Source organism: Oncorhynchus gorbuscha, linkage group LG05 (genome assembly GCF_021184085.1).
Source record: "Oncorhynchus gorbuscha isolate QuinsamMale2020 ecotype Even-year linkage group LG05, OgorEven_v1.0, whole genome shotgun sequence".
In the NCBI taxonomy this organism is placed as follows: Eukaryota; Metazoa; Chordata; class Actinopteri; order Salmoniformes; family Salmonidae; genus Oncorhynchus; species Oncorhynchus gorbuscha.
In genome coordinates this window covers 74,739,006-74,969,725 of record NC_060177.1, presented here as the reverse complement: position 1 = coordinate 74,969,725, position 230,720 = coordinate 74,739,006, and the positions used below count along the sequence as shown (strand labels likewise).

General features: G+C 43.1%; 7 protein-coding genes and 1 non-coding gene across 15 annotated transcripts; 7 read left to right on the top strand and 1 right to left on the bottom strand.

Moving 5' to 3' along the window:
* The first annotated feature begins 98,418 nt into the window (after nucleotides 1-98,418).
* On the top strand, nucleotides 98,419-124,226 carry LOC124034930 (condensin complex subunit 2-like). The gene is given in 19 exon segments (XM_046348323.1): nucleotides 98,419-98,555; nucleotides 99,665-99,884; nucleotides 99,992-100,082; nucleotides 101,537-101,629; nucleotides 101,925-102,042; nucleotides 102,209-102,351; nucleotides 105,655-105,844; nucleotides 108,281-108,363; nucleotides 108,608-108,807; nucleotides 111,977-112,113; nucleotides 112,254-112,360; nucleotides 118,808-118,927; nucleotides 119,641-119,719; nucleotides 119,722-119,744; nucleotides 119,929-120,072; nucleotides 120,297-120,407; nucleotides 122,710-122,786; nucleotides 123,062-123,137; nucleotides 123,678-124,226. Coding segments are annotated over 18 exon segments (2,067 nt in total). The 5' UTR covers nucleotides 98,419-98,555; nucleotides 99,665-99,669; the 3' UTR covers nucleotides 123,738-124,226.
* Nucleotides 124,227-125,138: 912 nt separating this feature from the next.
* Nucleotides 125,139-129,792, top strand: LOC124036496 (vesicle-associated membrane protein 8-like). 2 transcript variants are annotated; one of them, XM_046351157.1, is made up of 3 exons: nucleotides 125,139-125,389; nucleotides 128,160-128,315; nucleotides 128,687-129,792. In XM_046351157.1, the coding sequence occupies exons 1-3, from the start codon at nucleotides 125,360-125,362 to the stop codon at nucleotides 128,873-128,875; spliced, it is 375 nt and encodes a 124-aa protein (XP_046207113.1). In that variant the 5' UTR covers nucleotides 125,139-125,359; the 3' UTR covers nucleotides 128,876-129,792. The 2 variants fall into 2 exon arrangements, with proteins under 2 accessions (XP_046207113.1, XP_046207114.1); XM_046351158.1 differs by having other exon boundaries at nucleotides 125,383-125,584.
* A 5,556-nt stretch (nucleotides 129,793-135,348) lies between these two features.
* vamp5 (vesicle-associated membrane protein 5) lies at nucleotides 135,349-141,595 on the top strand. The gene is made up of 3 exons (XM_046351159.1): nucleotides 135,349-135,641; nucleotides 137,601-137,744; nucleotides 140,372-141,595. The coding sequence occupies exons 1-3, from the start codon at nucleotides 135,639-135,641 to the stop codon at nucleotides 140,561-140,563; spliced, it is 339 nt and encodes a 112-aa protein (XP_046207115.1). The 5' UTR covers nucleotides 135,349-135,638; the 3' UTR covers nucleotides 140,564-141,595.
* A 1,372-nt stretch (nucleotides 141,596-142,967) lies between these two features.
* rnf181 (ring finger protein 181) lies at nucleotides 142,968-147,681 on the top strand. Of its 3 annotated transcripts, none has more exons than XM_046351154.1 (6): nucleotides 142,968-143,109; nucleotides 143,434-143,534; nucleotides 144,071-144,204; nucleotides 144,431-144,546; nucleotides 146,873-146,947; nucleotides 147,183-147,681. In XM_046351154.1, exons 2-6 carry the CDS (start codon nucleotides 143,449-143,451, stop codon nucleotides 147,240-147,242), a joined length of 471 nt encoding a protein of 156 aa, XP_046207110.1. In that variant the 5' UTR covers nucleotides 142,968-143,109; nucleotides 143,434-143,448; the 3' UTR covers nucleotides 147,243-147,681. The 3 variants fall into 3 exon arrangements, with proteins under 3 accessions (XP_046207110.1, XP_046207111.1, XP_046207109.1); XM_046351155.1 differs by having other exon boundaries at nucleotides 143,009-143,114; XM_046351153.1 differs by having other exon boundaries at nucleotides 143,036-143,534.
* Nucleotides 147,682-158,233: 10,552 nt separating this feature from the next.
* Nucleotides 158,234-185,575, bottom strand: LOC124036493 (transmembrane protein 150A-like). Of its 4 annotated transcripts, XM_046351152.1 has the most exons (9): nucleotides 185,276-185,575; nucleotides 183,974-184,107; nucleotides 183,449-183,707; nucleotides 183,153-183,200; nucleotides 182,902-182,988; nucleotides 173,083-173,150; nucleotides 164,484-164,611; nucleotides 160,736-160,913; nucleotides 158,234-159,544 (listed from the first exon to the last, which is right to left on the bottom strand). In XM_046351152.1, the coding sequence occupies exons 3-9, from the start codon at nucleotides 183,511-183,513 to the stop codon at nucleotides 159,246-159,248; spliced, it is 873 nt and encodes a 290-aa protein (XP_046207108.1). In that variant the 5' UTR covers nucleotides 183,514-183,707; nucleotides 183,974-184,107; nucleotides 185,276-185,575; the 3' UTR covers nucleotides 158,234-159,245. The 4 variants fall into 4 exon arrangements, with proteins under 4 accessions (XP_046207108.1, XP_046207105.1, XP_046207106.1 ...); XM_046351149.1 differs by lacking the exon at nucleotides 183,974-184,107; XM_046351150.1 differs by lacking the exon at nucleotides 183,974-184,107 and having other exon boundaries at nucleotides 183,449-183,703.
* Nucleotides 185,576-191,039: 5,464 nt separating this feature from the next.
* On the top strand, nucleotides 191,040-203,636 carry LOC124036491 (prominin-2-like). 2 transcript variants are annotated; one of them, XM_046351146.1, is made up of 24 exons: nucleotides 191,040-191,163; nucleotides 191,499-191,752; nucleotides 192,081-192,127; nucleotides 192,576-192,787; nucleotides 192,918-193,038; nucleotides 193,185-193,248; nucleotides 193,323-193,412; nucleotides 195,329-195,513; nucleotides 195,741-195,809; nucleotides 195,939-196,002; nucleotides 197,817-197,967; nucleotides 198,917-199,075; nucleotides 199,376-199,499; nucleotides 199,660-199,817; nucleotides 199,998-200,082; nucleotides 200,278-200,424; nucleotides 200,662-200,733; nucleotides 200,823-200,912; nucleotides 201,102-201,155; nucleotides 201,288-201,368; nucleotides 201,630-201,698; nucleotides 202,350-202,439; nucleotides 202,622-202,728; nucleotides 203,125-203,636. In XM_046351146.1, exons 2-24 carry the CDS (start codon nucleotides 191,524-191,526, stop codon nucleotides 203,273-203,275), a joined length of 2,619 nt encoding a protein of 872 aa, XP_046207102.1. In that variant the 5' UTR covers nucleotides 191,040-191,163; nucleotides 191,499-191,523; the 3' UTR covers nucleotides 203,276-203,636. The 2 variants fall into 2 exon arrangements, with proteins under 2 accessions (XP_046207102.1, XP_046207103.1); XM_046351147.1 differs by lacking the exon at nucleotides 199,376-199,499 and adding an exon at nucleotides 199,272-199,323.
* Nucleotides 203,637-203,686: 50 nt separating this feature from the next.
* Nucleotides 203,687-203,757, top strand: trnag-ccc. The gene has a single exon. It is a non-coding gene; the product is annotated as a tRNA-Gly (tRNA).
* A 1,102-nt stretch (nucleotides 203,758-204,859) lies between these two features.
* On the top strand, nucleotides 204,860-214,583 carry LOC124036492 (nucleolysin TIA-1-like). Its single transcript, XM_046351148.1, is given in 13 exon segments — nucleotides 204,860-204,996; nucleotides 205,101-205,156; nucleotides 206,074-206,120; nucleotides 206,123-206,169; nucleotides 206,574-206,672; nucleotides 207,858-207,912; nucleotides 209,794-209,881; nucleotides 210,027-210,102; nucleotides 210,237-210,345; nucleotides 210,571-210,666; nucleotides 210,757-210,841; nucleotides 210,960-211,101; nucleotides 211,226-214,583. Coding segments are annotated over 12 exon segments (1,041 nt in total). The 5' UTR covers nucleotides 204,860-204,996; nucleotides 205,101-205,118; the 3' UTR covers nucleotides 211,385-214,583.
* Nucleotides 214,584-230,720: the final 16,137 nt, after the last annotated feature.

Below are 230,720 nucleotides of genomic sequence, written 5' to 3'. Positions count from 1 at the left end.
TCCCTTTATAGTACGCTACTTTTGACCAGAGTCCTATGGACCCTGTTCAAAAGTAGTATACTAAATAGGGAATAGGGTGTCATTTGGCATGCAACCTCTGTGTGAGACTGAGTCCAGCAGCAAGGAGCTATTTTAGCTGTGTATAATGCTTATTGATGTGTCACAGCAGTTCCTGTCTACCCTGCCATGAAACACCACAATGACACATTGTATGATGTTCAGCACACACATCCCCACACAATCACACATTATCAAATAGACACACTGACACCCACAGTTGTTCTCACATTAGACAGAGGCACACTCGCCCTCCAACACACACATGCATGCACATGCACACCCCCACACACACTTTGACCAGAGTAAAATGAGCACTGTAGTCATCTCAGATCTCCGGCAGGTTTGATGTGGAGTTTCAAACTGTTCACACTAGGTCAACATGATCTAGAGGACAGAGAGGACAGGAGGGGTAACAGAGTGTCAACATGATCTAGAGGGCAGAGAGGACAGGAGGGGTAACAGAGGGTCAACATGATCTAGAGGACAGAGAGGACAGGAGGGGTAACAGAGGGTCAACATGATCTAGAGGGCAGAGGGGACAGGAGGGGTAACAGAGGGTCAACATGATCTAGAGGGCAGAGGGGACAGGAGGGGTAACAGAGGGTCAACATGATCTAGAGGGCAGAGGGGACAGGAGGGGTAACAGAGGGTCAACATGATCTAGAGGGCAGAGGGGACAGGAGGGGTAACAGAGGGTCAACATGATCTAGAGGGCAGAGGGGACAGGAGGGGTAACAGAGGGTCAACATGATCTAGAGGGCAGAGGGGACAGGAGGGGTAACAGAGGGTCAACATGATCTAGAGGGCAGAGGGGACAGGAGGGGTAACAGAGGGTCAACATGATCTAGAGGGCAGAGGGGACAGGAGGGGTAACAGAGGGTCAACATGATCTAGAGGGCAGAGGGGACAGGAGGGGTAACAGAGGGTCAACATGATCTAGAGGGCAGAGGGGACAGGAGGGGTAACAGGGGCAAGTAACACCTGTTACTTCATATCTCTGGGCCTTGTAAGAGTGAGTTTATTGGTAGTGTGGAATATACACTGAACAAAAATATAAACACATTATGTAAAGTGTAGGTCCCATGTTTCATAGCTGAAATAAAATATCCCAGAAATATTCCATACTCACAAAAAGCTTATTTCTCTCAAACTTTGTGCACAAATGCATTGACATCCCTGTTCGTGAGCATTTCTCCTGTGCCAAGGTAATCCATCCACCTGACAGGTGTGACATATCAAGAAGCTGATTAAACAGCATGATCACTATACAGGTGCTCCTTGTGCTGGGGACAATAAAAGACCACTCTAAAATGTGCAGTTTTGTCACACAACACAATGCCACAGATGTCTCAAGTTTTGAGGGAGCATGCAATTGACATGCTGACTGCAGGAATGTCCACCAGAGAATTGAATGTTCATTTCTCTACCATAAGCTGCCTCCAACATTGTTTTAGAGAATTTGCCATTACATCCAACTGGACTCACAACAGCAGACCACGTGTATAGCTTTGTGTAGGTGAGCGGTTTGCTGATGTCAACGTTGTGAACAGAGTGCCCCATGGTGGCGGTGGGGTTATGGTGTGGGCAGACATAAGCTACGGACAACAAGCACAATTGCATTTTATCGATGGCAATTTGAATGCACAGAAATACTGTGACGACATGCTGAGGCCCATTGTGGGGCTCATTTGTTTTTAAGGTACTGTATCTGTGGCCAACAGATGCATATCTGTATTTCCAGTCATGTGAAATCCATAGATTAGGGCCTAATGGTTTTATTTCAATTGACTGATTTTCTCATATATGAATTGTAACTCAGTAAAATCTTACTAATTGTTGTATGTTGCGTTAATATTTGTATTCACTATACAATCTACAATATAATCTACTATATCTAATATATCTACCGGAGACAGTAACTGAGGAGTGTGTCATGTTTGTCATTTATTATCATGTCTTGTCCCTGTGCTCCCCATGCTATTCGTTTCCCTCTGCTGGTCTTATTTGGTTCTTTCCCTCCTTCTATCCCTCTCTCTCCCCCTCCCTCTCTCACTCTCTCGCTCTCTCTTCTCTCTATCGTTCCGTTCCTGCTCCCAGCTGTTCCTATTCCCCTAATCATCATTTAGTCTTCCCACACCTGTTCCCGATCCTTTCCCCTGATTAGAGTCCCTATTTATTCCTTTGTGATCCGTTCCTGTCCCGTCGGTTCCTTGTATTGTATTCACCATGCTGTGATTGCGTTTCGCCCTGTCCTGTCGTGTTTTTTGCTGTGATTGTGTATCGCCCTGTCCTGTCGTGTTTTTTGCCTTCATCAGATGCTGCGTGTGAGCAGGTGTCTCTGTCGACTACGGCCTGCGCCTACCCGAAGCGACCTGCAGTCTGTGGCCGCTTCTCCAGTTATTTCCCCTCTACAAGTCTAGAGGATTTCTGTTATTCCCTGTTTGGACTTAAATAAACTCTGTTTCTGTTAAGTCGCTTTTGGGTCCTCTTTCACCTGCATGACAGAAGGAACCGACCAAGGAATGGACCCAGCGACTACAGACGCTCGTTACACTGCCGTCAGGATCAAGGAGCCATGCTCGGCAGACACGAGCAGGAATTGTCTGCTGCTCGCCATGCCGTGGAGAACCTGGCCGCTCAGGTTTCCGACCTCTCTGGACAGTTCCAGAGTCTACGTCTCGTGCCACCTGTTACTTCCTGGCCTGCCGAGCCTCCAGAACCTAGGGTTAATAACCCACCTTGCTACTCCGGGCAGCCCACTGAGTGTCGCTCCTTTCTCACGCAGTGTGAGATTGTGTTCTCTCTCAACCCAACACATACTCTAGAGAGAGAGCTCGGGTTGCTTACGTCATTTCACTCCTTACTGGCCGGGCTCGAGAATGGGGCACAGCTATCTGGGAGGCAAGGGCTGATTGCTCTAACAAATTCCAGAACTTTAAAGAGGAGATGATTCGGGTTTTTGACCGTTCAGTTTTTGGTAGGGAGGCTTCTAGGGCCCTGGCTTCCTTATGCCAAGGTGAACGGTCCATAACGGATTATTCTATTGAGTTTCGCACTCTTGCTGCCTCTAGTGAGTGGAACGAGCCGGCGCTGCTCGCTCGTTTTCTGGAGGGACTCCACGCAGTGGTTAAGGATGAGATTCTCTCCCGGGAGGTTCCATCAGATGTGGATTCTTTGATTGCTCTCGCCATCCGCATAGAACGACGGGTAGATCTTCGTCACCGGGCTCGTGGAAGAGAGCTCGCATCAACGGTGTTTCCCTGCTCCGCATCGCAACCATCTCCCTCCTCTGGCTTTGAGACTGAGCCCATGCAGCTGGGAGGGATTCGCATCTCGAATAAGGAGAGGGAATGGAGGATCACCAACCGCCTGTGCCTCTATTGCGGAGTTGCTGGACATTTTGTTAATTCATGTCCAGTAAGAGGCCAGAGCCCATCAGTAAGCGGAGGGCTACTGGTGAGCGCTACTACTCAGGTCCCTTCATCTAGATCTTGTACTACTATGTCGGTCCATCTACGCTGGACCGGTTCGGGTGCTACATGCAGTGCTTTGATTGACTCTGGGGCTGAGGGTTGTTTCATGGACGAAGCATGGGCTCGGAAACATAACATTCCTTTCAGACCGTTAGACAGGCCTACGCCCATGTTTGCCTTAGATGGTAGTCATCTTCCCAGTATCAAATTTGAGACACTACCTTTAACTCTCACAGTATCTGGTAACCACAGTGAGACTATTTCTTTTTTGATTTTCCGTTCACCGTTTACACCTGTTGTTTTGGGTCATCCCTGGCTTGTATGTCATAATCCTTCTATTAATTGGTCTAGTAATTCTATCCTATCCTGGAACGTTTCTTGTCATGTGAAGTGTTTAATGTCTGCCATCCCTCCCGTTTCTTCTGTCCCTACTTCTCAGGAGGAACCTGGCGATTTGACAGGAGTGCCGGAGGAATATCATGATCTGCGCACGGTCTTCAGTCGGTCCCGAGCCAACTCCCTTCCTCCTCACCGGTCGTATGATTGTAGTATTGATCTCCTTCCGGGGACCACTCCTCCTCGAGGTAGACTATACTCTCTGTCGGCTCCCGAACGTAAGGCTCTCGAGGATTATTTGTCTGTGTCTCTTGACGCCGGTACCATAGTGCCTTCTTCTTCTCCGGCCGGGGCGGGGTTCTTTTTGTTAAAAAGAAGGACGGTACTCTGCGCCCCTGCGTGGATCATCGAGGGCTGAATGACATAACGGTTAAGAATCGTTATCCGCTTCCCCTTATGTCATCAGCCTTCGAGATTCTGCAGGGAGCCAGGTGCTTTACTAAGTTGGACCTTCGTAACGCTTACCATCTCGTGCGCATCAGAGAGGGGGGACGAGTGGAAAACGGCGTTTAACACTCCGTTAGGGCATTTTGAGTACCGGGTTCTGCCGTTCGGTCTCGCCAATGCGCCAGCTGTTTTTCAGGCATTAGTTAATGATGTTCTGAGAGACATGCTGAACATTTTTGTTTTTGTCTATCTTGAATATCCTGATTTTTCTCCGTCACTCGAGATTCATGTTCAGCACGTTCACGTGTTCTACAGCGCCTTTTAGAGAATTGTCTCTACGTAAAGGCTGAGAAGTGCTCTTTTCATGTCTCCTCCGTTACTTTTCTCGGTTCCGTTATTTCCGCTGAAGGCATTCAGATGGATTCCGCTAAGGTCCAAGCTGTCAGTGATTGGCCCGTTCCAAGGTCACGTGTCGAGTTGCAGCGCTTTTTGGCTGAGGTTTCGCTAATTTCTATCGGCGTTTCATTCGTAATTTCGGTCAAGTTGCTGCCCCTCTCACAGCTCTTACTTCTGTCAAGACGTGTTTTAAGTGGTCCGGTTCCGCCCAGGGAGCTTTTGATCTTCTAAAAGAACGTTTTACGTCCGCTCCTATCCTCGTTACTCCTGACGTCACTAGACAATTCATTGTCGAGGTTGGCCTTCAGAGGTAGGCGTGGGAGCCATCCTATCCCAGCGCTTCCAGTCTGACGATAAGGTTCATCCTTGCGCTTATTTTTCTCATCGCCTGTCGCCATCTGAGCGCAACTATGATGTGGGTAACCGTGAACTGCTCGCCATCCGCTTAGCCCTAGGCGAATGGCGACAGTGGTTGGAGGGGGCGACGACCGTTCCTTTGTCGTTTGGACAGACCATAAGAACCTTGAGTACATCCGTTCTGCCAAACGACTTAATGCCCGTCAAGCTCGTTGGGCGTTGTTTTTCGCTCGTTTCGAGTTTGTGATTTCTTACCGTCCGGGTAGCAAGAACACCAAGCCTGATGCCTTATCCCGTCTGTTTAGTTCTTCTGTGGCTTCTACTGATCCCGAGGGGATTCTTCCTTATGGGCGTGTTGTCGGGTTAACAGTCTGGGGAATTGAAAGACAGGTTAAGCAAGCACTCACGCACACTGCGTCGCCGCGCGCTTGTCCTAGTAACCTCCTTTTCGTTCCTGTTTCCACTCGTCTGGCTGTTCTTCAGTGGGCTCACTCTGCCAAGTTAGCTGGTCATCCCGGTGTTCGAGGCACTCTTGCGTCTATTCGCCAGCGCTTTTGGTGGCCGACTCAGGAGCGTGACACGCGCCGTTTCGTGGCTGCTTGTTCGGACTGCGCGCAGACTAAGTCGGGTAACTCTCCTCCTGCCGGTCGTCTCAGACCGCTCCCCATTCCTTCTCGACCATGGTCTCACATTGCCTTAGACTTCATTACCGGTCTGCCTTTGTCTGCGGGGAAGACTGTGATTCTGACGGTTGTCGATAGGTTCTCTAAGGCGGCACATTTCATTCCCCTCGCTAAACTTCCTTCCGCTAAGGAGACGGCACAAATCATTATTGAGAATGTATTCAGAATTCATGGCCTCCCGTTAGACGCCGTTTCAGACAGAGGCCCGCAATTCACGTCACAGTTTTGGAGGGAGTTCTGTCGTTTGATTGGTGCGTCCGTCAGTCTCTCTTCCGGGTTTCATCCCCAGTCTAACGGTCAAGCAGAGAGGGCCAATCAGACGATTGGTCGCATACTACGCAGCCTTTCTTTCAGAAACCCTGCGTCTTGGGCAGAACAGCTCCCCTGGGCAGAATACGCTCACAATTCGCTTCCTTCGTCTGCTACCGGGTTATCTCCGTTTCAGAGTAGTCTGGGTTACCAGCCTCCTCTGTTCTCATCCCAGCTTGCCGAGTCCAGCGTTCCCTCCGCTCAGCGTTTGTCCAACGTTGTGAGCGCACCTGGAGGAGGGTGAGGTCTGCACTTTGCCGTTACAGGGCACAGACGGTGAGAGCCGCCAATAAACGCAGGATTAAGAGTCCAAGGTATTGTTGCGGCCAGAGAGTGTGGCTTTCCACTCGCAACCTTCCTCTTACTCTGGGCCTTGTAAGAGTGAGTTTATTGGTAGTGTGGAATATACACTGACAGCTTCTCGTAAGTTGACTCCGCGGTTCATTGGTCCGTTCCGTGTCTCCCAGGTCGTCAATCCTGTCGCTGTGCGATTTCTTCAAACATCTTCGTCGCGTCCATCCTGTCTTCCATGTCTCCTGTGTTAAGCCCTTTCTTCGCACCCCCGTTCGTCTTCCCTCCCCCTCCCGTCCTTGTCGAGAGCGCACCTATTTACAAGGTACATAAGATCATGGACATGCGTTCTCGGGGACGGGGTCACCAATACCTAGTGGATTGGGAGGGTTACGGTCCTGAGGAGAGGAGTTGGGTTCCGTCTCGGGACGTGCTGGACCGTTCACTCATCGATGATTTCCTCCGTTGCCGCCAGGATTCCTCCTCGAGTGCGCCAGGAGGCGCTCGGTGAGTGGGGGGTACTGTCATGTTTGTCATTTATTATCATGTCTTGTCCCTGTGCTCCCCATGCTATTCGTTTCCCTCTGCTGGTCTTATTTGGTTCTTTCCCTCCTTCTATCCCTCTCTCTCCCCCTCCCTCTCTCACTCTCTCGCTCTCTCTTCTCTCTATCGTTCCGTTCCTGCTCCCAGCTGTTCCTATTCCCCTAATCATCATTTAGTCTTCCCACACCTGTTCCCGATCCTTTCCCCTGATTAGAGTCCCTATTTATTCCTTTGTGATCCGTTCCTGTCCCGTCGGTTCCTTGTATTGTATTCACCATGCTGTGATTGCGTTTCGCCCTGTCCTGTCGTGTTTTTGCTGTGATTGTGTATCGCCCTGTCCTGTCGTGTTTTTTTGCCTTCATCAGATGCTGCGTGTGAGCAGGTGTCTCTGTCGACTACGGCCTGCGCCTACCCAGTAACCTGCAGTCTGTGGCCGCTTCTCCAGTTATTTCCCCTCTACAAGTCTAGAGGATTTCTGTTATTCCCTGTTTGGACTTAAATAAACTCTGTTTCTGTTAAGTCGCTTTTAGGTCCTCTTTCACCTGCATGACAGAGTGACAGTGCAGAAAGAATAGTTATCTAATTATAATGGGATAAGTAGATATTCTACGCACCCAATGATTTACATTTTAATGGGATGATTCGTGTGTGTGTGTGTGTGTGTGTGCGTGTGTGTGTGTGAGTTTGTGCGTGTGTGTGTGTGTGCGTGTGCGTGCTGACAGTTACATGTCTCAGTGGGCCCAGTAATCTGTAAAACAGAGGCCAGGATACACTAGACATTCCCTTACTCCTGTAGACAGCAACTAAATGAAACACGCCTTGCAACTGATTCATTTACCATGGGGAGCCAGGCAGGCTGTGATTCTCTGCAAACAAGCTCTGCCAGGCACAGACACTAGTCTAGCTAAAAAGGCATTGCTCTCTTACAGTTAGTCAGACAACATACGGACTGAATACTAAAACCAAAAATAGACCAAACACTCAGTTTCAAAATGCTGCAGAATGTTTTTCCATTTCAGATGGCAGGTTCAAAATCAAATCAAATCAGCATTGCTTGCTGTTTGGGGTTTTAGGCTCTGTTTCTGTACAGCACTTTGAGGTATCAGCTGATGTACGAAGGGCTATAGAAATACATTTGATTTGATTCAAGTGGGGATTTTGTCAAAGACAGGCAACTGAATGCGTAATCAACCGCATTCAAAACCCATCTGTTAATTGACAATGTTCCAGGTTGGATGGTAGGTTGTTTAAGAAAGCAGTGTTGGTTTTGATCACTGTAGTGATGGAGACAATAAGTTTGCCTTGTTCCTGTGAGAGCTGGCGCCAGGCTGACTACTCAACTGGGTGAATGTCCTCATCAGTGCCATCACTCCTCAATCACACTAATTACCCACAAGAAAAGAGAGAGACGGAACAGAGAGAGAGACCGAACAACTGCACACACACATAAAGAGAAGCACACAGGCAAAGACACAGGGTAAAAAGAGAAGATATCTCTTTTGTCGTAAGAGTCATTCTAAAATGGTGTGTCTGTTGCAGAGGTAGTGTTTGTATTAATTAAAATGTGATGCCCAGTTAGGTTTTTAAAAAAAAGATGGTTGTAAGTGTGTGCATGTGTGTGTGATGTGTTTGTCACTTACCTGTATGTAAGAGTCTACCATCTACATGATGGACCCTGGCTGCTGCAGCGCACCATGAGATGTGCTTATCTCTGCTACAGTGACCTGAGTGGTTACTGCTTTGATGGTCCCAGCTGTACTGCTAGACAGCAGCTCACACACAGCTTATAGTATACCACAGTTACAGTTGCATTCCAAATGGAACCCTATTCCCCATATGGAATAGGTAGACATGGGACGCACACACAGTGCTCTCTGATACACTGCTGAATGAGCAGTTCATATCTTGTGTGGACCTCTTTGTACATAGTACAGTTATGTTTGGGATGTTCTTTATGTACAGTATAACATTGTTGTTTATTTGAAATGTAATTGTCAATCATACCAGTTCACTTCCTACTGTAATGTTACAAACATTTGGTTGTTTTCTACTATACATGGCTTGGCTTGTGAGGTCTGTGTTGATCTCTGTTGTACATTTAGTTTTGAATGTAACTGTCAAGCTAGACATCCCATGAAAGCGGTTGACAATATTCAACTATTACAGCTGCTGTGATGGGGTTTACAAGCTGTCGGAGGGAGAAATGGCACGATGCAACTTTGATATCTCTATTGCATTAATCTAGCAAATGGATTTCTCTTGTCAGGCGGTTGACTTCTCTGAGACACTGTTGAACATTTCTGATACGTTGTCTGACAACCACACTGACTGAACTATTAGCCCAGTAGGAAGCATCCATGGAGGGAGATCTCTGTTACAACACAACATGTATCACAGGCCAGTGCCACATTACAGCCTCTAGCGGAGTCTCCTCCTCTGGCTACTATCAGCAACTATATCCCAAATATCGAGAACCCTCTTGCAGTACATTTTTTAGTGGCTGGAGGAGGATTCTAAATGTTGCACTGTATTAAAGTATGACTTTGATATTTCATGCTTTCATGTGTGTTATTACGTGTTATTATGTGTTATTATGTGTTATTATGTGTTATTATGTGTTATTATGTGTTATTATGTGTTATTATGTGTTATTATGTGTTATTTCAGACATGTGTTTCATGTGTATATCTTACTCATGTTGGGAGTTATTATGTCAGCATTGTGAACTGTACTTATTACAGTATTATCAATACATTTTGTTTTAGCAGGATTCATTAGTAAAACAATCGAAGGTATTTAGAAAGTCAGTAGTATTTTACACTCAACCACTATCTCTGATCTACATTCAGATGTTTATTGGAGTTTGTTTGCCTTTTAAAGTGTAACTATATTGTTTATTGTTTTTTGTTTTCAAGGTACAGCTCAATATTGTGTTAATGTTATAAATAAATGTTACCTTTTATTGTAGCTACCATTTTAGTTCACCATCAGTTTGGCAGGAATAGTGTACCCTGTAGTATTTATTATGGCTTCACACAAATAGTCTAACAATGTTTCCGTTTAGATAAAGTTTAAACATCAATTCATAACGAATAAATCGAAAGCAAACCTGCAGACCTTAGGAGAGAAACAGCGCCTTTAGCTAAATAATGTTGGGGAATCACTAAAACATCACAGGAAAGTTAGCTCTGTGAGCAGCACAGTCTGGTCTCTACCTCATTGCAATTCCTGACCTTCAGTGGAGCCCTCACCAGACAGAGGAGAGGAGAGAAGAGGGAGAGGAAAGGGAGCAGTGAACGAAGCGCCTCGTGTCAGATGAAGCATATTTGTGTTTGGACTGGACCTTTGTTGTCTGTCTGTAAAAGGAGAGTAGAGGACAGTCTGTGCGTATTAAACTCCAGTCTATCTGCATGGGACTGGCCAGAGTCTGGCTGTCCACATCTCTGTAGAAAAGGAGTGAATCATAGGCCATGTACTTTATCTGTAAGTAAGGGTAGGTTCCAAATGGCACCTTAGTCCCTTCATAGTGCACTACTTTTGACGAGAGCCTAATGTGCCCTGGTCAAAAGTAGGGCACTATAAAGGGAATAGGGTGCAAATCACAGACAGGGGCTTGGCTGTCCGGAAGCAGTTTGTCCTAGAATCATCTGACCATAACAAAGGTTTCCATCCTATTTCAAGGAAAATATAAGAATAAACCTGTAAGAGCAGTCCTGCATGGTTGTAGAGCGACCAAGCCGCAGCCCAAAACTTCAATTGCCTTGGTGACGAATGCATTAGGAGACAGAAGTGAAGTTGACAGATATGAGCAGAATAGGCAATGAGATACAAAATGATATTGACAGCATGGAGAGATTGAAAGAGAAGAGGGTGACAGAGAGACTGACAGAGGGGAGGAGACGGTGAGGGAGTATAGAGGAGTCCATGCTGAGATTGATTATCACGTTGGGCCCCAACACGGTGGCTCCCGACGGATCTGCAGCTCATGTAAATAAATCCAGATTTTCTTCATTCACTCATCTCACTTCTTCTCAGAAGCATATCACCTCACTCAAAGAGAGAGGCGGGATGGAGGGGGGGGGGTCTGATAGAGAGAGATAGCCAATAGACAACTTGAGTGCACTAGCTAGATTCTTCAACGATCACCCCTAGAGAAGGAGTGGGTGTGTGTCTTTAGCGGCCTGAGCAGCCGTGGAGTGATTAGTGTCGGTGTGAGTGGCAGGTGGTAGGAGAGCAGTAAGGGGATTGTGAGAAGCTGCTCTCCACTGAAACTTTGTTTCACTCCACTACATGACTGTTACTTGCCAAAAGATACCAATACTACTGTTCCGCTTGTTTACACTGAGTTGCACAGAGGTCGGAACCAATCATGGTTACATTAACACACCGTGGAGCCGGCATGAGATATGGTTCGGAAAACGTACCTCAATGCAGGGAGGGATATAGCACTGTACTCCAAATTTGACCTTTATCCACACTGCTCCATTGAGAAGATTGAAATACTGCTTGTTTTCCTGGAAAATGGCCCTTTCGGCCTCATGCTAGCTAGCAGTAGCCACAGGAGCCATTATGGAATGGCACATCGCGTTGAACAACAAAAGAGTTGGCTGACACTGCCATTCCAAAATTGCTGCGGTGGCTACTGCTAGCTAGCATGAGGAAGTAAAGGGCATTTTTCTGGGAAAATGTTCAGTATTTCAATCGTCTCGATGTATCAGTGTGTACAAAGGTAACATTTTGAGTTCAGTAGCATATCTATCCCATCCCTGCATTGAGGTACATATTCCAACCCATATCTCGTGCTGGCTCCACAGTAATGTAACCATGATTGCGTTCTGACCCCAGCACAGTTCAGTGTAAACAAAACTGTCACCATCTGCTTGCCTGCTCGGCTTCTCGTGCTGCTTTCCCTTATCAAGCACATCAACTCCCATTATCATACATTATTGTGCGATCACACAAGTGTAAGTGGACCTCTTATGTTCTTACCAGTGTCCGCCCTTCTTTCCTCTCTCTTGTCTTGATGTGCATAAGATGGGACTTGATCCGAGGGTCAAGGGTTAGATGGTATTTCTCTCTTCAGATGTTCTGCTTTGATTGTCATAAGGGTTTCCCCTGTTGTGGTTCACTCAAGCGATGTACATACTGTACATTTACATTCAACAACCACCAATAAAGGCTCCTTTTGTTGGGACAAACTGTGTCTGTCGTTCGACTATTGACCTTATCTTATTCAGGATTTATTCATATGATTTATATGTTGTTTTTTCATCAATAGTTCGACTTCCTTTCTCACTATTACTGAAATGAACTGTCTGCTTCTGCTCAGGTAAAAAATATCTAACAACATGCCAGAAAGTAGCACATCTGCATGTGATGGTGGTTTTACAAACCTAACCGTCTCTACACTTCACCCTTCCTCAGTGGGAAGGGAAGGGGAAGTCACACTGTGCAGATGTCTAAGAAGGTCCATCTGTCTTAAGGGCAGGCATAGGGAACCTATACACCTATATACTATATACTATAGACACTAGATTTCCCTCTCTCACACAAACGCCAAGAGACAGATGAAGAAAACGCTTGCTCTCAAATACACATGGTACCAACAACAACAAAAAGCAGATACATGGATGTAGGCTGCTCTATGGCTGTTTACACCTGCTGCCCAATGTATTTCTATTTATTTTATACAATAAAGTGCATTCGGAAAGTATTCAGACCCCTTGACGTTTCCACGTTTTGTTACGTTACAGCCTTATTCTAAAATGGATTAAAATAAAAATGTTTCTTCATAAATCTACACACAATAACCCATAATGACAAAGAGAAAACAGGTTTTTAGATTTTTTTTGCAACTGTAAAAAAAACCAAAAACAGAAATACCTTATTTACATATGAGACTGAAATTTGAGCTCAGGGGTACCCTGTATCCATTGATCATCCTTGAGATGTTTCTACAACTTGATTGGAGTTCACCTGTGGTAAATTGAATTGATTGTGCATTATTTGGAAAGGCACACACCTGTCTATATAAGGTCCCAAAGTTGACAGTGCATGTCAGAGCAAAAACCAAGCCATGAAGTCGAAGGAATTGTCCGTAGAGCTCCGAGACCGGATTGTGTCGACTCACAAATCTAGGGAAGGGTCCCCTAAAAATTATGCAGCATTGAAGGTCCCCAAGAACAGTGGCCTCCATCATTCTTAAATGGAAGAAATTTCGCACCACCAAGACTCTTCCTAGAGCTGGCCGCCCAGCCAAACTGAGCAATCGGGAGTGAAGGGCCTTGGTCAGGGAGCAATCAGGGGCGAAGGGCCTTGGTCAGGGAGGTGACCAAGAACCCGATGGTTACTCTGACAGAGCTTCAGAGTTCCTCTGTGGAGATGGAGAACCTTCCATAAGGACAACCATCTCTGCAGCACTCCACCAATCAGGCCTTTATGGTAGAGTGGCCAGAGGGAAGCCACTCCTCAGTAAAAGGCACATGACAGCCCTCTTGGAGTTTGCCAAAAGACACCTAAAGGATGCAGACTATGAGAAACAAGATTCTCCGGTCTGATGAAACCAAGATTGAACTCTTTGGTCTGAATGCCAAGTGTCACATCTGGTGGAAACCTGGCACCATCTCTATGGTGAAGTATGGTGGTGGCAGCATCATGCTCTGGGGATGTTTTTCAGCGGCAGGGACTGGGAGACAAGTCAGGGTTGAAGGAAAGATGAAAAGAGCAAAGCACAGAGAGATCCTTGATGAACACCTGCTCCTGAGCGCACAGGACCTCAGACATGGGGGAAGGTTCACCTTCCAACAGGACAACGACCCTAAGCACACAGCCACGACAATGCAAGCATGGATTTGGGACAAGTCTTTGAATGTCCTTGAGTTGCCCAGCCAGAGCACAGACTTGAACTCAGTGAACATCTCTGGAGAGACTTAGTTGTGCAGCGCCGCTCCCCATGCAACCTTACAGAGCATGAGGATCTGCAGAGAAGGGGAGAAACTCCACAAATACAGGTGTGCCAAGCTTGTAGCATCATACCCAAGAAGACCCAAGGCTGTAATCGCTGCCAAAGGTGAAAGGTGGTTCAACAAAGTACTGACTAAAGGGTCTGAATACTTATCTAAATGTGATATTTAAGTTGTTTTTCTTATACATTTGCAAAAATCTAATAACCTGTTTTTACTTTGTCATTATGTGGTATTGTGTGTAGATTGATGAAGAGGGAAAAAAACATTTAATCAATTTTAGAATAAGGCTGTAATGTAACAAATGTGGAAAAGGTCAAGGGGTCGGAATACTTTCTGAATGCACTGTAACTGAGAAAAATACCAGAATTGGGCTGCCTGTGCAAATGCAGCCTACATGTTTTAAAATGTTATTGTTAACTATAGTCCATAAAATAAGGCTGGATGCAAGGTACAGGTACGGTAACTGCCAAAATAAAGGAAACACTAACATAAAGTGTCATAATAGGGCGTTGGGCCAGAACTGCAAGAACAGCTTTAATGCACCTTGGCATAGATTCTACATGTGCCTGGAACTCTATTGGAGGGGTGTGTCGCCATTATTCTGTGAGAAAATGCTGTCATAGGTGCCGGTCCAGAATATCCCATAAGTATTCCATTGGGATGAGATCTGATGTCTGAGAACCAGACACACACACACACACACACACACACACACACACACACACACACACACACACACACACACACACACACACACACACACACACACACACACACACACACACACACACACACACACACACACACACACACACACTTTAAACTCCCTCCTTTGAGACCCCCTCTTTCAAAGTCACTGAGATCTCTTCTTCTAGCCATGGTAGATGAATAATGCGTAACTTGGCGTTTTAATTCATGATCCTAAGTATTATGCAATGTTTATTGCTTAATTAACTCATGAACCACATCTGTGTGGAAGCACCTGCTTTCAATATATTTTGTTTCCCTCATTTACTGAAGTGTTTCCTTTATTTTGCTGGTTACCTGCAGCTCCCACAGTGGATCTAGTTCAAGTAATTGGTAGCCTAATTGCCAACACATATTTCACATTCAACCTGGATTTCTACTGTCACTCATGTGGATTTAAGTAACAGTGGCAAGAAAAAGTACGTGAACCCTTTGGAAATACCTGGATTTCTGCATAAACTGGTCAGAAAATTTGATCTGATCTTCATCTTTTTATTTATTTTACCGTTATTTTACCTGGTAAATTGAATGAGAATAAATTCTCATTTACAGCAACGACCTTGGGAATAGTCACAGGGGAGAGGAGAAAAATTACTAGGTCACAACAATAGACAAACACAGTCTACTTAACCTAATAACATACAATTATACATTTTCATGTCTTTATTAAACACACCGTGTAAACATTCACAGTGCAGGTTGGAAAAAGTATGTTTACCCATGGATTTAATAACTGGTTAACCCTCTTTTGGCATCAATAACCTCAACCAAACGTTTTCTGTAGTTCAGACCTGCACAACATTCAGGAGGAATTTTGGACCATTAATCTTTAAAAAACTGTTTCAGTTCAGCAATTTTCTTAGGATGTTTGGTGTGAACTGCTCTCTTGAGGTCATGCCACAGTATCTCAATTGGGTTGAGGTCAGGACTATGACTTGGCCACTCCAGAAGGCGTATTTGTCACGACTCCTATCGAAGGTGGCTCCACTTCCTGTTCGGGCGGCGCTTGGCGGTCGGCGGTCGTCGTCACCAGTCTACTGTGCGCTCGGTATTGGCATGTACGTTTTTCTCTGTGCCGGAATAAACCTTCTGCCTCCTGCGCCTGACTCCACACACACTACGCCTAGTGCGTCACAGAAGCCCACACGAAAGAATGGAGTCAGCAGGAGCAGCGGCCACCCCCCTTCCATCAATGGAGGAGCGCGTCCTCCACCATACCACCATCCTCCATCGGAATGGGTCGACGATGGACCAGATGATGGAGAAAATGGACCGATGGGAGAGGAGTAGTCTCCCCACCTCACCTCCAGTCAACCCACTCCTCCGGCGGCGTCCGGCTCCAGCGCACTTCGTCTTGCACCCCCGAGGGAGTACGATTGCCTTGACAGGAAGCCAGTGTAGGGAGGCTAGCACTGGAGTAATATGATCAAATTGTTTAGGTTCTAGTCAGGATTCTAGCAGCCGTATTTAGCACTAACTGAAGTTTATTTAGTGCTTTATCCAGGTAGCCGGAAAGTAGAGCATTGCAGTAGTCTAACCTAGAAGTGACAAAAGCATGGATTAATTTTTCTGCATCATTTTTGGACAGAAAGTTTCTGATTTTTGCAATGTTACATAGATGGAAATAAGCTGGACTTGAAATGGTTGGGGGAACCGGGAGTTTTTAGCTGTGGTAAAGGCCCTGAAGGTGTTGAGACACTAGCTTGAGGGGGCTAAGCACCCTTTCCTCATCTGGACTGACCACCATAATCTGGACTATATCCGGGCAGCGAGGAGACTGTATTCGCGTCAGGCAAGGTGGGCCATGTTTTCAACAGATTTAGGTTTATGATCTCGTTTAGACCAGGTTCCCTGAACACGAAGGCCGACGCGCTGTCCCGTCTCTATGACACGGAGGATCGGCCCATCGATTCTACTACCATCCTTCCAGCTTCTAGGCTGGTTGCACCGGTGGTATGGGAGGTGGACGCGGACATTGAGTAGGTGTTACGGTTGGAACCTGCGCCTCCACAATGTCCTACGGGTCGTAAGTATGTGCCGCTTGGTGTTCGTGATCAATTGATTCAATGGGCTCACACGCTACCCTCTTCGGGTCATCCTGGTGTGGCGAGGACAGTGCGGGGTCTCAGGGGGAAGTACTGGCGGCCCACCTTAGTTAGAGACGTGAGGTTCTATGTCTATGTTCGGTGTGCGCTCAGAGTAAGGCTCCTAGGCACCTGCCTAGAGGGAAGTTACAGCCCCTCCCCGCTCCTCAACGGCCGTGGTCTCAGTTGTCAGTGGACTTCCTTACCGATCTTCCCCGTCTCAGGGGAACACCACGGTCCTGGTTGTTGTGGATCGGTTTTCTAAGTCCTGCCATCTCCTCCAGTTGCCCAGTCTCCCTACGGCCCTACAGACCGTGGAGGCCCTATTTACCCATGTCTTCCGGCACTACAGGGTGCCGGAGGACATCGTCTCTGATTGGGATCCCCAGTTCACCTACCGAGTGTGGAGGGCGTTTATGGAGCGTCTGGGGGTCTCGGTCAGCTTGACCTCTGGTTATCACCCCGAGAGTAATGAGCAGGTGGAGAGAGTGAACCAGGAGGTGGGTAGGTTTCTGCTGTCGTGTTGCCAGGACTGGCCAGGACAATGGGCGAGGTACGTCCCATGGGCGGAGTTGGCCCAGAACTCACTCCGCCACTCCTCCACGAACATGTCACCATTTCAATGTGTGTTAGGTTACCAGCCGGTCCTGGCACCGTGGCATCAGAGTCAGACCGAGGCTCCTGCCGTGGAGGAGTGGGTGCAGCGTTCTAAAGAGACCTGGAGGGCCGTCCAGGAATCCCTCAAACAAGCCGGTGGACGGCAGAAAAGGAGCGCTGACCGCCACCGCAGTGAGGCCCCTGTGTTTGCACCGGGGGATAGGGTCTGGCTCTCGACCCGAAACCTGCCCCTCCACTTACCCTGCCGGAAGCTGGAGCTGCAGTGTGAGGGAACCTTCAAAGTCCTGAGGAGGATAAACAGGGTATGTTATAGATTACAAATCCTTTCCTATTATCGTATTAACCCCTCGTTTCATGTGTCTCTGCAAGAAGGTGAGGTGCCGGAGGTCCCTCCGCCCCCTCTGGACATTGAGGGGTCCCCGGTGTACACAGTACATGCTGCTCTAGATGCCGGGTGAGGGGCCTGCAGTACCTCGTGGACTGGGAGGGGTATGGTCTGGAGGAAAGGTGCTGGGTACCGGTGGGGGACATCTTGGATCCGTCACTGTTGAGGGAATTTCATCTCCTCCATCCGGATCGCCCTGCGCCTCGCCCTCTGGGTCGCCCTGGAGGGCAGTGTCGGCGCGCTGCGGGAGCCGCGCGTCAAGCGGGGGGTACTGTCACGACTCCTACCGAAGGTGGCTCCTCTTCCTGTTCAGGCGGCGCTCCGCGGTCGTCGTCACCGGTCTACTAGATGCCACCGATCTCTTTTCCCTTTTCTGTTGGTTTTGTCTTATTGGTTACCCCTGTTTCTTGTTTAGGTTTTTAGTTGGGCTATTTAAGCCGGTAAGGCCCGCCTGCTCTTTATGCGGGCTTATTTTCCTCTCTGTTTATTGTGTGGTAGTGTGTTACATTGTGTTTTTTCCTCCGGACTAGTTGGGTCCTGGGTTTGGACCAATCGTTTATGTGCGCCCGGTATTGGCGTGTACGATTTTCTCTGTGCCGGAATAAAAGCATTATTCCATACCTTCTGCCTCCTGCGCCTGACTCCGCACCCACTACGCCTTGTGCGTCACAGTATTTTCTTCTGTTGAAGCCATTCTGTTGTTGATTTACTTCTGTGTTTAGTGTCGTTATCCTGCTGCATCACCCAACTTCTGTTGAGCTTCAATTGGCCTAACATTCTACTTCAAAATGTCTTGATAAACTTGGGAATTAATTTGTCAACGGATGATAGCTGTAAGGCATCTGTGTGTAGCTGGTGTAGAGGAGTCAGGCGAGGACAGCAGAGATGAGTAAGAAAAGTAATTTTACTCAAATAATCAAAATACATGAAGTAGATACTAAGCCCACACAAAGGACCGAAATATATCAAACAATTACTCACAAACAAACATGTGGTAACAGAGGGTTAAATAATGGACAAGTATTTGGGGGATTGAAACCAGGTGTGTAAGACAAAGACAAAACAAATGGAAAGTGATCTGTCCACAGAAGCGCTGTGGAGCATCCAGGTTCACTTTTGCAAACCTCAGATGTGCAGCAATGGATTTGTTTGGACAGCAGTTGCTTCTTCCGTGGTGTCCTCCCATGAACACCATTCTTAGTGTTTTACATATCGTAGACTTGTCAACCATGGATCATTGTTATTCTAACTTACGCAACGCATATAAGGCCCTCCCTGCCCTCCTTTTGGAAAAGCTGACCACGACTCCATTTTGTTGCTTCCAGCCTACAGACAGAGACTAAAACAAGAAGCTCCTGCACTCAGGTCTGTTCAACGCTGGTCCGACCAATCTGAATCCACGCTTCAAGACTGCTTCGATCACGTGGATTGGGATATGTTCCGCATTGCGTCCAACAACAACATTGACGAATACGCCGATTCGGTGAGCGAGTTCATTAGAAAGTGCATTGACGATGTTATACCCACAGCAACGATTAAAACATTCCCAAACCAGAAACCGTGGATTGATGGCAGCATTCCCGCGAAACTGAAAGCGCGAACCACTGCTTTTAACCAGGGTAAGGTGACCGGAAACATGACCGAATACAAACAGTGTAGCTATTCCCTCCGCAAGGCAATCAAACAAACTAAGCGTCAGTATAGAGAAAAGTAGAGTCACAATTTAACGGCTCAGACACAAGAGGTATGTGGCAGGGTCTACAGTCAATCACGGATAACAAAAAGAAAACCAGCCCCGTCGCTGACCAGGATCATGCTCTCAGACTGACTAAATATTTTTTTGCCCGCTTTGAGGACAATGCAGTGCCACTGACATGGCCCGCTACCAAAACCTGCGGACTCTCCTTCACTGCAGCCGACGTGCTGGCTGGTGTGTTTACGGACATTTTCAATCAATCCTTATCCCAGTCTGCTGTTCCCACATGCTTCAAGAGGGCCACTATTGTTCCTGTTCCCAAGAAAACTAAGGTAACTGAGCTAAACGACTACCGCCCCGTAGCACTCACTTCTGTCATCATGAAGTGCTTTGAGAGACCATATCACCTCCACCCTACCTGACACCCTAGACCCACTCCAATTTGCTTACCGCCCCAATAGGTCCACAGACGACGCAATCGCAACCACACTGCACACTGCCCTATCCCATCTGGGCAAGAGGAATGAATGCTGTGAGAATGCTGTTCATCGACTACAGCTCAGCATTTAACACCATAGTACCCTCCAACCTCGTCATCAAGCTCGGGACACTGGGTCTCGACCCCGCCCTGTGAAACTGGGTACTGGTCTTCCTGACGGGCCGCCCCCAGGTGGTGAGGGTAGGTAACAACATCTCCACCCCGCTGATCCTCAGCACTGGGGCCCCACAAGGGTGCGTTCTGAGCCCTCTCCTGTACTCCCTGTTCACCCATGACTGCGTGGCCATGCACGCCTCCAACTCAATCAAAACGTTTGCGGACAACACTACAGTGGTAGGCTTGATTGCCAACAATCAAGGTGAGGGCCCTCGGTGTGTGGTGTCAGGAAAATAACCTCACACTCTACGTCAACAAAACAAAGGAGAAGATTGTGGTAGTAGTTGTGGAATTGTTAGGTTAGATTACTCGTTGGTTATTACTGCATTGTTGGAACTAGAAGCACAAGCATTTTGCTACACTCGCATTAACATCTGCTAACCATGTGTACGTGACAAGTAAAATTTGATTTGATTTGATTTAGAGATGTTAGCATGTTCTAGAGACTTCTGTAAGTCTTTAGCTGACACTATAGGATTCTTCGTAACCTCATTGAGCATTCTGCGCTGTGCTCTTTCAGTCATCGTTGCAGGATGGCCACTCCTAGGGAGAGTTGCAACAGTGCTGAACTTTCTCCATTTGTAGACAATTTGTCTTACCTTGGACTGATGAACATCAAGGCTTTTAGAGATACATTTGTAACCATTTCCAGCTTTATACAAGTCAACAATTCTTAATCTTAGGTCTTTTGAGATCTCTTTTCTTCAAGGCATGGTTCACATAAGGCAATGCTTCTTGTGAATAGCAAACTAATGTTTTGCAAAGGTGTTTTATAGGGCAAGGCAGCTCTAACCAACATCTCCAATCTCGTCTCATTGATTGGGTTAGCTGACTCCTGACTCCAATTAGCCTTTGGAGACGTCATTAGCCTAGGGGTTTACATACTTTTCCCAACATACACTGTGAATGTTTATTATGTATTCAATATAGACAATACTATAATGTGTGTGTTATTAGTTTAAGCACACTATGTTTGTCTATTGTTGTGACTTAGATGAAGATCAGATCAAATTTTATGACCAATTATTGCAGAAATCCAGGTAATTACAAAGGGTTCACATACTTTTTCTTGCCAATGTATATTGCTGCTGTCTGGCTCAGCTATTGTTGCCACTTGTTTAATTCACATCAGGTCCCCCTGAATGGCTAAAGGACTGGCACACTAACATTCACTACCCTGCTAGATTCTTTGCACATACAATTACATAGAGGTGTTAGGTCAAAGAAAGTATTCACACTACTCGACTTTTTCGACATTTTGTTGTGTTGCAGCCTGAATTTAAAATGTATTACATTGAGATTTTGTATCACTGGCCTTCACATAACACGCCGTAACATCAAATTGGAATGATGGTTTTAGACATTTTTAGAAAAACTGAAATATTCAACCCTTTTGATATGGCCTAAATAAGTTCAGGAGTAAAAATGTCCTTATCAAGTCACATAATAAGTTGCATGGACTCCCTCTGTGTGCAATAACAGTGTTTAACATGATTTTTGAAATGACTACCTCATCTCTGTACCCCACACATACAGTTATCTGTAAGATTCCTCAGTCGAGCAGAGCATTTTAAACACATTCAACCACAAAGACCTGGGAGATTTTCCAATGACTTGCAAAGAAGGTCGTTAGGTATATAGAAAAAAATATATAACAGACATTGAATATCCCTTTGAGCAAGGAGAAGTTATTAGTTACACTTTGGATGGTGTATCAATACACCCAGTCACTACAAAGATACAGGCGTCCTTTCTAACTCAGTTGTCAGAAACGGCTCAAGGATTTCACCATGAAGCCAATGGTGACTTTAAAACAGAGTTTAATGACTGTGATTGGACAAAACTGAGGATGGACCAACAACTTTGGTTACTCGACAATACTAATCTATGTGACAGAGTGAACAGAAGGAAGCCTGTACAGAATAAAAGTATTTTAAAACATGCATCCTGTTTGCAATAAGGCACTAAAGTAAAACTGCCAACAATGTGGCAAAGAAATTAACTTCATGTCCTAAATGCAAAGTGTTATGTTTGGGGCAAATCCAACGCAACACATCACTGAGTATCACTCTTCATATTTTCAAGCATGGTGGTGGTTGCATCATGTTTTTCTAGGATAAAATTCAACGGAATAAATCTAAGCACAAGCAAAATCCTAGAAGAAAACCTGGTTCAGTCTGCTATCCAACACTGGGACGCAGATTCACCTTTCAGCAGGACAATAACCTAAACCACAAGGCCAAATATAATATGTACTGGAGTTGCTTAACAAGATGGCCTAGTTACAGTTTTCATTGAAATCGGCTTAAAAATCTATGGCAAGAATTGAAAATGGCTATCTAGCAATGATCAACAACCAACTTGACAGAGCTTGAATAATACTTGAATATGTTTTTTAAAGAATAGCGTGGTAATATTGTCCAGGTGTGCAAATCCCAGAAAGTGTCACAGTTGTAATCTCTGCCAAAGTTGATTCTAGCATGTATTGATCCAGTTGTGTGAATACTTGTGTAAATTGGATATTTCTGGATTTTATTTTCAATAAATGTGCTAAGATTTCTAAAAAATGTTGTTTTCACTTTGTCATTATGTTTTCATTTTGTCATTATGGTGTATTGTGTGTAGATGGGTGAGATTCTTCTTCTTTTATATTCAGACTGTAACAGAACAAAATGTGAATACTTTCTGAAGGCACTGTACTAGACAGAAGACCATTAGCTACTGACTGCAGTGCAAAGAGAAAGAGGATTGCTGAGTTTTCATCAACAGAAGTCAATTGGGAGGAAGTAACCTACTGAGTGACACTGGTACAGAGAGAGACTGACTGTTTTAGATTTACCTGATTAAATAATAACAAAATCTATGCGTTCTTCTCTGGCCATAGAAAACAAACTCAAATTGCCTCTTGTAGACAGAGGGCGTAGAATAATTGTCACGCCCTGACCACAGTAAGCTGTTTATTCTCTATGTTGGTTGGGATGTGATAGTGAATAGGGTGGGTCATCTAGGTTTTTTGTATGTCTATGTTGGTCTGATATGGTTCCCAATAAGAGACAGCTGTTTATCGGTGTCTCTGATTGGGTATCATATTTAGGTAGCCATTTCCTCATTTGTGTCTGTGGGATCTTGTCTACATTGAGTTGCCTGAGTGCGCACCAGTAGTGGCACGGGTCATTTATACGTTATTGTTTTGGCGAGTTTCAGTTTATAAAAAATATGTGATACTCTATGCACGCTGAGCCTTGGTTTACTCATTGCGACGGACGTAACAATAATATTGTCCCCTCCTCTCTCTGGTGCTTCTGTCTCTGTCCCTTCAATCATTCTTTCCTTCACTCCCCTCCCTCTCTCCTTCCTTTGCTCTCTCTACCTTCTCCATGACCTATTCTTCTTTGAATGTATTGTTTTTCTCTCAGAGGGTTTCCGTCTATGGATATTGTCGAATTGAATTAGTTAGGTAACATTGATAAATAAGATGTTTTATTTACATACTGCTTATGTGAGATATTTGTCATTATGATGTCTTCTTTTGGATAATACTGTTGGCAGTTTGCAGTTATCCCTTCTCCAGGGCTTAGTCACTAGGGGCCCAGAGAGGGGAGAGGTCAGCTTGTCTTCATATGTCAATGTATCTGTTAAACCATGTGATGCTATGAAGAATATCAGGAGGGGAGGAGGACAGCTTGTCTTCATATGTCAATGTATCTGTTAAACCATGTGATGCTATGAAGAATATCAGGAGGGGAGGAGGACAGCTTGTCTTCATATGTCAATGTATCTGTTAAACCATGTGATGCTATGAAGAATATCAGGAGGGGAGGAGGACAGCTTGTCTTCATATGTCAATGTATCTGTTAAACCATGTGATGCTATGAAGAATATCAGGAGGGGAGGAGGACAGAATAGAGACATGTCTTCTTATGGGAATGTGTCTGTAACTATTGTATGTCCCCTCTGAGGTTGCCCTTATCTTGATTTAGTATATGACCTAAGAGGCTCACTGTCTCCATGAGCTTGTCCAGGAGGGGTTGTATTTGAGATGGAAGTATCTAGAATTGACGATTGATATATGCCATTGGATGAGGTAATGGTTTGGTACTATGGTGTACCAAGAATGCGATAAGAACTTCAGTTTTAGGAGAGCAAACTGAACGATAATTTATAGCTAATGCTATCTAGCTATGGGATACTCCTCTTTCAAGTAAAGTCTTCCTTTGTAATGTTCCTAAGATCTGTGTTTCGTCATGTGAGTTGATGGGTGTGTCTTGGCTATAAATGATACTAAGAATTGTTTTGTAAGCACTCTCAGAGAATTCATTTATAGACACTGAATTGATCTGAGTCACAGGGCTATGGTGAAGCTCATATAATTAAAGATGGACTTTATAATATAACTCTGACTTGTGTGTGGTTTGCTCTCTCAATGTTTAGTAATACTGGAAATTACCATGACAATGTTGTGTTATCTTATCTGACTACTCCATATTCAGATTCCAAAAGAGATTGAGACTGACTTTTTGAAGCAGAATACTGTTATTCTAAGGTCACGAGGCCCAGAGTGATTGTCAGGGAAATAAGAGTTTTATTGTGGTCCTGGATTGTGATGTCTTCTCTCCGACTTCTCTGTCACCAAAGGGATGCAGTTTGAAATACAATGTTTTCCTTTGAAATACAAGCTGATCCATAATGCTGTTGTCTATGCAACCCAATAAACCTCAAACATTGTACAAGTATGGGAAGAATTACTTCTAAAGGCATATGGCATATTCAAAAATGATTTCCTCATGCACTGTTAGGTGGTGTTTTTAAGAACAAATTCTTCTTCACAATGACAACCTGTCAAACACATCAATAATCAGCACATCAAACAATTACACTACACATCTGTATACACATTAATAAACAATTACACTACACATCTGTATACACATTAATTACACTACATGAAAAAAAAACACGAAAAAAACAAAACACAATCATATGAAACAAACATATTCTTCAGTTAAAAGGCCCTCTAACATCTGCCTGAATTGCACTAGAGCCACCAAATCCACAAACTTTAAAGACTTTTGGAAATCATTCCACATGAGATGTGCAACAACAACAAAAAGCAGCAGAATTACCGAGCTCAGAGAGTGAAGGGATCTCCAGGGGTTAGACATCCCGGAGTCTGGTAACTTATGTCTGAAGGTTAACAGTAAGGTATGGCAGGAGTTAATGCAAGAGGGCTTTATAGACACAAGCAGTGCAATGCATCGATCTATGAGACTTCAAGGAGGCGCCAGCCTACTTTCTGACATGCAGTGATGTTTCATGTTTTTAATGTCACATGCACAAGTACAGTGAAATGCCTTTCTTGCAAACTCAAAACCCTACAAAATAATAATCAATAGCAATAATGTGTACTGAACCTATTGCCTTAGCTATATACAGTGTATACAAACCCAGAGCCAAATGAAATTCATTTGGATGATTGCCTTTGCTTTCATGAGTGCTTCCTGTCAGTGTTTTTATTTACTGGTTTAATAAAACATATATTTCACACAGTTATAACACAGAAGTTTGAAGTGAATAATTCCCTGACAAGCCAACATGAAGGAATGGACTTAAGCTTATAGAGCCATTTTTTGTTTACAAGCAAACATCACTTTGAGTGATGCATGTGCAGGCTCGGGACAAAAAGCCCTATAGCACATAGCTATGCACTGATGTCAGGACCTTTACAAACCTAGCAGTGAGTAAGTAGTGACCAATACTGATGGCTATAGCTATGCTCAATAAGTGATATTTAAAGCCTGATAAATATACTATCTAACCTTGCATCGCTAACTTGCTAGGTAATCAATCTTCCGAAGACAGCTGTGATGTTGTAGACAATAACCATCTGATTGTGTTTGCTAACTTGCAAAGTGGATCTGGAGGGAAATGGGCACTCATGTCTCAAGCACACTTCCAAACTTGTTTCACTGACTGGATTAGGCCACATTGTCCCTTCTCTCATCCTTTCAGAGCATAACGACCTGTACACGGACGAAAAACAGACCTGCAGGACACAGGGAAACACTGGCCATTTAAATGCAGAACTCCGCCCCAGTAACAGGTAAAACCTGGAAATAATTATAATTAAGTCAGGCATGTCACATAAACAAACCGGTTTCTGATTCAGAACTGCGTGTGCAACTTCATGAAGCGGCCAGGAAATGGGTCAATATTTTTGTAAAATTCATGTTGATGAGAAAAGAGAATGTTAACATATTTTTTTCCTTTAAATATATTCCCAAATCATTTTAATTAGGCATTCATTATTTTGGTAAGTGGCATCAAATATTCGTAAAAATAGTCTCGAATAGCATCTGGCAGCCATGATTGACATATTGTCATAAAAACTGGAAAACTGAAGAACATATAATTAATTGAGGTGTTGGACACAACGTAATCCCCCATGTTTTCTTCAGTGGGCAGACTGAAGAAAAACATCAGCAACAATGACAAGGGCTGTCACTATTCATTCAACAGATGGCTACGACTACAGTACCACGTCCATCACAAAATAAACAACCAAGATAAATGGAACCAATTTGTAAGGAGATTTTTGTATTTCCATCTTGTATTTGATTAAGGGACAGTGCCGGTTGGTAGGTTGGTCCGCATTTAGAGTAGCATATAGCATCCTCTCATTATATTCTTATGGGAAGGAAACCATCCTTGTGGCTGTTACCACATGTGAGCTCATTACCATGGACAGACAGGGGTTCTCATTCAGTTTCATGTATTGTGAAAAGGCAGTAGCCAAGGAAAGGGCAAAACGTTGCTCTGTTGCCAGCCGGTATTTAGAAAGCCACACAGTAGGGTCAGTCTCTACGGGAGCTCCCTTCTTGTGACATTCAATTGAACTATGGAGAGGGTGAGAGAGGGCAAGCGAGAGAGAGGGAGTCCATTTCTTTGGCAATGCAAACACAGTTTATTACGTACACCACCCCTTTTATGAAAATAGATTGTTCCTACAGACACTGAGTGACGTGGCTTGTTATATAAAGCAGGCAGACAGGCATCAAGGCATTCAGTTACTGCTTGATTGAACTTTAGAATGAGCTGGATCCAGTATCTCAAAAACGTCTGCCCTCCTGGGCTTTTCACGCACAACAATGTCAAGGGTTTACCGAGAATGTTGAGACAAACAAAAAATATCCACTCAGCAGCAGTCCTGTGGGCGAAATGAGAGCGGTCAAAGGAGAATGGCAAGAATTGTGAAAGCTAACAGGCGGGCCACAAATAGACAAATAATGGCGCACAACAATGTATATATTCTGCCAATTCTGTTGAAAAAACGTTTCTTAAACTGAAGCAAACGGAAAACAACGGAGCGAAACATCTGAATTTGTCCGATAGAAACTCTTGTTTGCAACCGTTGGACTAATGATTACACCCTAGATTAGCTAGATGCAGGCAAGTGTGCAAGGCAGAATTTAACGTGTCAATGTCTGTCACCTTGATTACCCAAATTTCTCTCGACATGTGCGCCTATTTCATAAACTTTCATTTGTAGGCTAGGTTGGAGCAACCTCATGATGGGTATAGGACAAATTTGAGTATCATGTATAAGCGTAAACCTTTCGATGTTAAATTGAGCTGGGTGAATTGAATATGAATGACAGTCATCCAATGTGTTGTAGTAGAAATAAGGCCATGCACATAAAAAGAATGTGGTCGCTCGTCTCATATGGATAAATAAATGGTTCAATTCTGGGCTGGTGAGACAGACAGTAAGTCAAAGCAACTACAGAGATAATAAGCATGCCATGGACAGGCCAAGATAGTGTCTCTCTCTGCATGGAAAGTGTTACAACATACAATTCCATGGCAAATAGGAATGCAGATAGATAATAGTAATAACAATTAACAGGACAATACAGTAAGAAATTAATGAGGACAATAATTAAATAGTGAGAAAGACACAGGTAGCAATGTTATTGCTCTGGTTGGTCGTTCCAGTGGCTGTCCCTACATATGTGTCAGGAAGCTACATATTTTGCAGCTAAAGGAGCTGATCGTGGACTAAAGGAAAAGGAGGGCCGAACCCCCCCCCCCCATTCACATCGACGGGGCTGTAGTGGAGCGGGTCGAGAGTTTCAAGTTCCTTGGTGTCCACATCAACAACAAACTATCATGGTCCAAACACACCAAGAAATTTGTGAAGAGGGCACAACAGCACGTTTCCCTCCTCAGGAGACTGAAAAGGTTTGGCATGGGTCCCCAGATCTTCAAAAAGTTCTACAGCTGTGCCATAGGAGCCGACGATACGAGGGAACACGGTTGGCAAGGAAGCCCGAAAAGAGAGACCGGGCAGGCACCGTGTTATGCTATGGAGTGCACGGTGTTTCCAGTGCGGGTGCATAGCCCGGTGCGGTTCTACCAGCCCTTCGTATTGGCCGGGCTAGAGTGGGCATCGAGCCAGGTAAGGTTGGGCAGGCTCTGTGCTCAAGAGCTCCAGTGCGCCTGCACGGTCTGGTCTATCCAGAGCCAACTCTCCTTGTTTATCGTGAGGAGCCAGGGAGGAGACCAGAACCAGAGCCGGTGTTAGAGGTAAGCGAAGCAGAGACTGTGAAGGAGTTAATGGGGAAAGTGGAGGAGAGAGTAATGAGGGAGTTGCTAGTATGGTGCTGTAGGTACGATATTCGTCCGACGGAGCATGTCGGGGATTTAATGGCACCTGGGTCAGCGCTCCATACTCGTCCTGAGGTGCGTGTTAGTCGGCTGGTGAAAAATGTGCCAGCCTCACGCACCAGGCCTCCTGTGTACCTACCTAGCCTTGCACGTCCTGTGCCAGTCCTGCTCTCAGGCTCTCCAGTACACCTTCCGGTCCAGTCCATCCTGTGCCACCTTCACACACCAGTCCTCCGGTAGCAGCTCCCCGCAACAGGCTTCCTGTGCATGTCCTCGATCCTGTAGCACCAGTTCCAGCACCACGCACCAGGCCATCAGTGCGCCTCGCCTGTTCAGCACAGCCAGAGCCTTCCTTCCCTCCTGCGCTACCGGAGTCTTCTGTCTGTTCAGCTCTATCAGAGCCTTCCTTCCCTCCTGCGCTGTCGGAGTCTCCCACCTGTTCAGCGCTATCAGAGCCTTCCTCCTCTACAGCGCTGCTGGAGTCTCCTGTCTGTTCAGCGCTATCAGAGCCTTTCTCCTCTCCTGCGCTGTCGGAGTCTCCCGCCTGTTCAGCGCTATCAGAGCCTTCCTCCTCTACAGCGCTGCAGGAGCCTCCTACCTGTTCGGAGCAGCCTGAGCTGTCAGTCTGCATGAAGCAGCCAGAGCTGTCAGTCTGCATGAAGCAGCCAGAGCTGTCAGTCTGCATGAAGCAGCCAGAGCTGTCAGTCTGCAAAGAGCTGCCAGTCTGCAAGGAGCTGTCAGTCTGCAAGGAGCTGCCAGTCTGCAGGGTGCTGTCAGCCTGCATGGAGCAGTCAGAGCTGTCAGTATTGGGCTGCCCCTCAGTTCCGGGCTGCCCCTCAGTCCCGAGCTGCCCCTCAGTCCCGAGCTGCCCCTCAGTCCCGAGCTGCCCCTCAGTCCCGAGCTTCCCCTCAGTCCCGAGCTTCCCCTCAGTCCCGAGCTTCCCCTCAGTCACGAGCTGCCTCAGTCCCGAGCTGCCCCTCAGTCCCGAGCTGCCCCTCAGTTCAGTGGGGTTCTAGGTGAGGACTATTAGGCCATGGTCGGCGGCGAGGTGGATTATCCCAGGACGCGAAGGGGAGGAACTATGACATTCATGGAGTGGGGTCCACGTCCCGAGCCGGTACCGCCACCATGGATAAATGCCCACCCGGACCCTCCCTATGGTTTTGAGGTGCATCCTGGAGTCCGCATCTTAGGGGAGGGGGTTCTGTCACGCCTTGGTCTTAGTATTTTGTGTTTTCTTTAATTATTTGTTCAGGCCAGGGTGTGACATGGGGTTATTGTATTTCACTGGATGTTGTCAAATCGATCCCGCTAACAGGATTGGCGCAGGAATGAATCACTAACAGGTTAAATAAAGGTGAAAAAAATCACAGTAGACTACATACCAGACATTTTGGGGACATAAAGAAGGACATTATCAAACAAAAGGACCATTGGTGATGTCTCTGGGACATTTTGGAGTGCCAACAGAAGACCTTCAAAGGTAAGGCATTAATTATATCGCTATTTCTGACTTTTGTGGCGCACCTGCCTGGTTGAAATATGATTTTCATGTCTCTGTCCTCAGATAATCGCATGGTTTGCTTTCGCCGTAAAGCCTTTTTGGAATCTGACACAGCGGCTGGATTAACAAGAAGTTAAGCTTTATTTTGATGTATAACGCATATATTTTCAAGAATGTAAAATATTTGAATATGGTATTTTTGAATTTTGCGCTCTGCAATTTCATCGGATGTTGGCCAGGTGGGACGTTATCGTAAGAATAAGAAGTTTTAAACATTTGGTGTGGATGATGTTCAGGTTAGATATTTCTTTAAATTATTCCACTGAACTGTACCATTTGATTGTCATTCCTTTATTGAAAATTGTACCTTGTTCACACCACAGGGCCTACCAAAGCAAGGTTTCTCAAACAACTGTGGGGTGTTTGTTTTGATGGTATGATGCTGGCTATTCAGTATAATATATTAGTCCTATTTTCTGTTGTTATAACATATACATTAGGTTTTCATCCAGAATGGTCCTGTATTTGGCTCCATCCATCTTCCCATCAATTTTAACCATCTTCCCTGTCCCTGCTGAAGAAAAGCAGGCCCAAACCATGATGCTGCCACTACCATGTTTGACAGTGGGGATGGTGTGTTCAGGGTGATGAGCTGTGTTGCTTTTAAGTCAAACATAACGTTTTGCATTGTTGCCAAAAAGTTCAATTTTGGTTTCATCTGACCAGAGCACCTTCTTCCACATGTTTGGTGTGTCTCCCAGGTGGCTTGTGGCAAACTTTAAACAACACTTTTTATGGATATCTTTAAGAAATGGCTTTCTTCTTGCCACTCTTCCATAAAGGCCAGATTTGTGCAATATACGACTGATTGCAGTCCTATGGACAGAGTCTCCCACCTCAGCTGTAGATCTCTGCAGTTCATCCAGTGTGATCATGGGCCTCTTGGCTGCATCTCTGATCAGTCTTCTCCTTGTATGAGCTGAAAGTTTAGAGCGACGGCCAGGTCTTGGTAGATTTGCAGTGGTCTGATACTCCTTCCATTTCAATATTATCGCTTGCACAGTGCTCCTTGGGATGTTTAAAGCTTGGGAAATATTTTTGTATCCAAATCCGGCTTTAAACTTCTTCACAACAGTATCTCGGACCTGCCTGGTGTGTTCCTTGTTCTTCATGATGCTCTCTGCGCTTTTAACGGACCTCTGAGACTATCACAGTGCAGGTGCATTTATACGGAGACTTGATTACACACAGGTGGATTGTATTTATCATCATTAGTCATTTAGGTCAACATTGGATCATTCAGAGATCCTCACTGAACTTCTGGAGAGAGTTTGCTGCACTGAAAGTAAAGGGGCTGAATAATTTTGCACGCCCAATTTTTCAGTTTTTGATTTGTTACAAAAGTTTGAAATATCCAATAAATGTCGTTCCAATTCATGATTGTGTCCCACTTGTTGTTGATTCTTCACAAAAAAATACAGTTTTATATCTTTATGTTTGAAGCCTGAAATGTGGCAAAAGGTCGCAAAGTTCAAGGGGGCCGAATACTTTCGCAAGGCACTGTACACCTACTTCAAAACCTAGCAAACTAATACAACATTGCTATAGCCCACACAATATCACAGATTATTTATTTTTACTGAAACATCTGGACTGTTTCTGGAATATCATCATGTTTGTCTTTTTTAGATTGACAGTCAGTGCCCAGGTCTGACAGAACTGATGCAGATTATCTAATTGTTGCTGTAGCCTCTGTTTTGTGGAGGACAGCAGTACCGGATCGTCTGCATACAGGAGGCATTTTATTTCTGTGTGATTAACAGTGAGACGGGGGCTGTTGATTGCACAAGTGCTATGTCCAATTCATTTAAATAGATATTAAATAGATTTCAGTTCAAGTTATTCCCCTGTTTTACTCCACTCCATTGGGAAAATAAATCTGTATCTTTATCTCATTTTGACTTGACATTGATTTTGTTGAGAAAAAACTCGTCCCAATGATCAGGCAGAGTTAATTTTCCAGTTTATAAGAGTTTTTTCAGGCAATTTCAAGGAAGTTCCCTCTAGTAATAAAGTCAGAGAGTAACTTGATTATTTACAAGTCACACCGTCTTTATATACTTAATCTACACAAAGAGCTGTTTACCCCTCCTAGAGGGAGTTAAGCTTACAAAAGAGATAAGGGATAATTGGCTCCACTCCCTTAGAAGAATAGTATAAACAAGAACAGGTTCTAACCAGTTCTCACAGCCTATGTGTGTAAGAAAGAAGTGTGATAAGATCTTTAGAGCCTAAACAGACAAAATGAGAATTGAGCCTGGCTTGGTGTTTACTGCCCTAAATATATGGAGCCAGTAATAAATCACTCCTATGTGCGGTATGTAAAGGACAGCTGGACAGCTGTGGAAAATGACCAGTTGAATAGTATTATTCTCAAGCATTTTCAAAGCATTAGAGAATAACAAAATAATGTTGCTTAAATCGTTTGATGGCATATGTTTGTCCACCCACACCACTTTCAATTCATTTCAGTAAAAGGCCTTCATGCCAAATTTAATTTTAAAAAAAATTGGGACATCTACAAAGCAGGATAATTGTTTTTGTTTGTTTGTTTTTAAAAATGTTTATTTACATGTTTATCAGTTGGATATAAATATGGTCAGATGTTCGATAATGTGGTAGGAGTCCAATTGGACTTTTTTTTATTCAGAACATTGTGTTCACTGACAAAGTGCAGTAATCTGCTGTTCATGATGGCGTAGAATATTTTCCTGGTGTATAGACACAAATTATGGATGCTCTCTGATCATTTTCTCTTCTCCCCATGATGTTTTTTTAGTATTGCGGGAAATACACTTTAAAATGTAGCATTTTCTCTACACCACCAAGAGGGGGGGCAATAAAATGTTTTGCAAAAAATCATCAAAAAATAAAAAATCTTGCTTAGGGCTCCCAAAAAGCCATGGCTACTGGCATAATGCATTTATGAGTTAAAGTCCAGATAACAGATAATGGAACCTGTCTGATATTTATGTCATTGGTGCTGTATATTAACTAATATACATGGGTTCTAACTTGAATAATTATTTGTTAGTTTACAATTGTACAATTTAGGCTCCCCACATATAAAACCACAAAGACTGCCGGAAAGCCCAAAAGCAAGATCGTAATTTCTATGACTCATATGGTGGAGGAACATATTGTCTGTAGCCTAATATACTGTATGTACATATTAAGATTGTGGCTTTTTAATTTATTTTTAAATTTCACCTTTTATTTAACCAGGTAGGCTAGTTGAGAACAAGTTCTCATTTACAACTGCGACCTGGCCAAGATAAAGCGAGGCAATTCGACATGAACAACAACACAGAGTTACACATGGAATAAACAAAACATACAGTCAATAATACAGTAGAACAAAAGAAAACAAAAAGTGAGTGCAAATGAGGTAAGTTAAGGAAATAAATAGGCCATGGTGGCGAAGTAATTACAATATAGCAATTAAACACTGGAATGGTAGATCGGCAGAAGATGAATGTGCAGGTAGAGATACTGGGGTTCAAAAGAGCTAAATAAATAAATAAATACCAGTATGGGGATGAGGTAGGTAGATAGATGGGCTGTTTACAGATGGGCTATGTACAGGTGCAGTGATCTGTGAGCTGCTCTGACAGCTGGTTTTTGCAGTTCGTTCCAGTCATGGGCAGCAGAGAACTGGAAGGAAAGATGACCAAAGGAGGAATTGGCTTTGGAGGTGACCAGTGAGATATACCCGCTGGAGCACGTACTACAAGTGGGTGCTGCTATGGTGACCAGTGAGCTGAGATAAGGCAGGGCTTTACCTAGCAGAGACTTGTAGATAACCTGTAGCCAGTGGGTTTGGCGACGAGTATGAAGCGAGGGCCAACCAACGACAGCGTACAGGTCGCAATGGTGGGTAGTGTATGGGGCTTTGGTGACAAAACGGATGGCACTGTGATAGACTACATACAGTTTGTTGAGTAGAGTGTTGGAGGCTATTTTGAAAATGACATCACCGAAGTCGAGGATCGGTAGGATGGTCAGTTTTACGAGGGTTTGTTAGGCGGCATGAGTGAATGATTCTTTGTTGCGATATAGGAAGCCGATTCTAGATTTAATTTTGGATTGGAGATGCTTAATGTGAGTCTGGAAGGAGAGTTTACAGTCTAACTAGACACCAAGGTATTTGTAGTTGTCCATGTATTCTAAGTCAGAGCCGTCCAGAGTAGTGATGCTGCACGGGCGAGCAGGTGCGGGCAGTGATCGATTGAATAGCATGCATTTAGTTTTACTTGAGTTTAAGAGCAGTTGGGAGGCCACGGAAGGAGAGTTGTATGGCATTGTAGCTCGTCTGGAGGTTAGTTAACACAGTGTCCAAGGAAGGGCCAGAAGTATACAGAATGGTGTCGTCTGCGTAGAGGTGGATCAGAGAATCACCAGCAGCAAGAGCAACATCATTGATGTATACAGAAAAGAGAGTCGGCCCGAGAATTGAACCCTGTGGCACACCCATAGAGACTGTCAGAGGTTCGGACAACAGGCCCTCCGATTTGACATACTGAACTCTATCAGAGAAGTAGTTGGTAAACCAGGCGAGGCAATCATTTGAGAAACCAAGGCTGTCGAGTCTGCCAATAAGAATGTTGTGATTGACAGAGTCGAAAGCCTTGGCCAGGTCGATGAATACGGCTGCACAGTAATGTCTCTTATCGATGGCGGTTATGATGTTGTTTAGAACCTTGAGCGTAGCTGAGGTGCACCCATGACCAGCTCGGAAACCCGATTGCATAGCTGAGAAGGTATGGTAGGATTCGAAATGGTCAGTAATCTGTTTGTTAACTTGGCTTTTGAAGACCTTAGAAAGACAGGGTAGGATAGATATAGGTCTCTGGCTGTTTGGGTCTAGAGTGTCACCCCCTTTGAAGAAGGGGATGACCGCGGCAGCTTTCCAATCTTTGGGAATCTCAGACGATACGAAAGAGAGGTTGAACAGGCTAGTAATAGGGGTTGCAACAATTTCGGCAGATCATTTTAGAAAGAGAGGGTCCAGATTGTCTAGCCCGGCTGATTTGTAGGGGTCCAGGTTTTGCAGCTCTTTCAGAACATCTGCTATCTGGATTTGGGTGAAGGAGAAGCTGGGGAGGCTCGGGCAAGTAGCTGCGGGAGAGGCGGAGCTGTTGGCCAGGGTTGGGGTAGCCAGGTGGAAAGCATGGCCAGCCGCAGGGAAATGCTTATTGAAATGTTCAATTATCATGGATTTATCAGTGGTGACCGTGTTACCTAGTCTCAGTGCAGTGGGAAACTGGGAGGAGGTGCTCTTGTTCTCCATGGACTTTACAGTGTCCCAAAACCTTTTGGCGTTAGAGCTACCGGATGCAAATTTCTGTTTGAAGAAGCTAGCCTTTGCTTTCCTGACTGACTGCGTGTATTGGTCCCTGACTTCCCTGAACAGTTGCATATTGCAGGGACTATTCGATGCTATTGCAGTCCGCCACAGGATGTTTTTGTGCTGGTCAATGGCAGTCAGTTCTGGAGTGAACCAAGCTCTACATCTGTTCTTAGTTCTACCTTTTTTTAAAGGGGCATGCTTATTTAAGATGGTGGGGAAATTACTTTTAAAGAACGACCAGGCATCCTCGACTGACAGGATGAGGTCAATATCCTTCCAGAATACCCAGGCCAGGTCGATTAGAAAGGCCTGCTCACAATACCCAGATAATGTTACATGGCGACAGGTGTGGAATCAATTTTGGGGTTGGAAGAATCTATGCGAAATGCCAGGAGAATGGATTCTAAAAGGTAATAAGTTAGAATTGGCACGGCCAAACACTCCTTGCATTACATTTTATTTTGTCTTATTCTGAAATATATTTATAGAATTGACAAAAGGGAGACGGGGTCATGAGATATTAGAGTGAAGTTAATATTGTGAGTAATTGTTAGTAGAGTTTTGAGAAAGCTATTCGGTCAAGCGAAAGCATTGGGGTTATCATTCGGACTCTCCATGAAGGGCACGGTAGTACAGTGTATTTTATAATGTAGCATAGTGAATACTAATGAAATGTACACTTTCACTTACAGGAGAGGATAGGGTGTCCTTATCTCTCTCTTTGAAGTGTTTCCCATAACCCATTGGTTATGAATATTTTATAGTGGTGTTAATACCATGTTTGATTTATTGTGTAGATATTGTGTAGATAATTTTTAATTAGGTTGTAAACTGTGTACGCAGAAGGATGGAAATGTTTGAATGTTTTTTAAATGGTTTCTGAAGTTGTTATTTATTTAACCTTTATTTAACTAGGCAAGTCAGCTAAGAACAAATTCTTATTAACAATGACTGCCTACACTGAAATACAGGGAAAGAAAATAATGAATGGTGTTGAATGACCTTTGACCTGACATTCTGGTGAGACCTGATCAACCTCACTAGACATGATAAAGACACTGAGTGAGATTTAGGTACAACATTAAGAAGTGCATTGATGTTCTTGGTTATTATTGTTATTGTTTTTGTATCAACACAAATCTCACCAGATTGGGTCTGCTGTATGGTCAGGGTTAACTCTCTGAACTCCCTGACCCTATAACTCTGCAGCGAGGTCGCCAGTATGATGAGGGAGTATAAGCCAATTTGGAAATGGTTTCAACAGTTTGTTGGTATGCTCTTCAACATTTGTGTTAGGAATTTTGTAAGAAGAACATTGGGAAGGTAATAAGTTGTCATACGGTAAATAGTTGTTTAGATTGTCTGAATCAGAAATGCCTTAAACTATTGTTTTGGTCTGTCCTCTCTCGAAGTTATGGCGATAGTGACTACCGATGGTATCTATACGCATGGAAGGAATAATATGACGAGTGTGAGCTTCACCCCCCTAACTGGCTGAAGGAATGGCTAAAATTGGTTTCAATACGGCCCTGTCCTGCACCACCTCTACTGAGACCTGAGTCCAAGCCAGCAACCTGTGAACGAGTGGCAAGAGTGTGGCATGAGTCCTGAGACCATGCATGTGAAGTGAGCACGTAGAGAGATCACGTCCAAACTTCTCTTATGCTGCTGGTGCACTGGTGGGAAAATGGACCAGACGGAATGGACTGTACAGAATGGTGGTGGCTGCTCAGGTGAGAGATTCGGGTGCTTGGGAAAATCAGATTATTCCCCAGATATTGTTAAGGGCCATCAACTGTGACAGCCATGAGTTATGTTGGGAAGATGAACTGTAATGCTATCTGAAGCAGAAAATGAAGATACGCACTTCACCTTAGTGACTGTTCCCTCTGCTCTATACAATACATATCTGTTTATTTTATGTGATGATAAAAGGCTCATACAATACAAATATTTTTTCAATGTTTTCTTTCACAGTGATAGCGACTCCGACTGGGAGCCCCCGGTGCCAAGCTGCCCGCTCTACCTCTGCCCCCTCTACTCCTGCCTCCAGTGGTGTTCATATGCCACAGTTCATTACTGCAGGCATGACTGTGCCTCAGGGCCAAAAGGGCACAGCATGGAGGCGTCGTTGTGTTCTGTGTCGCATGAACTGCACCACTTGTTCAGTTTACTTTACATCAGAAAGAGACTGCTATGGGACAAGGCAGAGGCAGAAAAATATTGTGTAGAGGACTTCCAAATGGTGGTACTGGTTTTTTTAAATATTCATTTTCTAATATTAAAAAAAAAATGTGTGTGTGTGTGTTAGAATTGCTTTATGATATGTTGTATATTGTTATTTGCATTGTTGTATATAGTTATAGGTCATTTCACCAATTTGGCCACTTTGGTACATTTTGGAAACTTGTGTGGGACACCTGGGGGACTTCATGCTAAATGTCATGAAGCTCACCCATTCCTGAAGTTATCAATCTGAAACTTTACACACCTACAGTTGCCCTCTTGTGTTATCCATCAAAATTATCTTCAGCATCCTATCTGACTGTGTGGCTATTCTAGTACATGTGAAAGATGATGCTACAACAATAATAAACAGAAAACGTATGCTCTTTTTTTCTCTTTTCTTCCACCAGATCTACTGTGTTATATTCTCCTACATTCAATTAACATTTCCACAAACTTCAGAATGTTTACATTCAAATGATACCAAGAATATGCATATCCTTGCCTCTGAGGCTGAACTACAGGCAGTTAGATTAGGGTATGTCTTCCTTATCTCCACATTGTCTCCCTTTTGTTACAGGCTTTGAGCCGGTTCGTGACAAACATGACACTCGCGACAGTGTAAGACAGGGATAAACGGGCCGTAATGAGAAAAGGTAATACTGGTAAATGAGTAGTATATATTGTCTATATATTTTCCCTGTCTGTAAATGTACATACTGTGTGCTAAGTGTCTGCTAAGTTGAGGGTCTCGAATTAGGGTGATAGACTCAACGTGAAGCACTAAGGACTGTCATTCTAAATTTGGGTTTGATAAGTTATCAAGTGTTTTAATTATGATTTGAAAAGGAGAGAAAGAGAGAGAGAGCGCTGTCCCTAAACTGTGAGGAGAACACAAATGAAGCTGAGGGTGCACTGCTCGAATTTATTGAGTCTTGGGAGGGTTTCCTTCCAGAAAACCTTATCTTTTAGTGTCCTCCGAGAGGGAGGTTATAAGAGAACCCACTAGACTGTAGCTTGGGCTAATCTTGAGGGGGACATTGATAGTAGGGGTTGTTGTTTTACCATGTCATCGGATGATACAGTACAATTCATTATGTACAAGGCTCATAGTCTGTGTCTTGCTTTGACACCAGAGGATGAATATGAAGGAGACTGGCATGGAGACAAGCATTCCATTGGCATTAAACCGATGGACGGCTCTTGCCCAACCTCATTTTCAAGGGTGGTGTGAAATTATTAAACATGTATTTTCCTGTTCAAGTCAATATTTTCTAGGTGTTGTGGAACATGTGAGGGATCCTTGATCCAGAGGAGGGATTGTTGGAAATTGACTAATTGACTAGAGCATGTTTTAGTATGTTTACAATGATATAGGTGGACTAGCAGTAGTGATTAACGTGTTATGGGTTAGATGGAATGATGCATGTACAAATGTATTTGTGGCCAGAGGCGAAGTACATACAGGGCATGTGTTTGAGACAGAATGTTGTCATAAGGGTGTTAATTGCAGAGTCTGGCAGGACCGACATAAGTGTATTCTGTAGAGTCCCAAAAAGGCATTAACGTTACAGGGATTTGGGAAAGCAGAATGTGACTGGAGAGGAGATCTGTGGAATTAGTACAGAATTACTATTCAAATGGGAGGGACTGTTGGGTTGTCATTTGAAATACGTTCTACACCAGAAGTTGATGGTTATGTTGGAGGAATGTGTATGGTGAGGTCAATTAAGGGTGGATATGAACCATTGACTTGGAGAATTACTAAGTAAGGGATGGTTGCAGAATCAAATGGCTGCGGTCACTGATAAAGGTGGATAGCTGTGGATTAGTGAGGAATGTGGGCCGAGGTCAGGTCATGAGCAACCAGAAGAGAGAGAAAAGCTCTAGACCACCTTTACTCCACACACAAAACTCTCTCTCGCCTTCCATTTGGCAAATCTGACCATAATTCTATCCTCCTGATTCCTGCTTACAAGCTAAAACTAAAGCAGGAAGTACCAGTGACTCGCTCAATACAGAGGTGGTCAAATGAAGCAGATGCTATGCTAGAGGACTGTTTTCAAACGGTCCCTGACCTAGTCTGTAACACCTACATGTTTCAAGCCACCATAGTCCCTGTGCTCAAGAACACCAAGATAACCTGCCTTAATGACTACCGACTCGTAGCACTCACATATGTAGCCATGAAATGTTTTGAAAGGCTGGTCATGGCTCACATTAACACCATCATCCCAGAAACCCTAGACCCACTCCAATTTGCATATCAAATCAAAATAAAATAACATTTATTTATATAGCCCTTCGTACATCAGCTGATATCTCAAAGTGCTGTACAGAAACCCAGCCTAAAACCCCAAACAGCAAGAAATGCAGATGTAGAAGCACGGTGGCTAGGAAAAACTCCCTTGTCACGTTCGTTGTATGAATACATCTTCTTTAATAAGACGAAGAACACTTAAACAAACTATACAAAATAACAAACCGACCGTGACACTATACTATAAATGGGCATACACAGGCAACTAGACATAGACAATAACCCACAAAATACCCAATGAAGATGGCTGCCTAAATATGGTTCCCAATCAGAGACAACGATAAACACCTGCCTCTAATTGAGAACCAATCTAGGCAACCATAGACACCTAGATGATAAACAACCCCAAAAACCTACAAAAACCCTAGACAGTTCAAAAACACATACATCACCCATGTCACAACCTGACCAAACCAAAACAAGAAAGAAAACAAAGAATACTCAGGTTAGGGTGTGACATCCCTTGAAAGGCCAAAACCTAAGAAGAAACTTAGAGAGGAACCAGGCTATGTGGGGTGGCCAGTCCTCTTCTGGCTGTGCCAGGTGGAGATTATAACAGAACATGGCCAAGATGTTCAAATGTTCATAAATGACCAGCATGGTCAAATAATAATAATCACAGGCAGAAGAGTTGAAACTGGAGTAGCAGCACGGCCAGGTGGACTGGGGACAGCAAGGAGTCATCATGCCAGGTAGTCCTGAGGCATGGTCCTTGGGCTCAGGTCCTCCAAGAGAGAGAAAGAAAGAGAGAAAGAGAGAATTAGAGAGAGCATACTTAAATTCACACAGGACACCAGATAGGACAGGAGAAGTACTCCAGATATAACAAACTGACCCTAGCCCCCCGACACATAAAATACTGCAGCATAAATACTGGAGGCTGAGACAGGAGGGGTCAGGAGACACTGTGGCCCCATCCAATGATACCCCTGGACAGGGCCAAACAGGAAGGATATAACCCCACGCACTTTGCCCAAGCACAGCCCCACACCACTAGAGGGATATCTTCAACAACCAACATACCATCCTGAGACAAGGCTGAGTATAGCCCACAAAGATCTCCTCCACAGCACAACCCAAGGGGGGGCCGCCAACCCAGACAGGAAGATCACATCAGTGACTCAACCCACTCAAGTGACGCACCCTCCTAGGGACGGCATGAAAGAGCACCAGTAAGCCAGTGACTCAGCCCCTATAATAGGGTTAGAGGCAGAGAATCCCAGTGGAAAGAGGGGAACCGGCCAGGCAGAGACAGCAAGGGCGGATCGTTGCTCCAGAGCCTTTCCGTTCACCTTCACACTCCTGGGCCAGACTACACTCAATCATATGACCCACTGAAGAGATGAGTCTTCAGTAAAGACTTAAAGGTTGAGACCGAGTTTGCGTCTCTCACATGGGTAGGCAGACCATTCAATACAAATGGAGCTCTATAGGAGAAATCCCTGCCTCCAGCTGTTTGCTTAGAAATTCTAGGGACAATTAGGAGGCCTGCGTCTTGTGACCATAGCGTACGTGTAGGTATGTACGGCAGGACCAAATCAGAGAGATAGGTAGGACTAAGCCCATGTAATGCTTTGTAGTTTAGCAGTAAAACCTTGAAATTAGCCCTTGCCTTGACAGGAAGCCAGTGTAGGGAGGCTAGCACTGGAGTAATATGATCAAATGTTTTGGTTCTAGTCAGGATTCTAGCATCCGTATTTAGCACTAACTGAATGTATTTAGTGCTTCATCCGGGTAGCGGAAGGTAGAGCATTGCAGTAGTCTAACCTAGAAGTAACAAAAGCATGGATTAATTTTTCTGCATCATTTTTGGACAGAAAGTTTCTGATTTTTGCAATGTTACGTAGATGGAAAAAAGCTGTCCTTGAAACAGTCTTGATATGTTCGTCAAAAGAGAGATCAGGGTCCAGAGTAACGCCGAGGTCCTTCACAGTTTTATTTGAGACGACTGTACAACCATTAAGAATAATTGTCAGATTCAACAGAAGATTTCTTTGTTTATTGGGACCTAGAACAAGCATCTCTGTTTTGTCTGAGTTTTAAAGTAGAAAGTTTGCATCCACTTCCTTATGTGTGAAACACAGGCTTCTAGCGAGGGCAATTTTAGGGCTTCACCATGTTTCATTGAAATATACGGCTGTGTGTCATCCGCATAGCAGTGAAAGTTAACATTATGTTTTCGAATGACATCCCCAAGAGGTAAAATATATAGTGAAAACAATAGTGGTCCTAAAATGGAATCTTGAGGAACACCGAAATTTACAGTTGATTTGTCAGAGGACAAACCATTCACAGAGACAAACAGATATCTTTCCGACAGATAAGATATAAACCAGGCCAGAACTTGTCCGTGTAGACCAATTTGGGTTTCCAATCTCTCCAAAAGAATATGGTGATCGATGGTATCAAAAGCAGCTCTAAGGTCTAGGAGCACAAGGACAGATGCAGAGCCTCCGTCTGATGCCATTAAAAGGTAATTTACCACCTACAGTCTCAGTGCTATGATGGGGTCTAAAACCAGATTGAAGCATAGCGTATACATTGATTGGCTTCAGGAAGGCAGTGAGTTGCTGCACAACAGCCTTTTCTAAAAAATTTGAGAGGAATGGAAGATTTGATATAGGCCGATAATTTTTTATATTTTCTGGGTCATGGTTTGGCTTTTTCATGAGAGGCTTTATTACTGCCACTTTTACTGAGTTTGGTACACATCCGGTGGATAGAGAGACGTTTATTATGTTCAACATAGGAGGGCCAAGCACAGGAAGCAGCTCTTTCAGTAGTTTAGTTGGAATAGGGTCCAGTATGCACCTTGAAGGTTTAGAAGCCATGATTATTTTCATTACTGTGTCAAGAGATATAGTACTAAAACACTTGAGTGTCTCTCTTGATCCTAGGTCCTGGCAGAGTTGTGCAGACTCAGGACAACTGAGCTTTGAAGGAATACGCAGATTTAAAGAGGATTCTGTAATTTGCTTTCTAACAATCATGATCTTTTCCTCAAAGAAGTTCATGAATGTATTACTGCTGAAGTGAAAGCCATCCTCTCTTGGGGAATGCTGCTTTTTAGTTAGCTTTGCAACAGTATCAAAAAGGAATTTCGGATTGTTCTTATTTTCCTCAATTAAGTTGGAAAAATAGGATGATCGAGCAGCAGTAAGGGTTATTCGATATCGCCTCAACAGACCCACAGATTACATTTTATTGCACTCCACACTGCCCTTTCCCACCTGGACAAAAGGACCTCCTATGTGAGAATGCTGTTCATTGACTACAGCTCAGCGTTCAACACCATAGTGACCTCAAAGCTCATCACTAAGCTAAGGACCCTGGGACTAAACACCTCCCTTGCAACTGGATCCTGGACTTTCTGACGGGCTTCCCCCAGGTGGCAAGAACATATCTGCCACGCTGATCCTAAAACACGGGTGCCCCTCAGGGGTGCATGCTTAGTCCCGTCATGTACTCCCTGTTCACCCATGACTGCGTGGCCAAGCACAACTCCAACACCATCATTACATTTGCAGATGACACAATGGTGGTAGGCCTGATCACCATAGCCTGTGCCCAGGAACACGAAGGTAACCTGCCTAAATGACTACTGACATAACACTCACATCTGTAGCCATGAAGTGCTTTGAAAGGCTGGTCATGGCTCACATTCACACCATCATCAGAAACCCTAGACTCACTCCAATTTGCATAATGCCCCAACAGATAAGCCTGATCAACGACAAAGATGAGACAGCCTATAGGGAGGAGGATCAGAGACCTGGCTGTGTGATGCAAGGACATCAATACAAAGGAGATGATCGTGGACTACAAGAAAAGAAGGGCCGAGCGCGCCCCCATTCTCATCGATGGGGCTTGGCATAGTTTGACAGCAGCACGATCGAGATCATCCTGACTGGTTGCATCATTGCCTGGTATGGCAACTGCTTGGCCTCCGATCGCAAGGCGCTAAGAGGGTAGTGTGTATGGCTCAGTATATCACTGGGGCCAAGCTTCCTGCCATCACAATTCAAATTATACCAGCATGTTATCTGAATTTACATTGAGAAGCTAATGCTTCAGACTAGTTTTTTAAGACTTGGATGTCTCTCTGTCGGAGTGTGTCTGAACTTTGTAATCCTTTGTCAAGTGAAGTTCTTTCCCTTAGACTAAACAAACACAATCAACATTTCACAGTATGCGCCATCAGACAATGTTCTCTTCCATTCAGACAGAGGTGACCAGCATTTCATATAAGCCATTCAAATAAATGGCATCAAAGTTATGAAACAAACAAGCATACATACCCTGGTGAGAGGATAATTAAACGAGCACAGCGATTTCACATGCTGAGTCCACATTCTCTTTAGATCTTGCCTATTATACAAAGTCAAAAAGTTGTGATTAAGTTACTGGAATCTAATATGCAAAGCCAGAGTTTTGCCAGAACTGTCATGTTTTGTCTTATATTGTCTTGTCATTATGCTTTCCCTTCTGTTCGTTTCCCCCTGCTGGTCTTATTAGGTTCGTTCCCTTTTTCTAACCCTCTCTCTCCCCCTCCCTCTCTCTCCTCTCTCTATCGTTCCGTTCCTGCTCCCAGCTGTTCCTCATTCTCCTAACTCACTCATTTAGTCTTTTCACACCTGTCCCCTATTTTGTCCTCTGATTACAGTCCCTATTTCTCCCCTTGTTTTCCGCTTCTGTCCTTGTCGGATCCTTATATGATGTTCGCTGTGCTGTGTCATTGTCTCGCCCTGTCGTGTCTTGTCTCCTTCAGATGCTGCGTGTGAGCAGGTGTCTAAGTCTGCTACGGTCGGTGCCTTCCCGAGGCAACCTGCAGTCAATGGTCGAGTCTCCAGTCTGTCCTCGTCACTACGAGTGGATTTAAGTTTTTTCATGTTTTGTTTTCTTCTTTGATTGTCCAGGAGTATTGCTTTAGCCTTTTACTGGAATAAAGACTCTGTTTTCGCCAAGTCGCTTTTGGGTCCTCATTCACCTGCATAACAAGAACAAGTTTATGTCATTAAAACTGTCTAGCGTATCCCAGGTCATATATACCAGAGACAGATCAACATCCACACACAGACAGAAGTTGCGTCCCAAATTGCTCCCTATTCCATTTATAGTGCACTACTTTTAACCAATGCACTATACAGTGAATAGGGTGCCATTTGGAACAAAACCTAATTTATATCAGTATCCATACAGAGACAGAGATCAGTATCCATACAACAGCGTCTCATCAATCATCAGTGATCAGTATCAATAATTAGAATCTATACACCAGACTCTCCCCTACTTCCTAAATAGGAATCATTGTAGCTAATTATCCTCATCCACATCTATCACTGTCTGCAAATAGCTTTTCCAACCATGGACTAGTTTTCTTTATTCAGTCCCTCCAGGATTCCGAGATTCTGCAATTGCATAATTCAATGCAAAATCAACCAAACAGCGCATATTATGTGAGAACTCACAATTTTGACCAAGCACCGCACTTTTAGCTCATAAAAGGGTCCAATCAAATAGCGGGTTTGTAATTTTGACCAATTACTGCATTGTTACCATGGAAAACGGCCCAATCCAACCACATATCAAAAGCGTTTTTTTCAACGGGTCTGTCACCGTATTCACGTGCAAAGATGACAGGTGATTGTTGATGGTTTTACAGACAGTACAATGAGGGATACATACGAGGTGAGGATTTACTCCAGTGTACAGCTGTGTCACGTCTGGGTCCGCCGCTAGATATAGATCCAATGGCCGCGACACGTTCTCTTTCATTTTCTCAGCGGATGTCCGTATGGTTTGAGGGACAAACTTTCTGAAGTTCGCTTGGTAAGTCACTGGTAATTATACTCACTGGCTGTTTGAAGCCTGGAGCAGCTGCCCACATGGGCCAGCCCCTCTTGAGCACAGTTGATCTGTATCTTCTGCCCGTGGTTTGTCGTGCTTGTGTTTTCTTAATGTTACACTACGACTCTGTGTACATACATTTTTTCTTGGCTCTTGCTGCCACAAACTGTAATTTACCTTATACAACTTGCCGACTGGATTGTTCTATGTATGTGTTGTGAATTGCTTTAACATGCTGCACCCCGCACTTGTTCTTTCCCCTGCAGAGTGTGAATATCGCAGAAAACAATGTTGAGACATTAACTTTGGGGTTCCTTAATGGGCGTTACTCCATATGGTGCTGTATTTACTGCTTGGGTCTTCCCCTGTGTTTGCAGAAGTACTGGGTAACTTATCCCTTACCGGGTTCCTATTCCTCCAAGGGGGGTCACAACATAAGCTCTTCCATGGCGTCGGACCCCTTCTCCGTGGCCTTGTTGCCTTGGTTGAGCTTATGGCTTCCCTTTGTGACAGGTATGATGGTGTCAACCGTCACTGCCATAGAGACGTGCCTGGGAGACCCAGGTGTTCGGGGTGCCAGAGTGGCTGATCCCCTGAAAAAACCTAGGGCTGGAGAGCTCCTCACTCCTGGACAAGGGTCCATCCGCAGGATCGAGACATCCAAATGACTTGTTAGGTTCTACTCCACTTATTTTGTGGTTCTTAAAAGAGACAATGGATTTCGACCAATTCTGGACCTCCACAACCTCAATGGGTACTTGAAGGTACTGAGGTTCCACATGCTGTGCCCAGCTTCATGTTGCAGGCCGTGTCCAGGGACCAGTGGTTTGTGACGCTGGAGCTGAGGGATGCATACTTCCATGTTTCTGTTCACCCAGCTCATTGCCACTACCTCCGATTCACTTTCGAAGGGACGGTTTACGAATTCATGGTTCCTCCCTTTGGCCTCTTTGGCACCCCTCACTTTCACAAAGTGCATGGATGCTTTCCTGGCACCTCTCACGTTCCGAGGATTGTTGTTCCTCAATTACCTGGATGATTGGCTGATTTGCGCCCCGACCTGGACGCAGGTCCTGTCAGACAGAGACATGCTCCTGACCCACATCGGCAGGCTGGGCATTACAGTAAACGACAAGAAGAGTCATCTGACACCCACCCAGAAGGTGGCCTTCATTGGCATGAAAATGGACTGAGTCCTCATGAGAGCACGCCTGCCCACCAGAAGGGTTCAGGCAATCCATCTTGCCTCGACACTTTCGGCAGGGGAGGGTGTTATCCGCCCTGACCTGCCAATGCCTGTTGGGCTTGCTGACGGTGGCCTCATTGCTGATTCCCTGGGCGTGCTCCATCTCCGGGCTCTTCAGCGGTGGATCACCTCCCACCTGCTGCACCCGAAGCGCCACCGTCACCGCCAGCTGCGGGTGACCGCACAGGGCCTCAGGGCATTGTTGAGGTGGCGCTGTCACTCCTTTCTCTCAGGTAGTGTGGAGATGCTTAGGATGTGCCGGGTCAGCATGACACCTCCCAAATCGGATGGGAGGTGACCAAGGGCAGGTCGGCCAGTGGCTGTTGGTTACCCACATTGGAGCAGCAGGCACCTCAATATACTAGAGCTCTGAGCTGTACTGCTGGCCCTGTGGTCTTTCCTTCCACATCTGAAAGGATGACATGTCCTGGTGAGAACGGACAAAACCACAGTGGTGGCCTACATCAACCACCTCCTCAATCTTATAGAACGGGAGCTCCTTCTCTGGGCTCGGGGCTGTCTAGCGTCTCTATGCGCAGCGCATGTACCTGACATCCTGAGTGTGGCAGTGGATATGCTCTTGAGGAAGGATATGCCACCTTGGGACTGAAGCCTACATCCTCTGGTGGTGTAGCACCTGTGGGACAAGTTTGGGAGGGCGCAGGTGGACCTGTTTGTCTCCCTGGACAATGCACAGTGCCCTCTGTGGTACTCCATGTTGGAGTCACCAGGAACCTCTGGGCTTGGATGCTCTGGCTCACAATTGGTCAGGGCTGGAGCTTTACGCATTTTCCCCCCTTTTCCCCTGATCCAGACTGTGCTGGACAGGATCAGGCTGGCAGAGCATTGTCTGCTTCTGGTAGCCCCATACTGGCCCAGACTACCCTGGTTCAGCCTTCTTCTGCCCCTGTTGTCTGGGCAACTTCCCCTGAGACAGGACTTGCTTTCACAGGCCGGGAGAACTCTGTGGCATCCGAGGCTGCACCACCTTAGTCTGTGGGCTTGGCCACTGAACAGCACCAACAATGATCCATGTTAGGACTACAGGAGGGTGTAATGAACATCATGCAGAGCGCAAGGGTGCCGGCTACAACCGCAGCATAACAGTTGCGCTGGTGGTTGATCTTGGCAGCCTCTACAGTGAGCAGGTATTTGGCCGCTATATCTGCCTGCCATGCGGTGTGGATCGACAGGCCAGTGGAGCGCCATCCCTTGGTCTCCAGGTTTATGAAGGGGGTTCGTCGCCTGCGTCCAGCTCCGCCCCAACCTTTCATTCCTCTCGAAGGTTCTGTCAAACAGGCATGTGAACATCCCTTTTATCCTGTCTGCCTACGACCCCCGGGCAGTGGTGGGGGAGTCTGGGCCTCGCTCTGACATGCTGTGCCCTGTGAGGGCACTGGGTGTCTATGTGGAGCAGACACGGTCAGTGAGAACAACAGATCAGCTCTTTGTCTGCTATGGTGAGAGAGTCCTGGGGGCTGGGTTATCAAAGCAGAGGCTCTTTTACTGGATCGTGGACATGATTACGACAGTATACCGCCTGGCTGGCATGCCAGTGCTGGGATCTGTGGTGGCACATTCAACACGAGGTGTGGCTGCGTCTCTGGCTCTACTGAGAGGAGTGCCCCTCGCTGAGATCTGTGCTGCGGCCAGCTGGGCTTCCTCTTGCACCTTTGCTAGGTACTATCGGGTAAATGTGACACCTCCCTCTGAGGTTGGTTCAGTGGTCCTAGGCATCGCCTCCCCATTCGGGGACTGTGACGGGACCCCCTTCCACATTGACTGCCCCTGCGCCTCGGTCCCTCGCTGGGACTTCGTCGGGGGCTGGCTAGTTCCTTCTAGCACTGACTAATCTGGTACGTGTATACCAATATATTGGAGTGATCCAATATAGTGAAACATAACGAAGGTTACATATGTAACCAAGGTTATGTGAGCTATATGGATCACTCCAATCCTCTACGGTGCTAGAGGTGCCTCAAAAATGATCTAGAGAATGTGTCACAGCCAAGGGGTCTGTATATACGGGTGGACCCCAACCGTGACACAGGTGTACACAGCAGTAAATCTGTAAATCCTCACCTTGGATGTATCCCTCCGCCGCGGAGTGATAACAATATATTGGAGTGATCCATATAGCTCACATAACCATGGTTACATACGTAACCTTCTAAATCAATCTAATTTGCCAACATAAATAACAGCTAACGAGCATGCAAAACAATTTCCAAATGTTTTTGAAAACTAGAGAAAGTCAACAATCACTTGTCAGAACAGTTCCAACAGCAGCGGCAGACCAGCATGACTGAAGTGGTAGCAGGAAGACTGTGGCAAGAGCTGAAAGAATCAAGGTGACTGGCATGTTACTCAAACTTTTACTCCGCTAACCTTGGCTTTAGTAGGGTGCTCGGGACTCTACTCTCCCCAGTCTGTCTATGGAGAGCACTACTCAAAGCGCTGAATACATTTTGTCAGCTTTGCCGTTTTAAATTCTCTGTCAAACTTAATACGGATCACGAAAGCACAATCTTTCTGGATTTCTAAAACATGGAATAGTACATATCAACCACGTTTTTTGTTCTTTATCTACCTTACGACCCTTTCAGAAATATCAATCCTCAAAAGCGATTTTGAGCGATTGATCAGCTTTCAATATATTTGGGGTTTTTTTGAGAGAAAGAGAGAGAATGAGCAGGAATGGGAGGTGCATCTTGTGTTGATAGCAATCCCCAAGCCTGATGGAGAGGAGAGGTGTGTGTGAGTGAATGTGTGAGTGGATTATGACAGAGCTGTTTGTTCAGGAAAATAAACTAAATTGAGCCCTTTAGATGCTTCTAATTGTTTTTGTATTATGTATTCTGCTTAAAATCGTTCTAAAACTGAGCACATTACTTTTTATTGCTTTATATGAAATTAACGTGAAAAAAAAACATTGCAGAATTTCAGAAAAGCTGCCTCAAAATCTAGAATTTTTGACTGCAGAAATCACACAAAAACATCACGAAATCCTGGAGGGACTGTCACGACTTCCGCCGAAGCTAGTCCCTCTCCTTGTTCGGGCGGCGTTCGGCAGTCGACGTCACCAGCCTTCTAGCCATTGCATATCCACTTTTCATTTTCCATTTCATTTGTCTTTGTCTTACACACCTGGTTTCAATTCCCCAATTACTTGCTCATTATTTAACCCTCTGTTCCCCCATGTCTGTTTGTGAGTAATTGTTTGTATGTAATAGGGTCCGTTTTGTGGGCTTGCTTTATTGTATTGTATTGTATTTGTCTATTTTGAGTATATTACGTTTATTTACTCATATCTGCTGTCTTGCAACTGACTCCTCTACACAAGCTACACACAGACCACATTACAGAATTACTCAACCAGAATGGAGTCGGCAGGAGCAGATGCCCTCCCTGTGGCGATAGAGGAGCGCGTCCAGCAGCACGCGACCATATTGCAACGTCTGGGCACCGCCATGGATTGCGTGCTGCAGACAATGGATCGTTGGGAGAGAGGAGGAGGTCGTCCAGCGCCTCCACCAGCTCCACTACAGCAGGCCCCACTGTGCACCCCTCCTTCACCCGGTCCCAGCGGGATTCGGCTCGCGCTCCAGAGGGAGTATGATGGGACGGCTGCCGGAACCGGGTTCCTACTCCAGCTTGAGCTCTACCTGGTGACCGTTCACCCGGCTCCTCCAGGACGTGAGAGCGTGTCCGCCCTCGTCTCATGCCTCTCAGGCAAAGCCTGGAGTTGGACCATTACGCAGAGTGAACGTCTGGTGAACGTCTGTTCCACCTGAGGCAGGGGACGAGGAGCGTGCAGGATTTTGATTTGAACTTCCGGACCCTGGCTGCCAGTGCGGGTTGGAACGACAGGGCCCTGATCGATCACGAGGACGTCCGTCGGGAGTTGGCCTGCCGAAACACCACCCTCACGTTGGACCAGCTGGTGGACCTGTCCATCCGGCTGGACAACCTGCTGGCTACCCACGGACGTACGGATCGGGGCCTGTAATTCCATCCCCCAGCACCTCCGCTCCAACTCCCATTGAGCTGGGAGGTGTTGCACTTAGGGCGAACCGGAGGGGGGGCCATTCCCTGCACCATCTGTGACCGCAGAGGGCACACTGCTGGTCGGTGCTGGGGGGGTTCCTCAGGGAGTCGAGGCAGCAGGCAGGGCACTATCATGTCATCCCGGGTGAGTCGGCACCAGGCTCACCCAGAGCCCGCTGTTGCTCACATGTATGTGTTTCCTGAGTTGTCCCCGCATTCCCAGCATAAGGCGCTCGTAGATTCAGGCGCAGCTGGGAAATTTACTGACCGTTCATTTGCCCATAGTTTAGGGATTCCCCTTCTTCCTGTGGATATGCCCTTCCCTGTGCACACCCTAGATAGTCGACCATTAGGGTCAGGGCTGATTAGGGAGGCCACCGCTCCACTAAGCATGGTTACGCAGGAGGGTCACAAGGAGAGAATCAGTCTCTTCCTTATTGATTCTCCTGCATTTCCCATGGTGCTGGGCCTACTCTGGTTGGCCTGTCATGGCCCCACTATTTCGTGGCAACAGAGGGCTCTAAAGGGGTGGTCACGAGAGTGCTCAGGGAGGTGTGTAAGGGTTGCCATTGGTGCAACTACGGTGGAAAATCCAGACCAAGTCTCCACCGTGCGCATCCCCTCAGAATATTCCGATTTGGCTCTGAAGGCGACTCAATTACCACCCCATCGACGGGGGGATTGTGCGATAAATCTCCTGGTAGACGCAGCACTTCCCAGGAGTCACGTGTATCCTCTGTCACAGGAGGAGACGGCAGCTATGGAAACATATGTCTCCGAATCCCTGGGGTAGGGATACATTCGGCCCTCCACTTCACCTGACTCCTCAAGTTTATTTTTTGTGTAGAAGAAGGATGGAGGTCTGCGCCCGTGTATTGCCTATCAGGGTATCATCCGGACCCACTCCCCCCCAGTGTCCAGCCTGTACGTTCCGTCTGCTGTCCACGACCATTTGATCTATTGGGCCCACACGTCACCCTCCTCTGGTCATCCTGGCAATGGTCGGACTGTGCGTTGCCTTAGTGGGAAGTACTGGTGGTCCACCTTGGCCAAGGACGTGAGGGTTTATGCTTCCTCCTGCTCGGTGTGCACCCAGTGCAAGGTACCCAGGCACCTGCCCAGAGGGAAGTTACAACCCCTACCCGTTCCACAACGGCCGTGGTCGCACCTGTTGGTGGACTTCCTGACGGATCTGCCTTCCTCACAGGGCAACACCACGATCCTGGTCATTGTGGATCGGTTTTCTAAGTCCTGCTGTCTCCTCCCTTTGCCCGGTCTCCCTACGGTCCTACAGACTGCGGAGGCCCTGTTCACTCACATCTTCTGGCACTACGGTGTTCCTGAGGACTTAGTCTCTGATCGGGGTCCCCAGTTCATGTCCAGGGTCTGGAGAGCATTCATGGAACGTCTGGGGGTCTCGGTCAGCCTCACCTCAGATTTTCACCCCGAGAGTAACGGGCAGGTGGAGAGAGTAAACCAGGATGTGGGTAGTTTTCTGCGGTCATATTACCAGGACCGGCTGGGGGAGTGGACGGCGTTCATGCCCTGGGCAGAGATTGTCCAAAACTCTCTCCGCCACTCCTCCACTAACCTCTCTCCCTTCCAGTGAGTACTGGGGTATCAGCCGGTTCTGGCACCTTGTCATCAGAGCCAAATCGAAGCTCCTGCGGTGGACTAATGGTTTAAGTGCTCGGAGGAGACCTGGGACGCCACCCATGTGCACCTGCAACGGGCCGTGAGGCGGCAGAAGGCGAGCGCCGACCGCTACCGCAGTTAGGCCCCGGTGTTCGCACTGACCCGAAACCTGCTACACACAGACCACATAACAGGGACTGCTTATTATATGCATTACAGTCATTATGTTAAAATGGATACTTCATGATTTTGTCAATGAAGCCCTTTATCTACTTCCCCAGAGTCAAATTAACTTGTAGAAACCATCTGTATGTCTCTGCCTGCAGTTTGAAGAAAATTGCTAACTAGCATTAGCACTATTGCTAAATAGTGTTAGCGCAATGACTGGAAGTCTATAGTATTTAGGCTAACAGTTGCCATAGACTTCCAGTCATTACACTTACTCTAAATTAGCATTGGCCCCGCGAAACCACCTCCAATTTCCTTCGTACTAAATGTCGACGATAACATCGCCAAAATCCCAAAGTAACCCTATAAAGTAATTTTCCCAGTAACCACTTGCACTTGTCTCCAGATAAATGACCTCAGCGACCGAGCTAGCTAGCTACTAGATGACTTGGCCCATGCTATAGAGCAGAGCAGCCAGCATCAGCAAAGCTGTTCCCACCCTGCTTTGCGCTCCCTCCAAAGAAAGACATATGAATCAGAATCATAAAGCATGCATCCCAAATGGCACCCTATTCCTTTTACAGTGCCATATAGGCCTTAGGCAAAAGTAGTGTGCTAAATTGGAATTAAGGTGACATTTGGGATGCATCCATTATGTCACAAAAGCATGGTGGGCTACTATCTGTCTGCATGTCTGAGTGAGCAACCTGGGATGAAAATGACAGAGCCTGGTGTTTGCTATGCTGAGTGTCCACGGCTGCTGCTGTAGCTGCAGGCCCTATCCAATAAGTTTCTCTGCCCTGCACGGCACGGGCACAAAATTGTCAGGGCAGCACTAAGCCAACATCATGTTTTTTGTGTGTTTTCTCCCGGTGCTGACTCATCAAAATCTAATGGATAATGACATACAGATGTAGGATCTTAATTTGATTCCCTGCACAGCATAAAATGCACATTTGTAGTGTATTCAAGACTTTAAAAGGCATCTAAAGTTTGTCATTTCCACTTAAAATGCCAGACTTCATTTTAATCCACACAATAATTCACATTTCCTGTTGCTGCAGGAATATCTTCCTGCTATGAGAAAAATTACAAATTTAGATCATACATCTGTAGGATATAAATTAAATGGCTAAGAAAAAGCTGCAAAGCCCTCAAACTGCCATCCCCACATCCCCATTGCCAACTCACTGGAGGTCAAACTACACTGTGTAAACGCACACACACGCTCACACAAGGTTGTATAAACAGAGGAACTGTAAGTCTGTGTGCAAAGTAATTTCCTATCAACATCTCTACACGACGAACTATGGGTTCTGACAACCAGGTAAATAGACAAACGCATGCCATGCCCCATGAAGTGAATCATAGGATATAACTACACTGAACAAAAATTTCATGAGCTGAAATAAAAGATCCCAGAAATGTTCCATACATACAAAAACCTAATTTCTCTCAAATGTTGTGTACAAATGTGTTTACATCACCGTTAGTAATCATTTATTCTTTGCCAAGATAATCCACCCACCTGACAGGTGTGGCATATCAAGAAGCTGATAAAACAGCATGATCATTAGACAAGTGCACCTTGTGCTGGAGACAATAAAAGACCACTCTAAAATGTGCAGTTTTGTCACACAACACAATGCCACAGATGTGTAAAGTTTTGAGGGAGCGTGCAATTGCCATGCTGACTGCAGGAATGTCCACCAGAGCTGTTGCCAGATAATTTCATGTTCATGTCTCTACCATAATCCGCCTCAACATTGTTTTAGAGAATTTGATAGTACGTCCTACCGGCCTCACAACCGCAGACCACGTGTAACCACACCAGGCCAGGACCTCCACATCCGTCATCTTCACCTGCGGGAAGTCTGAGACCAGCCACCATGACAGCTGATAAAACTGTGGGTTTGCACAACTGGTAGGATTTCTGCACAAACTGTCAGAAACCATCTCAGGGAAGCTCATCTGAGTGCTCATCATCCTCACCAGGGTCTTGACCAATGTTTCCTCTAAGCTGTGCGCGCCCGTGCAGTAGCCTGAGACTGCCGAGCAGCTCCCAGGGACAGCCATGCAGAAATATCAGCCCACAGAGAGAAGCACAAGATTGAACTTCACTCAACATTCTAGAGCAGGTCACCAACCACTGCTTAACCACTGCTCGCATCTTCAAGGCAATCCTAGTTGATCGCCAAACATTTCTGGAAAAAAACTCAACGATAAAGACTTTTTTTTTGCGGAAGGTGCACCCGACCCTGCGTGCCCGGTAGGCGAACTGCTGCAATATTTAACCATTTCATGTGTCTGAAGGTACAAACTCAAATCGAATGCACTATAGGCCTACCACTGGCCAATCAAATGGCTCAGATGACCCTGTCTGCAGTAACGAAGCAGGCATAAAAATAAGCTACAGCAAAGTTGATACTGTGAGATTTCAAAATGTTTAAAACCATGACTAGAGAGAAACTGTCAACGAATACAGCAAAAATATGCTGTTTTTATTAATCAGTTCACGTTTAAGTTGTTACTCAGAACTGTCAACACTTTGTATTCAACACTAGTTCTTCCTTTTCCCACACAGCGCTACAACAAGCACTGCAGCAGTAATGAATGAGTAGGAAAGTGTATCTATAGGCTTGCATTGTTGTTATTATTAGCGACTTCTGTCTTTTTTAATTTCGAGGAATATTCCACTTTCTCTGTTCACAGGAGTAACAACATGAATTTGTGCATGAGGCAGAAATAATGCGACTCGAGTTTCGCCATCAGCTGGAAGAGGGTGCCCCTTTTTGGTCAGTGTCAGTGGCGTAAAGGGAGAGAGCAGGGATGTTGAGAGGAGGACACTCAGTCTGCTGCTCTCTCCCTCTGCTGAGACTGACCAGCAGATGCAGGCACCATCAAATCAAATGAAAGTTTATTTGTCACGTTCGCCGAATACAATGGGTGTAGACCTTACAGTGAAATGCTTACTTACAGGCTCTAATCAACAGTATTAGGTGAACAATTGGTAAGTAAAGAAATAAAACAATAGTAAAAAGACAGGCTATATACAGTAACGAGGCTATAAAAAGTAGCGAGGCTACCTGCAGACACCGGTTAGTCAGGCTGATTGAGGTCATATGTACATGTAGATATGTACATGTAGATAAAGTGGCTATGCGTATATGATGAACAGAGAGTAGCAGTAGTGTAAAAAAGGGGTTGGCGGGGGGTGGGTGGCGGGACACAATGCAGATAGTCAGGTTAGCCAATGTGCGGGAGCACTAGTTGGTCGCCCAAATGAGGTAGTATGTACATGAATGTATAGTTAAAGTGACTATGCATATATGATAAACAGAGAGTAGCAGCAGTGTAAAAAGAGGGGTTGGGAGGAGGCACACAATGCATATAGTCCGGGTAGCCGTTTGATTACCTGTTCAGGAATCTTATGACTTGGGCGTAAAAACTGTTAAGGAGACTTTTTGTTCGAGACTTGGCACGCCGGTACCGCTTGCCATGCGGTAGTAGAGAGAACAGTCTATGACTGGGGTGGCTGGGGTCTTTGACATTTTTTTAGGGCCTTCCTCATGTCATCAGCCCAGTGAAATAAAAAGCAAATTATTGAAATGTAAGCTCATTCAGGTGTGCTTCACAAGTAATACAACAATGGATCTATTACCTGTGTGATCATATAGCTTAGCTCAAATGTTGAAATATAATTTTTTAAATGGGCCGAACAACAATGCATTGGCAGGGTAATTCAAGCAAAGCCAATATGCGGTGATAATTTATTGGGCCTATAGCTTACTGCAAATAGTCCATTATATGGATCTGTGCCATTTACTTTGAACTGGACTGTGTTTACAGCATGTGCAGTCATGAGGAGATGCGCTTGTTTTGAGATCAAAGCGAGAGCTGCATGTAGCCACGTGTGCACATTTTGTTCATATATTTGGTAGTTAGAGAGTTATTAGCCCAGTTATAGATAATTTTTAGTCAGCAATTGTCATGTTCTGACCTTTATTTCCTTTGTTTTGTCATTATTTAGTATGGTCAGGGCGTGAGTTGGGTGGGCAGTCTATGTTTATTTTTCTATGTTTTGGGGTATTTCTATGTTTCGGCCTAGTATGGTTCTCAATCAGAGGCAGGTGTCATTAGTTGTCTCTGATTGAGAATCATACTTAGGTAGCCTGGGTTTCACTGTGTGTTTGTGGGGGATCTGTTCCTGTCTCTGTGTTTGCACCAGATAGGACTGTTTAGGTTTTCGCACATTTATTGTTTTGCTAGTTATTTCATGTCTAGTTCCTTGATTAAAGAACATGAATAACCACCACGCTGCATTTTGGTCCACTTCTCCTTCACCACAGGAAAACCCTTACAGCAATAGGGGAGTGATTTCTTCCTACGAGAGCACAAAACGTGTACATTTCTAAACCTCTTTAAAAAGCGAGTTAGGTAAAAACTTTTTTTATCTTAAAGGGGCAGTGTTGTATTTTGAGGCAGCCTTGAATAAGCTAAGTAGCCAATAGGCAGAAGGTAGAATAATCTGTCTGATTCTCTGTAATAATGGAATAATAATGCATTTTATTTTTAAAGTGATTTTTCCAACAAACAACACAACAGCATTTTCAGTCACCTCCTTGTCTGAAGGACGGGTGGATAAACAGGACGGATGGATAAACAGGACGGGTGGATAAACAGGACGGGTGGATAAACAGGACGGGTGGATAAACAGGTTAATGTCAAGCTGTGTATAAAAAAGAAATAATTCAACGAGATGTAGATTTACATTGACCACCACACATTGGCTGCTGCTGTAGGCTGAATGATAGAACAGTTAGTTCCATGTTAAAATGTTATGGGATGCTTTTTCTCCATTGTTTTTTTTATGGTAGGGCACTTTGGTAGACCTACATTATGATCAAATAGCAACAGTAGCCTACATGGCAACAGTTAAAACTGTAACTTAAAGCGGGTACAGCCTCAGTGTTCATAGTAAAGGCAAGCTGGAAGTTGCACAGAATTTTGCGCCCAGCAGACCTGAAATTTGCTCAGTGCTGAAAGAAATTAGAGGGAACATTGGTCTTGACCTGACTGCATGCTCTGAATCGACGTGTACGACACACCGTGTTTCGGTTCCAGCCTATATCCAGTAACATCGCACAGTCATTGAAGAAGACTGGGACAACATTCCACAGGCCACAATCAACAGCCTGATCAACTCTATATGAAATAGATGTGTCACGCGACATGGGGCAAATGGTGGTCACACCAGATACTGACTGGTTTTCTGATCCACGCCCCTACCTCTTTTTTAAGGTATCTGTGACCAACAGATGTATATCTGTATTCCAGTCATTGACTGTGATGTGGTTTTCTCACCTTTATTTAACACCTAGCAATCTTAAAGATGAATGCATTAACTCTAAGTCGCTCTGGTTAAGAGCATCTGATAAATTACTAAAATGTTAAATGTAAATATACAGATCTCACACTCCTGTAATGATGAAATATTCAAATTTTTTACTAAATATTGATGTCACAAATGTATAAATGTACAGTTCTTACCTAAAGAAAATCACATTTGACTGTGTAAAACTAGCAGTCCTACTTATTACTCAGGGTGAGGTGGATATATAGCGTTTTGCAACAAAACATGATTATTTGTCCCTCTGAGATTAATTGGTAGATTTCAAAGAAATACATGCCTGTCATTGAACAACACAAAGTCATGAGTAGGTGGAGAAAAAACACTCCAATCTCTTTCATAAGTTCTTCAAACAATAAAAGCTATTTTACACAAATTTCTGAAAATGGATATACTGTATAGCGTTTTGGAATGAAACTCTTAATTTGCTGTCGTGTCTAGCAGTAAGCAGGCATTATCCCAGTTAGAGGCCTGTGTTTATTGCATTAAGCAGGGCTCTGGTCTGTGGTCCTGTCTGACATTGACCCCCTGACTGGCTACATCCCAAATGGCACCCTATTCCCTATATAATGCCCTACCTAGTGTACAAATGTTGACCAGAATCCATGGGCTCTGGTAAAAAGTAGTGCACTATATAGGGAATAGGATGGCATTTGGGACGCCGCCTGTATGTCATGGCAGCCCCAGTCATTATCCATCACTGACCTCAGATTAATTATCCCCGGCTCTGTGAATCTCTGAATAATGAGAGGCTCAACAGACTCACATGGAGAGCGGGGCGGGTCAGGTAACCAGGCAGAGGAAGGCATCAACATCAGTCACATAGCCAATTACACTCTGACAGAGGGGTTGGGTTGGATCAACAGGATTGCATCCTTCAGGGGTTGAGCATATTTGTATTGTGGATGCATCCAAACATAGGCTATGGATTTGTGCATGAGTTAGTATGACTGTTGCTGGCATGTTTGAGCACAAGGAGGAAGAAAGAGACAGATAATGTTTGCATGCAGAATAATGTGTGTGTGTGTGTGTGTGTGTGTGTGTGTGTGTGTGTGTGTGTGTGTGTGTGTGTGTGTGTGTGTGTGTGTGTGTGTGTGTGTGTGTGTGTGTGTGTGTGTGTGTGTGTGTGTGTGTGTGTGTGTGTGTGTGTGTGTGTGTGTGTGTGTGTGTGTGTGTGTGTGTGTGTGTGTGTGTGTGTGTGTGTGTGTGTGCGTGCGAGTCAGAGAGAGGAAGAGAGAGAGCTAGAAAGAAAGAGATGGGAAGAGAGAGGTGTGGGAGGAAAGAGAGAGAGCGCAGCTGTCAGGGAGCAGCAGGTCTCTCAGTTCATAGCAGGATGAAAATATCACACTAACCCTCCCTCCAACCTGTACTGTATCTGCCTGTGCCATGCATTCACTCACTCACCACCTCACAACACTACTGCAGTCTGGCAGCACATAGGCTCATTTACACAAGGATACAGCCTATCATCACTCACTGGTTACATTTCTAATGGCATCCTACTCCCTATATACAGTAGTGCACTACACAGGGAATAGGATGCCTGCTGGTCCCTCATTATTCCTATACTCAGAGTGTACTGCTCTCAGACTGACAGGTGGCAAATGGTTATTTTGCCTGCTCAGTGGTCTATGCAGCAGGTGTGAACTGGTTGAGCAGTACAGTGGGTGTGCTGTGCTGACGGCTTGGGACACAGCATTCTCATTCTAACTTCCAAATGGCAAACACACACACACATCATGAAGTCTTGTTCAATTTAGATTGGATAGAGAGATTGGGTGGGAAAGAAAAGTTGCTAATCAGAGCCAAGAGAGTCAGTCATTTGTATTGTGTGTGTGTGTGTGTGTGTGTGTGTGTGTGTGTGTGTGTGTGTGTGTGTGTGTGTGTGTGTGTGTGTGTGTGTGTGTGTGTGTGTGTGTGTGTGTGTGTGTGTGTGTGTGTGTGTGTGTGTGTGTGTGTGTGTGTGTGTGTGTGTGTGTGTGTGTGTGTGTGTGTGTGTGTGTGTGTGTGTGTGTGTGTGTGTGTGTGTAGAGAGGCTGGGTGAGAAATAAATAAATAATGTGTGTGTTTAATACAGAGTGAGAAAAAAATGAGAGAGAAGAGGGGATTAAGTCAAAGTAACTTGGAGTGGTGAATGACAGTGAGACTTGTCTGTGTTGTGTGTGTATCCAAGTTTGGGGATGCTGTTGGAGGGTGCTTGAAATGAAAACGGAGATGCATATGGGATCATTCCCAGCTGTACAATAGGGGGTGGACACATGCTTAAGGGTTCTGTGACTGAGCAATGGACTAAGATGAGGTTGTTTCGTGACACGGCAGGCATTATCTGAAAACACCCTCTGAGAGAAGACGGATGTGCTTTGCTTTGGGAAGACGGGCTATCCTCTTATTATGAGCTGGGTCAGCCAAGGTGCTGTAGCAGATGACTAATCTTGTTATGGACTGGTTGTCTGGGCAGCAGAGATGTGCTGGTGGAAGATGACTGGGTGGGAGAGCAAATTAAAGAGGGGGAGAGAGAGAGCGATGTCTTGATTAAATGTTAAACATATAAAGCAAATAGAGTTTCATTTCCCCAAATTTGAAATCATCATTGAAGGTTTCCAAGACCTCTCGACTGAGAATAGGTTACCCATCCTGCTGGGCGACTACACTACATTGTTGCCTGCCATGATATTATTTTACATTTACATATTTTAGTCAATTATCCAGAGCAACTTACAGGAGCAATTAGGGTCAAGTGCCTTGCTCAAGGGCACAGCAACAGAGGCGTCAGCTCAGAGATTCAAACCAGCAGCCTTCCAGTTACTGGCCCAATGCTCTGACCACTAGGCTGCCTGCCACCCTGAGTGACAGTTTCTGACAGACCAAACAACCTGCATGTCTTTGTATTTATTTATTTACTTACTGATTTCCATGTCTAACCCCATCATCCCCCCAACCTTCATTAATGTTGTTACTGATTGCCCTGTTTGTGATATTGTGATATTATATTGTTCAGGTATCATTCCATTTGCAAAGTACAATGTACATTGTTTTGTCATGTCAATAAAGCAATTCAAATGAAATATAGAGAGATAGAAAAAAGAGAAAGAGAGGCTGAGAGGTTGAGAGGCTGACCCTCACGCCTTCAACTGGATTATCCCATTTTCTGTGTAATACACTCTTTCGGTGAACATCCCAAATGGCGCACTATTCCCTATATAGGGCATTACTTTTGACCAAGGCTCTGACTTCACCACTGCCATTTGGGACACACACCTGGCCACCCCTCAACTCAGAGATGATATCAGGCTTAACACGCACTTCAGGCTGAACTAGGGAAAACAAGGAATCCAGGGGTACTGGATTCAATGCTCCCAAGTGGGTTCCCGAGTGGCGCAGTTGTCTAAGATGCTGCATCTCAATGTAAGAGGTGTCACTGCAGTACCTGGTTCATCAAGCTGTGATTTGGAATGGCATAGGGTGGTGGACAATTGGCCCAGTGTCAGCTGGGGTAGGCTGTCATTGTAAACAATAATTTGTTCTTAACTGACTTACCTAGTTAAATAAATGTGAAAAATTCAGTAGACTACTACAGTGACTATGTGTGGTTGTCATTTCATGACAGCATTTGAGTGCCAGTATGTGAATTTGTTTGCTCTAGTCATTGGGAACCAAGCCAATTTCTGAATAGAGATCACCAGTTTGCCTTTGCAGAGTGTCTCCAGCTTAGAAGAACCATGTCAATATTGTTCTTTATCACAGCAGCAAACAGGATAACAATTGACATCAACGAATAATCTAAACCCAGGGGCAAAATGTGTCAAAAAATGGAATCAAATTGTATTTGCCACATGCGTCGAATACAACCTGACAGTGAAATGCTTTACTTACAACCTGACAGTGAAATTATTTACTTACAACCTGACAGTGAAATGCTTTACTTACAACCTGACAGTGAAATGCTTTACTTACAACCTGACAGTGAAATGCTTTACTTACAACCTGACAGTGAAATGCTTTACTTACAACCTGACAGTGAAATGCTTTACTTACAACCTGACAGTGAAATGCTTTACTTACAACCTGACAGTGAAATGCTTTACTTACAACCTGACAGTGAAATGCTTTACTTACAACCTGACAGTGAAATCTTACAACCTGACAGTGAAATGCTTTACTTACAACCTGACAGTGAAATGCTTTACTTACAACCTGACAGTGAAATGCTTTACTTACAACCTGACAGTGAAATGCTTTACTTACAACCTGACAGTGAAATGCTTTACTTACAACCTGACAGTGAAATGCTGTGAAATGCTTTACTTACAACCTGACAGTGAAATGCTTTACTTACTGACAGTGAAATGCTTTACTTACAACCTGACAGTGAAATGCTTTACTTACAACCTGACAGTGAAATGCTTTACTTACAACCTGACAGTGAAATGCTTTACTTACAACCTGACAGTGAAATGCTTTACTTACAACCTGACAGTGAAATGCTTTACTTACAACCTGACAGTGAAATGCTTTACAAACCTGACAGTGAAATGCTTTACTTACAACCTGACAGTGAAATGCTTTACTTACAACCTGACAGTGAAATGCTTTACTTACAACCTGACAGTGAAATGCTTTACTTACAACCTGACAGTGAAATGCTTTACTTACAACCTGACAGTGAAATGCTTTACAAACCTGACAGTGAAATGCTTTACTTACAACCTGACAGTGAAATGCTCTACTTACAACCTGACAGTGAAATGCTTACTTACAACCTGACAGTGAAATGCTTTACTTACAACCTGACAGTGAAATGCTTTACTTACAACCTGACAGTGAAATACTTTACTTACAACCTGACAGTGAAATGCTTTACTTACAACCTGACAGTGAAATGCAACCTGACAGTGAAATGCTTTACTTACAACCTGACAGTGAAATGACAGTGAAATGCTTTAAAACCTGACAGTGAAATGCTTTACTTACAACCTGACAGTGAAATGCTTTACTTACAACCTGACAGTGAAATGCTTTACTTACAACCTGACAGTGAAATGCTTTACAACAGTGAAATGCTTTACTTACAACCTGACTGACAGTGAAATGCTTTACTTACAACCTGACAGTGAAATGCTACTTACAAACCTGACAGTGAAATGCTTTACTTACAACCTGACAGTGAAATGCTTTACTTACAACCTGACAGTGAAATGCTTTACTTACAACCTGAAATGTGAAAAATGCTTTACTTACAACCTGACAGTGAAATGCTTTACTTACAACCTGACAGTGAAATGCTTTACTTACAACCTGACAGTGAAATGCTTTAAAACCTGCAGTTTACTTACAACCTGACAGTGAAATGCTTACTTACAACCTGACAGTGAAATGCAACAACCTGACAGTGAAATGCTTTACTTACAACCTGACAGTGAAATGCTTTACTTACAACCTGACAGTGAAATGCTTTACTTACAACCTGACAGTGAAATGCTTTACTTACAACCTGACAGTGAAATGCTTTACTTACAACCTGACAGTGAAATGCTTACAACCTACAGTTACTTTACTTACAACCTGACAGTGAAATGCTTTACTTACAACCTGACAGTGAAATGCTTTACTTACAACCTGACAGTGAAATGCTTTACTTACAACCTGACAGTGAAATGCTTTAAAATGCTTTACTTACAACCTGACAGTGAAATGCTTTACTTACAACCTGACAGTGAAATGCTTTACTTACAACCTGACAGTGAAATGCTTTACTTACAACCTGACAGTGAAATGCTTTACTTACAACCTGACAGTGAAATGCTTTACTTACAACCTGACAGTGAAATGCTTTACTTACAACCTGACAGTGAAATGCTTTACTTACAACCTGACAGTGAAATGCTTTACTTACAACCTGACAGTGAAATGCTTTACTTACAACCTGACAGTGAAATGCTTTACTTACAACCTGACAGTGAAATGCTTTACTTACAACCTGACAGTGAAATGCTTTACTTACAACCTGACAGTGAAATGCTTTACTTACAACCTGACAGTACAACCTGACAGTGAAATGCTTTACTTACAACCTGACAGTGAAATGCTCTACTTACAACCTGACAGTGAAATGCTTTACTTACAACCTGACAGTGAAATGCTTTACTTACCACCTGACAGTGAAATGCTTTACTTACAACCTGATAGTGAAATGCTTTACTTACAAGCCCTTAATAACCAACAATGCAGGTTTCAGAAATATTTGTGTTAAGTAAAAATAACAAATAATTAAAGAGCAGCAGTAAAATAACAAGCGAGGCCATATACAGGGTGTACCGGCACAGAGTCAATGTGTGGGGGCACCAGTTAGTCAAGATAATTGAGGTAATATGTACATTTAGGTAGCGTTAAAGTGACTATGCATAGATAATAACAGAGAGTAGCAGCAGTGTAAGAGGGCTCTGGGTAGCCATTTGATTAGCTGTTCAGGAGTCTTATGGCTTGGGGGCAGAAGAAGCATTTTGGACCTATACTTGGCGCTCCGGTACAGCTTGCCGTGTGGTAGCAGAGAGAACAGTCTATGACTAGGGTGGCTGGAATTTTTAGGACCTTCCTCTGACACCGCCTGGTATGGAGGTCCTGGATGTCAGGAAGCTTGGCCCCAGTGATGTACTGGGCCATACACACTACCCTCTGCAGTGATGCAACCATGCTCTCGATGATGCAGCTGTAGAACTTTTTGAGGATCTGAGGACCCATGCCAAATCTTTTCCGTCTCCTGAGGGGGAATAGGCTTTGTCATGCCCTCTTCACGACTGTCTTGGTGTGTTTGGCCCATGATAGTTTGTTGGTGATGTGGACACTAAGGAACTTGAAGCTCCTCTTCTTCTTCCCTTATGACAGAGCGAGCTTTCTTCTGTGTGATTAAGTTGACAGCTCCTAAGGACCTCAAATATGAGTGTATAGCAGGGTTAGGTGTCTTTGTCCTGCCATTCCCAGTCTGACAGAGCAGCTTTCACAAATTAAATGTAGGGCCGCTGACAGCCAAAGGAAATAAATGCCTCAGCCGAGACAAACCAGCCACAGAGCCAGAGGCGCAGGCCGGGGAATAAAAGAGAGGATGATGGGTGATTGAGCGATTGCATTCTCAAGCAGCCGGCTCAAATGTCGAGAGGATGGGCAGCAATATTCTCACATTAATAAGCAGACCGCATTAGGAATCTAAGACCTGATAAATAGGTAGCGAGAGAGAGAGAGAGAGAGAGAGAGAGAGAGAGAGAGAGAGAGAGAGAGAGAGAGAGAGAGAGAGAGAGAGAGAGCAAGAGAGAGAGAGAGGTAGGTGAGAGAGAGGAAAGAAGGTGAGAGAGAGATCTGGCTTTGACTCGGCAACAGAATATGTCAACAAGTTAGTTCTGAATTGCTTTAATACAGCAATGCATTCTGACACCATGAATTTAAATAGATTTCACCTCATTCATATAGTTGGTAGAAATGACAAGGGATTAAATATAAACCTCCGCCAGCTGAAGGAGAAGAAGTTCCGGTATAATAAGGGTATGTTGCTTACATCATCTAGGTAGTTAGCTTCTTTGCAAAAAACTAGCATAGCACGTTGGCACATTGTAAATATCTGACTGCTACTAGGATAGTATCCTATACATGACACAAGACTTTAATGCATAAACAAGCCAACAAATATTAGTTAAATAAAATATGGAACAGTAAATGAAAATGTTTGAGAGAGAGAGAGAGAGAGAGAGAGAGAGAGAGAGAGAGAGAGAGAGAGAGAGAGAGAGAGGGTGGGGGCGAGAGAGAGAAAGGAGAGAGGTAGATGTATTCAGCCATAAAGAGGGGGCAGTGGTGTTATTATGAGCAGATCAAATAAAGAGCGATAGGCCAAGCACCTGTATAAGCCTCCACTCTCTATAACCACATCTCTCATCACTCATACAAGCCCCCACTCTCTATAACCACATCTCTCATCACTCATACAAGCCTCCACTCTCTATAACCACATCTCTCATCACTCGTACAAGCCTCCACTCTCTATAACCACAGCTCTCATCACTCGTACAAGCCTCCACTCTCTATAACCACATCTCTCATCACTCATACAAGCCTCCACTCTCTATAACCACATCTCTCATCACTCATACAAGACTCCACTCTCTATAACCACATCTCTCATCACTCATACAAGCCCCCACTCTCTATAACCACATCTCTCATCACTCATACAAGCCCCCACTCTCTATAACCACATCTCTCATCACTCATACAAGCCCCCACTCTCTATAACCACATCTCTCATCACTCGTACAAGCCTCCACTCTCTATAACCACATCTCTCATCACTCGTACAAGCCTCCACTCTCTATAACCACATCTCTCATCACTTGTACAAGCCCCCACTCTCTATAACCACATCTCTCATCACTCGTACAAGCCTCCACTCTCTATAACCACATCTTTCATCACTCGTACAAGCCCCCACTCTTTATAATCACATCTCTCATGACTCCTGTTCTCTGGAGTTCATTGCCCTCCACTAAGTAGCTAAGAGTAGCCTCTCATGCAGCTTTGATGCAGGACGTCTATGTTCCTTTACTTGTTTTCTACATGTGCTCCCTCCACGCCAAGGTTCAAGAATTGCATACAAAAATCTAATCGATTGGTCAGTGCAGCAGCAGGGAGAGTTTGACGGGTGCGTGCATGACTGTTTTCTACCTAACATCTGCTCTCCCACTCGCCTCGCTCACATCCTAGAGGACTCCTCTGGTCTGACTCTGAGTGTGATTGAGGTGAGAAGCCTGGTTGAACACCCATGTAATCAAAGAGCATTGGAAAAGCTCCCCACCAGGCACCACTGGAAAGCAAACCACACTAGCGGGTATGGGATATGTCCCAAATAGCACCCTACTGCCTATCTAGTCCACTACATAGGGAATAGGGTGCCATTTGGGAAACAAAGGTGGAGACGGAGACATAGTGTGTGTGAGGAGAAAGCAGAGATTAATGTTTCAAAGAGCACAGAGCAGCAGCTGTCCTCCGACCAACTCCAGAGTCTTCATTATTATTAACAGAGAGAGGATGATTGACACAAATTACACCCTGCTTGCTAGCAAAGAAAATGAGAGATGCATAAAACATTTTCTCCACCAACAGGGCCGGCTCCAGTTATAACCCCCCGCCACTAGTGGGCCCCCCAAGTTTTTTAGGAACTCAGTCGGGTCTCGACTTACAGAATAGTAGAATACACAAGGTGTAAGTTCGAAATTTAGTTGTGCATCAGCAGTTTTTCTCTTGTTTTGTCAGTCACTGATAATCACTCAAATAGCAATGTAGGCTAACAATTTTTTGATTGGCAAGTTAGTCTAGAAAGTTATGTAAACTTGTAGTAATCATAGCCAAATATCAACTGGGCACGCAAGGCATGTGCCCAGGGGCCCTGACCTCCAGGGGGCCTCAATTGATTTTGTTTGTCACTCTCACTCAGAAATCATTACTGTTTTTCTCAGTCGCTTTGGTGCATTTCTTAGATCAAAAGTGCAATTCTTGATACTGCTTGTACAAATTCCAAATCATCTAGTTACTTGTGCACATCATTAAAGCAATTTCTTATTCCTTTGAACAAATTGCAATTGATAATGTACAAGTGTCTGCTTTTTTCCACATTATCAATTGCTCATGTCATGTTGATCAAAATATAGTAGATGGTTCTCTGTTGAATAGTCTTACCCCTCAAAACATCTAGGCATTAGTTCCTTGCATAAGCCATTACTTTCATGTTTTGTCATATATTGTCTTGTCCTTGTGCTTTCCCTTCTGTTCGTTTCCCCCTGCTGGTCTTATTAGGTTCGTTCCCTCTTTCTATCCCTCTCTCTCCCCCTCCCTCTCTCTCTTCTCTCTATCGTTCCGTTCCTGCTCCCAGCTGTTCCTCATTCTCCTAACTCACTCATTTACTCTTTTCACACCTGTCCCCTATTTTGCCCTCTGATTAGAGCCCCTATTTCTCCCCTTGTTTTCCGCTTCTGTCCTTGTCGGATCCTTGTATGATGTTCGCTGTTCTGTGTCCTGGTCTCGCCCTGTCGTGTTTTGTCTTCTTCAGATGCTGCGTGTGAGCAGGTGTCTTAGTCTGCTACGGTCGGTGCCTTCCCTAAGCAACCTGCAGTCTATGGTCGAGTCTCCAGTCAGTCCTCGCTACTACGAGTGGATTTAAGTTTTTCCTGTTTTGTTTTCTCCTTGTTATATCCAGGATTATTACTTTTGTCTTATACTGGAATAAAGACTCTGTTTTCGTTAAGTCGCTTTTGGGTCCTCATTCACCAGCATAACAATTACATGCAAAATTGTTGAACTATTTGTCATAAACTGTCAAGCATAGTTTTATACATTTCTATTAGACCTTTTGTACAAAAACGTGAATTGATGAATCGTGCAGGTGAAATTGACCCTCACTCATAAAGGAATGTAAAAGTGTTAGTTCAACCAACAATCAACCAGTTGTCTAAATTGCTCAATGGTGCATCTCATGAAGAATCAATTGGCAAGCATATATAGAAAGACCACAACACAGAGTTTCAATTTTCCAATAATGGATGGACCAGGAAACGAACAGAGTCAACAGCCAAGAGGAGGAAGAAGAGGAGCAAGGATGTGTGGTGGAAGGCAAAACAGAGGAAGAGGCAGAAGAAGACATAGGCGCATATCTGATGACATAAGGGCCACTATTGTAGACCATGTTGTCAATCATGGCCTTACAATGGCTGAGGCGGGTCGAAGGGTGCAGCCGAATATTGGGAGATCAACCGTGTCCTCAATAGTTCAAACGTTTCGAAGAGAGAACAGGTATGTCCACCAATGTACAATGCACTGTTACTGTATATAAGCAGTATACTGTATACTTCCTACAATGCTTCATATTACAGTAGTCCACTTGTATTTCACAGAATACAGAAATATACTCTGTAAAGATACATACTGCACCTTACATGCACCAACCTGTATGTTTTACAGTAAAATGTGTGTTCGCATAGTTTTTGTCTATGTGAAAGTGTGCGATGCATCACTGCATTTTTCCCCACATAGGCCTGCAAGATTACCTCAAACCGGTGGCAAAGGACGGCTTTTCACACCTCAACAGGAGGAGGCTATTTGCACCATGGTCCTAGCAAACAATGCCATGAGACTCAGGGAAATACAAAGGACCATTATAGAAGACAACGATGTCTTTGAAAACATCCATACGGTTAGTATCGCAACCATCGACAGGGTGCTGCATAGAAACCAGATGAGTATGAAACAGCTGTACCGTGTACCATTCCAAAGGAATGAGGACAGAGTTAAGGAGCTACGCTACCAGTATGTACAGGTAAAACATATATCTATATAACTACTTTACAGTAACATTTTATAGTGATACATAGTACAGTAAGCATAAACTGCACACATTTACATTGCTGTGGAAGGAACGTGCAATATATGTACATTTTATGTCACTCTTCCTAACCAAAACAAATTCAACTGTGTGTTCTGGGATATAGCGTATAATGGAGTTGGAATCAAGTGAACTCTCTCACAACTTTGTATACGTGGATGAGGCTGGCTTCAACCTGACCAAATGCAGAAGGCAGGGTCGGAATATCATCGGTCACAGAGCTACTGTGGATTTGCCAGGCCAACGGGGAGGAAATATCACCATGTGTGCTGCTATTTCGGAGCATGGTGTCCTAACTCATATCCCCCTTATAGGGCGATACAACACCCAGCATCTACTCAACTTTTTAGAGACTCTCTACAGGGCTCTCATCCCTGATGATGAGAGGGGTCTGTTTAGAGAGGATTTGCCAAAGTATGTGGTCATTTGTGATAATGTGAGTTTCCATCGATCAAACATCATAAGGCAATGGTTTGTGAGCCACCCGAGGATGCTCATAGATTTCCTCCCACCTTATTCACCATTCCTTAACCCAATTGAGGAGTTCTTTTCAGCATGGAGGTGGAAGGTGTACGATCGTCAGCCACACACACAGATGACCCTGCTGGCTGCAATGGATGCAGCATGTGAGGACATCACAGTAGACGCCTGCAGAGGATGGATAAGGCATTCCAAAAGATTCTTTCCACCTTGCATTGGAAGGAAAAATATCCGGTGTGATGTGGATGAGAATATGTGGGCCGACAGACAGGAACGTCTGGATGTGTAGAGACAGCACACAGAGCTGCGGGCAAAGTTGTGCCTTCGGGGTGGTTTCCTGTGTTTCTTTCTAATTTTTTTTTTTTTCTTGGTGCCCCTTGGGTTGTCCAGTCTCTTTCAATCAATAACACACATGCAGTAATATGTAAACAGTACTGTTGAAATTGATATATGCCATAGAAGTGCAGCCATGTGCATTTTCAATACAGTAACTGTCATCCAAACTGTAGCCTAAGTTTACATGAGGTAATACTGTCAAAGTACACAGTTACATTGACAACATGCCTAAACATTTTGACGACCTTGTTCGTGAACAATGACTCAATGACTTATCATTCTGATGACACTGACATGATCATTGGCATGAATATTTACTTTTGAGAGATGTACTAAGGATTTTTAGTGACTGACTAGCTTTAGAAACATATCTATTGTAAATTGCAGTTTGTACAAATTGTTCTGAGAAATTCACTTATTATATTGCACATGTTAGGGATGATGTGAAAAATGCACCAAAGTGACTGAGAAAAACTGTAAACATCATAAGGCAATGGTTTGTGACCCACCCGAGGATGCTCATAGAATTCCTCCCACATTATTCACCATTCCTTAACCCAATTGAGGAGTTATTTTCAGTATGGAGGTGGAAGGTCAGCCACACACACAGATGACCCTGCTGGCTGCAATGGATGCAGCATGTGAGGACATCACAGTAGACGCCTGCAGAGGATGGATAAGGCACTCAAAAAGATTCTTTCCACGTTGCATTGGAAGGGAAAATATCCGGTGTGATGTGAATGAGAATATTTGGGCCGACAGACAGGAACGTCTGGATGTGTAGAGACAGCACAACAATGCTGTGGGCAAAGTTGTGCCTTAGGGGTGGTTTCCTGTGTTTCTTTCTAATTTAGTTTTTTTTCCCTTGTGCCCCTTGAGTTGTCCAGTCTCTTTCAATCAATAACCCACATATAGTAATATGTAAATAGTACTGTTGAAATTGATATATGCCATAGAAGTGCAGCCTTGTGCATTTTCAATACAGTAACTGTCATCCAAACTGTAGCCTAAGTTTACATCAGGTAATACTGTCAAAGTACACAGTTACATTGACAACATGCCTAAACATTTTGACGACCTTGTTCGTGAACAATGACTCAATGACTTATCATTCTGATGACACTGACATGATCATTGGCATGAATATTTACTTTTGAGAGATGTACTAAGGATTTTTAGTGACTGACTAGCTTTAGAAACATATCTATTGTAAATTGCAGTTTGTACAAATTGTTCTGAGAAATGCACTTATTATATTGCACATGTTAGGGATGATGTGAAAAATGCACCAAAGCGACTGAGAAAAATTGTAATATGGCATAGCAAAGTCTAGAATTGCTAGACTTTAAAACTGCAAAAGTCTCTCTACCCAATGGCAAAATGGGTAGAATTGAAGGATATTAACATTTTTCTCTCCGCCTTCAAGAGGGGGGCTGCAAAACAAATATGCCCACTTGATGGGGGGGCCCTCCAACCAAATATCGCTTATGTTAAAACAACTCATCAGCAAATGATGAGAAACATGTTGCAAGTATCAATATGACACCCTTTTTAACAGAAAAGGAAATTCAAAAGCTACATGACAGAGAAAAAGGGGTGAATTTTATTTGAATAAAGTAAGAAGGCTGGACAAACAGGCAGATCATTCAAGATTGGCTTTGAATTTGGGCGTCTGTCCATGTCCTAAAAATGTTGGGAACTACCTTCAAAATCGCCCACTAGGGGCAACAGTGAGCGCTGTTAACATCAAGTAGGCTTGGGTTTTGCTAGGACGTTGTGGACGGGGATAGTGGATGGGTGTAATCCCATGATTCCATAATCTCATGACTCCAGATCAGAAATTCACATGTTCAATCCCAGTTGTTCACACTCACTTAAAAATTTTTTTTATCTATACCAAACCTTATACCTTAACTTAACCATTCCGAATGAATTCTTAACCTTAATGTTTTAATCCTATCTAAAACCTTAACCCTTAACTTCTAAATTTGACGTTTGGAGAAATTGAAAGATGCTGAGCAGGAGGATTCATCCCAGGGTGTCAAAAACACTTCAAAATTTGACATTTGGAGCAACTTTGAAATTTGACGTTTTGAGAAATGTGCACAAACTTGTTGGACTGAAACTGAGCTATTCAATTTTCATTAAAATATTGTGGCTGATATAAAGTTGTGTATTTGCACATTGAAAGCACAATATCTTGTCCATTCAAACTCCAAATACACTGCTCAAAAAAATAAAGGGAACACCTAAACAACTCATTGTAACTCCAAGTCCATCACACTTAAGGGAAATCAAACTGTCCACTTAGGAAGCAACACTGATTGACAATAAATGTCACATGCTGTTGTGCAAATGGAATAGACAACAGGTGTAAATTATAGGCAATTAACAAGATACCCCCAATAAAGGAGTGGTTCTGCAGGTGGACCACAGACCACTTCTCAGTTCCTATGCTTCCTGACTGATGTTTTGGTCACTTTTTAATGCTGGCAGTGCTTTCACTCTAGTGGTAGCATGAGACGGAGTCTACAACCCACACAAGTGGCTCAGGTAGTGCAGCTCATCCAGGATGGCACATCAATGCGAGCTGTGGCAAGAAGGTTTGCTGTGTCTGTCAGCGTAGTGTCCAGAGAATGGAGGCGCTACCAGGAGACATGGAGACGTGGAGGAGGCCGTAGGAGGGCAACAACCCAGCAGCAGGACCGCTACCTCCGCCTTTGTGCAAGGAAGAGCACTGCCAGAGCCCTGCAAAATGACCTCCAGCAGGCCACAAATGTGCATGTGTCTGCTCAAACGGTCAGAAACAGACTCCATGAGGGTGGTATGAGGGCCCGATGTCCACAGGTGGGGGTTGTGCTTACAGCCCAACACCGTGCAGGACGTTTGGTATTTGCCAGAGAACACCAAGATTGGCAAATTCGTCACTGGCGCCCTGTGGTCTTCACAGATGAAAGCAGGTTCACACTGAGCACGTGACAGACTTGACAGAGTCTGGAGACGCCGTGGAGAACGTCTGCTGCCTGCAACATCCTCCAGCATGACCGGTTTGACGGTGGGTCAGTCATGGTGTGGGGTGCCATTTCTTTGGGGGGTCGCACAGCCCTCCATGTGCTCGCCAGAGGTAGCCTGACTGCCATTAGGTACCGAGATGAGATCCTCAGACCCCTTGGGAGGCCATATGCTGGTGCGGTTGGCCCTGGGTTCCGCCTAATGCAAGACAATGCTAGACCTCATGTGGCTGGAGTGTGTCAGCAGTTCCTGCAAGAGGAAGGCATTGATGCTATGTACTGGCCCACCCGTTCCCCAGACCTGAATCCAATTGAGCACATCTGGGACATCATGTCTCGCTCCTTCCACCAACGCCACGTTGCACCACAGACTGTCCAGGAGTTGGCGGATGCTTTAGTCCAGGTCTGGGAGGAGATCCCTCAGGAGACCATCCGCCACCTCATCAGGAGCATGCCCAGGCGTTGTAGGGAGGTCATACAGGCACGTGGAGGCCACACACACTACTGAGCCTCATTTTGACTTGTTTTAAGGACATTACATCAAAGTTGGATCAGCCTGTAGTGTGGTTTTCTACTTTAATTGTGAGTGTGACTCCAAATCCAGACCTCCATGGGTAGATACATTTGATTTCCATTGAGAATTTTTGTGTGATTTTGTTGTCAGCACATTCAACTATGTAAAGAAAAAAGTATTTAATAAGAATATTTCTTTCATTCAGATCTAGGATGTGTTATTTTAGTGTTCCCTTTATTTTTTTGAGTAGTGTATATAGCAACAACCATTGTTGGGGCAGCAGGTAGCCTACTATTTAAAGCTTTGGACTAGTAACCAAAAGGTTGCAAGATCAAATCCCAGAGCTGACCAGGTAAAAATGTGCTATTCTGGATGCCATTTTGGTCACAACAGATCTCTCTGAGAGGTAAAGGAGCTGAGACAATAAAGGTTTTAAAACTATGACATTTACTGTAATTTCTGAGTAGTGTCTAGACTGACAGCTCTTCATTCATTGAGATTATCAACTCTTATAGAGGTAAAGAAGCTCGAACTGTCACGCCTGCTCCCGCTCTTCCCCCCTAGCGCTTGAGGACACCAGGCTCTCCAGCATTACGCACTCCTGCCACCATCACTACGCACACCTGCCTTCCCCGTCACGCGCATCAGTGATTATTGGACTCACCTGGACTCAATCATCTCTGTCATTACCTACTTCAGCATTGATTGTCATATGTCCTTGTATACCCGTGTGCTGACACTGTTCCTGTCTTGTTCCATCTCTGTTCCAATTAAATGTTTGACTCCTCGTACCTGCTCCTATACTCCAGCGTCGGTCCTTACAAGAACATCACATCCTTATTCTCTCTCAGACTTTAAGCAACAGACCTCTCTGTATGAAGGATTTCTTCTGATTTCCTCTGGAGGTGGGAGAAGGGACTTCAAAGAGCCTATATTAATACTAGGCTTCAAATACTTCCTCCTTCTAACTGAATGACAGAAAAGCGGACAAAGCACATAGGCTACACAGGATGGATGGCAGACAAAACATCAAACCGTCGGTTGGATGGCACATTCAGAAGCTGATGATTAGATTGCCAGGATGGGTAACATACTTTGTAGGAACACTATAATTAAAAGTACTTCTCAAGATACAGTTTATTTTAACTAGCTAAATACTGTGTGCATTGTACTTATGCAAATATTACATGCACTCTGTGGTGCATTAGTGTGTTTATTTTTCACGTGGATGGCGCTTTCAGAAGCTGACGATTAGATTGTCAGGATGGGTAACGTACTTTACAGGTAGGTACTCTATAATTACAAGTCAGTACCCTTCAAGCTATACTTCATTTTAACTAGATAAATCCTGTGTAACACCTAGTAATTACTTATGCAGATATTATATGTACTCTGTGGTGCATTCGTGTGTTTATTTTTCACTTGGATGGTGCTTTCAGAAGCTAACGGTTAGATTGTCAGGGTGTGTAACGTACTTTGTAAGTACACTATAATAACAAGTGAGTCCCCCTCAAGATACACTTCATTTTACCTAGCTAAATACTCTGTGACAACTAGTAATTACATTAAATTTATGCAAATATTACATGCAGCATACCACCCTGCATGCCACTGCTGGCTTGCTTCTGAAGCTAAGCAGGGTTGGTCCTGGTCAGTTCCTGGATGGGAGACCAGATGCTGCTGGAAGTGATGTTGGAGGGCCAGTAGGAGGAACTCTTTCCTCTGGTCTAAAAAAATATCCCAATGCCCCAGGGCAGTGATTGGGGACACTGCCCTGTGTAGGGTGCCGTCTTTCAGATGGGACGTTAAACCGGTGTCCTGACTCTCTGAGGTCATTAAAGATCCCATGGCACATATCTTAAGAGTAGGGGTGTTAACCCCGGTGTCTTGACTAAATTCCCAATCTGGCCCTCAAACCATCACGGTCACCTAATAATCCCCAGTTTACAATTGGCTCATTCATTCCCCTCCTCTCCCCTGTAACTATTCCCCAGGTCGTTGCTGCAAATGAGAATGTGTTCTCAGTCAACTTACCTGGTAAAATAACGGATAAATAAATCAATAAAAACATGTACTCTGAGGTGTACTAATGTGTTTATTCTCCCACTTGGATGGCACTTCCAGAAATGTAAAAAATGAGGGCCAGGTTGTCAGGGTGGGTAATGTACTGAATAAGTACACATTAGTTACATGTAAGTACCCTGCAAGATACACTTTAATTAGCTGAACCTGTGTTAAAACTAGTAATTACATTGTACTTGTCATGCCTTGGTCTTAGTATTTTGTGTTTTCTTTAATTATTTGTTCAGGCCAGGGTGTGACATGGGTTTATTGTATTGTCGTATTGGGGTTTGTAGTATTTGGGATTGCGGCTGAGTAGAGGTGTTGTATAGGCTTGGCTGCCTGAGGCGGTTCTCAATCAGAGTCAGGTGATTCTCGTTGTCTCTGATTGGGAACCGTATTTAGGTAGCCTGGGTTTCACTGTGTATTTCGTGAGTGATTGTTCCTGTCTCTATGTATTTTCACCAGATAGGCTGTAATTAGGTTTCACGTTCCGTTTGTTGTTTTGTAGTTCTATAGTTATTTCATGTGTCGCTTTTTTCATTAAAGTCATGAGTAACCACCACGCTGCATTTCGGTCCGACTCTCTTTCTACAAACGAAGAACGACGTTACAGTACTTAGGCAAACATTACATGTACTATGCTTAGAAATAGAGTTGTTAAAGTTATTTATAATACTTGTTACAGTGTAATTAAAATGTAATAAGGATCCCTTGAAAGGAAGTGTTACAGTCACTTTATCTTTATCTGCATACACAGGGCCTGGTACATGTTGAACATGAAAAGTTATTAATAAACAAATTAGGCACATTTGGGCAGTCTTGATACAAAATTTTGAACAGAAATGCAATGGTTTGTTTGATTAGTCTAAACCTTTGCACATACATTGCTGCCATCTAGTAGCCAAAATCTAAATTGCAGCTGGGCTGGAATAATACATTATGGCCTTTCTCTTGCATTTCAAAGACGATGGTACAAAAAAATACAAAAGAATGGTTGTTTTTTTCTTTGTATTATCTTTTACCAGATCTATTGTGTTATATTTTCCAACATTCCTTTCACATTTCCACAAACTATGCTAAATATGCATATCCTTGCTTCGGGGCCTGAGCTACAGGCAGTTAGATTTGGGTACGTCATTTTTGTCGAAAAATGAAGTAAAATCTTGCATAATTTGGTCAGCTGCGTGATTAACTTCTGGGTCTGTACATGTTAGAAATTGGGAGTTTACACGATCCACCCTCACAAAATTAAACTCTCAGCCAAAGCATTTATTTATTGGTCAAACATACCTTATTTAAAATATCCCCCCGTTTGCACCATTACCACACCAATTGGTGCCTTTAAAATGACAGATAACATGCCATGTATTTTACAACAAATTAGTTTGCAGCTCAGTCATGCTGACTGACGTGTTCTTGTGTGTTTTCATGTTGGTTTAAACTGCCTCTACCATTCAGGAAGCCATGATTGAGTAACCACACACACACTTAACCACACACACGCTTAAACTACCACTGTCAATCTCTGGGTGTAAATCACAACTGCATGGCCACAAACTCCCTTTGGAGCCTTTGGGTATATCTTCCCGGGTAACTGGACACATAAATGTGTACCATCAACACCATAACAACGATAATGACACGACACCCACCAACAACATCCTTTTTAACATCAGCCATTTATTTATTCCCCCTTAAGTTTCAAGTTTTAATGTCACATGCACAAGTCCAGTGAAATGCCTTTCTTGCAAACTCAAAATCCAACAATACAATGATGAATAGAAATGTAATACTAGAAAAAAACACACAAGAAATAAGAAGAAACATGAAGAACACAATAAGTAGGCCTAGGTGGGTAAGCATACTATATACAGGGTCAGTTCCAATAACATATTGTAATGTTCAGGGATACTGGAGTGATGGAGGTAAAGTGCATTCGGAAAGTATTCACACCCCTTGACATTTTCCACATTTTGCTACATTACAGCCTTCTTCTCAAATTTATCAAATTGTTGTTTTTCTTCAACAATCTACACACAATACCATAATGATAAAGCGAAAAACAGGTTTTTAGAAATGTTTTCAAATATGTGTGTTGAGTCAGTAATGTATGTGCATATTATGTGTGAAGGAGCCAATGGATGCTCCTCAGATGAGGAAGGGGAGGATCATCCTCCTCAGTGGATTTCATAAAAACAAAAATTGTAAAACATCAAAAAAGTTATCCTTTTTAGATAAAACTATTAATAAGTTCTATTAGCTATGCTGACTATGACATTACTTTAGCTAATATGGTAACCACGATGTAGGCTGTGTGTAGCGGTTTGGCTTGGAAAGGTTTTATTGACTTGTCACATACAGCTGTTTTGTTATGCATTGAAGTCCACAAGCGGAGGGAAGACGTGAGAGGAGAGTGCATGGATGCAAGGAATACAACGTGGCTGTGTGTTTACACGTTGTCATGGGTGTATTCAATTCACCGATTCTGTTGAAAAACGTTTCATAAACGGAAGCAAATGGAACAAAACGGGGATAAACATACTTTAATTTGTCCAATAGAAACTCTTGTTTGCAACTGTTGGACTAATGATTACATCCTATATCAGCTAGATGCAAGGCGGTATTGAACATCACTGTCTGTCACCTCAAATTTGTCTCTCAACCTGTGTGCACATACGTTGTATACTAAGATTCAATAGGCTACTAGGTTGTAGCAACCTTATGGGTATAGGGAATATTGTAGTATCATGTAGCAGCCTAAACCTGTCGCTGTTACATTGAACTGGGTGAATGGAATATGAATGACAGTCATCCAATATGTTGTAATAGAAATAAAGCCATGCTCATTAAGAAAAATTGTCCTCCCTCACTGGAGTGAGCAGATGGAGTGAGTATGTGTGTGAGTGTGCAGGGTCAAGTGGATGTGCATAGAGACAAAACTACAAATCTGATCAATAAAGATACAAGGTTAATGTCATTACTGCTATCTCACTCTGTCCTTTTCACTGTTTCCCCTCTTCTGTCCTTTCTCTCTCCCTAAGAGACCTCTTATTTGCTGCCTCCTACCATCTGATCTCCCCTAAAATTCCATGTCACAGCTAGGGCTGTAGCAGCAATGACATTTTGGCAGCCGGCCTCACGGTAATTGACGGTTAATTAACATAAACATGTTTAGCATCTCCAGGCATCCACGCATACAAGCCAGTGATGCATGCCTTTGGGACACCTACGTTTAAAAAAAGTCTATTAAATCAATTTAATATACACCATCACAATAAATCCATCATTTATTTTAGTCAGGTCTAACGAAACGATATTAAAAAAATGTATTTCAGGAGATCAGAATATGAGTTGGCCTACTGTATGTTAGTTATCTGGCTAAGCTCCATGCCATAGTGTCACGTTCGTCATAACGAGAAGACCAAGGAGCAGCGTGATAAGAATACATACTTCTTTTAATGAAGAATAAACACTGAACAAACTGTACAAAACAACAAAACGACCGTGAAGCTATGCGACAAGAGTAGTGACAGGCAACTACACATAGACAATAACCCACAAAACCAAAATGGAAAAATGGCAATCTAAATAGGATCCCCAATCAGAGACAACGATAAACAGCTGTCTCTGATTGGGAACCAATTCAGGCCACCATAGACCTACATATACCTAGACATACCAAAACCCCATAGAATTACAAAAAACCCGAGACAAGACAAAAATACACATATCACCCTCATCACACCCTGACCTAACCAAAATAATAAAGAAAACAAAGATAACTAAGGTCAGGGTGTGACAGTCCCTCCAGTCCAGAGCGTCTGGCGACAGTACCCAGTCCAGAGCGTCCGGCGACGGTACCCAGTCCGGGGTCTCCAGCGACGATTCCCAGTCCAGAACATCCGGCGATGATCCACACAGCGAGGGTCCCCAGCCAGGGGCCTACGGCGAATATCCGCAGTCCAGAGCCTTCAACAATGATCCAGGGGTCAGTGCTACAAGAGCGGACTCAGGGTAAAGAAGGGGGCGGCGTCCAGAACCAGAGCCGCCACCGAGGTTAGATGCCCTCCCAGACCCTCCCATATAGGTTTGCGGCCCGGAGTCCGCACCTTTGGGGGTACCGTCGCCGGACGCTCTGGACTGCCGAGGCACACTGTAGGCCTGGTGCGTGGTGCCGGCACTGGTGGTACCGGGCTGGGGACACGCACCTCAGGGCGAGTGCGAGGAGCAGGAACAGGGCGTACTGGACTGCCAAGGCCCACTATAGGCCTGGTGCGTGGTGCCAGAACTGGTGGTACCGGGCTGGGGACATGCACCTCAGGGCGAGTGCGAGGAGCAGGGCGTACTGGCCCTGGAGGTGCACTGGAGGCCTGGTGTGTGGTGCCGGAACTGGTGGTACCGGGCTGAGGACATGCACCTCAGGGTGAGTGCGGGGAGGAGGAACAGGGCGTACTGGACCCTAGAGGCGCACTGGAGGCCTGGGGCGTGGTGCCAGCACTGGTGGTACCAGGCTGGGGACACGCACCTCAGGGCGAGTGCGGGGAGGATAAACAGGACGTACTGGACTGTGGAGGCGTACTGGAGGTCTGGAGTGTAGACTGACACAACCCGTCCTGGCTGGATGTTTATTTTCGCCCTACAAATGCAGGGCGGTGGCACCGAACGTACTGGGCTGTTTAGACACATCGGAGACACAGTACGCAATGCCGGCGCAGGATATCCTGGTCCAAGGAGGTACACTGGAGACCAGGAGCGCTGAGCCGGCACCCTCCTTCCTGGCTGGATGCCCATTCTAGCCCGGCCAATGCGAGGAGCTGGAATAGAGCTCACCGGGCTAGAATAGCACTAGAGACACCGCACAACACGGTGCTTGACCAGTAACACGCTCCCCACAATAAGCACAAGGAGTTGGCTCAGGTCTCCTACCAGACTCAGCCAATCTCCTCGTGTGCCCCCCTCCAAAAAAATCTTGGGGCTGCCTCTCGGGCTTCCGTGCTAGCCGTGTACCTTCATATTGTCAGGGTTCCTCTATTCTCCGGTATTTTTCCTCGTAGTGGACACAGCCGGGGGCGTATCGCCTGGTAGCCATCCTAAGGAGGAGTTAGAGGCAGCGAAAGAGGAACGGTGATATTCCCCCGGCTGTGTCCAGGGTCCTGCTCCATCTAATATCTCCTCCCAGGTCCATTTCCCCATTAAGCGCTGTTCCTCCTTTTCACGCTGCTTGGTCCTGGTTTGGTGGGTTATTCTGTCACGTTCGTCATAACGAGGAGACCAAGGCGCAGCGTGATAAGAATACATACTTATTTTAATGAAGAATAAACACTGAACAAACTATACAAAACGACTCTGACGCTATGCGACATGAGTACTGACAGACAACTACACATAGACAATAACCCACAAAACCAAAATGGAAAATGGCAACCTAAATAGGATCCCCATTCAGAGACAACGATAAACAGCTCTCTCTGATTGGGAACCAATTCAGGCCACCATAGACCTACATATACAGTGCCATGCGAAAGTATTCGGCCCCCTTGAACTTTGCGACCTTTTGCCACATTTCAGGCTTCAAACATAAAGATATAAAACTGTATTTTTTTGTGAAGAATCAACAACAAGTGGGACACAAATCATGAAGTGGAACAACATTTATTGGATATTTCAAACTTTTGTAACAAATCAAAAACTGAACAATTGGGCGTGCAAAATTATTCAGCCCCTTTACTTTCAGTGCAGCAAACTCTCTCCAGACGTTCAGTGAGGATCTCTGAATGATCCAATGTTGACCTACATGACTAATGATGATAAATACAATCCACCTGTGTGTAATCAAGTCTCCGTATAAATGCACCTGCACTGTGATAGTCTCAGAGGTCCGTTAAAAGCGCAGAGAGCATCATGAAGAACAAGGAACACACCATGCAGGTCCGAGATACTGTTGTGAAGAAGTTTAAAGCTGGATTTGGATACAAAAAGATTTCCCAAGCTTTAAACATCCCAAGGAGCACTGTGCAAGCGTTAATATTGAAATGGAAGGTGTATCAGACCACTGACAATCTACCAAGACCTGGCCGTCCCTCTAAACTTTCAGCTCATACAAGGAGAAGACTGATCAGAGATGCAGCCAAGAGGCCCATGATCACTCTGGATGAACTGCAGAGATCTACAGCTGAGGTGGGACACTATGTCCATAGGACAACAATCAGTCGTATATTGCACAAATGTGGCCTTTATGGAAGAGTGGCAAGAAGAAAGCCATTTCTTAAAGATATCCATAAAAAGTGTAGTTTAAAGTTTGCCACCTGGGAGACATGCCAAACATGTGGAAAAAGGTGCTCTGGTCAGATGAAACCAAAATTGAACTTTTTGGCAACAATGCAAAACGTTATGTTTGGCGTAAAAGCAACACAGCTCATCACCCTGAACACACCATCCCCACCGTCAAACATGGTGGTGGCAGCATCATGGTTTGGGCCTGCTTTTCTTCAGCAGGGACAGGGAAGATGGTTAAAATAGATGGGAAGATGGATGGAGCCAAATACAAGACCATTCTGGAAGAAAACCTGATGGAGTCTGCAAAAGACCTGAGACTGGGACGGAGATTTGTCTTCCAACAAGACAATGATCCAAAACATAAAGCAAAATCTACAATGGAATAGTTCAAAAATAAACATATCCAGGTGTTAGAATGGCCAAGTCAAAGTCCAGACCTGAATCCAATCGAGAATCTGTGGAAAGAACTGAAAACTGCTGTTCACAAATGCTCTCCATCCAACCTCACTGAGATCTAGCTGTTTTGCAAGGAGGAATGGGAAATAATTTCAGTCTCTCGATGTGCAAAACTGATAGAGACATACCCCAAGCGACTTACAGCTGTAATCGCAGCAAAAGGTGGCGCTACAAAGTATTAACTTAAGGGGGCTGAATAATTTTGCACGCCCAATTTTTCAGTTTTTGATTTGTTAAAAAAGTTTGAAATATCCAATAAATGTCGTTCCACTTCATGATTGTGTCTCACTTGTTGTTGATTCTTCACAAAAAAATACAGTTTTATATCTTTATGTTTGAAGCCTGAAATGTGGCAAATGGTCGCAAAGTTCAAGGGGGCCGAATACTTTTGCAAGGCACTGTACCTCGACATACCAAAACCCCATAGAATTACAAAAAAACCTAGACAGGCAAAAACACACATACCACCCTCGTCACACCCTGACCATAGCCAAAATATTAAAGAAAACAAAGATAACTAAGGTCAGGGCGTGACACATAGGCTGTTGGCTTGTTCATTTAGCTGACAAGATATGCTTATAAGTCCGCAACATCATTTTATATAATACTGAACAAAAATACAAAAGCAACATGCAACAATTTCAGTTACAGTTCATATGAGGAAATCATTCAATTTACATAAATTAATTAGGCCCTAATCTATGGATATCACATGACTTAATTTTGTGGTTTTCCCCACAAAATTAGACAGAAATAATTCTCAACACTTCCTTACATTTACATTTACATTTAAGTCATTTAGCAGACGCTCTTATCCAGAGCGACTTACAAATTGGTGCATTCACCTTATGACATCCAGTGGGACAGTCACTTAACAATAGTGCATCTAAAACTTAGGGGGGTGAGAGGGATTACTTATCCTATCCTAGGTATTCCTTAAAGAGGTGGGGTTTCAGGTGTCTCCGGAAGGTGGTGATTGACTCCGCTGTCCTGGCGTCGTGAGGGAGTTTGTTCCACCATTGGGGGGCCAGGGCAGCGAACAGTTTTGACTGGGCTGAGCGGGAGCTGTACTTCCTCAGTGGTAGGGAGGCGAGCAGGCCAGAGGTGGATGAACGCAGTGCCCTTGTTTGGGTGTAGGGCCTGATCAGAGCCTGGAGGTACTGAGGTGCCGTTCCCCTCACAGCTCCGTAGGCAAGCACCATGGTCTTGTAGCGGATGCGAGCTTCAACTGGAAGCCAGTGGAGAGAACGGAGGAGCGGGGTGACGTGAGAGAACTTGGGAAGGTTGAACACCAGACGGGCTGCGGCGTTCTGGATGAGTTGAAGGGGTTTAATGGCACAGGCAGGGAGCCCAGCCATCAGCGAGTTGCAGTAATCCAGACGGGAGATGACAAGTGCCTGGATTAGGACCTGCGCCGCTTCCTGTGTGAGGCAGGGTCGTACTCTGCGGATGTTGTAGAGCATGAACCTACAGGAACGGGCCACCGCCTTGATGTTGGTTGAGAACGACAGGGTGTTGTCCAGGATCACGCCAAGGTTCTTGGCGCTCTGGGAGGAGGACACAATGGAGTTGTCAACCGTGATGGCGAGATCATGGAACGGGCAGTCCTTCCCCGGGAGGAAGAGCAGCTCCGTCTTGCCGAGGTTCAGCTTGAGGTGGTGATCCGTCATCCACACTGATATGTCTGCCAGACATGCAGAGATGCGATTCGCCACCTGGTCATCAGAAGGGGGAAAGGAGAAGATTAATTGTGTGTCGTCTGCATAGCAATGATAAGAGAGACCATGTGAGGTTATGACAGAGCCAAGTGACTTGGTGTATAGCGAGAATAGGAGAGGGCCAAGAACAGAGCCCTGGGGGACACCAGTGGTGAGAGCGCGTGGTGAGGAGACAGATTCTCGCCACGCCACCTGGTAGGAGCGACCTGTCAGGTAGGACGCAATCCAAGCGTGGGCCGCGCCGGAGATGCCCAACTTCCCGCAGGTGAAGAAGCCTGATGTGGAGGTCCTGGGCTGGCGTGGTTACACATGGTCTGCGGTTATGAGGCCGGTAGGACGTACTGACGTACTGACAAATTCTCTAAAACGATTAAATTATCTGGCAACAGCTCTGGTGAACATTCCTGCAGTCAGCATGCCATTTGCACACTCCCTCAAAACTTAAGACATCTGTGGTATTGTGATGTGTGACAAAACTGCACATTTTAGAGTGGCCTTTTTTCCCAAGCACAAGGTGCACCTGTGTAATGATCATGCTGTTTAATTGCATGCTGTTTAATTGTGTATTGCCGCTTTCCATGTTGTCTGTTGTCTGTAGCTTGTGAGGTGTGGAAATACTTTGTTGCTTTTATGGATTTTGTCTTGTTGCGATATGTTGCTCTGTCTGTATGCTATGTCTTGCCTGTCCTATGTTGCTCTGCGTGTGCTCACTGCTCATTGATTGTCTGTATTGTACTTGTTTTTAATAACCTGCCCAGGAACTGCTGTTGAAAATTAGCCAGGTGGCTAAAACTATCACTTTTACTGAAATGTTGATTAATGAGCACTGTCCCTGTCAAAATAAAATAAACTCAAACAGCTTCTTGATATGTCACACCTGTCAGGTGGATGGATTATATAGGCAAAGAACAAATGCTCACTAACAGGGATGTAAACAAATCTGTGCACAACATTTGAAAGAAATAAGCTTTTTGTGCATATAGAACATTTCTGGAATCTTTTATTTCAGGTCATGAAACATGGGGAAAACACTTTACATGTGGCATTTATATTTTTGTTCAGTATAATTGAATATAGCTAAATAAAATAGAAAGGATATTTTTCTCATTATGGAGAGAGTGAGAATTTGAAGTGGCTATGTTGAGCGTAAAAGTTTGAAACAGGCCTATGCTAGATTGAGATATTTGGCAGCTTTAGTTGTGATGGGCCATTCTCCTTTTTTTGCATATTAGTAAAGACAAGATTAAATTGAGGACAGTCTGAAAATATGATCACTTGATGAGAACAGCTGTGCAGCCTGAGGCAAGGAACAGAGCGCAAACCATCAATAGCCTATAGTCATTTGGGAAACCAAGTGAAATCTATTTAGGAAAATCGCAACAAAACATATTTCACTAAACTGTTCACATCCCGTTAATTAACACGCTCGAGAAAGGAATAATGGAGACCGAGAAGGAGATGGAAACTCGTGGTGGTGAGATATTCTTTATCGCTAAAGGTAATGTGTCACCCATTTCATGATGAAAATATTAACAATTCCCTATTATTAGGCTACAACAGCATCGCCTAAGGCTATACGTTCTCTCCCAGATTTATAAGCATAAGGTAACCAGTCCATCCAGTATGCATAATAATACAGTCCACACTCAAAAACTATTACTCAAATTAGTTTAATTTTGGAGTATAGGCTAGACCAATTATGTATGGATATGCATAAGCTCTAATATGCATATGGTGTTTTGAATTCATCCTCACCTTAGAAAACACTGTCCATTTCATTGTGTTAAGCTTTGAAACAACACCACAACAATCAGGTTTCAAACGGCTGTTGAACTTGTTTCTTTAAATTGATCATCACAGTGAGGTGAGTTTTAAAATTATGATAAAATGATGAAATTATGATTTTACTGCGGTCATGACTGGTGTGGTGGTAAGGTCACTGCAACAGCCCCAGTCGCAGCCAGAATGTTGTCTTCCTCCAGAAACACCAGCTCTAACAGATTAACACTGGGAATCCATGGGGAAATGGGAGGGCAGTGGCGACCAGTCTTTCAGGGCAGGTAGGGTAGAGTCTACATCACTGCAAAATGTACGGGTAGAGCCTGAAAATTCAAGCCCTTTGGGTGCTGCCATAGAACATACTTTTGAAATCTTAGCTAGCAAGCTAGCAATCATCATCATGAATCAAGTCGACAATCTACTGGCAAATCCTTTTCAATCCTTGTCATATAAAGAGAAATTATAGATAAAGTGTATCGGTGCTCATCGGCCATTGGACATAAACATTACACAAGTTGGAAATCGCAAATTCAACAATCAGTGGTTTGAAAGGACTCAGTGGCTAACTGCAAGCAATCACTATCCTGCTATTCAGTGGAGTGTGTGTGGGGTTCAAGTCTGGGTTTAAGGGTCTCTTTTTCAAGCTTAAAAGGATGAACATTCAACACCATGGGCTATAAAAGATTGAATACATTGGACATGCTGCCAATCCAGCATGACTTTTTCCACGTTCAAAACAACTGGAAACTCAGAACGGCAAAATCTCAGACTTCAGTGAGTTAAAGACAATGAATTTAAAAAAGAGCTCCAACTATGAAAATAAGTTTTGAATGGTCATCCAACTCGGTATTCCATGTCGGGAACTTAGGGTCTCTTTCTAGAGCTCTGACCTGAAGATCACTGCCATCATAATTCAACCTTGTTTTTTCTGAGTTCCCAGTTGTCTTGAAAGCACCATAAATCCAAAGAATGCCAGACTGATGACGTTTAATGACAAAATTTGCCCACGAAGGACCGCCGCGCCACCTTCCTGTTCAAGTGAGCACAGCACAAGGTGATTCCAAAAATGTATTGTATGCTGCTGCATAAACGATGTAATATGCCTGCGAGATATGTATACTGTTGCTAAGAAATTCATACTAACTATGTTGTGTTGTAAGCTGTTAGTAGCCGATGTGCCTCACCCTAATAATTTGGTCCCTTTCCCCCTCATGACTTAGCCTACTATTCTGACTTGGTGTTGCCCATGCAGCCTATAGCCTGTTTTAGATAAATGTAATCATAGAATATTGCAAGAGCTTTCATTGTCTGCTTATTTATCCTATGGTTTATTTATCCTATGGTTCTGACTTGGTGTACAGAGACAACACTAAGAATGGCCCATGTTCTGAATTCTGTAGCTGTACATTTCCAAAGTGCTGAACAAATAGTTATATTGACTATGTCCGTCCTAGCTCGCTCACTAATGTCTTAATCGATTACGGATTGCCTCGTATCTGCTCATCATCCTATTAAATGCCTAGTTAAAAAGGTTACATTTTAAAATTAAATATACCATAGATTGTACATCTCAATTGTCAGGAGAAACCACATTTGTTGAAGCAATATCGGCTATGCTTTTTTTGAAAGGCAGTAAATGAGGCTGAATGAACTGTTTCACTGCCAGACAGAGCTCCGCTGATAGCCAAGTGTAGCATTGCTGAAAAGAAAGCTTCTTCAATGATTTTTAACTGCGGTTGGCATCCAATAAATGTTGCATTACCGCCACATACTAGACTGCAGTATAACTCTTTACACTTTGCTTAAAAATAAACAAATACCCTAAAATCTAACACTACACTCACACCATCAAATCAAAGTTTATTTGTCACGTGCGCCGAATACAACAGGTGTAGACCTTACAGTGAAATGCTTACTTACAGGCTCTAGCCAATGGTGCGGGGAAAAAGGTGTGTGTGTGTAGAGGGAACGAAACACCCTGCTACAGCTCAACTCTCTGTGAAGCAAAAGAGATCGGTGCGAGTAAGGATGACAAAAGGCAGAGAATTTACCGTTTACTAGGAACTTATTCCGTCACACGGTAATATGGGGAAAAGGGGCTGGACGGAACCAAAGCAAAGAAAGTAAATATCAATGCCCCCTCTCCTATCTTACCTGCCTAACCACTACTTACCTAATTTAGTACCACCTGTTGCCCTAACCAAAATACAGGGGGTGGTCCCCGCGGGCCTCTTGCCTAAGCACCCCCTAGGTGCCTTCCCCTTACCCCCTGGGAACAAATGAAACAGAATAGTATTAACAATGCACAAACACACTGAGAAACACAGGACATGAAATAGGCTCTGACTACGCAACAAACACACACGGAACATACAAAAGCTGCTCCCATCTATAACTAACATAGTACATACCAACTGCCTGTGAAACAACCAACATATGCTATAACCATCAGCCTCGTCTCTCAGCACTCATCTCTCAGCACTCATCTCTCAGCACTCATCTCTCAGCACTCATCTCTCAGCACTCATCTCTCAGCACTCATCTCTCAGCAATCATCTCTCAGCAATCATCTCTCAGCAATCATCTCTCAGCACTCATCTCTCAGCAATCATCTCTCAGCAATCATCTCTCAGCAATCATCTCTCAGCAATCATCTCTCAGCAATCATCTCTCAGCAATCATCTCTCAGCACTCATCTCTCAGCACTCATCTCTCAGCACTCATCTCTCAGCACTCATCTCTCAGCACTCATCTCTCAGCACTCATCTCTCAGCAATCATCTCTCAGCAATCATCTCTCAGCAATCATCTCTCAGCAATCATCTCTCAGCAATCATCTCTCAGCAATCATCTCTCAGCAATCATCTCTCAGCAATCATCTCTCAGCAATCATCTCTCAGCAATCATCTCTCAGCAATCATCTCTCAGCAATCATCTCTCAGCAATCATCTCTCAGCAATCATCTCTCAGCAATCATCTCTCAGCAATCATCTCTCAGCAATCATCTCTCTCCTGAACAACAGAACTCTGGCTTTTATAACTGGAGAAGGAGTCTAAAGGGATACAGCTGTAACTTGACGAGGGGGCGGGGTCAGCTCCAATTAGCTGTGGAGTCGACCAATCAGCTGCTTGGGGGATTTCAGGAAGCCATCTCCTGAAACACACACTCAAATACACAAACTACAACACAGAAACTGGGGAACATAACACACCCACCACAAAAATTGCAAACATACAGTTTGTAATAACAAAAACCAACACATCCCCAGTTAGTAAACCCGTGATAGAGCGTCGGCAACCACATTCGCCGAGCCCTTCACATAAGCGATCTGTACATTATATCCTTGGACAATCAGAGCCCACCGCATAAGGTGGCGGTTCTGATTGTACATTTGCTTCAAGAACACCAATGGATTATGGTCCGTGAAGACCATTACAGGCAAGGCACTGGAGCCCACATATACCTCTAATATGGTATATGTGGCTCCAGGCCTATCATAATTTTAAAACTCACCTCACTGTGATGATCAATTTAAAGAAACAAGTTCAACAGCCGTTTGAAACAGTGTAAAACCTGATTGTTGTGGTGTTGTTTCAAAGCTTAGCACAATGAAATGGACAGTGTTTTCTAAGGTGAGGATTAATTCAAAACACCATATGCATATTAGAGGTATATGTAGGCCGTGAAGACCATTACAGGCAAGGCACTGGAGCCCACATATACCGTTCCAAGACGTGCGACTTGGAACGTCCTGAAACACATTGAGAAAACTGTTTATCAATAGGATAAGATCCTTAGTTTGATCATTATCCAAATGTTACGTTTGAGAGGGTAACTTTTTCAGCATCTCCAAATAAAATAAGCATTCACACTGCTATAACGTATGGCGTAACTCCAAACTGTCTTCCTTATCCTCCTCTAGTTCCCAGCCAGGCTTCAGCACCACTGCAGGCACACTGGAGACGGCGGGCTGGACTGGCTTACCTGAGGAACTGTTTGGAGAATCACGCACATAATATGCTTTCAGCATGTTAACATGACACACACAGGAAGAACGCCTTCGATCTGGGGTCTTTATCACATAATTGGTGTCACTGAGTTTCCTTTCCACAAGATATGGTCCATAAAAACGTTCTGACAGAGACGAGCCAGGGTTTGACAACAAAACTAAAACTTGATCCCCTGGTGCAAAAGAACGGCCAACAGCCTTTTTGTCATAATGCAACTTCATGCGTTTTTGAGACTACGAGAGACTTTTGGGCTAACGCACAGGCGGCGTGCAGTCTCTCCCGCATCTTACTGACATAATCCAAAACATTTTTCGGGTCTCTACTGGGTGTAGGAGATAGGATAAGCTCCTTCAAAACATTCAGCGGACCCGGTGTCAGCGGACACAAGGTCAGCAAGGCTGAACCCTAAGGACTCGTGTATCGTTTCCCTTATAGCAAATAGGACAAAGGGCACCCCCTCATCCCAATCGGTACTGGTATCCATGCAATACTTGCGTAGCATTGCCTTCAGTGTCTGATGCCAGCGTTCGAGAGCCCCTTGACTCTGGATGATACGAACTGGAGACCTGATGGGAATTACACAGCGTCTTTGACACATTTGAAAACAGTTTGGACATAAGGTTGGATCCCTGATCAGTTTGGATTACTTTAGGGATTACTTTAGGGAGTCCAAACGTAGAGAAGAAGTGCCTTCACCACAGTCTTAGCCGTTATAGTAGGGAATATGAATAGCCTCTGGGTATCGAGTAGCACTGCACATTATTGTTAGTAAGAACTGGTTACCTGACCTGGTTTTTGGCAATGGACCTACACAATCAATTATCACTCTTTCAAACGGTTCCCCCACCACAGGAATCGGGCAGAGCGGCGCTCGAGGAACTGTTTGATTCGCTTTCCCAGTGAGTTGACATGTTTTACAAATTTGGATAACGTCAGACTTCAAACCCGTCCAGAAAAAATGACGAAGGACCCGGTTATAAGTCTTGGTGATCCCCAAATGTCCGGACCACGCCTGGTCATGGGCAAGTGACAGCACCTGCTGTCGGAACGGTGTAGGAACAACCACTTGACACACTTCCCTCCAGTCACTAAGTGTCATGAGCTGCCCATTTCCGCATCAAAACTCCTGCTTCCATAAAGTAGGCAGTCTCCTTAGTTTTAGCTTCCTCAATGGAAATTACTGAAGCAAAACACTTCAAAGACTGGTGTCTCCCTTTTGACATTCAATCACCTTCTCGGAGGTGACAGACAAAAGAATGTCATGTGATTGGGGGGCGATTTCGCTTTCCCCTGCCTTAGTTTTTACGGGGCTAAAAACTGTCGGTCTTGCAGGAGGAATACTCTGTGCATTGTCTTCTATCTCAACATTCTCAAAAATGGAACTAGCCAAATCCACCACATCTCTTAGCTTGCGAGATTGTGCCCTCGTTAACACACAAGCAGGAAAAACATGTGGAAATGCTTGAATCAATTTCTCATCTGCAATTATGATTTCTGGGTTGTCTACTACCTCTAACACAGGAGTGACGTTACCACCAGCAATATCATTCCCTAGTAGCAATGTGACTACTTTTACTGTCAGCATAGACACTACACCAACACGGAAACGTCCTGATACCAAGTCTGACACTAAGTGGACCCATTGTAATGGTACAGGTACGGTTTTTCTCTCTATCCCCTGTAATATGACATGTGAGCCACAATAGGTTTCAGGAGACCAGGGTAAAGCATCAGTAATGATTACTGACTGCGCCGCCCCCGGTGTCTCGTAGGATTTGGATAGGCTTTTGATCAGCTTGTTCTCCTGTTAAGGAAACACAACCGGCAGAGATAAACGGAGCATAGACAGGATCCGGTTTCTCAAATGCTGAATCAATAACAAGATCCAATGGATGAGCCAAAGACTTGACTAAACTCAAACTTTTCATTTTTGGTGACGGTGACTGGGACTGTTTTGGTTTATTTTTCAAAACTGGGCAGTCCGCAATCACGTGACCCTTTTGGTGACAGTAAAAACATTCACGGATTTCATGGAAAGGCTTAGGGTTGTCAGAGGTAAAGTGACCTGAATGAGGAACTGATGACGTAATGGTCTGTCCTTCAAAACGAGGCACACCAAAGACAGTCTCGTGTGTCAAAGCGTACTCATCTGCCAACACTGCTGACTGGGCCAATGTCGCCACTTTCTGTTCATTTAAATGAACTACAATTATACCTGGGAGGTTGCTTTTGAAGTCCTCCAACAGCATCAACTCCCGAATATCAGCAAAGGTGTTAGCTTTGCTGGCTGAACAGCGATTAAACAGAGACTCTTTGTCCCTTGCAAACTCAACAAAAGTACGGTGAGATGTTTTCTTGTGGTTCCTGAAGCTCTGCCTATAAGCTTCAGGCACAAACTCATAACCCGCAACACGGTAGTTTTAACTGTATCGTAGTGTAAACTGTCTTCCAGGGAGAGAGCAGCTACTACTTCCTGGGCTTTCCCAGACAGTTTACATTGCAACAGGGGCGGCCAAACCTCGAGTGACCAATGCAGTGCAGCGGCCACGCGCTCAAACGCAGAGAAATAGGCATCAACTTCCGACTCTCGGAATGGAGGGACTAAAGCTATATTTCTACTTACATCAAAGTGGACGGGATGAGTGGACGTGATGATAAGCAGCTTGTGAAGTCGCACTGGAGCCAGCGTCTAGCTCCAGTTGTCGGATCCTCACCTCCCTGTCGGCTTCTATTTTCCTAATTTCATGTTCAAAATTCATAGATCTCTTTATCTTTTTGCTCCATTTCTAAACGGGCCAGCCTCACCTTCAGCCTAGCGGTCCCGTCTGAACGACCTGAAGCAGAAGATAAAGGATTGAATCGGAGCAACCCCTTCCTCCGCCCTGTCCTCCGATTTGCTATCGGTAGGTCTACCCGTCTCCTCTCCTTGCAATGAGAGAATTCGTTCTCTCACTAAACCCTCCCTGACTAGCACCAAAAGCTCAGCCTTTAGGGCTTTCTCAAGGAAAACAAATCCATAATGGTCATATGTATATACTGTATTCTATACTATTCTAAATAAATAAAACAACAGTAAAAAGACATTTGAAAAAAGAGTAGCAAGTTATATACAGACACCTGTTAGTCAGGCTTATTGAGGTAGTATGTACATGTAGGTATCATTAAAGTGACTGCATATATGATGAACAGAGAGTAGCAGAAGTGTAAAAAGAGGGGTTGGCGGGTGGTGGGACACAATGCAGATAGCCTGGTTAGCCAATGTGCGGGAGCACTTGTTGGTTGGGCCAAATGAAGTAGTATGTACATGAATGTATAGTTAAAGTGACTATGCATATAAGATAAACAGAGAGTAGCAGCAGCATAAAAGAGGGGTTGGGGGGGGCACACAATGCAAATAGTCCGGGTAACCATTTGGTTACCTGTTCAGGAGTCTTATGGCTTGGGGGTAAAAACTGTTGAGAAGCCTTTTTGTCCTAGACTTGGCACCCCGGTACCGCTTGCCATACTCCACTACTTAAATATATTTAGTCCTATTTCAGACCAACAACCGGAAAGGATGGGACACCACCACTTAAAACACCCTGTAACTCTTCAAATCAAATCAAATTGTATTGGTCACATACTCGTGATTAGCAGATGTTATTGTGGGTGTAGCAAAATGCTTGTGCTTCTAGCTCCGACAGTGCGGTAGTATCTAACAACTAATATCTAACAAATTACACAACATATACACACAAATCTAAGTCGGAATGAATTAAGACTATATACATATGGACGATCGATGTCAGAGCGGAACGGACTAAGATACAGTAGAATAGTATAGAATACAGTATATACATATGAGAGGAGTAATGCAAGCTATGTAAACATCATGAAGTTAATTAGATACCGTAGAAGAGTATAGAAAACATTATATACATATGAGATGAGTAAGGCCAGATATGTAAACACTAAGTGACTAAGATACCGTAGAATAGTATAGAACACTGTATGGAATTACTCAAGTAGTATTTTTCTGGGTAACTTTCACTTTTACTTGAGTAATTTTCTATTAAGGTATCTTTACTTTTACTCAAGTATGACAATTGTGTACTTTTTCCATCACTACATGCATCTAAAAAAAAATAACGTTGCACCACCAATATTTACATACTAAAATCGCCACGGAGGGAGGCACACACACGAAGGAGGCAGGCATAATACCATACCAATCAACACACAGACCACCAGTGCAGCAGCAGTCTAATGAATACTTCTCTTAATCAACAGTCTTCTTTCTTTTGGCCATTAAATGATCAGCATCCCAAATTGCACCCTATTTCCTATATAGTGTACTACTACTATCCTATGGGTCCTGTAGGGAATACGGTGCCATTTGGGACAAACATTTAGTCAAATCTTTTAATTTAGAGAGAATACTGCACCGCAGGTGGATCACCCCACTCTGGGCATATAAATCACCAGAGAAAATATGTAATGGTAGCAACACAACAATGCATGCAAGCCCTGTGGTGAATTAAAACTTCTCTCTGCTGAACGAGACAAAGGCATTGTTTATGTCTGTGGTTGTGGCTCCACACAAGCCACCTGTTCCATTCCGTTCCTCTCTTTCCCTTTTTCTCTCGCTCTCTGTGTCTCTCTCAACCTTATCTCTCTCTCTCTCTCTCTCTCTCTCTCTCTCTCTCTCTCTCTCTCTCTCTTCTCTCACTCCCACCTTTAGTTTTTGACAAACCCTTTACATAGTCCCGGGGGTCATCCATCTCTTCGTTCGCCTCTTCAGGTGTGAAATATATTCAGTCACTGTTAAATTCCAAAACCAACTGGCAGGGGAGTCAGATTCCAAGTGTGCAATTTTGGTCTTAGCAAAGCTACATACAGTGGACGGATAGCAAGGCTATACTCGTATTAAGTAGACCAGCAGTTTATCTTTGATACTACGTGACTGTTCACATGACAACATCAAATGAGAACCTAAACACGTCAGTGTGAATGGAGCAGTCTACTGAATGAAAGCAATCAACGTTGGTAACATTTTGTCTACAAGAGTATTTACCCTTACACAGACAGGCTTAATATCCAATATAGAGTATTGATTTCTATCATACATCTGTCAAAAAATCAACAAGTCTCACACCCTGAAGGCCAAGCCCATATCTTCTGGCCTGTAGCTAGTCCATTAAGAAGATCCTATGGGCTCTCCTGGGCTCCCATAGTAAATCAGTCTTGCTAATCACACATTTTTTTACTGAATTTGTCCAAGAAAAAGTCAATGAAACAAATATTTAAAGTCCCACCTTCTCAGTAATTGCTATCAGTATTCATATATTTGCCACAAGGAAATTCAAAATGTTGGTGTGGCAACACTGCTGGGCCATTTAGCAGTGACTACCTGATTTAACTTTCCCTTTGGTAAATAACACTATAACAGTATAAAGGATTTTATGCATTAAATGTAAGCTATTTACATTTCCATGGATGCAAGCTCCTGCCAAGTAAAGGCTGCCCTGTGGGTACAGAGCTCCTTACTACAATGATATAGCTTCTCATATTTTTTAAGATGTCTCTCTTTACTCTTGCTGTATGTGTAATGAATAGTATCCCTCCTAAAATATGGAAGAACATATCTTAAGATAGTCTGCTGTATATACAGTATGTTTGAAAAAAATGTTTTCATAGGCTATAAGATTTTATATAACCCACACTCACCAACATTGTCCTTTTCCAAAGGCCTTTCTCTGATGGCCAATGGAACAGCAGGATGGGCTTACCAAAAATACCCAATAATATCTGTGTGTCGACCTTTTATAAGGTCAACAAAGTGCCCAAGCAGGTGATTGGAGTGTCCCACAGGTAGTTTGTTACAGATTAAATGATGGCAGGAGAATGAGAGAAATTGATATAGGGATGCAAGCCCTTGCTCGTAGGACCAGCCTCACTACACCTCCCAGACCTTCAATTTACAATACATACATAGACAATAGAAAAGTCCTTACCAATACATCGTACCAGCCAGTTTTGCAATTTTATTGGGAGTAAAGTGCCAGTATCCCCATTGCTTCTGGTTGCCCTGTTTGGGAGATAGTCAGCCAATGACTGCTGATATAGTGAACTAATGACAGCGGTGTACACAGACGAGGATGGTAGACTTAACTATCAGTACATGTAATCACTATATGAACTCTCAAAGAACATCAACACTCAATAATAAGAATAGGGGTGGATGCAAATATCCGTTGGAAAGATAAATGGCCTCTTTTTCTCCCCCTCATCCCATCCTCCCAGGCACTCTATCCGCTTTCTACTCATGGTGTGTGTGTGTTTATTTTCCAGTTTCCTCTATAGACCATAACCATATATCATTGGGGCACTTCTCTGCAGATGCATTAGCCAGATTATACATCACATCTCTCCAGGAGGAGGGAGGGAAGGGAGTAGTGCAAGCCAGGGCATTTAGACTGACTGTGGGAGTAAACAATGAAGGTGTGAATGCTTCCTCAATGCAGGTATTCCAGGAATAGGTAGGCTTTGGCTGAGAAAAACAACATAGAGAGATGATATGCTGATGGAGAGATAATTGGCACTAGAGTAGCATAGATAAAATGGAATAGACAAATAGACTACACATGGTGAGACCCATTGATAGGAAATAGGGTTTGTTGAAAGAGTACACATGTGCAATGACTGTGTTTATTCATAAGGGGTGAAATGTTAAAACCAAATATCTGTGCACACAATTTCACTAACTATTACTACATCATAATACATAGTCCTGATCACCGTTTGATACAGAACTATAAAATACTTGTATTGGAAAGGGCACAAACCTACCCAATGCAATGATTCTGTTCTCTTCTAGACCTATTTACCGCCATCTAGTGTCATTTATGGATAAATCATCAGTACTGTATTTGAAAATGTTTGAATACGTCTAGCAATTCTTTCATAGGTTACCAATGTTTTTTATGACGGAAATAGGGTAATATTTCAATATGCAAACCTAAATTCAATTACAATGATGAGATTCTGGCCTAAACCAGGGACCTTTATCTTTTCTAAATCAATCTTTTCTGAATCGATATTTTCTAAATGATTTAAAAATAAGTAATACATTTCTTTAAATATAGCACTTTCTTTACAAGTAGAATCTCAAAGTCGCTTCAAAAATAAAATAAACAAAAAAACAATTTAACAAATGTAGGAATATGGCAGTTCTTGGGCGATGGTCTTGCACAGCTTTGGATGATAAGCAGTTGAGAAAGGTACTATATTGAGAGGAGAGAGAAAGCGGTAGTACACATCAGCAGCGGTCCAGAAGAGCGGAAGCAAGCCTCTGCATCTCCTCAACGCAGTCCACTTCCCTCGAGAAACTGGGGAAGGGGGCCAAAAAGCAGATGCTCTTTATCTGGTGTTGCTGCATCATTCAAATCACAATTAGCAAGATAGCTAGCTAGCCAAGCCAAATATAAACAGACTTGTCACAATCACATAAGCATTTCGCTACACCGCAATAACATCTGCTAATCACGTGTATGTGACCAATACAATTTTATTTTGAAAGACCTTATCTCTTCTGTTTAAAGGATGAATATGCTCTGGAATTTGGTGCCATTTGGGACACAACTTGGTCAAATGTTTTAATTAGAGAGAGGACTCTGCACCGCAGGTGGGTCACCCACTCTGGAGATAAAACACCAGAGAAAATGTTTCCACCTTTTAATGGGGTGATTGGTGGCTAATCGGGTGTCTCAACACAAAATGTGGTATGGGCGGAGCTACCTCAATGGGGCGGAGTCGAGTGTCGATTCAACATGTTAACGCCCACTGTCATTACGTAAACCCTTCAGCGCACAATTTCAAATCTGATCAGGAACAAAAGTGCATTCATACAAAGCAAAATACGCTTTGTTTTCATTTGAATGTAGCTATATATAAAGAAACAGTTCACTGTTCCAAAAGCTTTGGAAATAATCGAGGTAATGTACGAATTCAATCTATTTACAGCTTTTGTTTTCATACTCGTTAGCTAGCATAAACAAAATCTGGGGATGACAAATTAGCACATTTTAGTTAACCTTTAATTCAAATCAAATTAATTGATATAGCCCTTCATACATCAGCTGATATCTCAAAGTGCTGTACAGAAACCCAGCCTAAAACCCCAAATAGCAAGCAATGCAGGTGTAGAAGCACGGTGGCTAGGAAAAACTCCCTAGAAAGGCCAAAACCTAGGAAGAAACCTAGAGAGGAACCAGGCTATGAGAGGTGGCCAGTCCTCTTCTGGGTTTGCCGGGTGGAGATTATAACAGAACATGACCAAGATGTTCACATGTTCATAAATGACCAGCATGGTCAAATAATAATAATCACAGGCAGAACAGTTGAAACTGGAGCAGCAGCACGGCCAGGTGGACTGGGGACAGCAAGAAGTCATCATGCCAGGTAGTCCCGAGGCATGGTCCTAGGGCTCAGGTCCGCCGAGAGAGAGAAAGAAAGATATTGATATCAATAAACTAGTTAAGTTAGATAAAGTTAGTGAAGGTTGGGTGGGCGTTTGTTGTTGGCATCCTTGTTATTTACGAAGTTTTTGGAACGGATTCCTGTTGGAACGTTACACAAATCATACCCACCCAACCTTCACCAACTTTAGCTAACTTAACTAGTTTATTGATATCAGATATAGTTAACTAGAGTAGCAAGTTATCTAATCCAGTTGTGTTTTTAGCTAGCTAAAAAGTTGGCTAACTAGGTAACGTTAACATCACAGCTACCAACAATCAAATGATACCTTCCTGTATTTAGGCTAGCTAGGTTTAGCTTTGCCAGCCCAAGTGCCAACTAAAATGACTTTGTTTACAGGTGGCCAATAACAAAAACGTTGTGTTAATTTAGGATTGCTTTGAAAAAATCAAGCCGCCTTTGCTTTGGTAACGTTAGATAGCTATGCTCCTATGATCAAATATCCAACAGCTAACGTTACTGTTAGCTACCGACAGTATAACTCATTTTAATAAATTTAATTTAAGGAAGCAGAGAGGAATAAAGAACTTAATGTGCATCTGTGTCCCCCTCTCCCCACTGGCAGTCACGATGAGCTCATCGTCCTCACCCCTTTCCCGAGTGCGTCAGTGGGCCTCACCGTCCCTGAAGCACAGGGGCGCCTCTCCTGTCGCGAGCAGCACCCCGCTCTTCGCATCTTTCGAGGGAAACGATGATGAGCTAGAGCGGTGTCAGAGGCGCAGATCCCGGGTCATTGGCCTGCAAGCTGCCGCTGACTCCTCATTTAATGAATCTACCTCTCATAGGTAGGACAAGCCCTCTCTCTGCCAGTAATCTCCTTTAGTACTACATCTTGACAGGTATTCTGTTGATTTAGACCTTTGTAAGAGACAATCCTTGTGTTTGTGTTCAGCACCAAGGGGACCCCTGCTGCTGTGCCCAAACTGTCAAATGCACAGATCTCAGAGCATTACTCCACCTGCATCAAGCTCTCCACTGAAAATGTAAGCAGCATGTGCATTGCATGCATATACTGCCATTAAAAGGTACTCTTCTAAGAGGGGCAGAATATGTTCTCGCTCCGAGTCATCGCTTATGGCGTCATGCGTTTCCTTCAGATTCAGAAGGTATTAATACCCCTTGACTTATTCCACATTTTGTTACAGCCTGAATTCAAAATAAATAACATACATTTTTTTCTCACCCATTTACACACTCTCATAATGACAAAGTGGAAACATGTTTTTTTTTTTTTATGACACCCCTGTGTCAGTACATGTTACAATCACATTTGGAAGCAATTTTAGCTGTGTCTTTTTCTGGAAGAATCTCTAAGAATTTAGCAAACCTGGATTGTACAACATTTGCACATTATTATTTTTCAGCTCTGTTCCTTTATGATTTTGCCTGTGCTTAGTTCTTCTGTTTCTTTTTATCCTAAAAAGCTCCATAGTCCTTGCCAATGACAAGCATACCCATAACATGATACAGCCTTGAAAAAAAAGAGTGCTACTCAGTGATATGTTGAGTTCAATGTGTCCCAAACAAAACACTTTATATTCAGGACATAAAGTTAATTTCTTTGCCAAATATTTTGCAGTTGTACCTTGTTGCAAACAGGATGCATGTTTAGGAATATTATTCTGTGCAGGCATCCTTCTATTCACTTTGTCAATTAGGTTAGTGTTTGCGGAGTAACTACAATGTTGTTGATCTATCCTCAGTTTTGTCCTATCACAGCCATTTAACTCTAACTGTTTTAATGTCACTTTTGGCCTCATGTTGAAATCCCTGAGTGGTTTCCTTGCTCTTCGGGAACTGAGTTAGGAAGGACTTATGTATCTTTGTAGTGATTGGGTGTATTGATACACCATCCAAAGTGTAATTAATAACTTCACCATGCTCAAAGGGATAATCAATGTCTGCTTTTTATTTAATTTTTTACCCATCTACCAATAAATGCCCTTCTTTGCAAGGCATTGGAAAAACTCCCTGGTCTTTGTGGTTGAAATCCACTGCTTGGTTGAAGGACCTTACAGTTATCTGTATGTGTGGGGTACAGAGATTGAGGTAGTCGTTCAAAAATCATGTTAAACACTATTGCACACAGTCCATGCAACTTATTATGTGACTGGTTAAGCAAATTCTTACTCCTGAACATCATTGGGCTTGCCATAACAAAGGGGTTGAATACTTATTGACTCAAGACATTTCAGCTGTAATTTTTGTTATTCATTTGCAAAAATAAAAACACTTTGACATTGTGTGGTATTGTCTGTAGGCATGCCAGTGACACACAATCTCAATTTTAATCCATTTTATATTCAGGCTATAACAGAATGAAATGTGGGGAAAAGTCAAGGGGTGTGAATAATTTCTGAAGGCACTGTATCTCCAGCCATGCAGGTTATTGGAAACTGGCGTCTCAGATTCAAAAAGCCTTGTCCTATTTTTGTAGAAAATTACCACCAAAAATGCCTTTGGTCTCCACCTGATTGACTACATGGCTGACATCCTCAAACAGAAGGATTCTGAGCTCACAAATTTCAAGGTATGGTTTGAAACAATAATTATTCCTTTTATTGTAGTTTCTGTTTCTTATATCTCTTTAAATTTACTCATCACAAAACTGTCTTCAGATTTCCACTACTATTGAGGAGATTAAAGTGTAATCTACTAATGAAGAAATAAGCTTGTAGTGCAACCACTTAAGATATACGTTGTTTGTTTTAATAGGCTTATTCCAAACTAATGGAGTATATTGATGACAGACTGGTCATTTCACTTCATGGGCCTAGCGTCTGTTGGCTGTATGAGATTATGTGTTTTTCTCTCTCATTGCCAAGGTGGCAGCGGGTACCTTGGACGCCAGCACCAAGATTTACGCAGTCCGAGTGGATGCTGTCCATGCTGATGCCTACAGAGTACTGGGAGGACTGGGTGCTGAGACCAAGCCTGGGGAAGGTGAGAGCCTCTTAACTATAACATCCATACACTGTCTGTGTGTCCCAAATGGCAAACTATTCTATGGTGCCATACTGTGACTTGCTCTGTTGTAAAAAATAATAATAATACTTGTTGTCAATAAAAGATAATCAGGCTCTGACCTTTTCCTATGCGCATGGAGCAGGAGATGGGGGAGAGATGGCGGAGGGTGCTGCAGGAGAGCTGGCTGCCAAGCAGGTGGTGAAGAAGAAGAAGAGGCCTCCCAAAAAGACTGTGGAGCAGAACCTGAGCAACATCGACAGCTCTGAGTCGGAGAGGAAGTGTGATGTAAGTGTGGGTTTTCCTGCTCCAGGAATAGCCTGAGGTAAAGGACTAGGCTATGCCTGTGAGGTTTGATGTGGAGTCACCTGGACATTTTTGAGACACATAGCCAAACTTTGAATATAAATGGAATTGGTGCAGAAAGCCTTTTGAATTTTGTAAAGTGAGTGTGGAACAGGTGAAATAATTGTTGTTATTGTATTACTAGAAAGTGTATGCCCTCAGGCCTGGAGGGAAGCAAAAGTAATTCCGCCACCTAAGAATAGAGGAATGACTGGCTCAAATAGCCACCCAATCAGCCTCTTTACCAACCCTTAATAAAGTTTTGGAAAAAAATTGTGTTTGACCAGATACAATGCTATTTTACAGTAAACAAATTGACAACAGACTTTCGGCACGCTTATAGGAAAGGACATTCAACAAGCACACCACTTACACAAATGATTGGCTGAGAGAAATTAATGATCAATATTGTGGGGGCTGCTTTGTTAGACTTCAGTGGGCTTTTGACATTATTGATCATAGTCTGCTACTGGAAAAACATATGTGTTATGGCTTTGCACCCAATGAAATATTGTGGATAAACAGTTACCTGGCTAACAGAACATGGAGAGTGTTCTTCAACAGGAGCCTCACCAACATAATCCAGGTAGAATCAGGAATTCCACAGGCAGCTGTCTAGGCCCCTTACTTTTTTGAATCTTTACTAACGACATGCCACTGGAAAATGAGCACGTTGAGGTGACTAAACTGCTTGGAGTAACCCTGGATTGTAAAACTGTCACATATTGATACAACAGTAGCTAAGATGGGGAGAAGTCTGTCCATAATAAAGAGCTGCTCTACCTTAACAGCGCTATCAACAAGGCAGGTCCTACAGGCCATAGTTTTGTCGCACTGTTCAGTCGTGTGGTCAGGAGCCACGGAGAGGGAGTTAAAAAAAAAATTGCAATTGGCTCAGAACAGGGCAGCATGGTTGGCCCTTGGATGTAAACAGAGAGCAAACATGAATCTCTCTTGGCTCAAAGTGGAGGAGAGATTGACTTGATCACGAATTGTATTTATGGGAGGTATTGACATGTTGAAAGCACCGAGCTGTTTGTTTAAATGACTAGCACACAGCTCAGACTCCCATGCATACCCAACAAGACATGGCACCAGAGGTCTCTTCACTGTCCAAGTCCTGAACCGACTATGGCTACATGGAACTCTATTCCACATCAGGTAACTGATGCAAGCAGTAGAATCAGATTTTAAAAAAGAGATAAAAATACACCTTATGGAACAGCAGGGACTGTGAAGCAGCACAAACATAGGCACAGACACATGCATACACACACAATAACATACGCACTATACACACACATACACATGGATTTAGTGTTTTAGATATGTGGTAGTGGAGTGGGGGCCTGAGGGCACAGACTAGGTGTGTTGTGAGCTGCTGTCTGAAAGATGACTGGGAATATGGCTGAATATAAACCGTGTATTTATTCCCTCCAAGGCAATCAAACAACCGACATGTTGTTATAGGGAAAAAGTGGAGTCGCAATTCAACAGCTCAGACACGAGACGTATGTGGCAGGGTCTACAGGCAGTTACGGACTACAAAAAGAAAACCAGCTACGTCACAGACACCGTCTTGCTTCCAGACAAACAAAACACCTTCTTTGCCCGCTTTGAGGATAATACAGTACCACCGACGCGGCCCGCTACCAAGGGCCTCTCTTTCTCCGTGGCTGACGTAAGACATTTTAACGTGTAAACCCTCGCAGGGCTGCTGGCCCAGACAGCATCCCTAGCCGCATACGCAGACCAGCTGGCTAGTGTTCTCACGGACATATTCAATCGCTCCCTATCCCAGTCTGCTGTCCCCACATGCTTCAAGATGTCCACCATTATTCCTGTACCCAGGAAGGCAAAGGTAATTGAACTAAATGACTATCGTAGCACTCACTTCTGTCATCATGAAGTGCTTTGAGAGACTAGTCAAGGATCACCTCCACCTTACCTGCGTGGCCATGCATGCCTCCAACTCAATCATCAAGTTTGCAGACGACACAACAGTAGTGGGCTTGATTACCAACAACGACGAGACAGCCTACAGGGAGGAGTTAAGGGCACTCTGAGTGTGGTGTCAGGAAAACAACCTCATTCAATGTCAACAAAGCAAAGGAGATGATCGTGGACTTCAGGAAACGGCAGAGGTAGCACCTCTCTATCCACATCGACGGGACAGCAGTGGAGAAGGTGGAAAGTTTTTAATTTCCTTAGTGTAGACATCACAGACTAACTGAAATGGTCCACCCACACACACTGTGTGGTGAAGAAGGCGCAACAGTGCATCTTCAACCTCAGAAGAAATTTGGCTTGTCACATAAAACACTGGCAAACTTTTAATGATGGGCAATTGAGAGCATCCTTTCGGGCTGTATCCCCGCCTGGTACGGCAACTGCACCGCCCTTAACTGCAAGGCTCTCTAGAGGGTGGTGCGGTCTGCACAACGCATCACCGGGGGCAAACTACATATCCTTCAGGGAACCTAAAACACCCGATGTCACAGGAAGGCCTAAAAGATCATCAAGGACAACAACAACCCGAGCCACTGCCTGTTCACCCCGCTACCATCCAGAAGGTGATGTCAGTACAGGTGCATCAAAGCTGGGACTGAGAGACTGAAAAACAGCTTCTATCTCAAGGCCATCAGACTGCTAAACAGCCATCAGTAACACAGTGACTGCTGCCTACAGACTCAAATCATTGGCCACTTTAACAAATGGATCACTAGTCACTTTAAATAATGCCACTTGAATGTTTACATTATCTTACATAAGTCAACGCATGTGTATATACTGTATCTTATACAATCTATTGCTTCTTGCCTATGCTGCTCGGTCATCGCTCATCCATATATTTATATGTACATATTCTTATTCCATCCCTTTAGATTTGTGTGTTAGGTAGTTGTTGTTTAATTGTTAGTGCACGAATATCTAACAAGTAGTCTGTCGGAACTAGAAGCACAAGCATTTCGCTACACTCGCATCTGCTAACCATGTGTATGTGACCAATGAAATTTGATTTGTGTAATCTGTTATGAATGTAATGTTGTTAAAATTGTATAACTGCCTTTTGCCAGACCCCAGGAAGAGTAGCTGCTGCATTGGTAGCAGCTTATGGGGATCCATAATAAATATAAAGCCAGAGGACTTATTATGATATTTACTGAGAGTATAGATCCTACAAAGCTCACACATGGTAAACTCACCAATATTCTCCTCGTTATCATCCCACCCCTCCAACTCCAGGTCGACCCCATGTTCCAGCGCATGGCGTCGTCCTTCGATGAGAGCAGCACAGCAGGCATATTCCTGTCGGTGCTGTTCAGTGAAGACAGTAGCTGTGAGCTGCTCTTCCCCTCCCACATGACCTTGCTGCACTCCACTCACTCCTGCTCACAGTCTCCTCTGCAGCACGTCCCTTCGCTGCCCTTCACAGGTAACACTGACAGGTCACGTCAGCATCACACTTTTTGACCCGGGACATATGTAGCAAGTACCCCAGAGTAGAAGTTCTGATTTAGGATCAGCTTTGCCATTTAGATCACAATGTATATGATTCTGATCCTAGAACAGCACTCCTACTCGGTGCTTAATTTGTCAATTGGGAGGTGCCTGAGAGAGGGGTGACCTGGGGGGCTCTGAGGTACCAGAGCGTATAAAAAATGCTTTCACCTTCATAATAAAGCATCTGATGCATTATCGCTTTTGCGTACTGGCATAGCGCAGTAGAGGCGATTTGTAGAAGTTGCACTCATGGGGGACCGTTTTGTAGCCTGGGATCCGAGGAAAATTTGGTCTTGCATAAACTAATTTCATGCAATTCTATATCATTTTAGATGACTCGAGACTTTAGCAGAATCTTTTTTAATACCCCACAAGTTATCGGAATTTCTGGATACTTTGACACTGACAAACTAAGAATCAATCAAAACGCCCTGTCTTGAATCCATCATGAACTTTGGCCTAGGTGTGTGGAGACAAACGTATTGTACAATATGAATATGACAATATGAAAAGGAAATGAGTCTTCAAAAAGCTTTCCAGTTTCACTGACTCACCCAATGATGTGCAGCTCACTCACCAGTGATGGTTGATGTGCTCGTGCCAAAAGCTTATCTCTCTCGTTTTACTTTGTAAAACAATGAAGTTCACTCAACAGGTCCATTTGGAAGTTGATAACTTGGTAGACATATTAGTCTTTTCAACAGGATCCATTTGCTTTACAACCTGTGTTTTCCCGAGATTGTATTTGAAATGATTGCTAAAGGCCTGTTTTTGGCTGCATGCTGTTCACCTACAGATTTACTGCTGGTTCCCGACTGTAGGCATCAAATCACATTTTATTGGTCACATGCGCCGAATACAACAGGTGTAGACTTTACAGTGAAATGCTTACTTAAAAGCCCATTCCCAACAAATCAAAACTGAAAAAGACAAATATATGTTCTAAATAAAAAGAAAATGGTAAGAACAAAAGGGCTATGTACAAGGAGTACCGGTACCGTGCCAATGTGCAGGGGTACGAGGTAGTTGATGTAATACAGTATGTACATGTGGGTAGAGGTAAAAGTGACTAGGCAATCAGGATATATAATAAACAGAGTAGCAGCAGCGTATGTGAAAGTGAGTGTGTGTGTGTGTGGCATCAATATGCATGTGAACGTGTGGGTAGAGTCTAGAGAGTGTGCATAGAGCCGGTGCAAAACAATTAAGATTAATAAATCATGTAAATTGTCCGGATAGCCATTAGATGAACTGTTCCACAGTCTTTTGGCTTGAGTTGTGATTGGGCTACACACAATCCACAGCAAGGCTATTAAACAAACAAAAAAAGTTATTGATCCTCTGTGGCTAAATTATAGGCCTACTCCTTATTTCTGAACGGACGGCAATGATTCCATAACTTTGGTAAATATATGGACATTTATCAGGGGTGCTGCGGCACCTCCAGCACAATTCTTGTGGCTATGGTTCTATAAGAAAATAAATAATGTAGTGCAAGATACAGGCGTGTTTCTTTCTCTCACCACAGCAATGGCCACGTGCGTTGGTCTATATAGGCTACAATGGGGCGGCAGCGTAGCCTAGTGGTTAGAGCGTTGGACTAGTAACCGGAAGGTACAAATCTGTCATTCTGCCCCTGAACAGGCAGTTAACGCACTGTTCCCAGGCCGTCATTGAAAATAAGAATATGTTCTTAACTGACTTGCCTGGTTAAATAAAGGTAAAATTTAAAAAAAAAATTTTAAATAATGTTGTGCAAAAACCCAGGCTGGCCCACACAAATCAATTCTTAGCATATCAGGCATGTTTTCACATCACATATGTTAGGGGGCAGAATAAATCTGGTGGAGTCAACTTTCATTTTTACATCAAAACAGTGAAAATAATTTTTCATGCCACGACAGTTACTGAATCCCGGCAAATAGGTTCTGAAACGAAACGGTGAAGTGCCAGATCCTGTTGCAGCAGAATCCAGATTAAAAAGCACTGCTCCTACTCTGAGACACATGAATACATATGACCCCTGGGCTGTTTTTGCTGTAGTCTGGCATAGAATCTCTAGATTTTCTCAAAGCCTGGTTGTGTTGATTGTTGAGTGATGCTGTAAGGCAGTGTTTCTCAATCCTGGTCCTGGGGACCCAAAACGGTTCACATTTTTGTTTTGCCCTAGCACTACACTCCTGATTTTACTAATCTAAGGTGTGATGATGAGTCTGTTAGTGGAATCGGGTATGTAGTGCGAGGACAAAACTAAAATGTGCACCCACCCAGAACCAGGATTAAGAAACAATGCTGTAAATTATTGGCACTTGGCCTACATATTCCGATTTAATGGTATCATTCATGAAATGATTGTGTGATTGGACAGGTGGTCTCCAGCAGACCCAGGAGAAGAGCTCCATCTGCCCCTCCCTGGCAGACTTCTCTTTCACCAGCTGGAACCCTGACCAGGTGAGCGCAACATACACTTGCAATATACACAGCTTCCATTCCAAATGGCACCCTATTTCCTATATAGTGCACTACTTTTGACCAGGACTCTATGGGCCCTGGTCAAATATAGTGCACGGTATAAGGAATAGGGTGTCATTTGGGAAGCACACATCTTTATTTTAGTTTGGAAATTATACAGATTGGAGGTATTGTTTTGATACAGTAGTCATATAGCCCTATATAAATCGTTCTTCTATTACAGACCATGACCCAGATGCTGGAGAAGATGAAGCAGGGGGATCACGTGTTTGACCGGAACGCTGAGGCGGAGCCGGATGAGGAGGAGTGTCAGGATTTTGGGGATAGTTTTGATGGAGACGAGGAGGGTCAGGGGGATTATGGTGGAGAGGGCTTCAAGGAACACAAGGATGGCTGTAAGGCTGGAGGGCTGGGGAGAGGAAGGTGAGTGTACTGAGGGTGTTTGTTACAGGGTGGTAACAACCTGGGGGTGTTTGTTGGTACTCTGCTTGTTTATACCTGTAGAGCAGTGGTACCCAAACTCTTTATAGTCCCGTACCCCTTCAAACATTCAACCTCCAGTAGCATCAGGGTCAGCACATTCTCAAATGTTGTTTTTTGGCATCATTGTAAGCCTACCACACACACACTATACGATACATTTATTAAACATAAGAATGAGTGTGAGTTTTGGTCACAACCCGGCTCGTGGGAAGTGACAAAGAGCTCTTATAGGACCAGGGCACAAATAATTGTGTAATAATAATCAATAATTTTGCTCTTTATTTAGCCATCTTGCATATAAAAACATATTTGTTCATCGAAAATGGTGAATAACTCACCACGGGTTAATGAAGGTTGTGCTTGAAAGGAAGCACATAACTCTGCAATGTTGAATTGGAGAGAGTCTCACTCTTAAATAACTTTCCACACACAGTCTGTGCCTGTATTTACTTTTCATGCTAGTGAGGGCCGAGCATCCACTCTGTGAGTGGTTGCAAAAGGCATCGGTGTCTTAACCGCACGATTTGCCAAGACAGGATACTCTCAGGATACTCTCCCAATCCAGAAATATCCAGTGGCTTATAATTGATTAAATTCAATTTTCAGCTTGCTGCAATTTCGATGAGGCTCTTGTTCAGATATCTGTAAGTGGACTGGAGACAGGGCATGAAAGGGATAACAAATTCAGTTGTTTGTGTCGTCCATTTCGGGAAAGTACCTGCGTAATTGCGCACCCAGCTCACTCAGGTGCTTCGCTATTTGACATTGTCCATAAGCTTGAGTTCATTTGCACACAAAAAAATCATACAATGATGGAAATACCTGTGTGTTGTCCTTGTTAATGCAGACAGAGAAGAGCTCCATCTTCTTAATCATAGCCTCAATTTTGTCCCGTACATTGAATATAGTTGCAGAGAGTCCCTGTAATCCTAGATTCAGATCATTCAGATGAGAAAAAACATCACCCAGATAGGCCAGTTGTGTGAGAAACTGGTCATCATGCAAGCGGTCAGACAAGTGAAAATTATGGTCAGTAAAGAGAACTTTAAGCTCGTCTCTCAATTATTATTTTTTTAACGTGTCAATACTTTGCCCCTTGATAACCAGCGCACTTCTGTATGTTGTAAAAGCGTTACATGGTCGCTACCCATATCATTGCATAATGCAGAAAATACACAAGAGTTCAGGGGCCTTGCTTTAACAAAGTTAGTCATTTTCACTGTTGTGTCCAAAAGTTCTTTCAAGCTGTCAGGCATTCCCTTGGCAGCAAGAGCCTCTCGGTGGATGCTGCAGTGTACCCAAGTGACATCGGGAGCAACTGCTTGCACGCGTGTTACCACTCCACTATGTCTCCCTGTCATGGCTTTTGCACCATCAGTACAGATGCCAACACATCTTGATCACAAGTCCATTTGATGTCACAAAGCTGTCCAGTACTTTAAAAATATTCTCTCCTGTTGTCCTGGTTTGCAGAAGAGGATGTCTTCCTTAATTGACCCCCCCCCCCCCTTCAACGTAACAGATATATGCCAGAAGCTGTGCCAGGCCATGTCTGTTGACTCATCTAGATGTAACGCTTAGAATTCACTGGCTTGTATGCTGAAGCAGTAATTGTTTCAAAACATCTCCATCCATGTTACTAATTTGTCATGAAACAGTGTTGTTGGATGAAGGCATTGTCTGTATAGTTTTATTTGCCTTTTCCCCAATATTGCCCCAGCCATAGCCACTGCAGCAGGAAGAATGTAGTCCTCCACAATAGTATGAGGCTTGCCCGTCCTAGCCACTCGGTAGCTCACCTTATAAGACTCTTCTAACCCCTTCTTCTTAATGGTATCTGTTGCTTTTATACACATCTTACTACTCGAAAGTCATGTTAATTTTCGCTCAAACTTCTGTGGTGTATTTTTCAAATTGGCATGTTTTGTTTCTAAATATCTGCACAAGAGTGACGGTTTCACCCATGGGAGAGCAACGGTTAATGTGATTGTATGTACATTTTCTGACTAGGCTACCTGTATTTGACATTGTTATTTCGCTGAACCCTAGATGGTTTCATTTGATTTTTTTTGGCTGTGAAATGAGGCTACTTAAACGAGGGGGGAAAAACCTCACCGAAATGTATAGCCCCTTTCGAAAATATAAATTGGCTGTTTGAAAATGTGAAGATTTTTATGTGCGTGTGTATGAATGTGTACACCTTCACATTTTCAAACAGCCAATTTATATTTTGTATACACACACACACACACACCCGACAGCATTATGGATACCCCAGTTTGGGAATACTTGCCATAGAGGATCCCATAGATGTTTCATGAGGAATGGTATCCCACAAGGAAACCTGTCCGCTAGTTTTAATTGACCTTGTTCTGTCTCTAGTTTTGTTGTGTGTACCATGATGTCGTGAGTGTTTCAAAACTGTTATGACGGTAACACACCCAAACCCTTTAAATATCCAGTTTAGATGTCTGGATGAATGAAGGGAAACACTTTGACTCAACAGAAAAAGCTCTACTAATGACCTCCTTATCTTAGGTCCAGGCAGGCTTTAGAATGAGTTACTTATCCTAGCAAAAGTAATTGGATTAACTGAAGATGTATTTATTAAATCCATATTTTTCCCAGTCTAGGTTTAAAAATGAAACTGATGTTTTTTTTCCATCTTGGGCAATAGTTACAGGGGAGATGGATGAGCCAATTAGACAATTAGGTGGCCATGATCGTATGCGGGCCAGATTGGGAATTTAGCAAGGACACCGGGGTTAATACTCCTACTCGTACAATAAATGCCATGGGATCTTTAGTGACCACAGTCAGGACACTCTTTTAATGTCCCATCTGAAACATGGTACCATACACAGGGTAATTTCCCCAATCACTGCACAGGGGCATTGGCTTTTATGTATTTTCATCAGAGGAAAGAGGGCCTCCTACTGGCCCTCCAACACCACTTCCACAGCAGCATCTGGTCTCACATCTATGGACCGACCAGAACCAACCCTTCGCTTCAGAGGCAAGCCAGCAGTGGGATGCAGGGTGGTATGCTGCTGGCCATGTATTTTAATGTCATTCTGTGGTGTGGTTGACTGTCCACAGGGATGTGATTCCCATTGGAGGGGGGGGACATAGCCACCATGTGTCTGCAGCTGTCCAACCAGCCCAGAGAGTACTCCTACTTCAGCCCTAGGACCATGGCTACCTGGGCAGGTTCTGGCTACTGGCGCTTCAAACCTCTGCACAAGAGTGAGTGGTGGTTGTACGGACAAAGTAATGTTGTATATGTAGTTTATCTGCGTTTGGGAGAATTCCTTAACAGCATTGGCCACTAAATATCACCTGTTCATTCCTCTGTCTCGCTCGTGTGTGTGTGTGTGTGTGTGTAGAGGACAACATGCCTGAGAAGGAGGGTCGCAAGAGGAAGTCTAAGAATGCCTTTGAAATTGACTTTAACGACCATGTCAACATTGAAACCTACTTCTGCACCACTAGAGTAAGCCCTTGGTAACCCCCCCCAGTTCTCTGATTATTGTTTGAGCTGCACCCAAGAGCATTAACTGGAAATAAGATGACGCCGGAGAACAAGGATGACGTTTTACGTATTCCAAACCAATTGTGTTTTTTGTTTGTTTCTTTGCTTTGTTTGTAACTCTATTTTGTACATAATGTTGCTGTTACCGTCTCTTATGAACGAAAATAACTTCTGGGCATCAGAACTGCGATTACTCAACACTGACTGGCAGAATCCTTTTTTTTCTTTTAACTAGTCCCGACAAGCCTAAATTGAATGATATATACAGTTTCCCCGGAAACAGGCCCAGATCCCTGTCATTTGCGTGAAGAGAAGGCAAAGAAGGGGCTTGAGAGCGGGCTGCCTTCTGAGAATTTGTAGGTGATCGACTAAACCCCAACTTCCTTCCATTCTGCTAGCAAACGTGCAATCTTTGGAAAATAAAATCGATGAACTATGAGGAAGATTAAACTCCCAACAGGTCATTCAAAACTGAACGATGACATCAACATACAGCTGGCTGGTTATACACTGTATCGGCAGGACAGAACATGGGTGTCTGGTAAGACAAGGGGCGGCTGAGTATTTTTGTAAATAATATCTAAGGAATTCTCAAGGTTTTGCTCACCTGAGGTAGTGTGGTCTACAGCTTATCATGAGATACTCTATTTACCTAGAGACTTTTCAGCTGTATTTTTCGTAGCTGTCTACATCCCACCGCAGACTGATGCTGGCACTAAGACATCACTGAATGTGCTGTATTCCGCCATAAGCAAACAGGAAAACACTCACCCAGAGGCGGTGCACTTAGTAGCCGGGGACTTTAATGCAGGGAAACTTAAATCAGTTTTACCAAATTTCTATCAGCATGTTAAATGTGCAACCAGAGGGAAAAAAACTCTGGACCACCTTTTACTCCACATACAAAGCGTGTCCTCCATTTTGCAAATCTGACCATAATTCTATCCTCCTGATTCCTGCTTACAAGGAAAAATAAAGCAGGAAGCACCTGTGACAAGATCAATAAAAAAGTGGTCAGATGAAACAAATGATAAGCTACAGGATTGTTTTACTAGCACAGACTGGAATATGTTCCGGGATTTCTCCGATGGCATTGGGGAGTACACAACATCAGTCATTGGCTTCATCAATAAGTGCATCGACGACGTCGTCCCCACAGTGACCATACGTACATACCCCAACCAGAAGCCATGGATTACAGGCAACATCCGCACTGAGCTAAAGGCCAGAGCTGCCACTTTCAAGGAGCATGACTCTGACCCGGAAGCTTATAAGAAATCGCGCTATGCCCGCCGACGGACCATCAAAGCATCAATGGAGGACTAAAATCAAATTGTACTACATAGGCTCTGATGTTTGTCGGATGTGACAGGACTTGCAAACCATTACAGACTACAAAGAAACACAGCCGAGATCTGCCCAGTGACACGAGCCTACCAGATGAGCTAAAGTACTTCTATGCTCGCTTTGAGGCAAATAACACTGAAACATGCATGAGAGCACCAGCTGTTCCGGAAGACTGTGATCATGCTCTCCGCAGCCGATGTGAGTAAGACCTTTTAAAACTTATTTAGGATCAGTGTCCCTTCCACGGGATGGTTGAGCTGACACAGGCTAATTCGATTAGCATGAGGTTCTAAGTACAATAACACTTCCCAGAACATAATTTAGATATCTGATAGTCAGGAAGATTAACAAGAATTTAAGATAACTGCACTGTCCAATTTACAGTAGCTATTACAGTGAAAGAGTGAGGAGAGGTGCACAATTTTGAACATGAAAAATTATTAATAAACAAATTAGGCACATTTGAGCTGTCTTGATACAACATTTTGAACATAAATGCAATGGTTCATTGGATCCGTCTAAAATGTTGCACCTACATTGCTACCATCTAGTGGCCAATATCTAAATTGCACCTAGGCTGGAATAATACATTATGGATTTCAAAGATGATGGTACAAAAGAACACTTGTTTTTTTCTTTGTATTATCTTTTACCAAATCTAGTGTGTTATTCTCCTACATTCCTTTCACATTTCCACAAACTTCAAAGTGTTTCCTTTCAAATGGTACCAAGAATATGTATATCCTTGCTTCAGGGCCTGAGCTACAGGCAGTTATGTCTTTTTAGGTGAAAATTGAAAAAACGGGGTGGATCCTTAAGATCAACATTCACAGACTGATTACCAGGACATGCACTGCGAGCATACGCTGACCAACTGGCAAGTGTCTTAACTGACATTTTCAACCTCCTCCTGTCCGAGTCTGTAATACCAACATGTTTTAAGCAGACCACCATAGTCCCTGTGCTCAAGAACCATAAGGTAACCTGCCTAAATGACTACCGACCCGTAGCGCTTTTTATTTTATTTATTTTACCTTTATTTTACTAGGCAAGTCAGTTAAGAACAAATTCTTATTTTCAATGACGGCTGATAGAGGAATTCTTAATCCCTTTATGTTTTATTGCCAAAATCAATTCAATTCGCACTCATTTCTAATTCATGATAAGTTGTAAGTTTATCATTTGCATGAATTAGCAAGAGACCAGTCTTAAAAACAAGTTCAGCATTTATTCTTGATGAGTACTGACCCAAAATACAAAGAACATTACATTTTAAATCTAAAGAAGAAATAAAATGACGTCATCAGTTACACCCCCTCTCCCAGCCTTACAATGGCGTAGTATTCGGTCCTGGAGATAGTTTCACTCCCCTCATAAACTATAAACTACATAAAGGATATACTTCTCTCTTCTAATGGAATCCAACCAAAACATTCTTATCTGTTTGAAAAACCATCTTATCCCTCCTTAAAACTTTCCCAGGAGACACAGACACAATTCATTTCTGCTTACATTTTCAGTAACAGTACAATTAAGAACCCATACTTTTCAAATCATAACATAATAGTATTAGCATGAATGGTTCTAATCATTAATGTATACATAATTGATCATCTAAACTATATTTTCCTCTATCACGGCCTAGTGGGTTAACTGCCTGTTCAGTGGCAGAACGACAGATTTTGTACCTTGTCAGCTCGGGGATTTGAACTTGCAACCTTTCGGTTACTAGTCCAATGCTCTAACCACTAGGCTACCCTGCCGCCACTCAGGTCTGTAGCCATGAAGTGCTTTGAAAGGCTGGTCATGGCTCACATCAACACCATTATCCCAGAAACCCTAGGCCCACTCCAATTTGCATACCACCCTAACAGATCCACAGATGATGCAATCTCTATTGCACTCCACACTGCCCTTTCCCACCTGGACAAAAGGAACACCTATGTGAGAATGCTATTCATTGACTACAGCTCAGCGTTCAACACCATAGTGCCCTCAAAGCTCATCAATAAGCTAACGACCCTGGGACAAAACACCTCCCTCTGCAACTGGATCCTGGACTTCCTGACGGGCAGAGACCTGGCCGGGTGGTGCCAGGACAAAAACCTCTCCCTCAACGTGATCAAGACAAAGGAGATGATTGTGGACTATAGGAAGAAGAGGACCGAGCACACCCCCATTCTCATCAACGAGACTGTAGCTTCAAGTTCCTTGCTGTCCACATCACCAGCAAACTTACATGGTCCAAGTTAGGGATGGGCGATATGGCCAAAATCTCATATCGATACATATCACGATAGACATTCTGTAAATTCAATGAATAAATAGTTTATATAAAGTGACCACATGTAAAGGCCTATTTCTTATTACATTTTGAATTATACTCAACAAATAAAAGGTATTTGGTATCTTGAGTCGAGTGTTGGCACCAACTCACCAAACCCCTGTTTCTCGACAGTGTAAATTAGGGCCATGTCTTTGCAAATGTAAGTTATTACGGCAGCTGTTACCTCCTTCCATCAAATTGTACTACATAGAGGTTAGTGGTGTTTGAGCCTGTTGTTGGGACCGGACTGTGGCATATTTGGCAGAGGGTGTTTTTCTGGTGTGTGTCAGACTTTACATACCCAAACCACGCCCTTGCGACTGAAGTAGCCTCTCTTTTAGGTACGGTCTCCGTGCTCTGTATCACGTTCACTCTCCTCCATGTTTTGCTTGTGTTGCAAATGTCCAAATATAAAGAGTGTGATTTGTGACACAACGAAATAAACGAGAGCATAATATGAAACGATAGACAATTTTCTATCGTCACACGATATTTATCATCATCTCGCCTAGCCCTGGTCCAAGTACACCAAAACAGTCGTGAAGAGGGCACGACAAAACCTGTTCCCCCTCAGGAGACTGAAAAGATTTGGCATGGGTCCTCAGATCCTCAAAAGGTTCTACAGCTGCACCATCGAGAGCATCCTGACTGGTTGCATCACTACCTGGTATGGCAACTGCTCGGCCTCCGACCGTAAGGCACTACAGAATTTAGTGTGTACGGCCCAGTACATCACTGGTGCCAAGCTTCCTGCCATCCAGGACCTCTACACCAGGCAGTGTCAAAGGAAGGCCCTAAAAATTGTCAGACTCCAGCCACCCTAGTTAGACTGTTCTCTCTACTATCACACAGGAGCGCCAAGTCTAGTTCCAAGAGGCTTCTAAACAGCTTCTACCCGGGCCGACTCTTTTCTCTGTATACATCAATGATGTCGCTCTTGCTGCTGGGGATTCTCTGATCCATCTCTACGCAGACGACAGCATTCTATATACTTCTGCCCCCTCTTTTGGACACTGTTAACTAACCTACAGACGAGCTTCAATGCCATACATCTCTCCTTCTGTGGCCTACAACTGCTCTTAAATGCAAGTAAAACTAAATGCATGCTCTTCAACCGATCGCCGCCCGCACCTGCCCGCCCGTCCAGCATCACTACTCTGGATGGTTCTGACTATGTGGACAACTACAAATACCTAGGTGTCTGGTTAGATGATAAACTCTCCTTCCAGACTCACATTAACCATCTCCAATCCAAAATTAAATTTAGAATCTGTTTATTTCGCAAAAAAACATCCTTCACTCATGTTGCCAAACATACCCTCGTAAAACTGACCATCCTTCTGATCCTCGACTTCGGCGATGTCATTTACAAAATAGCCTCCAATACCCTACTCAATAAATTTGATGCAGTCGATCACAGTGCCATCCGTTTTGTCACCAAAGCCCCATATACTACCCACCACTGCGACCTGTATGTTCTCGTTGGCTGGCCCTCGTTTCACATTTGTTGCCAAACCCACTGGCTCCAGGTCATCTATAGGTCATTGCTAGGTAAAGCCCTGCCTTATCTCAGCTCACTGGTCACCATTGCAGCACCCACCCATAGCACTCGCTTCAGCAGGTATATCTCACTGGTCACCCCCAAAGCCAATTCCGCCTTTGGCCACCTTTCCTTCCAGTTCTCTGCTGCAAATGACTGGAAGGATTTGAAAAATCACTGAAGCCGGAGACTTATTTCTCCCTCACTAACTTTATGCACCAGCTGTCAGAGCAGCTTACAGATCACTGCACCTGTACATAGCCAATCTGTAGATAGCCCATCCAACTACCTTATCCCCATACTGTTATTTATTTTTTACTCCTTTGCACCCCAGTATCTCTACTTGCACATTCATCTTTTGCACATCTATCACTTCAGTGTTTAATTGTGAAATTGTAATGATTTTGCCATTATGGCCTATTTATTGCCAACCTCCCTTATCTTACCTCATTTGCACACAATGTATGTAGACTTGTTCTCTATTGTGTTATTGATTGTATATTTGTTTATTCCACATGTAACTCTGTCACACTGCTTTGCTTTATCTTGGCCAGGTCGCAGTTGTAAATGAGAACTTGTTCTCAACTAGCCTGGTTAAATAAAGGTGAAATAAAAAACCCAAGCCATAAGACTCATGAACATCTAATCATATGGCTTCCCAGACTATTTGCATTGCCCCCCCCCCCTCCTTTAAACCGCATGTATAGTCACTTTAATAACTCCTACATGTACATATTACTTCAACTAACCGGTGCACATTGACTGTACCGGTACCCCCATGTATAGTCTCGCAATTGTTAATTTACTGCTGCTCTTTAATTACTTGTTACTTTTATTTCTTATTCTTACTCAATTATTTGTTTTCCTGCATTGTTGGTTAGGGGCTCTTAAGCATTTCACTGTAAGGTTGTATTCGGTGCATGTGACTAAATTTGATTTTATAATCACTAGTAGGCAGTCACATTCTAAAGTTAAAGTGCCTGTTTTCTGAGCCGTTGTCAATTACTGTATTAGTCACTTCTGTAAATCACTTTTGATCCCTAATACAGGTGTCAAGTGTCTTGACAATCCCTGCCTATGTATAAGACAGTTTCTGCACCTGAGGAAATGTGGTTTTAGTGGCTATAGGAGTTTCCTCACCACTCATACATTGATTCAAACCTTTCTCTCACCTCTGCTTAATGTGTTCTCCCAGGCTGCTACCACTATCATCAAGTCCGCCCTCAGTACCAGCAACAAGAAAACCACTCTAGCTGCAGACTTCCAGTTCCCCCTTAAGACCCTGTCCCAACTCAGCCTCAAACCTGCCAGCACAGTAAGACCTTCTGTACACAACAACCAGCATGGAATAAACACATTTTGGGTGACATGAATGTAACACACACTAGTTGACCCTGTCCTGCGTCTCCATGGTGATACCAGGGGACAGTGGTGTGCTAAAACAATGTGCAGCCGCCACCAGATACAGTCAGGCTTCATAACCGTAGCTGAATGGAACTGATATGCTGGTGCAACTGATAAAGTGAAGATTGTGATGCCACTGACGTGTGTGTGCGCCGTGTCAGTTATCGTGTGTGTGTGCGCCATGTCAGTTATCGTGTGTGTGCTCCATGTCAGTAAACGTGTGTGTGTGTGTGTGTGTGTGTGTGTGTGTGTGTGTGTGTGTGTGTGTGTGTGTGTGTGTGTGTGTGTGTGTGTGTGTGTGTGTGTGTGTGTGTGTGTGTGTGTGTGTGTGTGTGTGTGTGTGCTCCATGACAGTTATCGTGTGTGTGTGTGCTCCATGACAGTTATCGTGTGTGTGTGCTCCATGACAGTTATCGTGTGTGTGTGTGCTCCATGACAGTTATCGTGTGTGTGTGCTCCATGACAGTTATCGTGTGTGTGTGCTCCATGACAGTTATCGTGTGTGTGTGCTCCATGACAGTTAACGTGTGTGTGCTCCATGACAGTTATCTTGTGTGTGTGCTCCATGTCAGTAAACGTGTGTGTGTGCTCCATGTCAGTAAACGTGTGTGTGCTCCATGTCAGTTGTGTAAAGAGGGCCAGAAGAGGTTGTCTGGAGAGCTGGAAGGCATCGGAGACTACGACTACAACAACGCCAATGACACAGCAACTTCTGCCCTGGCCTGCAGGTCTGTATTGTAACTCCTGTGTCAGTCTTATACAGTTTCCATTATGTGTCAATAAGGCCACTACAGAGATATCGAACTTGCCAGTGTATCATTACCCCCACTAATTCTATAGCTTCAGCCCTATTTTGTTAGAAGCTGGTTTTGTCATTATTTGGCTAATCTCTTTCTCTTCCTCTCTCTATAGGGTGGGGACAGTGATGATGGTGATGGTTTCAGTAGAGGTGCAGATGACACCCAGCCTTCCGCAGACAGTAACCTCGCCTCCTCACAAGACCATGACGACGTGTCCACCTATGGGGAGGACAACCTGGTGCCAGAACCACACCGGGTGGGAAGGGGAATGGTTATGGGGAGCCAGTGTTCAGCAAGTGTCATGCTCTAAAATTTGTGTCGAAAGGATTAAAGACTGCAACAACGCCAACGACACAGCCAACTTCTGCCCTGGCCTGCACCGACACTGGGACCCAGTGCCGCCTTCAGGGTATAAATGCTCTGAAATGGCAGCATCATGTTTGAAATGTTGTTAAAGCCCAGCTTTGCCTTTCATTTCAGGTGAACAAGATTGAGCTAAACTATGCCAAAACAGCCAAGAAGATGGACATGAAGAGGCTCAAGAACATCATGTGGAATCTTCTGACTGACAGTCTGGAAAAATCAGCCACGGTCAATTTTAAAGTGTTTTCATGCCTCTCTTTCCCCTCCGAGGTCTCATTGACTGACTTCTATGGTTGGCTAATATGTTTTTTTTTTCTCCGTGCCTCTTCCTTGCAGACCTGGGTAGAATATCAATAGGTTTTGCTCGACTCCTATCACTTCTGTCCTCTCCTCACCTGCTCTTGAAAAAGGTCAAAGGTAGTCAAGGAGAAGAAACAAATGTTCTAGTATGAAGTGAGACTGCTCCAATCACTTTTCATCGGACAAATTGCGTATACAGGGGTGGAATGCCAAAATAAATGTGTTGATAAAATCAAATGTGGCTAGATGTGAAAGACATTTTATAGATAAAAGGATGAGTAGCATATAGTTTTTAAATGTGTGCATGCTTTTCTCATATGAGAAAACAGCTGATTCAATGGGGGTGTGGCAGATTTTAAAACACTTCCGTGATAGAAGCTGAAAGGATACTCTTGTGCATCCTCTGCTGAAGTAGTTAATCAAGGAGGTAAGCACTCCTCTGTTCGCCTACTAACAATTTGACACACTCCTTGACCATGGAGTTTCCAGGTCATGGAGGAGTGGACAGACTTGCCCAATAGCTGACATGCATAAAGATGGCGACCCCCATGTACAGTGGGGCAAAAAAGTATTTAGTCAGCCACCAATTGTGCAAGTTCTCCCACTTCAAAAGATGAGAGGCCTGTAATTTTCATCATAGGTACACTTCAACTATGATAGACAAAATGAGGGAAAAAATCCAGAAAATCACATTGTAGGATTTTTAATGAATTTATTTGCAAATTATGATGGAAAATAAGTATTTGGTCACCTACAAACAAGCAAGATTTCTGGCACTCAGACCTGTAACTTCTTCTTTAAGAGGCTCCTCTGTCCTCCACTCGTTGCCTCTACCATCAGTAACTCACTACGCCGCAGGGACTCAAATCCTGCAGTGCCAGACGTGTCCCCCTGCTTAAGCCAGTACATGTCCAGGCCTGTCTGAAGTTTGCTAGAGAGCATTTGGATGATCCAGAAGAAGATTGGGAGAATGTCATATGGTCAGATGAAACCAAAATATAACTTTTTGGTAAAAACTCAACTCGTTGTGTTTGGAGGACAAAGAATGCTGAGTTGCATCCAAAGAACACCATACCTACTGTGAAGCATGGGGGTGGAAACATCATGCTTTGGGGCTGTTTTTCTGCAAAGGGACCAGGACGACTGATCCGTGTAAAGGAAAGAATGAATGGGGCCATGTATCGTCAGATTTTGAGTGAAAATCTCCTTCCATCAGCAAGGGCATTGAAGAAGAAACGTGGCTGCGTCTTTCAGCATGACAATGATCCCAAACACACCGCCCAGGCAATGAAGGAGTGGCTTCATAAGAAGCATTTCAAGGTCCTGGAGTGGCGGAGCCAGTCTCCAGATCTCAACCCCATAGGAAATCTTTGGAGGGAGTTGAAAGTCCGTGTTGCTCAGCAACAGCCCCAAAACATCACTGCTCTAGAGGAGATCTGCATGGAGGAATGGGCCAAAATACCAGCAACAGTGTGTGAAAACCTTGTGAAGACTTACAGAAAACGTTTGACCTCTGTCATTGCCAAAAAAGGGTATATAACAAAGTATTGACATAAACTTTTGTTATTGACCAAATACTTATTTTCCACCATAATTTGCAAATAAATTCATAAAAAATCCTACAATGTGATTTGCTGGATTTTTTTTCTAATTTTGTCTGTCCTAGTTGAAGTGTACCTATGATGAAAATGTACAGGCCTCTTCTTTTTAAGTGGGAAAACTTGCACAATTGGTGGCTGACTAAATACTTTTGTGCCCCACTGTACTTACTACAAATGCCTAATTTCACTGTGTTATACAGTGCTCCCCATTTACTCTTGTGTTGTATCTGCATTAGCACAGTAAACTTGATCCCGATTCTTGATCCAAGACCAAAAAGCGAAAAAGTAGATTGTGCAGATTTATTGGCACATTGAACCATGTCGTGTGCCGTAGTTTTTAAAAACTGTGGGTATTGCTAAAACAATAACTTAATCTGAATTCCTCCATCTTTATGCACCTTTCGCCATTGAGAATCTTCCCTGGGTTCAAATAGTATCTTTCAAATACTTTGAGTGTTTGCTTAGGTCTGCCAGGAGTCCCAGGTCTGCAAGGTTTGCACTTTTCGATTGGTTCCATTCCAACAGCCAAGCTTAATTTACCACAAATTCAATTTTAAATTATTTCAAATAGTATTTGAACCCAGGACTGCATCCTTGTGGTTGACAGTGTTGTGTTTTGTTCTCAGCAGGAGGTGGAGAATGCTGAGACTTCAGAGGTGTCTGGGGAGAAAGTCTTCAGTCAGACCACAAAGACCCTGCTTCAAAGGTACCAAGCCTTAGTATCGCCACTGGGCCCATTCTTAAATGGCTATAGTGTTTTCTCAGCTGCCATTGAAGAGAATTCTAGTTGTTTTGCTTGTTCTTCTTTTCATTAAACTAGTAGCGAGATAGACATGCATCATTTATTTAGACATTACTGCCAACTGAGGGACTTTGGATGGTGATGGTCCGAACATTCATTTGCTATAAGGGATGTGGATGGGACATACGTGCTGATAAATAATGTAATAAAAGCCATGTCTTGTTCTCCTGTCACTTCAGCCTGCCCCCCAACATGGCTCAGAACCTGTCTGTGCCCCTGGTGTTCGTCGCCCTGCTGCACTTGGCCAATGAGAAGGTGAGTAGTAGCTTCTTCTCTGACCTATTGCACCATGTCATTACTAAAATAAGTTAGTTCTTGACATGGCTATTATGTTGGCATGTAGTGGTAGTACATATGGGGTGGCAGGGTAGCCTAGTGGTTAGAGCGTTGGACTAGTAACCGGAAGGTTACAAGTTCAAACCCCCCGAGCTGACAAGGTACAAATCTGTCGTTCTGCCCCGGAACAGGCAGTTAACCCACTATTCCTAGGCCGTCATTGAAAATAAGAATTTGTTCTGAACTGATCTTGCCTAGTTAAATAAAGGTCAAATAAAATAAATATCTACATTATTAACTCAATACATTTAGAGCTTTTATTAATTGTATTAATTGAGTGGGTTCACAAACCCTTTTAATCTGCACAATTTATTTTGTCTGTGTTAAATATAAACTCTATGAATCTTTCAGATAGTCGTCAGTATCAAGACTGTTTCCACTTGGTAGTTGAGTGTGAATGAAGAGTTAACCACGCCACTCAAGTTTTCTTGTCATTCATTGTCTGTTTTCTTTCAAAAGAATTTGGAGCTCGTGAAGGTGGACGACATGTCAGATATCCTCATCAAGCAAGGTCAATGAAAAGGGCTAAACAATGGGATTTAAACAGAGACTTGTTTCCTTTTCTCCTCAAACTGCTTATTCTCACTTTTTCTATGTATATGATGAATTCCCGGCCATTTGTGTCAAAGGCGCCATCACATTTAGGTGAAATATGTTATTTCTAGGAAATGTATAGTAAGTGTCCCTTTGTAAAAATGACTCATCTGTTTATTAGCTGAAGTGTTTTTAACATATTTACCTGTACATTCAGTAGAACCTGTCCTTTTTTTGTTCTACATCTATTGTGTGTAAATAACTGTGGAGGCTGCTGAGGGGAGAGCAGCTCATAATGTCTGGAATGGTATCAAACACATGAAAACCATGTGCTTGACACCATTCCATTCCAGCCATTTATTATGAGTCGTCCTCCCCTCAGGAGGCTCCACTGGTAAATAATATAAATGCCTCCTTCAAGACTGTGTAATGTGTACATACCAAATATAAATAAAAGTTTGTTTTTCTACATTACACAGGAATCCGGTACAAGGTAGCTATTTTTAGGTAATGGCTATTTATGCTCTACCTTCTTATACATTCAACTGGCGTCATTGGCGTCATTGGATTGTAGTGCTCTCATTTTTACCAGAGCTCTAAGGGAATGGGTCCCATTTGGGATACAGACGCAGGCCAAACCAGTTGGTCAAGGTTAACTGTGTGCGGGCTGGTTGATACCGCGTCAGCATGAGTGGTAGAACAAGGAGCTGCTGGGATGGGTGGAGTCACTCACTTATTTATCTGGTGGCTGTAGAGGGAGGTTTGCATCTTAATACAGCCTGACTTGTCTGAGAATGTATTGTATGTTGTTACACTGCCTCACTCTCACCCCTCCCTATCTTGAATGACACACTACATTTGGAATGTAAAGCAGATAATTTTTTTCCATAGGTCCACTCCCAGCATTAACACTGTATTACATATAATATAGGCCGACTGTATTTTGGCATCGAAAGCTTACAGCAAACTACCTACAAGCAACCACACAATACCGTCGACCTAAAGGCATGTCTGAGACTGAACTGCATCAGATATGTAGTATCTGTCAGCATGTGAGATCAGTCCTTTTAGACAAGATCCATCCTTATCACTGGGACATTATTCTGTGTTCAAAACTACTAGGAAATCCCTGACTCGGGGCATTCAAGACAACAGTTAACTCTGTTCCGACTGGAAAAAGTAGTTTAATGGTCATCTAACTCTGAATTCCAAGTCGGAAAATGTAGGACAGCATTTCAGAGCTCAGACCTGAAGATCGCTGACGTCGTGATTTTACCTTTTTTTTTTTTTTCTGAGTTCCCAGTTTTGAACGTACTGAAGTCGGAGATGTCCGAGTTCCCAGTTTTGAACGCGGCATCGGTCCAGACTGCAGATAGAGGTGCTGACGTCAATCGACCTGCTGTGTTTTATACAGTTCTTGCACACAGAAGTTACAGATAAAAAGGAAACCGTTCCTTACTGTAGCACCCAGCACATACCAACGATGATCAAGAATCCTGATGTGAAAGTTTGTGGACTAACCAGCACAACGACATTCTGATTTGGGTCCATTATCTAACCTGCTGCAGGTGCACCAGAGAACGGCGTGCTCCAACGCCCTCGTGAGGATGCAAAGTGGAAGCAGAAGACTCGAAGAGGTGGGTCAAGGCGAAGGACTTTAAGGAAGAAAAAAAAGTTAATGAGCAGCAGGAGTCAACGTAGGCTGTTCAGCAAGAACATCAAACTCGCATTATCCATAAAGAACAGTTATACTAATTGGATGCATTGAGATTTTAAATAATAAACTCTCCGGTTACGATAAACCAAGATCGAAGACAATGGATAATGATTTGGTAGGTGCCGATCATGGAACGGTCTGTTCTTTTCTGATGTGTTGTTGACCCAGTCTCAAAAGAATCTACACATTAATAGCCTAGCTTTCTCACTTGAGAATACATGTAACAGGTCAACAGTCGCCTGTTTTGCTTTCTTAGTTTGTGAAATTGTGAAAATATTCTGTTTTACATTCATTCATTGCGCACAGTGTATCTGACCAAGAGGTCGCTGGCAGTATCGCTTTTGCGGAAGATTGCGTTTGAATTATTTAAATTCAACGTTTGTGTATTTGACATGGCGCCTGTGCACCAATTGTTACTTTGGGTGTTTGTTTGGATAATCACCACTAATTGTAGCCTATCTATTCCATAACGACAACAATTGGTGAAAGTATACCCCTGTCAGAGCATATAAAGAGTCATTATGTATCACTCCAACGATTTTCGCTTGAGTCGTCAGCTGGAAAATATAGGAGGATAGTCAAATATACCAAACTCAAATACTACACCTTACTTTTTATGGGCTCTATGGGGGAATACTTGGAGAAACCCGTAATGAATTTAGTGTGGATTACTGTACTGTACTTTCCCATCAGGAGAGGATGTCAAGTTTTGAATTGCCACTACAAGGGGAACTTCAGCTAAACTAACACAAACATACATTTGGCCTTTCTTGCCTGTACCTGGAATGTTCGTTCCCTTCATCTCTGTTAACATGAAACAGTTATTACAGTAAATGGTTTATTTGTTTGGTAATTCGTCAGCCTGTTGACTCATCATACTCTCCAAATGAAGAAACTTATATGCACAGGATGGAACCTAGGCGATTTTCTACTTCTGAGCTAGAGCTGAGTTTAGACCTTTCACAAGGAAGTGGGCAGGTTGGTATGCCTAATATTGCTTGCCTGGTGTCAGTTGCCTGGGTTGTATGGTCTTGGAGGGTAGATTGTAGACAGACCACTTGATAGGCTCTTCGGCATTAGTTTATCCAAAATCCATTAGCTAGACACAGGCCAGCGTGTACCCAAGAGTTTGGTTCTGGGTTGAGGTTCAGAGATGACTTAAACATAAATGTCTGATTCATGAGTCCGTCCACAATATCCATGAGATGCACTTTAGAACAAAAATTAAAACCTGATACATTTTCATTTGCATATTGTAACTGACCAAAAATGTGAGGGAAATGACTTGGTATTTACAAGTACATTTTAGAGCAAAGTGGAACACAAATCAAGTGCTTAACCCCTGTTCAACATGTTTGGCATGCCAAGGAGTTGTCATATCACAAACAGACTGGCACTTATTTACTGACCAAAGATCCATAATTCATCTACATGATTTCCTCATTTATGTCAGCGAACATCTGTTTGATGTGTCTCTGTCAAGGACAGCCATCATGCCGAGGTAGTGTTGTGAGTTTGGATCTCTAACCAGTTGAAGGACGTTCAATGCTTCAAAAGGCCTGTTTCTCAAGTATTTGAATAAGATACTATGTGTAGTCTGCTAAACTCTCTAACGCCAGTGAACTTCCTTTGTCAGTATGTAATGTTTCTCTCTTGGTGGGACTTGTCATTTGATAGCAGTCGACCATTTAGTGGGCCTCATACAGGCAAAGCCCTGTGTCAGGGGAAAGCAGGTTGTGAAGGAACGAGGGAGGAGACTGAGGACGGAGGGGGAGGGAAGGAGCCAGGTTGTGACGCAGCAAAGCTTACCGTTTCCTGGAGACGCCTGTGTTTTTTAGGCCGGTGAGCCTGCTCATGGGGTTTGGAGAAAGAAAAAAATAATTGCAACATGCACACTCACTCCTTTCTCTTTGTCTCGCATACAAAGCCTAACACGTCAGCAACGTCTAATCGATTATTTTGCACTTTTGAGTGTAGTGACGTTCCTCAGAAAACTAACTGACTCTTGATGTCAAAAATAGCATTTCCTGGCTTACAGGGACCTTCAGACATGTACTGTCAATTTAAATGTGCCTATTTAAAAGATATATTCCTGACATAGATTTTCATTGGATCTTGTGTGCATCTGTTATTTTTGTGCAGGTCTTACATGATCATTCAAAGGCAGCTATGACATAAAGATATGGGGCGGCAGCGTAGCCTAGTGGTTAGAGCGTTGGACTAGTAACCGGAAGGTTGTGAGTTCAAACCCCCGAGCTGACAAGGTACAAATCTGTCGTTCTGCCCCTGAACAGGCAGTTAACCCACTGTTCCCAGGCCGTCATTGAAAATAAGAATATGTTCTTAACTGACTTGCCTGGTTAAATAAAGGTAAAATTAAATAAAAAAAATATGGACATTATTCTGACTAGACCGTAAAAGGTTATTTGAGAAGTGATACAGGTGTAAAACTTCCCCACAGGGTTCTCTTACTACTGTTAATGGATTGTTGATAAAGCTTTGTAGGAATAATCTACACCATAACCCCAGTCAGCCCACTAGCAGCATTTGAGTCCTTTACTATTGTCTTGGTGGTCTATATTTCACACAGATATCCTCAGTTTATGAAAACACGTGCTGGATGACTGCTGAAGTGTATTTTTGTCATTGACCTCTCTCGCCTCTGTCTGTCTCTGTCTGTCGATCTCCAGGAGCAGGGAGAGGTGGTGGAGCAGGACAAGGTGAGGACCCTGCAGTCTCAGGTGGAGGGAGTGAAGGACATCATGACCCAGAACGTGGACCGGATCCTGGCCCGGGGAGAGAGGCTGGACGACTTGATGGGCAAGTCCGAGGACCTGCAGGCTGGGGTCAGTCAGTCCTGCAACACTGCTCCACATCTCTATACATCTCTGTTCTACATTGTCTCTCTCCTCATCATGTGCTCCTCACTGCATTCATTTGTCCTCACTTAACATCTACTATAACGTCATAGTACATCCAATTATTGATACCTAAAGTATTTAATGGACCTAAAGAGTGAACCATGATGTTGGTTTGTTCAAGATGTACATTTAAAAAAATATATATATTTATTTTTTAAATCAAATTGCAGGCCACAAACTCTCTGAAATGTGTAGACTACATATCTGCAGTTTACAAAGCATCGATTACTGCAAAACGTTGCAAATGGTAGAACCTCTGTGAGCGTGTTCCTAGTAGCGTCCCATCTCTCCCTCAGGCTGAGGACTTCAAGCACACGTCCCAGAAGGTGGCTCGCTCCTACTGGTGGAAGAACATGAAGCTGTGGGTGGTGATCGTGGTCATTGTCCTCGTCATAATCCTCATCATCATACTGCTCAGCACTGGCGTCATCCCAACCAGCTCCCCTGTTCCACCACTTCCCAAACCTACTAAAAGACCAAACTAGTCATGTTTTTCCCCACTGTGTTTCAATGTGTTTTAGCTGAGCTGGTTGCTAGAGAGGATGTCAGTGGGTTTTTTTTGTTTTGAAAGATGGGGAAAACTTAGCTGCAATGGTATAGTGAAAGAAAGGGGGAATTGAGAGAGGGAATGGAGAGTCTGAAGACGCATGAGAGCCTTTTGACCTCTATCCATGACCTGATACTCCATCATACACAAACTGCGGGAACTCATGTCATGACTTAATGTGGGTTCTCATGGTCCATGTACTCAGGCCTTGGAAACTCTGGCTAACTCCAGACAACCTGTTGTGAGAGAGGTGGAATTGAACAGCTAACAACTCCCCTTGCTGATCCAAATGAGTGTCTCAAGCTCCTAGGACTACTGTCAGCCATCTCATAGCTTTGCATAGTAGCTTTTGGTAGGCCCACCTGTATTCTTTAACTACTTGTGGGTTTTAACTCATCTCACTGTCCACTCCAATGTTACAATACCAGCCATGCTTTAGGGAGGTCAAGGAGTTAACTCCCATGCTTGTATATAGTTATCATACCTGTATATACATTTGTAAAGCACCCACATGGGGCCCTAAACCATTCCAGTAGTGTAACAATGAGGTTAATTTGAGGCTATTGTTATATTTTTCTCATCCCTACTGAACATCTTTTTTGTTTTTCATATGACTGTATTAATGTTTTTAATGAACAAAACCAATTAAAGAAAATTATATGGACCCCCCCCCACCACCCAGAGTCCTATCAGTAGATCTGTGGTTTAGAGCTATAATTGTATTTTAGACAAGTAGGATGTATTGGGAATTTGGGCCAGTTTCAATTGCTATAGAATTATATTATTTTGTTTTTCATTCATTGGAGTTCAATCATGTTATCTGATTAATTATAGAATAAATAGCATTTACTTCCACTGTGATTTTGTTAATTATTCTGTTATCTCAAATGGTTTCTGCCTGATCATAGGGTCACAAGAGGAAGACACAGTAAAACTAACACAGAGGTTGGTACAGTTGTTGAATGCACCATGGGAAATTCCTTAATTGTTTTTACTGTGTTCTTACTACTAGGATCACTTAATAAGCTAAGCGGAAACTAGGAAGTCTTGAAGAAGAGCTTTCTTTGAGTTGACAGAACAGAATAGTTGAGCCATTACCACAACAGTCAGTGTTACAAGAGTTTTTAAACTAATATTTAATATCTTTGGTGGAATCCTTAACAGTATTTTCTTGGACTATATACACTGCTCAAAAAAATTAAAGGGAACACTAAAATAACACATCCTACATCTGAATTAATGAAATGTTCTTATTAAACACTTTTTTCTTTACATAGTTTAATGTGCTGACAACAAAATCACACAAAAATGATCAATGGAAATCAAATTTATCAACCCATGGAGGTCTGGATTTGGAGTCACACTCAAAATTAAAGTGGAAAACCACACTACAGGCTGATCCAACTTTGGTGTAATGTCCTTAAAACAAGTCAAAATTAGGCTCAGTAGTGTGTGTGGCCTCCACGTGCCTGTATGACCTCCCTACAACGCCTGGGCATGCTCCTGATGAGGTGGCGGATGGTCTCCTGAGGGATCTCCTCCCAGACCTGGACTAAAGCATCCGCCAACTCCTGGACAGTCTGTGGTGAAACGTGGCGTTGGTGGATGGAGCGAGACATGATGTCCCAGATGTGCTCAATTGGATTCAGGTCTGGGGAATGGGCGGGCCAGTCCATAGCATCAATACCTTCCTCTTGCAGGAACTGCTGACACACTCCAGCCACATGAGGTCTAGCATTGTCTTTCATTAGGAGGAACCCAGGGTCAACCGTACCAGCATATGGTCTCACAAGGGGTCTGGGGATCTCATCTCGGTACCTAATGGCCAATTGTGTGGGTTGTAGACTCTGTCTCATGCTACCACTAGAGTGAAAGCACCGCCAGCATTCAAAAGTGACCAAAACATCAGCCAGGAAGCATAGGAACTGAGAAGTGGTCTGTGGTCACCACCTGCAGAACCACTCCTTTATTGGGGGTGTCTTCTGTAGCTCAGTTGGTAGAGCATGGTGCTTGTAACGCCAGGGTAGTGGGTTCGATCCCCGGGACCACCCATACTTAGAATGTATGCACACATGACTGTAAGTCGCTTTGGATAAAAGCGTCTGCTAAATGGCATATATTATTATTATTATTATTATATCTTGCTAATTACCTATAATTTCCACCTGTTGTCTACTCCATTTGCACAACAGCATGTGAAATTTATTGTCAATCAGTGTTGCTTCCTAAGTGGACAGTTTGATTTCACAGAAGTGTGATTGACTTGGAAATACATTGTGTTGTTTAAGTGTTCCCTTTATTTTTTGAGCCGTGTATTGGATTTTCCAGTGGGTGCTTACTTTTAGGATTTTTACTCACCATGCATAGACCTCTCCAAATCTCCATCAATGTGTGATATCTCACAGCACAGATCTCAGACGCGAAGAGGGATGAGGTTGCTTGGATGTGATCTACAATGTCATCTTTAATCACAATGTCTCAAGTGTTGTACTGTATGATGGATCACAGCAGTTGGAAATCTGATGACACATTATCTTTCACAATAGCACTGATTCAACTTTGACATCCTCTCTACTCTTGTTTATCTCCAACAATGAATGTGAGGGTTTTTAACAAAGCACAGATATGTTCCGGGTAGCCTCTAAGAATAACATAGACGGATAAGGTGAGGTTTTCAGGAAGTGTATAGGATATGTTGTACCCACTGTGACCATTAAAACCTACCTTAACCAGAAACCATGGATAGATGGCAGCATTTGCGCAAAACTGAAAGCATTTGCTCTCTCCCATCTGCACAAGAGGAATACTTACAGGTATGTAAGAATTCTGTTCATTGATTATAGCTCCACATTCAATATCATAAACGTCCTCTCGCTGTCAACTGAGTTTATTTTCAGAAAACATACAAACATGTAAATATTTGTATTAACATAAGACCCAACAACTGAGACATAAACTGAGCAAGTTCCACAGATATGTGACTAACAGAAATGGAATAACGTGTCCCTGAACAAAGTAACAGTCAAACGTAACAGTCAGTATCTGGTGTGGCCACCAGCTGCATTAAGTACTGCAGTGCATCTCCTCCTCATGGACTGAACCAGATTGGTCAGTTCTTGCTGTGAGATGTTACCCCACTCTTCCACCAAGGCACCTGCAAGTTACCAGTTCTGGGGGGAATGGCCCTAGCCCTCACCCTCCGATCCAACAGGTCCCAGACGTGCTCAATGGGATTGAGAGACGGGCTCTTCGCTGGCCATAGCCGAACACTGACATTCCTATCTTGCAGGAAATCACGCACAGAACGAGCGGTATGGCTGGTGGCATTCTCATGCTGGAGGGTCATGTCAGGATGAGCCTGCAGGAAAGGTACCACATGAGGGAGGAGGATGTCTTTCCTGTAACGCAAAGCGTTGAGATTGCCTGCAATGACAACAAGCTCAGTCCGATGATGCTGTGACACACCGCCCCAGACCATGACAGACCCTCCACCTCCAATCGATCCCATTCCAGAGTACAGGCTTCGGTGTAACGCTCATTCCTTCGACGATAAATGTGAATCCGACCATCACCCCTGTTGAAACAAAAACGTGACTCGTCAGTGAAGAGCACTTCTTGCCAGTCCTGTCTGTTCCAGCGACGGTGGGTTTGTGCCCATAAGCGATATTGTTGATGTCTGGTGAGGACCTGCCTTACAACAAGCCTACAAGCTCTCAGTCCAGCCTCTCTCAGCCTATTGCAGACAGTCTGAGCACTGATGGAGGGATTGTGCGTTCCTGGTGTAACTCGGGCAGTTGTTGCCATCCTGTACCTGTCCTGCAGGTGTGATGCACCGATCCTGTGCAAGTGTTGTTACACGTGGTCTGCCACTGCGAGGATGATCAGCTGTCTGTCCCGTCTCCCTGTAGCGCTGTCTTAGACATCTCACAGTATGGACATTGCAATTCATTGCCCTGGCCACATCTGCAGCCCTCATGCCTCCTTGCAGCATGCCTAAGGCATGTTCACGCAGATGAATAGGGACACTGGACATATTTATTTTGGTGTTTTTCAGAGTCAGTAGAAAGGCCTCTTTAGTGTCCTAAGTTTTCATAACTGTGACCGTAATTGCCTACCGTCTGTAAGCTGTTAGTGTCTTAATGACAGTTCCATAGGTGCATGTTTTTTAATTGTTAATGGTTCATTGAACAAGCATGAGAAACAGTGTTTAAACCCTTTACAGTGAAGTTAATTGGATTTTTACGAATTATCTTTGAAAGACAGGGTCTTAAACAAGGGACGTTTCTTTTTTTGCTGAGTTTAGTACCCTCCAAGCTCATTATTAAGCTCGGGGCCCTGGGTCTGAACCCCGCCCTGTGCAGCTGGGTCCTGGATTTCCTGACGGGCCACCCCCAGGTGATGAAGGTCAGAAACAACACCTCCACTTAGCTGATCCTCAACACGGGGGCCCCACAAGGGTGCATGCTCAGCCCCCTCCTGTACTCCCAGTTTACCCATGACTGCATGGCCACGCACTCCTCTGCTCTGATAAAGCCAAGGTAGGCAGCCAGGGTTATAGCTCTTATTCATGTTTACCATTAAGTCAATGTTGACAGATGGCGGCGATCCAGAGAAAATCCTGCCTCCTTAGGTAACCTATTTATTTTTTCTTTAGTGTAATTTCAATTAAAGGACAGTTAATGAACATATATGAAAACCTAATGTTAGTGTTGCTTTAATTAATGTCATATTGGAGGACCACAGACGTCTTGCATGACCTTGATTACAAACATACCAAGCATATACATGTATAGTGCAATCTGACAAAAAGCGTGGTTTCCGTTCACATTCGTGTTCCTGTTTTGGTTTTATGTCTCACAATCCTGACAGGGGAATAGTTGTTATGTTGATGTCATGAAATAATATGCATTCAACTCAGTGATCAAATTACTCTGACTGCAAGTCCCTACTGCAATGTTGGGCAGTCGCTAGCAAATGGAATATACATTTTTTGTTGTTTGTTTAACTGTGAGAAAAGCTCTACTTCCTCTTACTGTTATTTCTTCACTTTCAATTTCATGTTTATTTTTTCAAGTGTGGTTTGTGATCTCTAACTCCACTCCTCGCTTCCTCTCTTATATGTCCTGTTTGAAAGTGTAATATTATGACTCTGTTACTGTATGTCAGTTGTCATAAGTGGAATGTAGGTTTTCATCAACTATAACTATTATGGCTAGCACTATTTGTTGTATTATAACTGAAGTATAACAGAGTAAGGAAACCACACATTGACCTTTTTGGGTTCAGCTAGAATGATAAAATAGTATTAACAGAACAGGGTGGACACAAGAAGAACAAGGAATTTTGGATGGAAGTTGGTTGCCTATAACACCATGTTTTCAGAGCCACCAGTGGTGTAAAGTACTTAAGTAGTACTTTTAAGTATTTTTACTTAAGTAGTTTTTTGGCTATCTGTACTTTACTATTTATATTTTTTTTACCAACTTTTACTTTTACTTCACTACATTCCTAAAGAAAAATAATGTAATTTTTCCTTCTTAAATTTTTCCTGACACCTAAAAGTACTTGTTATATTTTGACAGTAAAATGGTCGAATTCACACACTTATCAAGAGAACATACATGGTCATCCCTACTGCCTCTAATCTGGTGCTCACTAAACACAAATGCTTTGTTTCTAAATTATGTCTGAGTGTTGGAGTGTGCCCCTGGATATCCATCAATAAAAATATAAGAAAATTGTGCAATCTGTTTTGCTTAATATAATGAATTTTGAAATGGTCTATACTTTTACTTTTGATACTTAAGTACATTTGAACAATTCCGTTTACTTTTAATACTTAGGTATATTTAAAACCAAATACTTTTAGACTTTTACTCAAGTAGTATTTTACTGGGTCACTTTCACTTTTACTTTCGTCATTTTCTATTAAGGTGTCTTTACTTTTACTCAAGTATGACAATTGAGCACTTTTTCCACCACTGAGAGCCACCATATACTGATCATTGGTAACAGTGAACACAGACTGGGACCCCATTGTTTGAGTTTTGGAGCCTGTTGAATGGCTACCAAATTGTCCTAAAATGTTTAATTTCATTACATTGTGTGTTTTTTTTTGTTTTCAATCCCTTCTATGCGTTTGATGCTTCATCAAAAGGCTGACTATGGTCATATACTCATTAGACTAGCTACTGTCATAGTAGGCTGTGGTGAAAGAAAAGTCAAAGTAAATGGCTGAATATGAATATATCATTTACAAGACTCTACAATAGAGTAGTAGAAGTTTAAATGGTATAGGCGAGGTGTACGTTTTTCCCTTTCACCTAGGAAGTCTGATCCATGATCAAATACCCATCATTCAAATACAGTGACGTAAGGCCCCGACGTCAAAGGGTCTGTTCTGTTGACTTCCAGATAGGGGTAGTGTGGGAAAGTGTCACCCGACCCGACCAGTAGACTGCAGTGAAAGCGTGAGAGACCAGACCAGGAAAAAGAAAGAATATCGACTAAAAGAAAGATAGAAACGAACTATAATCAACTACAAATGAGAGAGGGTGAAAATAAACTTTGCGATATCTGAAAGCCACCTTGGTTAAACGCAACGTTTGTTCTGACACAAAGGTTTATGCCAAGACGCTCCTCTCAATGCATTGGTTTCGGTGACAGTTTTGGACAGGAATAGAGATAGTGACGGGAGAACAATGGTAAGTTTATATATATTTTTATTTTCAGCAAATTAAAGAATAAAAAATAGTATATTAATATGTTTATGTTTTCATAATTGAGTTTCTGCACCTATTGCACACACGGTACCCGTAGGCTCAGAAGCGTTTGTTGTTGTTGTGACTGTCACTACATTAAGCTACAGCCTTGCGTTGAATTACAGTAGACCGTTTTCCCACTTTGAACTTGACTGATTTTATGTAAAATACACCTTATTTAAAGGCCGTGTGCTACAGTCATAATATTGCCTTTTTTATTTTAGTTTTGGTTTTAATTTATGAGAGATCATACACAATTCAAACAAATTCATGCAAATAGATTATTTTATACAGACCCATGTGAGTTTTTATGAAAATGGTTTGTAAGTGTCATTAGAGGGTCGGGTTAATAAGTTAGAGTAGCACTCAATCAACCAAACTTAAATGGTTAGATATGTTCTATTATGCTAGTTGATGAAATTACAATGTGTATTCTGTGGATAACAGTTATAGACCCAGGTCTGTTAGTCTATCCTATACATATCTGTAAAGTCCATGAGCAGACTATCCCTGTCCGCTTGATTGAACGAGACATGTAAAAATACATATTGTCGATTTGTGAGAGGGGGTTTCCTAGCTAAATGCTAGGTACTCTGTTGAGGCTGGAGTGAGTGAGTGAGGAAGGGAGTGAAGGGAGGAAGGAAGCAAGGAGGAGAACTGGAAAAGGCAGCAGTTCCTGTGTTAAGATTTTGTCGCCGGTTGATTTTTAAACACAGACTATTCCTCAGCTATGAAAACTTAATTGGTGGGGGCCGAACTAAAACAGTGAAACGCATTTCCTCAAAATGTATGTTTCAATCCAATTTAACCAAAGCAATCCAGTAGCCTATTCACCATATGACAGCTGTAATAGTAAATACAAATGGGAAAGAAATGCACCTTTCATTAAAGCTTGTATAACTCATGATGTATTGACCGGTAATGTATAACAGCTTGTCCTAACTTGTCTCTACGAGGGCACTGAACTAGTGCTCTAACCTGGCCATATCTCATTCCGGTTCTGTGAGTCTGAAAGGGTGTTATTGACAGTGAGATATGGAGTCACTGAGATTGTACTTGTTTTGTTTGTTCTCTTGGTTTCCTGTAAGTGTCAGCGCAGTCAGCATCCTTGACTGCTGAAACACTCACTTCCCTGTCCGGCACAGAGGGAAAAAAGGCAGGGATAGTCCCGTCAGGATATAAATTATGTTATGTTCAGTCTATTATTATACTGCCTAAATATCCTGTTTTAAGTAGGCCTTCTTATTCACCTACAGTACATGTAGGCCTGAATCCTATCTTGAGATTTGTGAGTCTTCGTTCAAGCCTTCCGTTGATATCAATCAATGTATTTCCCTGAAAGTTAAGTGAAGCGTGCACATCTCACGGTTAAGATGTGGCCGCTATAGTAGATTTTGGTGGCACGCAAGAGTGTCATTGTCACAGTGGGTTGCCCAACCTTTGTTCCCCCAGGCTAAAGTAGTTATTTGTTTGTAAAGCTGTAGCGTGCCACCATGTTCCTTCAGAAAGTCAGAGCTTACAGTAAACAGAAGTCATCCAGATGTCCAGGCTCACCTGCCCCAGTTGTTGGCCGTCATCTTCCTGTTCTGTCCTGTTTTCCCCCTATGGAAGCTTAATCTCTCAGCCATTATGACTAATAATTCATGTTAATGTGAACAATGCGCTGTTGTTAATTATATAAAATATCACCTTTAACATGGTAACATAAAGACGGGGACAGATGTTGAAAAAATGTATGTGAGCTATTCATTGTGTCAATCAATGTGTACGTACCTATCCCTATTCAAATACTTATAAATAATACATCAAATATGCACAAAATCAGAAGTGGTTCCAACTAAGTCATGTGGCCTTACCAGGATGTATCTTCCATTAACCTCAACTTGTTTGTTGTGTGTTCAGGAGAATGGGAAGAACCGCCTGCAGCAGGCCCAGGATGAGGTGGAGGAGGTGAAGGTGATCATGCTAGATAACCTCAACAAGGCTGCCGAGAGGTCAGGCAAGCTGGGAGATCTTGATAACAGGGCAGACGAACTTCTGGAGAAGGTGATTGTTGTAGTTTATGGGTACTCCCCAAATGGCACTGTATTCCTCGATAGTCTACTACCTTTGAACAGGGCCTATAGGGCTCTGGTCAAAAGAAGTGCACTATATCGGGAATAAGGTGCCATTTGGGACGTACCCTAAAAGGTGTAATAAGAGACGTCTTAATGGAACCAAATCATGATTTAATATAAAACACAAACATAATTTTTAAGATACTGACTTTGAAGGCCGTACTTTGATGATTGCAATGCTATAATACCGGTAAAACCTTAGGTGGGTTTCAGAGAGACACAATAGCACAAAAGGTTTCTCCTTTGGAATTCTTCTTTGGTGTGTCTCATGGTAGTTTTCCAATGTTCCATACGAGTCCAGGGAATAGCCAGGAAATGTCATATTGCTGTCTATAAATACACGTTAGGTGGAGTTGGTGGCAAAAAATAATGGACAATTTACATCCTGATTGTGGTTTGCAGTGATATTTTTAGAAAGGTATTTCCTATTGTTGTAAGATTAATGAAACCCACTGGTCTCCCTCTGTATTATGAGAGGGGTGTCCAGGACGTGCCACAGGGCACATGTCCGTCCTGGTCAACCCTGGGGTCAACCAACCAGGTCGCAGCGTTCCCACATCACTCCCCAGCCAGGCCGGCTGGGGAGTTATGTGTTATGTTATGTTACAGCTTTATTCTAAAATATAATTATTTTTTTAATCTCATCAATCTACGCACAATACCTCATAATGACAAAGCAAAAACAGATTTTTAGAAATACCTTATTTAAGTATTCAGACCCTTTGCTATGAGATTTGAAATTGAGCTCAGGTGCATCATGTTTCCATTGATCATCTTTGAGATATTTCTACAACTTGATTGGAGTCCACCTGTAAATTAAATTAATTGGACATGATTTGGAAAGGCACACATGTCTATATTATGTCCCACAGTTGACAGTGCATCTCAGAGCAAAAACCAAGCCATGACGTTGAAGCAATTGTCCGTAGAGCTCCGAGACAGGATTGTGTCGATGCACAGATCTGGGGAAGGGTACCAAAAAATGTCTTCAACATTGAAGGTCCCCAAGAACACAGTGGCCTCCATTTTTCAATGGAATAAGTTTGGAACCATCAAGACTCTCTCTAGAGCTGACTGCCCCGCCAAACTGAGCAATTGGGAAAGAAGGGCCTTGTTCAGGGAGATGACCAAGAACCCGATGGTCACTCTGACAGAGCTCCAGAGTTCCTCTGTGGTGATGGGAGAACCTTCCAGAAGGAAAACCATCTCTGCAGCACTTTACCAGTCAGGACTTTATGGTAGAGTGGCCAGACAGAAGCCACTCCTCAGTAAAATACACATGACAGCCCGTTTGGATTTTGCAAAAAGGAATATAAAGGACTCTCAGACCATGAAAAACAAGATTCTCTGGTCTGACGAACAAAGTTTGAACTCTTTGGCCTGAATGCCAAGCATCACGTCTGGAGGAAACCTGGCACGATCCCTACAGTGAAGCATGGTGGTGGCAGCATCATGCTGTGGGGATGTTTTTCAGCAGCAGGGACTGAGAGACTAGTCAGGATCAAGGGAATGATGAACGGAGCAATGTACAGAGAGATCTTTGATGAAAGTCTGGTCCAGACCACTCAAGACCTCAGACTAGGGCGAAGGTTCAAATTCCATTAGGACAATAACCCTAAGCACACAGCCAAGATAACGCAGGAGTGGCTTCGGGACAAGTCTCTGAATGTTCTTGAGTGGCCCAGACAGAGCCAGACCTTGAACACGATCAAACATCTCTGGAGAGACCTGTGGATAGCTATGCAGCGACACTCCCCATTCAACCTGACAGAGCTTGAGAGAATCTGCAGGTGTGCACAGCTTGTAGTGTAATACCCAAGAAGACTCAAAGCTTTAATCATTGCCAAAGGTGCTTCAACACAGTACTGAGTAAAGGGTCTGAATACTTATGTAAATGTCTATTTCCGTTTTTTTTTTAATTTCATACATTTGTAAAAAATAAAAAAATAAAAAATAATAATAATAGTTTTTGCTTTGTCATTATGGGGTGTTGTGTGTATAATACATTTTACAATAAGGCCGTAACGTAACAAAATGTGGAAAAGTAAAGGGGTCTGAATAGTTCCCGAATGCGCTGTTGTTCTCTGAGAACGCACTGAGCGGCTGACTGTGGCTGTGCCCCAAATCACACCATATTCCCTATATAGTGTACTACTTTTGACGAGGCTCTGGTCAAAAATAGTGCACTATGAAGGGAATAGGGTGCCATGTGGGACACAGTCATAGTTCTTTGAGGACTTGCTGGCTGGCTGACTGGGTAACTGGGATAAACAAAACAGCAGTGCCAAGAAAAAAAAACACCAGTCTAGATTCTTTGGAAAAAACATTGAGAAAGTAGTGTGTACTGTAACTAAAGACTCCTGTCTACCGAATTGTCAGAAAATGGTGGGTTTCATGACACAATAGTTTCTTTCTGGAGTTTAAAATATATACAATGCAGCGCAGCCTCAATTGCAGATATATAGAATACACTCCATATTCAGGAGGGGGGGGGGCATAGGGTCTTGGCATGAACATCGGACTAACTTTTAACATCTTATGATGATCTTATTTCAGAGTAAAGCTTTCTCAAAGTCTGCTCGGAAAGTGAAACAGCAGAAGTGGTGGGAACACATGAAGATGAAAGTGTTGCTGACTGGCGTAGGGGTCGTCATGGCAGCCATCATCATTGGGATTATTGTATGGTCAGCATCTGGACCTGACAACGGAGAGCAACCTGCTGCAGGCCAACCCACCTCAGGGCCTTAGGATCCAAGACTGTCTGTCAGAGCAAAAGACGTGGAAGAAATGAAGATGGAGGATGGAGATAGACACAGGGGCAGGCGAGACCTCAGAGGAAATAAGGAGTCAGTCAAGACAGAAATAGTGGTGGAAGATAAAGAGTGAGGTTTTCTAGCCTGGTCCCAGATCTGTTTGTGCTTTTGTCAAATACATTGCTGTCATTGTCAAGCCAAACATTTGGCATGATAATGAGTGACAAGGAGTTGGCATGATGATGGCACAAACAGACTGGCACTCAGGCTGTAGGTTTTCCATCTAAGCTCAAACTAGGTTTTGTGGGTTGACTTTTCTGAACTATGCAATCTGTGATATTGTTTGTTTTTAGAGGCATTTCAGGCTCTGTGATCTGTGTGTAGGTCGTTGAATGAAATGGTACCATCACCAGCTCAGCTGCTTCCCTATTCGGCATCATCTTCAACTGGCCCTAGGTGGTCAGGCTCACTGGTTTCACATTCATACTCAGAAATACTTCAGCCTCACCATAAGATTTGGTATAGGTGAATGTTTTGTCAATTCAAATTAAACATATTGTGCCTTTGGCATGTAAAAAATCCCCATTGGATGAATTGTGTGACCGTTTCAAAGTATTCAATTTAAGCTGTAAGGGGACATCACATAATTATATTTCTCATTAAATGTTTTGAGTAATTTCTTCTCATAATTTCATTCTTTGTTTTTACAGTCCAAAGAAATATATGAAAATGCACATAATTTTGATATGTACATAAAACGCGGTTATGTTTGAGGCCAATTAAGGCAATGCAGTGTGAATATTTATATTTAATTTTTCATTCATTGTCTTACAGGTAATCAATGTGTACAGTATCAAAAAAACAGTGCTGAGAAATCACATATCTTCAGTTGTCCAATATCTGTTTTTTGTATTTTATATTTGTTACAGACTTCCCTTGCCCTTTTGTTGTTTACTCTTGACATACTAGTATTTGAAATATATATGTAAAACTGTAGTGCATTGTAAAATAAAAGGAATTGACCAGATATATCTGCAGAGAATCTTTATTTTGAACTGTGTGTATGTAACAGTATAGACTTTACGTCCGTCCCCTCGCCCCGACCTGGGCGCGAACCAGGGACGCTCTGCACACGTCAACAGTCACCCTCGAAGCATTGTTACCCATCGCTCCACAAAAGCCGCGGCCCTTGCAGAGCAAGGGGAACCACTACTTCAAGGTCTCAAAGCGAGTGACGTCACCGATTGAAATGCTATTAGCGCGCACCACCGCTAACTAGCTAGCCATTTCACATCTGTTACATGTACAACTGACAGTTGTACACCATAAAGTTACTTTTTATTTGAGAGAGAGAGATTCCGATAAAGGTCCAGTTAGCAGGACTACAAATTCCTAAAATCAGCCTAAAAATCAGCACCACAGGTAACGTCCACAAAGCTGTGAACGATATGAGACAAGGCAAGAAGGGACTCTGCATGCAGAATTCTGCAAAAACATCCTCCATAAAGAACGTAAAACACCAAATAATGCATGCAGAATTAGGCCGATACCCGCTAATTATCAAAGCCATCGCCAAATGAGAGATGAACCTAGAGAATAGTCCCCTATGCAATCTGGTTCTAGGGCTCTGTTCACAAACACAAACAGCCCCCACATAATCCCAGGACAGCAACACAACTAGACCCAACAAAATCACGAGAAAACATAAAGATAATTACTTGAAACAATTAACAAAAGAAAAGATCAAACTAGAATGCTATTTGGCCCTAAACAGAAAGTACACAGTGGCAGAATACCTGACCCAAAATTAAGAAAAGCTTTGACTATGTACAGATTCAGTGAGCATGGCCTTGCTACTGAGGGAGGCCGCCGTAGGAAGACCTGGCTCTCAGGAGAAGACAAGCTATGTGCAACAAAATTAGGTGGAAACTGAGCGGCACTTCCTAACCTTGTGCCAAATATATTACCATTTTAAAAACACATATTTCCCTCAGATTACACAGACTCACAAAGAATTAGAAAACAATCCAATTTTGATAAACTCCCATATCTATTGTGTTAAATACCACAGTGTGACATCACAGCAACACGGTTTGTGACTTGTTGCCACAAGAAAAGGGAAGAGGGTGAAGCACAAACACCATTGTAAATACAACCCATATTAATGTTTATGTATTTTCACTTTTTTACTGTAACTATTTGCACGTCGTTACAATGTACATAGCCATAATATGCCATTTGATATGTCTCTATTCCTTTGGAACTTTTGTGTGTGTAATGTTTACTGTTCATTTTGTATTGTTTTATTTCACTTTTATTTATTATATATTTGACTTGCTTTGACGATGTAAACATGTCTCCCATGCCAATAAAGCCCTTTGAATTGAATCGAGAGAAAGAGATCCTGAACCCCACCCACCCACACATAATGTGTGATAGGACGGATAAAAGTCACGTGATGGGGCATTGTCATACCCGGTAGACAGTGTGGTGTAGCTAGCTGGCTAGTTGCTGCACATTTCAGGTTATGACAAAACACAGGTAATGTAAGTCAACTTTTGTGTGACTTTAATTTGATGTCGCAGTATAGCACCGTGTATTCACGGACATTTCTGTGTATTCGACAAGTTGGCTAAAACAGCTCAATGAGAGAGTGGTTGAGCAGTATAGGCGTTAGCTAAATGAATTAGCTAACTGTGTAGCTCGCTTGCTAACGTTATCGAATCAACTCGAGGTCGGAAGGTAGCTTGGGCTTTGAGTGTCATTTTGCTCAATCTCTTTTTAGTAAATTCAAATAGAGTCATTAAATGAGCTTCATGGTTAGCTAATGTGGCTAAGGAAAATAGTTTGATTGACGCTCCACAGATTGGTATTCTGAAGATGGCTTCTTATTTTGATGAGCATGATTGTGAACCAACGAATCCCGAAGAACAGTACCGTCAGAATGCACTACTAGAACTGGCCAGGTAAGATCTAACTAACTAGCTAACAACCCAAGTGATGCAACACAATCCATTCTGTATTTTATAATATCCTACATTAACTGTCTGCCACTGAGAGACTTACATTGAAGATAGACCACAGCCTGCCGTTTCCAATGGGAACAAATTAGTCATAGTGTACAGAACAAGCAATAGAGGCAGAGCCAATCACGAACTTTTGCAAAGGGTAAAGTCTACAAAACTTAATCCACTCTGTTCATAACAGATTTTAGTTTAGGGAACAGAACTTTGAGAGATTTTTTTCATTGAGAAAAATTTGCAGAATGTCGGCTAAAATCTATCTTGTTCCATCTTCTGCCGGGCATTGGGCTTCTTCTCAATACAATATTTGGTAATGAGGGGAAATGCCAAGCGGATGCTTCACATTTATACATCCAGTGAAATATCTGTGCTGATATTGCCTGTTCTTTTTCTTCGGTGGGTTTTATCGGTGTTTGGCATCCAACGTTATTGTGCATTACCACCACCTACTGTTACATTGCCTGTTGACCTCTGTGTAGGTCTTTGATGCAGGGCCTCGACATTGACTCGGGAGTGTTTGACCTGTCGGACTGGGACCAGCGTCTTCCTCCCCCAGCTGCTAAAACAGCTGTCCAAACCTTACCTGTGGTTGTCATATCCCCAGAGCAAGCAGGTGAGTCCTGCTGCACGAATAAGCTACCCTCTAGCTAATTACCTGTGAAAAACATTTGGGAATTATATGCTACTATCAAAATGCTATGCTGTCTCACGTGGTACCAAATTTCATTTTAAATCATTATAATTGCAAGCACGACTTCCTCTGTAGTCTGCAAGTGTAGTCAATTGTCTGGATGTTTCAGACTGTGGGATTGAACTCGCTCTCTCCCCCCCTCATCTAGACAAAGGGCTGAAGTGTCCTGTGTGTCTGCTGGAGTTTGAGGAGCAGGAGACAGTGAGGGAGATGCCCTGCAAACACCTCTTTCACTCTGGTTGTATCCTGCCCTGGTTAGGGAAGGTGAGGGCTTGTCCACTGACTAGTCACACACACACACACGGATACATTTTCACATATAGGTCTGATGGTATGTACAAATTAATGTACTAATTACCTGAACACAGTGCACTAAACATAAAGAATAGCCCATACAAATGCATTTAATAACAGATTCACTACATGGAACAGTCACCCCCCCCAAAAAAACATATCTAATGGAAGTTTGTTCTGAAGTGTCTGTCCTATATCTGAAAGATCAGGAAACATGATTATTTCTATGTATTTAACCCCTTATTTATGTCACTAAACAGTCTACATATATAACGTGCATTCGGAAAGTATTCAGACCCCTTGATTTTTTTCCCACATTTTGTTACGTTACAGCCTTAATCTAAAATGTATGAAATTGTTTTTTCCCTTCAATCTACACACAATACCCCATAATGACAAAGCAAAACGTTTTTTTGTTTTTTTTAAACATCTATTTATATATCACATTTACATAAGTATTCAGACCCTTTAATCAGTACTTAGTTGAGCACCTTTGGCAGTGACTACAGCCTTACAGGTTGTGTTTTTGGGGAGTTTCTTCCATTCATCTCTGCAGATCCTCTCATGCTCTGTCAGGTTGGATGGGGAGCGTTGCTGCACAGCTATTTTCAGGTCTCTCTAGGGATGTTTGAACGGGTTCAAGTCCGGGCTCTCGCTGGGCCACTCAAGTACTTTGAGACTTGTCTCAAAGCCACTCCTGTGTTGTCTTTGCTGTGTGCTTAGGGTCATTGTCCTAGAGATGGTATCCTTTTGGAAGGTGAACCTTTGCCCCAGTCTGAGGTCCTGAGCTCTCTGGAGCAGGTTTTAATCAAGAATCTCTCTGTACTTTGCTCCGTTCATCTTTCCCTCGCTCCATTTGAGTCCCGGTCCCTGCCGCTGAAAAACATCTCCACAGCATGATGCTGCCACCACTGGAGCTCTGTTAGTGACCATCAGGTTCTTGGTCACCTCACTGACCAAGACCCTTCTCCCCCGATTGCTCAGTTTGGCTGGGCGAACAGCTTTAGGAAGTCTTGGTGATTCCAAACTTCTTCCATTTAAGAATGATGGAAGCCACTGTGTTTTTGGACCTTCAATTCTGCAGAAATGTTTTGGTACCCTTCCCCAGATCTGTGCCGTGCCACAATCCTTTCTTGGAGCTCTACGGACAATTTCATCGACCTCATGGCTTGGTTTTTGCTCTGACATGCACTGTCTACTGTGGGACCTTTATATAGACAGGTGTGCCTTTCCAAATCATGTCCAATCAATTGAATTTATCACAGTTGTGCATCCTGTTTCCATTGATTCCTATAATTGGATTGGAGTACCTGAGCTCAATTTTGAGTCTCGTAGCAAAGGCTCTGAATACTTATGTATGTCATATTTCAGTGTTATTTTTTTAATTAATTTGCAACATTTTTGTTTTAGCTTAAGGCTGTAACGTAACAAAATGTGGAAAAGGGGAAGGGGTCTGAATACATTCCGATTGCATCGTATAGTGTACTTCCATTAAAAAAAATAAACTGGTACCGGGGGACCGTCAGACAAGTCTTGTGAGGGTGTCCTAGCGCAAAACAACAGACATGTTCATGCGAGTCTCACCTTTCCACAGAGGGGTCATATTAGTGTTAGGAGGCTACAGGCAGATCGGCTGTACCAATTTAAGACTAGTCTCAAGACTCTTGTGGGGATTATAGATCAAAACGGAGAAAACCCTGTCTTCGTGAGTCTCTTTCCATAGATGGGTCATAATACTTTGCCTAACCGTTCTGACGCTACAGATGATTTTGTGAGAAGACCTATTTTAGGGAAATCTCATGGTCTGACAAACACCGCTCTATATCTTGTCAACTTTCACTGCAGATGCGGAAGTGCGACTCTGGCGGATGTGGTGAGGTGGACTGTGATGCATCCAATGCAAAAAAATCATCTCTTGCTTAAACTGGCAGATTTGTATGGGGATTGTTTCATTATGTTTATTTAGATCTCAGCAGGGCGTGGATCTTATGGGGTTAACAAGTGACATCAATAAGGGATCATAGCTTTCACCTGGATAATCTGTCATGGAAAGAGTTCATGTTTTCTACACTGTATAACATTTACATTTTTATCTTTTTAGCAGACTCTCTTATCCAGAGCAATTTACAGGAGCAATTGGGGTTAAGTGCCTTGCTCAAGGGCACTTCAACAGATTTTTCACCTAGTCAGCTTGGGGATTCGAACCAGTTACCTTTCGATTACTGGCCCAAAGCTTATAGCCACTAGGCTATAACCTTTGCAGATTCCCTCTAACTCTTGCTGTCTATCATCACAGACAAATTCTTGCCCGCTATGCCGTCTCGAGCTACCAACCGACAATCCAGAGTATGAAGAGTTCAAGAAGGACAAGGTGGGTGTGAAACTAGGGCATCAGTCATTATCCTGGGAAATCGAATTCAAAGTGCTTTTCCCTTTTAGAGTTGAAACTTGGTATGTGTCCCAAATGGCACCCTATTAACTGTGCAGTGGTCTATGGGCCATGGTCAAAATAAATAGTGAACTGGATAGGGAATAGGGTGCCATTTGGGACACAGGAATGGTCAGCGTCAACCCGTTACTAAATGGAGCATTTCTGTCTGTTACAGGACAGGAGAAAACAGAGGGAAAACAGACTGGAAGATCTGCATGGAGCCATGTACACATAACGGCTCAGAGCACACTGCTTATTTCTGATTTCCCCTTTCTAGCGTTGGGTCGCAATAGAATTAAGAATTGACCAAAGCTGCAAATAATATTATGTAGCTATTATGTTTTATCGTATGTACTGTAAATATGTCAGTTTTAAATACAGTCAATTGTACAAAGACACATTTTGTGATTCAAATTATGGATGATCATTCTACAATGAAAGGAATACTGAGACAGTTGAGTCTGTTTGAACTCTCTACATTCACTGCCTTAACACATCATAGCATTTCTTCCTTTTCCCCAAGATGCAATACATTGACCAAAACAGATGATTAAATGGCTTTTCACGGCATATGTTTTGTTGGCCTCACAATATTTATCAGACTTTAAATTCAATCTGTTTATAGTGATGCTTGCTTTGGCATCATCATTAAAGGCCCAGTGCAGTCAATTCTGTTTTCCTGTGTTTTGTATCATTTTGTACAACAGCTGATGAAACACACTAAAAAGGTGTTTTTATTTTATTTTTATCAGTGTTACTGGTTAAAAATACATTCTACACAGGACTTTCTAATCAGCAGGTTTGTATGGGCAGGAGTTTGTTTTCCATGGTGACATCACCATGCGGTAAATTGGATAATAGACCAATAACTAAGAGTTCCAAACCTCAATTTAAATAACTGCTATTTTTCAGTTTTCCCCTCCCCACTTAGACCACTTCCAGACAGTCCAAGCAAATTTCTTGTTTGCTTAAACTATTTTGGTTGATTTTTAATGTGACCTCTATAACAGTAAGGTACTTAATTGATATAAAAATGGCTGCATTGGGCCTTTAACACCCTACCCTGGTATAGGGTATTGAAGAAAGCTTAATGAACACCACTCAGTACACACTACCTGTGAAAATACACTGAACAAAAATATAAACACAGCATGCAACGATTTTACTGAGTAACAGTTTATATAAGGAAATCAGTCAATTGAAATAAATATATTAGGCCCTAATCTATGGATTTCACATGATTTGAAAAACCGACAGGCATCTTTTGGTAAGATACCGTAAAGAGAAATAGTGGGGTGGATCAGAAAACTAGTCAGTTTCTGGTGTAACCACTATTTGCCTCATGTAGCACGACACGTCTCCTTCACATATAGTTGATTAGGCTGTTGATTGTGGCCTGTGGAATGTTGTCCCACTCTTCAATGGCTGTGCGAAGTTGTTTGATATTAGCGGGAACTGGAACATGCTGCGTACACGTCGATCCAGTTCATCCCAAACATGCTCAATGGGTGACATGTCTGGTGAGTATGCAGACCATGGAAGAACTAGGACATTTTCAGTTTACAGGAACTGTGTAGAGATCGTTGAGACTTAGGGCCGTGCATTATCCAGCTGAAATGAGGTAATAGCGGCGAATGAATGGCATGACAATGGGCCTCAGGATTTCATCGCGGTATCTCTGCATTCAAATTGCCATCAACAAAATGCAATTGTGTTCATTGTCCGTAGCTTATGCCTGTCCATACCATAACCCCACCACCACGGGGCTCTGTTCACAAAGTTGACATCAGCAAGCCGCTCGCTCAAATACATGCTGTCCGCCATCTGCCCGGTACAGTTGAAACTGGGATTCATTCGTTAAAACACACATCTCCAGCGTGCCAGTGGCCATCAAAGGTGAGCATTTGCCCACTGAAGTCGGTTATATTGACGAACTGCAGTCAGGTCAGGACGATGAGCACACAGATGAGCTTCCCTGAGACGGGTTCTGACTGCAGAAATTCTTCTGTTGGCTGGTCTCAGGCAATCCCGCATGTGAAGAAGCCAGATGTGGAGGTCCTGGGTTGGCATGGTTACATGTGGTCTGCGGTTGTGAGGCCGGTTGGACGTACTGCTAAATCCTCTAAAACAGTGTTGGAGGAGGTTTACGGTAAATAAATTAACATTACATTATCTGGCAACAAGCTCTGGTGGACATTCCTGCAGTCAGCATGTCAATTGCACGCTCCCCCAGAACTTGAGACATCTGTGACACTATATTATGTGACAAAACTGCACATTTTAGAGTGGCATTAAGGTGCACCTGTGTAATTATCATGCTGTTTAATCAGCTTCTTGATTATGCCACACCTGTCAGGTGGATGGATTATCTTGGTAAAGGAGAAACTCACTAATAGGGATGTACAGTGCATTCGGGAAGTATCCAGAACCCTCAACATTTTCCACATTTTGATTAATCCAATTTAGAATAAGGCTGTAATTGTTTTCTTCCACTCATCAATATAAACACAATACTCCATAATGACAAAGCAAAAACAGGTTTTTAGAAATGTTTGCAAATTAATAAAAAATACAAAAGGTGAAATATCACATTTGCACAACTATTCAGACCCTTTGTTGAAGCACCTTTGTCAGCGATTACAGCCTCAAGTTTTCTTGGGTATGACGCTACAAGCTTGGAAAACCTGTATTTGGGGAGTTTCTCCCATTTCTTCTCTGCAGATCCTCTCAAGCTCTGTCAGGATGGATGGGGAGCGTCGCTGCAAATCTATTTCCAGGTCTCCAGTGATGTTCGATCAGGTTCAAGTCTGGCTGGCCACTCAGAGATTTGTCCCAAAGCCACTCCTGCATTGTCCTGTTGGAAGGTGAACCTTCACACCAGTCTGAGGTCCTGAGCACTCTGGAGCAGGTTTTCATCAAGAATCTCTCTGTACTTTGCTCTGTTCATCTTTCCCTCGATCCTGACAAGTCTCCCAGTCTCTGCCGCTGAAAAACATCCCCACAGCATGATGCTGCCACCACCATGCTTCACCGTAGGGAGGGTGCCAGGTTTCCGCCAGATGTGATGCTTGGCATTCAGGCCAAAGAGTTCAATCTTGGTTTAATCTGACCAGATAATCTTGTTTCTCATGGTCTGACAGGCCTTTAGGTTCCTTTCGGCAAACTCCAAGCGGGATGTCATGTGCATTTTACTGAGGAGTGGCTTCAGTCTGGCCACTCTACCATAAAAGGCCTGATTGGTAGAGTGCTGCAGAGATGGGAGAAACTTCCAGAAGCACAACCATCTCCACAGAGGAACTCTGGAGCTCTGTCAGAGTGACCATCGGGTTCTTTGTCACCTCACTGACCAAGGCCTTTCTCCCCCGATTGCTCAGTTCGACGAGGCGCCCATGTACATTTTCTTTATCCCTTTACACTTGTGTGTATAAGGTAGTAGTTTTGGAATTGTTAGGTTAGATTACTCGTTGGTTATTACTGCATTGTCGGAACTAGAAGCACAAGCATTTCGCTACACTTGCATTAACATCTGCTAACCATGTGTATGTGACAAATACATTTGATTTGATTTTCTAGGAAGAGTCTTGATGGTTCCAAACTTCTTCCATTTAAGAATGATGGAGGCCACTGTGTTCTTGGGGACCTTCAATGCTGCAGAAATGTTTTGGTACACTTCCCCAGATCTGTGCATCGACACAAGCCTGTCTCAGAGCTCTACAGACAATTTCTTCGACCTCATGGCTTGGTTTTTGCTCTGACATGCACTGTCAACTGTGGGACCTTACATAGACAGGTGTAGCATGGGTCCTCAGATCCTCAAAAGGTTCTACAGCTGCACCAGAGAGCATTGTGACTGGTTGAACCACTACCTGGTATGGCAACTGCTCAGCATCTGACCGCAAGGCATTACAGAGGGTAGTGCGTACGGCCCAGTACATCACTGGTGCCAAGCTTCCTGCCATCCAGGACCTCTACACCAGGCAGTGGCAGAGGAAGGCCCTAAAAATTGTCAAAGACTCCAGCCAGCCTAGTCGTAGACTGTTCTCTCTGCTAACGCACGGCAAGCGGTACCGGAGCGCCAAGTCTTGGTCCAAGAGGCTTTGAAACAGCTTCTACCCACAAGCCATAAGACTCCTGAACATCTAATTAAATGTCCACCCAGACTATTTGCATTGCCCCCCCCCCCCTCCCCCTTCTTTACACCTACTCTCAGTTGTTGTCATCTATGCATAGTCACTTTAATAACTCTACCTACATGTACATATTACCTCAACTAACCGGCGCCCCCACACATTGACTCTGTACCGGTACCCCCCCTGTATGTAGTCTCGCTATTGTTATTTTACTGCTGCTCTTTAATTACTGGTTGCTTTTATTTCTTATTCATTTATTTATTTTAAACTGCATTGTTGGTGAAGGGCTCGTAATTAAGCGTTTCACTGTAAGGTCTACACCTATTGTATTCAGCGCATGTGACATAACATTTGATTTGATTTTGTGTGCCTTTCCAAATCATGTCCAATCATTTTAATTTACTACAGGTGGACTCCAATCAAGTTGTAGAAACAGGATGCACCTGATCTCAATTTGAAGTCTCATAGCAAAGGGTCTGAATGCTTACGTAAATAAGGTATAAGTTATGTCACAAGTTTGCAAAAACGTCTCAACCTGTTTTTGCTTTGTTATTATAGGGTACTGTGTGCAGATTGATTAAATAAAAAATGTAATCAATTTTAGAATAAGGCTGTAACGTAACAAGTGGAAAAAGTCAAGGGGTCTGAATACTTTCCGAATGCACTGTAAATACATTTGTGCAAACTTTGACGGAAATAAGCGAACATTTTGTATCATCACATGGGACCAACACTTTACATGTTGCATTTATATTTGTATTCAGTATAGATTAAGGACCAATCTCACAGCTGTGGTTTTTCTCAGGTCCTCTTGAGCCAAACTGTAAACCACTCAATCTCATTTCCTCAAATATTAAAACGTTTGATATTGTCATGTTATATTAACCCCAAAGAAGTTAATGATCCAGCTTTTTTTGCACACAAAGTCCAGTGGGTGGTTATAAAGCATGTTGGTCTGGTTGGCCAAACTGGTTTATGCTTCATGTCCATTCGTAAGCATATGACAAAATAACCTCTAACTGTTTACTCCTGTGATTGAGTCCTGAAAAAAGACAGTTGCTCTGAAATGCTAACGGTACTCAACTATTTCAAGGCAGGGTTAATTGTTCTGTCATATTTCGAAGGGATGTCTTGTAGAGAACATAAGTCAAATTATTTATGAAAGGTAGCCTCAAAACCTGAGTGATCTTGCAATATCACACATTGCAGTTAGTCTGGTTTCACAAGGCTAGAGGAGAGGAGCAGTAATTTTCGAGGAGTTGATGTTCTGGGCTCAAGGGAAGACCTAACGTTGATTTGCCTGTAGTTGTCAGACCCAACCTCTTCAACCGTGCCAAGTGGTCTGACGTACAAGGGTGACTCTTGGTAGCTACAATGCAATAAAGAGTTGAGTGAACTTATGCAATATTGATTAAATAGACATTTTCAGTGGGTAGTCTGCCAAGCGATCCAACTGATTTTTCTGAGAAGATGCAGCTGATACTCATCCCAGATCAGTCATGTCGAAACAAACCATTTACTAATCTTGTGCCCAAGAATAAACCATACAAGAGCAGATCATTTGCTTATAATTACATTTTATTTCATATTTGAATATAAATCTGACAAAATAAAATTGGCAAATGATAGATAAGCATACACCTTTAGAAACAATTTATAAAAGAAAATGCTTTGTTTGCTTTTTTTGGGAGGGGGGGGTAATCATTCCTCCCATTATAGAGAATAATTTAGTAAAATACATGTTTTACATAGTCATTTTCTAATCTTTGAAAACTATTATATCTTTCAAGACATTTGATCTGCATTGCTGTTAGTCTTTTGCAACTGGAATTGGTATTCTCTCACACAAAATGCACAACTAAAAAAGTTACAGTAAGTGCAGGAATTGGAACAAAAAAGTACTTAAAATACCATTTCATCATGTTTTGGCCTTGTCTACAATAAAGAGAAATGTTTACACATAATAGTTCCAATCCCGTGAAGGTACATTTTTGTCAAAGCTGCCGGTTGAAGTCTAACCTTGATACTAGTTACAGTAAGGTGAAATACATCACAAAATAAGGTTATTTGAAGTGAAATATTTGAAAAAAACTTTTTGGCTGGTAGAGAATGAGGGGGGAAAAAGCCAACAGAATCAAACCGAGAACTTACACTGGAGCAGTAGAATTTTACATCAGAAACTACCAGTATGCATTCATTTTGTATTTTCTGTGTGGCCTGGCTGTTTTATAACATAGCCAACCCACCAAATTCCAGTGTAGATTCCTATCTTTTTTGGAAAGAAGGATAGGAAATACCAGCTACGCATCTGCTCAGCATCTGCCTTGGAACAACAAGTCCACTCACAATCACAGAAAATAAAACATTTAAAATAGTTTTGTTGGCTGAAACACCATTCAGTGATTGTATTGTACAGTTGAAAATATACCAGACACACAATGGCCCAACAGAAAATACTGGGTTAGTGATAATGTTATAGAGGCCTACCCCCTAAAAAAGTACTTTTATACATTTGCGTAAAGAAATCTGCCAGTGAAGCCCCTGGGCAGTTAGGACCCATTTCAATTGAAACCCCTTAAAAACATAGGCCCCAGGGACTTTGTTATTAATGACTTGCATTTGATTTCTCTCTATGGAGACAATCATTGGCCTCAAGGTGGCACTGGTTAATTACAGAAATAAGTTCTCTCCTGGGGCATATTTGTTTGTTAGTCAGTCAAAGTTGAGTTTTATTCTGAACCATTTCAACTCATTACACTTAGATGTGTGGCAATGAGAAATACATAAGGTTATATTGAAAGGGGAACCTGATCCTAGATCAGCACTCCTACTCAGACTAGAGGTCGACTGATTAATTAGGGCCAATTTCAAGTTTTCATAACAATTGGTAATCGGCATTTTTGGACGGCGATTACATTGCATTCCACGAGGAAACTGCGTAAGTTAAGTTCCTAGCTAGCATCAAACTTATCTTATAAAAAAACAGCCAATCTTCACATTATCACTAGTTAACTACACATGGTTGATGATATTACTAGGTGAACTAGCTTGTCCTGCGTTGCATATAATCAATGCGGTGCCTGTTAATTTATCATCAAATCGCAGCCTACTAACCCAAACGGGATGATTTAACAAAAGCACATTCGTGAAAAAAGCACAATCGTTGCACGAAATGTACCTAACCATAAACATCAATGCCTTTCTTAAAATCAATACACACAAGTATATATTTTTTAAACCTGCATATTTAGTTAAGAAATTCATGTTAGCATTAACTAGGGACATTGTGTCACTTCTCGTTCATTGCAGAGGGTCAGGGTATATGCAACAGTTTGGGCCGCCTGGCTCGTTGCTAACTAATTTGGCAGAATTTAACATAATTATGACATAACATTGAAGGTTGTGCAATGGAACAGCAATATTTAGACTTAGGGTTGCCGCCTGTTCGTTAAAATAAGGAACGGTTCTGTATTTCGCTGAAAGAATAAGCGTTTTGTTTTCGAAATGATAGTTTCTGGATTTGACCATATTAAATGACCAACGGCTTGTATTTCTGTGTTTATTACATTATAATTAAGTATATGAATTGATATAGCAGTCTGACTGAGCGGTGGTAGGTTGCAGCAGGCTCGTAAGCATTCATTCAAACTTGCCAGCAGCTCTTAGCAATGCTTGCTTCACAGCGCCGTTTATGACTTCAAGCCTATCAACTCCTGAGATTAGGCTGGCAATACTAGTGTCTATTAGAACACCCAATAGTCAAAGGTATATGAAATACAAATGGTATAGAGAGAAATAGTCGACGCATCTTAATTCCTATAATAACCACAACCTAAAACTTAACTGGAAATATTGAACCACCAGCTTTCTCATGTTCTGAGCAAGGAACTTTAGCATTTTTTATTTTTACATGGCACATATTGCACTTTTACTTTCTTCTCAAACACGGTTTTTGCATTATTTAAACCAAATTGAGCATGTTTCATTATTTATTTGAGACTAAATAGATTTTATGTATTATATGAAGTTAAAATAGAAGTGTTCATTGTTCATTCAGTATTGTTGTAAAGTATTTAGTCAGCCACCAATTGTGCAAGTTCTCCCACTTAAAAAGATGAGGCCTGTAATTTATATCATAGGTACACTTCAACTATGACAGACAAAATAAGAAAAAAAATCCAGAAAATCACATTGTAGGATTTTTAATGAATTTATTTGCAAATTATGGTGGAAAAATAAGTATTTGGTCACCTACAAACAAGCAAGATTTCTGGCTCTCACAGACCTGTAAACTTCTTTAAGAGGCTCCTCTGTCCTCCACTCGTTACCTGTATTAATGGCACCCGTTTGTACTTGTTATCAGTATAAAAGACACCTGTCCACAACCTCAAACAGTCACACTCCAAACTACACTATGGCCAAGACCAAAGAACTGTCAAAGGACACCAGAAACAAAATTGTAGACCTGCACCAGGCTGGCAAGACTGAATCTGCAATATGTAAGCAGCTTGGTTTGAAGAAATCAACTGTGGGAGCAATTATTAGGAAATGGAAGACATACAAGACAACTGATAATCTCCCTCGATCTGCGGCTCCACGCAAGATCTCACCCCGTGGGGTCAAAATGATCACAAGAACGGTGAGCAAAAATCCCAGAACCACACGGGGGGACCTAGTGAATGACCTGCAGAGAGCTGGGACCAAAGTAACAAAGCCTACCATCAGTAACACACTATGCCGCCAGGGACTCAAATCCTGCAGTGCCAGACGTGTCCCCCTGCTTAAGCCAGTACATGTCCAGGCCCATCTGAAGTTTGCTAGAGAGCATTTGGATGATCCAGAAGAAGATTGGGAGAATGTCATATGGTCAGATGAAACCAAAATATAACTTTTTGGTAAAAACTCAACTCGTTGTGTTTGGAGGACAAAGAATGCTGAGTTGGATCCAAAGAACACCATACCTACTGTGAAGCATGGGGGTAGAAACATCATGCTTTGGGGCCGTTTTTCTGCAAAGGGACCAGGACGACTGATCTGTGTAAAGGAAAGAATGAATAGGGCCATGTATTGTGAGATTGAGTGAAAACCTCCTTACATCAGCAAGGGCTTTGAAGATGAAACGTGGCTGGGTCTTTCAGCATGACAAAGATCCCAAACACACTGCCCGGGCAACGAAGGAGTGGCTTCACAAGAAGCATTTCAAGGTCCTGGAGTGGCCTAGCCAGTCTCCAGATCTCAACCCCATAGAAAATCTTTGGAGGGAGTTGAAAGTCAGTGTTGCCCAGCAACAGCCCCAAAACATCATTGCTCTAGAGGAGATCTGCATGGAGGAATGGGCCAAAATACCAGCAACAGTGTGTGAAAACCTTGTGAAGACTTACAGAAAACATTTGACCTCTGTCATTGCCAACAAAGGGTATATAACAAAGTATTGACAAACTTTTGTTATTGACCAAATACTTATTTTCCACCATAATTTGCAAATAAATTCATTAAAAATCCTACAATGTGATTTTCTGGATTTTTTTATCTCATTTTGTCTGTCATAGTTGAAGTGTACCTATGATGAACATTACAGGCCTCTCATCTGAAGTGGGAGAACTTGCACAATTGGTGGCTGACTAAATACTTTTCCCCCCCAGTGTGTGTGTGTGTGTGTATATAATACATTTAAAAATGTTAAATAAATAAACCTTGGTACTGACTGACACCCCCCCCAAAAAAAAACAAATCGGTATCGACGTTTAAAAATTATAAAATCGGTCGACCTCTGAGACGCTCTATAAATACATGCCCTGATCTCAACATGTACAGTATCTCACTCAGCACATTAATAACAGGCTTTGAGAAGTCTCTTACAGAGATTGTATTTCTCACAGTATGCAAATAAGACCTCCAAGGAACCAGCCTAGAATCCATCCATTTTCTTTCTCTCTGCATTGTTGGGAAGGGCCTGTAGGTAAGCATTTCACTGTTAGTCTACACCGGTTGTTCACAACGCATGTGACATAACATTTGGCATGAAATAGTAGATATTTTTTACATTTTATTTATTAGGGATATATATATATATTTTTTTTTCCTTCTTCCAAATAAGACAGTTAAATTAGTCAAATTTGCACCTTTCAAAATGGATTGTAGCCAGTGGAGCCTGGCTCATAATGGCTGGAACAGAAGTCATGGAATGGCAAACTCCTGGAAACAATGTTTGATACCATTCCACTCAAGCCATTACCACGAGCCCGTCCGCGCCAATTAAGGTCCCACCAACCTGTGATTATAGCCGACCAGTTGACTTATAAATTGTGTACATTACATGTTGTACTATAGCTAAAACTTCAGATCAGAAATGAAGAGCAATGTGTGAGACCTTTCTATGAATAGTTAAACACCTGGCAAAATGCAGAACTCCACTACTCTGGGATACACTTTGGCGGATGAAAGGGCCATTACCATACCAAACAAAGATTGAAAACAGTAAGGTGACCTAAAAAAAAAAAACACAAGCAATGTAACCAGTAGGTAACAAGTGAGAGAAATTCAGAGGCAACATGAATAGGCAATATAAAACAAATCAAACAAGAGTGATTGAGACGCAGAGGTTGACCCAGTAAAAGAGGGGCAGAAAAGACCAGCAAGTTTGTGTGAGCATTCTGTCAGCTAGATAGCATTTTATAGATGTATGAAATGCTATGTACATCTATCTAGGGAATAACTAATATAATCACTAAACAGAGATATAATTTTAAACAATAAGAAATCAAGTCATATCACTTGCCCTTTTGAGGCCGCTATTAGAGGTCTTGGGCAGGTATTGGCACAAAATGTGTAAATGTTTTTGTTAAATGACATTCTGCAGTTCATTTATACTTGATTGATCAATAAAACGTGTGCGTACAACCTGTTCAACTTGGTCTCAGGGCTAATCGTATTATTCTGTATGTAAATCTGAGACGTAAATTATGTTAAGTTACATTATGAATGGAATAGCAGTCGTACAGTATGATACAAATTAGAGGACCTATAGTATCATACGTGTTACCCGGTCGTACAATAACATACGAATTGGAAGACATAACTTATCTTGGAGGACGTATAGTATTGCACATCTTTATTTGAGACCAGGTTGCTTGTTGCACCAAAAAAGGAGAATTAACATTGGCAGTTAGGGGAACGAATGACAAAGGTTAGGTGGATTTGGTTACGTTTACAATCAGGGTTAGCTAAAATGCTATAGTTGTCCCTTACGTTTCTAAAACATGCAACCTTTAGCTTGCTAGTGTGTCACGGGTTACACCCACCCATCCTCTTTGACCAACCTCTACTTTAGTTTGTGTCAAGTAACTAAACCATTAGTAGGTATCATACGTCTTGGAGGTGCTCAGAAATACATTTAGTACATTTCGTATTGCTCTGAGGCCAGGCTGAACTGTCATGTACATAAACAGTATACAATCTATAGTTCCACTTCTCAAACATTCAATATTTTCTATTACGATGCATTAACATTGGCAGAGTACAGACAAAATTTTAAAAACTCAGTCTGGTCAATCCAACGACACACTCTACTCTCTCATTCAAATTGTAGCGTGCAGAGTTGAATGGCATGAGACCGGGCCCCACCACAAGCCAAGGCCAGGTAGAGGAAGTCTGTCAAATGTGGCAGAAAACAAAAGTTGGCATATAAAATAAACCTTATTTTGTGTCTGTCATCACAACATGACAAGGATGAACACTGGCAAAAGCCTCAGTGACTGTTCAAACACTGATCTTTAAGAAGGTATCATGTCAGAGTGCAGAGAGGCCAGTAGCCATCTTGGAAACAGTCACAGCATCATCGCCCCTCATCATCCCAGATATGTATTCTTTGTGTAAGTGTTCCTTTCTGCTGATGAAGCGACAGAAATTCGACCGTAGTGGAGAAGCGGATGGCTTATTAAAACACAAAAACCCAATACAGCAATACCGACCCGGTGCATCAATCATATCTTGTGATTTTCAATGTCTTGTCTCCTCCCTCTGGCTGGCCAGTGCCATCATCGACTCCTGCTGCCTGTGTGGTGGTTCCCCTCTGCAGCAGTGTGGTGATCTCCTTGGCCCCTGCAGAGCTACAACATGGCTATGCTCTCTGGGGTGCAGTTGAGATGGGTGGATGTGCTGCTTCCTCCAGGGGACTTTAGGCCCTTGGCTCCCATGCCCAGCGACATGGCCCCGGCCGTTCCGCCCATCATGACCCCCGAGTGGTGGTGGGTCTGCTGCAGGCCGACCATCATGGTGTCGTTGGTGACCGTGCCAAACTCGTAGGTGAAGGTGCCGTAGAAGACAAGTATGTCCACGGTGAAGACCCACTCGCAGATGGCTGCTGCGTGCTGGAGAACAAAGCTCTCGTGGATGAAGAAGATACCACCTGGGGAAAGAGTTAAGGAGACGCAACAGCCCCATCGATGGAGGAAGGCCACATCAATAAATCTATGGGACACATCACCCGCAGAGGGGAGGGGACACCTCACACCAAATCGTAAATTGTATGCAGCAGACGACTCTTTTTGGTCTCTAGTATGGGGGATTGGAATGTCTCTGTTACAGGGACATTTTGCCACCCAAAAACTCTTAACGTCCAAAAGTGAACACTGGGACAATACATTTCAACATCTGAATGTGGGGAATGATGAGATGGAATATGGGAAATTAATGTCTATCATTAAAAGGTACAAAAGTGATAACAAAAATTGTGTCTTCTCCTTAGTTTGTAAGTGTAAGGCTCTAACTGCCACCCTAACTGCCACCCGTTTTGGGTAAGAAGTAATGCATGTATTTACGTGTTGAAGGTCTTCCTTCGTTTTGTCTCTGTTGGACCCAGGGTAAGGTATTAGGATTACTGTGAGCGTAGTTCCCAAATAAATCCAAGTGTTGTCACTCCTTGACTCTCCATCTTTTTTAACAAGTGTCATATTGTGTTAGTCTGCTAGGTATCCATTTTCATCGTATTCAGTTTCTAATCAATAACCTATACCGTGTGTGTATATCCTGTGTTATCATTTAGTTAGTAAGTAATCAAATCAATGCGTGTGGTACGGAATTTTCACCAAGACTCGGGTTTGTACAGTTTCAAGTCTGCGACGTTCAGAATATGACTAATATGAAGTAATGATTAATAACTGTTATCGAAAAACAGAAATTGAGTTTGTCGGGAGATGATAACGCTATAAACAACTTCCTCCGTGGTGCTCCAAATTCCTAACGAGTTAATAGTTACATGATCAATTTAATATTGGGTAACAATTAAAACATTGTTATTTGTCGAATCAACGGTCATCCCATTAATTAAAGTCACGACACTATGCAGTGCACTACTTTTGTCCAGAGCCCCATTCATCACAGACCGGAACTAGACGACCGCTTACGCGGTTTCACAGACTAGCCATTGCAAGGTTTCAATAGAGAAGAGGAATTACACATTAACTGTGCTTGATTTAAATTACATGACCCTATGGAGACATGATCAGTCACCTTTTATTAAATGGTGTAATCCATCATGACCAATATCTAATAACCTAACCCCACCTCTCCACCAATCCCAGCGAGTCAGGAAGGATATTAAGGACAAGTGAGACCAGGGCTCCTGCGGCCAGCGCTACGCGGACATGTGCCATCCAGTAGTCAAGGGCGGTGATGGCCATCCGGTAGGTGAGAACGCACTGCAAGCACACGAAGAGCAGACCCGCAGGGAATGCCACGCCTGCGCCTACGTAGTGCAGAGACTTGGCATGGTCAACCTGCTCAGGGAGGGGGTAAACAGGTTAATCGATTTTTTAAATTGAGATTGAAAACATACAAGTGAAGCTGCTCCGAATACCCAAATTCCATGGACTGTCCCCCTGAACCCGCCCACAAGACAAACTCAAAAACGTCACTCACAACAAAAGGGAGCTAACAAAGAAAATCCCTTTAACAACCAAAACAGAAAGGGATTCAAAAGGGGTTCTGAAGTGCACCCATGTGGGTGCACATTGAAAGTTGGCAAAGCCACTAGTAAGGTGTTATAAAAAAAGCGGCCCGCTAATCATTAGCCGTCTTATCGGCTGCTATCTGAATAGGTCTATCGGACTATTTTTCTTGGATCACTATAACTATATCACCAACTGCATTGATCCCATCTTCCACACGGAACCCCACTAATCTACCGACGGAAACGCACGAGGTAAAAAAAGACCTCCATCCTATGCTAGCTTGCTAAAGTTGGCCCGGCTAGCTGTCTGAAACGCCGTGAACCCAATCAACCTCACTACTCACTGGACCCTTTTGATCACTCGACTAAGCATGCCTCTCCTTAATGTCAATATGCCTTGTCCATTGCTGTTCTGGTTCGTGTTTATTGGCTTATTTCACTGTAGAGCCACTAGCGCTGCTCATTACACCTTATCCAACCTTTCAGTTCCACCACCCACACATGCGATTACATCACCTGGTTTCAATGATGTTTCTAGAGACAATATATCTCAATACCTAGGTTTACCTCCACTGTATTCACATCCTCCCATACCTTTGTCTGTACATTATACCTTAAACTATTTTATTGCCCCCAGAAACCTTCTTTTACTCTGTTCCGGATGTTCTAGACGACCAATTCTCATAGCTTTTAGCCGTACCCTTATCCTACTCTGTTCCTCTGGTGATGTAGAGGTGAATCCAAGCCCTGCAGTGCCTAGCTCCACTCCTATTCCCCAGGCGCCCTCTTTTGATGTTAACATTAGGGATGAGGCTTCTAAGTTTTTTTTATTCACTGCTTTAGCACACTCTGCCAACCCAGAAGCCAAGGTGGTTTTTCTCAAGCAGAAATTTGCTTCCTGCAACACAAACTCAAAAAAGTTCTGGGACACTAAAGTCCATGGAGAATAAGAACACCTCCTCCCAGCTGCCCACTGCACTGAGGATAGGAAACACTGTCACCACCGATTAAATCCACTATAATTGAGAATTTCAATAAGCATTTTTCTACAGCTGGCCATGCTTTCCACCTGGCTACCCCTACCCCGGTCAACAGCACTGCACCCCCCACAGCAACTCGCCCAAGCCTTCCCCATTTCTCCCAAATCCAATCAGCTGATGTTCTGAAAGAGCTGCAAAATCTGGACCCCTACAAATCAGCTGGGCTAGACAATCTGGACCTTCTCTTTCTAAAATATTATCTGCAGAAATTGTTGCAACCCCTATTACTTGCCAGTTCAACCTCGTGTCATCTGAGATTCCCAAAGATTGAAAAGCAGCTGCAGTCCTCCCCCTCTTCAAAGGGGGGGGGACACTCTTGACCCAAACTGCTACAGACCTATCTATCCTACCCTGCCTTTCCAAGGTCTTCGAAAGCCAAGTCAACAGATTACCAACCATTTCGAATCCAACCATACCTTCTCCGCTATGCAATCTGGTTTCAGAGCTGGTCATGGATGCACCTCAGCCACGCTCAAGGTCTTGAACGATATCTTAACCGCCATCGATAAGTAACAATAATGTGCAGCCGTATTCATTGACCTGGCCAAGGCCTTCGACTGTCAATCACCACATCCTCATCGGCAGACTCGATAGCCTTGGTTTCTCAAATGATTGCCTCGCCTGGTTCACCAACTACTTCTCTGATGGAGTTCAGTGTGTCAAATCGGAGGGCCTGTTGTCCGGGCCTCTGGCAGTCTCTATGAGGGTGCCACAGGGCTCAATTCTTGGACCGACTCTCCTCTGTAAACATCAATGATGTCGCTCTTGCTGCTGGTGAGTCTCGGATCCACCTCTACGCAGACGACACCATTCTGTATACTTCTGGCCCTTCTTTGGACACTTAACAACCCTTGAGATGAGCTTCAATGCCATACATCTCTCCTTCTAATGGCCTCCAATTGCTCTTAAATACAAGTAAAATTAAATGCATGCTCTTCAACCGATCGCTGCCTGCACCTGCACGCCCATCCAACATCACTACTCTGGACGGTTCTGACTTAGGTATTTGTAGTTGTTCACATATTCTAGGTGCCTGGTTAGCCTGTAAACTCTCCTTCCAGACTCACATCAAACATCTCCAGTCCAAAGTTAAATCTACAATTGGGTTCCTATTTCACAACAAAGCATCATTCACTCATGCTGCCAAACATACCCGTGTAAAGCTGACTATCCTACCGATCCTCGGCGATGTCATTTACAAAATAGCCTCCAATACCCTACTCAATAAATTTGATGCAGTCTACCACAGTGCAATCCGTTTTGTCACCAAAGCCCCATGTACTACCCACCACTGCGACCTGTACTCTCTCGTTTGCTGGCCCTCGCTTCATACTCGTCGCCAAACCCACTGGCTCCAGGTCATCTACAAGACCCTGCAAGGTAAAGAGACCCCTTATCTCAGCTCGCTGGTCACCATAGCAGCACCCACTTGTAGCACGCGCTCCAGCAGGTAAATCTCTCTGGTCACACCCAAAACCAATTCTTTCTTTGGCCGCCTCTCCTTCCAGTTCTCTGCTGCCAATGACTGGAACTAACTACAAAAAATCTTAAACTGGAAACACTTCTCCCTCACTAGCTTTAAGCACCAGCTGTCAGAGCAGCTCACAGATTACTGCACCTGTACATAGCCCATCTATAATTTAGCCCAAACTACCTCTCCCCCTACTGTATTTATTTAGCTCCTTTGCATCTCTACCTTGCACATTCTTCTACTGCAAATCTACCATTCCAGTGTTTTACTGGCTATATTGTATTTACTTCGCCACCATGGCCTTTTTTTTCTTTGCCTTTACCTCCCTTATCTCACCTCATTTGCTCACATCGTATACAGACTTACTTTTCTACTGTATGTTTGTTTTACGTGTAACTCTGTTGTTGTATGTGTCGAACTGCTTTGCATTATCTTGGCCAGGTCGCAATTGTAAATGAGAAGGTGAAATAAAACAAACTCCTAAATAGCACCTGGGCCAACACAGGTGAAACACCTTCCCACTAATGGGATAGCAACCAGCACAGGTGTAACATACTGACTGATGAGGTGACACCATGTGCTAACCAGCTATACGTGCTAAAGTCCAATCTTAAAACATAAAAAACAAAGCCTGTAACACCCACTTCTACCTACCCACACCGCTTGTTTTTAACCAATAGACAAAACAGAGAATCAGAAGGAGAATATAGCCACCACTTGATAATTGACAAAACTTTAAGTTGCTCTGGAGTGTCTGCTGAAAAATGGTGGGGTTTAATTGACATCAAGTCATTGGGATAATATAGTCACAACTGGAGAGGGCCTGGTAGCAGAGTTATGGAATCAAGATGTACTGTATGTCTAGAGAAGAATTGACGTGAATCACCTGGAAGTTTCCCACCATGACCAGTCCTACAGCATTGGTGCAGCCAGACAACAGGGCATTGGTGTTAATCCAGCAACCGTGGCTGTGCTCAATCACCTGGGCATAGCGCAGAAGGCACACCATCACCACTGGGGGGAGAGCAAGAGAGATGGGATGAAGAGGAGCACAGACAAAGGCAGCAGAGTAAGTGGTGATAAATAAGACAGAACAGGAAGTAATGGAGAAGGGTCATGGATGATTAAAGGGGGGGCAATAATGGAGGAAAGGCCACATGCATTATTGATTAAAGACCAGAGCCCATTTCAAGCCCTTCTGCACATACTGCTGACTAGTGGCATACACCGACTGCTGACTAGTGGCATACACCGATTTGCTATGTAAATTCATCTAGACAGGCAGACTAGATCAGTTAGGCCTATATAGGAAATTCTTTTAAATATTTGGTTTTGATAAAAAGTTCACATTATACCTGTGGATTCAGCACCAGTTTCCTGTGTCATGGTGATAATGACTACAGTACTAAAAATGAGATTATGTGAGGTGATATAATCTCCTTTGGGGGAAAAAAATAAAATAAATGATAGCAAGTATAGGTATTTAATCACCACCTTCAGATCATTATCACCATGACACAGCAAAAGTATTATCTGTACCACCACTGTGGTACGGAATCGCTGTTACTTTTAATTTTTATTTTATTTTTATGACACACTCAAGAACGTCCAGACGCTAACCAGCTAACTAGCTACAAGCTATTTAGTCATTGTTAGTTAAAAAAAAAAAAAGAAAAAAGGATAACACTCGCCAGCCCAGCCCCCCTGCCCCATCCACCGCTGCCCCCTGGACACTGATCTCTTGGCTACATAGCTGACGCACACTGGACTGCCCATTAATCACGGTACTCCACTCTGCTTGTTTGTTTTATCTGTCGGCCCAGTTGCCTAGTCAACGCCATTTTACCTGCTGTTTGTTGTGCTAGCTGATTAGCCTCGCCCACTGTTTTTAGCTAGCTTTCTCAATTCAACACCTGTGACTACTGTATGCCTCGCTGTATGTCTCTCCCAAATGTCAATATGCCTTGTATACTGTTGTTCAGGTTAGTTATCATTGTTTTAGTTCACAATGGAGCCCCTAGATCCACTCTGCATACCCCTGTTACCTCCCTTGTCCCACCCCCCACACATGCGGTGACCTCACCCATTACAACCAGCATTTCCAGAGATACAACCTCTCTCATCATCACCCAGTGCCTGGGCTTACCTCCGCTGTACCCACACCCCACCATACCCCTGTCTGCGCATTATGCCCTGAATATATTCTACCATGCCCAGAAACCTGCTCCTCTTATCCTCTGCCCCCAACGCTCTAGGCGACCAGTTTTGATAGCCTTTAGCCGTACCCTCATACTACTCCTTCTCTGTTCCGCGGGTGATGTAGAGGTAAACCCAGGCCCCGCATGTCCCCAGGTACCCTCATTTGTTGACTTCTGTGATCGAAAAAGTCTTGGTTTTATGCATGTCAACATCAGAAGCCTCCTCCCTAAGTTTGTTTTACTCACTGCTTTAGCACACTCTGCTAACCCTGATGTCCTTGCCGTGTCTGAATCCTGGCTCAGGAAGGCCACCAAAAATTCAGAGATTTCCATACCCAACTATAACATCTTCCGTCAAGATAGAACTGCTAAAGGGGGAGGAGTTGCAGTCAACTGCAGAGATAGCCTGCAAAGTAATGTCATACTTTCCAGGTCCATACCCAAACAGTTTGAACTACTAATTTTGAAAATTACTCTCTCCAGAAACAAGTCTCTCACTGTTGCCGCCTGCTACCGACCCCCCTCAGCTCCCAGCTGTGCCCTGGACACCATTTGTGAATTGATCGCCCCCCATCTAGCTTCAGAGTTCGTTCTGTTAGGTGACCTAAACTGGGATATGCTTAACACCCCGGCAGTCCTACAATCTAAGCTAGATGCCCTCAATCTCACTCAAATCATCAAGGAACCCACCAGGTACAACCCTAACTCTGTAAACAAAGGCACCCTCATAGACGTCATCCTGACCAACTGGCCCTCCAAATATACCTCTGCTGTCTTCAACCAGGATCTCAGCGATCACTGCCTCATCGCCTGTATCCGCCACGGAGCCGCAGTCAAACGACCACCCCTCATCACTGTCAAACGCTCCCTAAAACACTTCTGTGAGCAGGCCTTTCTAATCGACATGGCCTGGGTATCCTGGAAGGACATTGACCTCATCCCGTCAGTTGAGGATGCATGGTCATTCTTTAAAAGTAACTTCCTCACCATTTTAGATAAGCATGCTCCGTTCAAAAAAATGCAGAACCAAGAACAGATACAGCCCTTGGTTCACTCCAGACCTGACTGCCCTCGACCAGCACAAAAACATCCTGTGGCGGACTGCAATAGCATCGAATAGCCCCCGTGATATGCAACTGTTCAGGGAATTCAGGAACCAATACACGCAGTCAGTCAGGAAAGCTAAGGCCAGCTTCTTCAGGCAGAAGTTTGCATCCTGTAGCTCCAACTCCAAAAAGTTCTGGGACACTGAAGTCCATGGAGAACAAGAGCACCTCCTCCCAGCTGCCCACTGCTCTGAGGCTAGGAAACACGGTCTCCACCGATAAATCCATGATTATCGAAAACTTCAATAAGCACTTCTCAACGGCTGGCCATGCCTTCCGCCTGGCTACTCCAACCTCGGCCAACAGCTCTGCCCCCCCCGTAGCTCCTCACCCAAGCCTCTCCAGGTTCTCCTTTACCCAAATCCAGATAGCAGATGTTCTGAAAGAGCTGCAAAACCTGGACCCGTACAAATCAGCTGGGCTTGACAATCTGGACCCGCTATTTCTGAAACTATCTGCCGCCATTGTCGCAACCCCTATTACCAGCCTGTTCAACCTCTCTTTCATATCGTCTGAGATCCCCAAGGATTGGAAAGCTGCCGCAGTCATCCCCCTCTTCAAAGGGGGAGACACCCTGGACCCAAACTGTTACAGACCTATATCCATCCTGCCCTGCCTATCTAAGGTCTTCGAAAGCCAAGTCGACAAACAGGTCACTGACCATCTCGAATCCCACCGTACCTTCGCTGTGCAATCTGGTTTCCGAGCCGGTCACGGGTGCACCTCAGCCACACTCAAGGTACTAAACGATATCATAACCGCCATCGATAAAAGACAGTACTGTGCAGCCGTCTTCATCGACCTTGCCAAGGCTTTCGACTCTGTCAATCACCATATTCTTATCGGCAGACTCTACAGCCTCGGTTTTTCGGATGACTGCCTTGCCTGGTTCACCAATTACTTTGCAGACAGAGTTCAGTGTGTCAAATCGGAGGGCATGCTGTCCGGTCCTCTGGCAGTCTCTATGGGGGTGCCACAGGGTTCAATTCTCGGGCCGACTCTTTTCTCTGTGTATATCAATGATGTTGCTCTTGCTGCGGGCGATTCCCTGATCCACCTCTACGCAGACGACACCATTCTATATACTTTCGGCCCGTCATTGGACACTGTGCTATCTAACCTCCAAACGAGCTTCAATGCCATACAGCACTCCTTCCGTGGCCTCCAACTGCTCTTAAATGCGAGTAAAACCAAATGCATGCTTTTCAACCGATCGCTGCCTGCACCCGCATGCCCGACTAGCATCACCACCCTGGATGGTTCCGACCTTGAATATGTGGACATCTATAAGTACCTAGGTGTCTGGCTAGACTGCAAACTCTCCTTCCAGACCCACATCAAACATCTCCAATCGAAAATCAAATCAAGAGTCGGCTTTCTATTCCGCAACAAAGCCTCCTTCACTCACGCTGCCAAGCTTACCCTAGTTAAACTGACTATCCTACCGATCCTCGACTTCGGCGATGTCATCTACAAAATGGCTTCCAACACTCTACTCAGCAAACTGGATGCAGTCTATCACAGTGCCATCCGTTTTGTCACTAAAGCACCTTATACCACCCACCACTGCGACTTGTATGCTCTAGTCGGCTGGCCCTCACTACATATTCGTCGCCAGACCCACTGGCTCCAGGTCATCTACAAGTCCATGCTAGGTAAAGCTCCGCCTTATCTCAGTTCACTGGTCACGATGGCAACACCCATCCGTAGCACGCGCTCCAGCAGGTGTATCTCACTGATCATCCCTAAAGCCAACACATCATTTGGCCGCCTTTCGTTCCAGTACTCTGCTGCCTGTGACTGGAACGAATTGCAAAAATCGCTGAAGTTGGAGACTTTTATCTCCCTCACCAACTTCAAACATCAGCTATCCGAGCAGCTAACCGATCGCTGCAGCTGTACATAGTCTATAGGAAAATAGCCCACCCATTTTCACCTACCTCATTCCCATACTGTTTTTTATACTGTTTTTATTTATTTTTCTGCTCTTTTGCACACCAATATCTCTACCTGTACATGACCTGATCATTTATCACTCGTGTTAATCTGCAAAACTGTATTATTCGCCTACCTCCTCATGCCTTTTGCACACATTGTATATAGACTGCCCATTTTTTTTCTACTGTGTTATTGACTTGTTAATTGTTTATTCCATGTGTAACTCTGTGTTGTCTGTTCACACTGCTATGCTTTTATCTTGGCCAGGTCGCAGTTGCAAATGAGAACTTGTTCTCAACTAGCCTACCTGGTTAAATAAAGGTGAAATAAAAATTAAAAAAATAAAAATAAAAAACTGTTGCACAAACAACCAACCTCTCGAATGAGCCAATGATCATATTTGGCCGATATTTCTACTGAGATAATGTTTTTATCATGCCCACCCAGCAGACTGTCAACCAATCGCGTTTATGGTTGTCATGCTGCGGCACGCGGTTGCTAAGCTAATCATCATGCAATCCCTTCTCAAAGTCAGTGTTCATGTCAAAAACATGCCTATTTTCCTTGAAAGTACATAATGTCACGATTCTAAAGCTATATGATACTACAGATGGCAAGTCATTTTTTCTAGATCAGCTTTAGTATTCCCTTCTTTGGACACTGTGTTAACAACCCTCCAGGCAAGCTTCAATGCCATACAACTCTCCTTCCGTGGCCTCCAATTGCTCTTAAATACAAGTAAAACTAAATCCATGCTCTTCAACCGATCGCTACCTGCACCTACCCGCCTGTCCAACATCACTACTCTGGACGGCTCTGACTTAGAATACGTGGACAACTACAAATACTTAGGTGTCTGGTTGGACTGTAAACTCTACTTCCAGACTCACATCAAACATCTCCAATCCAAAGTTAAATCTAGAATTGGCTTCCTATTTCGCAACAAAGCATCCTTCACTCATGCTGCCAAACATACCCTTGTAAAACTGACCATCCTACCAATCCTCGACTTTGGCGATGTCATTTACAAAATAGCCTCCAATACCCTACTCAACAAATTGGATGCAGTCTATCACAGTGCAATCCGTTTGGTCACCAAAGCCCCATATACTACCCACCATTGCGATCTGTACGCTCTCGTTGGCTGGCCCTCGCTTCATACTCGTCGCCAAACCCACTGGCTCCATGTCATCTACAAGACCCTGCTAGGTAAAGTCCCCCCTTATCTCAGCTCGCTGGTCACCATAGCATCTCCCACCTGTAGCACACGCTCCAGCAGGTATATCTCTCTGGTCACCCCCAAAACCAATTCTTTCTTTGGCCGCCTCTCCTTCCAGTTCTCTGCTGCCAGTGACTGGAACGAACTGCAAAAATCTCTGAAACTGGAAACACTTATCTCCCTCACTAGCTTTAAGCACCAACTGTCAGAGCATCTTACAGATTACTGCACCTGTACATAGCCCACCTATAATTTAGCCCAAACAACTACCTCTTTCCCAACTGTATTTAATTTATTTATTTATTTATTTTGCTCCTTTGCACCCCATTATTTTTATGTCTACTTTGCACATTCTTCCATTGGAAAACTACCATTCCAGTGTTTTACTTGCTATATTGTATTTACTTTGCCACCATGGCCTTTTTTGCCTTTACCTCCCTTCTCACCTCATTTGCTCACATTGTATATAGACTTGTTTATACTGTATTATTGACTGCATGTTTGTTTTACTCCATGTGTAACTCTGTGTCGTTGTATCTGTCGAACTGCTTTGCTTTATCTTGGCCAGGTCGCAATTGTAAATGAGAACTTGTTCTCAACTTGCCTACCTGGTTAAATAAAGGTGAAATAAATAAATAAAATAAAAATAAAAAATTGATGTAAACTATAAATATATCTGCAATGTAATTGTCTGCATAATTTAAAATCCCCCATACACAGTACCAGTTTGGACACACTCATTCAATAGTTTATCTTTATTTTTTACATTATAGAATAGTGAAGATGCCAAAGATATGACACACATATTGAAAGTGTTATACAAATCTAAATATTTTATATTTGAGATTCTTTAAAGTAGTCCCCCCTATGCCCCTAGCTTTGCACACTCTTAGCATTCTCTCAACCAGCTTCATGAGGTAGTCACCTGGAATGCATTTGAATTAACAGGTGTGCCTTGTAAAGGTTAATTTGTGGAATTGCTTTCCTTCTTAATGCATTTGAGCCAATCAGTTGTGCTGTGACATGGTAGGGGTGGTATACAGAAGATTTACCAAATGGGGCTAAGACCAAGTTTATATTAATGGCAAGAACAGCTCAAATAAGCAAAGAGAAGAAACGACAGTCCATCATTACTTCAAGACATGAAGGTCAGTCAATTCGAAAATTAAGAACTTTGATAGTTTCTTCAAGTGCAGTAGCAAAAACCCTCAAGCGCTATGATGAAACTGGTTCTCATGAAGAACATTACAGGAGAGGAAGACCCAGAGTTACCTCTGCTGCAGAGGATAAGTTCATTAGAGTTACCAGCCTCAGAAATTGCAGCCCAAATAAATGCTTCAGAGGTCAACAGACACATCAACATCAACTGTTCAGAGGAGACTGCGTGAATCAAGCCGCCATGGTCAAATTGCTGCAAAGAAACCACTACTAAAGGACACCAATAAGAAGAGACTACTTGGGCCAAGAAATATGAGCAATGGACATTAATCTGTCCTTTGGTTTGATGAGTCCAAATTTGAGATTTTTGGTTCCAACAGCCGTGTCTTTGAAACGCAGAGTAGGTGAATGGATGATCTCCCCATGTGTGGTTCCCACCGTGAAGCATGGAGGTTTGATGGCGTGGGGATGCTTTGCTAGTGACACTATCAGTGATTTATTTAGATTTCAAGGCACACTTAACCAGCATGGCTACCACAGCATTCTGCAGTGATACGCCATCCCTTCTGGTTTGCGCTTAGTGGGACTCCGTTTTTCAACAGGACAATGACACAACACACCTCCAGGTTGTGTAAAGGCTATTTGACCAAGAAGGAGAGTGATGGCGTGCTGCATCAGAACCTAGCCTCGACAAAAATCACCCAACCGAAATGAGATGTTTTGCGATGAGTTGGACCACAGAGTGAAGGAAAAGCAGCCAGCATTTGTAGGAACCCTTCAAGACAGTTGGAAAAGCAGTCCAGGTGAAGCTGGTTGAGAGAAGGCCAAGTGCAAAGATGTCATCAAGGCGAAGGGTGGCTATTTTGAAGAATATATTTATTTGTTTAACACTTTTTTGGTTATTACCTGATTTCATAGATCATAGGTCTTCCCTATTATTTTACAATGCAGAAAATAGTCAATCGAGAAAAACCCTTGAATGAGTAGGTGTCCCAAATTTTGACTGGTACTGTATATACACTTTTTTTTGTATAATTTTCTCCTAACCCTACCATCCCTCCCCTAATTGGAGTAAACTAATGGACAACAACACTTTCTACAAGTCATGTTTTGTTTTTAATCCCATCCTTCAGCTACCCTCAAATCTAATCTCTGAAGACCATCCAGATGGCAAGTTAATTATCTCACATCTGAGAAAAGATTTGTAATGTTGCACTTCTTGTTGCCGAAATTCTTGCTAATGTTGGGGTTTTGAGCTAGCGCACATTGACATAGCATGGGCAAAGTTTCCCCCATCATCAAAAGTATATCTGCCGTTCTGAATGTTAGACTCCACTCTGAGGCACATCAAGCTGCAGGTTGAACATGGTGAGATTGTAGACGCCTAAATTGATAGCGGTAAAGTCAAACTGCACCAACTAGCTACGTTACAGGCTGATAAGGTCTTTGGTTTTATTGCGTGAAGCTACGTTAGTTAGCTAGCTAGCCAGCCCATAGAGCAACCATTGCATTGTGGATTTTGTAGTAGACTTGAGCTGTTACAGATTATCACAACGATTTTACTACCAACCTTATTATAACGGCAAAATGAAACATTTGTTTGCCCCCGCCCAAAAAAGTGTTATTTAAAACTAAATTAAAGGAATGAGTGGCTTTGACCTCCAATACATCACTGATGAGTGATACAAAGGGCACAGCTTATTGTCAGTGTGAGTGATGACAGAAGAGGGCTGCATCCCAAATGACACCCTATTAATCCCTACATAGGTCTCTGTTCAAAAGCAGTGCACTATGGGCCCAGGTGAAAAATAGTACTCTAAATCGTGAATAGTTTGCCATTTGGGATGGAGAAGAGGCTCTTCTTACCCATGAAGCCTCCGACGTTCCCGATCAGACTGAACAGACAGCTCTCAGGAGGGAAGGAGCCACATTTACTGTACGAGACACAAGAGGGAGGAAACATGTCACTCAAAACTCATAAGGAATCCACTCACAAGTTGACTAGGCCTATATTATGACCATGATTCAAATGTTAGGAAAAGGCATGCATGACAAGGTTGTTACTATTTCACCATTTCTCTTCTGGTACGATTACAAGACTGTATTATTAGAGAGCGAGAGAGAAAGAGCGAGACCCTAATTGACAAACAAAAGCAGTCTTCTCATGCTTGGTTGATTTTAAAAAAAGCTTTGGACTCAATTTGGCATGAGTGTCTGCTATACAAATTGATGGAAAGCAGTGTTGGGTGGAAAATATGGCATTATAACATCCATGTACACAAACAAGTGTGCAGTTAAAATTGGCAATAAACACATCTTTCTTCAGGGCCAGGGGGTGAGACAGGGATGTAGCTTGAGCCCCACCCTCTAACACTGAGTGTACAAAACATTAGGAACACCTACCTAACATTGAGTTGCACCCCCTTTTGCCCTCAGAACAGGCTCAATTCATCGCAGCATGGAATACAAGGTGTCGAAAGTGTTCCATAGGGATGTTGACTCTAGAGGTCGACCGATTAATCGTAATGGCCGAAGAATTAGGGCCGATTTCAAGTTCATAACAATCGGAAATCTGTATTTTTGGACACCGATTTTGCCAATTTTTTTCAGCTCTTCCATTGTACTTCAAGCATTGCCCTGTTTATGACTTCAAGCCTATCAACTCCCGAGATTAGGCTGTTGTGAAATGTGAAATGGCTAGCTAGTTAGTGGGGTGTGCGCTAATAGCGTTTCAAAAGTCACTCGCTCCGAGATTTGGAGTGGTTGTTCCCCTTGCTCTGCATGTGTAACGCTGCTTTGAGGGTGGCTGTTGTCAATGTGTTCCTGGTTCGAGCCCAGGTAGGAGCGAGGAGAGGGACGGAAGCTATACTGTTACACTGGCAATACCAAAGTGCTTATAAGAACATCCAATAGTCAAAAGGTATATGAAATACAAATCGTATAGAGAGAAATTGTCCAATAACAACTACAACATAAAACGTCTTACCTGGGATTATTGAAGACTCATGTGGCACATATTACACTTTTACTTTTCTCCAACACTTTGTTTTTGCATTATTTAAACCAAATTGAACATGTTTCATTATTTATTTGAGGCCAAATGTATTTTATTGATGTATTAAGTTAAAATAGGTGTTCATTCAGTATTGTCATGAAATTGTCAAAATCATAAATCGGTCGACTTCTAGTTGACTCCATTGCTTCCTACAGTTTTGTCAAGTTGCCTGTGTGTCCTTTGGGTGGTGGTACATTCTTGATACACATGGGAAACTATTGAGCGTGAAAAAAACAGCAGCGTTGCAGTTCTTGACACAAACCGGTGCACTTGGCACCTACTACTATACCTCATTCAAAAAGGAACTTAAATCTTTTGTCTTGCCCATGCACCATCTAAATGGCTCACATACACAACCCATGTCTCAATACTTTAAAATCTTTATTTAACCCATCTCCTCCCATTCATCTACACCAGAGGCTCCTCACAGAAGAAAGGGGAGGACCATCCTCCTCAGTGAATTTCAGAAACATTTTAGTGATTTATTTTTAACTAAATATATAGTCGTCACCAAATAATTCATTTAAAAAAACACCTTAGCCAAATACATTTAAACTTTCACAATTCCTGACATTTAATCCTAGTCAAAATTCCCTGTCTTAGGTCAGTTAGGGTCACCACTATTTTAAGAATGTGAATTGTCTGTATAATAGTAGAGAGAGATTTATTTCAGCTTGTACTTCTTTCATCACATTCCCAGTGGGTCAGAAATTTACATACACAATTAGTATTTGGTAGCATTACCTTTAAAATTGTTGAACTTGGGTCAAACGTGTCAAGAAGCCTTCCACAAGCTTCCCACAATAAGTTGGGTGAATTTTGGCCCATTCCTCCTGACAGAGCTGGTGTAACAGTCAGGTTTGTAGGCCTCCTTGCTCCCACATGCTTTTTCAGTTCTGCCCACAAATTTTCAATAGGATTGAAGTCAGGGCTTTGTGATGGCCACTCCAATACCTTGACATAGTTGTCCTTAAGCCATTTTGCCACAACTTTGGAAGTATGCTTGGGGTCATTGTCCATTTGGAAGACCCATTTGCGACCAAGTTTTAACATGATGTCTTAAGATGTTGCTTCAATATATCCACATAATTTATTCTTCGTGATGCCATCTATTTTGTGAAGTGCACCAGTCCCTCCTGCAGCAAAGCTCACCCACAACATGATGCTGCCACTTCCATGCTTCATGGTTGGGATGGTGTTCTTCAGCTTGCAAGCCTCCCCCTTTTTCCTCCAAACATAACAATGGTCATTATGGCCAAACAGTTCTATTTTTGTTTCATCAGACCAAAGGACATTTCTCCAAAAAGTACAATCTTTGTCCCCATGTAGAGCTGCAAACCGTAGTCTGGCTTTTTTTAATGGCAGTTTTGGAGCAGTGGCTTCTTCCTTGCTGAGATGCCTTTCAGGTTATGTCAATATAGGACTCGTTTTACTGTGGATATAGATACTTTTGTACCTGTTTCCTTCAGCATCTTCACAAGGTTCTTTGCTGTTCTGGGATTGATTTGCACTTTTCACACCAAATACGTTCATCACTAGGAGACAGAACAAGTCTCCTTCCTGAGCGGTATGACGGCTGCGTGGTCTCATGGTGTTTATACTTGCATACTATTGTTTGTACAGATGAATGTGGTACCTTCAGGCATTTGGAAACTGCTCCCAAGGAAGAACCAGACTTTGAGGTCTACAAATTTTTTCTTAGGTCTTGCCTGATTTCATTTTCCCATGATGTCAAGCAAAGAGGCAATGAGTTTGAAGGTAGACCTTGAAATACATCCACAGGTACACATTCAGTTGACTCAAATGATGTCAATTAGGCTATCAGGATCTTCTAAAGCCATGACATCATTTTCTGGAATTTTACAAGCTGTTTATAGACAGTCAATGTAAGTGCATGTACAATTCTGACCCACTGGAATTGTGATAGATTATTTCACTTCGAATTCACTGTGTCTGTAAACAATTGTTGGGAAAAAAAAATGACTTGTGTCATGCAAAGTAGACATCCTAACTGACTTGCAAAAACTATAGTTTGTTAACAATAAATTTGTGGAGTGGTTGAAAAACAAGTTTTAATAACCCCAACCTAAGTGTATGTAAACTTCCGACTTCAATTGTAAATACAAAACCTAGGAGGCTCATGGTTCACTCCCTTCCACACTCCCTCAGAGCAAGTGACGTCACCGATTGAAACACTATTTAGCGCGCCCCACCGCTGACTAGCTAGCAGTTTCACATCCGTTACACTAGCCTAAACCTATCAATGTCATATTGAGCTCGGTGAATGGAATATGAATGAGTCATCCAATATGCTGTAATATAAATTAAGCATTGATACATTTTAGAAAATGTAATTAAAATAAAACAGTAATACCTTATTTACATAAGTACTCAGACCCTTTGCTAGGAGACTTGAAATTGTGCTCTGGTGCATCCTGTTCACATTGATCATCCTTGAGATGTTTTGAGAACTTGCGGTAATAGAGTCCACCTGTGGTAAATTCAATTGATTGGACATGATTTGGATAGGCACACACCTGTCTATATAAAAAGGTCCCACAATTGACAATGCATGTCAGAACAAAAACCAAGCCATGAGGTCAAAGGAATTGTCCATAGCGCTAAGAGACAGGATTGTTGAGGCACAGAGCTTTTTTTGAAGAATTGAAGGTCCCCAAGAATACATCATTAAATGGATAAGTTTGAAACCAGCAAGACTCTCCCTAGAGCTGGCCACTCAGCCAAACTGAGCAATCAGGGGAGAAAGGCCTTGGGGAGGTGACCAAGAACCCGATGGTCACTGACAGAGCTCCAGAGTTCCTCTATATAGAGGGGAGAACCTTCCAGAAGTACAACCATCTCTGTAGCACTCCACCATTTTATGGTAGAGCAGCCAGACTGAAGCCACTCCTCAGTAAAAGGCACATGACAGCCCCCTTTGGAGTTTGCCAAAAGGAACCTAAAGACTCTCAGACCATGAGAACCTAGATTCACTGGTCTGATGAAACCAAGATTGAACTCTTTGGCCTGAATGCCAAACGTCACATCTGGAGGAAACCTGACACCATCCCTACAGTGAAGCATGATGATGGCAGCATCATGCCGTGGGGATGTTTTTCAGCGGCAGGGACTGGGAGATTAGTCAGGATCGAGGGAAAGTACAGAGATCCTTGATGAAAACCTGCTCCAAAGTGCTCAGGACCTCAGACTGGGTCAAAGGTTCACCTTTCAACAGGACAACGACCCAAAGCACACAGCCAAGACAATGCAGGAGTGGCTTCAGGACAAATCTCTGAATGTCCTTGAGTGGCCCAGACAGAACATCTCTGAAGAGACCTGAAAACAGTTGTGCAGTGACACTCCCAGGTTGAGCAGACCTGCAGAGAAGAATGGGAGAAACTCCAAATACAAGTGTGCCAAGCTTGTAGTGTCATACCCAAGAAAACTCGAGGCTGTAATCGCTGCCAAAGGTGCTTCAACAAAATACTGAGTAAAGAGTCTGAATACTTATATATTAAATAAAAAATATCACATATCTTAGAAGCAGTTTTTGCTTCTTCATTATGGGGTAGTGTGTAGATTGAGAGGGGAAACGATTTAATCAATTTTAGAATAAGACTAACCTAACAAAATGGGTCTAAATACTTTCCGAATGCACTGTATATCAATGAATTGTCAAAAACACTAGAACAGCCTTACCCTACTGCAGCCTTACCCTATTGGACCTGGAAATCAAATGGCTGTCTGCAGAATATCTGGTGTGTCGGTCCCTAACCAAGAAGGGCCTACAGCAGCACCTAAGCTTCTGCACAGATTCTGGCCCCGACAGTAAATCTCAGGAAGACAAAAATAATGGTGTACCAAAAAAGGTCCAGTAGCCAGGACAACAATTTTCAGTGGTATTGTTAACAAGCACACCCACATAAAGAAAATGAAAAACCGGTTCAGCCTCTGGTTTGACCGTGATCTTGCAGAGGTACTCCACCTCAAGAATTGCACGTAGCAAAAGGCTTGGCATACGCATACCCAGGCTGACTGGCTATCATTCAGGGAAATGAGTAATAAATGCACTCAGGCTATACAGAAGGCCAAAGTTGGTGACTTAAAGGAGAAGTTCTCTCTCTGTGGGTCTAACCCCAATAAGTTCTGGTAAACGGTTAAAAACCAAAAACCAGGAGAATAAGCCATGCTCCTCACAGCTGCCCATGTCCCTTAACGTAGATGTGGTTGTTACTAACAAGAAGCACATGGCTGAGCTCTTTAAGAATCACCACGTCATTAAGTCAGGATTCCTATTTGACTCAGCCATGCCTCCTTGCCCGTCCAACATTTCCTCATCGCCCACCCATTCTAATTCGACTAGACCCGATGCTTCCTTTTTTTTTTCCCTTCCCCGCTACAAAGTTTCTCCCTGCAGACGGTCACTGAGTCCGAAGTGCTAAAGGAGCTCTAACTTGACCCCCCCAAAAAAACATCTGGGTCAGATGGTTTAGACCCTTCTTTAAGGTTGCTGCCCCTATCATTGCTAAGACTGCCTCTCCTTTCTGGGGAGGTTCCCATTGATTGGAAGGCAGCCATGGTTCATCCTATATTTAAAAAAGGGAGGGATCAAGCTGATACTAACTGTTATAGGCTTATTTCTATATTGCCCTGTTTATCTGACTGGCTTTCTTGATGTCTATAGTTCTCTGGTATGCAATCTAGTTTTTGCTCAGGTTATGGATGTGTCACTGCAACCTTAAAGGTCCTCAATTATGTCACCATTGCCCTTGATTCTAAGCAATGTTATGCTGCTATTTTTATTGACTTGGCCAAAGCTTTTGATGTCTCTGAGGAGTCTTTGGCCTGGTTTGCTAACTACTGCTCTCAAAGAGTGCAGTGCATAAAGTCAGAACATCTGCTGTCTCAACCACTGCCTGTCACCAAGGGTGTACCCCAAGGCTCAATCCTAGGCCCCACGCTCTTCTCAATTTACAACAACAACATAGCTCAGGCAGTAGGAAGTTCTCTCATCCATTTATATGCAGATGATAGTCATACTCAGCTGGCCCCTCCCCGGATTTTGTGTTAAACGCTCTACGACAAAGCTTTTAGCGTCCAACAAACTTTCTCTGCCCTTTACCTATATTTTGGATGTGTTATGTGGTTTGGTAAGAACAATGTCCCTCTTCCCACAGGTGTTATTACTACCTCTAAGGGTTTAGAGCTTGAGATCGTCAACTCATACAAGTACTTGGGAGGATGGCGAGATGGTACACTGTTCTTCTCGCAGCACATATGAAAGCTGCAGGCTAAAGTTAAATCTAGACTTGGTTTCCTCTATCATAACTGCTTCTCTTTCACCCCAGCTGTTAAACTAACCCTGATAAAGATGACCATCCTACCCATACTAGAATACAGAGACGTAATGTATAGATCGGCAAGTAAGGGTGCTCTCGAGCGGCTAGATGTTCTTTACCTTTAGGCCATCTGATTTGCCTCAAATGCTCCTTATAGGACACATCACTGCACTCTCTATATGCCCTCTATGGTTGTGAGGTTGTGGTCCACTCTCCAACCAATAATTCAGAAAATGGCACCAACATCCAATTGAGACTACAAAAATATAATTTGTGTCCAACGCAAACAATGTATACAGAGCATAATTAGGACTTCACCCACTAGTTAACAAAATACAGAAAATATATCTTAAATTCTACAACCATCTAAAAGGAAGCGATGCTCACACATCCTATGACAAAGCCATCACCTACAGAGAGATGAACCTAGAGAAGAGTCCCCTCAGCCAACTGGTTCTGGGGCTCTGTTTAAAAACACAGACAGACCCCACAAAGCTCCAGGACAACAACACAATTAGACCCAACCGAATTATAAGAATGCAAAAAGAAAACTATGACCAACTGGAACTATGACCAACTGGAAATAACCAAAGAAACAGAGCTAACTAATGCTATTTGGCACTAAACAGAATACACAGTACCTGACAACTGACTGACAAAATAGAAATATTGACTATGTACAGACTCAAGTGAGCATAGCCTTGCTATTGAGAGAAGCCACCATTGCCCGTCTTCTCTACAGAGCCAGTTCTGCCTCTGTGCCCACAAAATGAGGTGGACACTGAGCTGCACTTCCTAACCTCCTACCAAATGCATAACCACATTAGAGATACATACAGTGGGGCAAAAAAGTATTTAGTCAGCCACCAATTGTGCAAGTTCTCCCACTTAAAAAGATGAGGCCTGTAATTTATCATTGGTACACATCAATGACAGACAAAATTAGAAGAAAAAAATCCAGAAAAATCACATTGTAGGATTTTATATTTATTTATTTGCACATTATGGTGGAAAATAAGTATTTGGTCACCTACAAACAAGCAAGATTTCTGGCTCTCAAAGACCTGTAATTTCTTTAAGAGGCTCCTCTGTCCTCCACTCGTTACCTGTATTAATGGCACCTGTTTGAACTTGTTATCAGTATAAAAGACACCTGTCCACAACCTCAAACAGTCACACTCCAAACTCCACTATGGCCAAGACCAAAGAGCTGTCAAAGGACACCAGAAACAAAATTGTAGACCTGCACCAGGCTGGCAAGACTGAATCTGCAATAGGTAAGCAGCTTGGTTTGAAGAAATCAACTGTGGGAGCAATTATTAGGAAATGGAAGACATACAAGACCACTGATAATCTCCCTCGATCTGGGGCTCCACGCAAGATCTCACCCCGTGGGGTCAAAATTATCACAAGAACGGTGAGCAAAAATCCCAGAACCACACGGGGGACCTAGTGAATGACCTGCAGAGAGCTGGGACCAAAGTACATTTACATTTAAGTCATTTAGCAGACGCTCTTATCCAGAGCGACTTACAAATTGGTGCATTCACCTTATGACATCCAGTGGAACAGTCACTTTACAATAGTGCATCTAAATCTTAAGGGGGGGGGGGGGGGTGAGAGGGATTACTTATCCTAAAGTAACAAAGCCTACCATCAGTAACACACTACGCCGCCAGGCACTAAAATCCTGCAGTGCCAGAAGTGTCCCCATGCTTAAGCCAGTACATGTCCAGACAGACCCGTCTGAAGTTTGCTAGAGAGCATTTGGATGATCCAGAAGAAGATTGGGAGAATGTCATATGGTCAGATGAAACCAAAATATAACTTTTTGGTAAAAACTCAACTCGTTGTGTTTGGAGGACAAAGAATGCTGAGTTGCATCCAAAGAACACCATACCTACTGTGAAGCATGGGGGTGGAAACATCATGCTTTGGGGCTGTTTTTCTGCAAACGGACCAGGACTACTGATCCGTGTAAATGAAAGACTGATCTGTGTAAAGGAAAGAATGAATGGGGCCATGTATCGTGAGATTTTGAGTGAAAACCTCCATCAGCAAGGGCATTGAAGAAGAAACGTGGCTGCGTCTTTCAGCATGACAAGGATCCCAAACACACCGCCCAGGCAACGAAGGAGTGGCTTCGTAAGAAGGACTTCAAGGTCCTGGAGTGGCTTAGCCAGTCTCCAGATCTCAACCCCATAGAAAATCTTCGGAGGGAGTTGAAAGTCTGTGTTGCCCAGCAACAGCCTCAAAACATCACTGCTCTAGAAGAGATATGCATGGAGGAATGGTCCAAAATACCAGCAAAAGTGTGTGAAAACCTTGAAGACTTACAGAAAAGGTTTGACCGCTGTCATTGCCAACAAAGGGTATATAACAAAGTATTGAGATAAACTTTTGTTATTGACCAAATACTTATTTCCCACCATAATTTGTAAATAAATTCATTAAAAATCCTACAATGTGATTTCCTGTATTTTTTTCCTCTCATTGTCTGTCATAGTTGGAAGTGTACCGATGATGAAAATTACAGGCCTCTCATCTTTTGAAGTGGGAGAACTTGCACAATTGGTGGCTGACTAAATACTTTTTTGCCCCACTGTATTTCCCACAGACTCAAAGAAATTGAAAACATTGATCAACTCCCTTACCGGTTAGATGATGAACAAACCAGCTCCGTGCGTGTGCAGGTTGAGTTTGTCTATCCCCACCAGGTGCAATCAGGACACGCAGGTTGAAATGTCAAAATTAACTCTGAACCAACTATATTAATTTGGGGTTGAAAAACACATTAAACATTCATGGACATTTAGCTAGCTAGCTAATTTGTCCTGGGATAAAAATATTGGCTAGTTATTTTACCTGAAATGTACAGTCTTTTCTGGATCGTTGTAGAATATCGGCCTATTTTGAGTCACAACATCGTGTGTTTATACTCTGACAATGAATCCACAGATTAAAAGGGGAAACCTAGTTAGTTTAGGTTGGCAACCAACTTTAAGATGTACTACTGCAACCAACCGGACTGGTGTGGACCTTGTTCATCTTTCAATCACCCACATGTATATGCTCCTAAAAACCAATGAGAAGATGGGAGATGCAGGACTTGCAGTGCATCAAGTGTCTATTTTAACGCCTAGCCACGCTAACACTCATTGATGCGCACATGCAGTTTTGATGAAATGATTGAACACGTGTACATTATTTTGCAATGCTCACACACAAAACACAGCAGGTGTGGTCAGCATGAAAGGTGAGAGAGAGCAAGCGAACAAAGAAATGTGAGACCTGATGAGGGGGATGTCCTGTATGGTGCAGCACGTCTTAGGGAAGCCTGGCCTGGCCATCTCCTCTGTACATGTCACATTGTAGGACCTGCACACAAGACACACCATTTTGGGATGGAATTAGCCCTTTGTTCAGTCAAGCAGATGATATACTGTAGTATCAAGTCAATGTAGGCTATAAATCCAAAGACAAAAGGGGGTCTTCTTTACTCCCATAAATGTTTATATGAAACTCACTGAAGGGTCACTCACCAGTTCTCCACAGGACAAACGTGATGATTCATCACAGCCATGGCGTAGCTGTGGGGGAAAACAAACACATCAATGACTTAAAATCACAACATTATGGACTGGATTACTGGATATATATTAAGCCTAGTCCTGGACTAAAAATTTAGATTCTCCATTAAGCATGCTTTTTAAAATCCAGAACTGGGCTTAATCAGTGTCCAAGAAACTAGATATCAATGTTTCTCTGTCAATCACTTTGTAGTACACCCTTAGTAAGGAAAACAAATGTAACTGGAGCCTAGTATTTGAGAACTCACACTATCCATATTCCTGTGATGGAGAAGGCAGAGAGGCTGACAGGCAAGACGATCCAGGCAGTCATTGGACTGGCAGTGTGCTGTCTTTGTTCAAAGCATGAGGGAGAGGAGGACTTCAGGTTGGACAAGGCAGAAAATGAGGGGACAAGGTGGGGACACTAACAGGCAGGGAGGACAGACATGGGTGGGGGGGGGGCATGAAAGGAAGACAGGGGGATGGCACACTGCTTGTGTTATGACACTCGATGCCTGCAGCTGTCTTTACCATAGAGCAGGGAGTGAGAGAGTTGAACAAAAGGCCAAATGTGAGCAGAGAAGAAAAGAGGGGCAGGGGAGAAAGAACAATTAGGCATAGTATTTGTAGTTTATTTTTCAGTAGGGTGACTTCACTTTCTTTAGTTGCCTGCAAAAAATGTCAGACATCAGGAAGTCTAAAATCAGGTATCCTAGGTCTAGGAAAATCACACCACAATAACATTTAAAAGTGTATTAATTTAGCAGACACTCTTATTCAGAGCAACTTACAGGAGTATTTAAGGTTAAGTGCCTTGCTCAAGAACACATCAACAGATTTTTCACCTAGTCAGCTCAGGGATTCGAACCAGCGACCTTTCAATTACTGGCCCAACACTGTCAAAATCACCCTTTGTCAGTATAACCTACAGACGAAAACAAAATCTGATTGTCATTGCTATACTAAAATTAGTGTGTTGACTGACATTATAAGAAGTGTCATTTTGCAGTTTAGGCCTGTACAGTTTCAACCTTCTCTCAGACTCACAGGGATTAGAATGAACTAAGAATGATCACACCGTAACTAAAAACAAGCTCTTGGTTTTCCACGATCACATTAGAAAACAGACTAAGACTTAGGTTAAAGGGGTAGTTTAGTTCTCAAGTAGTACTGAAATACAGTATATTTTATACAATGTGGGGGGGCAGTAGAGATACTGAGAGCTCATCTCAGTGACAAATGAGAGGCCATTGTTTCCTGATACATTTACACAGGGAAGAGATAATGGAGAGGTTCATGACAGAATATTTCCTGTCTAGGATTGATCAATTTTCCCATTTAGCTGGATATCTCTTCTCAAGTCTCACGGTTATAAACCCCCACTGTTACTGAAGCATCGGACTTGGGCAGGGGTCCCTCTCTATCGTGCTAGGCTAATTCATTTGAGGTCCAACTGCAGCAACCAAAAATTATTGGGTTTTCTAGCTGACTGATGTTGAAATTGAGTAGCTATGATACATTGTTGCACTGTGGCTGGCATGGATGATCAGATAATCATTGTCAGAACACCGGCTGTTAGCCAGCTATCAAGCCAACCTTAGCTAACCGCTAGCTAGCTAGCTAATTAAAGCTAGTCTCAAATGATTGGCAGTACACCCTGCAAGTGTGACAGGTAAACTAGCCACCGACAGTAGGATCAAATGCATTACCTAGCTACCAACAGTAGTTAATGCATTTGATCCTATTAACGTTAAATCGTTACTCCTAGTTAGCTAACGATATAGCATCTTGTTTCGCTAACCAACGTCAGTCCATACGCAAACGAACGTAAGCTAACTAGTCAACACTGCTACTAGCTAACAAGTTAAAACGGGGGTTGTGTACCGGTAACGCTGGGTAAAGTGTGTTCACTGACAAGACAGCTGGTTCATGCTGGCTAAATACATATTATCCCCATTCTCCAAAGCAAGTAGCTAGCTGGCGGACTGGACAATTGAACAAAATAGAGGGGTTAGTTTTGGCTAGTTTTGACTCCGCATACAAGTTAAACGTCCACAACAGTAGCACATATAATGAAACCACTATGTACATACCCCAGATCCCGCTATTCCCTCCACGAACCTCAACATTGGTTTCCCTTTAAAACGGGCCCCTCCACTCAATCGTGCGTGCCACTCTTCTGCCTCTTCTTCTTCTGTGGGTTTTATGGCAGACTACTACCTAAAAAGTTTTATTGCCGCCACCAACTGGACGGGTTGAAATCAAAACAAGGTAAAAAAAGAAGATCCATATGTGATTGTGAAACTAACTTAATTCACCAAAATAAAAAATAGTACATTGACAATACAAAACTCCCACTTCTTCCTTCTTTCAATTCTCCATATCTACCTTCTCAGGCTTGAGGACCTGAGGGTGGTACAGTTTGTGACAATATTCCATGTAAAAGAGAAATCTTTCAGCCCCAGTAACCACTCCGCCACTTCCACAATGATTTCTATCTTCCTGGTTCTTCTCTCCACCTTGGCAGAGCCATTTATCACTCTAGCTATAAAGGTCAAAAATCCACCTTCCTAACCATTAAAATGTCAGGATCCTGCAGCCTGCAGTGAAGGCCTATCAAATCAAATCAAACCCATTTTTATTGTTCACATACACATGGTTAGCAGATGTTATTGCGAGTGTAGCGAAATGCTTATGCTTCTAGATCCGACAGTGTAGCAGTATCTAACAGGTCAAATCTAACAATTCCACAACAAACCTAATATCTAACAAGTTCCTCAACAAAACCTAATACACACAATCTAGTAAAGGAATGGGATAAGAATATATAAGTATAAAATATATGGATGAGCAGTGACAGAGTGGCTAAGATGCAATAGATAGTAAATAATAGATAGTGAAGGATGCGGTATACATTAAATACATATGAGATGAGTAATGCAAGATATGTAAACATTCTTAAAGTGGCATTATTAAAGTGACTAGTGTACCATTTATGGCTGTTTAACAGTCTGATGACCTTGAGATAGAAGCTGTTTTTCAATCTCTCGGTCCCTGCTTTGATGCACCTGTACTGACCTCGCCTTCTGGATGGAAGCGGGGTGAACAGGCAGTGGCTCGGGTGGTTATTGTCCTTGATGATCTTTTTGGCCTTCCTATGACATTGGGTGTTGTAGGTGTCCTGGAGGGCAGGTAGTTTGCCCCCGGCGATGCGTTGTGCAGATTGCACCATCCTCTAGAGAGCCTTGTGGTTGTGGGTGGTGCAATTTCTGTACCAGGCGGTGATACAGCCCAACAGGATGTGCTCAATTGTGAACCTGTAAAAGTTAGTGAAGGTTTTCGGTGACAAGCCACATTTTTTCCGCCTCCTGAAGTTGAAAAGGCGCTGTTGCACCTTCTTCACCACACTGTCTGTGTGCGTGGACCATTTCAGTTTGTCTGTGATATAAACACAGACAAACTTAAAATCCAACACCATGGACTTTTCAAGTGCACCATTCAAACCCTCAACCCGTTTAACAGCTGCTCTGGATAGCCCTGACTTTGGCCACCTCATTCTCTTTCACCCTTGTGGGCACCCTTGTGGGACATTCGAAAGAATGATCTTTTCCACAACTTGGACATCTCGGCTTCTCCCTTCTGAAAACACTTGAAACATTTATCTTGGGATAGTTGCTCTTACTCTGTAGTTAATATAACCAAACTGCGCTTGAGTAGGGAGAGACTTCATGTCAAAAAACAAAAGAACAGGTAGACTCTTCACTTTGTCTTCATTCACCACACGATTCATCCGACGTGCATCAATCACTTCAGGAAGTAAGCCAGTGTGTCTATGTATTATTGTATTATGTATTATTCACTAAACCCTAATCCTCAACTAAATCTTGTACTAAATAATGTGGAATTTGAACAAGTTGAGGTGACTAAACTGCTTGGAGTAACCCCGGATTCCCCCGGATTCACCCCGGATTGTAAACTGTCATGGTGAAAACATATTGATACAATAGTAGCTAAGATGGGAAGAATTGTCAAAGACCCCAGCCAACCCAGTCATAGAATGTTATCTCTACTACCGCATGGCAAGCGGTACCGGAGTGCCAAGTCTAGGACAAAAAGGCTTCTCAACAGTTTTTACCCCCAAGCCATAAGACTCCTGAACAGGTAATCAAATGGCTACCCGGACTATTTGCATTGTGTGCTCCCCCCAACCCCTCTTTTATGCTGCTGATACTCTCTGTTTATCATATATGCATAGTCACTTTAACTATACATTCATGTACATACTACCTCAATTTACCCAACCAACCAGTGCCCACGGACAATCAGTCCGACTAACTGGTGCCTGTATGTGGCCTCGCTACTTTTATAGCCTCGCTACTGTATATAACCACGCTACTGTTATTTTTCACTGTCTTTTTACTGTAGTTTTTATTTCTTTACTTACCTATTGTTCACCTAATACCTTTATTGCACTGTTGGTTAGAGCCTATAAGTAAGCATTTCACTGTAAGATCTACAGTCGTGGCCAAAAGTTTTGAGAATGACACAAATATTAATTTTCACAATCTGCTGCCTCAGTTTGTATGATGGCAATTTGCTCCAGAATGTTATGAAGAGAGATCAGATGAATTGCAATTAATTGCAAATTCCCTCTTTGCCATGCAAATGACCTGAACATTTCTATTGCATTTCAGCCCTGCCAGAAAAGGATCAGCTGGATCAAAAAAGGATCAGCTGACATCATGTCAGTGATTCTCTCGTTAACACAGGTGTGAGTGTTGACGAGAACAAGGCTGGAGATCACTCTGTCATGCTGATTAAGTTTGAATAACAGACTGGAAGCTTCAAAAGGAGGGGGGTGCTTGGAATCATTGTTCTTCCTCTGTCAGTCATGGTTATCTGCATGGAAACATGTGCCGTCATCATTGCTTTGCACAAAAAGGGCTTCACAGGCAAGGATATTGCTGCCAGTAAGATTGCACCTAAATCAACCATTTATCAGATCATCAAGAACTTTAAGGAGAGCGGTTCAATTGTTCTGAAGAAGGCTTCAGGGCACCCAAGAAAGTCCAGCAAGCGCCAGGACCGTCTCCCAAAGTTGATTCAGCTCCGGGATCGGGGCACCACCAGTACAGAGCTTGCTCAGGAATGGCAGCAGGCAGGTGTGAGTGCATCTGCATGTACAGTGAGGCAAAAACTTTTGGAGGATGGCCTGGTGTCAAGAAGGGCAGCAAAGAAGCCACTTCTCTCCAGGAAAAATATCAGGGACAGACTGATATTCTGCAAAAGGTACAGGGATTGGACTGCTGAGGACTGGGGTAAAGTAATTTTCTCTGATGAATCCCCTTTCCGATTGTTTGGGGCATCCAGAAAAAGCTTGTCTGGAGAAGACAAGGTGAGCACTACCATCAGTCCTGTGTCATGCCAACAGTAAAGCATCCTGAGACCATTCATGTGTGGGGTTGCTTCTTAGCCAAGGGAGTGGGCTCACTCACAATTTTGCCTAAGAACACAGCCATGAATAAATAATGGTACCAGCACATCCTCCAAGAGCAACTTCTCCCAACCATCCAGGAACAGTTTGGTGACAAACAATGCCTTTTCCAGCATGATGGAGCGCCTTGTCATAAAGCAAAAGTGATAACTAAGTGGCTCGGGGAACAAAGCATCAATATTTTGGGTCCACGGCCAGGAAACTCCCCAGACCTTAATCCCATTGAGAACTTGTTGTACATCCTCAAGAGGCGGGTGGACAAACAAAAGCCCACAAATTCTGACAAACTCCAAACATTGATTATGCAAGAATGGGCTGCCATCAGTCAGGATGTGGCCCAGAAGTTAATTGACAGCATGCCAGGGCGGATTACAGAGGTCTTGAAAAAGAAGGGTCAACACTTCAAATATTGACTCTTTGCATCAACTTCATGTAATTGTCTATAATAGCCTTTGACACTTAGGAAATGTTTGTAATTATACTTCAGTATTGCATAGTAACATCTGCCAAAAATATCTAAATACACTGAAGCAGAAAACTTTGTGAAAATGAATATTCGTGTCATTCTCAAAACTTTTGGCCACGACTGTACACCTGTTGTATTCGATTGCTGTACCTAAGAAAGCACTGCTTTGCCTTCTTGACAGCACTATCAACAAGGAAGGCCCTACAGGCCCTTGTTTTGTCGCATCTAGGCTACTGTTCAATCATGTGGTCAGATGCCACAAAAGGGCACTTGGAAAATTGCAATTGGCTCAGAACAGGGCAACATGGCTGGCCCTTGGATGGACACAGAGAGCTAATATTAATAATATGCATGTCAATCTCTCCTGACTCAAAGTGGAGGAGAGATTGACTTCATCACTACTTGTATTTATGAGAAGTATTGACATGTTGAGTGTGCTGAGCTGTCTGTTTGAACTACTGGCGCTCAGCTTGGACACCCATGCATACCCCACAAAATCAAATCAAATGTATTTATATAGCCCTTCTTACATCATCTGATATATCAAAGTGCTGTACAGAAACCCAGCCTAAAACCACAAACAGCAAGCAATGCAGGTGTAGAAGCACTGTGGCTAGGGAAAACTCCCTAGAAAGGCCAAAACCTAGGAAGAAACCTTGAGAGGAACCAGGCTATGAGGGGTGGCCAGTCCTCTTCTGGCTGTGCCGGGTGGAGATTATAACAGAACATGGCCAAGATGTTCAAATGTTCATACATTACCAGCATGGTCAAATAATAATAACCACAGTAGTTGTCGAGGGTGCAACAAGTCAGCACCTCAGGAGTAAATGTCAGTTGGCTTTTCATAGTAGATCATTGAGAGTATCTCTACCGCCCCTGCTGTCTCTAGAGAGTTGAAAACAGCAGGTCTGAGACAGGTAGCACGTCCGGTGAACAGGTCAGGGTTCCATAGCTGCAGGCAGAACAGTTGAAAATGGAGCAGTTGGACTGGGGGCAGCAAGGAGTCATCATGCCAGGTAGTCCTGAGGCATGGTCCTAGGGCTCAGGTCCTCTGAGAGAGAGAGAAAGAAAGAATTAGAGAGAGCATACTTAAGTTCACACAGGACACCGGATAAGACAGGAGAAATACTCCAGATACTGTATAACAGACTGATCCTAGCCCCCCAACACATAAACTACTGCAGCATAACTACTGGAGGCTGAGACAGGAGGGGTCAGGAGACACTGCCACAAGAGGTCTCTTCACAGTACCCAAGTCCAGAACAGACTATGTGAGCCACACAGTACTACATAAAGCCATGACTACATGGAACTCTATTCCACATCAAGTAACTGATGCAAGCAGTCAAATTAGATTTTTTTAAAACGGATAAAAATACACCTCATGGAACAGCGGGGACTGTGAAGCAACACAAACATAGGCACAGACACATGCATACACACACAATAACATACGCACTATACACACACATACACATGGATTTAGTGTTTTAGATATGTGGTAGTGGTGGAGTAGGGGCCTGAGGGCACACAGTGTGATGTGAAATCTGTGAATGTATTGTAATGTTTGTAAAACTGTATAAACTGCCTTAATTTTGCTGGACCCCAGGAAGAGTAAGCTTTCAATCGTGTTATCCTTGATGATTCTCTTAAATTGTATGTGGAGTGCCCCTTATGTACATGTATGTATTTAATAAAGAAAAGTATAATCAATTCAATCAATCAAATAGGGCTCCCCACCTCCGAATCCACGTAGTATTCCATGCTATGGGTGTACTGTATATACTGCATTATAATGTCTATGGATTTATTGGCCCAATGAATGAACTCAGATATGGCCTGGTCATGTAATAAACAAAGAACACCCTGTATAACTGGTTCTCAAACCCTTCCTACTGAAGGTATGCTGTTTTAATGTCAAGCTCATCGAACACAATTACAACCACAACACAATCAGAGAAACTTAGAGGACGCACTGTTTCCATGTTTATGGAAGAACCTCGCTCTTCATTCAATTGAAGGTAATACTAGATTTCGGTTATGCCAATTGACTGATAATAAGGGACTTTTCGTTAGGTAATTCTATTAGGCTAAATTAAGATTGCATTTTTTTGGTCTTGGTATATCATCAGATTTGTGAACTGCTGCACCACTATACAAACACTAAAGCTTAGAATAATTACATTAACTGATTAAAAACATAATCCTGATTTAAACAAAAACTACTTCTACTACTACTACTACTACTACTTCTACTACTACTGCTGCTAATATTATCATCATAATCATTTAACACATTGTCACTGTCATCATCATTATTATGATCATCATATGTTTGTGAATCTGTGACTCTCAGCAGGACATCAAGTGCCTGATGAACCATGGGGCCGAGGCTCTCTCATGGCAGTTGGCTGTGGGTGTTCATGTCCCTACTGGGTGCTGCAGACTGCACTTACCACTGCCTCAACAGCAGCAGTGACACACAACCTTTCCTCTCCTTGACCCAAACTCAGACTTGGCGGGTGGAAAGCGATGGTGGTTGCCTGAAGCCCTTGTATAACTTTGCCAAGCTTTTCCTTGACTCAGTACAGCCAAATCCTTTCCCAGAAGGTAAGCAAGGAACATTGATGAGGCTTAACCTTACACTGTCTGTTGCACAGGGAATTGGAGCAACATTTTGAAAGCCCACATTCTTAGAACACACTGTGAGTTCGTTGCACTGTGAGTGACTTATTGCAAGATTTCTAATAGCTGTCCTACATACTGAAGAGCCATATGATGTTAACATCTGCTACTTCCCTTTATTGACCCTGAAATGATACTACTTAGAAGACGTGTTGTGACACAGAATCAATATAACAATGGTTAGATGTCTTAAAAACTACCAGTTTCCCTTGGCTTAGTGCAAAAACAAAACCTGTATGATTTCTATTTTCAGATATCATCTCTACAGCTTTAAAGACTGAACAACTAGATATTCCACAGGTATGTGCTTCCTATGGTCTGTCTCTATGGTGTTCCCTGGCCTTATGTCTTTCTGTTTCAGACATATTCCTGATTTATATGTTGCATATTATACATTCATGGACAAGATGTTCTGCTATGTCCTCCTACAGTGGGGGTAACATTATGTTATACATGTTTTTTTTTTTATCTTATCCAGAGAGACTTACAGTTAGGTGCCTTGTTCAAGGGCACATCGACAGATGTTTCAGCTACAGAGCTCAGGGATTTGAACCAGGAACCTTTTGGTTGCTGGCCCAACTGCTTAACCGCTAGGCTACCTACTGCCTCTTACTCCGAGGGATTATTATCTCAATCAGATTTTCGTCAATGGATAACACCATTCTGAACTTTATGAAGTATTTGCTATTTGAAAGGGTTGTTGCTTATGATGTAATCTTGGCGGTTTTGTTTCCGCAACTCTCAACAGCTGGTTCGGTATGAGGCTGGATACATAGTGTGTTTGCTCTTGGCTGTACTTTACCTGCTTGTGATGCCAGTTGCCGGTGGAGTCCTTGCTTGGAGGTCTTTCCATAGCAGGAAGGTAGAGGTGAACAACACTCAGTCATCATCATTAGCATCCCTCTACCATCAGGACATCGGTGTGGCAGCTTGTTTAGTTCTTGTCACCATTTTACTCCTGTAAGAAAGTATACACACGCACGTATGCACACACACATGCACACGTATGAAGTTGTATAATTACTGTGTATGACAGTGTATAGGTGGATATTGTGTGACGTGTTATTTCTTCCTTGGTATGTGTGTTTAGGACAGGGGTGATCTTGGCTTTCACCGTGAACAGTCGAGTCAGTGAGAACATGCACCCAGGCCTGTATCATGTAGAGACCAGCGCCAGGATCATTGAAGACTCTCTAACTTCAATTACACAGGTCTGGCCGGCCACCATAACACATCATAACACTCTGTCTTCCTGGAATTCGTTTTTGATAGTTGGTTTGTTCTGGGAATTAGCATTTTGGGAAATATACAGTTGTAGCCCTAATGCACTCTCTTTGCTTACTTTTTTTCTGTACAGAAAATTAAGGTCATTATGGAACAGTACTCCATTCCCAAAGCAGAAATCTCAAAGGAAATGAATGGTAAATAAAATTGGTAATAAAATGTTGCCTATTTAAAAAAAAATGTAAGTATGTTTACAATCTGTACTTTACAGATGCTGACGACATCATTGGTGCAACAATCATCTCCTCTTTCAACACTGATGTCGACGAATATCTCATAGACTTATCTGTCTCCATCGAAGGTGTGTTTCGCTACAATATTTTAAAATATATATTATTTCACCTTTATTTATGTCATGCAGGTGAAAGAGGACCCAAAAGCGACTTGGCGAAAACAGAGTCTTTAATCCAGTAAAGTAAATACAAACAAAAAACACAACTTTCACTCGAAATGACGAGGACAAACTGGAGACTCGATCTTGAACAGCAGGTGAACAGCAGGTTGCCTCGGGAAGGCACTTGAACCAGACAGACTCAGACACCTGCTCACCACGCAGCATCTGAGGAAAACACGACACGACAGGGCGATACACAAACACAGCACGGTGAATTCTAGACAAGGAACCGACAGGACAGGAACGGAACACAAAGGAAGAAATAGGGACTCTAATCAGGGGAAAGGATCGGGAACAGGTGTGGGAAGACTAAATGATTGATTAGGGGAATAGGAACAGCTGGGAGCAGGAACGGAACGATAGAGAGAAGAGAGAGCGAGAGAGTGAGAGAGGGAGGGGGAGAGAGAGGGATAGAAAGAGGGAAAGAACCTAATAAGACCAGCAGAGGGAAACGAATAGAATGGGAAGCACAGGGACAAGACAAGATAATAAATGACAAAACATGACAATTTAACCCGGTAGGCTAGTTGAGAACAAGTTCTCATTTACCACTGCGACCTGGCCAAGATAAAGCAAAGCAGTGAGACACAAACAACACAGAGTTACACATGGAATAAACAAACATACTGTACAGTCAATAATACAATATAAAAAGTCTATATATAGTGTGTGCATGAGGTAGGATAAGGGAGGTTAGGCAATAAATAGGCCATGGCGAAATAATTACAATATAGCAATTAAACACTAGAGTGATAGATGTGCAGAAGATGAGTGTGCAAGTAGAGATACTGGGGTGCAAAGGAGCAAAATAAATCAAATAAATAACAGTATGGGGATGACGTAGTTGGATGGGCCTAGAGCGTGACAATATACCTAGTGTGACAAAAGTCTGCCTCGGGAGCAGGTAAACTGTCCTTTTCCTGCTCCTGATGGTAGTTGCTGGAGGAGTTCTTGCTTGGAGGTCTTTCCATAGCAGGAAGGTAGAGGTGAACAACACTCAGTCATCATTATCATCATAACTCTACCATCAGGACATCAGTGTGGCAGCTTGTCTTGTTCTTGTCACCATTTATTCCTGTAAGAATGTATACACACATGCCCATGGACACACACACACACACACACACACACACACACACACACACACACACACACACACACACACACACACACACACACACACACACACACACACACACACACACACACACACACACACACACACACACACACACACACACACACACACACACACCCATTTATATCCTATTCAAATGCTAAATATTTTGCTGAAATGCATTGTCTTACGCCTGACTTTTGACAAGGCCATACACCTTGTCAACTATTGTGACAGATATGATTGGTAAATTCAGTTCATATGTAAACCTGTTAGATGTTTTGTAGTGATGAGTTAGTACAATCCAGGGAGTGCCATTGGCTTGCACTCTGGCATACTTTAGCTACCATGATCACAGTTAGACAAAGGTATTCATTGTCTCTCATCCAGAGAAGATATGCGATTACATACACAAAACAAAGTCCTGAGTCATGTCTTCTCAACAGACACAAAAACCAGGGTCTGTATTCATAAAGCACCTTAGAGTAGGAGTGCTGATCTAAGATCATGTTGTTGTTTTTTTAGATCATAATGAATAAGAGGGGGAACCTGATCCTAGATCTGCTCTGAGACACTACGAAAAACAGGCCATGGCCACCAATCAGACATTGTTTCTAATGTTTTATTCAAGTACAGGATCTCACTGAGTCTCAGTGACTTTCATTTCCTTCCCAATGGGCCTGTGTGTGTGTCTGTATGGACACAGATGCTAATGGAACCTTTGAGAACCTGCAGCTGTATCAGACGACCAGGACAGACCTGCAGGCCAATCACACAACCCTGCAGAACGGCATCCAGGGACTACAGAGCCGAGTGGAGAGTCTGGGGAAATGCCCCACCTGTGACGTCCCCAACCTTAGCAACCTGACTACTGTTGCTAACTACTACCTGGTATGAAAAATGGTACCCTTTTTGATATTTAGTGTAGTAGTTTTTCAACAGGGCTCATTTGAACAGGGCATCCAATGTGTCTTTCTCCAATGTTGTTTTCTTGTCTGTCAAAACCAAGGATATGATGGCGATCGATTTTTTTGAGATAACATTTTCCCAGTGTATGTTGTATAATATGTCTGGTGCTGAATAATGTTGCAGTGTCTCTTCTGTGTTTGTCATTGTAGATCCCCAGTGTGGATGACAAGTTGAGTGATATGCCTCCTGCATCCAGCCTCGCAGGCCTCGTTGAACAGGTGGGCATACAAACAGGATGAATTTAATCGCATCAGAATGGAAATGTTTGCAAAACTATTCTTGATATGTTGTTGCATTGAACTGGAGAAAATCAAACTGAAATAATGTTTTTATCGGCTGTCTTCTAGGGGAACCTAACCTTCCATGCCATTCCACAAAAGTGCTCAGAGCAAGTGGCTCCCACAATAGCAGGTGAATTTGAAGACGGCCTTCTTGATCTTCATCATTATTTGTGATACTTAATTATGTCTAATGACCAAGTAAATGGCTGCAAGGCATAAATGTGCAATTGATCAAAACCTCTCTCTCTCTCTCTCTCAAATCAAAGTGTATTGGTTGCGTACACAGTCTAGTAGATGTTATAGCAGGTGCAGCGAAATGCAGGTGCTTACTAACTCCTGACAGTGCAGCAAAAATGTTGAAAAATACACAAATAATAATGAAAACTAGAAACAAGAAATCACGAATGTCAGTACGAATCCATGTAACAACCCAAATAACACTGTATCAGTAATCTAATACAATCTATGCGTATATATACCACAAATATATACTAAGAATGATATGCACGTCATTAGATATATTACAGTGAACTATGTTGAGAATCCGGTGTATAAATAAACAGTGTAACAAAATGTACAGCAGTAGATATACTATATATACACAAGTATGTGGACATCCCTTCAAATTAGTGGATTCGGCTATTTCAGCCACACTCATGGCTGACAGGTGTGGCTGTCAGCACACAGCCATGCAATCTCCATAGACAAACATTGGCAGTAGAATTGCCTTACTAAAGAGCTCAGTGACTTTCAACGTGTCACTGTCATAGGATGCCACCTTTCCAAGAAGTCTGTTTGTAAAATGTCTGCCCTGCTAGAGCTGCCCCAGAATGTGAAGTGAAAACGTCTAGGAGCAACAACGGCTCAGCCGCGAAGTAGTAAGCCACACAAGCTCACAGAACGGGATCGCCGAGTGCTGAAGCGCGTAGTGCATAAAAATTGTCTGTCGTCGGTTGCAACACTCACTACCGAGTTCCAAACTGCCTCTGGAAGCAACGTCAGCACAAGAACTGTTTATCAGGAGCTTCATGAAATGAGTTTCCATGGCCGAGCAGCCGCGCACAAGCCTAAGATCACCATGCGCAATGCCAAGTGTCGGCTAGAGTGGTGTAAAACTGGACTCTGGAGCATTGGACTCTGGAGCAGTGGAAACGCGTTTTCTGGAGTGATGAATGATGCTTCACCATCTAATGGACGAATCGGGGTTTGGCGGATGCCAGCAGAACGCTACCTGCCTGAATGCATAGTACCGACAGTAAAGTTTGGTGGAGGAGGAATAATGGTCTGTTTTTTTTTCATGGTTCGGCCCTTAGTTCCAGTGAAGGGAAATCTGAACGTTACAACATACAATGACATTCTAGATGATTCTGTGCTTCCAACTTGGCAACAGTTTGGGGGAAGACCCTTTCCTGTTTCAGCATGTCCCCGTGCACAAAGCAAGGTCCATAAAGAAATGGTTTGTCGAGATCGGTGTGAAAGAACTGGACTGGCCTGCACAGAGCCCTGACCTCCTTTGGGGTGAATTGGAACACTGACTGCGAGCCGGGCCTAATCGCCCAACATCAGTGCCCAACCTCACGAATGCTCTTTTCGCTGAATGGAAGCAAGTCCCTGCATCAATGTTCCAACATCTCATGGAAAGCCTTCCCAGAAGAGTGGAGGCTGTTATAGCAGCAAAGGGGGGGACCAACTCCATATTAATGCCAATGATATTGGAATGAGATGTTCACGAGGAGATGTCCACATACCTTTGGTCATGTATTGCATATTAGAATGGGCTATGTGAAGAATCTCTCTCTCTCTCTCTCTGTGTCTCTCTCTGTCTCACTCTCTCTGTCTCTCTTTCTTTCTCTCTATCTCTCTCTGTCTCTCTCTCGCTTTCCTTCTCTCCTTGTCATTACTCTTTTTATGAAACCTTCTGCCCTCTGTGTCTGGTTAACGTAGCTCTCATGTCAGTGCTGAATGAATCCCAAGAAGAGTTGCTGAACACCAGCCATAGGTTCCCCTCGCTGGAGTCTCTCATTGAGGCTGTGTCTGACTGTAAAACCACTGTGAGACGCTTTGCAAACCCAGTAGATTACTACGACTTTGTCAGGTAACATTTTGCTGAGTTCCAAATTGTACCCTATTGTCTATATAGTAAACTACTTTTGACCAGGGCCCACAAGTTCTGCACTATGTAGGGGATAAGGTGCCATTTGTGATACAGCCTATGACTATCATGGAACATTTATCACCAGAGTCATAAAATCATATCAATGCTGTCAGTTGTTAATCTCTTGTGGACAGACTACGTAAACATAAATTGTGCCATAGATTTGTGCTGTTACAACGGGATGCATGAGATCAGCAGCATTAGTTCCAGTGCTTGGGTTTTTCATCACTGGTTATTCAGACAAATCACAATGTGATGTTAGCATCTTGCGAATATCTGAAAGTTAAGGGTAATTTGGCCCATAGACTTGCCTGTAACGTTCAGAGAGAAAGGGTGGAGCTCTTTGTTCCGGTTCCTAACCTCATACTATCGCTCCGAATAGGCCCACAATTTAATTGAGCATCTGACCAATTACGTAAGATTTTTGTTCTGGATTCATCAAGATTAGTCACTTGTTAAAGTACTTAAGTACTTAATTGTTATCCAGAAAGTATTTGATATTGAGAACAAAAAACAGCTGCATTGGACCTTTAATACTAAGGTGTCATACCATACACATACAGAAGCATAATGAACCTGTCTACCACATTACAGGCATGGTTCCCTTAGCAGTCAGTAGCTTAGGCACATATCAGTGTATTGTAAACTATTTTCCATCTGACTGATACAGTATTTTGATTATCTCTGTCACGTACAGTATCTCAAGACATACAAAAACAAATTTGATAGCGTTTACCCACAGACTTCTGCATGCATCTGTCCCCCTTGTCTTCCCCTATAGGGTCACATATTTTTCCATAATTTATAAGATAACGACATGTTGACATACTTTTTGCGGAAAGACATTGAGGTGGATTGACGCCAGTATGTTCTCTGGTGCCCTCTCCAGGTGGGCAGTGTCATTGACACTCTGCATTGTGATGCTGGTCATAGTGGTTCTGATGGTGGTTGCTCTCTCTCTGGGACTGCCTGTGTTCTTCTACCCTACGATTTACTCCACATACCAAGATGCTCGACTGGAACACACAGCAATTGGCCTGTATAGAGCGTAAGTGAAGTATACCCGATTTAGCATATCATGGCCAGTATTCATAAAACGCCAAAGAGCAGGAGTGCTGATCTAGGATCAAATGAAGCCCACCCTGTCCATGTAATCATGTTCATTGTGGTGTTAAAGCAAGAACTGATCCTAAATAAAATGTCCTAATCTGAGATGCTTTAAGAATACCTGTATCTTCTCACAGGTTACAGATCCAGTCCTGTCCTCTTCTGACATGGACCTGTTTTCTCCTGACGGTATTGACTGTGTTTTTCTTTAATTATATTGTTTTCTGTCATCATTCCACAGAGCTGTAGTAGCGAGCTTCGTGTTTTCCTGGCTTTTCATCCTCTTGGTCTTTATTGTGTTGTTTTTCGGGGGGAATGCCCACACCCTAGGCTGCCGGAGCTGGACCCATGGACAGCTCTTTGGGGTCAGTGAGGGCCCCTATGGAGCAAATGGGAAATATATGTGCATAGGGAATAATCTGTGTGTAAAAAGCTATTTTAAAAACCTTATACTTATTTAACTTAAATGAATACATACACAACTCATTCAAATGATTCTCTCCCCCGTTGTCATTTCTATCACAGTTCTTAGACCAGCAGAATAATCTTTTCAGCAGCCTAAACAACATCAGTCAAAGCTTCAACACCAGTCAAAGCCCCAACACCAGTCAAAGCCCCAATATCAGTCAAGAGACCAACTCTGAGACCCAACAGATTCAGCCCAGCACCTCAGCAATATACCAGTGAGCTCTCAATTGCTGCTCAATGAGCATCTGTCCATTCATGTGCTACTGCCCCTCGCATTCCACGATGATGCTCAGTCACTATCACATTGTCTCAGACCGTTAAACTGGATAACAGCTTTTGTACCCTCTGTTTCTGGGTTTGGTCATACTTTTCTCCGTCTGTGCTCTTTGTTTCAGTGGCTGTAAGAGTGGACAGTCATTGTTCCACAGCATGCACATGGAGCAGCACTTTGATCTGGAGGACTTCCTCAATGCCAGCAAGGTGTTGCTCAATTTGTCATCTTCATATTTCATTTGTTTTCTGTTCTTTCAAATATCCCCCTGTGTGACTAAGGTACTGTTACTACTGAACCTTTGATTACAGTATATTTACATTTTCAAATGGCATATAATAATGATACTGTCTGTGCCAGGTATTGAATATGTGCCCGGATGTTTCTCCTCTCATTTGTTGTAGTACTTGGATGGATTCAATGAGACTGCTCAGAATATGTCAGTCAACCTGGATGGCTTGAAACTGCTACCTGACAATGGCAGACAGGGCCTACTGAGCTTTAAACAGTGTGGGATAGACAGCATCAACTACCATGAGCAATTACTACTGGTATTACACAGGAGCAGCAAATTGTGTGTGTGTGTGTGTGTGTGTGTGTGTGTGTGTGTGTGTGTGTGTGTGTGTGTGTGTGTGTGTGTGTGTGTGTGTGTGTGTGTGTGTGTGTGTGTGTGTGTGTGTGCGTGTGTGTGTGTGTGTGTGCGGTGTGCGTGCGTGCGTGCGCGTGCATGTGTGTGTCAGAAAGCTCCATATTTATGTTGTCCATTTATCAATTTATTGTCTCTGTAGCTAAGCACACCAGTTGTGAAGACAGACCTTGGAGTATTTGCCAATGAACTGGATAAGAAGGCAGAAGTTCCTGTAAGTCTGTCTTGGTTTAGGTAACAAATAAACCTCAGAACACAATGGACCATGTAAATTGCAATGCATGATTATTTTCTTCACATCAGGAAAATGGTGAAATTAAGGAAGAATTGAAAAAAGAGGCAGAAACAACCAGATATCTGAACACCATCGTTAAGCTACAGCAGACAAATGCAGTGAGTTTTATTTGGACATTTATTGTCATCCCAACCACAAGCATTTATAAGTGATAATGTTCCACCCCAAAATAAGCACATAGAAATTGTAGCTCTAAGTAGATTTTTTCCCAGAACTATTTAGACTCGCTCAGTCCTAACATTGCAAAGTATTTTATTGCCTCAAATTTGAATGTTTTCACTACTCAGGCAAAGATGAGACAAATTGTGAGTGCCTTGAAGACTATCAGCACAGTCTACAAGGTAGAGTACTGTCACTATCTGATGATGATCCCTTTGAGATAAAATAACCACTGAGTTGTGTCTGTGTGTGTTTTAATGTGATTATTTGAGTGTGGTGATCAATTCCTTAAAAACGAATGAATCTCACTCTAGGCTAATGTAGACAAAGCTCTGGAAAGTTTGACCCAGACAGAAGTGGCACTCCACAACCAGCTTCCTTACATTGTGGGAAATGTAAGACCAAAATGAAATTGTTTTCCATTATTCTCTATGCACTTGGTCAAGGACTACATTACAATTCATTGTATACAGGAAAGTTGAACATAGAATAGCTCTGGTCCAGAACGTTTTGTGTGGCACGTTACCACATGTAACGCCCTGGACCAGAGCTAAATGTAGAGCTGCTGTTAGAAGTTATGATGAATGACACTGCCAAAACTTTTCAGGGGTCATAGTTATAATGGTTCTAGACTGAGGTGAGGTTTTTCTCTGCAGGTGTCTCAGTGTATCATGGAGAAAGGAGAACAATCCCTGCTTCGGTACCTAGATTGGGTCCGTCATGCGGCAAGTACTGTACTAGTATGCCATAGAATTACACAGAGATAATAATAGCACTTAGCAACAATGTGTAAATCAGAATGGCTACTTTGGGTAGGTCATTTCTCATGTCACTGTTTTATTATGGCCATGTTTTCAAAATGTACATCATTGTTATGGTGTTGATGTACAGGACTGTGCAATTATTACTAGCACAACAAATGTCATACAGAAATCATTTCACTGGCAGGCACCATGTTGCTGCCTCTGAGCATTACATTTGGATACCACTACAGAATAATCTTGCCCCAAAGTGTTTGCAATAGTAAGGTCAAAAGGACAATTGTTTCTATACCATGATTCTTGAAACAGTGGAATATTGTTTCATAATGTCATGCTGGTAGGGTGTCAATAGACGTGAGGACATCCCATGTGTTTGGTTTTAAAGATGGTACATTGAGTAAGTGACATGACAAGAAACATATTGCTTTGATGGATTGGTTATCATAGCTCCTTTCATAACCATACAATAACTGTCAATGTACATATGTACAGTAGCCTGCATACAGGACACAAAACATCAGCATATATTACATCCTTTTTCTATGCACATTAGTCTCCATGGAGAACATAGACTAGACCTACTCGATAATTGATACTGTATTTTCCCATGTACAGATCTTATATAATGTCCTGGATTGCCATTGGCTTGCTGTGTCACTGGACAATGTGTATACAGCAGTCTGTCTCAATGTGGTTGATCCATTGGTGAGCGTTTTCTCTATTACTATATCCCAAACATACCATGCCATCTGATCTCACTCTCTCTCTCCTGCTGCCTCTCTTCCTTTCTTTTTCTGTCTTTCTCTTTCAATCAATCTGAGCATGTTACTCATCTCTGTCTGTCTGTCTCTCTTCATCTCTATGTTTTTGTTTCTCTCTGCATGAAGAATGCATTCTGGCTGTGTCTGGGATGGTGTTGTGCATTCCTGGTCCCTGGAGTGATCTTCAGCATCTATACAGCCAGGCGATTGAAGCCAGAGCCCACCTTCATTAGGTGAGAGAACCTTGTTCAGAACACTGATACAACGTTCTCCTCATATAACTAGAATGAATAGAACTAGAATAGAACTTATTCTAGTTTTGTGGTACTCCTTTCAGCTCAATGTATGAGTAGTGTCCATGTTAACCTGACTGCATGGCATGTGCGCCTAGCAATTATCTACTGTCTTTATTGGCTCCCACTGAATTGCGTCATGAGACAAATCTCTAACCATGTTTGCTCATACGTTGTGCTATAATACTAGTATGGTTGACGCCAGCTTTACGGCGCGGTGTAGTCACGTGGGTCACTCGTCAGCCCTGCTACTAAAATATAATACGCCCTTGCTCTATAAATGTAGTTCAACATAGCACTGTCGTTTTAATCATATATTGCTGTTTATATCTGCAGTAAGGATACATTCATCTTGCCTGAGAAGAAGACGGAGAATATGAACTGCCATACAGAGAAAGCTGCATCCAACAACTACATGAGCTTAGAAGAAGTCCATGAGCTGAGCATGGTTTCTGAATACATCAAAAGCAAAAAATGTGAAGACTAAGACACTTGAATTTAAATGCAAAAAAAGATGATACTATGTTGAAAGCATAATGGTGGGGTTACCCCAAATGGTATCTAATCTTGTCGATTATAGAAATAATTTGTGTAACAACTCCTGACATCCTGACAACGTTAGTTGTGGTATCTATCGCTATGTGGTCTCGGGTATCTATTCTTATTTCAACTGGGCAAACCAGTCTCTATAATTCATCTGAAGCACATGCCTATTTAATCAAAAGCGAAGGCCTATGTAAATCTGATAAATTGGTTTATTCGTTCCTATTAGTTTTTTTCTACTAAGTTGTTACAATGTATAAAAAATGAATACATGTATAATACAAATAATAAAATTACGTAAAGCATTGCCTGTCTCTTATTAGTATTATCACTGTATTTATCTCTTATGTCATCAGCGCCGCTGGTGTAATGGTATCATGGAAGATTCCCATTCTTTCGACCCGGGTTCGATTCCCGGGCGGCGCACATATTTTATTTATTTGTTCTCGCCAAATTCCAAATCAAAAAGGTGGTGAAGAAACCAAATGATATATTCAGTAACACATCCACCGTCACCTATGTATTTGGATGCTTTCATCTCACTTGAAAGCGAACCAAAGATTTCCAAAGGTCCAACTACTAAACCCACCCTGGCCCCACTCAAGGGAAGTTTGGATTTGCAAAAAAACACATTCCCAATGCACACTTGTATATTTGTGTGTAATAAGACAAATATAAGCACCGACGAAATTATTATTGTAGAATTATTGCATTGTCAACCCCTATCTCTGACTCTAACGTTAGCTACAATGTCACGTGAGTTTCCAAGACGTGTGTTATTTTTTGTTCATCACCATTTTTTAAATATTTTTTATATTTACAATACAAAATAAACAATTTACATCGCTACATCAAACATGTCTAACAAAACACAACACATGTATAAACAAGAAAATATTAAATAAAATAATAATAATATATAAATAAATAAAATAAAAAATTATAGTGCAATTGTATTCACTCGGGAAAAAAATGCATTATAATGATTCAGGAAGATTATATTATATTTGTTATTCACTAGGGATAATGTCTCAATTCAATTCAATGTTGGTATAGAATTCTGGAATTTTTGTTTGTGTATAAAGTATTTGGCAACAAGAATAAAAAAAATCACAATCATTTCAATGGTCTTGTTATTATTGCAATAGTAACATATTATATCCTTCATGTCAAAAACATGGGTGGTGTTCAAAATGGTAAATAACTATTCTGCAATGCTTTCCCAAAAATCTATCACAGATTTACTTTCATAGAACAAGTGTGTCAGATTTTCACATTTTTCACAGAAAACGCAGATATCATCAATGGCCACATATAATTACATGGATATATCGTATATCTTATGTAGAATTTTAAAGTGCACAATATTTGTAAGGCATCAACCAAGTTTTGTCCCAGACAATGTCGGGATTTGTTCATCGCCAGTGTCTTGGTAATGTCACTTAAAAGGTCGTCATTATAAAACGCAAGATTACAAGCAGATATGGTTTCGAAATAGTGGTTTTACTGACGCCTGCAGCTGAAGTGTGTTACACATTATTTGGTCCATTCATTGCGCATGCGACCGTGGACATCCGCTCTTATTTTCCGCCATCTTCCAATTCGGCTGTGCACCCATTGTTCATACAAGCTGATCACGGCTGGTTTCCACAGTCAGCGACTGAGGTGATTTGTGCCCCTTTTTATAAATACTCCTGTAAGTCTGCATGAACTGTATCAGAAAGTGCGTGTGTATCCCTCAAAATACCATACACTGATTACTCTCGCAGGGCGCGACATACGAAAACATGATGATGATGATGGACGACGAACAGCCCAAAACCCTGTAAGTAACTAACATTAACGCGGGCTGGCTAGCAGTAGCTAGCTACTTTTACATGTGTCTATAATAAAGTGTGTTCCAGCATTTAAAAACGTCCATGTACTAATGTCTTGTTATCTGTCAATGTGTGACCATTATTGATGTAGATGGTGTAACTCAATCGGGCCAGTCTATGGCTCGAGATTAGTCAGAACACAGTTGGCTAGCTAGCTGCTCGTTCGCTTTCGCCGAAACGAAAACGAGTTATAGTTAGCTAACCAGCTAACGTTAGCTACCTACGTCTCAATAGACTAGCTATATATATATATATATCGTTCTAACCAGCTAACTACTAGCTAGTTACTTGATATTGTTTTTATTCATATGTCCATAACAGAAATGCGCTACTACGGTTACTTTTAACGTTACCGTCTTGTCAAAGCAGCAATCATTGGCTAAATTTCAGCTAACAACCATACTTTCGTGACAAATATGCAGACAGGCGTGTCATCCACTAATTTGTGCTCTGGCGTTAGCCAATTTGCCCAGTATTACATTTAATCGGTAACCAAAATTATGTTCTGGATTTGAGTTTAATATGATAGATAGCTGGCTAACTCGCTTACTTCCATACATTCCAACAAGCAAGGGACTCCGCGAGGCCCAACTCCAAGAGTCATGCAATGCATGCCTTTCTACCGGCTGCTGGGGATGATAGCCACGTAAACGAGAGTCAGATTTTTGGGGGGACGGCCAGAAGTTGCTTTAAACGAAATATGCGTCAAACGCAAGGGTTAGATAAGGTTAGTTGTCTCACTGAAGTAACTCTACTGTTCTGGCTAATTGTAAGTGCAGCAGTGTACCCTACATTTTGCTTCCCTGGAAGAAGTAGCTAAACTTGCTTAGAACTTCCTAGTCACGTGCTTGTTTTTTCCCTCCAGGTATGTAGGGAATCTGTCTAGGGATGTCACTGAGCCCCTCATCCTACAGGTTTCACACAGATCGGCCCCTGCAAGAGCTGTAAAATGATTTTTGATGTGAGTATTCCTGGACCCAAGAGAATTACATAGTTGGATTAATATGTTAGTTGCTTGATTATGTTCATGTTCTTTTTGGGAAGCATATTTGCATGTGAACTTGTATTCAATTGTGCTGAACACACTCGCTCTAAAGAGGGAGGCTTGCTCGGCTGGTGCAAGCACATACGCAGATCAAACACAGCAGCAATCCTGAATTTAAGGTGTTTACATGTCCTAATGATTTGAAAGATTGCCCCCAAAAAATACTGGTTTGCTTACTTGGTTTTGACCTTATGCTGATTTAAGATAAGCAGAGTAATGTGTTTATGACTTGCATAATCTGCCTACTGCCATGATCAGTTTAATATGGCGTTATTAGTGTGCATGTAAACATACTCATTGTAACTCTTGTTATCTTACAGACTGCAGGCAATGATCCATACTGCTTTGTGGAGTTCTATGAACACAGGCATGCTGCTGCTTCGCTGTCTGCCATGAATGGACGTAAAATTATGGGTAAGGTAAGCTATCGTATCTACAAGTTGAGTTGGGATGGGTGAGTTATGGTTTTGAGCAACCAGTAGGCAAAAACTATTAGGATTAGCTGTGTCAGGCAGTGAGTTTCTCAACAATGTTGAAATGGCAAAGTCATGTATTGATTTGCTTTGTGAGAATGGCTTATTCCGACTTCCCGTCCACAGGTAAGTACTTTGATTCCCCAGATTAAATGAGACTGAAAGATGTGATCTGATTCCAAATATAGGCTTAACCACCACAGTTGGTTCCAATGCTGACTACCAGGCATGTTCGTGTGTAATATATATAATCCTATTGCTCCAAATATGGACTAGGTTAGTTCTGTTGTATGGACATCAAGTGCATTTCTGTCTTAGTGGTTGATTGACTATATATTAGAGATTAAAATGTTCTTGACCCATCGCTGGTTTTGTAAAATAAAACAATCGGTATGCTTTTTTCTTCTTCGTATATATTTATAAACTAGGGAAGCCAGTTATGAACAAATTCTTATTTACAATAACAGCCTACCTCAGCCAAATCCTCCCTAACCCGGATGACGCTGGGGCAATTGTGCGCCGCCCTATGGGACTCCCGATCACTGCCGTGTTGTGATAAATCTAAAACAATTTCAGTACCTTTTCCAGACTCACAGCTTCACAATACATATAGGGTCTAACCTCAGGAGAAATATATATTCAGTGCCAATTATTTTATCCTCAGCAGGTAATGAAGGACCATTTGAGGAGTAATACAAGTTGATAATGTCACTGGTTTGTAAGTCCTTTGTTACTTGGACCTTTTACTCAGTAGTTTATAGTCCACTTGTTTATGGAGTGCACAGTTCTTCCATGTTCTGTTCTCTGCTTGTAAAGGCATTGAGATTCACTCTGCGTTTGGTCAGGTGGCTCATTTGTTTCTCAGACTGCACCACAGAAACTGAGGTAGTAATATAGCCCACTGTATCAAAATTATATAAACATCTAGCCTGCTCACTATCGCACTCTCAATTTAAGGGGTTTTATTGGCATGGGAAACATGTTTACATTGCCAAAGCAAGTGAAATAGATCATGAAGAAAAGTGAAATTAAATTAAAATGTGGGTGTTTATCAAAATTGGATTTGTTTTCAAATTCTTTGGTCTGTAATCTGAGGGAAATGTCTCTAATATGGTAATTCTCTCTCTCTAGGAGGTTAAAGTCAACTGGGCCACAACACCAAGCAGTCAGAAGAAAGACACAAGCAGTAAGTGCCCAGCTCCCTTATCAGTTAGTTCCATAGGAAAATAGTGAGGTTCTCTCTGTAAATGTGGTCTTTCACACCATAGATATACAAATACATCTCTATATGGACAACTCCACTGTAACAGAATGATGCAGAGACTCAGAATTTTCACTTTAAAATATTTATAACTAAAGACAATTATTGCAAAGGTAAACAAACCATACAATTCTATGCACAAGGACTACTTCGAACAATTTCTGCTGAAGATTTTACTAAACGCATTTACTTGAACAGTGCAGTTGCAACATTTGGTAAGAGAATTACAATTTGTGTGGTTTGTTCTGTCATTCTGTTACTTACTTTCTGCACTGTTCAAGTAAAAGTGTTTTAGAAAAATGTTCAGTGATCATTGTTAAATGTAGTCATTGTGCATAGAGTTGTATGGTTTTAACTTTGCAGTCAACTCATCAAAAAAAGAAACGTCCTCTCACTGTCAATTGCATTTAGTTTCAGAGAACTTAACATGTAAATATTTGTATGAACATAAGATTCAACAACTGACAAACTGAACAAGTTCCACAGATATGTGACTAACAGAAATGGATTAATGTGACCCTGAACAAAGGGGGATCAGAAGTAACAGTAAGTATCTGGTGAGGCCACCAGCTGCATTAAGTACTGCAGTGCATCTCCTCCTTGTGGACTGCACCAGATCTGCCAGTTCTTGCTGTGAGCTGTTACCCCACTCTCCACCAAGGCACCTGCAAGTTCCCAGACACTTCTGGGGGCGAATGGCCATAGCCCTCACCCTCCGATCCAACAGGTCCCAGAAGTGCTCAATGGAATTGAGATCCGGGCAGAATACTGACATTCCTGTCTTGCAGAATATCACGCACAGAACAAGCAGTATGGCTGGTGGCATTATCATGCTGGAGGGTCATGTCAGGATTGGTACCACATGAGGGAGGAGGATGTCTTCCCTGTAATGTACATCGGAGATTGCCTGCAATGACAACAAGCTCAGTCCGATGATGCTGTGTCACACCGCCCCAGACTATGACGGACCCTCCAACTCCAAACCGCTCCAGAGTACAGGCCTCGGTGTAACGCTCGTTCCTTCAAAGATAAATGCGAATCTGACCATCACCCCCGGTGAGACAACTGCAACTCGTCAGTGAAGAGCACTTTTTGCCAGTCCTGTCTGGTCCAGCGACGGTGGGTTTGTGCCCAGAGGCAATGTTGTTGCCTGTGATGTCTGGTGATGACAGGCCTTACAACGGGCTTAAAAGCCCTCAGTCCAGCCTCTCTCAGCCTATTTCGCACAGTCTGAGCACTGATGGAGGGATTGTGCCTTCCTGGAGTAACTTGGGCAGTTGTTGTTGCCATCTTGTACCTGTCCCGCAGGTGTGATGTTCGGATATACCGATCCTGTGCAGGTGTTACACGTGGTCTGCTGTCCGTCCCGTCTCCCTGTAGCACTGTCTTAGGCGTCTCACAGTACGGACATTGCAATTTATTGCCCTGGCCACATCTGCAGTTCTCATGTATCCTTGTAGGGTGCCTAAGGCACGTCCTTGCAGATGAGCAGGGACCCTGAGTCCCCCCCCACCCTCCCCACAGGTGGAGTTCATTAATTGTTTATGGTTCATTGAATAAGCATGGGAAACAGTGTTTAAACCCTCTACAATGAAGATCTGTGAATTTATTTGGATTTTTACAAATTGTCTTTGAAAGACAGGGTCCTGAAAAAAGGACATTTTTCTTTTTTGCTGAGTTTACATTTTAAAGGGAAAAATCAGTCTGCATCATTCTGTTAATATGGAATTGCTAATCTCTCAATTTCTTCACAATGTGCTGCATCCAGCAAGGAGTCACAATTGTTGTCTCATGTCCTCCCAACAGATCATTTCCATGTCTTTGTTGGAGATCTCAGCCCCGAAATCACAACAGATGATGTCAAAGCTGCCTTCGGCCCATTTGGGAGGATATCGTATGTACCTTACAAACACTAATGTCTATCACAGGGTTACATTGGATAGCTTAAGTCCTGAAGAGTAATTGGTGTGATATCAGTCAGTAATTTGTTTACATGGTCACATTACTCCTTATTGAGTGAATGGTGTGTTTCTCCTCAGGGATGCTCGTGTGGTCAAAGATATTGCCACAGGGAAATCTAAAGGCTATGGTTTTGTCTCTTTCTTCAACAAGTGGGTAAGTGTTACAGATGGACGTAATCACTTATGGGGGGGTCATAATAACTCATAATGCAAGAGTTTCCTGTAAATGTAGTCAACATTATCATTTGGTAGATGGGTCATATGATGAATCTCTTTTACTACCCACAGGATGCAGAGAATGCCATTCAGCAGATGGGTGGCCAATGGCTAGGTGGCAGACAGATCAGGACCAACTGGGCCACTAGAAAACCCCCAGCCCCTAAAACCACCTATGAAAGTGAGTCCAGGCAAGATAGTCATTGGTTTCCAGCGCATTTGTCATTGTGAAGAAATGTTAGGTTTTTATCTTACAACTATATTCTCTATTTTATCCTCTAACACTGGTTGAGTTCAGAGAACAATGTCATACATTTTACTCCATTGTGTGATCAATGGAGCCCCTAAGATCTTCTTATTTTGTTGAATGGTAATGTATTAACTTTCATTCTCCTGTTCCCAATAGCCAACACCAAGCACCTGGCCTTTGATGAGGTAGTGAACCAGTCAAGCCCCAGTAACTGCACTGTGTACTGTGGGGGAGTCAGCACCGGTCTAACAGGTTGGTAGTCTGTCATTCAACTGTTTACTTTCTGTTGTGTGTGTGTGTGAGAGAGAGGGTTCTTTGACATGCCTCCCTCCTGTTTTCTAGAACAATTGATGAGACAGACCTTCACCCCCTTTGGACAAATCATGGAAATCCGTGTGTTCCCAGACAAAGGATATTCCTTTGTGAGGTATGCCATGAGATGAAAAATTGCTAAACCTCTGACAAAGACTTAGTATCATTGAAATACAATTTTCTGCCAATGTTCCTCAGTACCTAGCACCATATTTTGACTCCTCTCTGTTCAGGTTTAACTCTCACGAGGGAGCAGCCCATGCAATTGTGTCTGTGAATGGTACTTCGATAGAGGGACATATGGTGAAGTGTTACTGGGGTAAAGAGACCCCGGACATGATTAGCTCTATGCAGCAGGTTCAGCAAGTTCCCCAGGTATGAAGCAAGAGCCCAGAGGCTTCCACTCATCGGCATAGCTTATGCACAGCTTATGCACAGCTTACGCACACATGCATACACAGGCACACACTCTTACACTGTTGTCCTCTCTCCCCTGCAGCAGAACAAAGTGGGCTTTGCAGCCCAGCCCTATGGCCAGTATGCCCAGTGGTACGGCAATGCCCAGCAGATTGGCCAGTATGTCCCCAATGGGTGGCAGGTACCCACCTATGGCGTTTACGGCCAGGCCCAGGCCTGGAACCAGCAGGGTTTTCAGTAAGTGCACAAGGACATCTGCAGGGCTCCCCTCCCCTCCAGCAACAAGGCTGCAGCTGAATGTCTGAGTGTCTTTGGCTGGGCTTCCCAAGGGCAGCTAGGCTCCAGCCCAGTCGCCTGCAGCTCTGGCCAGGGGAAGGAAGGAGCCAAAGATGTCCTCCAACCTTCACTCTCTCCACCATATCCAGCTTATGAGGACAAAGACAGAAAAAACGCATTTAAAAAAAGATATAATCAAAGATTTAATTTGTGATTTATTGGTCAACATAACAGCAATTTCATCCTTTTTTCCCCATCTGAGTTTGATCCTTTTTCTTTTTTTATATATATAAAAAGAGCATTAATTAATGTCCTTTTTGGCCTTTCAAAATGGCCACTATTCTGGGTCTAATTGGACTTGTCGCCAGATGCGAGTGTCCGCTCAATGAACTACATCGTCCTAGACAGTGAGGAAACTGGGATTGTTGAATACACAGAAAGGGACCTGCTGCCCTGCCCTCTGAAGCTCTTCCCAGTGCAGAGGGATACATCTTAGTGTGCACGTGTCGCATCCACGTTATTATTTTAAGTGCCATGTCATCTTTTGTTACTTCATGCACACTTGTTTTTACTCAGAACTTTAATTTGCCCTTAATTTGTTGAATAAGATTTTTTTTGTCTCCTGAGTTAAGACATTGCTACTTGAAATGGGATGTTGTATGAATTTGAGTTGGTAGATTATAGCTACATATGACTGGTCATTTGCTTGTCTCAAATTGGTAGAATTGGGTTTGACAAATCCTGTTAACTGCTCTTACAACAGGAGAAACTTTGATAATGAGTTTACCACAGTTTTTTTTTAGTTCTTGTTTTTCTCTAATCTAGAGAACCAAAATATGGAGTAACTTGGAATAATTTTCTGAAATCCTAAATCTTACTGTTTTGGAAATAGAAATTGCAGAGTTACTTAACTAGATTGTATGTAAACATCCCACCAAAATTGTGAGTCCATGCAAATATTCTTATGAGGAAATATTAGGCTACAAAGAAATAGTTAAGCAATAATGCCTGGTAATTATAGTTGACAACTCCTGACAAGGGCTGTTCTGAAACTGTTTTAAATCCTAAAATCAATCTGTCTGAGCTACAGGCTCCCCAACTCTTACTACGTTGAACTCATCAGTCAATGTTGCCAATACCAGATGTACTGACCGTTCAAATGGTAACTTTTCCCTTCAGGTATTTGTTTCATACTGGATGTTGCTAAAGATTTGATCAGGAAAAACAAGTCATGAATGGGGTTTTGGCATGAAACAGTCACATTTTTGTTATTCATTTGCAGTGTTACAGGATTCAGGGAAGATGTTTAAAATTCAACTTTAAAGCCAAATTTAAACGCAGCTAGTCCCACTTCAGCCGTTCATTGACCCATTTCAGCAACTTCGGGTTGGATACAAGGACTCAAGATGCATGCAAACATATTTTATGTAAAGCTAAACCAGTTGATCATGACTAATCTAATACACTGAGCCTGTGCTCTGTCTGCATACCCACACTCACAAATACCATCCTTCGCTCTGTTTCCCTTTTTAATATCAAATCCCTTTCTCTCTCCCTACCATATTCTCTGCTGTCTTAGTTTTGTGCTGATCCCCTGACATACCCTGACCCTCGTGGGCTCGCATGTTCTGTCCTCAGCTGACGCTTGCTCAGTTTTTGTTGTGTGTGCAGTCTGCTTGAGTCCAAAATGGCTCCCCTATGTAGTGCACTACTTTTTCAGGGCCCTGGACAAAAGTAGTACACTATAAAGGGAATAGGGTGCCGTTTGGTATTAAGCCTGTCTTGCTTTCGCCTCTTTAACCTGCTGGTGTTTTTTTTTTTTTCTCCCCCCCCTGTTTGCAGTCACTTACTGGCCAGTGCTGGGTGGACAGGTGTGAGTGCCCACAGTAATGGTGGGGTTATGGAAGTTACACAGGGATTGAATGGGAGTATGCTAGCAAACCAGGCCGGTCTGGGATCCACAGGATACCCCACACACTGATGATCTGGAGCACCACAGGGATCTGTGTTATATCTCTGCCTCTTGGGGCAGACTAAGACTTGTTGGTACATGGAATTTGAAGGGGAAGTTTACCCCTGCATAGGCTCATGAAACTGATTTCATAGGAGGTTAAGGGGAGCCATGGAGTACTGGAATAAACCACACGTATTATGCTGCCCTTGTTAGACGGACTGTACATGGCCAGTGCTGTACCATTTTAAATTAATATCACTTAAGGAGAGACTTTAGGATTTGCGCCATTTTTGGTATGTTTACACTGTCTCAAACCCATTTTCATAAGGACTTAAAGTCAAAATAAATCGCTTTTGATTTAAGAATAATAATCCATTTAGAGTTTGATGCAATGAATCATGTCAAAAGTAATGGCTCCTTCACTTTTTGGGGGGTTTGAAGTAATAAAATGGGTAACTTTATTATTATTTTTTCCTTTCATTTTGTTTTCAATTCAGCCAATTGCAGGGATAGATGCCACTGCTTTCTTTCTGTAGGGGCAGACAAATATTGCACAGTATTCTCTTGTTTTTACAAATTTGATTTCCAAGGTTTCTTTTTGCATTCCACCTTTCCCCTTTATATTTTGGATGGCCTCAACATTTGCTTAATGTGTAAATAACCATACCTTGATTTCAAGCTGTATGAAGGAAAATCCAAATGTTCACTAAGGGAGCTTGTTTGCTTTCTTTGTTTCGATAACTGAATAAATTAAACATTATTAGTAGCAGCATTATCAAATGCATATCCATGGTAACTGGCATAGTGATACATGTGCAACCAGGAAGGGAAAAGACAGCATTGCTATGCAATGCAAAAATGAATACAATTTTTACTTTGAATAGTAATTCTGTGCATAAATTGAGTTTTCTGCCATTTTCTATGAAGTAAGATCAGTATTTTTTTATGGAAAAACCTGAATGAATCTGAAATGTGTGCTGTTTCCCCTTGAACATGTTTTAATACCAGAGGGACCAGACCCATTGTGTTGCCTTAGAGTTGATTGCTTTTAATGGACACAATATCATTAAAGATTAGGCAGTGCCTACAGACATTTTCAAAACTTTTGTTTTGAAAATTGTTTTACTCTGGGGTTTGATAATGTTTCTGCTACTGTAATAACCAATGTGTTCTTGCTTTGTCCAATTAAATTGCTGATGTGCAAAAACAATTTTCTGTTCTGTGTGATTAGTAGAGTGGAAAATATTCAAACAAGTATTCCAAGTGCATATAAAAGTTTGTTTTATTATAGAGATTGAAGTGTGATACGATCATTACAACCAAATCACACATTGAGGGGTGTTAGGGGCATGGGGAACAAACAACTTCAATATGTGCTTCCTTTGTTGTGGTTCTTGTAGTTGTACCACAGAACAAGGATATGTGTTTTACCAGATGTATAAATCTGAAGCATCAGGTTGAAATTTCTATTCCTCTCACTAAACATGGTTAGGAAAGAGAGCCATTGATTTGGGTTTATATGCATCATTGGAGGAAGCCCAGTTCTGGCAGTGGGGGAGAATGGAGCAAGACGGAACTGGGCTGACGAAGTGCTTATTTTGTCAGCGAAGAAAAGCCCGATTTCAGGTTTCTGTTCTCAACTAAAATGTGTTTCTAACAGAGTGCACTAAGTTTTGTAGACATAACCCGTTGCAAAAGTTTCTGAAAATATTGTTTACAAGGAGTGCAAGGGGCTAATTTAGTTATTCAACAGGAACACCGAAAGCGTTCCCAAAAGAAAATATACAAGTACATGACAATAGGAACTTGCTTGCTCACCTCCTTGCTTGTTCTGCCTACAATTTTTTTATTTAACTTGGCAAGTCCGTTAAGAACAAATAGTTATTTACAATGACAGCCTAGGAACAGTGGGTTAACTGCCTTGTTCAGGGGCATATTTGGTTTCACCAAATATGTTTTATAACTAACGCAAGATAGACCAGAGCCTGTTGGAGTAAATTAATCATACTAGGGAGAACATGCAAGGAGGTGGGCAGAGCCAAGCATGAACTAGTGAGATCCTATTGATGTGTTTTTGTCCATTAAAATAACATCAAATTTATCAGAAATACAGTGTAGACATTAATGTTGTAAATTACTATTGTAGCTGGAAATAGCAGATTTTTAATGGAATAGGCATACAGAGGCCCATTATCAGCAACCATCACTCCTGTGTTCCAATGGCACATTGGGTTAGCTAATCCAAGTTGATCATTTTAAAAGGCTAATTGATGATTAGAAAACCCTTTTTCAATTATGTTAACACAGCTGAAAATGGTTGTTCTGCTTAAATGAGCAATAAAAATGGCCTTATTTAGACCAGTTGAGTATCTGGAGCATCAGCATTTGTGGGTTCGATTACAGTCTCAAAATGGCCATAAACAAATAACCTTCTAATGAAACTCATCAGTCTATTTTTGTTCTGAGAAATGAAGGCTATTCCATGTGATAAATTGCCAAGAAACTGAAGATCTCGTACAACGCTGTGTACTATTCCCTTCACAGAACTGGCTCTAAACAGAATAGAAAGAGGAGTGGGGTGCACAACTGAGCAAGAGGACAAGTACATTAGTGTCTAGTTTGAGAAAGCAGGGCCACCAATAGGAAGGTAAGAAGTGCGACCACAGTGCTGATGCCCTGGATGAACCTCCGGAAATAGTTGGCAAATCCCAGGAATCGCTGGACTGCTTTCACACAGTTGGGGATGGGCCATGACCTGACAGCACTGACGCATTGCTCCTCCATCTCTACTCCCTCTGTGGATATGAGGTAGCCTGAAAATGACACGGACTGCTGGAAAAACAAACACTTCTCTTGTTTAACATATAGATCATGCTCCAACAGTCTTCCCAGCGCAGACCTGACGAACAAGCACAGACCTAAACCACTGTGCCCCGTCCCAGCATGTCCCGAAACACTTCGTTAATAAAGGCCTGGAAGACTGAAGGAGCATTAGATAGGCCAAAAGGCATCACAAGATACTCGTAATGGCCCGTGATAGTGCAAAAGGCCGTTTTCCATTCGTCTCCTGCAAGAATGTGCACCAGATTGTTGGCGGTCTTCAAGTCCAGTTCTGTGAAGTACTACGCCCTGTGCATTTGTTCGATGATGGTTGGGTTGAGGGGTAAAGGATAGCTGAACTTAACGGTGGCTTTATTCAGAGGTCGATAATCAATGCAGGGGCGCAGTCCCCCCATCCTTCTTTTTAACAAAATAATAAGCTAGAGCAGGCTGGTGACTTTAGAGGGGCGGATAAAACCCAGCTGGAGGCTTCCCTGTATGTAGGTCTCCATGACCTCGGTCTCCGCATAGGAGTGGGGATAAACGTGTCCTCTCCGGAGGGCTGCTGTCAGACTGCAGGTCAATGGCACAGTCCCAGGGGCGATGAGGAGTCAGGCGTGTAGCCTGGGTCTTAGAGAAAACCTGGTGCAGATCCTGGTATTCCTCCGGTAAATCCACTTGAGGGGCGTGGTCCGGACTTTCCACCGTAGTGATGTTGACACCTCCCTTGACACTTCTGCGACCAACCCAGCAGTCTCCCCTCGGACCAGAAAATAACAGGGTTATGCCAACTCAACCAGGGGAGACCTAATACAACAGATGTGGGTGTCAATAATCAAAAAGGTTATCTGTTCTAAATGAGTGTCATGGGTCAGCAGAGAAATGGGAACAGTGATGTATGAGCCCTGTCCCTATTGGATGATTATCCAGCGCTCGAACCGGAATGGGTGACTGTGGGGGAACCAAAGGAACGCATAATGCAGTGGCCCATGCGCTATCTAAAAGATTCCCGGCATCTCCGGAATCAATCAGAGCTAACGGCGCTAGGGTATAGGCGCAGTTAACCCACTGTTCCTAGGCCGTCATTGAAAATAAGAATTTGTTCTTAACTGACTTGCCTGACTTGTTCAATAAAGGTAAAATAAAAAATAAAAAGAAGGGAGGGGAGATCTTGCATCATACCTGGGTTAGAGCAGGAGAATTCCTTGGCTTGTCACCTCCTCGCCTATGATCTGCCTCAGGCAAACGTGCAGAGCCCACCTCCATCGGCTCTGGCCACGGAGCAGGTGTAGCCATGGGCTCCGGATTCCGCGTAGGTCTTTTTCGGGACCGCTGTCCATACGAATCACCATGCTGATGAGCTGGTCGAGTGACAGGTTGTCATCACGGCAGGCTAACTCCTTCGATACCTCCTCCCGCAGTCCGCTGCGGAACAGGTGACCAGAGACGACTTTTTCCATCCGGTGGAGGCTGTGATGGTCCGGAACTCCAGAGCGAACTCCGAGGCGGTCCTAGATCCCTGGCGTAGTCGGAGTTGGCGCTCACCCCCCTCTCGGCCCTCCACAGGATGATCAAACGCCGAGCGGAAGGGGAGGGTGAAGCGCTCGTAGGACTCGACCTCGGGTCCGCCCGTTTCCCAGACATCCCAGTCCAGGGCCCGCCCGGTCATGACCATGGCAAACCCTGTCTCTGGAGATGACCATGGCCACCCTGTCTCTCCCGGAGACTGCCTCGGCGTAGCAAGTGAGGTACATGTCACATTGCAGAAGGAATCCCATGCAACTCGCTGGCACTCTGTCAAAGTATTCCGGGAAGGACAGGGGTATTCCACAGACCAGCTCAGATGGGACGGAGGCAGGTAGTGGTGTGGGGGCTGGTGCCGGAACCGGTGATGGAGACTCGAGGGACTGCACATTCCCCTCCAAATGCAGGATGGTTGCCAGCACGCTGTCCATGGCGCTGCCAAGTCTGGAGAGACAGTCCTCTTGATGCTGGACTATCTCTATGAATATTAACGCTCGGTTTCTCCTGCTGTCTTTAGTTAGTGGGATGGTTATTCTGTCATATTGTATAATGATAGGATACAAGCGCAGGAATAGGTAATAGTTTTTAAAATTTCTCCACCCAAACTAAGAGCGAGATGTAAACCTCTAAATAATACACGGGACGAGACCCGTAAAACAAGGGCACAATAACACGTAGCATGGAAGCCGATACAGCATCACAGGTGCTCACAAGACCAACGGACCTGGTAACAATAACCGACAAGGACAATGGGGAACAGAGGGCACATATATACACATACTAATCAGGGGGAATCGACTCTATCTAACATGTTACTGGGCCCACCCATAAACGCAGCCATACTCTGGACTTAGCTATTACCAAGTGTCTTCCTATTGACATGTCTTCTATTGTTGTTACTTTATCTGATCACCACTGTGTATTTTTTACTACCTTGTTGCCCATAGCACAGGGTAATACTGAACGCAATTATTAACAAACGCTATCTTACCTTTGAAGTTGCACCAGATTTTTTTCAGTGGATAAACAATACACCATCATCTTGTGATGATTTAGTTGATAACTTTAATAGCAAATTCGGGGCAACCATTGATGCTTTAGCTCCAGTAAGGTTGAAAGAGGATCCAAAAGGAGAGAAACTTGGATGAGAAATTCCAGAAAGTAATAGCAGTGGAGAAAGTCACATTTGCAGGTCAAAGGTACTTCCGGCGCCGACTGAGATGGCCGCCTTGCTTCGCGTTCCTAGGAAACTATGCAGTTTTTTGTTTTTTTTACGTGTTATTTCTTACATTAGTACCCCAGGTCATCTTAGGTTTCATTACATACAGTCGAGAAGAACTACTGAATATAAGATCAGCGTCAACTCACCATCAGTACGACCAAGAATATGTTTTCCGCGACGCGGATCCTGTGTTCTGCCTTACAAACAGGACAACGGAATGGATCGCATGCAGCGACCCAAGGAAACGACTCCGAAAAAGAGGGAAACGCGGCGGCGGTGTTCTGGTCAGACTCCGAAAAAGGGCACATCGCGCACCACTTCCCAGTATTCTTCTTGCCAATGTCCAGTCTCTCGACAACAAGTTTGATGAAATCCGAGCAAGGGTGGCATTCCAGAGGGACATCAGAGACTGCAACGTTCTCTGCTTTACGGAAACATGGCTTACTGGGAAGACGCTATCCAGGGCGGTGCAGCCAACGGGTTTCTCCACGCATCGCGCGGACAGAAACAAACATCTATCTGGTAAGAAGAGTGGCGGGGGGCGTATGCCTCATGACTAACGGGACATGGTGTGATGAAGGAAACATACAGGAACTCAAATCCTTCTGTTCACCTGATTTAGAATTCCTCACAATCAAATGTAGACCGCATTATCTTCCAAGAGAATTCTCTTCGATTATAATTACAGTCGTATATATCCCCCCCCCAAGCAGACACATCGATGGCTCTGAACAAACTTTATTTAACTCTTTGCAAACTGGAAAACATTTATCCGGAGGCTGCATTCATTGTAGCTGGGGATTTTAACAAAGCCAATCTGAAAACAAGACTCCCTAAATTTTACCAGCATATCGATTGCGCAACCAGGGGTGGTAAAACCTTGGATCATTGTTACTCTAACTTCCGCGACGCATATAAGGCCCTGCCCCGCCCCCCTTTCGGAAAAGCTGACCACGACTCCATTTTGCTGATCCCTGCCTACAGGCAGAAATTAAAACAAGAGGCTCCCACGCTGAGGTCTGTCCAACGCTGGTCAGACCAAGCTGACTCTACACTCCAAGACTGCTTCCATCACGTGGACTGGGACATGTTTCGTATTGCGTCAGATGGGAATATTGACGAATACGCTGATTCGGTGTGCGAGTTCATTAGAACGTGCGTCGAAGATGTCGTTCCCATAGCAACGATAAAAACATTCCCTAACCAGAAACCGTGGATTGATGGCAGCATTTGCGTGAAACTGAAAGCGCGAACCACTGCTTTTAATCAGGGCAAGGTGTCTGGCAACATGACTGAATACAAACAGTGCAGCTATTCCCTCCGCAAGGCTATTAAACAAGCTAAGCGTCAGTACAGAGACAAAGTGGAATCTCAATTCAATGGCTCAGACACAAGAGGCATGTGGCAGGGTCTACAGTCAATCACGGACTACAAGATGAAATCCAGCCCAGTCACGGACCAGGATGTCTTGCTCCCAGGCAGACTAAATAACTTTTTGCCCGCTTTGAGGACAATACAGTGCCACTGACACGGCCTGCAACGGAAACATGCGGTCTCTCCTTCACTGCAGCCGAGGTGAGTAAGACATTTAAACGTGTTAACCCTCGCAAGGCTGCAGGCCCAGACGGCATCCCCAGCCGTGCCCTCAGAGCATGCGCAGACCAGCTGGCCGGTGTGTTTACGGACATATTCAATCAATCCCTATACCAGTCTGCTGTTCCCACATGCTTCAAGAGGGCCACCATTGTTCCTGTTCCCAAGAAAGCTAAGGTAACTGAGCTAAACGACTACCGCCCCGTAGCACTCACTTCCATCATCATGAAGTGCTTTGAGAGACTAGTCAAGGACCATATCACCTCCACCCTACCTGACACCCTAGACCCACTCCAATTTGCTTACCGCCCAAATAGGTCCACAGACGATGCAATCTCAACCACACTGCACACTGCCCTAACCCACCTGGACAAGAGGAATACCTATGTGAGAATGCTGTTCATCGACTACAGCTCGGCATTTAGAGTGCGGTGGAGTGCGGTGGTTAATTTCTTTACTATCAAATGAGGAGAGACAAACTTGTCACACAAGTCAGAGTTATACTTACACCAAATCTTTAATCACTTATTAATAAGGAAGCAGGTCAATACAACGCACACATATAAAGTGAATGGATTGAGTGGTCTACGATAATGATGGCTGGTCGACAATTCACGATCAGATGATTTGTTGAGAGCCCCGAGACAAAAGTACAAAGGTCTTTTATAGCCAAGATACTGTACACCCCTTTCAACCTACATGATGAACAACAGATATATAGAATGGGTCACAAGTTTAAAATGTGTATAAAAGATACCTATAATACATAGCAGACAGTATCTGCTGTGTCAACATTTTTCATTGTATAGACCAGTGTCTGGTCCTTTGACTCCAAACTGGAACCATCTCTCCCTGGTACGGTATAGAACAGAAATATTAACTCGTGCTCTGGAATGCTCTAGGTTTTATCACCCAAAAGACATTGTAAATCTCCTGTCAGTGTTATCTCCCAGAGGCCCATCCTCAGTAGAACACACACACACAATAGTTTAGAAGAACCCACTAATCTCAAATCAAATCAAATTTAAATTCAAATGGTTGAATAAAACAACTATTTGATGCAATAAAAGTATTATAACATAATCTTGCAATTTGTCCGCCATAGGAGTCATTAAAACTTGTTTTTCAACCACTCCACAAATGTCTTGTTAACAAACTATAGTTTTGACAAGTCGGTTAGGACATCTACTTTGCGCATGACACAAGTCATTTCCAACAATTGTTTACAGACAGATTATTTCACTTATCATTCACTGTATCACAATTCCAGTGGGTCAGAAGTTTACATACACTAAGTTGACTGTGCCTTTAAACGGCTTGGAAAATTCCAGAAAATAATGTCATGACTTTAGAAGTTTCTGATAGGCTAATTGGCATCATTTGAGTCAATTGGATGTGCACCTGTGGATGTATTTCAAGGCCTACCTTCAAACTTAGTGCCTCTTTGCTTTTGACATCATGGGAAAATCAAAAGAAATCAGCCAACACCTCAGAAGAACAATGGTAGACCTCCACAAGTCTGGTTCATCCTTGGGAGCAATTTCCAAATGCCTGAAGGTACCACGTTCATCTGTACAAACAATAGTACACAAGTATAAACACCATGGGACCACGCAGCCACCATTCCGCTCAGGAAGGAGATGCGTTTTGTCTCCTAGAGATAAACCTACTTTGGTGAGAAAAGTGCAAATCAATCACAGAACAACAGCAAAGGACCTTGTGAAGATGCTGGAGGAAACAGGGTCAAAAGTATCTATTTCCACAGTAAAACGAGTCCTATATTAACATAACCTGAAAGGCCTCTCAGCAAGGAAGAAGCCACTGCTTCAAAACCGCAATAAAAAAGCCAGACTACGGTTTGCAACTGCACATGGGGACAAAGATCATACTTTTTGGAGAGATGTCCTCTGGTCTGATGAAACAAAAATAGGACTGTTTAGCCATAATGACCATTGTTTTGTTTGGAGGAAAAAGGGGGAGGCTTGCAAGCTGAAGAACACCATCCCAATCGTGAAGCACGGGGGTGGCAGCATCATGTTGTGGGGGTGCTTTGCTGCAGGAGGGACTGGTGCACCAAATAGATGGCATCATAGAGTCGGGAAATTACATGGACAATTATCTCAAGAATCAGTCAGGAAGTTAAAGCTTGGTCGCAAATGGGTCTTCCAAATGAACAATGACCCCAAGCATACTTCCAAAGTTGTGGTAAAATGGCTTAAAAGTCTGTTAGGATCACCACTTTATTTTAAGAATGTAAAATGTCAGAATAATAGTTGGGCGAATGATTTATTTAAGCTTTTATTTCTTCATCACATTCCCAGTGGGTCAGACATTTACATACCCTCAATTAGTATTTGGTAGCATTGCCTTTAAATTGTTTAACTTGGGTCAAATGTTTCGGGTAGCCTTCCACAATAAGTTTGGTGAATTCTGGCCCATTCATCCTGACAGAGCTGTTGAAACTGAGGCAGGTTTGTAGGCCTCCTTGCTCGCACACGCTTTTTCAGTTCTGCCCACAAATTTTATATAGGATTGAGGTCAGGGCTTTGTGATGGCCACACCTTGACTTTGTTGTCCTTAAAACAGGGATTTTTTACTGGGATTAAATGTCAGGAATTGTGAAAAACTGAGTTTAAATTAATTTGGCTAAGGTGCATGTAAACTTCCGACTACAAGGCAATTAGAAATGCCAGACGGGCTCATTTTTCTAACTTGATAATTAATTATCAGAATAATTGAGAGAGCGTTCTTAACGAGCGTTTTCCCTGGTTGACACAGAGATGCTCACGAAAGTGATATCACAACTTCAGCCTTCTACCTGTCTTCTCGATCCTATCCCCACCACCTTCTTAAAATCGGTTTTAATTGCATATCTGAAGTATTAAATCACTCCCTGTTCACAGGCACTTTCCACACTGCACTAAAAACTATGCTATGGTGAATCTATCTACTGTAGATTCTTCAGCTCTCAGCAATTTTCGGCCAATCTCCAACCTTCCTTTCTTAAGCAAAATTCTGGAGAAATTGGTTTTCAAACAGCTAAAAGATAATTATTTTTTTTAAGTGCCAACTGTGATTTTGAAAAATGTCAATCTGGTTTTCGTGCCCACCACAGCACATAGACATTCTTGGTTAAAGTGGTAAGTTATCTTGAGCCAACACAGATACCAAACAGCTCTCTGTCTTTGTACTCATAGATTTAAGTGCTGCATTCAACACTGTTGAACATGATGACCTTCTGGACAGACTGAAGAGGTGGGTTAGCCTCTCCGGTCCAGTTCTAAATTGGTTTTTACAACTGGCCGATTTAACCTTCAAGAGTTTTTTGTCACCCTTGGTGAATATAACTAAAAAAATGATATATCACGTGGCGTTCCACAGGTTTCGATTTTGGGTCGGTACTGTTCAGATCATGGAATTATTGAAGCAGTGAAGCATGTTTTCTTCTTTTGGCTCTATACTCCAAAGGTTTGGATTTGAAATCCAACACTGACTATGTTAAAGTGCAAACTTTCAGCTTTAATTTGAGGGTATTTTCATCCATATCGGGTGAACCATTTAGAAATTACTGCACTTGTTGTACATACTCCCCCATTTTAGGGGAACTAAAGTATTAGGACAAATTCACTTATGTGCATTAAAGTAGTAAAGATTGAAGTATTTGGTCCCATATTCATGGCATACAATGACTACATCAAGCTTGTGACTACCAATTTATAAATGCGTCTGCTGTTTTTTTTGTTTTTGTTTCAGATTATTTTGTGTGCAAGTTTAAATGAATGGTAAATAATGTATTGTGCAATTTTGGAGTCACTTTTATTGTAAATAAGAAAAGCATATATTTATAAACTTCTACATTAATGTGGATGCTACCATGATTACGGATAATCCTGAATGAATCGTGAATAGCGATGAGTGAGAAAATTACAGACGCACAAATACACTATATAGACAAAACTATGTGGACACCCCGTCAAATTAGTGGATTCTGCTATTTCAGCCACACCCGTTGTTGACAGGTATATAAAATGGAGCACACAGCCAAGAAATCTCCATAGACAAACATTGGCAGTTGAATGGCCTTACTGAAGAGCTCATTGACCTTCAATGTGGCACCGTCATTAGATGCCACCTTTCCAACAAGTCTGTTTGTAATTTTTTTGCCCTTCTAGAGCTGCCCCGGTCAACTGTAAGTGCTGTTATTGTGAAGTGGAAACATCCAGGAGCAACAACGGCTCAGCTGCAAAGTGGTAGGCCACACAAACTCACCGAATGGGACCGCCGAGTGCTGAAGCGCGTAGCGCATAACAATCATCTGTCCTCAGTTGCAACACTCACTACTGTCATGACGTTGGCCTGGGGGTAGGTTTATGACAGTCATAAATACCTCTTCCCCCCCTTTTTCCTCTCTCCACCCAACTGATGTGAAATTTGAAAACCCTTTGGTTAACATAGAGATTCTGGGAACATCAGAAGGTGGGGGGAAATGAACAATTTTCTGGTAATCCGACCAATTGAACATATGCGGTGGTACTTAATGAATATGATGTCAGTTCGGTTGTCATCTGGGACATTCTCATCAATGATAGGAGGACATAAACTCTACAGTGGAAAGTGTGCACATTGTAGTTATCGGAGTCACATGGAATTATTGTTCAATTTAAATGTTTGACTATAAAATTATTGGTGAAGAGATTAAACGTAATTCTAGCTTTCAAATGAGAGATTTGGGTTTTCATAAGGTTAGGGCTCTGCTCAATCAGTGGCCCGCCCCTGTGAAGAGACATGGGTTATAAAACTTTTCAAACACACCCTTCTCGCTCCACTATATAAAGCCTTGATGAAAATGTAACCTCCTTTTCCAAGTACGTGAGGTCTGCAGCCTCTGCGTTAAAAGGACTAACATGTCAACTACAGAACTAAGCCAACCTCAGCGTGAGCTTTGGTTGCGAATGGTATGAACTTTGAACCCTTATTCACTACAGAAGTGATACCTCCTAGCCATTGCGGGATAGGAGGACTAGGAAAGAACAGTATCCAAATGACCACCAGAGACATTCTTCAAAAGACACAGGACTCGGTTTTGCAACACGGCCTTCCATCTACCACCAACCTACCGAAGCGCAGCTCAGAGTAAATATTTATTGCATTTTCCTTTTCCAAATGGGCGTTAATTTAGAATGCATAAGATACTGTATTTACGATAGCACAGCTCCCTTTGTCCCTCAGTCTTCCCGCTCTTTCACTCAAACCCAGCCATCTTTTGTGTAACCAGCTGTCATATCTGTTCTGCCCGCTAGGGACGTTTTCCTTTATGACTTAATTTGTAATCAAGGTATGATTCATTCTTTGTATATGTAATTCTGTGTGATTAGTTAGGTATTTAGTAAATACATAATTAAACCCAATTTTGTATTGCTGATTCAACTTGTTAGCCAGGGTTCGTGAAGAAAACCAAAAATGTACAACTTTCAGATGAGATTGAATTAAGGTGACGATTAATATTGACTGCTATTGATGTAAAATATTACTAGGTCTTTAAGAGTTATTCGGAAGATAACAGCTCTATAAATATTATTTCGTGGTGCCCCGACTCTCTAGTTAATTACATTTACATGATTAGCTCAATCAGGTAATATTAATTACGGAGAAAGGATTTTATAGAATAGCATGTCATATCGCTTAATCCGGCATAGCCAAAGATACGACACTACCGAGTTCCAAACTGCCTCTGGAATCAACGTCAGCACAAGAACTGTTCATTGGGAGCTTCATGAAAGGGGTTTCCATGGCCGATCAGCCGCACACAAGCCTAAGATCACCATGCGCATTTCCAAGCGTTGGCTGGAGTGGTGTAAAGCTCGCCGCCATTGGACTCTGGAGCAGTGGAAACGCGTTCTCTGGAGTGATGAATCACGCTTCACCATCTGGCAGTCTGATGCACGAATCTGCATTTGCCGGATGCTAGGAGAAAGCTACCTGCCCGAATGCATAATGCTAACTGTAAAGTTTGGTGGAGGTGGAATAATGGTCCAGGGCTGTTTTTCATGGTTTGGGCCCTTAGTTTCAGTGAAGGGCAATCTGAACACTACAGCGTACAATGACATTCTAGATGATTCTGTGCTTCCAACTTTGTGGCAACAGTTTGGGGAGGGCCCTTACCTGTTTCAGCATGTCAATGCCCCAGTGCACAAAGCGATGTCCATACAGACATTATTTGTTGAGATCGGTGTGGGAGAACTTGATCTGCACAGATCCCTGACCTCAACCCCATCGAACACCTTTGGGATGAATTGGAATGCAGACTGCAAGCCAGGCCTAATCAACCAACGTCAGTGCCCAATGTCACTAATGCTCTTGTGGCTTGAATGGAAGCAAGTCCCCGCAGCCATGCTCCAACATCTAGTGGAAAGCCTTCCCAGAAGAGTGGAGGCTGTTTTAGCAGCAAAGGGGGGACCAACTCCATATTAATGCCCATGATTTTGGTCATGTAGTGTATCATACCCCCAAAACATGCTAACCTCTCACCATTACAATAACAGTGGTGGTTTGCATTTTTGGGTGGGTATGATATTTGTGTGTCTAACTTTCTCACTGATCATTATTCACGATTCATTCAGGGTTATCTGTAATCATGGTAGCATCCACATTCATGTGGAACTGTTTAGAAACGTTATATTCTTATTTACAATAATAGTGACTTCAAAATGACATTACATTATTTGTCATTCATTTATTTGCCATTCAAGAAAAGAATTGTAAACATCATAATTTTGATCCTCTAACTATTTGAATGTATTATTTAAAGCAGAAAGGGACAGCACAGGGGGATATAGAAATTATGCTGTGGCCTAGACAGGGCTCCATCCCCTGTCACCAGGCAGTATGACAGGGTTCTGGTGTGGCGCAGCGGTCTAAGGCACTGCATCTCAGTGCAAGAGGCGTCAGTACAGTCCCTGGTTTGAATCCAGGCTGAATCACATCCGGCTGTGATTTTGAGTCCCATAGGGCGGCGCACAATTGGCCCAGCAACGTCTGGGTTTGACTGGGGTAGGCTGTCATTGTGAATACGAATTTGTTCTTAACTGACTTGCCTAGTTAAATAAACTGCTATACGAGACTCACACACAGTGTGCTACTTTGGGTCAGAGCCCAAATAAGGGCATAGGCAATTACTGCCCACTGAATCTCTGTTGCCATTGTGCTTAACAGCAGAATGGAGACAGCTGGCAGAATCTGTAGATAGAGGGACTCTACAATGATATATACACTTCGCTCAGGCCAGCAAGTCAGTCTGTCTGTCTGCTAGTGTGGAGCTATAGCTATAGAGAGACATATGATCTAATCAAATAGCCTAACTGACCTACTCTGTCTGTCTGTGTCTGTCTGTCTTCCTGAAGCTGAGGTTGTTGTTGATTAGGTTTGAGTATCACAGTGTAGACAAATAGTTCAGGTAAGCAACTACTACTACTAGTAGTATTAACAATAGTAGTGGCGGTAGTAGCAGCAGCGTAGTAGACAGATTTCTAATGCTTATTTTATTATTTGACACATTGACTGTGGTTTTGTGGAGGGCTGTTGCACGCCTGTTAAAGATGTTTTGTTGTTTGTCAGTGTTTTGGTGAATCCTCCCAGCCACATCAAAATAAAGCTGTGGACTCTGGGTCTCATCATAGCCAGCAATGCCAAAAGGTACAGTACCACCTTTTGTTTAACAGTGCTGTAACTCTACCACCCTAATATTAGCTCCTTAGCTAGACCCTTGACTCAAAGTTATCAGTATGCATGGGAGTATTCAAGGTAGTCACTTTTGTGTTTGTGTGTGTTTGTTCAGGGCAAGTATGCACTGCTCTGTGTGTCACAGCGACATCAAGGATTTGTCCAGGATGCGACCCTGCAGGTGCACTGAGCAGTGACCCAAACAAGCCTTTTCATTACAAACCTCATTTTCACAAGAAGCAAAGCAATGGAGACAAGACTCTTGAGAGGTGCAGAGAGGGTGCAGCCTCCAATTCCTCCTCTAGGTGGGGTCCTCATCCCACATGTTTCTCCACTGTGCTGAAAAGTCAGGCTTGTCCTCGAGGCAGTTGAGCACCAAGTCCCTCTGTCTGTCCTGTTCGCCTCATTACACCACTCACACAGGGCAGAGACACTCAGAATGGCTGTCTGTCACCATGATCCCTCTATCTCATATGAACCTGTCTGTTACCCATGAGTGTTTCTGACCTGCAGGACTGTCTCTCACTTGTGTGTTTCTCACCTATGTGTGTGTGTGTGTGTGTGTGTGCGCGTGCGTATGTGTGTGTGTGTGTGTGTGTGTGTGTGTGCGCGTGTGTGCGCGTGTGTGTGCGTGCGCCTTCCATCAGTCTCAAATCAAATCAAATGTATTTATATAGCCCTTCGTACATCAGCTGAAATCTCAAAGTGCTGTACAGAAACCCAGCCTAAAACCCCAAATAGCAAGCAATGCAGGTGGAGAAGCACGGTGGCTAGGAAAAACTCCCTAGAAAGGCCAAAACCTAGGAAGAAACCTAGAGAGGAACCAGGCTATGTGGGGTGGCCAGTCCTCTTCTGGCTGTGCCGGGTGGAGATTATAACAGAACATGGCCAAGATGTTCAAATGTTCATAACTGACCAGCATGGTCAAATAATAATAATCACAGGCAGAACAGTTGAAACTGGAGCAGCAGCATGGCCAGGTGGACTGGGGACAGCAAGGAGTCATCATGTCAGGTAGTCCTGAGGCATGGTCCTAGGGCTCAGGTCCTCCGAGAGAGAGAAAGAAAGAGAGAATTAGAGAGGTTATACTTAAATTCACACAGGACACCGGATAGGACAGGAGAAGTACTCCAGATATAACAAACTGACCCTAGCCCCCCGACACATAAATTACTGCACCATAAATACTGGCTGAGACATCACACATCTCTTGAGTCTAGGCTTCAGACAGCCATCACTGAGAGTTCTGCTCTTCAGGTAAGTAATCAAACCCTTCTAAACAGGAATAGTTTCGTTTTGAACATGCTGAAACAGGAATAGTTTCAATAGTTTCATTTCACACACACACACACACACACACACACACACACACACACACACACACACACACACACACACACACACACACACACACACACACACACACACACACACACACACACACACACACACACACACACACACACACACACACACACACACACACACACACCCCTAGTGGGTGTAACATCAGTGTGCCCTGTTATTAGTAGAGGCTGCCTAGTGCAGGCAGGCAGTAAGGTTCTGGACAGCTAAGCACAGTAGAATAGCAGGCTGTGATTGACAGGCTGATAAATGGGCCAGCCCCCCAGAGAGAGAGGAGAGAGAGCTGTCAGGAGATGAGTTAGTGAGCAGATTACAGCTGAAATAAATCAAAGTACCCTTCTCTCTCTCTCTCTCTCTCTCTCTCTCTCTCTCTCTCTCTCTCTCTCTCTCTCTCTCTCCCCTCTCTCTCTCTCTCTCCTCTCTCTCTCTCTCTCTCTCTCTCTCTCTCTCTCTCTCTCTCTCTCTCTCTCTCTCTCTCTCTCTCTCTCTCTCTCTCTCTCTTTCTCTCTCACTCCTATCTCAGTCTCCTTATCTCTCTCCCTCTCTATCCTGTCTCCCCACCCTTTCTGTCTCTGTGATCTGTGATTTCACTACCGTAGTGAATACGTTTCCTCTTCCTCTTGTGCTCTTGACCCCGACAGTGGTTGGACAGTGTGTGTGTGCCTCCCATGTTCTCTCTCCCTCAACCCTCTCTTCCCCACTCTTCCCAAGGCTTGTGTGTGTTTTCTCTCTGCTGTAGCCCAGAGGGAGAGACTCTTCAAGAGAGGGAGTGTGTGAGGCAGCAGCAGAGGCTGGAGGTGGGGCTGGACTCTACAGGCCAGTTCCCTTGCAGGACATCTCTCTGGTAAGACTGGGACATCGAGGCAATTACTGTCGACACACACTCACCTTCTGAAACACTAGCACTACCTTACTAGAATCTAGCCAGCTAGAACTTCCTTAGCCAGATATTAAACATACATGTAATAATAACATAATACACATCATCAGTCATGTGTGTGTGTCTATCTGTCTATGTGTGTGTGTGCGTGCCAGTGCGTGCCAGTGAGTGCGTGTGCGTGCGTGTGTGCGTCTATGTGTGTGTGTGTGTGTGTGTGTGTAATA

Bases quoted from the DNA above. Each gene is read 5' to 3' on its own strand.
- vamp5 (XM_046351159.1), top strand. The intron at 137,745-140,371 runs GTGATTGTTGTA...ATCTTATTTCAG, and splicing joins CAGACGAACTTCTGGAGAAG to AGTAAAGCTTTCTCAAAGTC.
- LOC124036491 (XM_046351146.1), top strand. From the start codon at position 191,524: ATGGGGCCGAGGCTCTCTCATGGCAGTTGGCTGTGGGTGTTCATGTCC. The intron at 193,413-195,328 runs GTGTGTTTCGCT...GTATGGACACAG, and splicing joins CTTATCTGTCTCCATCGAAG to ATGCTAATGGAACCTTTGAG. The intron at 199,076-199,375 runs GTAAGTGAAGTA...ATCATTCCACAG, and splicing joins GCAATTGGCCTGTATAGAGC to AGCTGTAGTAGCGAGCTTCG.
- LOC124036493 (XM_046351152.1), bottom strand. From the start codon at position 183,513: ATGACTGCCTGGATCGTCTTGCCTGTCAGCCTCTCTGCCTTCTCCATC. The intron at 164,612-173,082 runs GTAAGAAGAGCC...CTCTCCCCCCAG, and splicing joins GAACGTCGGAGGCTTCATGG to TGGTGATGGTGTGCCTTCTG. The intron at 160,914-164,483 runs GTGATTCACGTC...CTCCCTGAGCAG, and splicing joins TCATGGTGGGAAACTTCCAG to GTTGACCATGCCAAGTCTCT.
- LOC124036496 (XM_046351157.1), top strand. From the start codon at position 125,360: ATGCAAAGTGGAAGCAGAAGACTCGAAGAG. The intron at 125,390-128,159 runs GTGGGTCAAGGC...GTCGATCTCCAG, and splicing joins GAAGCAGAAGACTCGAAGAG to GAGCAGGGAGAGGTGGTGGA. The intron at 128,316-128,686 runs GTCAGTCAGTCC...TCTCTCCCTCAG, and splicing joins CCGAGGACCTGCAGGCTGGG to GCTGAGGACTTCAAGCACAC.
- rnf181 (XM_046351154.1), top strand. From the start codon at position 143,449: ATGGCTTCTTATTTTGATGAGCATGATTGTGAACCAACGAATCCCGAA. The intron at 143,535-144,070 runs GTAAGATCTAAC...ACCTCTGTGTAG, and splicing joins GCACTACTAGAACTGGCCAG to GTCTTTGATGCAGGGCCTCG. The intron at 144,205-144,430 runs GTGAGTCCTGCT...CCCCTCATCTAG, and splicing joins CATATCCCCAGAGCAAGCAG to ACAAAGGGCTGAAGTGTCCT.